Source organism: Sorex fumeus, unplaced genomic scaffold, assembly GCF_029834395.1.
Source record: "Sorex fumeus unplaced genomic scaffold, SorFum_2.1 ptg000008l, whole genome shotgun sequence".
NCBI lineage: Eukaryota > Metazoa > Chordata > Mammalia > Eulipotyphla > Soricidae > Sorex > Sorex fumeus.
The window spans coordinates 55203602-55491959 of NW_026606065.1; the positions used below are offsets into that span (position 1 = coordinate 55203602).

Sequence of the window (288358 nt, forward strand, 5' to 3'; positions counted from 1 at the left end):
CAAAGCCTATTGTTGCAGGCAACAATACTGTTCGTGCTTTTAGCTTATATCTAGATTTTGCTTTGCTCTTTTCTATCTTAGTGTTTTATAAATTCCTTGTATGAAGTGCAGATTAAATTCTCAATTTTAGAGTGTGGCGTAAAAGAACATAAAATGAAAAAGCCCTTTACTCACTGTGGTGAAAGGACTCGAGAAAGCCGGGACAGTTGGAGAAAAGCAGATTTGAGACCGTTGATTCAACTGGGAAAGAGAAAGAGAGGGACTGGTAGAAATTCAGTAAAGAAAAAAAAATAGAAATAACATTGAAGAAGTTCAAATTCTCAAAAATTTTTACTCGAGGAGTTGCACAAACAGTGACTCAGCGGTAAAGGACATGCCTCGCGAGTCTGAAATTTGGATTTGATTCTTTAGAACAGTCAAAAAAATGTTTTGTTTTATTTTGCACTAGTATGGACTGTGTTAGCAGAAAGTCACGATTTTAAACTCTGAAAACCTGGGGCTGAGGAGTTAGTTCCATGGTGGAGCATATGTTTTGCATGTGAATGGACCTGCATTTGAACTGTAGCATAGGAAACTAATAATAATAACAATAACAACAATTAAAAAAACCAACTCATTTCATAAATTTAAAGAGTCTAAGAATAAGACAGGCCTAGGAACAGTGGACATTTCCCAATACTCATAATATTCTGCATCTGGATTTAGTTAATTCTTTCTTCCTGGTATCATTCAGTTTAATATACTTCTTGTTTTGCCTATAGACTGGAAGTTAGATCTGAAAATATGATTGGATTCAGCTTAGTTTTTTTTTCTGGCAAGGATACTGCATAGGTGTTGTTTTTATATTTCATATTACATCATATCAAGAGGCACATAATTTCTGGTTGTCCCACTTACAGTGATGCTGAGGCCTGATACAAAGTTCCCAATTATCCTTATATATAATTGCTTGAGCATTCATTAGTGATTGCTGCCTGAATCATGTATTTCATCAGAGATTACTACATGGGGATTTCCTAACTCTTTTTCTTTTAAAAAAAACATATCTACTGAGGCACAGTACGGCATACAGTAAACATTTGAAAAAATTCAGAACCTGGAGAGTTAGTATAGGGCTTAAGGCACTTGCCTTCTACATAGCTGAAACTGTTCAATGACTAGCACTACTCGTCTTCTGAGTACCACCAGGAGTGATGCCTGAACACTGCTGAGTGTGGCCCAAATAAAAAACAAAACAAAAATTAAAAATGCACAATTTGATAAACACTGATAGATGTATGCACTCATGAAATCTTTACCATATTCAAGATTAAGAACATAGTGTCACCCCAAGGGGCCGGAGCGATAGCACAGTGGGTAGGGCATTTGCCTTGCACGTGGCCAACCCGGGTTCGATTCCCAGCATCCCATATGGTCCGACAAGCACCACCCGGGGTAATTTCTGAGCGCAGAGCCAGGAGTAATCCCTGAGCATCGCTGGCCCAAAAGGCAAAAAAACCAGAAACAAAACAAACCAAAACAACAACAACAACAACAGTGTCACTTCAAAACATTTTTTTGTCTTTTTGTATACTTGAAACTTTTTCTAATCAAAGAGCTTTAAAAAGTGAAATATTTATGGTCTTAGTGATTGAATGTTTGGGGGGGTTCAGTTATGAGTTCTGGAACAAAATTTCAGTAATACCATCTTCTGAAACTAAGAATGCTGGGTAACAAACTTGAATTTACTTATTGTCTTTGGGTAGTGGTGGTGATTTTGGGTAACATCCAGTGGTGCTCAGGGGCTATTCCTGGCTCTGTGCTCGAGAGAACCTTGGTGGGCCTGGGGTACAATTAGTATTGTTGGGAATGGAACCAGGCTTGTACCGATCTGAAGGCAGGCACATTAATCCCTACACTATCTCTTTGGGTCCTTCAGTTTTCTATGTTACATTGTAACAATCAAGTAGAAATATGAAATAGGCAAGTTGTTAAAAGAAAAAGTTTTGATTAGAAATAGAAATATTGGGGCTGGAGCGATAGCACAGTGGGTAGGGCGTTTGCCTTGCACGCGGCCGACCTGGGTTCGATTCCCAGAATCCCATATGTTCCCTGAGCATCGCCAGGAGTAATTCCTGAGTGAAGAGCCAGGAGTAACCCCTCTGCATTGCTGGGTTTGATCCAAAAAGAAAAAAAAAGAAATAGAAATATTAAGTATCAGAGAATTAGCACAGAGGGTAGAACGCACCTTGCACATGGCTGACCTGGGTTTGATTCCTGGCATCATATATGGTCCCCCAAGCACTGCCAGGAGTGGTCTCTGAGTGCAGAGCCAGGAGTAAACCCTGATCACAGTTGGTGTGGCACATGCCCCCCGCAAAGATAGAGAAATATTAATATGGGGGGACATGACTTATATGAGGCTGATCCTAGTTTGATTGCTGGCATCACCTGGTCTCCCAAATATTGCCCGGGGAAGTCCCGAGACCCCAGGGCATCACCAGGTAGCTGGGCTTGTCCCCAGAATGGCAAGCCCTGAGCAACATGGCATTCCAGGGTCTCCTATGGGGTTTCGGGGTGCCCCAAATATGAAATATAGGTCTTGGGATATTGGAATACTCTATATAGAAAGTGCAGGAGTGGCAGTGATCTACAGAGTGAGAGAACGAATGCAGAACAGGAAAATAATTCAAGTGGGGAAAGAAACTCGAATATGTGACCATTTGTTGGAACAGGAAAGGGTGAGGACATGGCATTACAGAAGGCCAGGGCAAAGGAGAAAATGTGCCATATATGTTGATACCATTTATGTAAGCCATATTCTGTGGTTTTTTTCTTTTTGGGTCACACCTGGCAATGCACAGGGGTTACTCCTGGCTCTGCACTCAGGAATTACTCCTGGCGGTGCTCAGGGGACCCTATGGGATGCTGGGAATCGAATCTGGCTTGGCCGCATGCAAGGCAAACGCCCTGCCCGCTGTGCTATCGCTCCAGCCCCCATATTCTGGGTTTTGCTTTTCAAACTTACTCTGTTATGCCTTACAGACCAGTGACTGTGGGCGTACTCCTGAAGACATCACCTTGACTACACGAAGAGCGAAAGCTGTAAAGGAACTCTGTAAGGCAACCAAGCAAAGGAGGCCCTATGAACTCAGCCAACCCTGAGCTCTCTCTGCAGGCTTCCAAACTTGGCCATTCACATGACAACAAAGAAAACTGACCAATATAAAGTGCATTCCCTTTCTTTTGCTTGATGGAATAGCCCTGACCCTGGGGCTATTCCATCTCCTCCAAGTGGAAAGGAGACCAAGCACACTGCCACCTCCTTTAAACATTATTTATTTTACATTTAATTGTACTAATATTAAGGCACTACGATTTACATAGTTGAATTTCTTGTGTACAGTGTTCCAAAAGCAATCCCCCTTCCCCCTCTGTCAACTTCCCTTCTACTTTCCCTTCTGAATCTCATTATCCTCTCAGAAAGAAACAGAGCCTGTCACTTGACTTCAGCCTGCTTAAGCACCTTGCCTAAAACCTGCTGGTGGTTGGTTATTCCTCAGTAGAATATACACATAATATACATGTATAATTATTTTTTGCTCAGGGGCGGCTCCCGGCTCTGTGCTCATGGGCAGCTCTGGGAGGAAGCTCAGGAGACCATGAGATGCTGGTGATCCGATCCAGGATTCCTGTCTGCAGAGCATGTGAGCCAGCACAGGGGGCCAGCATCTCTCTGGTCCTCAAACATAACGCTTCCATTTGATTTCACTTTCGTTGCCAAATGCGGTGGGATCCCCATCTCAGAGATGCCCAAGAGCCTGAGCGTGACCAGAATCACATCCAGGTGCTAGGGGTAGGGCACTCAGTGCCAAGGATCCACCCCAGGGCTGCCTAGACGAGGGACCCTGGCTTCAATTCCCGGTACCTTGAAAACAAAAGCAAAACAAAAGCCAATGAGAAAAAGACGCGCCCAAGATGATGCACTACCCACTTGCGTCATAACCCTGGCTCCATACAGTGATTTTAGACACAGTGATTTCTACACGCTGGCTAGACGTCCCTATTCTGAGGATAGGAGTAGGAGCTTATTCTCCTCCCTCCTTTCCTTTGCCTTTGTTGTTTTTGTAATGACTGGGGAGGTTGTGTGCTAGAAACCGTGTATTCTGCTGCATACCCAGCTTCACAGCTGGCATGCGGAGAAGGACAAGGATCAAACTTTGGGCCTCGAGTGGGGAAGGAGGTGTGCCCTGCTACTGAGCACTCCCTGGGCCTCCAAATCTTATTGCTGGTCTTAGTTTGGGGGCCACATCTGGCAGTGCTCAGGGGCCACTCTTGACTCCGAGCTTGGGGGTTGCTCCTGCTGGTGCTCAGGGACCAAACCTGGGCCGCTGCCTGCCAAGCACGTGCTCAGCCTCGGTGCTCTCTCTGACCCTCACCTCTGGGGTTGCATATATTACAGAATTCTATTTTCAGGGCGGCTTGGGGTAAAAAGGGATGAAAAGATAAATGATAGTTTGAAAGCCTGATTTTAGGTGTTACATGTTTGTTAAGTGAAAGAATATATGGGTTCATAACTCATACAGTTGCTGGTTATTTTTAAGAATTCACTACTGGCTGACCTGGTCTGATAACCTGCTAGGAGTGAGCCTGAGCACTCCTGGGTGTGCCCCCCCCAAAAAAAAACAAATAAAAAGAATCGTTAGGGCTGGAGACATAGTCTAGGAGTTAAGGTACTTGCTTAACTCTTTGGTTGGATCCCTGACACAACAGAGTCCCCTGAACACTGAGCTTGGAGTAGCCCCTGAGCACTACTGGATGTGTCCCAAATATTCCAACAACACAAAAAAGTTTAGAAATTAATTTCTTTCTGGTGTGTGTTTGGGGGAGTCACACCCAGCACTCCTGAGGACTTACTCCGGACTGCGCTCACGGATCACTCCTGGCAGGGCTCAGGGGACCATGTGGGATGCTGGGAACTGAACCCAAGTTGGCTGCGTGCAAGGCAAGGGCCCTGCCTTCTGTACCACCACTCTGATCCCCAGGAAGTCAAAATACTTGGGCATTAGAATCATTTACCACAGTGACATTAAAATGGGTTTGGAGAGGTTGATCAATAATAAGCATATGCTTTGCACGTAGAAGGCCCAGACCTGCTCCCCAGCCCCTCATGATTCCTAAATTGTTGTTGGAACAACTCAGAAGCACCAAGCCAGGAGTACCCTGTGAGCAGAACTAAGTGTGACTCTCAAACAAATCAAACAAAAAAAGGTCCTAGAATTGAGATCTTGAAAAAGAGCAAAAATCCTCAGAGACGTGTGTGTGTGTGTGTGTGTGTGTGTGTGTGTGTGTGTGAGAGAGAGAGAGAGAGAGAGAGAGACAGAGAGACAGAGAGACAGAGAGAGAGAGAAAGCCAAAAAAATTATTGAGTCTCAGTTTCTTTAAAAGTGAAAAAGGGGGACGGGGAGTAGGGCTATAGGCCAGGGGCTGGTGTGCATGTCTCGCAGGTGGAGGCCCTGAGTTTTGTCTCTGGTACTGCATGGTTGGTGCTGATGGTTCCTGAGCACTAACAGGGTGGTCTCCTCCCAATTCCAAAAATAGAGAGGAAAAGTGAAGGGATCTGAGAGATATCACAACAGGTAGGGCACTTACCTTTCATGCAGCCAAGCCAGGTTCAATCCCTGACACTGTATCTAGTTCACTGAGCACTGCTAGGAGTGATGCCTGAGCACAGAGTCAGGACTCGCTCAAACCCCCCCCCCCCCCCACACACACTGAAAAGATATGTGTTCTTTCCTACCCTTACAAGGATCATCATTGATTAGTGTACGTAGTTGTTTTCGAGGATGGCGAAGGGTGTGCTAATTCAAAGAGAATGAGACGTTCTGATTATTTCAGCTTGGAGGTGGGGAGGGGGGGGCGGGGGCACTGTCACCTAGTCGTTGAGGCTGGGACACTTGCTAAACATCCAACAGGCAAAAGATGACCCCTGCCCCACCACAACCCGAAGGGAAGAATTCTTCAGTGATCACTGTCAGGGAGTGGCTGAGAAAATCTGATTTTAAGAAATAGATTTATAAAAATAGGTTTCTTTTTCTCTCTGAAGCCTCACTTCTTGTATTTACTTATTTAGGTTTTTGGCTTACACCTGGTGGTGTTCAGGGCTTACTGCTTGCTCTGTGCTCAGGCATTCCTCATAGCAGGGTTGAGGGGGTGTAGGGGGGTGCAGGGCTGTCGGGGGGCGGGGCACAGTGTGCTGGGGATTGACCCGGGGTGGTTCACACGGCCAGGAAATGTCTGTACTACCTCCCACTTCTTTCTTTTAAAATGTGGCAATTCTTGAACGAGAAATTGAGCCTGTTTCACAGAAAAAAAAAAAGAAGAAAAAAGAAAATCGTACTGCTCTTTCTCTTTCTCACTAGAAATTGGGCCGCGCTATATCTGATCCAGTTCTACTTTGACAGATATAATAAGGGAATTTCCTCCTGTAAGAACAGGCTTTCCATTGGATCTGACTGGTCAATGATAACGTGAAATATATGAAAAAAAATCAGTAATTCACATCTGAACATAATATCTGAACACAAATTTTGGGCCATTAGAGTGCTTTTTTTTGCGGGGGGCAGGGGGGCTGCGCTGGGTCACACCCGGCGATGCTCAGGGCTTATCCTGCCTCTGCACTCAGGATTCACTCCTGGCTGTGCACGGAGGGACCATGGGATGCCGGGGATTGAACCTGGGTCAACCATGTGCAAGGAAAATGCCCTACCTGCTGTACTATCACTCCGTCTCCAAGAGTGGCTTCTTAAATGACACTTATAAAATGTGTATTATGACATTGAGAATGGAATCAGGGTTACGGGGAGGAAGAGATGCATCAGAGGGGAGGGGGACAGTGGCCAGGGGTCTTCCCCTCTCTGGTGATGCAGTAACTTTGTTTTTTTTTTTCCCTTTATTTTATTTTATTTTTTTTTAAAGTTGTAGATTTACAATTTTTTGTGCTTTGGTTTCAATCATACAATGATCAGATACCCATCCCTCCACCAGTGCCCATTTTCCACCACCATGGATAATATCCCTCCCACCCCCATCCCCCCATCCCCCCTGTCTCTGTGGCAGGGCAATCCCCTGTGTTCTCTCTCTCCTTTTGGGTGTTGTGGTCGATGCAGTAACTTTGTACACAGCATCCTCAATGCTGGTACAATTGTTACTATGTGATATAAACTGTACCACAAATTATAAAATAAAAAATAAAATTGGAATATATATAAAAATACTAACCAATGAAGCTATATACTTTGTTGTTAGAATTGTTTTATTTTGTTTTCAGCTGACAGTGCTCAGTGGACTTAATTTCAACTAGTGTTTCAGGGGTTGTGCCTGGTACCTGGGGGACCGTGTGGTGTCAGGGAGAAGACCTGGGCTGTCTGTATGCAGCCTGAGCCATGTACTTTCCCTTCTTTCTTTCTTTCTTTCTTTCTTTCTTTCTTTCTTTCTTTCTTTCTTATTTTTTTTTTTTTGGTTTTTGCTTTTTGGCTCACACCCGGCGATGCACAAGGGTTACTCCTGGCTTTGCACTCAGGAATTACGCCTGGTGGTGCTCGGGGGACCATATGGGATGCCAAGGATCAAACCTGGGCTGGCCGTGTGCAAGGCAAACCCCCTAACTGCTGTGCTATCACTCCAGCCCAGCCATGTACTTTCCAAGGCACTGAAGAATTAGGGAAGCTAAAAAAGGTATATCAGAGTATATGACATTTATTCTGTAACAAAATAGATAAAACAAATATAAAGCATACAATTGCTTGCTAGTTGTCACATTTTGGCTATGACAATAACATCTTATACATTTCATAGCTAAAATAGACTTTAAGTATTTTAAAAAACACCAGATACATGATTAAGATACAGTTGTGTTCACCGGGAAAAGGACATTAGGAGTAAATGATGATAGAGCAAAACTATCCCAAACACTAGGTCTTCATCTTTTGTTTCTTAGACCACTCGGGTGCTTCTTTCTTGGTCTGTTAAAGACAAGAAAAAGAGAGAAAAATCAAGGAAGGCCCTTCTGAGGAGGGTGTGAGGCGACGCAGAGAACTGAGTGTCTACAACAAGCTCATGTGAAATTACAGAAGAGAAATACTTTCCTTCACGCAGAAGGACACTCAAGGGTGAAGCCTTTGTCTCCTGACAGAAATCGCCTTCCACCTGCAACGCTTGTCGGTAAAATGCTTGTGTTTTTCTCGCGCACTTTCATTTAACATCCTCTAGAGAGGTGATTATTTTATGAATTGTTTCTATTTTCAGAGTGAACGATAAACATACAAGGGTCCAGGCTCATTTTCAATTGTCTGGCTGGTTTGGGTAGGCTCATGCCCGGCAGTGCTCCAGGACCTACTCCCAGCTGGGTGCTCAGAGCGATTATTTCGAGGGGTGCTGGGGGGCCCTGCGGTGCCAGGAATCAAACCGGAGGCTCCCGTGTGCCACGCAGCTGCTCCCGTCTACTGTGGCACTATCTTCCCAGGTCTATCATATTCTCTCTTTTTCTTTTTGTTTTTGGGACCCACCCTGAGCACTACAGGAGTTACCCCTGAGGACCACTGGTTGTGGAGCAGAAGAGCAAAGGGAATGCGGTAAATTGGGACTGGAGTGAGAGTCCAGCGGGGAGGGTGTCTGCCTTGCATGACGCTGACCTGCGTTCGATCTCCAGCATCCTGTGTGGTCCCCTGAGCACTGTCAGGAGTAATTCCTGAGTGCAGAGCCACGAGTGACCTTTGAGCACCACCCGGAGTGACCCCTCACGTCCCCCAAAATAAAAAAGAAACAGGGAACAGTTGAGTGTCCCGTGCTTTGCATGCTGGAGGTCTGGGCTCAATTTCTGGCACTGTGTGGTATTTTGCTTGTTTGTTTCAATATCATTGTCAATATGTTCTAGTTTTTATTCGGGGCTATACCTGCTGATGCTCGGGGCCTCAGTGCTCAGAGGCTGCATCCAGTGCCGCTCGGCGGAACATGTGGCAATGAGGATGGAGTCTGGGGCTCCCTCAGGTGTGGTACTTGCTCCTGTGCTTTGAGGCCTCTCCCAGACTCCAGAAAAAAAATATTTTTGTGGACAAGTGAAAGTAGTAAAAATCTCAGTTGTAAAAAAATGCCTAAAGAGATGCTAAGAGACCTTTTCCTATAACTCCTCTCTGTTTGAACAGATAAGAACTGCTTAGATCAGTTAAATGACTTGCTCAAGGCTACCCAGTCAGCTGAGTTAACTAATTCAGCATCAGCGCAGGTCTTGATCAGACTGGTTTACAGGATTACCTTTCAGTTTCATTAGCACATTGCTGAGCTCAGACCTCTTGAAAAAAAAAAGTTTCCTTCTTACGAAAGAAAGTCAATCTGTTGTAGGAGTAAAAAACCGAACCAAACCAAACCAAACCCAGGAACTACAGATAAGCAAAAAGAGGGTGATATAAGCCACTCAATTAATACTTCGTAATCTGAATTTACTTCATGTTAATCTCACTGCAGAACATGATTTGTAGTACTGGGAAAATCTTATTGATACTTATGTACTGATTACAGTCAGAACTTCGGAATCAGATTACCAAGCTCCAGTCAGAAGTAAAGGAGTTCAGGATCCGAAGGAAAAGTGCATTGCTTGGGACGGGCTAAGAGTTCGTGGCTAGGAAAAGCAGACCAGTGAGTGTGATGGTTTGGCAAAGTTTGACTGAATCTCGGGGTCTTTGTTTGCTCCCACTTTTCCCCGTTCACACCTACGTATTCAGTCTGCTTTCTTCTTGATCACAGTAGACACACCGTCAGGCTTGTTATAATCTCGGCCCAGGTCCTGCTATAAGGTTTGGAGACCATCTTTGACTCATTCCAACAATGGAAAGATGATTTGCCTCTTCACCATCTTATACCTTCTTCACTTCTGAATTTTGTTTTTAAAAATCTGTGGATTTTTTTTAGAATTTTTCTCTTTATTGCTTAAGGTTTTGTGATTTACAACACCATGAATGATGGTTTCCCGTGTATAATTCCAATACTGCACAAAACACCAGTTAACCCACCTACCTCCTCTTGGTTCCCCCAAAGTCTTCATTTTAACCCCACCATCTCCCAAAAACTCAGTTCTGTGATTATGTTTTGTTGTGCTGCCTCTGACCAATTTTTGCGACCTTGCTATGTACAAGTCACACATATGAGAGAGATTATTCTGTACCTATCCCTTTGTTTCGGACTGATTTCACTCAGCATGAAAACCTCCGATTACAGCTTCTGATTACATCCTAGCATGGTTGCTCATGTTCTTTTTGATGTGTGTCAGTCTGGGCAGTATGGGCGGCCATGTCTGGCACCGCGCTAAGTGGTGAGTGCTGCCATTCAGCAGTCCTGTCACCGAGAGGGACTCTGCACTGCGACCTGAACTCCTGTCACGGGGCAATACTGGGAGGACTGCAGTGGAGGAGACTGCTGAGAGGGCGATGTGAAAGGGATGCAAGAAAATATGTGTCGAGACAGGGGGATGTAATTAAGCTACTGGGGAAATGAAACCGGAGGAAGCAGGAACTTGGGAGACTGGAGAAGGGAAGGGGCTTGGGAGGTGGCGCCGGGGAGAGGGCTCCAAGGCCTGAGCATATGCTTAGTCTGCTGGGGGGCCTGGGGTTAGTCTCAGGCCTGGCTAGGTTCCCCGAGCACCGCAGGAGTCAGTCACCCCTGAGCGCCTCTGGTTGTGGTGCAAAAGACCAAAGGAAAAGGGGGAGGTTGAGTCTGGAGGTCCAGGATTGATTTCTGACACTGCACAGTCTTTTGGGGGCGACAGCTGGGCGCCCTTTCACTCCCCCAACCTCCCCGCCCAGAGCCAGGACTCCCCACCCAAGCGCAGGCAGCAGAAACCCTCCCCCCACCTTTGGCTCTGTAAAAATGGTTGGGGGCCCGGGGACATGACCAGATAGCTCAATAGATAAAGGGTGTGCTTAGCAGGTGAGGGCCTTGAGCTCAATCCCTGGCATCACATGGCCCTCCAGCTACAATCGAGTGTTTCTCCGGGGGGCCCAAGAACCCCAAATGGGGGTGGCCCCATAGGAAAATAACAACAAAGGAAGCTGGACAGTCCCTGCGCTGTCTCCTCTCGGCAACCCTGCGTAGCTGTATCTAGATTTACAATGGAATAGGTTACATCACAAGTTCCCAGACTTGGCTGATTATTATAAATACCTACAGAGTTTAAAGAGAAAGGATGCTGGAGACACACCGAATCATCAGCACATGGCACAGAAAATCGTTTTGGAGTTTAGTTCTCTGTTCTGATGGCAAAAAAACACTTTTTCTGCCCCGCCCCCTGAGACATTAAAGTCTGAATGGGTAACCACGTTAAAACAAAATAAAAATTTTCATTCTATTTTCATTTTTTTACCTCTATGTTTTGTTTAAACATAATTACCAATATTTTCTAGATTTTTAAACACTGATGCCAACTTTTCTTATTTGAATAACTTGTTATATATATACATACATATATATATATATACTCTTCCAACTAATAATGAATTTCAGTTAGTTTATGTTTTAATAAATTCTACTTTAGGAAGAAACTCTTGGAGCAAAATATGCTATTTTACAAGAAAGAGGGAGCAGGTGATGGTTTTTTGCATCCCTTTCATTTTTATGAAAATTAAAAATATTCCCTTCAAAGCAGGCCCCACTGGGTTTGGAGGGACAGCACGTTCTGGTGCATGTCTTGCATGCTGCCAACCCCAGTTCAATCCCTAGCACTATGTGGTCCCTGAAGTATTGCTGGATGCTTCTCTGGAGGCTGCCAAGCTCTGCCAGGATGGCTAGTAGTCACAGGCACCCAGGGCTGAGCAAAGCCCCATCCTTGGGTCCTACCTCACATTGATTGGACCAGGTCTCCTAACTATTGCTGGGGAGAACCTCTCCAAAAAAGGGGGTCTGATCTGAGGTGGTAAGCATTAGATTAAGGCTAAAATTCCTGAGCAAGCAATATATTACATCTATCATGTATCTATCTATTTGGTTCTGGGGTCCCAACTGGCATTGCTCAGGGACGACTGGCTAAGTCCTTGGGGTTACTCTTGGCTATGGCCAATGGGGACCACGTGGTATTAGGGACTGAGTTCTTGCCTTGGCTGAAGCCAATGAGCTGTCTCTCCTTAGCCTGAAATTTAAATATATAAATGAGATAACATAAAGTATAACTATCAGTCTTATGAATAGTTAATAAAAGGATTCAGAAAAGAGATTAATACATATTTAAGGCTATTTTAAAAAATTATTGAAATTAGTTTAAAATCACAGTGGAAGGCAAGACAGTTCAGTGGCTAGGGCAGTGACCTTGTATATAGCTCACCTGGTTCCATCTAAGTTCTCCTGAGCCCTGCACCAAGGTGATCCCCTGAGCACAGAGCCAGTGATAGGTGCTCAGTGCTTCTGAGTATGGCCCCCCTCCCCTCCACCACACACACTAGGAAAACAAAACAAAAACCCCATAGGGTCAGGGAGAGAACTCAAGGAACTGGGGTGCACGATTAGTCTCCAATGAGGCAGGAGACGTATCCAAGCACCAGTGGGCGTGCCCTCCCTTACCTCCCACCTCCAACAAACCACTAGAAATTAGAGGAAAGAAACTGAAGTAAAATACATTCAATTTTCAGAAATGCTACTTACAAAGAGTGTTGGCTTCGGTATAAATACATTGTCTGCATCTTCTTTAGGCGTATTCAAAGGCACTGACTTCTGATTTTCTGTCACATTTTTGGATTGTGTTTTAGTAAGATGTATGTTGTTCCCAGAACGCTTGGTCCGCATGCTATTGAGGATCTGTTTCATGGCTGCCAATTCCTATGGATACATAAAATTGGAGAGCATGGTCAAAACAACTTTAGCAAGGTGTAGAACAGTTCATTGATCTTTTTTTTTTTTCTTTTTGGGTCACACCCGGCGATGTACAGGGGTTACTCCTGGCTCATGCACTCAGGAATTACTCCTGGTGGTGCTCAGGGGACCATTTGGGATGCTGGGAATCGAACCCAGGTCAGTCACGTGCAAGGCAAATGCCCTACCCACTGTGCTACTGCTCCAGCCCCAGTTCATTGATTTTTATTTTAGAAATAGAAGCAGCAGGGCCAGAGAGATAGCACGGTGGCTAAGATGACTGTCGTGCATGCATCTGACCCCTGATGGAGGCCGAACTGAAAACAACAATGATGCCATCGACACTTCTAGCATTATCAGTGACAAGCTTGCCGATCAAAAGGCACAGACTCCCAAACTTATTTGTGTACTTCCCCTGTTTCCAAAAAGATCACTCAGCAGCCCCTGGAGACTGAATCTTTGGCAGCACCCAACACACACACACACACACACACACACACACACACACACACACACACTCTCTCTCTCACACTCTCACTCTTACACTACATGCTACTACTGCCCCCAGGATCACACCAAGTGCCCCACTGGGGGATGCTGTTGTTTGTATCTCTCACTTTGGGGTTCCCCCAATTTTCTGCACTCTGGGATTCCATGTGGAGCTTCGGAAGCTCCTAATTCTGTGTCCTGCCCACAGGGGCCAGGAGGTCAGGAGATAACAGGTCTGTGTTGTAGTCTTAATTTTGAAATTTATTCCTTTTGTGGCCACATCCACCAGTGCTCAAGTGCTATTCCTTGTGGTGTGTGGCGACCATGTGGGGCAGGGGATCAGAGGTTGGACACATGCAAAGCAAGGGCCTTACTGTATCTCAAGCCCCAGCTTTGGAATGTTTTGTTTTGATCTAGGGTCACACCTGGCAGTGCTCAGGGATCACTCCTGGGAGAGCTCGGGGGGTCATATTTGGTGTCGACCATTGAACTGGGTTCCGTCATGCACAAGGCAGGCGATAGTAAATAGAGATTCAAATTTGGAAACCACGAGTACGACTTTCTACTGTAGTTTTCCCCGTACATCTGATGAGTAGATTATGTAGACAATGAACTTTCTCTCTCTGTTTCTGTTAGTTCGTATCTTCTACGGACCCATACACCATGCACTGTCTTCTAGTCTGTTGAAAGGATAAGCCAGGCAACATCTGCCATGATAATGCCCGACAAAGTGGCTGGTCACGAGAATGCCAGTGTCACACTCATCAGCAGGGCGCTCCTGGCAAAGATGCCAGATTTTGCCCTTCTTGTTTCCCTCAGACTGTTGCAGGTCGGCCACATTAATTTTTCTTCTGTTTTCTCTTCAAAGGAGTGGGGTAGGACTTCTTAGTACCAATGGGAGGAGGCCAACAAGAAATCTTTTAAATGTTGTAGTCAGCTGACATGGCCGACCCGAGTTCGATTCCTCTACCCCTCTCGGAGAGCCCGGCAAGCTACCGAGAGTATCTCGCCCACATGGCAAAGCCTGGCAAGCTCCCCGTGACATATTCGATATGCCAAACATAGGAACAACAAAGTCTCCAATGGAGACGTTACTGGGCCCGCTCGAGCAAATCGATGAACGGGAGGACAGTGACAGTGACAGTGACAGTCAGACGAAGGATGTTCAGCTTCTGCTGTTTGCCAGTCAAGACCAGTCTTTGCTAATGATGAACTCCTTTATCCTGGGCCTTGACCTTGATCTTTTCTATTCATCTAATTAATCTATTTAATCTGTTCTATTCAGCCTCAAGAGGTCTCCCCTTAAGGGTCTTCATGAAAATCAGTATCTAGGAAGATGGAAATGATTCACTTCTCCTCTTCTGCCGTGGCGCATTCGATATGCCAAAAACAGTAACAACAAGTCTCACAATGGAGACGTTACTGGTACCCATTTGAGCAAATCGATGAACGACAGGAGGACAGTGCTACAGTGCTACAGTGCCTTTTAAATCATTCCACTGCTTTTTAGTCATATGAAGATCATAGGGGGAAATGGTAGACATTCCCCCCTCCTTGTCTACTAACCAGCATCCAAATACTAACTTTAATGCAGTTTCACATACAATTTCTGAAGCCACATTATTCCTTATTCCTTTGTATATGGAATCAGTTTTCAGGTTTCATCAGCTACTTCTTGAACTCGAATTGGTCATGCTATCCTTGCTTGAAGAACTCAGATCATTTTTTTTTTCACTCATTCCCTCACCAGTCTATTTTATCTTTACTTACTTAGTGGGTATTTATGACTACTTATTAAATGGAGTCCTTCGAACACAAATCTGGGGAGAAGACAGGCGAAACTCCACTTGTTGAGCAGTGAGTGGTAATCTGTGTTGAAGGTAATATTTTCCTACGATTTTCCTTGAGTTCTGTGCCAAGACACAAATGCTATGGCGATAGGAAGATGTTGTGCTCCCTTCTACGAAGCTGTTTATAGACATCAGCTCCGTGTCCGAGCAAGTTCTTACAGGCCTTTTTCACCCTGGCTGTCATTAGTTCTATTTAGAACCATCGAGCTTGAGTGGGTATTTTAAAACAGAACTGTTGAGTTTAAGCCCAGAGCCTTAATAAATCTTAGAGCCAAGTGAGGAGCTGGAGGAAATGGTGCCAGAATCCTTTCTCTCCCTTCTGCAGGGCTGGTGGGCTCTGGCAGGGGCACAGGAGAAGGAGTGTGTGTGTGCTGGGTCACACGCTGTTCAACCGTTCACTATTACGTTAGTCTTCGGAAGGCTCTTGGTGTTTCCAAGAGTCTGTTATTCTATTTCTAAGCTCCCCTATAGCAAAGCAGATAACCACTCATTTGCTATTAAACATGTCTGGTATAAAAGTAGATTTCAGCTCCTGGGCTAATACCAAGATAAGTGGAACCGAAAACAGAAGTGACGGTTTCCCAGCCTACGAGGAGAATAACTTGCTAACTCAAAGAATCTCTTTTTGCTGTTTGTCACTTTTTTTTTTTTTTTTTTTGCTTTTTGGGTCACACCTGGCGATGCTCAGGGGTTACTGCTGGCTGGCTCTGCACTCAGGAATTACCCCTGGCGGTGCTCAGGAGACCATATGGGATCCTGGGAATCGAATCCAGGTTGGCCGCATGCAAGGCAAACGCCCTACCGGCTGTGCTATAGCTCCAGCCCCCACTATTTGTTACTTTTGTGTTCAGCATGATGGTAAAAGAATCTGTAGGAACAATGACCTTGAACACAATCTTCCTATTTTGCAGCTCATTAGGAGAGAGGGAGGCCTAATCTATCATACTTGCTAGGGGACATGCAGAGGAGGACAATGAAGATGGAGGCGGGGGAAGGAGGGAGGAGCTGAGGGTGTGCCAGGCTTTGGCGCCGGAGCACTGTCAAGGAGTCCATCAGGTCTGTTTTCCCTCGCTTCCTTTGCTGTTGGCCTAGGTGCAGTTATAGGAAACGGACCGTCCCCTGTGCGGGTCAGAGGAGAGCAGGGAAATTCATATGTCTTCACCTTACTGACACTAGTATCGTGACTCCTTGCTTTGTTGCCACTGGACTACCTCTGCTTCTCTGAGAGTGTTATTAAGTATGATTTCTGAAATGCTAGGAAAGAACACTTAGAAAAAAATCAAAAAACATGCAAAGGGGGCCGGAGCGATAGCACAGTGGGTAGGGCATTTGCCTTGCACGCGGCTGACCCGGGTTTGATTCCCAGCATCCCACATGGTCCTCTGAGCACCACCAGGAGTAATTCCTGAGTGCAGAGCCAGGAGTAACCTCTGAGCATTGCCGGGTGTAACCCAAAAAATAATGCAAATTTCCTATTAGGAAAACACCTACCGTAGACACTAAAATAACTTGCAAAGCAGTTTTGTTCTTCAGTTATATTATGTGTCATCATATAGATAATCCCTCTCATATCGATGATAAATTTCAGGAGAAAGCTGTTTTGGTTCTGGGCCACACCCGGAGATGCTCAGGGGTTACTCCTGGCTCTGCACTCTGCATTCCTGGCAGTGCTCAGGGTGTCTTATGGGATATCAGGGATCAAACTCAAGTCAGTTATGTGCAAGATACAACCCGCTGTGTTATCTCCCCAGTTCCTCAGGAGAAAATTTAACATCAGTCGTGCCTCTCACTATTTATTTGTCATCATGCACTGGGCACCGGATGTATTTCACTACACAGCTGAACACATGTAGTGAAAATATTTTAGCATTCGGTTATACGCCAAAGACAGCAGACAGTATGAGACAGTAACAAATCTTTGGTCTTGGGTTACAAAACTGATCAAACAGCAGCAGGGGGTAAGGGGGAATGAAGATGGGCCTAAAGGTGACAGAGATGATGGCGGTGGTGGTGGGGTGCAGTAGCTTTGTACATCAAAATGACAAATTTTAGCACAGTTGTATCATCTTATCTCTTTCTCTCTCTATAGCTATATACATGCACATACAGTACACACACAGATACGTATGTAAAATAAATCAAAGACAACTGTTTTTGACTCTATCAACCATGCAAACTTTGGCAATTTACGCTGGCTGAATGAAATGTGTCCTGATTGATAAAATGTACGCTGTGTTAAAATTCTGGATTTTTGACAGTCTGGATTAAGTATCTGGGCATGTTTCTTTTGTATTTCTCCTACTATAAGCTTAAGCAGTTTTCATGTACTTAAGAATATTCTGGTTCTATTGCTATCCTTTGTCCAGTTGGTTGTTGTGAATTTTCTGACTCAGTTGAGGCCCTCTGTGTGAGAGGCATTAGCCATTTATAAAGCGAGGAGCAAATCTCTTATTGGACTATTTATGTTTTTTGTTTTAGTCACATAGATGTTTTTCTGGGGTGGGAGGTGGGGGTGGTGTTGAACCACACACCTGGTGGTGCTCAGGGCTTACTGCACTCAGGGATCACTCCTGGCGGTGCTTGGGGGGACCGTATGGGGTGCTAGGGATCAAACCCGGGCTGGCTGCATGGAAGGCAAGTGTCTGACCCACTGTACTGGCTCTGGCTCTGACATACGCTTAAAAAAAAAAAGAATTACTGCTTTACGTTCAAAGTTGCTTCTGAAAACTTACATCCAAATTACTTTTATATTGTTTAAAAATGTCTTACTGAGCATCCAAGAAAAAAAAAACATGTATAGCTTCCAGAGGAATAAGAGCAAAACGGAGCAGAGAATCACCCCCAGTGATGTTCCTTTATATGACAGAAGGACTGTGTTTCTATTTTGTACCTTTTAAATATAAAATCCACTCTTCTTATCAAGGTGAGGGCGAGAAACCATTCTTTAACTAGTCTCATGCAATGAAGACCCAAAGGTCTGTGGAATCTGCCTTTTCGACTCCTGCACTGCCTGTACTTTCTCTTCTGAAGCACACCGATGGCCTTCACACCGCCATCCCCCTTATTCCATTTTGTGGAATCCAAGGAAGCAAACCCCATTCACATCACCAGCCCTTTTCATTTATTTATTTATTTATTTAGTGAAACACCATGAGGTACAGTTGTAGACTTGGGTTTCAGTTATACAATGATCAAGTACCCATCCCTCCACCAGTGCCCATTCTCCACCACCAATGATCCTAGTAGCCCTCCCATCCCCCCACCCCATTTCTCCCACCCCGCCCCAACTCTGTGGCAGGGCATTCCCTTTTGCTCTCTCTTTCCTTTAGGGTGCTGTGGTTTGCAACAGAGGCATCGAGTGGCCATCGTGTTCGTCTATAGTCTACTTTCAGCATGCATCTCGCATCCCGAGCGAGTCCTCCTGACACCCTTTACTTGGTGTTCCCTTCTCTATCTGAGCTGCCAGCCCTGTTTCTTCATCACATCTGTTGCCTTCTAAGTCTTCCTCAGTAAGGAAGTGACCTGCCATTCTTCGCTCTTTCTTTCTTCTCCTCGTCTCTTCTTCCTTTTAGCGGGAAGGGGAAGACGACATGGGTCTATGTCATCTTGGGGATCTGGAGCACCTTCTGCATGGGGATCCAGAGAGGTTCCTTCTCTGGTCTCTTTCCCTGGACGGGCTCTTTCTTAATCTTCATCCTCTCCAGGATCTGGGACTGCCTATGCTCCCTCTGGGTTCTCGAAGTGCTCCTTGTTCCGAGACATTCCTGATTCTATAAGAGCTGAACATGTTCACCTTTGGTTTGTTTCTTTCCTTGCTTTGTTTCTTTATAACCCGCAAGTAAAATCATTTTTTAAAAAATTTCTCCTTTGAACTTCCTTCGCTTAGCAAGACCCCATACAGTTTTATCCATATTGCAGCTAAAGAAAAAAATCATCTTTTCTGTTTTATTTTTGGGCTACATCCAGTGATGTTTGGCAGGGGTGAGGGTCCATATGTGGTACCCAGGATGGAACCTAGGACAGCTGCTTGCAAGGCAAGCATCCTCCCTCCTGCACTATCTCAGGCCCTAAGATGTCATCTTTTCAGAGAGTCAAGTAGTATTCCTCTGTATGTTGCATTTCTTGTTTGGTTTGGGGCCATATCTGGGGGTGCCTGAGCGCTAGTCCCACCCAGTGGAGCTCAGGGGCACATGCAGTGCCAGGGATTAAATCCTGACCTTCTTTGTGTGAGGCATCCACCTGGTCTTTGGAGCTATCTCTCTGGTTCATATATACCATGTATTTTTAGTCACTATCTGTGTTGGGCACATGGGTTGTTTACAGATCTTGGCTACAATAAGCATACGTCTGCATAAATTTTCAGATCAGTGTTTCTGTGTGTTCTTTGGATAGATACCTAGAAAGTGAACTACTGGATTGTGTGTTAATTTTATGTTTAATTTCTTGAGAAATTGGTGTATACACATACTCTATATATACATGTTTTGCTCCATAAAGGTTGGATCAATTTACATTCCCATTAACCATGAGTGTGGGTTCTTCTTCTCCATCATCTCACTATATCTTGTTATTTTTGACATTTTTTGGGGATATTCTGGGCCATATCTGGCAATGCTCAGGACTACTCTGGGCTCTGTACCATTGGGTGGTGTGGGTGCAGGTTGCTTCTGGTGATGCTCAGGGGACCATGTGACATGGGCGAATTAACTAAGGTCAGGCCCATGCAAGGCAAACACCTCACTCCCATACTATTTCTCCAGCCCCATTTCTGGCTTTTGGATATAAGTTATTATCACAGAAATGAGATACTACTTTCTCATAGTTGTTTTGATTGTATTAATATCTGATAGTAAGTGATGGCAGACACTTTTTAATATTCTGGTAGACCATCAATGTGTCTATTGTGAAGTGTCCACTTTCCCACGTTCGCTGGATAATGGTTGCTTGATATGTTATTGACATTTGCGGGTTCTTTCTGTATCTTGGACATTGAGCCCCTGTCAGCTGTACTGTGTGCAAATATTTTCTTTAGGATGTCCTTTTTTCTTAACCATCATTTCTTTCACCATGAAGAGGACTTTGAGATGGATGTATTACCTACCATTTGTTAAATTTTGTGTTTGTTTTCCTTTATTTGGAGACAAATCCCTGAAAACCTCAATGAAATCAATGTCATCTCCTGTGTTCTTCCATGTATTTTATGGATCTGGTGGGTTTAACATCTAAGCCTTTTTTTTTCTTCTTCTTTTCTTTTCTTGCAGTGCTAGGAACTGAATGTAAGGTCTTACCCTTGAAAGGCATGAGCCCTGGAGAGATAGTTCAATGGGTAGGATGTTTGCCTTGCATGTTGGCAACCCGGGTTCAATCCCTGCAGCCTGTATGGTTTCCTGAGCACAGAGACCAGAAACAGGAGTTATCTCTGAGCAGAGAATTAGGAGTAAGCTTTGAGAACCACTGGGTGTGGCCCCAAACTAAAGAACCAATGGATAATACAATCCAAACAAACACGAGTGGCATGAGCATTGATGCGGAGTCCAGGGCTGGTCCTTAATATCAATGTCTTTCAAGGCATGTTGGGTAGTGAACAGCTGGTGATACTTAGGGGCTCTCCAGGCTTGGTGCGCGGGGGAAAATGTGGTGCCAGGAATTGAGCCCAGGGCATCACTTGTGCAAAGCCAGTGCTTTAACACTGAGTCACCAGGCTCTGGGTGCCAGGGATGCCATGGCAACACCAGTACCGCACCAGGCCTCAGGGCTGCTCCACAGTGATGCTCAAGGGACCATGTGGTACTGGGAACTGAACTTGAACTTGGGTCAGGCACAAGTATGACTATCTCCTAGTCATACTATCTCCCAGCACTCACCCTTCCTCTGCCTTCAGTTTTTAATTTACTTCAGTTTGGTGGGGGGGTGTGGTGGTGGGGGGAGTTGAAACTACTCCCAGCTGTGTCTAGGGGTTAGTCCTAGCCCTGTACTCAGAGATCACTCCTGGCAAGCTCAGGGGTGCTGGGAATCAAACCTGGGGCAGATATACAAGGCAAGTACCTTGCCCAATATACTAGCTCTCACAGTCCCAAGATGCTGAAATTTATGTTAGAAAACAGTTTGAATTTATACTGATTTTTTTGTTTTTGGTTCACACCCAGAGTACTCAAGGGTTCCTCCCAACTCTGCACTCAGGAATTACTTTTGGTGGTGCTTGGAAGATGATATGAGATGCCAGAGATGGAACCTGGGTTGGCTGAGTGGAAGGCAAATGCTTTACCCACTGTACTATTGTCCTAGCTCCTAATCTGACTTTTAAAAGTGAATAGTACATATATCATAGCTCATAGCATTTATATGTTGTATATAATATAGTGCATGTAACAGTATGCATGTTGTAATTATGGCATATCAAAATAAATAAGAAAATTACAGTGACTTAAAGAATAAACTCTTCATTATAATTAATAAGTGTGTTATTGCAACAGATCATAAAATTGAAACTCAGGATAAAACTAAAACATAACAAAACAATAAAATCCCACATGGCAACAATAATTACTCTTCCAAATGGGAGCGTTAAAGGCAAGGACATTTTAATGAAACTTTTGATGATAGTGGTGATGAAATAATTATGATTGTACCGATAATGCACTGCTCTCTGAATCCAAAAGTACATCCTTAATATAAACAATTTGCATAGGATGGTAGCTCATTCAAACAGTTCAACTGGGGAGCAGCTGTGTAGCAGCACCACAAGGCTGACACCAGTAAACTACTGAAAGTTGTAAACTCTCAAAAATGTTGGCAAGGGGACAAACAGATGGCACTTCTTGATGAAAATAGCTTTACAAGTACAACACAAACTATAGGCTCACCTGGAGATTAAACATAAGGGCATTAGGTGCATGTATATGCAGATTCATTTGTATATATGAATAACAAAGCCTCATGACGAAAACATTAGATAATTCTGTGCATTATTTCTACATGAGGTTAACACCAGGTAAAAATCAATATAGCCTTAAATCATATATACATATTTTAGACAGTTAAACTCCCACTAATTTATTTTCTGGAGGTAGTTTTGGGCCAGACCCAGTGCTCAGGGGCTCTTTCTGGCTTTCAGCTCAGGAGAAATTTCTGGAGGTACTCGGGGACTGTACGTGTGGGTGGTGCTGGGGATTCGAACCAGGGCCAGTCTGCAGACAGGGCAAGCACCTTTCCTTCAGTGTTATCTCCCTAGCCCTTTAGAGCTACTTTAGCAATGATCAACCTTTTAACAGCAACTAAACGGTTATCTTGAAATATCATTTCCATAGCCATTCCTTTACTACATTTATAGATACGTGCAACCGTTAATGTAGTTAATCTTTTGTTCTGGGTCCATGCTTGGTGGTGCTCTTGGCTCTTGGCTCAGGGATCACTCTTGCTGGGCTTGGGGAACTGCATGGGGTGCTGGGGATCAAAACTGGGCTGGCTGTGAGCAAGACAAGCACCTACTTGCTGTACTATTGTTCTGTCCTCTACTACAGTCTTTTTTTTTTTTTTTGCTTTTTGGGTCACACCTGGCGATGCACAGGGGTTACTCCTGGCTCATGCACTCAGGAATTACTCCTGGCGGTGCTCAGGGGACCATATGGGATGCTGGGAATCGAACCCAGGTCGGCTGCGTGCAAGGCAAACACCCTACCTGCTGTGCTATCTCTCCAGCCCCTACAGTCAATTTTTACCATCTCAAAGGAATCTCTAATTCTTATAGGAATAACTCCTCTATCCCAGGTTGTTTCCAAATCCCAAGTCTGAAGCAATCACTAATGTACTTTATATTCATGCAGATATTTTCATATGAATGGAATAATAAGACTGACTTCTTAAAGCAAAATTTTCAAGACTGACCTCCTCAGGAATGAGTCTTGGTGGGCTCTTCCCTGGGAGGTCATATAGGGTGCCAGGGCTCAAACCCAGGTTGGCTGTGTGCAACACAAGGGCCCCTACCCACTGCACTATCTCACTGGCCTCCAAGATTCATCTTCGTAATAACATATATTATTAATGTTTCATTCCTTTTTATCGCCAAATAATATTCCACTCTGTGGCTATATCACACCTGGTTATCCATCCAACAGTTGATGAATGTTAGACCTGTTTCCACATTTTGGCCATTAAGAATAATGCAGCCACAAACATTCATGCAACAATTTTTGTGTGGACGTGTTTTCAAGACATATCCTGGGTCACATGGTAACTATTTGAGGAACTGCCAGATTATTTTGTCAACACAGCTTTATCTAAGCCTTATCTACATTGGGGAAATATTTTAAAAGCAGATTTCAGACTTTAGATCTTTTCACTTGTAAATACTTTAGTGCTAACAGATAAAGATTTAAAAAAAAAAATCTCCTGATCATATCTAAAACAACAGTTAAAATGAGAAAATATAAATTTAATTCAAATTAAAGTACACAGTAAGAATTTTAAATAATTTGGTGGAGATTATTACCAATGGGGGATGGGGGAAGAAAATTTTTAAGCAACATTTTAGGATTGTTTTTGATGTATGCCTTTTATTGAGGGTCACATCCCATCATGCTCAAGGGCTACTACTGGGTCTATGCTCTGGCAAGCTCTTGATACTGCTCAGGGGCTTACGTGGTGCTGGGGTGAAACCCAGGCCCTCCACATGTACAGTATGTGCGTGTGTGTGTGTGTGTGTGTGTGTGTGTGTGTGTGTGCGCAGTTCATCAAGCTGCTCTCTGGAACCTTTCTAAAGAAGCTAGAACATACACTGAGAGCCAATACACACTAACCCAGTGATTTCCAATCCTTTGAGATCTGTAAAAGGACACAGGCAGGAATGAGTTGATTGAAAACCACCACTCTAAACAACAGATTTTGTATAGCAAAACTGTTAAGAGAATAACAGTGCCATGTAATACTGTTTTTCAGTTTCTATCTAACTAATTGATCCCATCTCAACCTAAGATGGTCTCTCTCAAGGAATGAAGAGAATGGACAAAAAAATCTTTTCTGGGCAATTTCTGGGAGTGCTTTGGGGACCATGCGGCATGGGGATCAAACCCTGGTTTTGGGCATACTCCACCCTTCTGAGCTATTTTCCTGGCCCAAAGAATGGACCAAAAAAGCACTGTAGCACCGTCCTCCCGTTGTTCATCGATTTGCTTGAGTGGGCCCAGTAACGTCTCCATCATGAGACTTGTTACTGTGTTTGGCATACTGAATACGTCATGGGGAGCTTGCCAGGCTTTGCCATGCAGGCAAGATACTCTCGGTATCTTGCCGGGCTCTCTGAGAGGGGTGGAGGAATAGAACCTGGCTTGGCCAGGCCAGCTGTATGCAAGGCACGCTGTGATATCGCTCAAATGTAGTGGACTAAAAAAAATTTTTTGGGGGGGCTTTTTTGGGTCACACCTGGCAATGCTCAGGGGTTACTCCTGGTTCTGCACTCAGGAATTACTCCTGGAGGTGCTTGGGGGATCATATGGAGTCCCTGAGTGGGGAGAGCTAGGAGTAAGCCCAAACATGGTCCCCAAGCCAAAACCAAACAAAGAGAAAAACAAAAAAACAAACAAAATGAAAGAGAGTGTATGAGGTATCAAGTCACAAGCACTCAGTTTCAGGTTAGGAAGGAATCTGGAAGACAGCTAGAGACAGTACTGGGGCAGTACAATGCTCTGTATGAGGCTGATCCTGCCTTGACCCAGCACTGCTTATGGCGCCCTGAGCACAGAGTCAGGAACAGCCCATGAGTTCTCTGAGGCCCCTCAAATCCTGTAACCACCCCACGAAAAAAAAAAAAAGCAAACTCAAACAAGATAGGAACCATTAATAATCTAAAAAACTCCTCCTCACCAAACCCCATCAAAAGCAATGCACTAATCCAATAATAATCTAAGCAACTCTGCTTTTTTTACTGCAGTCTTTGAAGATATGTATACAAATCTGACTGCTCTTTCATATGTTTGGTTTGACTGTCTTGTATCTCCTTTTCTCTAAACACCCCCAGTTCATTTATCTCTTAATGAAAAAAAACTCATCATCTTGATTTTTCACCCCCCAGGTTAACTCCTGGGGTTGGAAGTTTTGGACCTAGAAGAGATCAGATAAATCCTGGCCAAAAAGGCTGCATAAGGCCTATTTATTCTTCATTCTAATACATTTAAGGTGACCAGGACTTTGTTTAGTTTATTTTCATTTTCTTGGTTCACACTGGTGATGCTCAAGGATCATTCGTGGGGGGAGGGGGCGCTCAGGGGACAATATGGGTGTGGGGTGATCAAAGCAAGGCAAGTGTCCTACCCGCTGTACTTTCTCTCCAGCCCCCACAAGCAGTTTTGGAGCCAAACTCAGCCTTGAATGGAAAGTTCAGTGAGGACTCAAGAGGTTTACAGGAACGACAGAGGACCGTTTTATCATACAGCCTAAGGGACATAGCTAATCACCTGAAACATTCCAAAGGTAGGATATGATATAATCTTAAGGTCATTTTCAATAGTGCCTCAGACAGAGGAAGCCCCAGTGAAGCGGGCCTTTGGCTGACAACTGCTGCCGTGCTGGACTGATTTCCCGGCTCATCAGTTTGTGTGCTCTTGGTCTCACCTGATCACTGGATGGTGCCCTGGATTTCTAACTGCTTTGTCTTTTTTGCTCCTGGCATTCATGGTCTCTTGGTGTCTGCCTTTCCTTTTGAGAATTGCATTCCTCTAGTTGATCTGTTTCTAGCTTTTAGTTCAGGCCAGCATAATCTTATAGGCTTTGCTTTGCTGCCTATTCTCGCTGTTTTTCTTTTTTTCAATCCTTTCTTTCCCCTCCCTCCCTCCCTCCTTCCTTCCATTCCTTTTCTTACTGAATGGTGGTGAGATAGAGCATTACAAAGATGTTCATGATTTCCTTCATACAATATTCCAGCACCCATCCCTCCAACAGTGAACATTTCCCACCAACAATGTCCCCAGCTTCTCTCCCACCAACCAACTATCCCCTTGTCAACCCGCCTCTGTGGCAGGTACCCCTCCCTCCCTCCCTCCCTCCCTCCCTCCCGCTCTTCCTCTCTTTCTCTCCTTTTGGACTTTAGGATAGTCTTGCTGTTTTTTTTCAACAGAAACCTCAGATCCTAAGTCCATCAGCAACACTGGTTTTTAGCCTTGACGTCTTCAGTGCCTAGACTTTCTCCATGTTTTATTCCCAGTGTCCCCTAAGCGTTAGCTCCTTGCTGTGTGGCAAGGGACTTAAGTTCCTATCGAATATCGCCACTATGATACCTAACAGAATTATGACTGTAATAATCGCATAACATGGTTAATATTCTCTCTTGGCCACCACATATTCCCAGTGACTTATTTTATTGCTTTATACTTTGTTTTTGTCTCCTCATATCCTAGAGTTATAAGCTGCTATAACTCCAAGAGTCATAAAAATACAGGTTGAAATGATAATAAGGGGTCACTTAGTTGTTCCTTACCAATAAAGAATAAATCAGAGAAGTGCACTCACGATTTAAAAAACACACACAAGGTAGAATATGCTGTGAAAAAAAATTAAACATTTCTTTTTCCTTTTTCAGGTCCGGGATGGAACCCAGAGCCTTCCATATGCCAGTGCTCTCTGGGTGAGCTACCGTCCTGACCTCCATACATTTCATTCTTTGAAAACTAACAGGGGCTGGAGAGAGAGGACTAGGGTGAAGGTGCTTGTCTGGCACGTTCCAGTTCTGGTTGGAGGCCCAGCACTGAGTGCTCCTCTGAGCGTAGTTGGGAGTGGTGCTCAGAGCTAGCAGCCCCAGAGCCCCTCTTCTGGCTGGGACTCCCAAATTCTCTGCCCCCACCCCCAAATAATAATTAAAGAACAAAAAACAAAACCAACCCAACAATAGGGCTGGGTAGTTCTGCAGGCTGAGTGCAAGCTTTGCATGCAGGAAGCCCAGAGTTTGACCCTCTGCACCGTGCTGCCCCCAGGCAGAGCTGGGATTAGCCCCTCACACTATCAGATGTGGCCCAAACTCCCCTACCAATACAAAACAAAACCAAAACCAAAAACCTAAAGAACAACACAACTATCCTGAGGACTATATATATATATGTAAATGTATATGTATATATTAAACAGCATCTGAAAAACTAGTCAAGGTCTAAATGATCCATAGCAGGTGTGGGAAAAGGTGTGGAAGAGATAAGCACACATGCAGACTGCACTTTCTGCTCAGGGTTTTGAGTCCCCGGTGGTTGTCAAGGGCTACCCTGGCTCAAGGGTCAGGGTTGCTCTTGGCGGTGTGCTGCGGATCAAGCCTTTGCTGGGGATAGAATCTTGCTTATCTACAAATTAGACACTTTTGCCCTTTGACCCATCTCTCGGTTCCCAGATTAGATATTTTTATGATGCTGGGCTGGAGAGATAGTACAGGGGTTAAGGCACTTGCCTTGCATGCAGCCAACTGGTTCAGTCCCCAACCAAAGTTAGTTCGATGTCCATCATTTCACGGTCCGCCAAGCACCGCTGGGAGTGACCCAGGGCACACAGCCAGGAGCAGTCCCCAATGGGCCAGGTGTGATCCAGATCCCATTCCTACCAAGGATAATGAGTAGTTTTATTGCTTCACAGAAGACAAAATTTTGCTTCTGGGAAACAACAAAGGGATCTGTAATTTAAAAGCAGCCAGCATATTTAAAACAAACAAACAAACAAACAAACAAACAAACAAGTTTGATCTAGTTCTACTAAGTTCTGAATAAGTCCACACAAACAGAAGTCCACAAAGCACAGCCTGAAAAGAAATTCCAGGGTCTCTCAGGCAACTCCGAACTGAGGAGAGTTACATAGATGGTACAAGGGAGGTTTAACAATTGCACAGGACCATCACCGGGCTCTTAGAAAGCTTAAGTAAAACGAAGGAGTGTAAAAAGAACACTCGGATCTGGGAGACAGCTCAACTGGCTGAGCACTACTCTGCTTCAGGACGCCCAGACGGGACCCCTAGAACCACATGGTCTCCTAAGTAGACAGCTGGCGGAGTGTCTGAGAACTGCTGGAAGGGCCCCAAAGAAATCCAGGTTGCTTCTTGTAGAGATGGTTCAATGGGTTTGAGTGGGCTTGCATGCACAAGGCCCCGGTTCCATCCCTGGCAAGTGCAAGGTGCCCTGGACACTACAGGGAGTGACCCCTGAGCACCTAGCCAGGAATTAGTCCATTAATATCACTGTGTATGCTCCCCACAAAACTCTCTCCCGGGGCTGGAGTGATAATACAGGTAGGATGTTTGCCTTGCACATGGCCCACGTGGGTTGGATCCCTGGCATCCCATATGGTCTCCTGAAAACTGCTAGCAGAAGTCCTGAGTTCAGAGTCAGGAGTAACCACTGAACATCACCAAAAAAAGCAAAAAACAGAAACAAACAAAAACCCTCACTGAACCCAAGGCCTCTACAAAGTAATATGTAAGTATTAAACATTCTTAGTATAAGCTTCAAAGTATCTGCTTTTGGGAAAAGCTTAATGTCTTTAAATTCTAGAAAACATAAGCAGAAAAGTAAACTTTTTAGAGCTTGAGGGGGGTTGGGGTGACACATGGCAGGGTTGGGGGCCATTCCTGACTGTGCTTGGGGAGTTCTCTCTGTGGTACTCAGGCCCCCATGCTGAGCCAGAATCTCCTGCATACAAACCACACTCTCAGCCTGCAAAGTCATCTCTCCAGTCTTGGAGGGAAATTTTAAAATAGGCTTTTGTCGTTGTTGTTTGTTGGCTCATACCTGGTGGTACTCAGGGCTTACTCCTGTCTCTGTACTCAGGAATCACTCCTGGCAGGGCTTGAGAGACTGTCTGAGATGCCAGGGACTGAACCTAGACTGGCCATGGTCAAAGTCAGCACCCCACCACCCACAGTATAATTGCTCCGGCTTAAACTGTCTCCCTCCCTCCCTCCCTCCCTCCCTCCCTCCCTCCCTCCCTCCCTCCCTCCCTCCCTCCCTCCCTCCCCTACTCAGGGTTTACTCCTGGCTCTGCACTCTTGATCACTCCCTGGAGGACTCAGGAAGTTCAATCCCTTGTATGGGGTGCTGGGGATTGAACCCAGTTGGTGATATCGCAAACACCCTACCAATAGCACCCTACTGTGCTATTGCTCCAGCCCAAGTGATCTCCATTTAGGCTTAATGTATGCAAATCAATATGATGTACAACACTAATAGAAGTAAAGATGAAGATCATATGATCAGAGAAATAAAGAAGACCCAAAATCAATTTGTGATATAAACCCTCAACAAGTTTGCAGAGGCGGTACAGAGATCAAGACATGTGCCCTGCATGTGACCAACCTTGGCTATCATTATGGTATCCCATATAGTTCCCTGAGCACTGCCAGGGTCACTCAAGCACCGAGCCAGGAGTAATCCCTGAGCGCCACTAGGTGCTGAAGAAGCCCAAGTCTGTCACACCACCAAACCCACCAAAAACACAAACAGAAACAATTCAAATAAGGAAGCTACCTTTACTATAGTAAAGGCATGTAGCACACACACACACTCCGAACTAATATCCTCTGGCAAAAACAAACAAACAAACAAAAAAAACCCGAAAGCTTTTCTTCTAACAAAGACACAGGACAAAGATGTCCACTCTCACTGCTGCTATTCAACATGGTACTGGAACTCGTAGCCATAGCAGTTAGGCAATAAATAAATGGAAAGTTTTTGAATTGATAAATAAGTCAAACTCACTATTTGCAGAGAAAACCCAGGACTCCACCAAACATCCAGAAGCAATAGACTTATGCATAAAAATGGGTTATGAAAACAATACTTGGAAATCTGCTATATTCTTTCATATAAACGATGATGTAGAAGACAGAGAAGAAAGCTTCTTAAAATGCCATTTACCATCAGATCAAAAACCCTCAACTACTGTGAGTCAACAAATCAGGTGAAAAATTTATTTAATGAAATCTGCAAAACACTACTAAAAAAATAAGACACAAATAAATGGAAATATATTCCTTGTTCATGGGTCAACTGGAAGATCAACATTAAAATGAACATACTACCAAATTACCTCACAGATTCAATGTAATCAACATTCCTATGGCATTCTTTAGTGACGCAGAACAAATCTTGCTAAAAACTCCCATAAGTAATCTAGAGGGAAAAAGAAAAAAAGAAAGTGGGAGGAAGATATTCCTTGGTTCTAAACTATATTATAAATTTATAATAATCAAAGCATGTGGCAAAGGAATGAAGGCAGATTCTCAGATCAATGGAATGGAAATGAGAGTCCAGTAATGTGAACTTCATTTAGATAGAAGAGGCTAGGTATATGATGGGGCTCAAGGAAAGTCTCTTCTACAAAAGATGCTGGGAAAACTAGCTAATCTCATGAAAATAAAAATAAAGCTAGGCTCCGATCTCATACTATACACAAAGCTAAATTTAAAATGATGGAAGGTGCTGGAGAGATAGTACAGGAGTTAAGAGCATGGGCTTCGCTTTTGGTTGGTCCCAATTTAACCTGGCATCACAGGGTCATTTGAGCATTAACCACCCCTCCCCCAACATATCCAGGAGTGACCCCCGAGCAGTGCTGGGGTTGATGTTCAAGCACACTGCTGGAAGCAGTCCTTGGCATCACCAAGTGTGGCCCTAAAGACAAGATATAAAAGAAATTTTAAACATGGACTAAAGACCTCAGGGAAACAGGCAGAACATTCCATGATGCTGACTTCAGAGGAGTCTTCAAAGAGATGATGCCAGCGGCAAAGGCACAACCACAAACTAGTTTTTATACTGTGAAAGAAACACTGACTCGAGCTGGAGAGATAGTGCAGGAGGTAAGGCACCGGCCTTCTATGTGGTCCACGCTGGACTGACCCCTGCCGTTCCACACGGTCTCCTGAGCCCTGCCTGGGCTCACTCCTAACCACAGTGCCAGCAAAAGCCCCTGAGTACTATCAGGGGTGGCTCCCAGTCCCAGTCCTGCCCCTCCCACCCCAAGAAATGACTAAGATCAAAAGTCCCCTAGTGAATGGGAGGAAATATTCATGTAATACACATTTTTTGTTTATTTGTTTTGGTGACCATGCCTGGTGATGGTCAGGGGTTTCTCTTGGCTCTGCATTTAAGAATCACTTCTGGCAGTGCTCAGAGGACCATATGGGGTACCAGGGATCCAACCCCAGTCAGCAGTGTGCAAGGCAAATGCCGTACCTGCTGTACTATCATTCTGGTACCTCACAGTGCACATCAGATAAAGGGCACATATCTAAGATATATAAAGCACTCAAAAACTTCAACAAGATAAAAAAAAAAACCCAACAAAAACTGGGGAGTGGAAATTGAACAGATACTTCCTCAGACAGATGGTCAATAGGCATATGAAGACATGTTCAACTTCACTGAGGATCAGGGAAATGTAAATCAAAATGACAGTGAGCTGTCACCTCACACCAGTGAAAAGGGCTTTTATCAAAATGTCTGGAAACAATCAGTGCCTGCAGAGCTGTGGAAAGGCGCCCTCTCTGTCTGCAACCCTTTGGTTCAGAGTGCCATCTTGTTCAGTCTCTATGAAAAAGCAATCTTCTCAAAAGACCAAGACAAAGCTGCGATATGATCCAACAATTTCACCCTGAGAACACAAACCAATGATTATGTAAGGATACACGTACATCTAAGTTGAATGCAGTGCTATTCATTTACAATAGCCTGGATTTGCAAACAACCCCAGTACCCAGCAGATGAATGGATAAAGACTGGTATATGTGCACAATGGAATACTACTCAGCTATGGGATGGATGGATGATTTCATTCGTATGCAGGAGTAAAGAGACAAAACAAGGGTGAGTCTGTGCCCAGTGGAAACAAACCCTGAGAAATTGCCAATAGACTTGAGAACTGAGGGATGGAAGGGGAGGGAAGAAAGGACCCTGGGAGAAAGATGGGGCTTGGGGCCAGGGGGATGGATACTGACGCTCTGGTGGTGGGTGTGGTTAGCAGTACTGAAAGCATAAAATAGTAATGGAAATACTACTGTAAATCATGATACTTTCATTGAAATTAAAAACAAACAAACAAACTAAAACTTGGCCCATGGAATAATATTAAAGTGTTGGTTAGTGAAAGTAATTTTAAAACACGGCAGTAGTCAGGTTACATGCCACTCCGATGAGATGTCAATACAAATTCAAGATACTATTACTGTTATACAAGTGATATATTCTGTCTGTCTGTCTCTCTCACCTTCACCACACCTGTCTGTAAAGAGGGCTGACTCCTGACTCTGTGCTCAGGCATCACTTCCAGTGGTGCTCTGGGAACTGAATGTGGTACCTTGAAACTAACCCAGGTCCAGGTCAACCAAGTGCCATAACCCCCGTACTATCGCTCCAGCCCCAATTAGGTATGGGCTTCCCCACAGAAATTCAGATAGCTTTCTTTAAAGAAATATTTTTGGGGGGGTGGGTGGGGGTGGAAATCCACCAACCTGGCGGGCTCAGCACTCAGGGATCACTCTGCCAATGCTCAGGGTACAAATGTGCTGCTGGGAATTGAACCAGGGTCTGACCCAGGCAAGGCCAGCACTCCATACTGCACTATCGCTGTGGTCCTAAGGTGTCACTTTAGAGGTACGCATAGAGGTTGAGTGACAGCTCATCGGCTGAGTGCATGCTTTGCTTGCAGGGGACCTAGGTTTGATCCCTGGCATCACATGCCTCGCAGAGCAGCACCAGGAGTGACCCCAGAGCACAGCTCTGGGCACTGCCAGCTCTTACCCACAGCCTACCTCCAAAAGACCCAAACAAAACAATGGAAAAAATACGTAGACGTAAATCCAATATTCAGAGTATTTTTTTTTTAAATTTTAACTGGCAGGCCAGTGATGCTGAGAGTGGGGGCAGAGGCCACTGCTGGGAATGCTCAGTCAGCTGGTGATGGTCTCATGGTTCAGCCCCTGAGATCTCAGTGTTTTGGCTCACACAGTATCTAGAGTTCAGTCATATCCGCAAACCCTGCAAGGATGCCTTTTGCCTGTTTGTTTTTGTCATACCTGACTTTGCTTTGCTCAAGTCTACTCCTGGCTCTATGCCCAGGGATCATTCCTGACAGTGCTCAGGGGACCCAATGGAGTGGTGGGGATCAAACCACAATCTGCCATGTACAAGGCAAATGCCTTACTCCCTGTACCATCACTCTGACTTATAAGTAATTTTTTTCAATACTTTACCCCCCAAATTTCCTCTGATTTAAGTTTACACAATTTTAGGTAGAAAAAAATATTCTAAAGATTTTTAATTAATTTTTTTTGGGGGGTGCCACACCCAGCAGTGCTCAGGGCTTATTCCTGGCTCTGTGCTCTGGGATCACTTCTGGTGGTGCTCAGAGAACCACACTGGGTGCTGGAGATTAAACTTGCATTGAACATGAGGAAGGGAATTGCGCTACCTGCTGTACTATCTCTATGGTCCTAAAAAATACTCTAAATCATTAACAGATGAAGGATAACAAGTATGGTATATATGCTTTAGGTTTTTACGGCAAATCAAAAACAAATTTTACCTGGAAGAAAATCACTATGATTAGAAATGCATGAATCTCAGAAATAATTACATCTTTATTTAAAGAAAGATTAACTTACACAGTGCTTTCTTTTTAGTCATGCTGACTATAAAATTTAACTACATAGGTGTACGATAAAAACATGTAAAAAGGTATTCTTAAGAAAATTTCCAAACAGCTAAGTACGAACCAAACAGAGTGACACACATATAGAAATATGTAATTTGTTTGAACCTTTTATGAAGTGGATTGCCTAAGGGGCACTTGTGATGCTGAAATATCCCTGAAACTTTCCGAGAAGTCACAAAGAACATACAAGTTCGGATCCTGGAACACAAACATACCATAAAAGAATGATAATTAGACTGTGACTTCACTTTTAAGAAACCTGGCTTACTGCAGGGCCTGTTTTCTTTTGTTCCGTGACATACACTGCAATAAGAAGCAAGTTATCTGGGATAATGGGAATTATTCCAACGTTCAGACAAGCATGGGGCCTTGCCCCTTCTAGACTCCTAGTAGGGGATGGTTGGCCAACTCTGGTTAAATACTAACTGGTCCTGAGTGACATTATTGGCAGAAGCACTGAGTGAAAGAGCGGAACATATTACAGATTTTAGCAAAAATGTCTTCACTGTCACTGCCCTCCCGCTGTTCATTGATTTGCTCAAGCGGGCCCAGTAACGTCTCCATTGTGAGACTTGTTGTTATTGTGTTTGGCATATGAATACATCACGGGGAGCTTGCCAGGCTTTGCCGTGTGGGCGAGATACTCTCGGTAGCTTGCCGAGCTCTCCGAGAGGGGCGGAGGAATCGAACCTGGGCCGGCCAGGTCGGCCTCATGCAAGGCAAATGCCCTACCCACTGTGCTATCGCTCCAGCCCAGCAAAAATGTCTTAAATGTTTTAATTATTTATCATTCCAAGAGGCCTGTTACTCATAATGGTTGCTGTGGCTTCCGCTATCATGTTGAGGATTCTTTTTTCATTTTCGGGTCACATCTGGGGGTACTCAGAAGCCACTTGCAGCTCTGTGCCTGGAGTGCTCCTGGTGGTCATCAGAAGACCTTATGGTGCTCAGGGCTGAATTTTCCCCATGCAAAGGATGCATTGAGCCCACTGATCTATCTCTCTGGCCCATGCTCATTTCGGGGTCTCCCGAGAAGTGCTCAGGGTGGGCCCTTTTAAAAATAACACTGGGGAGATAGTACAGTGGGTCAAGTATTTGCCTTGCATGTAGCCAATCTGGGTTCGATTGCCAACACTGCATACAGTCCCCCAAATCTGTCAGGAATGTTCCCTGAGAACTGAGCCAGGAATTAGCTCCGAGGATAGCTGGGAATAGCCAGCCCCCGCCCAACCCTGCAATCAAAATATACATTGGGCAGAAGAGATAACTCACATGGTTGGAGCATATCCTTTCCCTGCAGGTGGCCCAGGTTAAATCCCCAGAGTCACATGGTTCCCGAGAAGTGGTTCCTGAGTGCAGAGCCAGGAGTAACTGCTGAGCATTGCCGGCTGTGACCCATAAGAAACTTTAGCACATCTACATAATGGAATACTATGCAGCTCTTAGGAAAGATGAAGTCATGAAATTTGCATATAAGTGGATGGACATGGAGAGCATCATGCTAAGTGGAATGAATCAGAAAGAGAGGGACAGACAAAGAATGACTGCACTCATTTGTGGAATATAAAATAACATAATATGAGACTAACATCCAAGGACAGTGGAGACAAAGGCCAGGAGGGTTACTCCACGGTTTGGAAGCCTTCCTCATTTTCTGGGGGAAAAGATGGCTTGGATAGAAAAGGGATCACTAACTCAAGGGTTGGAGGGATCGCTCGGGAGAGGCGATTTGTGCTGAAAGGACACATCTGATCAAACACGATGGACTCTCAGGATCTGTCCTGCAAACCATGATGCCCCAAAGAGGAGGGAGAGTAATAAGGAAGGTGTCTGCCATGGAGGCAGAGGGTAGGATGGAGTGGGGGTGGCAGGAGGGATACAGGGGACATTGTTGGTGGAAAATGCACACAGGTGGAGGGATGGGTGTTCAATCATTGAAAGACTGAAACTCAATCATGAAAGCTTTGTATCTCATGGTGATTCAATAAAAAGAAATTGGAAAATAAATTTTAAAAGAAGTGATCGAACCCGGGTCAGCTGCATGCAAGGCAAGTGCTCTGCCTGCTGTACTACTGCTCTGGCCCCCCCAAAGTTTCTTTAACCTGGAATTTGGGGAATACTCTGAGATTGGTGCTTGGAACTGCATGGATAATGGATAATCATATGGTTCCGGGAGTAGAACCTGTCCTCGTGCACGCAGAGCCAGCCTGCTAAGCCGCCTCTCTGGCCCTGCTGGACTCTCCTCGGGTGGCTTCTAGTGTGATTAATATCGAAGACTGGAACAAATCACAATCGGTTATATAAACATTCAAGTGAATACTTGTAGACTAACCACGGTGCTAAAGGCTAATGTACAAAGATCTAGACACGGACTGCACTGGGCAAGGCTGATGTTTAGTTCCATAAGGGAACAGAAACGTTAACAGAAACGTTTTCAAAGTTCGGAGTGGGTTGCAGAGAAAGCTCATGGACTGAGCCCATGCTGTGCATAAGGGGGCCCGTGTTTGAATGCTGATGCCACATGGTCTCCCCACTGAGCACTGAGCCAGGAGTGGCTCCTAAGCAACAATCCTGAGTGTGGTCCCAAACAAGCAACCAAAAGCAATACCAAGTCAGGGGGCTGGAGAGACAGCATAGTGTGTAGGGCACTTGCCTTGCACATGGTTGCCCCAGGTTCGATCTCGGGCACCCTATACGGTCCCGCATATACCCTGAGCACAGACCCAGGAGTAAATCCTGAGCACTGCTGGGCGTGGTCCTAACCACCACCTCACCCTCCGCCCAAGAAATACGAAGCCAGGGAAAGGAGTAAACAAAAAGTTAAAGTTTTTATTTGTTGAGTGAGGGAGGGCTTCAAGAAACAGAGTATTTTAACTGACTCTTGGAAAGGAAGGAAAAGAGGGAAAGGAACTATTCCCTGAGTTCCTATGACATACTAGGGATGTTACCGGATTATTTCAATCTTCATTCAATCCTGAAACGTATAAAGCACCTTTACTCATACATGAGAACACTAGCTGTATGCACTTTGGCCCTCTTATTATTTCAAGATGTAGGTGGTATAAAAAATACAGACAATTCCAGCCTTCAAATATAATGAGAGCTCATATGTCTATACGCACACATGGTAGAAAATAGAACGCCATTCTGAATCAATGCAGCTGGCTATTTCTGCTGTACATGCGGCGTTGCTAGAGAAAACTACTATAAATATATGATATTTCAATTTGGCAATTATTTTATCTTTCTGTAATGTACACTGATCATGATGCAGTTCTTTCAAATACTCTAATTTTATTTTATTTTTTTTTGCCACACTGAGCTGTACTCAGGGCTTACTCCTGGCTCTGTGCTCAGGGATCAGTCCTGATGGGCTGGGCTGGGGAGACCATATGGGGTGTCATGGATTGAAACTGGGCGAGCCGTGTGCAAGGCAAGTGCTCTACCCACTGTACTACTGCTCTGGCTTGCCCAATTCTATTTTTCTCCAAACGCTGATCTTATCCCATCTCATTATCAGGAAACGGCCATTAGATGGGAATGTCCTTTCTCTCTATCAACAAATCTGAAAACTCTAATTTTATCTTTCTTCTTTTTTTTTTTTTATAATTTTATCGAATCACTGTGAGATAGTTACAAGTTTCATGTTTGGGTTACAGTCACACAATGATCAAACACCCATCCCTCCACCAGTGCACATTCCCCACCACCAATATCCCTGGTATACCTCCCTTTTCCCACCCTCCCCCTGCCTCCATGGCAGACAATATGGGGAATATTCCCCATACTCTCTCTCTACTTTTGGGTATTATGGCTTGCAATGCTCTAATTTTATCTTAACACGCTTTTTATTTATTTTTCTCCAAAATTGGAAAAGGTGCTCCATCTTTTCGAACATTTTTGCTCAACTGATGATCGTCTCTGTTCTTTCCAAACACCTCTTTGCCTGCTTTCCATCAACACTGAATAATCTCCATCTTTGGGGGAAAACAAAATAAAACAAAACAAAACAACTTGATATCATGCTCTCCCTCTGATCCCATATTCACCATTCAACTCTCTTAACCCCCTTCTATAGGCCCTACTTTCAACTCCTCATTAGTTAGTTCATTGTAATCTGCCTCTGAGCTCCACTGAAAGCGCTTTTGCCTCTGGTTTAAACAAAATGATCCTTGCTTCTTTCTCATCTTCTGATCCATGCTCCTGCTGAGAATTCTCTCCATTTTTAAGGTGCTCTCTGGGGCTCACTGCCTGCTTTTGTACTGATGCCCTGCCATCTCTCCAGCATCTCTTCACTCTACTTGGAACTATTTCCTCTGTTCATCTCTTAAATGCCGGTATTCTTCTGGAATCCTGTCTTAGTTCTTTTTCTGGTCTCAATCTATAGAGTTTAACTAAATAATTTAGATTTTCATGTAAAACATCCTCGTATCTTTTTGAGGGAGGCACACCCGATGGTGCTCAGGGTTTACTCCTGGCCCTACATTCAGTGGTGGCAGGCTTGAAGTACCATGTGGGTGCCAAAGACAGAACCCACATGCAAGGCAAATGTGCTATCTCCTGTACCATAAAGCTTCAACCTTATGCGGTGACTGAGAGTTCTATATCCAGATCAGTTCTTAACTGAGTATAGCGCCAGAACTATCCAAAAATATTCAGAACTTTCACTAGTTCATAACAAGCTCTATTAGCCATGATCAGTTTTCTTTTTGATCACTTGATCACTTGACATCCCATTACTCATCGATTTGCTTGAGCGGGTGCCAGAAACATCTCCATTCATTCCTGCCATGTGCTAGTGTAGCTCAATGGCGTCTGCTCGTTCTAGGAACACGAAGCGCCTCAAACCGATCCTTCAGGGTCTTGACGAAGAATTCTGACCATTTTGTAGCTGGGAGGCCACATGGTTTTTGACGTCCCGTGGAATCCAGTCGGTAACAACTCTAGTCCAGCAGTTGTCTCTAAATCTCATTACGTGTCCAGCCCATCTGATTTTCGATGCCTTGGCAAAGGAGACAGCGTCCTTGATTCTTGACCATTGATGGAGGTTGGAACTCTGGATTCCTTCTCTCATTTGAGTTAAATGTGATACTCAAAGCATAGATCTTTCATTTCCTCTTTGAGAGACCTGAATAGAGTTCTCATCCTGTTTTCGTAGGGCCCAGGTCTCTGAGGCATATGTTAATGCAGAAAGAACAGTGGGATCAAAGAGATGTGCCCGGAGCCAGAGGTTCTTTGTCCGCTTAGCTATTTCTTCGAAGCTCTTGAAGGGATTCCAAGCCGCTCTCTTCCTCCTGCGCAACTCAGGTGCCAGGTCATTCGTCATGGTGACTTCTCGACCTAGGTACACATAACTGTTGCATTCGGAGATGGTCATTCCGTTGAGAGCGAATGAAACATAAGGAACGAGACCGTTTCTCATAAACATTGTCTTCATGGATTCAGCTGGAGTCCGACCTTTCTACACTCATGGTCGAAGTCGGCCAGCATTTGTGCCACTTGGCTAATATTTGGTCTTATTAGAACGATGTCATCAGCAAAGCAGAGGTGGTGTAGTTGCCGATCGTCTAACTGCACACCCATTCCTTCCCATTCCAGTCATCGCTTGATGTTCTCGAGGGTGGCACTGAAGAGTTTCAGTGAAATGGTATCACCCTGCTGAACCTCTCTCTTGACATCGATGATCACTTCTTTGTAGAATGGTGAGATCCTGGTAGTGAATCCGTAATACAGCTCACAGAGGATCCTGATGTATCGGGTTTGAATGCCCTGCTTGGCTAGTGCTTCGATGACCGCTTCCATCTCAACAGAATCAAAGGCCTTCTTTAAACCAATGAACGTTAGACAAAGTGACATCTTGAACTCCCAAGAAACCTTAGTGAGCTTGGTTATCATGTGGATATGGTTGATCATGCTGAATCCTTTGTGGAGCCCGGCTTGCTTGCAAGGTTGTCCTTCATCTAGTGTTCTGCCAATTCTATTCAGGATGACTCGAGTGAACAGGTTGCAGATGACAGACAATAGGCAGATCGGGTGATAGTTGCCAATGTCGTGGATGTCTCCCTTCTTGAACATTAGTACGGTCCTGCTGGTTTTCCATTGGGATGGAACCTTGCATTCAGACAGGTAGCATGTGAAGAGCCGAGCAGTGCATTGATGAGTATTGGTGAGTATGGTGTTTAACGAAAATTGACTAAATGTAAAGCTATTTTTAAAAATTGGGGGACTGGGAAATAGTACATGGGTTAAGGCTCTGGCTTTACACATGGCAGGTGCCTCGTTTGATCCCTGGTACCACATATGATCCCTCTAGGACTGTCAGGAGTGATCCCTGAGCAAAGGTAACCTCTGAGCACAGCCCAGTGTGGCCTAAAAACTAAATTTAATATATATGTATACACACATACATATATACAGGTTCTGAGGCTGGAGGGATAGTAAAGCATTAGCTCTAGCCACACAGGTTCTGATTCCCCCCAAGTAGCATCGGGCTTGGCTCCTGTACACCCCAAGTGTGGCCCAAAATTCAATAAAAATACAGGTCTGGGTCCAGAGCGATAGTACAGAGGGTAGGGTGTTGCCTTGCACACAGTCAATTCAGGTTCAATCCCTGCCCAAGTACCACCAGGAGTAATTCCTGAGTAGTGCAGAACCAGGAGTAACTCCTGAACATTGCTGGGTGTGACCCAAAAAGCAAAAGTATATATATGTATGTATATATATGTGTGTGTATATATACACACACACACACACATATATATATATATGTATATATATATATATACACACTGGAGCGATAGCACAGCGGTAGGGCGTTTGCCTTGCACGCAGCCAACATGGTCGACCCGAGTTCGATTCCTCCGCCCCTCTTGGAGAGCCCGGCAAGCTACCGAGAGTATCCTGCCCGCACGGCAGAGCCTGGCAAGCTCCCCGCGACGTATTCGATATGCCAAACACAGTACCAACAAAGTCTCCAATGGAGACGTTACTGGGCCCGATTGAGCAAATTGATGATCAACTGGAGGGCCTTTACTTTATATATATATATATATATATATATATATATATAGGCTGGAGCGATAGCACAGTGGTAGGGCGTTTGCCTTGCACGCAGCCAACATGGCCGACCCGAGTTCGATTCCTCCACCCCTCTCGGAGAGCCCGGCAAGCTACCGAGAGTATCTTGCCCGCACGGCAGAGCCTGGCAAGCTACCCGTGATGTATTCGATATGCCAAACACAGTAACAACAAAGTCTCCAATGCAGATGTTACTAGGCCCGCTCGAACAAATCGATGAACGACGGGAGGACAATACACACACACACACACACACACACATATATGTATATATATATATATATATATATAGTTATATTAAAAAAAATCCTGAATAGTTTTGGCAGAACACTAGATGAAGGACAACCTTGCGAGCAAGCCGGGCTCCACAAAGGATTCAGCATGATCAACCATATCCACATGATAACCAAGCTCACTAAGGTTTCTTGGGAGTTCAAGATGTCACTTTGTCTAACGTTCATTGGTTTAAAGAAGGCCTTTGATTCTGTTGAGATGGAAGCGGTCATCGAAGCACTAGCCAAGCAGGGCATTCAAACCCGATACATCAGGATCCTCTGTGAGCTGTATTACGGATTCACTACCAGGATCTCACCATTCTACAAAGAAGTGATCATCGATGTCAAGAGAGAGGTTCAGCAGGGTGATACCATTTCACTGAAACTCTTCAGTGCCACCCTCGAGAACATCAAGCGATGACTGGAATGGGAAGGAATGGGTGTGCAGTTAGACGATCGGCAACTACACCACCTCTGCTTTGCTGATGACATCGTTCTAATAAGACCAAATATTAGCCAAGTGGCACAAATGCTGGCCGACTTCGACCATGAGTGTAGAAAGGTCGGACTCCAGCTGAATCCATGAAGACAATGTTTATGAGAAACGGTCTCGTTCCTTATGTTTCATTCGCTCTCAACGGAATGACCATCTCCGAATGCAACAGTTATGTGTACCTAGGTCGAGAAGTCACCATGACGAATGACCTGGCACCTGAGTTGCGCAGGAGGAAGAGAGCAGCTTGGAATCCCTTCAAGAGCGTTGAAGAAATAGCTAAGAGGACAAAGAACCTCTGGCTCTGGGCACATCTCTTCGATCCGATCCCACTGTTCTTTCTGCATTAACATATGCCTCAGAGACCTGGGCCCTACGAAAACAGGATGAGAACTCTTTTCGGGTCTCCCAAAGAGGAATCGAAAGAGCTATGCTTAGAGTATCACATTTCACTCAAATGAGAGAAAGAATCTGGAGTTCCAACCTTCATCGATGGTCAAGAATCAGGGACGCTGTCTTGTTTGCCAAGGCACTGAAAATCAGATGGGCTGGGCATGTAATGAGATTTGGAGATGACCTATGGACTAGAGTTGTTACCAACTGGATTCCATTGAATGTCAAAAGCTACACAATGGTCAGACTTCTTTGTCAAGACCCTGAAGGATCGGTTTGAGGCTCTTCGTGCTCCTAGAACGAGCAGACGCCATTGGGCTACACTAGCACGCCGCAGGAATGAATGGAGATGTTTTTGGCACCTGCTTGAGCAAATCGAGGATTAACGGGAAGTCAAGTGATCAAGTGACCATATTCACCAGTTCAGTTCAAGACACCACTATCACTTGCTGATAATGCTACCCCAATTGAGTTCTTATCACCACCCTTTGTACAAATACAAAAAGAATTAGAAAATGACCTAGCATCAGCTTCTTAAAAGTATACACAGTTTCCTATCGGACATTTAGTTCATGAAAGATTCTTGTCTGGGACTGGGCATGAGGCTCATCAGCAGAGCATCCGCTGTGCACTCAAGGAAGAAGTGAAGTGGAAGATATCTGCCCTCCTCTTGAGAGCTTATGATCTGAGCATACATGAGAAACTGTACAAAGAAAGGGAGAATTAGGCTTACTAAAGGTGACCGGCAAATCTTATTTTTCTAAGGTAAACATGAGTGGGTAAGAAGGAAAAAAAAGCCACTGACAAAGAAGTCTCCTGGGAGGAATGTTCACCAAGAAAAAAGTCATTCTCAGTCACTCTCTTATCTCCACATGGAATTTTTAATCTGAGGACTTGCTAATGTTAACTAAGAGTGAGATATTTTCAGAGGCTCTTTCCTTTACCTTTATTTAAAAAAATATTTGAAGTTTACATATTTCTTGTTTTATGTTTAAGAGATTGTCTTAGTATAAGACATTTAAGTGTTAAAAAATTATAATGCACTTGAAGGAAAAAGAAAAAGTCATTCTGAAGCACCAAGAGTGAAAAAAAAATGAGAGTGATTATAAAACCTGGATAAGTTATTCAGAAAATTCGGAGTTTTCTGGCAACTAAGATAAATAAGAAACTCATTAAACAACACAGTTTTCATTTTCTGACAGAAAGAAAGAAAGAAAGAAAGAAGGAGGCAACATTTTTCCTGGAACCAGTATAAGGAATAATTCACCAAGAGTGAAAAAAAAAGTGAGAGTGATTCTAAAACCTGGATAAGTTATTCAGAAAATTCAGAGTTTTCTGGCAACTAAGATAAATAAGAAACTCATTAAACAACATAGTTTTCATTTTCTGACAGAAAGAAAGAAAGAAAGAAAGAAAGAAAGAAGAAAGAAAGAAAGTGGCAACATTTTTCCTGGAACCAGTACAAGGAATAATTCACCATGAGAATATTTTTGGGTCTAAATGGCAGGAAGGAGAAAGATCAGATGCTTTTTCATTAAAAACAAAAAAAGCTTTAGGGGCCAGAGAGATGGTGCAGAGGGGAAAGTGCTTGCCATGTACGTGGTATGACCCCAGTTCCATCCCTGGCACCAGATATGAGCCCCCAAGCACCTCCAGGAGTGATTCTCGAGTACAGAGCCCGGGAGTGATCCTTGAGCACAGAGCACAGAGTGATCCCCGAGCACAGAGCACAGGAGTGATCCCCGAGCACAGAGCACAGGAGTGATCCCCGAGCACAGAGCACAGGAGTGATCCCCGAGCACAGAGCACAGGAGTGATCCCCGAGCACAGAGCACAGGAGTGATCCCCGAGCACAGAGCACAGGAGTGATCCCTGTATTTTGCTAGCTGTAAGGTAGGATTAAAATGAAATCTTTTGGGGGAAGCTAGAGGATAGTGCTGGGGGTCAAATCCAGTGTCGCATGGGCTTGGCATGTGCTCTGCCACTGAGTCACATCCTCAGCCCAGTGAAAGTTGGAATAATGGTATCTACGTGGAGTCTAAAGTATGTAGTATAAATTGAGGAAGTACTTAGCAGAGCACAGATAATAATGCCTTAAATAATAGCATAGGGAAACAGAGAGATGATACCAATTTGGGGGGTGTATTTCAGGGCACTGAACACAGCACCTCGTGTACCTGGGTCCTCTATCACTGAAACATATTCCCAGTCCAAGATTTCGTTTTGAGATTCTGTAGAGGCAGAGAACATGGCATTAAATTGTGCCTCATGGAGAGAATTTTGGAAGGAGAGATAATTGTCCTTCACCCCTCCACTACGCTTTCAGAAAGTTTCACTGAATATAGTTATGGATGGAACATGGGGAATTTAGATTGGAGGGATGTGGGGAGGTATGAGATCTCAATTCAACTGATGATGATTACATCCTTTAGTTAGTATTTGTTACATTACATTATTACATTAACCTATTATCTTTAGCCATGTACTCTGAAAAAGCAATCTGAAAAATGCTCTTATTCTCCATCTCACCTCTCTTCGCATTTTATTAATTGATTAAAAAAATTGGCCTATACTTGGCTGTGCTCAGGGCTTACTCCTGGTTCTGCATGCAGAAATCACTCCTGGCAGTACCTGGGGGATCATATGGGGTGATAGGGATGAACCCAGGTCAGCTGCCTACAAAACAAGTGCCTTACCTACTGTACTATCTCTCTGGTCCCTTGATTCACATTTTAATGCATTTTACTAATGGATTAATAGATCTTAATTGGCTTGTTTGTTTTAGGGCGACTCAGCAGTGCTCAGGAAACCATGCAGTACCAAAAATTAAATTCAAATCTGCATCTTCATCAGCCCTTGTGCTATCTCTCTTGCCCAAAATATCATATTATAAAGTTGGAAATAAAAAGCACCTCTCCCGGAAGGGAGCATAAAATGAGGCCCCCATAACCATGCCACTGGACTCTGCGCCAGGCTGTTTTCACTCGGGGTGCCCCAAAGGGGGGCGGGTGAGAGCCCTCCCTGCCCCCACAGACCCAGCCTCAGCAGCCGACCTCCACAACCCAACTGCCGCCACACTCCAGGCCACTTTCCACATGAGGCCGAGCTTCACATATGAGTGAACATATTCCTGGACACATCATAAGACACTCCCTACCCATTTTCCATAAGTACTATACCATATTTGATGGGGTTCAGACAAGAGGAAACAAATCACAGAGGGAAATATATATATATATATAATGCATATGTACATATTTTCAGACATATATACCAAAGCTCATATTACCCAAACCTTAATAACATGTTAGTGATATCCTATAGAATGTTTTAATGGCTCCTGCCAAACTAGAACAATCTTCACACTGTTTTCCATATGAACACTTTTTTGTATGTGTGTTAAGCAGTTCTTCATAACAAACAATACAGAATATATTCTTTCGTTTGTGTTTGGAACAGGGCTTGGGGCTTGGGATGGAAACATTCCAAATTTGGTGGAGGGAAGGTGTAATTGTGGTGGGACTGGTATTTGAATATTGAATGTAATCAAATATTGTGAAGTAACTTATAAAATAACAAAAATTAAAAAAAGAAAATAAACACATCACTCATATTTCCAAATATACAACACCCCTTTTTAACATTTAAATGCTGAAAATATACTGAATATGACGGCAAGACTGATCTCATTTCTAGAAACCTTCATCTCACAACTTAACTGCTAAGAGAAGTTATTTATTTTTAAAACTTTTCTCTTTTTGGGGGGGGGTGGAGGTGGGGGAAGCCACACTGACAGTGCTTGGGGCTTATTCCTGGTTCTGCACTCAGAGATCACTCCTGGAAGCTTCGGGGACCATATGGGGTGCAGGGCTTGAACCAGGCCTGCCATGTGCAAGGCAAACCCCCTACCCGCCATACTATGGCTCTGGTGCTGAGAGAAGTTACTTATAAGCTAATCATGTTGAATTAATGCTGTCTGTCTACAAACATAGAGAAACGTACAGAAAGAAGCCAGTGGCCATGCCAATTGTCAACCAAAAAACGATCTCACTGGCTTTCTTTTTTCTCTTTTTTCTTCTTCTTCCCCCCCCCCCCCCCCTTTCTGGGTCACACCCAATGATGCACAGGGGTTATTTCTGGCTTTGCACTCAAGAATACTCCTGGAGGTGCTCAGGGGACCATATAGGATGCTGGGAATTGAATCTGGGTTGGCTCCGGGCAAGGCAAACGCCCTACCCGCTGTTTTGTTTTGGATTGCATCTGAGCATGGTGGTGTGGGGGAGTCAGTGGTATCAGGGATCAAACCCAGGGCTCTGGCTTGCCCCTCAGGCCTGGCAGCCACTGCCTTGCTCCTGGCTTCCTTCCTGCTTATTGAACACAACTGAGCCGGCAATTTCATGTCAGATTACACGACCATATACTGTCGCACCAGAACCAAGTGACACTGCCCAATAACGAGTTTTGAAATGTTCGTTTGGCTTCCTTATGAAGTACCAGTGTGACCAGAGAAAACTCAGCTGACTGCAGTGATGACTCAGAATTTTTCCAGGGTCCTGATGGGTGAGGCAAGCTCGAGCATGCCCACCATGGGCACCCGGGACCCTCAGTGCGTGAGAACCTCCAACGTTCTGCATCTGAGGGGCTTCGTGGGGCTCACCCTAGTCTCAGCCTTGAGTTTCACTTAAAAAATATAACACTTATCAGTTGTCCTTACCCAACTTTTATCTATTGGCTATTTTGAGCACTTAGACCTCAGAGTCACAAACAGAAGAAATTAATCTGCAGACTATCTTATTGGTTAATTGTTCAAGGGGACAGAGAACGCATTTCCCTGGTTCATGGACTAATCTTTGACTGTGGAAGCTGCTTGCTCTTGCATCTGCACACAATATACAAACTGATATAGAACTCTCTTAGAAAATGATAAATAGCTATGTGTGGTGGTGTGGGGAGTCAGTGGCATCAGGGATCAAACCCAGGGCCGAAAATTTTTCCTTTTTCACACACGTTTTTTACCTTTGTGTGAAAAGGGGAAAAAGTTCCCCTCCTTTAGCTGCTTGGTATTAATAAAAGTCACAATGTTGGGTTATTAAAGGGCAAAATGAAGGTATTATTAAATATGTAAAAATTAACAGACAATTTTATTTTCTTTTTTTGGCTTTTTGGGTCACACTTGGGAAGTTACTCCTGGCTCTGCACTCAGGAATTACTCCTGGTGGTGCTCGAGGGACCATATGAGATGTTAGGATTGAACCTGGGTCAGTCATGTGAGAGTTAAATGTCTACCCTCTGTACCATCACTCCAGCCCCAACTGACAACTAATTAATTAGATATGCATCCAGGTGAATTTCATATAATGCAGCAGTTGGTAGACAATTTATGTAAGTAGTTTCATATTGCTAATAATTTTCATGTTTAAATAATATATTTTTTCCTAGAACTACTTAATTATCAAGCCACTAATACTATTCATTTTCATTTGGAACATAAATAATGTACTTATTCAGATATGATGTATAAGATGTAGGAATGAGATAATAAGATGTCACGTGGCCGCGAATGCGGCTGTGTGCTTCCGGGAGCTGTGTTTTATAGTCTCTGGGTCTTGGCCGTTGATGGGATTACACGGCGCCAGGGGGCCAGTTGGTGGGTGTGACCCCTGCCTACTGGAAGATGGAGGATCTGGGTGGAGGATGCTCATTCCTACTTTGGACAAACTGGCAGGCTACCGAATGTAACCTGCCCACATGGCAGAGTCTGGCAAACTCCCCGTGGCGTACCCAATATGCCAAATACCAGTTACAATGATGGGTCTCGTTCTCCTAACCCTAAAAGAGCCTTGAATATGGCACTTTTTAAAAAATCTCAGGGCTAGGACGAAGGAGACATTACTGGGGCCTGCTCGAGGCAATCAATGAACAACAGGATGGTCGTGATCGTGGTCGATGTATAAGATATAAAAACTTGCTTGTACACTTTTCAGAGTCTAGTATAATTACCACAATTCTGAAAAATACTTACGCAGTTTTATTTTATTATATATTAAAAAAAAGTAGCTGATGGATTTAATGATATATTAGGTACTATCTCTTAGAGATTTAATTTTAAGAACATCTTTGAAAATGCGCATACTGAATAAATCAGGTTTCTGCAGTTTAAAAGTAATTATTAGGAGACAGAGATGTACTAAAGAAATTATCAGGGTGCTGGAGAGTTCAACAGACTCATGCTTTGTATCTGGGAGGCCTGGGCTCAACTCCCAGGGCTGGAGAGTCACCTGAACCCCACTGGGGCAACTCAATAGTAAAGGACGTGGAAGTCTAATGGCATGAACGTGGCAGGAGGAGCTAATAAGAACAGACATTCAAGAGTAAAGAAAGCAAAATTTTCTTCTGAATTTCAAATTAATTAAAATTAATTTCAAATTAGTTTCAAATTAATTCATAAAAATACAGTATATCACGTGCTGCGCAGAAAGGACTAGATTATAGTTGATAGATTATAGTTTATATAATTTATATAGTATATAGTTAAATAGATTATGTAGATTATCGTTGAGATGCAAATGTCAAAAGTTACTAATAATCATGGATAACTGGGATCTGGTAATATTTTTTTCAGGGGGAGGTTCCCAAGTGGTGCTTGGAGGCTCTGCGTGAGTACACCGTTGGTTTAACGCAAAGGCCTGAGGATGGGGCGCCGAGACTGGCAGGAGACCTCCAGGAAAGCCGCTGACTGTGCAAGTCACGTACCCATGCTGTCTCTCCAGTGCCAGCGGCCAGTAATCTTAATGCAACAGGAAGCTCATAGGGGTAAGAAAATCAGGAGAAATATTTAAAAGTACCTCACGGTGGTTTAGAAGTTGTTCTAAATCTAATGACATCTGATTCTTCATTTGGAGTAAAGCTGACTTTTCTTTATTTAAATTGCTGGGAAACAAACAAACAGAAAACAGCAAGTTAAAAAAAAGGCACATGCTAGTATCTATTTAACTGATAGAAAGGGGAAAAAATTACAAATAAAATTGTTTGAATAAAAGAGAAGTTTATTGTCCATAGTATCAGAACAGTGAATCTATTTAAACAATGGCCTATTTGGTAAGAATTCTTTCCCTCCCTCTCTTTTCTCTCTCTCCTCCCTGCCTTCCTATCTTTCTTGATATTTGGGTCACACTCGGGGGTACTCAGGGGCTACCCCTGGCTATGTGCTGGGGAGGTTCATGTGGCACCAGGGATCGAACCTGTGGCTCCCCAGAGCACAGGCTCAGCCAACTGTGATGATTCCACAATATGCCTTACATTATGCATTAAAAACAAAAACCCAAAACCCAAAACCCCTCCCCACTTTCCCCTCACACATACCCCAAAACAGTGTAAAGTCATCAACTTAAAATCAATTAGGTTAAAATGCTTTACAAAAAAAAAATGCTTTACAAAAAAAAAAAATCAAGGGACAGTAGTAGGTGCTTCGAAAGAACTGGCAATTTGAAGGATTTGGAAGAAAAAGGCCCCATTCCTCCTCCTTCCCAGCACCCGAGGGCATCAGTGAGTTCTCATCACCCTCTGAGCCCCTGGAAGTCTGGTCACGACCCTGACTGACAGTCATCTGCAACTGTTCCACTGCACTCTGCCTTCTTCAAAGCCCCCATGCAGACCACCCCACTGAGCCTGAGCCTGCACATCTGGAAAACGGGAAAATAATACTCAGGCATGTCAAAGGGATACGGGAATTATCTAATGAATGATTATATAAAACATCGAACACATGAAACTCTCTATAAATGCTCTACAGTGTTACTAATTTAGATGAAAAACAGGCATCGGAGGAAAACAGTAATTAAATGCCAGTAAAGGTAAGTGCTCAGCAGAAAAACAAATAGACTTTTGGAGTTAGGCGCAGAGATTGTGGCGAGCCACGCATCTGAGGAGACCAAATGATAAAAAGGAAACTGAGTCCCCTCCCCACCCCTCAGAGCAAGACCAAAAATGGGGCCGGAGAGGGAGTACAGCAGGCAGGGCACTTGCTTGTCTGCCGCCGTCTCAGGTCGATCCCTGGCATCCTACAAGGTCTCCTGAGCACCGCCAGGAGTGATTCCTGAGTACAGAGCCAAGAGTAAGCCCTGAGCGTTACTGGGTGTGGCACCAAACCAAAGCAAAACCAAAGAAGTATGGCCCAAATACAGAAGTTTATGTAACTCCAAGAATTCTAATCTACCTTTCGTTAAAATCACTTGAAGACAAATACTTTTCAAAATTAACAGAGCCAGTAAATAGGTTTAAAATTTGTCAAGGAGCAGATATGTACTAATGTTTAGAGCATGCGCGCGCGCGCACACACACACACACACACACACACACACATACAATGCACACATTCACATCCAATTACACACTCTCAAATACTAACAGGACAAGCAAACAAAATGTAGTGTAACTGAAATGGCATGGGGATGCAAATGAAGGGATTTACCTAAACAAATTCCTAGAAACACCTTCTAGTTGACTGCCTGCATAAAGTGAATACCTAATATTGAAAGAAAAAAAAAAGCTTGTTGCATCCAGTAAAAGGTGGGTGTGGACCAGGGAGAGAGCTCAGTGGCCAGGCGCCATGAGAGACATGCCTGTGGGTCCTGTGGGTCGAATTGCCACTCGAGCCCCACTTGGTCACCTGAGCAACACTGGATGCAGCCCTGAAAGCCTGGAGACCACACCGTATCCTTATATTCTGTGGCCTGTGGTCTACCGGAGCACTGCTTGGGAGGTTAAAAAGAGAGTAACTGGCTAAGCTGCTCTATAAGGCAACTCGGCGCTATCTGTAAGACAGAGCTTTATCACAAGCAGCAGAAATTCCACTGACTAGACTCAGCTACGTGTTTTCTCAGTCTTGGCCTTTGCTATAAATACAAGCGTCAGTGCCAGGGACCAAATCCACAGCCTCACGCATGCCAGGACTGTGTACTATCACTCACCAGGACTATGTCCTATCACTTGAATCGCATCCCTGGTCCTCTTGTATCTCTTAGACTAGAAGGGAGACCACTTCCCACATGTGGGTCTCCATTACACCATGTGATTATTCTTCTTGATTCTTTTAGGATGCGTGCAATTACTTATGGGAGGTTAGACTCCAAAAGACATATTCTATTCCATGGGCGAAATGTCCCTTTAAAAATACAAGGCTTCTATGGTGACTTGTAAAGCAAGCACAAAACAAATCTTACAAGCACAGCCATCGTAAATGGTATATTACCTCCATAATTGTTTAATTTGTTGTTAATTATTACTCAGAAATCCATGTTTATGGCGCGTTTCACCTGCTGTCTGAAAGCAGGTCCCTGACAAAGCGCCCTAACTTCCTGGATCATAATACTCGAGCTCAGCTCGCGAAGGAGGGAAAAAAAGAGGTCTCTCCTCTCTTCCATTACCTGCTAAGAATACATTTATACACATGATTCTCTTTGGCAGCTTCTTTCAGCAGCTGAGAACGATTAACCAAACTGCAGAAAAGTACTATTGCATTACAATATCATGCAATAATTTTATAAAATAGCTTTAAAAGACTCGAGCCTCCCCAGGCTTAGTGCTGGGGCGGGGGGGGGGGGTTGCTTCTGGCTGTGCTGGGGATTGAACCCAGTTTTGGAGCAGATATCGCTATAATTTGCATAGTTATTTTTTCCAGGGGGTGTGTGGACCACACCTGGAGGTGTTCAGGGCTCACTCCTGGCTCATGCTCTGGGATCATTCCCGATGATGCTCGAGGAAGAACCACATGCAGTGCCAACCCTTGTGTGATATTTCTGGCTCCTGGATGGCACAGTTTTTTTTTTTTAAGATGGATGTTCTTTTTACTAGGAAAGCGTTAATTTTTGTTAAATTCAAGACAATTTAAGAAGCATGTTCACATTTTTGAGTCGGGGGATGGCATACCTGGCAGAGCTCAGGTCTAACTCAGTCTCTGTGCTCAGAGGTGCTTTCCCTGGTGGCGGCCGGAAGACCGTATGTAGTGCCGACCAGGGAACCAGGGCTGCCGCACGTAAGGCAGGCACTTTGCTCTTTAGATGCTCTCTCTGGCAGAAGTGCACTCACTGAGGATGATTGTCAGCATAAGATGCTGAAAACAAGACAGAGAGAGGCTGGAACAGCTCAAACAAACTTTATATGTGGGGTGCCCAGGCTTTGAGCTCTGGCATGCAATAGTCCCTTCAAGACTAAGCAGAGAAACCCCAGGAACAGCTCCGGTGCATCATGGGTGTGGTCTGTATACCATAACTCATATGCAAAAAAAAAACAAAAACAAAAACAAAACCCTCCACACACACACACACACACACACACACACACACACACACACACACACACACGTTAATAGTAAAAACTCAGAGAACATTTATTTATCTATTTATTGCTTTTTGGGTCACACCTGGCAGTGCTCAGGGGTTACTTACTCCTGGCTCTACACTCAGGAATCACTCCTGGCTGTGTTCAGGGGACTATATGGGATGCCAGGGATCGAACCCAGGTCAGCTGATTATTATTATTTTTTTTATGTAGGAGTAAAAAACTTTCAGTAGCTCTGAAAGTTCCTTCCTCCTGTATTGGACATTTGGCAAATCAGATGTCAGGAGTTACTTAGGTGTCTGGGTGTCTGACTGCAGCTTTGTTCCATTGGTCTGACTTTCCGTGGTAGTAAGTACCATGCTGTTTGGTCATTTCTCTCTGTTTTCGATTTTTCTATTTTGTACAACCAATCTGCAGTAGGGCGTTTGCCTTGCACATGGCCAGCCCGGCAGAGCTGGGTTTGATTCCTCCGCCCCTCTTGGAGAGCCTGGCAAGCTACCAAGAGTATCTCGCCCGCACGACAAAGCCTGGCAAGCTACCCATGATGTATTCAATATGCCAAACACAGTAACAAGAAGTCTCACGATGGAGACGTAACTGGGTCCGCTCGAGCAAACTGATGAACATCGAGAGGACAGTGCTACAGTGCTATGTAGGAGTGCTGCTATTTATTCAGTCACTGATTAGCTGATTGAATTGTGCATGAACTCCACCTTACTTTTTTCCCCATTTTTTTATAATTTTATTTATTGAATCACTGTGAGAGCAGTTACAAAGCTTTGGGTCTAAGTCTCGGTCATACAATGAACCTTCACCAGTGCCCATTCTCCACCAGCAAAAACCCCAGTATACCCCCATCCCGTACCCTCCCCCTACCTGTGGAGCAGATGATTTCCACATTACTCTCTCTCTCTACTTTGATCACATTCGATATTTCGACACCAGACCCACCATTATTATTTGAGATTTTACCCCAATACTCATCTGCTGAAAAGGTAACAGTAGACAATTTGTATTCTACTGCTGGTTATGAATAACATATGATGTCGTGTGGTTGCAGTAGAGCCACGTGATTTTGAAATTCTTAAATTTTAACACTTAAATCTGGAGGGATTTCTGCCAAAACTGCTGGTCTCCGAGATTTGCTCCTGAGTCTCTGGGATCATGGCCGTTAAGCAGCTTATCAGGAGCCAGAAATGCCGTTTGTGAGCAATGACTTGGGGTCTCGTTGGGGTGGGGAGGACAGGCCCGGCTCCACCCTCATCCCGTGAGGCCCAAAATGTCTCATCACTGCGAGCCCAGACCTGACTGTCCAATGGCCTCTGGAGAACAACGGCCAACGAGCCGCCAGGGGAAGCAGGCGGAGGGACAACACCCTTTCCCCGCTGGGGTGGCCCGGCGACAGTAACCTACTGCGTGGTCCGGACACATTTCTGTCAAAAGCTACTGGGTTTCGAGATTTGTTTCTGAGTCTCTGGGATCAGGGCCGTTAAGCAGCTTGATCAGGAGCCAGAGAGGCCGTTTGTGGGCGATGATTTGGGGTCTCGTTGGGGTGGGGAGGACAGGCTCGGTTCCATCCCCATCCCTTGAGGCCCAAAATGTCTTGTCACTGCGGGCCCAGGCCTGACTGTCCAATGGCCTCTGGAGGATGATGGCCACTGAGCCGCCAAGGGGGAAGCAGGCGGAGGGACAACACCCTTTCCCCCCCTGGGGTGGCCCAGCGACAGTAACCTACTGCGTGGTCTGAACACATTTCTGCCAAAAGCTGCTGGGTTTCGAGATTTGTTTCTGAGTCTCTGGGATCAGGGCCGTTAAGCAGTTTGATCAGGAGCCAGAGAGGCCGTTTGTGGGCGATGATTTGGGGTCTCGTTGGGGTGGGGAGGACAGGACTGGCTCCATCCCCATCCTGTGAGGCCCTGCATGTCTTGTCACTGGGGGCCCAAACCTGACTGTCCAGCCTCTGGAGGATGGTGGCACAGGCCAAGGCACGAAACCTATTCCCACCTGGGTTGGCCCAGCACCGGTAACCTACTGCAGGGACCGGACGCATTTCTGCCAAAAGCCACTGGGCTTCGAGATTTGTTTCTGAGTCTCTGGGATCATGGCCATTATGCAGTTCCATCAGGAACCAAAGAGGCCTTGCCTCCAGTTATACAGCTGAGCCGGAGGTGGTTTGTGGGTGTGTTTCCCACATACCTAACTTTTGGTCGTTTACTTTCTTGGTAAACTTTGCCCCAAGTTTTTGGGGTCTGGCCAAGGCACAGCAGCAATTTTGGGTATCTGGAAGTCTGAAGGCGCCATCAGGCTGCTGATGCACTTGCCTTACAGGTTCAGATTGACCTGCTGGCGGCACCATACCCTCTCGGGTCAGTGGATTTTAAGGCAAATACCCTAACCCCTGTACTATGGCTCCAACCCCTGCGAGAACAGTTCTATTATGCAGCCACAGTGCTATATGAATAACACAAAGATTACATGATATTTCTTCTGTTAGTCAGAGGGATTACTACTTTCATTTCCCAGATCAGAAAACTGCTGCTGTAGCATCCACTACCTTCTGCTAGCATAGGTGGCAATTGAAACAAACACTCATTTACTTTCCGTTAAGTTAAGTTCCTCACTAATAAGAGCCAGATTCAAATTCCTAACAGCCACATTTAGCTGGTGATGACCATGCTACTTTCACAGATGGGGCATATTTTCATAAGTACAGAAACTTTCATTGAATAACAAAGGTTTAGAGTTTTACTGACTTGGGCTGATTCAAAACTAAATACAAAATAAAAAGACAAAACTAGATACTCAAACAAACAAACAAATTAGATACTGAACAGACTGGGACTTAACCTATTCAAGAGCCTTTTAAAATCAATTTTATGATTTATTATAGACTATATAGAAGAAGAGAAAAGGCACACTCGCCTATGTACGTCACTTGGCTCTAATAGTGAATCACTAGGGCCTTATTGTGGGGATTTTTGAGCCACGCCTTGTGGTGATCGGGGGCTACTCTTGGTTCTGTGTTCAGGAGTAATTCCTGACAGTGCTCAGGAGACCAAAATGGTGCTGGGGATTCAAACTGGTCTGTGTGATACAAGAAAAGTGCCTTAGTCCCTCCACCTCCTCTACAGTCCCCAAAGTTCCACTTTTATTTATTTATTTATTTTTGGTTTTTTTTGGATCACATCCGACGATGCACAGGAGTTACTCCTGGCTTTGCACTCAGCAATTTCTCCTGGCAGTAGTGGGGGACCATATGGGATGCTGGAAATCAAACCCGGGTCGGCTGCGTGCAAGGTAAATGCCCTACCCGCTGTGCTATCGCTCCAGCCCCAAGCTCCACTTTTTTTTAAAAAATTTTTTTATTAGTGAAACACCATGAGGTACAGTTATAGACTTACAAATTTTTGTGCTTGGGTTTCAGTTATACAATGATCAGGTACCCATCCCTCCACCAGTGCCCGTCATCCATCACCACGGGTCCCAGCATCCCCCACTCCCCATTCCCCCGTCCCATCCTGCCTCTGTGGCAGGGTATTCCCCCTTGTTCTCTCTCTCTTCTTTTGGGTACTGTGTTTTGCAAGAGAGGCATTGAATGGCAATCATGTTTGGTCTATAGACCACTTTCAGCATGCCTCTCCCACCCTGGGAGGGTCCTCACGGCACCCTTTATTTGGTGCTCTCTTCTCTATCTGCCAAGCTCCACTTTTAACTACTTGTTTATGTTAGTTTTTAAACTTCTCTTAGTTACATTAATTAAAAAAATTATCCCTTAATCAGAATAGAACATAGGGAGACAGTAGAGCATAATGGTTAAAAATAGAAACTTAGCAAATGGTTCCAAATCCCAGTTTTGGCCGTACTTAGCACAAAGCTGTCTGTTTCGGGTACTATGATGCTTAATTACTCTTACGTTGAATTTATTCACCTTTATAATTCTCTCCTATAGGTATCATTTCCACCTGTACTAATATACAGTTTCAGTTATCATCATATCCCATGAAATAAATATCTGAATCAGCTTATTTGAAGGTAATTGTGAGCCCCTTTTTCCTGTTAAATTTTTATGTATTTTTCCTCCTCTTCATGCTTATAAAAGTTTTCAATGGCAAATTTAACAATTTTAATTTCCATCTACTTCTATGCCTTCAGTTTTATAAATTAATAATTGAACAACTTTTTATCATCTGAAAATCATATAACTAAGTCACTAACCAAGTCACCCATGAAATAAAACCTTTTAACTTAAACCTAGTAGTGTTCTGATATTGCAATTTAAAGGACTAAAATGATAAGATAGACAAACAGGTAAAAAATTTGAAAGATTATTAAATGGGGCAAATCTTTTGCCTCCGGTGCTGTGTGAGAAAACACTTTCAATCTAAAGAGGTGGAAGGAATTTCATGCATTTAGATTTAGGTAATTTATGGGTTACTTCACGTAAATGGTCAGGGGAAGAAAAAAAAATCTTAAAATTCTTTGGCAAAGTCAACAAGAATCTAAGTAAATGTGCATGTTTTATTTGTCTAAAAAGTCATTTTGGGGGCTGAGCAGATAACTCAGAGGTCTGGGGAGAATGAGTTGGCTGCAGGAGGCCCAGGTTTGATCCCTGGAACTGCATGGTCCTCTGAGCGCTGCCTGGAACTGCACCTGACCTCTGATGTAGGAGTAGATCTGAGTCCCAGCAGACCTACCTTGCCAGCAATAGCACCTGTGCCAGGACGCCTTATTCATATACGTATGTATGGCTTTGCTGAGTCCATGCTAAGACTCTCGGCCATAAGGTGGAATGTGGACACTCAAAGCCATGAGGCCTAGATTTCTTAGGAGAAATTTAAACCTGCTACACTCAACACAGCCTTATTATTAAAACTTTTTCGGGGCTGGAGCAATAGCACAGTGGGTAGGGCGTTTGCCTTGCACGCGGCCAACCCAGGTTCAATGCCCAGCATCCCATATGGTCCCCTGAACACCACCAGGGGTAATTTCTGAGCGCAGAGCCAGGAGTAACCCCTGAGCATCGCCGGATGTGACCCAAAAAGCAAAAAAAAAAAAAAATCTTTATAATTTGTTCACATCTATACTCTGCTTACAACGGATAATTCAAATGAAAGATGTGTAGACGATATACCTGACATCCTTCTCAAGCTGGGTGATATTCTCCTTCAGTGAATCAATCTTCGAATCTCTCTGACGCACTGACTCGATGAGGTACCGGTAAGGCTGCTGGGCTTGGTTTAGCAGAGAATTGGCCTGGTCAAGCTAAAAACAAGAGCAATTTCATTACAATACCCCATTTTACCAGAAATCAAAATAATGCAAAATGCTCTAGTAAAGATACAGGACGGAACTTTCCATTCCATGCATCCCTGAAAAGGTTTTCCTGAATAAATTTGCATGCTTGAAAATTAAAACGTGCGGGGAGAGAGCACCAAGGGCTAGTGAAAGTGCTCTGCCCGAGAGAGATCGGGGTTCAACCCTGGGATGGCACAGTCCCCCCACAACACTGCAAGCAGAGACCCCAAGCCACTCACTGTGAGCAGCCTCTGAGCATTGCCATGCGTGGCCCCCCTACCCAATTCATCAATATAGGGGCACAATGGGTAAGTGCGGTGAGCACGGGACTTCTCCAGACTATCTTATGACTGAAGCGAACGGTGATTCTTCATAGTGATGATGATCATATTAATAGTATTAATAATAATGAATATATGAATATATATTATATATATTTGTGACAAATAAGGCTAGGAAAAATGGGCCAGGAAGTCTGGTCAATGGTTGGAAGCTTGCCACGAGAGGGTGTGTGTGTGTGTGTGTGGGGGGGGGGCAAAGGGCAGTTAGACAGTATGACAATAATAGATGGAAACAATCATTTTGGATAGGTATTGAGTATTGAAAGTAGGTAAAGGGATATACCTGATAACCTTTCAGTATCTGTATTGCAAACCGTAAGGTCTAAAGGAGGGAGGGAGAGAGAGGGAGGGGGAGAAGGGGAGAGAGGGAGGAAGGAAGGAAGGAGAGAGAGTGAGAGAGAGAGAGAGAGAGAGAGAGAGAGAGAGAGGGAGGGAGGGAGAGGGAGGGAGGGAAGTGGCCACCATAGAGGTAGGCTGTGGTGGGGATGGGAAGGAAACTGGGAAGTGTACACGGGTGAAGGTATAGGGATTGGAACATTACAACTGAAACCCAATCATGAACAACTTTGTTAACTGTATATCTCACTGTGCTTCAATTACAAAACTTAAAAAAATATATATTGCTATCATTTTCTTGGGATGGGCCTACACACACATCCCCCCCACCCAAGTTTAGCTTCTTTACTTTATCAATTTTTTGATTATTATTAAGTCACCATGAGATATAATTACCAAGCTGTCCATGATTGGGTTTCAGTCATATAATTTGCAACACCCATCACTTCACCAGTGTACATTTCTCACCACCGATGTTCCCAGTTTCCCTGCTTCTGGTCCCCACCCCCCAGCCTGCCCACCTGCCCCCCACCCCTTTCCTCTCGCTCATTATGGTGTGTGGGCTGGAGCGATAGCACAGTGGTAGGGCGTTTGCCTTGCACGCAGCCAACATGGCCGACCCGAGTTCGATTCCTCCGCCCCTCTCGGAGAGCCCGGCAAGCTACTGAGAGTATTCGATACGCCAGACACAGTAACAACAAAGTCTCCAATGGAGACGTTACTGGGTGCGCTCGAGCAAATCGATGATCAACGGGAGGGCAGTGACAGTGACAGTGACATTATGGTGTGTGGTACAGGTACTGTAAGGTTATGATGTATATCCCTTTACCTACTTTGAGCACTCAATTCTTGTCCAGAGTGATCATTTCCAACCATCGTTGTCACAGTGGTCCCTTCTCTGTCCTAGCTGCCCTCTCCCTCTTCCCCCACTTGCGACAGGCTTCCAACTGTGGGTCAGGCCTCCTGGCCCTCATTTTTATTGTCCCTGGGTAATAGTCTCATACTGGGGCCCACACACATTTCAAATCAAGGGCTGATGTGAGAGAATGTGACATAAAAATGCATTTCTTCTGAGCTGGAGAGGCAAGATGGCTGGTGAGGCGCTTGGCTTGCATGCAGCTCACGTTCTACTCTGCACTACATTGCCAGGAATGACTCCTGAGTGCAGAGTCAGGAGTCAGCCACAGTGGGTGTGGCCCCCAAACCAAAGAAAACAAAGTAATTGCTATTCATGAGCTAAAAATAAAACTCTTTTATTCAAGCTTAATTTCTACTCAAAATGATATAATCACATCATAATTTAATATTTTTTCATGGCTTTACGTTTTCTATGTTTGAAATTTATATTTATTTATCTAAGTCACTATGCATAATTTTTTTTTTCTTTTTGGGTCACACCTGGCGATGCTCAGGGGTCACTCCTGGCTCTGCACTCAGGAATCATTCCTGGTGGTGCTCAGGGTAACAGATGGGATGCTGGGAATTGAACCTGGGTCGGCTGCGTGCAAGGCAAACACCCTACCCGCTGTGCTATCGCTCCAGCTCCTCACTAAGCCTAATGAACTAAAAAAGAACCGGTTAAAATAAAAATAAAATGTTTACTATTTTAATCACTTTAAAGAATGCCATCCAGAGATATTGAGTACATTCACCTTTTGTACAGTTACTACTATTTTGTGGTAGTTACTACTACTATTTTCAGAAAATTTCAGTGCCACAGAAACTGTACAAAGTTAGCAAAACACTCTGCCTTGCGTCCCCCCCAGCCTCCTCCTGTTTCTTGCAGGTGTCAGTATTCTACTTTAGGAAATTGCTTCCTGTAGCTCTTGCATATAAGTACAATCATATTATCTGTCATTTTGGGTTTGTTCGCTTCATTTAACATGATGATTTCAAGGTTCATCCATGTTATGCTATGTATTAGATCTCCCTCCCTTTTTAAAAATTTTATTTTATTTTTATAAAGTTGTTCACAATAATTCATTACATTTAATATTCAAACACCAATCCCATCACCATTGCACCTTCCTACCCACTACTATATTTTGAAAGTTTCCACACCAAATCCCAAATTGTGCCCCCCAAAGCAGAACCGAAACAATTAATTTTGTATTGCTTGTGATGAATAATCCACTAAAAATGGACCAATAAAGTTTCCTCTAGGTAGCACTGTGGCACTGTCCTCCCATTGTTCATCAATTTGCTCGAGCGGGCCCAGAAGCGCCTCCTTTGTGAGACTTGTTGTTATTGTGTTTGGCATATCAAATATGGTTTGGCATATGGTTTGGCATATCGAATATCGAGAGGGGTGGAAGAATCGCACGCTGGTCGGCCCGGCTGGCCGCGTGCGAGGCAAATGCCCTACCGCTGTGCTATCGCTCCTTAGGGCTGGAGTGATAGCACAGTGGTAGGGTGTTTGCCTTGCGCATAGCCAGACCGGCAGAGCTGGATTCGATTCCTCCGCCCCTCTCGGAGAGCCCGGCAAGCTACCAAGCGTATCTCGCCTGCATGGCAAAGCCTGGCAAGCTACCCATGACGTATTCAATATGTCAAACACAGTAACAACAAGTCTCAAGATGGAGACGTTACTGGGCCCGCTTGAGCAAATCAATGAACAATGGGAGGACAGTGTATACAAGTTTCCTTAGAGGAAAGTATGTGAAGATTGTTGTATTTCACCCTGGAACCATTAAGCCCTTTTACAAGAGATTACTAACATGTTTGTTAAATTCCATCAAATATTGTGTGCTACTCTTGGTACATCTGTTCTTCCTCCCTTTTTATGGTTCAATAATATTCCATTGGAGGATTACAATGCATTTTACCTATTCATTAAATCTATGGATAGATACTTGGGTTGTTTCCACTTCCTGGTCATGATGACTAACGTTGACATGAAATATGAGTCCTTGTCTTCAGTCTGCCTAGAAGAGTGAAGTAGGTGGGCCATGTAGTATTCGACTATCTCACTCTCACACTTCTTTCTCCCGCCAGAACTGAATCCAGGCCTCGACAGATGCAAGACCCGACATTACTTTGTCAAGGAGCTGGTCACTGCCCCCCTCAGCAGCTGCATTGTTCCACAGTCAGATCCCAAATTTGTTTCTACCTTTCCTGCATCCTCTCCCATAGCTACTTCATGCACTACTGGCCATTTGTGATGCCTCTATTGGAGAAACATCTATTCATGTCTTTTGCCCACATCTTAATCAGATTGTCTGCTTCTTTTGGCTTTTGCTGAGTTACAGGCATTCTTTATGTATCCTATATAACGGAGATTGTACATGCGATTTGCAAATACCCTTATCTTTCCTGAGCATTGACTTTTAACTCTTTTAATCATGTCCTTTGATCACAACGGGTTTAAATTTTGATGAAGTTCAACCTAGCCTCCCTTCTTGGTGTAATAGTATTTTTAATTTAATTTTATTGGGGGTGTGGTGCGGTTCTTTGGGAGGTGGGGTGGGGGGACACCAAGGCCATGTCAGACAGTGCTATGGAGAGGGGATGTGGTTCAACCTAGGGGATTGAACTCACGTTTTAAGCATGTGCTCCACCTTTTGAGCTATTTCTCTAGAGCCTTCCTTTGTAATGGTTACAAGACTGCTACTAAGTCAATGTACCTCAGTTCAATTAAAATAAAAATCGAACATTATCAGTTTTTGACTGATATAAAAATGCTAAAAAAGTTTCTGCATGGTATATATGCTTACAAATTACTGCTGTTTTCCCCCACTGAATTTAATTAATTTTTTTTGTTCTGGTTTATTTGGGAGGCACCCCCACCTGTGCTTTGGGCTTATTCCTGCTAAACTATGTTCCCAGCACCCAAATATTCTTCAGGGGAAAAAATATCTTCATCTTAGCAGAGCACAGCAGAGAGCTGGGAAAACCCACAGTACTGCTGAATGTACCTTCAAACTCCTCCCAATTTTCTTTCCTTCATCTAACCTCTATAAATGTTCACAAGCTCAAATGCTGTTTTTCAGCTAAGAAATGATTTATGTTTACTGCAGGGAATGGGGACACACCCTAGGGTGGGTGAGGGACTACTTCTGACTCTGTGCTGGAGAGTTGCTCCAAGTGATGCTCAGGGGCCATTTGTGGTACCTGGGGATGGATGGACCGAGGTCTCCGCTACACAAAACATGGACACAGCCATGGGGTGGCTCTCTGGCTGCTGCTTAAAGTGAAGTACACTTACTAGAGCCACATGTAGAACTTTTTATTACTCTCTAAACATATCACTTGGACTCTGCAGTGAATTCTGGAAGACGGAGCTTGCTGGAGATTTCTCCAGACCCTGAGTCGATATGATCCCACCAGGGCACCTCAGATGGCGCGGGTGTCCTCTCTCCGCCCACTCCAGAAGAACCTCTTGTGTCCACAACTTCTAGGAGAAAAACGCAGGTACTCGGGAGCAGGGAATGAAGACTCCAGGCCACACGGCGGCGGGGACAGTTCATCCCTTTCCGTCTCCTGCCCTCTCGGGTTCTGGTTGTCACGCCCACGAACTGGGAATCTGGGCGATATTTAAGTGCATCACCAGCCTTGATCCAGAGACTCCCAAATAAATCTCAAAGTGGATTGGAACCCTATAGAAGTCTCTGGACCCCATGATATCCATAAATATTCATAATAAGCAATAGAAAATAAATTATCTAGCATCTGTCCCTGGCAGGCAGGCAGGCTTGGATCGTGGTGGGAAAATTTCAAATAAGGTGGTGGGAAGGTTTAATGGCGGTGGTGGGACTGGTGTTGAAATAGTGAATGTCAACAACCTTATAAAATAAAATTAAAAAACTAAAAATAAATAAACCTATCACTTAACAGATGTTTCCTCTCCTGTTTCCATTCATGTAACGCATATAAGCCGCAGTCAGAAGTTGAAGGTAAGCACATGAGGAGGGCAGCAGGATACTTAGAGTGGGAAGCAGAAGGAATCAAGGACAGAATGAATCACTGTTAGAATGACCAATAAGGAAGCCCGGGTTAATGCAGAGAAAAGTGAAGGCAGGAGGTGGCTGAGCAATTGTGGCAAGTATATCTGGTTGCAGCTTGAGGAGTATTTTGTAAAGGTTCTTTAAATGATTTATCTAAATTGCATTCGAAAAGTTTCCCATGGTTATACTGAGTATAATCTAGAAAAATAAATTCCTCAAGGAAGAGGAAATGAATAGTGAAAGAAAAGAAGACTTCCTTCTGGAGACACAACTCATTACAGTGAAAGCAGAGACATAAAGGAAAAATACCATGAATATTTTCTATAGTTTGGGTTTTAGTGTTCTTTTTTACTTGCTTTGAAAACCATCCTTTAAAATCTATTACAATATCACTGGAATCTTATTACTCTACTAAGTTACTTTATGGACATTCAAATAAGCAGTTGGAAAAAAAAAACTAAGTTCCACTTACCTGTATAACCAGTTTCACTAGTCAATTAAATCAAACAATTGCCTTTACTTTTGTTTTCACAGAAATGACCCTAACTGAGTAAACTGAACTGACAAGTTGCTTTGTGTTTCAAAGTGCAAATAGTTTGTGTGTGTGTGTGTGTTTGTGTAGGATGGCAGGGAAGGATCACGGGAAATTATAAATTATACTTAGCTGTAGTGTTGAATGAGCTTTGTTTAAAACTTACCAAATCTCATTTCAATTACATAAAGCTATAATAGCAGTCATTCATCTGAATCATTTTAGTTGTTTTTTTCTTATGATGGCAATTATATGCATAGTATTTTCATTATTTTAAATAAAATTCAGGACAAAAAAAGCAAATTACTTTGAAAAGGATATATAAGAGGGGACAGAGATGAAACAGTGGGTAGGGCAATAGCCTTGCACTCGGCCCACGTGGGTTCGATCCCTTGTACTGTGAAAGGTCCCCCAAGCACTGCCAGGAGTGATCCCTGAGCACCTTAGGGTACAGCCCCCAAGTAAAACAATGCAAAACCAAACTCCAAAAGAAACAAAAAAGAGAGAGATATAATATAGAGCCAACACACTCCTGCCTCTCTGGATGATGAAAACTACAGTGCCGGCAGTTTTAATAATATACTTTCTTGGTGAATGTTTGTAAGCCTGTAAAGCAAATGTGTTTTATATCGTCATGAAAAAAAGTATGTACCTATTTTGAAAAGTGCTACTACTTTCTATTTTTGAAATAAATGTGATTTAAATTTAATAGAAATTCAATTTAGTTCCTCAATATGCTTTTAAAATATCTGAATGGCCACAGAGATAATAGAGAGTGTAAGGTTTGTATGATCCCAGTTTAATCAGCAGCACTTCTGGGAGTGACCCAGGAGAAATGCCGGGTGTGGTTCCAAAGCCCAAAATGAAATAATAATAAAAAAAAAGCTTTCTGCAACTATAATAATTAGTATTCAAAAGTTTCACAATTATTCACTTTGCCTATTGTTAGTAATCTTTTCCTTATAGGAAAGCCTTAGTAATTAGTGACTCAGGAATCATATACGTAATGAATGACTCAGGGCTAAACTCATGACACAACATTTTATTGAATTGTTATTCCTCCTTTGTTCCTATACACTATACATGATTCATAGAAACGCAACACTGGGGTGAAACACGCACGCTAGGCCTTCTGCTGCCGAGACACTATCCCAGCTTCATCGTGATAAATTTTGATTCGCAGCCCAATTTAACTCACACTTGAGTGCTAATCTAAAAAAAAAAGTGTTAAAATTCATAAAAACATATAAAGGTGTTGACATTTTCTTCATCAAAAAAATACAGGTTTTATCCCCCGTCTTATTGAGTTACTCTCAAGGAAACTTCTAGAAATGGAACTCTTTTTCTAAAAAGTGAGGGACAAAATGCAGCCCTGATATATCGAACTTAATGTAGAGTAGTTTTCTGGGTTTTATATATATGTGTGTGTGTGTGTGTGTGTGTGTGTGTGTGTATCATATGAGAGATTTCCAATCACCCAGTTTGCCTAATCTTTCTGATCATGTCACAGAATGGTAAACATCTCTAGAGATCCAACATGAGCAGCCCTGCCCTGTCTTTTCATTCGAAAGCAGTAATTTCCAAACTGAGCCACTCATTCAAAAGGACAGGAAAAATGTGAATGATAATTTAGGAGCCGCATCTCAATCCTATTGAATGTGAAGCACCTAAAGGTGCTCAGAAGATCCTTTTAAATCTGTGCTCAGGGAGTAGCTCCTGGAAGTGCATGGGGAATCATCTGTTGCCGGGGACCAAACCTAGGCCTCCTGCAAGCACAGCACATGCTCTAGCCCACTGAGCATCTCTCTAGTCCTAAAAGTACGTTTTAATCACTGCCAAGGTAGAAAAACGGGGGGAAGGGCAACTGGCTGAATTCAGGTAGAAGATGACAATAAGAGATAGAAGGAGAGAGGAAAAACGAGCAAAGAAAGAAATTCTGCAACAGCTACAATATCTCCATACAGCTTTGTCATAGATGGAGCAGGCTGAGAAGAGAATGATGGCAATTAGGAAGCCTTCAGTGAAGGCAGTGTTTGGTGAATGATAAGGCTGAGTGTTGGGTAAGAAGAATGGGGCCGGCAGGAGGGACCTGGTGGATCGGAAAATTATGGAGAGTTTATGAGTCTGGGCCTAGTCATAGTACAAACAAAGTCTAGATTAACTAGGATGAATGAACTGGGAGAGCTGGAAGAGCAGGAGATTAGAGTCAGTGAAGAGAATTTTTGAGTTTGGGGCGTTTTAAATTTGGGTATCAGAGCTACCCCTGAGAAATTCATTTCAGTGTGGTTCAATTGTCTAATAATGCTGGATTGGGTTGGGGAGGGGATGGATCTTCTAATAGCTCTTCGATGAAGGGGGAAAAAAAGTGATTCATGAATTACCAAGGCACAGCCAATTGGGTAAAAAATTTAAAAAACTATCTTATTTGTTTGAAGTATAAACAGGATATAACTTATTAAAAATAAGTCCTTGTTTTCCCTTACTGCAACGGTGTTTGGCATTTATTACACACACACACACACACACACACACGCACACACACACACATACACATTCTTATAAACAGGCATTTGAACCTATAAAAAGTATGGTTAAAAGAACAATTTCTAACATATTGTCCAGGATCCATGGATTGGATTTCTTATCCCCAGAATAAGCTGTAACAAAGGCTTCTTGGTTTAAGCACTTGGCAAGGTTAGACAGATTGCTGTCACTACAATAAAAGCAAATGTTCTGTCCATGTCACAAATCAACCCTTCTGAGTAGACAAATACATTTCATCATGATGAGAATAAGAGTGTTGCATTCTATGTAACACCACATCAGAACCTTAAAATACAGTTCAGAAAAGCAACAATAATAATTTACCCCCGTTAAAGGCCATTTCGGTTGCTGTTTTTAGACATGTTCACATATTACCTATGAACGCTGTTTATTTCAACAGCCGCCTGGCTTTGTCTTCCTCAGGAAACTGTAGCATGCATCACTAATTTAATTAGGCCTCATCTCCAGTTACTCTATGTCATGTGCAGCCACAAAACGGACAGTAATTTCGAGAGACGTGAAAAAAGCACGACATACACACACAACAAACACACTGCCTCCTTGGAATTCTCTTGTTAAAAATAAGCAAGCCGGGGGCTGGAGTGATAGCACGGCGGGTAAGGCATTTATTTGCCTTGCACGTGGCTGACCTGGGTTCGATTCCCAGCATCCCATATAGTTCCCAGAGCACTGCCAGGAGTAACCCCCGTGCATCGCTGGGTGTGACCCAAAAAGCAAAAAAAAAAAAAAAAAAACAAAAAAAAAGTAAGTCCTGCTACCTAGGTGAGAGTAACTCATGTTTATTTTTTTTAATTTTATTTATTTATTTATTTTTATAATTTATTTCTTTATTGAATCACTGTGGGAAAAGTTACAGAGCTTTCGGGTTTAGGTCTCAGTCATGTAAGTATCAAACACATTTCCCTTTACCAATACTTATTTTTAACCGTGAACCCCAATAGAACCCCACCTCCCACCCCTCCCAATTCCTGTGTGGCAGATGAGTTCTAGTTAATACTCTATCTACTTTGACTAGATACATTGTTTCTGATAGAAGATGCACAATTATTGTTTAGAGTTTATGACCCCCCTCCCCCCAATCAGATATGCTGAAACAGCGTTGTGAAATGATTTGCTTTCTACAGCTGGGTTTAAGAATAAAATGATGTCTGGTTTTGGATTTCTGCTATTTTACTTATTAACCCTGGAAGTATTTCTACTGAAAGTCAGATAATTAAGAGATTGGTTTCTGTGCTCTGGAGTCGTGGCCGTGCCGGAGAGCCGCTCGTGGGGGGCAGCTGGCGACCTCGGTCGGGCGTGAAGGACGGCCCAGAACGCCCCCCTTCCCATGAGGTCCCTGCCGCTCCCACCACCCCCGGCTCAAACCTGCTGTCCACAAGGCTCCCGTGCGGCCACCATCTTTCTTTCCCGAGAGGATTGGGCGAATGGAGCAACACCCTTTCCCCTCTGGGCAGGCATACTGGCGCGGTTGCTCCAAGCGGGTGGCTCTCTGTGCTAAGTCCTTGTGCCTCCGGGGGCCATGGCCGTGCCGGAGAGCCGCTCGTGGGGGCAACTGGTGACCTCGGTCGGGTGTGAAGGACGGACCAGAACGCCCCCCTTCCCATGGAGTAACTCATGTTTAGACTGGGGGTGGGGGGCTATCTTCTCTGGGGGAGGAGTGGGGTGGGGTGGAGAGGGGTTCTACTAGCTGCAAGTACTGCCAAACTGCACGAGATAAGGGGGCCAAGAATCCCTCTCCGGAAAATGAGCCACGGTGATGGTTCCCCGCCAACCTCTCCTTTTCTCCTATCTCTTCTCCAGAGTTCTCTGATTTCATTCCCTTTCTCTTCTTTCTTTGTTACAGCAGTTTTAAGTTTACAGCAAACTGGAGTGAATGTACGGTGTCCCTGCAGACTCACTGCTCTCCCCAACTTCACAACTTGTTCCCCCCTCATGTCCCCGGAAGCCTCAACATCTGTGACACACATAGATGATGAAACAAAATGAACATGCTTATCACCCGTGATCCATTGCTTCTGTTCAGTTTACGCTAGGAATCGTGCGTTCCATGGGCTCTGACAAATGTCTAACGCCCTGTGCCCATCACTAGAGTGTGATTATCACGAGCTTTCACCCTCTCACCCTCCTGAGCACAGCCTGTTGAGTACTTTCCCCGAAGGCCTTTGGCAATCAACGAGTTTCACTCATTTCCATAGTTCCATCTTTTGGAGACCTCAGAGGTGGAAGACTACAGTAGGTGGCTCTCCAGACGGTTCCTGCTGTTTCTGTTGAGTTTTGTTTGGGGGCACAGTGTTTTTCCTGCATCTGTGCTCAGAGTGAACCCCTGGTGGTCCCTGGGGGAGCCACATATGGTGGTGGGCATTGAACAGGGGCAGCTGAATGCAAGGCAGGAGCTTTACCTTCTGGGACATCTTGTCTTTGGTGTTTTGAAAAGCTACTTTTTCTCCCCCTGCTGTCTTTTTTTTTCTTCCCCTATTAAATGTTACAAAACATAATGTTTTGTAACTAAAAAGTAAGCCACTCACCACTTAGGAAATGTTTCAATAAAACTTATTTTATTCTGAGCTTAATAAATATTTTACAATTGAGAACACTGAAGTCCAGAGAAATAATTTATCCAAGTTTACAAAGCTAGTGGTGAATAGAAATGAGATTTTATTTTATTTTTGGTTTTAGGAACACACCCAATGGTGCTTGGGGACTATGCCTGCCAAAATACTTGGGGGTTGCTCCTTGTGACACTTGGGGGACCAGTGGTGCCACTCCTGTATGTAAACCACATGTTCCAGAGCTGGAGCAACAGTACAGTTGGGTAGGGTGTTTGCTCTGCATGCAGCCAACCTGGGTTCTATCACTGGCACCACATAAGGAGTGATCCCAGAGTGCAGAGCTAGGAGGAGGTCCTGAGCACAGATGGGTGTGGGTCCCCCATCCCCGCCCCCCAATATAAAAAAATTAAAAAAAATCATACGTTCCAGTGTTCCAGTCATTTGAGCTACTTCCTGGCCAGAAATGAAATTTTAAAACTTCGAGTCTGGCCCCAGAATCAAGTCTTCAGCCAGTATTTGTTATTGTCTTTTCACTAATAGAAAGAAAGCGGTATTATGTAAGGCTGGCACAGAAACGAGGAGATAAAGGAGAAGAAAATCTGTTCCACATTGCTCTCCGAGTGATTTCACACCAGGGGTGACAGCACTTGAAGAAGGAAAAAGAAATACAGAATAGAAAAGTTACCAAGAAGATGTGCGACACAGGGTGAGGGTCTTCACTGGGTTGTGAAAATAATTTTAGATGCACATTAGCTGTCCATGCACACATATGGACAAGCAGATCGAGACACGTGTGTGGACTGGGTATCAATGTGAGATGTGCATCTTGCTTTATTTTGGGTGTTCTCTTTTTGGTTTTGGAGCCTCAGTGGACAGTGCTCTCAGGCTGCTCTTGGTTCTCTGCTAAGGGAATGGCCATGTGGAGGCACCGGTCAAACCTGGGTCCCCCCCCCGATGCTTTTCACTATAGCTCATGCCCACTGAGCGACCTCTCGAACCCCAACAGTAATTCTGATTTTGTTAACAGTCAAAATTTGTAATAAGGTATTGTCGCAATTGTTAAGCAATGTTTATCTTTATTATCTTGACACATGATACTGCTCAATTTTTATTTTTTTAATACCCTGACTCAACAAGGTGAATTTTATTAATAATTTATGTTTTCTAAATACAAAAATCTAGTTAATTTGAAGTTTTTATTAGCTTTAAAATATGTGGCGGTGTTTCATACTTTCCATAAAATAATTAGTCCACATGCAAGGAAATACACTTTTATGTTTGAGAAGGGCAACTGATCGATTCCTCCTTGGAATTGCTGTTTTCTTGCCAAGCTATTCTTTAAAGAAATTACACTATCATAAAATTCTTGCCATATTCTATTAAAATTTAATAGGAAAGTTCACTGAAATATTTTCAGATGGGCAAAGTATTATTTACTCTAATTCTGGAACTAGTTCTTTAAAACAAGCCAAGTTTATCAATATAATACCTATTTTATCAACACTGTTGCCAGCAGCAGAGAAAGAAGTGAAAGAGGACAAAAATGCCCCCTCTATTTACTGAGTGATTAATATATGGCATGAGTGTGCTAAGTGCTTATCTTAGATTGGGTTATCAGTAATTCCTGGGGCAAACATGTATATAGTATTGTGAAATTCAGGTTTACAGATGATAAATAACGCCTAAGTCATTCAAGCCTGTCTGTCTAACTTGGAAACCCATGGTTTCAAATTCCAATGATAAAGTTAAATATGATTAAATGCTACACACATGTAAATATTTTGTACATTCATAATCTTTTTATTGCTCATCTTAGCTCTTGGTTTTTCCCATTCCCTCTGAAAAAAAGAGAGAGAGAAGAAAATAACTTCATAGAGTATTTTTAAGAAAGGTTTAAGTTTCTGCTAATAATTTTACCATGAAACGATTTTTTTTCTTATGGGTGTGGTATATATGAAAAGAAAGCTGGTATATATGCTATTATGGCTTCATACCTGATGAAAAGCATGTGGCTGGGTCTGATATACTGGGTTTTATTTCCTTTTCGTATGAGTAGCTCTGATTTTGGTCCTCTCTTGGCCTTCTTTGTTGGAACTTCCAATTCGATTCAGGTTCATTCTAGCGTCCTTCACTTCTTTGATACATTCTGACCCGTCCAAACCAGAAATTAATCCCTCAAGAGATTTCTACTTACCATCTACTGGCAACAAGCATTGTGCTACGTGGTGGGGACAAAGACCAAGACAGTTCTGCTCCTTAAAAGCTTACAGCAGTCTGGGCTGGAAAGACTATGCTCAGGGCTGCGTGCATGCTGTGACACAGACAAGGATAGAAGAAACCAAGAGATGAGAGCGTGTGAAAGCATGAAACAGGGTGCTTGGAGAACTGTATGCAAAACACAAGAAGTTATGCACAGGTATTGATAGTGAGAGCAGATAAGAGCAAACTGGGTGACAGGCTGGAATTGGATAATGGAGGCTTAAATATCCTCTTAACATAGATATCTCTACGGGAGAAAAAAATTCACATTTTGAAAGAGTTTTTCAGCAACAAGGTGGAGGACTAAAGTAAAGAGAGTAATAGTGGAGTTGGAGAGAGCTTAAGAGACTGCAACGCACGCTTGGCACCCAGGAGGCCTGGGCATCGAGGACTTCCCTGAACCCCTCCACAATGGACTCCTGGACATCTCTCCTGGAGTAGCCCCGTGCTCTTTGGAGCACTGGCAGGTATGGTCCAAACAAAACAAAAACTGGACAGAGGGAGAGAAGGGAGGATGATAGCAGGCAAAATAGTTCTGAAGATAATTCAGAGAGGAGGTGAAAAGAGGCATCGCGCCAGAATAACTGAGTTGATGGACGTTTGCTCTGAGATGTGACGACAAGAGTCAGGCAGACTTGGGTCTCTGGTGTGTGGGGGTGCGAGAGGGCCTGGGGGCTATTCCTGAGGTTCTTGGGTCAGGCTGCCTAGGATGGCTGTCTCAACGCTTGGACCCCGGGATGTGCTGCTCAGGCCCGGAGATAATGGGGGTTACCACCACCGCGGGGCTCTGGGGTCACGAGGGCACAGCAGGTGGTGTGGAGGGGCAAGACACGTGGTGCTGAGGAATGAACTTGGGGCCTCATGCAAATGAGTAATGTGCTCCAGTTCTTCGGGGACATTGTTCAACCCAGGGCTGTCCCTGGCTCCTAGGTTTTTTTGAATCTATTTGTGCGCTTTGAATTCTGAGTATAAGAACTCCCCCTCTTCCCCAATATAAATGATTTATTAAGGCTAAGATACAAAGGGGCTGGAGTGATAGCATAGCAGGTAGGGTGTTTGCCTTGCATGCGGCCGACCCGGGTTCGATTCCCAGCATCCCATATGGTCCCCTGTGCACCACCAGCAGTAATTCCTGAGTACAAAGCCAGGAGTAGTAGCCCCTGTGTATCACCGGGTGTGACCCAAAAAGAAAAAAAAAAGCTAGGATACAAAAAAAGATATATTGTGGGATGGAGAGATAATATACTAGGTAGGGTGTTTGCCTTGCTTGTGACTGATGTGGGTTCGATCCCTGGCAGAATGATCTGTAAAATCTTATCACGCCTAAGGTTGTGTGTTCACGGGCTCACTGGATGGCACTGTCTCATCGCCTGCGTTCAGTGCTCTTGAGCCGCTGTGTGTGGCCTGGATCGGAACGGCTGTTGGCCAAGGGCAGACGGAAGAAGAAACGAGGGCCAGGCCGGTCTATATCAATAGTAGTTTATTCCAATCCTCTTCACTCCTGTCTTTCTCTGCCTCCTTCTCTCCTGGGCCCCAATCTTGGAACCTCTCTCCTTCTGGCTCTGACTCTGGATCTCTGGAGCCCGAGCTCTCTTGCTTCTGACTCCCTTCTACGAGCTTACGTCTTAGTTTATATAGCAGTCACATAAGGCGGTGACATAAAGGTGGGTTGAATACTGACGAATCAACAAAGAGAGGTAAGACCACTCCTCCAGGAGATTAACTCAAGGATAAAATCTCATCTACAGAGATTACTTCAGATTACTAGGAGATCCGCCCAAGGGTGGGATCCCAACAAGGGTGTGTTCTTCCCTCAGTTAGTAATCTACTTAAATAGTTGTAATAAATCTACTTCTAATATTTCTAGCAATGTCATTCTGTATGAGCACAGTAAGAGATAAAACTTAGTTTGGTTCTTCCTGAGAACATCTCACTATACATTCTGCAGTCCTCAGGCCAGGTTAATCTTTCTAGCTCCAGCAGGGTCCTAGTCTCGTCGTTACTTACTTTTGGATCATGACAGCATTTGTCCATGATCATGCCCTCAACTTATAGTTGAGTATCGTGGCTCTTTGGCCTGGCCCATTTCGATGCCAGGGTAGCTCACTGCTTGCCCTGGGTCCATTCAGTCCCTCGTCGGGACCCTGCTTTTGGGGTGCTAGGAACTAAGGGCAACTGAGCCAAGATCAGATGCCCAGGAGTAAATATTATTCGGAGTCAATCAACTCCCAAGTTACAAAGCATAATATTAACTGTCTTCCTGTGTCTACACAGAAAAGATATTGCTTACAATACAAGTTCAGTGTCCTTCGATGGGTGTGACCTGACAAACCTAAGCTACCTGAGGAAGGACAGAAGAGTGTTATCCTACAATGATCCCTGAGTGCAGAGTCAGGGGCCTTAAGCCCTTGAGCACCAACTGGTATGGCCCCAAAACAAAAACAGAAGATATATTAAAGGTGGTCAGAGATGCCACTGACAAGATGAAGGATAACAAAGTAAGAACAGAATTGTGTCAAGACAGAATTCTGGGACATGTCAACATTTGTGGAATAATCACAGAAAAAGCCCATGGGAGACAGAAACAGGGAAAAAAAGTGGTGCAGAGGTATGCAAGACTCATTTATTGGCATGGAAGGAAGCTGTAAATAGAACTAGGGAGAGGAGAGACATGAGAGGATGACGATGAGGAGCAGGTTCCAATGAAATTGATCTAATTCATGCTAACGGCTGGGGCCTCTGGCTTGTAGATGACAGAAAACACAGGTAATCACGAACCATGGAACCATCCCCTACAGAACAATTCTGGTTAGAGGACAGTCCTCTAACTGATAAATTAACTGATAAATTAAACTTCATCCTCTAAAACAAACAAAAACAGGTTTGTGGAATATAAAGTAACAGAACGGGAGACTAACACCCAAGGATAGAAGAGATAAGGACCAGGAGGTTTGCTCCACAGCTGGGAAGCTGACCTCACAAGCTGGGGGAAAAGGCAGCTCAGACAGAGAAGGGGCCACCAAGTAAAGGATGCTTGGAGGACCCTCTAGGGATGGGAGATGCGTGCTGAAAGTAGACTATAGCCCGAACATGATGGCCACTTAATACCTGTATTGCAAACTACAACACCCTAAAGGAGAGAGAGAGTAAAAGGGAATGTGCCTGCCACAGAGGCGGGGGTGGGGGGTGGGATGGGTGGGAGGGATACTGGGAACATTGGTGGTGGAGAATGGGCACTGGTGGAGGCATGGATACTCGATCATTATATGACTGAAACATAAGCACGGAAGTTTGTAAGTCTATAACTGTACCTCACGGTGATTCATTTAAAAAAGAGCAAACATAAAACAGGCAATGTTGTATTTCATCTTAGTGTTATTCTTAAGTTTGGTGTTTTTATGGGGGCTCTGGGTTCAGGGATCACTCCTGGTGTGGCTCGGGGGGGCCGGGGATTGAACCCTGGTCAGATTGGCAAGCACCGGATTCGCTGTACTATCTCTTCAGCACTATAATTGGTGTTCTTAATGGTAAAATAAAAGCCCTGTTTTTAATGAGAAGATTTTAAGTTTCAACGTATGTGACAGACCCACTAAGTCGTACTGGCTTTCACCCTGTCTATGAAAATGGGATGCCTGTCAGAAACTGCTGCCAAGCTCGACAGCAACAAATCTACTCCGACTTGCTTCTCTTACGATTCCAGTGGAAACTTGAGTTTGTCTATTCCTTACAGATCAAATTTAACTGCCATTTAAATACCTTAAAAAATATTACAATGTGATTTAACACTGAAACAAAGTTTGAGTCAGAAGAAAAAGTACAGAAATGTAATTGTGCCAAGAGATTTAAAAAAAAAAATCACTGCCTTAAACTGATGTACACTGTTGAGTTGGTGTGAGGGCGTGGGTGAGGAAAGGGAGGGGCACTGGGGGTGGGGAAGGAGGTGGGTACACTGGTGATGGGTGTGGTGTTGGAATTATGTACATAAAAATATCAATCAGTAAAATAAAATTAAAAAAATAAAATTGCTTTCTAAAAATAAAAATATCAGTGTCTTACATAATGATGATGATGATGATGATGATGATGATAAAAATTTCCAACTGTAGTCTGAAAGAATGTGTGCCTAAAACTGACAGGGAAATCAAAATGTCAAATAAAGCACCTTCTCTTCTTTGAACTGGCAGCATCTGCTACCCTTCCATGCGAGGACACAGAAAAGAATTATAGGGCCCCACACCATACTCAAACACACTGGCAAGAATTACAGACACCATCAAGCAGATGCTCCTTTGGCCATCACTTGTCCTTGCCCGAGCATCTACTAGAAACCCTTCCTATGTTTTTTTTGAAGTTCTAAAGCTTTCAAATGCATATGTTGTATCCTAAGGTAGCTCTGAAGTTTTCCTTATAGCAAATATGTTTCCTGATATTCTGGAGGAATGCGTCCATATTCTCTTAATATGCTTGCTCCATCGAATGAAATGAGCGGTGGAACTTTTCCCATCCATCCTAGGCGCTCAGTGTCTCTTCCACAATGATACTTGTATCAGTGACTACTTTCAAAGTACACACTCAAAAACAATTTCATGATCAATATATGAGCATGTATATTTATATACAAAGATGCATATAAATGTGTGTATATATATAGATGTATGTATGTCTACCTGCAGCAGTAACAATTTAGAAATAGAAAATATTATCTTTGCTATTTTTAATGTATAGATAACACATTAATACATTTTAATGAATAAATAACACATTAAAAATAGCACTTGAAACTTATTTCATACATTTGCTTTTCCACGTTAAGTTTGTGGGGTGCCCCCATGCTGCTCAGGGGCCATGAGGTAAGAAGGATGCAACCTGGGTCTCCAGCATGCAGCCAAGGCACAGTCCTTTGTGCTCTTTCCACAGCCTTTTCATAAAGTTTGGAAATTGACTGAAGTTGGTGGAAGGGCTCCACCAGTGTTCTCCCTAATAATTCAATGTTTACTTTATATGAGTGAGGTACCAAGTCTCACCAAATCAGTGTTGCTAAAAAAACAAATACACCCAACAAACCTTACGTGAACTGGAATAATTTCAGATAATTCAAAAGTGTACAAGGTAAAGATGAGTTGTTTTCACTTTTCCACTCCCAGTTCTAGATATCAGCACTGTTCAATGTTAGAGAATACAAATGGCCTGGGAGGTTCATTTCTTATTCTACCCAAATGGGCTAACATGAGATACCAAGCTCCTGAGTACCCTCATCCATCGTTCCACAGTCAATGGCATGTTTCCTATCCTGTTTCTCTCTTTTCATTTTTAGGGGCCATGCCCAGCGATGCTCAGGGGTTACTGCTCACTCTGTGCTCAGCGATTACTCTTAGTGGGCCCAGGGGGACCATATATGGTACCAGGGTTTGAACCCGGATCAATTACTTCAATTACTTCTGGTAGGGCTCAGGGATCATGTGAGATGCCAGGCATCGAACTCAGGTAAGCCACATGCAAGACAAGCACGCTACCTCTGTGCTACTGTTCTGGTCAGCCTGTTTCTCTTTAAAGAGAAACATCTACACACACTTTTCTGTGGGAGATGCTCTAGGTCCTGTTAATTATTTGCCTGCAATTTTACCTTAATTAAACTCTCTTGACTAATAGTATCTGTCAGTATTGGCATGACAATTAGTTTCAAAAATTTCTTTCCTGATGCATAACAGAAACATAATACACCCCACTACAAACACAATATAATAAAACCAAATAACACAATACACGTTATTTTGCAATTTAATTGAAAAATTATTACTATAGTTTCAATCATGAAAGTTTCAATCATAAAGTTTCAATCATAAAGTTAGTACATTTAGAGCTGGGCTGGAGCGATAGCACAGCGAGTAGGGCGTTTGCCTTGCACATGGCCAACCCAGGTTCGATTCCTCCGTCACTCTCGGGGAGCCCACAAAGCTACTGAGAGTATCCTGCCATACACCATGGCAGAGCCTGGCAAGGAGTATTCGATATACCAAAAATAGTAACAACAAGTCTCACAATGGAGACATTACCAGTGCCTGCTTGAGCAAAACGATGAACAACATGATGACAGATGACAGTACATATAAAGCTATTTAATTTTATCCTTGGATCTGAAGTCTCTTTCAAATCGATCAGCTTATAGCTTTACCAAAAATTACCTTGATTTCACTAAATGCCACCTATGCACAAAATTCCAGGCAACTAAACCTTGCTATTTGATCACTTCAGATTGTGAGTGTTGTATTTGCTAGGGAACTTTTCGGAAACGAAATGAAATGTGATTCCCAAGTCCTCCTCAAAAACAAAATAAAACAAACAAACAAAATCAATAAACATGTTAGATACTTAGATGTGTTCTAATCACTCCAAAGTCTGATTTTTTTCCAGACTGGTTTAAAAAAATATAATCCAATTATCACGTATTACTTATAAAATATTACAGAAATATGAACAGATTAAAAGTAGAAGGATGGGGGCTGGAGCAATAGCACAGCGGGTAGGTATTTGCCCTGCATGCGGTCGACCTGGGTTTGATTTCCAGAATCCCATATGGTCCCCTGAGCTTCGCCAGGAATAATTCCTGAGTCTATGAGCCAGGAGTAACCCCTGTGCATCCCTGGGTGTGACCCAAAAAAGAAAACGAAAAGTAGAAGGATGGGGTTGGAGAGACAGCATAGGGGTAAGGCACTTGGCTTACATGTATAAGATGCTGGTTCACTCCCCATTCTACCCCCAGCACTGTATGGCATCTCATGAATACTGCCACGAGGACTGAGCACAGAGTCAGGAATAGCTCCCAAGTACCACTGGGTTCTGGCCCCCAGGTCCACTCACCTGCCCCTCAAGAAACAGAAGGACGCAGGTGGGGAGCTGTGTTGTAGGCCCGTGGCTGGGGGTCAGTTGCTGGGGTTGACCAGCTCTGGAATTGCATGAATGGGCTGTTTTCAGTGGCCTAAGTGTCAGAAGTCAGTCATGAATGTGCTCCAGTTTGCGTGGAGTGAACAGGGAAGATTCTGGAAGGAAGAGAAGAGGATCTGACAAGTGAATGCAGAGCCAGAAATACTTAAAGGTTCTCACCACGTGGAGCAGAGTGAAAGTTGGCTGCCAGCAAGGTCCCCACAGACTGGCAGCCACTAGACAGAGGATCAGCAACCTGGGAAAGCAAATCAGTTCCATATACAGCAAGGACAGACTTCAAATGCTGACCGGAAACAAAGTGCTGCTTAAGAAAGCTTTAGCTGGGGCTAGAGTGATGGTGTAGCAGGCAGGGTGTTTGCCTTGCATGTGGATGACCGAGTTCAATCCCCAGCATCCCATATGGTCCCCTGAGCACCATCAGGAGTAATTCCTGAGTGCTGAGCCAGTAGCAAGCCCTGAGCATCGCTGAGTGTGACCCAAAGAGCAAAACAAACAAACAAACAAATAAATATAGATTTTGTGTATAAAAGACAAAGTGATACAATTACTATATTTATCATATATGCCTCTAGGAAGGTAAGAGACGAGGTCTTCATATAAGAAAAACATTAAAGAGGCGAACCAAGGGGAAATGCATTTTATTTGTTATATTCTATTAAAGGAAAATATGATAGAAACAGAGGCACGATAGCCCAGTGGGTAGGGCATTTGCCTTGCACGCACCTGACCTGGCCGATCCTGGTTCGATTCTTTTGCCCCTCTCGGAGAGCCTGGCAAGCTACCGAGAGTATCTCACCTGTACAACAAAGCCTGGCAAGCTACCAGGGCATATTCAATATGCCAAACACAGTAACAAGTCTCACAATGGAGACATTACTGGGCCTGCTGAAGCAAATTGATGAACAATGGGAGGACAGTGCTACAGATAGTGCTACATGATGGAAACATATTAGAATTTGTTAAGCCAGTGTTGACATTAAGATGCTAGTTATAAAATGTACAGCAAAGGACCGGAGAGATAACACAATGGGTAAGGGACTTGCCTGGCATGCACCTGGGTTCGATCTGTGGCATCCCATATGGTCCCACAAGCACTGTCAGGAGCGATTCCTGAGTACAGTAATAATCCCTGAGCCGTCTCAGGTGTGGTCAAAAAAAAAAAAAAAGCTGTTATTTTCTGAATCTTTCAAGCTTCTCAGAATGACAATGACGAACAATGGGGGAATACTTGAATATTTTATATCAACCCCTCCCCCCCTAAAAAAATAACACTAGGAAGAACCCCGGGATGAGACTCAGTGGTAGAGGCCTGGCTTGCATGCAGAGACTGGAAGGCTCAATCCCAGGCGCCAACACACATGGCCAAGTGCAGTGCCCGAAGTGATCCTTGGTACCCTGAGTGCGATCCCCTGTGCTCCACAATGAAGCCACATGAGCAATGCAACCAAGTGTGTGACCGCTGCACACCACAAGGAAAAGCAAGGATGGCAACAACGAAGGGGAAAGGATAGGGAGGGAAAAGGGGAAGAAATATGGTGAATTTCACTGTGTATCCTGAGAGAAAGTAAAGAAGTAAGCAAAGGGGAAGATATTCTGGGTTTGTGTGTCAGAGTATTCAGGACTGTTGTGTCAATTCATCTACAGATTCAAAGCAATCTCAGTCAAAATCACTATCAGACTTGGTTTTTTATTAGGGGCAGAAATGATCACAGAATTCACATGGAAATGTAAAAAAAGACAGAAGAACACAAGAGTACTGAAAATGAACAGAGCTGAAGACTAATATGAAGACATCTAATATGAAGACATTATTATTATTACTTATTTCTGGTTTCTGGGTTACACACCCAGTGGTGCTCAGGGCTGAATCCTGACTTCCCTCTCAGGGATCACTCTTGGAAAATGATCTGAATTATATGTGGTGCTGGGAATTGAACCTGGGTCAGCTGCGTACAAAGCAAAAGCAAGACCCCTACTCGCTGTTCTAGTGCTCTGACGTTATGAAGACATAATAAGGTACAACTATCAAAATGGTGTGGTGCTGACACAAAGAAGGTCACTGGAACCAAACAGAAATAGGCACTTACATATGATGGCACCGAATAATGGTTTTATTTTAAAGGCAAATGATGCTAGAATAATTTGGTTTCAGTATACACACGAATGAATTTCAATGTCTATCTGGCACACTAGACAAAAATTTAAAGGTAGATCGCAGATCTCAAACCATGAATGTCTAGAAGGAAAAAACTTCTGTGACCTTGGGTTAGGCAAAAGTATTCTAGATCTCGCACTGAAAACACAACCCACAGAATGAATAATACGGAGCAAGGGAGCAAGGAACGGCACAGGCAAAGAACTGGAGAACTGGTCTACAGAAATGAGTTTGGAGGAAGTGATGGGGTGGCGAATGGGAGGTGCCCCTGGGAATGTGGTGGAGGGATAGGGTACTCTGGAGTGGGTACTGCGTTGGAATAATGTATGTATGAAGCCACGTGATTCGTGGTACAAATCACAGTATCTCAATACAAATTAAAAAAAAAAATTCAACCCATGAAAGAAAAAGTAATAAATTTTAGTTGATAAGATCTCATGCTCTTTCAACAGTTTTTGGCCCACTTGGTGGTTCGAGTATTTGGGGTTACCTACTCAGGAGACCATGTGGTGCCAGTTGTTCCGGGGACTGAACCCAGATTCTCATACATGTAAAGCAAGCACTCTGTCACTCTACCATTGCGCTGCCTCCCCAGCCAAGAAAGAAGAAGCATCAAAGTCGTAATCACTGTCACTGTGATCCCGTCATTCATCGATTTACTCGAGTGGGAGCCAGTGAAGTCTCCATTCGTCCCAGCCCTGAGATTTTAGCAGCCTCTCGTTATTCGTCCTTCCCAACGCTATCGTATTGGAGGCTCTTTCAGGGTCAGGGGAATGAGGCCCGTTATAGTTACTGTTTTTGGCATACCGAATACGCCACGGGTCGCTCGCTAGGCAAAGTTGTAATAGAAACTCTTCTTACGCCGAAACTCAGGGTAAAAGATACATTAGTGAGCTGACGTTCTTTTTTTTTGGGCCACACCCGCCAGTGCTCAGGTCTCTGTCCTGGCTCAGCTCTCTGGGATCTCCCGGAGGGATCTGGGGACCACACAGCGTGCTGGCAATGGAAGTCGGGATGGATGCATGCAAGGCAAGCGGCCCTCCGTACTATCGCTCTGGTTCTGTGAGCTGACATCTTTGCATTGAAGTGTTTCATTACTTGAATTTCAGATGTCCAGAAAAAATGTAATTAGATACTGATGTAAATAATGAAATGATAAAAAAAGGCAGTGTAAAATGTCTGCATGTTCTTTAAATGACATAAACTCAGGAAAATAAAAGACAAATCATTTAAAAACAGATTTTAGTTAAAAACTTATAAATGCTGCCAAAATTTGCCAAACTTGCTTTGCCAGTTGATATTCCTGGAAATCAAAGCTTTGTCTGTCTAGTCTGCATTTATATTTAGTCTGGACATTTAATCTCTCTTTTGATCTTATTTTTGCTACATGCTGTACATAAGTTGTTTTATATAATGCTTTAACATTTCATTTAAAGCTAATTGTAAAATCATTTTGTACTAGCAAACAACTTATTTTAAAAATGCCCAGAAAGTATACAAAAAGGGATAACCAAGAATTAAATGACCATTGTGATTCTTTACATGCATTTCTGTTAGGTTATTTACCTCTTGTGAAAGCTGTGTAATTTGGTCCTTATGACGCTCCAGGTCTTTTAAAACCGATGAATTCTGCCTCTCTAGCTGAAGCACTCTTCTTGCCAAGTGGACACTACGTGGATGAAGTAAGAAAAAATAATGCTTAAAAGGGGGAATGCTATTGAAAATACTCAAAATGTGTTTATGCGTTTGAAAATTCACTTACCACTTCCACTTCCTAATAATACTTAAGTATTAAGAGAAAACATGTGGAATCAAAGAAAACCTTCAGGTGTCAATAGTGAAAGACTAATATCCCAACAACAAGAAAACATTAAAAGTTTTATAATGTAACAGAGATACATTGATTATTGCAGTAATGGTTTCTAGCCTTTGCTACAGAGTGAAGAATAATTACATTAGATGCTTGCTTGGGAAGACCACAAGATAGCAATTTACAGCTTTTCTTCATTTTCATAAAAAATCACTCATTTACAAACAAATCAGGCAACTGGTTGAGACACTAATAAGCTTGCACTTTAAAAAAGCATTAGGGCTCGCTCAGCCAGCCCACGCTCTCCCTCGAATGTGGATCTCACTTGCTTGCCTCTGTGCTGCCTGGCTTCTCTCCCGAACACATTTCCCTCTCTCTCCTTTCACATCTTCCCCCGTAAGTTGCAATGAAAAAATAAAAACCATCTTGCAAAAAAAAAAAACCCATTAATTTTACCTCAAGCTATAGAATACAGTTTATAATACACAGTATAACTGAAGAGATTTTCTCCTGAGAAATGGAAAGATGCGCGAAAAGCAGAGAATAACTAAAGACTAAGATTTTGTATGAAAGAAATCACTGTAAGCTGACACCTGTGATCATCCCACGGTGGGTATAATCTTTAGTATTTGTTTTGTATTTGTTCTATTTTTCCTTATTTGGGGGCTACCCCTGAGGGCACTTGGGGCTTGCTCCCAGCAGAACTTGGGAGGACCAATGTGGTGACATGAATCTAACCTGGGTTCCTGCATACAGAGCTCACGTGCTAGTCCTTTCAGCCATCTCCCCCACTGTAAATTTCAGTGCTGAAAGTCACTTTAAAAAGGAGATGGTCCAATTCCTTTTATGTGTGTGTGAGCGTGTGTGTGTGTGTGTGTGTGTGTGTGTGTGTGTATGTGTTGCTTAGTTGGGTCACACCCAACAGTGCTTGGGGGCATGCAGTCTGACACTCCTGACTACCAGGAGTCACTGGGACTCACTCGCAGAAGTCCACTGGGTCCATGCAGTGCCAGAGATTGAACTTATGGTTCCTGCATGCAAAACATGTGTTTAAGTCCTTGGGTGTTATCCTCCCAATTTTATTTCTAAAACACAATTTAAAAAAAAAAACAAAACTCAAAACTTTAGGTACGATATCATTCCTCTTAACACTCAAGGGTAAAGGTTATTCTTGAACGCTACTAGAAACACTGATGGGGACTGGGGACTGGTGTAGCAGCCCTGCAACTGTGAAACACGGACTTCAATAGTAAACACTGTGATACCTCAACACAATTTAATTTAAAAAACAAAACCAAACCACTACTGATGTTGAAAAGTTATCTGACTCCAAAGACATGCTCCGCAATTTAAAAAACTTAACATTTTCATGTTCGACTTAAACGATTTTGTAAACTGCATAATCCATGGAATCAAAGAAGAGGATATTTCATAATGTCAAACAGTGAAGCTGTGTGGGTTTTTTTTTTTTTTTTTTTTGCTTTTTGGGTCACACCCGGCGATGCTCAGAGGTTACTCCTGGCTTTGCACTTTGGAATCACTCCTGGCGGTGCTCAAGGAACCATATGGGATGCTGGAAAATGAACCCGGGTCAGCCGTGTGCAAAGCAAATGCCCTACCAGCTGTACTATTGCTCCAACCCCAAGGCGAAACATTTTTGTTCTAAATAAAATTCTCAAACATGGGCAGAGGCAACCCCCCTCACTTTTATCCCATAGCCAAGCACTGCTGGGTGTGGCCCCCAAACAAAACAGAACAATAATATATATAGTTACAGACAGGCTGTTATATAGCACTGTAGCACTGTCCTCCCATTGTTCATGGACTTGCTCGAGTGGGCACCAGTAAGGTCTCACAACAAATTGTGAGACTTGTTGTTACTATTTTCTGGCATACCAAATATGTCATGGGTAGCTTGCCAGGCTTTGCGGTGCAGGCTATTGTGTAATATATAAAATACAAAAACAGTATATATATATATGTGTGTGTATATATATATACATATATATATTCTGGCATATATGTCTATATATTGCAGAGACTATTTTGCTGTATTTTAATTTTTTTTTTGGTGGTAGGTATCAAACTCAGGCCTCAGACATGGAAGACAAATGCTCCAACATTGAGCTGTACCATGGGCTTATCCCACTGGATCTTTCTCTCCTTTTATTCTTGGGCTACCCTGGACTTGTTGGCCAGAGATAGATCCTGATGGTGCTTGGGGGACTATGTGGTGCTGGGGACTGAGTCTAGACTTCCCTCACATAGAGCAAGCACTCTAACTCTCTGATTTGCCCAGTGTAGGTACCCCCATCCCGCCCCTCATTAGGTTAAATGAAATACCTTGGGGTTATCTTCATAGTCTCATTGTCTTATGTCTCATATCTGTTAGGACTAAGTCTTTTATATCCTTTCTGTCCCCCATCACACTTTTTGTTTTGTTTTGCTTTAAGGACACACCTGAGACATTCAGGGTTCCAGGAGTTACTCCTGGCTCTCAGGGATCACACATAATAGGCTTGGGAGACCATATAGGGTGCCAGAGACAGAACCAGCTCTGCTGTGTGCAAGGCTGTACCATCTCTCTGGCTCCCACTGAATTTATCTTTATTTTTTTTAATTTAATTTAATTTTACTTTTTTTTTTGCTTTTTGGGTCACACCTGGCGATGCACAAGGGTTACTCCTGGCTCTGCACTCAGAAATCACCCCTGGCGGTGCTCAGGGGGACCATATGAGATACTGAGAATTGAACCCGGGTTGGCTGCATGCAAGGCAAACGTCCTATCTGCTGTGCTATCTCTCCAGCCCTGAATTTATCTTTAGAGTCTCTGCACATTGTAATTTCTCTCAGCAAACATTATGCTGAAGGTACGGATCATTTATATAATGTTCAGGAGAGAATATAAACATATAACAAGTACATTCCATAGAAACAAGGCTATAGATGTGGTGAAATGGAAGAAAAGGTAGCACTGTAGCACTGTCCTCCCGCTGTTCATCAATTTGCTCGAGTGGGCACCAGTAACGTCTCCATTGTGAGACTTGCTGTTACTGTTTTTGGCATATCGAATATTGCACGGGGAGCTTGCCTGGCAAGCTACCAGGGATACTCTCAGTAGCTTGCTGGGCTCTCTGAGAGGGGCGGAGGAATCAAACCCCAGTCGGCCGTGTGCAAGGCAAATGCCCTACCCGCTGTGCTATCCCTCCAGCTGGAAGAAAAGGTATGCAAGAAAATAATGAGACACAAAGATTACCTATTACTAACACTTTTAAGAGAATGCATCTTAAAAGTCTAAGATAATTTCGGACATCAAGTTTAACAAAATCAAAGATGCTCATTTGGTTGGGATGCTTTTTGTTTTGCATGGGAATGAACTCATGTTCTTCCGCAGACATGACACGGTGTCAGTTACCCATGCAAAATATCACATGACATAAAACCATAAGCTCAAGAAATTTGTGGGATGCTGGAGATTAAGTGCTCCTATGAAGGCTGCCAGTTTCTGCTATGAATTTTACTGATTTCTGGTGAGGGAATTCTGAACAGGTGAATCAACTCATGGAAGAAGGAAGATATCTTATGACATCATGGCACTTCTTCTAAATTTTTTTTGTTTGATAGGTAATTTCCTAGGAACTAGCGCTTACAGGAATGATTCTTACTTAAACACAAACACTTAAAGTGTTTGTGTCAGTACAATGCACAATGATTATGTGGAGGAATTGTGACACAAGTGGTTGATAATGGATCTACCGATCATATTTGGGAGGTGGTAGTGATGACTTCCCAAGTAGTATTCCCAGATCCCAGGACCCACTCTTGGTGATTCTTGGTCAACCGGGTTGGCAATTATTATGGTGGTGCTGAGGATATGGTGCTGGTAGGGCCTTGTGGTGCTGAGGATTGCAGGGGCCATGCCAGCTCTTACCAGAACTTCACCTGATGGTGCTCAGAGGACCACATGGTTCCAGGGATGGAATAAGGGTTGCAAGACGTGTACCTAACAGCTATACTGTATCTGGTCCCTCTATTTCTTACCTATGTAAGAAAATCTGTATCCCAACCTCTACTCTACACCTAGATTATTTATGTTTTTATTTAAAGACATCCAGCAAAACCTACTATTACCTTATCTGAACCAGCCTTATTTTCTATTTCACTCAGTTTTTCCTTGTCTTTTCTTTATTACGTCTGTTGCACTTACTGCCCCATAAACACAGCCTGTATATTACACAGCCTGTATATTCTTTGCACTGTACCTCTGCTGCTCTCCAGTATGAAAAAGGCAGGTTGTGCCACCGCTTGATGTCTAATTTTAAAGTCTTCCCTCATGTTCCACTTCCTCTATTTCAGACCATGCTGGATTTTACAAATGTTCATTCCTCGGAATGACATGGTCTAGCAAAACAGGACAACCATGAAAGGTTTTATATGGTTCCCTCTACTCATTCATGTGTCTCACCCATTACTCCATCATTGAAGTAACTTACATGTCTGTTGTATCTTTCTGTGGAGCAGACACCGAGGGTCACACAAAAGCAAGGCCTATACATTCCGGCTGAGTTACAGCCCTGGCCCTGAGGTAAACCGCACGAGGAAAGGGATTTTATTGTCTTTGTTGTGTACTAACAGAATGAGTTGTTACACTCTTCCTTACTGATTTTAATATGTGAATTTCTTCAATAGAAAACATTACAATCATGTAATGTATTCCAAGATGGTATAACTTCAAAATTAACTACAATTAATGATCAACATCTAAGCACAGAAGTAAAACTGTATAATATTAATGTGGGAGGAAGGCAAATAGTATAGAAATATCTATTTACCTCTTCTGAAAAATCGAACTCGTGAGTCTTATAAGTATGACAGTGCTGTGGTGAAGTGTTCGATGTTACAGGTGAATTCTGCTTAGAAGCCTGGTGGATTCTATTAAAGTGGGTGGGAGTTTAGTTTAACTGAAATTCAAAGCAAGACAAATGAAGAATTGCTCAACTACAGCAGAGTTTATATCTCCTTAACAACAATGAATATACAATGAAAACAAGTCCTTTCCAAGTTCTTTATACACAGTAACTATGGATACAGTTAGGGAAAATGACTCCTGCTAGAGCCTATTTTATTTTTTTTTCCTGCATAGAATAAACTGAATTCCTCAGGAAAGAATTGCTTTTATTAGCTGTCTGTTGGGACACCAAAGTAGGTACAGTACACAATACTTCTTTGTAAATATATTAATTGCTTTCTGATTTTACCTGTAGCAAGATTAAGTCAGACATCAATTAAAAACTAATATAAGAGTTTAGCTTTAGGTCTAAACTTTTAATTAAAACTGTCAATTGCTACCTGGCAAAATTATTCTACCAAGGGATTACCTCTGAACTCTCTCATCACTTCTTGACTTCAAATAAAATGACAGTCTTAGAACTTTTATTTTTGTGCAGTGCTGGGGTTCAAATCCAGGTTTCATGCATGCAAGGCATGTGCTCTAATGCTGAGCCGTATCTCAGCCTTGCAGATCTAAGAATTTTTTTCCCCCTTGGATTTTGGGCACCAGGGGGCTATTCTTGGCTCTGCACTCAGGGGACCCGACATGGCACCAGGGATCGAACTAGTGTCGGCTGTATTGCAAGGCAAGCACCTTAACGTAATCCTGTACCATTTCTCTGGCCTATCTCTCTTTTACTTTGTGGTAGTGCCAGAAAGTAAACCTGGAGTCTCACATGTGCAAGGTACTGAGCCACATCCCTGGAGAAAAAAAATTCTTCTCTTGGATCTGTCAATGGCACTGACAGACAATTTCCTCAACGTGTGCATGGAATTCTATTGCAAGTCCTTTGCTATTGGTACAGTTCTCTCAAAGTTGTATCCGATAAATAAGTTATTGAAATAAATAAGTCAATTTATTTAGTTACTTGCTAATTACTCGATCCGGAGTAATAATTCACATTTTCGACCTTTCTATACCAGTAAGCTAGAGTTTCATCTTTAGATCTCTAGTATGAAATTTAAAAAATGGTTCAAGAAAAAAGGGGGGAACAAGTGGTCAAACAGCTCCAACTTGAGGACCCCGACCCCCCTTGGCCCCCCCAACACACACACACACACACACACACACACACACACACACAGTCCTTGAACAGTCTGTCTACTCAGAGAAGGTTATTTAGGACCGAGAGTGGTTTCATACTTATCACAGTCATACGAGACTTCCTTAGTTTCTTCTATAAGTTTAAACTTGCCACTTGATCATGGATAAAACAAGCAGTAACCTTTGAAAGGACAAGCCCTAAAACCAACCCAAATAAAATCAGCACAATTTTCTTCCAAAGAACAGAGACGTCGACTCACAGAAACACGAATAAAGGAGAGGAAAACAAATTTTCATACGCACAAGCTTGTGGGAGAAACACACATTGCACATTTTCTCTGTTTATCACTTCCTTTATTACGAAGCGCAGTCTACTGTGAAAGCTTCGGGTTCAGGCTCCTCATGAAATGAGACAGAAACTTAAACAAAAGGTCTATGGCAAACAGTAAATCTTGCCATTGGAAAGGTTTGAAAACCTTCAGAAAAGTCTCTCCATTGAGATCTGCCAAAACAAACAGCCACGCACACGAAGACCACGCTAGTGCTGGGCGTTACCCATTAGCGTTGCAGGTTCAAGAGCAGAACCAAAACACGTAACCTGAAAATCTTGTTTGCTATTTTCAAAACAGTCATGACCGAAACAAAAACATTACTTCAGATTTTCAAGTTTAGTCAAGTCAAGAAGAGCCCATTTTATTTTAATCTACTTTAATTGTATAAGCCCTTTTAACTTTACACATGAGCACAACATTCAGTTATTGTTCCTATCTTGATTGAAACTTCTGAGTTATTAACCTTGCTTAATAATTATCATGTGCTTCAGGGGTGTTTTCAGAGTTATGTTTTTCAAACTAGAAAAATTAATTTTGTTACATGTTTATGAAAAACTGGAAATATGGCATATGCCTTAAGAAACTGATTGATATCAGAGAAAGCAGATCTCAAAGCTAGTTTCATGTCCAGAGGGTGTCTTACCAATTCAAGAGATTTCTATCCCCCCCCTCGCCACCTCCATTTCTGTGGTATCTGGAATTGAACCCAGGGTATCAGATGTTGGGGTATGTACTCAATTGCTGAACCATATTCTTGGGCTCCTCATTAAAAAAAACTTAAAAAAATTTTTTTTTCAATGAAAGCAAAAAACTTGTGCCTATAGGTTTAGGAACATGGTTTTTATTTCTCTAAAATCAACAATCAAGGTGTAGTGCTGGAGAGACAGAAAGCTCACCAGGATGAGTTCATGCTTTGCATGCAGGAGGACTAGCTTCACTCCCTGGCACAACACAGACCCTAAGCACTGTCAGCACAATCCCCTAGTGATGAGTTGGACATAGCCCAAAGCACTGCTGGTATGGTCCAACAGAGCCCCCCGTCCCAATGAAATAAAAATAAATGGTGCAGGGATGGGGGGTGGGAGGGATACTGGGACCCGTGGTGGTGGAAAATGGGCACTGGTAGAGGGATGGGTGTTTGATCATTGTACAACTGAAACCCAAGCACAAAAATTTGTAAATCTACAACTGTACCTCATGGTGTTTCACTACTAAAAATTAAAAAAAAATAAATGGAGCAAACAGTGAGACTGGAACACATCAAAAGGAGTAGAAAGAACCAGTGCTGGTGGGGATATGCTCGAAGTGGAATCCTGATCCATTGTTGTGGCAGGAATGTCACTTAATTCAGCCTCTATGGAAACCATATGGAGACTTCTCAAAAAATTAAGGATTAAGCTTTCAGTAAGACCTGGCCATTCCACTTTACTGGGTCATCTTACTGGTCTTTAGCCTAGAGAGTCCCAAAACACTATTTTGGAGAGACATTTGTCCTCTTGTGTTCACTGCAGCGTTATTCACAATAGCCAACCCCAAAGCGGCCACGAACAGATGAAGGACAAAGAAACTGTGGCATATGTCCACAATGGAATACTATTCAGCCAGGAGGGAAGAAAAAAGATGTAACCATGCAACTTGCTGCAACATGGACAGAACTTTGGTGTCCTGCTGAGTGAAGTCAGTCAGAGGGAGGACAAATGCAAAATGATCTCTCTTTTACGTGGAATAGAAAGAAACACAGTCAGACAGCAACAACAGGCCAATGACAACAAGTTGGTCTACAGAACTGAGTCCAGTAAGGGGTTGGGATGGTGGTCAGAAAGGGACCTTCAGACACTGGTGGAGGAACGCTGATACTCTGGGGGTAGATGCAGTGTTGGTACAGTATGTGCCTGAAACTCTATTACTGACCCTGTTACTGGAAATCACTGTGCCACCAGGGCTGTCCCTCAGGACATGTGGTGCTGGAGATGCAACTCGGGGCCCATGGGCAAGCATGTGCTCTACCACGTGGGCTGTGCCACCAACCCCCAAGTTGAGTATTGAAGAGGCATCTGCAGAGAAAAATCAATCACGTGGTCCTCTGCTAAAATTGATGTATTTAGGAAAAAGCAGTATAGCCTCTTGAGACCATCTGTATTCTTCACATGTGAAATTAAAGCAATGGAAACTTAAGGTGGTTCTAGAACAACTCAGTTGGAACATCAAGAGGACTACCTGCATGACAGAGTTTTTCATTTCATAGTAGCCTATGTCCACACGTAAGGCAGTTTCAAGGAAACTTATTTTTTAACTATTACCAAGTATGTTTCTTTCTTACTAAGTCTGACTTGTTTGTTCCGGGACCACATGTGGCACGGTGCTCAGGGGCTACTCCTGGAGGTGTCTTTAAGACCAGGCAGTCCCGGGACTCAGCCCTGGACTCCTGTCTGCAGAGAAGTCAGTCCAGCCATCTAAGCCATTTCCCAATTCCTCTCAATTTGATCTGAAGCCCCATATGCCCAAATAGCCAGATTTAGATATTTAAGGGGAACAGACTACATACCTGGGTTATAAAAATATAGAGCCTGAGAGACAGTTTGAGGTTAAAGCACTGGTCTTGCATACCAGCCCCACAGGTATGGCCCCCAAACAAAAAAGTATGTATATATGATTATTACAGAAAATTAGGAAAATCACTGATAATCTTGCCACCCAAAGATAACCAAGAATTAATATAGCTATATTTGTTCTGGCACAATTATGATATTACTGTATTTAGTTTAGAAGTCTAATTTTTAATAATTCTATCCTCAGTACTTCTATAATTGGATATTCTTCCAAAGGATAATTGTAATTGATAATCCAAAATTTGAATTTTAATCCTTCTTTTTATTTTTAAAATTAATTATTGTAGATTCAGTCATATGTTTACAACAGTGCTAATATTTATGGTCTGGATGTTCAGTTATTACAACTCTACCACCACCAAAGTGCCCAAGACTCTCTACCAATGTCCTTAATGTTGCTTCTAGTCTGTCTCTTTCTGTGCCCACTCTCTTCCCCCTGCTTGGTGACCTCGGTTTTGTGATCCAAAACAGGCCTTTCTAGGGTTGGAGCGACACTAGCATTGTATGCGGCCAACCTGAGTTGGATCCCTGGTATCCCATATGGTCCCATGAGGACGCTAGGAGTGATTCCTGGGCGAAGAACCAGTAATAAATCTTGAGCATGACCGGATGTAGCTCAAAGACAAAACAACAATGACAATATAAAACAACAACAACAACAACAACAACAACAACCCAAAGTAGATTCTTCTGTTTGAGGGCCATATTGCTGACAGTAAACTGGGCAGTCACTGTAAATGTTCGTTGACTGCCTATTTCTACCCCAAATGAATTATTAAGTTAAAATGAAAGGATGGACGTGAAGTTTACCACAGTGTTAGATGCAGTGGGAATGCCCAAATGTTAATTTGTCAAATTAATATTTATTAAAGTTGCACAGCTGATTTTTCTTCAAGCTAGGGGTATTCCCCCCACCTCCCCAACCTCTGACCCCTATTAAAAACTCTAACAGGGACTCTGCAGACTTCAGAACTGCATCGCCTTCCCACAGGGATCTTTTGTGTCACTGGCCAATTTGGTGCATATAGTAGGCACTCAATAAAAATTGTTGAATGAGCAAAGGAATTTATAAATGTCCTTTTGGATATCTAGACTTATTTTCTCATTACTCAGTTTAGATGACCTGAGAAGCACTTCCTCAAAATAACCCTCTGGTTCACCATCAGAAGAATGCCTGGCACCAGCTGGTAGGAGGTATTAATAGCATGCCCATTAGGCACCTGTTCAAGGCACATAGATAGCTTAGTGATAAAATCTTTAGAAATATTTGGACAGTTAAGATTATTCAGACTCTGAATCAGTTGTGGTCCTTAAATCTTCACTCTAAACATAAAGAAGTTAACATCTGTTTTTGGAAATTCTTTAAAAAAATCCTAAGGCAATAGCGATGATTGCCTTCAATTTTAGTGGCTCTTAGCATTGCAGCTAAAGAGCAAATTTACAATGGTAAAATTATTTTCGCCCCTCCCCCCCCGCCCGGAACAAAGATTCTTTTGAAGGATTCAGATGCTAAAATGCAGAGGAGAATATTTTTCCCTTCAAATTTCAATGTTCACTGTTTTAGAGTGTTTGTCACTGGTTAAAAAATCCATACCTACAAAATCATGTTTCTATTCCTCCTAGGTAACTTATTTCCTAAAAACAGAGATACGCTGAAATTTTCTAACCATCCTAGGTAACCCCTAATGATCTTTGGAAGGATCTGGGAAATAAGAGGGGAACTACAACCGATTTTCCAAATAAGATACAAGAATACTTGCACGTTCATCAGACAGAATTAAACATCCATGCTTGTCATCCTTGCGTGTATGTGTGTGGGTGGGAGGGGGTGGATATTTAGGCCACACCTAGTCATACACAGGGGCTATTCCTGGCTCTGTGCTCAAGAGTGGTGCTTGGCAGTGCCTAGCAGGACCCTACCCAGGGTCCGATGAAAGGAAGGAATGTCTGCTACTTTCTCTCTGGCCCTTGTTATTCATTCTTCATCTAAATTTGAAGACATAAATTGAACAACAGAAAGACACAAATTGCAGGGCCAGAGCGATACTCTAGTGGTTAGGGTGCTCGCTTACACAAGTCAACATAGGTTCAGACCTCTGCAATCCTTATGGTCTCCTGAGAACCCCCAAGAGTGATCACTGAGAAGAGTCAGGAGTAAGATTGAGCACCGGTGACCCACAAAACAAACAAGCAGCGAAAGACACACATTATTTTCTTCCTTTCTGGGGGCTGGTTGGTTTTGTTTTCTAGGTATGGTAGTTCGAACCATCTGCAGTGCTGGAGATTGACCTGGGTCAGTCATATGCAAGGCAAGGGCCTTACACCCGTACTGTTCCTCTGGCACAGGAGCCGCACATTCGGATCATTTTATTTTTTATTACTTCTCATAAAATGGACTACATTCGAGTTTATATGCTGGGGGCCACGGTATTCCCAGGGGGCCACAGCATGAAATTAGCAGACTAACTAGTCGGACAAGTAGGCAACAGGAAGGAAACAATGTTCAAAGGGGCCATGGCTGGAAAAAGATCGACAAACACTGGTCTATATATTAAAATTACTTTTGACAGTCATAAAGTCTATTACTTTAAAGTTATAAAAAATTTTTTTAAATTAAATCACCGTGACATAAAAAGTGGTTCATGATTAGATTTCAGTCATACAGTGTTCCGACAACCAATGCTCCACCAGTGTACATTTCCCCAGGTTCTCTCCCATCACCTGCCTATGGCACATTTACACAATGGAATACTATGCAGCTATTAGGAAAAATCAAGTCATGAACTATGCCTACAAATGGGTGGTCATGGAGAAATAAGTGCGTTAAGTGAAATAAGTGAAATGAGTGAAATAAGTCAGAAGGAGAGGGACAGATACAGAACAACTTTAAAGTTTTTATAGCAGTATTCAAGTTAAGTTAGCTTTTCTTAGTAACACCTCCGCCCCTCTCGGAGAGCCTGGCAAGCTACCAAGAGTATCCTGTCCGCATGGCAAAGCCTGGCAAGCTACCTGTGACATATTGGATATGCCAAAAATAGTAACAACAAGTCTCACAATGGAGACGTTACTGGTGCCCGCTTGAGCAAACAGATGAACAAAGAGAGGACAGTGCTACAGTGCAGTGCTACCTCTTTTGTTAAAGCAATTCACATAAAAGGAAAAGATAAAAACCCTGCTTTGAATCTTTAAGCATCTATATGAAGAAACAGTTCTACTAGTTATATTACATGGTGGGAGGAGATTTACTAAGGAACTTTAGTTGAGAGGAGGGGGTGGGCATTCAGGAAGGAGCAGGGGATTAACAATCGATTTTCAGTTAGCCCATGGACAGGGAGAAAAGCAGCAATCCTGCCCCAGTGATGGAGCTCCACGATTTAGGCTCTTCAAGCCTGTGTTTGCCCTTGAACATGTGTCTCATTTGCTTGTCTCTGTGTCTCTTTGCCTTTCCACTCCGGAGAAGCTCATGTCCTCTCTTGAACATGTACTTCACGTCTTTCTCTCCCCTCACATCTAAGTAGAAATAAAAAATATTCTGCTGGTCTGTCTATTAGAGGAATGGAGAAAATAACTGCACACAGGCTGAGAAAATGACTTCTTTCATTTTGGAAAGAGGCAAATGAAGTCTGGAGCAGGGGCCCACATAGAGGGGTTTCCAAGTCAACACAAAGATTTCAGATTTGATATAGTTGGGAATGGAGCAGTGAGGACATCTTACAAAACTGGGTGGATTTAGAGGAGAGAAGAAATGAGTTGGGTAAAAGATAATAGGGGGGTGGGAGGGATACTGGGATCCGTGGTGGTGGGAAATGGGCACCGGTGGAGGGATGGGTATTTGATCATTATATAATTGAAACCCAGGCACAAAAATGTGTAAGTCTGCAACTGTACCTCATGCTGTCTCACTAATAAAAATTAAAAAAAAAAATAAACAAAGGATAGGAAAAAAAACATACTGGCTAGAGGAACTCAAAAGCCAAATAATATAGGCATAATTTTCCCACAATGCTTTAAGCAGTATCTCATAAGACAAATGGCATATCTTGGGGCAAGACAGATAGCACAGTGGGTAAGGTAAGGTGCTTGTCTTGCACACAGCTGCCCCGGGTCCGATCCCCAGCATCCTCTATGGTCAGGCAGAAGAACTTCCTGAGGGCAGCATCAGGAATAAACCCTGAACACCGCCAGGTGTGGCCCAAATCCCCTAACCCAACCCCCTGCAAAAATCTTCCTATAATTTTCCTGGTCTTCGCACAGTCCTTTTACATTCACCCAAAATAAATACTCATTTATCTCTCTCTCTCTCTCTCTCTCTCTCTCTCTCTCTCTCTCTCTCTCTCATGTAGACAGGTCAATTAAGAAAAAGGATAATAGAGTACAATGAATTAATTTTAACCAGAAAACTTTTGGCACTAAATCATCTGTAATTTACCTAAAGTTAATATGGTGTCATTATCACTGAATTTCATCTAGAAAAATTCTAATAAATACCTCTACTCTACTGACCATTAGATTCAATGAAAAATACATGAAACAATAATAACTGCGGGCAATTTACTCTATACATGCTAAACATAACTCTGTCACTTAACTCAGCACGTTATCAAAGTGTTATTACATTTAGCTTGAGTACATAAGTAAAATAAATATATACTGATTTTACCTTTGTTTTAGTCGTCTTTTGGCTGTTGTGGGAACATTAGCACCGTAGCCATAGGAAAAGAGAATCCTTTCTGCTTCATCTTCATTTTCAACTGGAAAATATTAAGTATAATGATGTCAAATAACACTTTTTTTAAAGAGCATGGTATAAATTGAAAAAAAAATGGTCATAATAATGAATTGGTGGCCATAAGAATATTAAGAAGATCTAATGTATAATCTCAAACAGCCATGTGTAACCAGATGCGAGTTTTTTTAAAAAGTATATGCATGCTTGGCTGGAGCAATAGCACAGCGGTAGGGCGTTTGCCTTGCGTGCAGCCAGCCCGGCCGAGCCAGGTTCGATTCCTCCGCCCCTCTTGGAGAGCCTGGCAAGCTACCGGGAGTATTCAATATGCCAAACACAGTAACAAGTGTCACAATGGAGACGTTACTGGGCCCGCTCGAGCAAATGGATGAACAATGTGAGGACAGTGACAGTGATAGTGATGCATGCTTAGATTGTTTCCATTAACTGTTTTAAAGGTGTAAGGGACTGCATCATATAATATGTTAAATTTTCTTGTAAAGAATATAATATAGGAGCTGCTATTCTGAATGATTAAAAAGATTATTTTATGAAATGGAAATTATACAATTATGAAAAAGTAATGATAGCATCAATTTCACTGCTTCTATTCTTGATATAAGAAATAACTTTTTAATTATGAAAGATACTCATTATTTTTTTATCAGGAGAACAACTTTGTCTTGTAATAATGAAATTATGCAGTTAAGTGGGCTACTCTGTGAAAAAAATGTCCAATCTCAGGAATGAACTCTGGGGCTGAGAATGTGGCTTACAAGTAGAATACACAGTTAGAAAGCCCCAAGATGATTTACTTTTTAAATTCTGCTTTTGAATAGCATTCTCCAAAAATTATTTAGCTAAAAGATTAACAATTTGTGGGTAAAAAAGTTTTTAACAAGCTAATTGATTGAAGCTGCTAGTAAAACAAATTCAAACAAAGGTCACACAGTGGTGGAGGAAAGGTCACTTTGGTCACAGGACTGGTGTTCACACATGGAAAGCCTCTATCAACAGTATTATAACAACTTTGCAAGCCATGGTATTTAAAAAAATATATTTTTCTAAATTTTGTATTGAATCACTGTGAGATAGACCCTTACAAAGCTGTTAATGATTGAATTTCAGTCATACAATATTCCAACACCTATCCCTCCACCAGGGTACATTTCCCAGGACCAGCGTCTCAGATTCCTCCCGTTACCCACCACCCCCAAACCCCTCACTCAGGCACTCCCTCCTCTCTCTCTCTCTCTCTCTCTCTCTCTCTCTCTCTCTCTCTCCTCCCTCCCTCCCACCTCTTCTTTTGGGCATTGTGGTTTGCAATATTGATATTGAATGGTTATCAAAAATATCCCTTTACCTACTTTTAACCCTCAGATCTTGTCCAGCGTGATCCTTCCCAGCTGTTATTCTCATACTGGTCTCTTCTCTGTTTTACTTACCCTCAGTTCCCCACACACTTGTGATTAGTTCCAACTACTGAACAGTCCTCCTAAGCCCTGTTTACCCTGGCCATGGATATTAGTCTTCTATTATACATATATATGTGTGTGTGGAGATGTACTATGTACCACAAATGACTGCAGTCGTTCTATATTTGTCTCTCTCCTTCTGACTCATTTCACTCGGCATAATACTCTCCATGTCCATCCATTTATAGGCAAATTTCATGGCTTCATTTTTCCTAACAGCTGCATAGTATTCCATTTTGTAGGTGTGCCATAGTTTCTTTATCCATTCATCTGTTATCAGGCACTCAGGTTGTTTCCAGATTCTGGCTATGGTAAACAGTGCTGCAATTAACATAGGAGTACAGATGGTGTTTCTGCTGTGTGCTTTTGGGACCCCAGAAGTGGTATTGCTGGGTCAAATGGGAGCTCAATTACTAGTTTTTCTAGGGCTCAGACCTCTACCTAATACCATGCACAAAAGTCAGATCAAAATGGATTAAAGACCTCAACATCAGACCAGAACCCATAAGGTACATTGAAGAAAAGGTCGACAAAACCCTCCATGATATTGAAACTAAAGGTATCTTCAAAGATGAAATACCACTGACCAAGTAAGTGGAAGCAAAGATAAACAAATGGAACTATCTTAAACTAAGAAGCTTCTGCACCTCAAAAGAAACAGTGATCAGGATACAAAGACAGCTACAAAATGGGAAAGGATATTCACTCAATACCCTTCTGATAAGAGGTTAATATCAAAAGTATACAAGGCACTGGTTGAATTCGACAACAAGAAAACATTCAATCGCATCAGAAAATGGGGTGATGAAATGAACAGAAGCTTTCTTAAAGAAGAAATCCGAATGGTCAAAAGGTATATGAAAAAAATGCTCTTCATCACTAATCATCAGGGAGATGCAGATCAAAACAACAATGAGATATCATCTCACACCACAGAGACTGGCACACATCCAAAAGAACAAAAGCAACCCGTGTTGGCATGGATGTGGGGAGAAAGGAACTCACCGTCATTGTCAGTGGGAATGCTAACTGGTTCAGCCTTTTTGGAAAACAATATGGACATTTCTCAAAAAACTAACCATGGTATTTAAATAAAACATTTTAATTAAAAAGCGAAATCATAAATAAATAAAGGATTTTATTAGTGAAATAATACCTTAAAAATAAACAAAGATTGTTATAGTTCTAAAGAGAGTAGGGACAGAAGGGTATTCCTTAAAAAGGTCAAGAACAAAAGCATTGAAATTTTCCTCTGGCTATTATGCGACTAAATGGTTGTATTAGTTTGGTTTTCATTGCATTACTTTTTCCCCCCTTCTCATTTAGTGAAACCATTTTCATCAGTGCATTTATTAAGAATTTTAACAGGTTTGCAGACTTGTTAAAAAAAGTCACCTTATACATACATATTTTATGCAAATATTAAAATAAAGAAATGATTAAGATTTTAAAAAATAAACAAAGGTCATAAAAACTAAAGGATTAATAACCCAAAGTAGCCAATGACACATAACTTCTTGGTGGCATGGCGGGGGCACACCTGGCAATGCCCAGGGGTACTCCTGGCTCTGCACTCAGGAGCCATCCCGGTGATGCTCAGGGGACCTTATGGGATACAAGGGATAGAACCCAGGTCGCCTTACCTGATGTTTATCGCTCTAATTTTTGACATATAACAATTCTAACTTTTATTTTTTAGATAATATTGTCTGTTAAGATAGTCAAAGTTCTCTGTTTTTTTCTACTTAGTTGTTTATTTTTGGATACCAGGAATTGAATCCAATGTAAGGCATATGTTCTAAGACTGAACTTACAGAGTTTTATAACAGGTGCGATAGCACAGCGGTAGGGTGTTTCCCTTGCACGCAGCCAACATGGCCGACCCGAGTTCGATTCCTCCGCCCCTCTCAGAGAGCCCGGCAAGCTACTGAGAGTATCTCGCCCGCACGGCAGAGCCTGGCAAGCTCCCCGTGACATATTCGATATGCCAGACACAGTAACAACAAAGTCTCCAATGGAGACGTTACTGGGCCCGCTCGAGCAAATCGATGATCAACGGGAGGGCCTTTACTTACTTACTTACTATTAACATTAAAAAGAAAAACCTACTTTCAGAGGTGCTTCAGATCTAAAGCAGTCACATGTTTTACATTAGTAAGTGAAGTCTAACTATCTGTAGGCTTATCACTGTAACATGCACATTTCTTGATGGATCCTTCTGTAGTAGAGTAAAACTTTAGCAAAAATATGTAACGCTGCCCCAAAACCCATCCCGTCTCACCACTCCCCCACACAGTTTCCGTCCCATGCCCTCCTCTGTTGCCCCTACACTTCCCCCTTTCCCTCCCTCCTTCCCTTCCCCCATCCCTTCCCTATGCTTTTGGGCTGTACCCAGTGATACTTGGGTTACTTCTGGTACGCAGGAATTTCTCTTGGCAGTGCTTGGGGGACCACATAAGATACTTGGGATTGAACTGGGGTTGACTGTAAGCAAGGCAAGAGCCCTGCCCACTATACTATCTCTCCGGCCCCTAAGCATTATCCCCATTTTTGAAGGAAACCTGGGTCTGTTTTATAGCTGGAGCTAATGTGAGAGATATGTGGAAGGATATACCTCTGGATATACTCAGAGGAGATATTCAGCTGGATCACAACCAAAGCCAATATTTAGACAACTATCTGGCTTTGTATCTCCAAAAAATTCTCAACTCATGACTAAAGAGATAGCTCACAGGGCTGTGTGCATGGTTGGACCAGCATCAAGTGATGCTCTAACCACCAGCAGTAGTAGTTCCTAAGCACTGTTAGGTTTGGGTCAACAATCCCTCTGCTCATGGCCCCCCCAGAGTTATAACTCAAAAAGGAGAGGGGCTTATTTAACACCTTAAGAACTCAACAGCTGTCTCATGTACTACATATGGTCTGAGAAGCACCACCAGGCGTGTCTCCTGAGCATAGAGCCAGGAGTGGACCTTGAGCATCGCTGGCATGGGGCAAAGATAAAACTAAAACAAAACCCAAAGGTCATCCTTTAGATACTGATGGACATCTTAAGTTAGAGTTTAATACTTAATGAATGAATAATGTGGTCACGATTCTAATGGTGATCCATTTATAGAAACGATGTGCTATAAAACCTTGCAAATGGTACTAAAAGAAACACAATTGTGTTTTTGAAGTACAGAGCACAGGATAACTGTAACTGGATGCCACTATTTTTCCCATGCTAAGGCATTAGGAAGGTGTGGAGAGATTGACAAAGTTACAGAACTGTGACATTATAGCAACTGTGAAGAAAGTGGTTAGATTTTGTCTGAAGAATAACAGCAGATAAGTAGGCTTAATTCCAAATGCAAATGGGACAAAAATTTTCCTTATCAGGGTAAAGAATTTGGATTTTATCCTACAGTCAACAAAAAACCCAAGAGATTAATACAGGCCAGTGAATAGATTTTTGTTCTCAGTGATACACAGAAGAAAACATCCCAATAATGGGTAAAAATGATCTAATTTGACAGCAATGGAGAATATCTCAAAAGTTATAGTAAAATCTAGTGGAAACATAGGTATAACAGCAATGGAGGATAAAAAAACCCTTATTTTAGACAACTGAACATGTGTGGAAGCGAGAATGAGTAAGGAGAATCAAAGGTTGGCAAAAGCAATTTGGGAATCAGAGGTTAACCTTGTAAACAAAACAAGAGTCAAGAAAATTTGTAAGCTTCATGGAGGGAAGAGAAACATAACCAAAGTCAATTCTTTCACCGCAGGAAATTCTTACTGATCTATGACATTATTAGTCTAGGGGGGGCAATGAAATCGTGGAAAGGAGTATGACTGTCCACAGTGTTGTATGTGAACGACTAAAGAGGATGAGGGTGAGAGTTTCAGCTGGCTAACAGCTAGATGGAGGGAGGAGAAAAAGCAACAGAAAAGAAAGGATTGAAAGCAGATGATAAACATGGCAAGAGCAGAGTTACAGATGTCAGCAGCGGCCCCAAGTAGCACGAAGAATCTTCGGACTCTGACATCCAGAATGCTGGCCTTTTGCCTTCCTCAGTGCTGGGGACTGAACCCAGAACCTCAGAGCAGTAAGGTAAGTGCTCGACAACTGAGCTGCATCCCTAGCCTTCGCTGCAGAAAATTCTTTTCTAGTGCTGAATTTCCTTTGCACTATTTGTACTTTCTGCCAACTTGAAGGTCTCTGAGAACTAATCTCACATATCCAAATAATGTACTGTTTGATTTTTAAAAAGGCAATTCAAGTAAAAACAGAATGCTGTGGTTTGCCATGATTTTAAACCTTAAGAAGGTAAGTGTAATTATCTATCTTCATGTCGGCTGAAATTTGCTGAAGGAGATGATAATCATTTGAAAATTATAAATGTCATAGCACTAAAAAATACTCTATGCTTTTTTACCTCTCTTTCTGATTTTGGGGCCACACCCAGTCATGTTTAGGGCTTACTCCTGGCTCTGTGCTCACTACTGGCAGGCTTGGGGAACCATATGGGATGCTGTGGACCAAACCTGGGTCAGCCAGGTACAAGGCAAGTGCACTACCTGCTCTAACCCTATGCTCTTATCTTTGAAATGTCAGTTAATCAGTACGTATTCACAAAACAAGAACAGGAACATTTTATTTCCACTGTTAACAAATATAGAAGAATCTAGTTTCTTAATCTTTCAGTGTCGGTATATAAGTATATATAAAAAAACTCAATTCTAAGGTGTTTTTTAAGATAGTTTGTAAAGTATCACAGCAAATAACTAACTTCTATATTCTTTCTATAGTGTTTATTAAGAAAACATATATACATTAATGCATTATATATGGAAACAGATGGCACAATTTTATATATGGAAATATATATAACATCACTATCACTAGCACTATCACCCCGTTGTTCTTCAATTTGCTCGAGCGAGCCCAGTAACGTCTCCATTCATCCCTGTCACGTGCACGTGTAGCCTGATGACATGTTGGGGGCTCCTTCAGTGTCAGGGGAATGAGGACCATTCATTGTTACTGTTTTTGACATATCGAGTACGCCACGGGTAGATGTCAGGCTCTGCCGTGAGGGTGGGATACTCTCATATATATAACATATATGGAAAATATATATATTACATCTGTATATTATGTATAGATGACAGAAGTATAGAGCACAGGCCCAATATATGAATTCTAAATTAAACATGGTGCTTATTTTCATGTTACATATCAATTCATCATCCATGAGTTGTACTTTATACATTTTGGGGGAGAGTTTGGCCATGTCTGTTGATGCTTGGGAGTTACTCAGGGTACCATATTGCATGCAATGCAAGCACCTTAATCCCTGCATATCTCTTTGGTCCCTGAAGTGTGCCATCTAATAAAATTTAAAAAATTTGGGCCAGGAATATATCCCAGAGAAGCAAAAATGTATAGTCGAAGTGACATCTGCACTTGTTTGTTCATTGCAGCACTCTTTACAATAGCCAGAAACTGGAAGAAACCTGAATGCCCAAGAACAGATGACTGGTTAAAGAAACTTTGGTACATCTACACAATGGAGTACTATGTAGCTGTTAGAAAAGATGAAATCATGAAATTTACATACAAGTGGTACAATATGGAAAGTATCATGCTAAGCGAAATGAGTCAGAAAGAGAGGGATAGACATAGAAAGATTGCATTCATCTGGGGGATATAAAGTAACAAAGTATGAGATTGATACCTAAGAATAGCTGAGATCAGCACCAGGAGGATTACTCCATAACTTAGAGGCCAGCCGGGTATCCTAGAGGAAAGGGCAGTTCAGATAGAGAAGGGAGCACCAAATAAAGGATGTTTGGAGGATCCTCCCAGGAGGGGAGATGCATGTCGAAAGTAGACTATGGACTGAACATGTTTGCCACTCAATGCCTCTTTTGCAGACCACAACACCCAAACGGAGAGAGAGAACACAGGGGATTGTCCTGCCACAGAGGCAGGGGGGGATGGGGGGATGGGGGTGGGAGGGATATTATCCATGGTGGTGAAAAACGGGCACTGGTGGAGGGATGGGTATCTGATCATTGTATAATTGAAACCCAAGCACAAAAAAAATTGTAAATCTACAACTGTAAAAAAATAAATAAATAAAAATAAAAACAAACAAACAAACAAACAAAAAAAATTTGGGCCAGAACAATAGCACAGTGGACAGACAGCTGCCTTGCATGTGGCTGAACAGGTTCAGTCCCTGACACTCCATATAGTCCCTCAGCCTTGCCAGAAGTGATCCCTGAGTAGAGAGTCAGGAGGGAGCCCGAGCATCAGCAGGGATGACCCCCATACCAAAATTAAACACATAATTACTTATTTAAAAATAAAGAAAAGAACTATATGATGGGGTATCCCAATCCCTATCAAGATATAGAATAGTTCAATGCTCTGGAAAGTTCCCTTGTAACACTTTTTTCCATTGATATCTCGGTGACAATTATATCCTTAGAGGTAACCACTGCTGAGCTTTTTCTTCCACAGATTACTCTGGCCTCTTCTAGGACTTTAATATAAAGTGAATCACATAAGACTTAGTGGGGTTGGTGCAGCACAGTACAGCAGGTAGGGTGCTTGCCTTGCATATGACCACCAGGGTGAGATCCATGACATCCCATACGGTGCTCAGAGTACTGCCAGAAGTAATTCCTGAATGCAGAGCTATAATTAAGCCCTCAGCAATACTGGGTATGGACCAAGTATGAAAAAAAAAAACAAAATCAAAACCCACAAGAACCCAACAAACCAAGCACAAATTTTCTCATATTTATTCAAGTTATTTATCCAAGCAATCACAGTTTGTTTCTTTTTACTGAGTCGTAGTATTCTACTGCATGCATTTATGATTATTAATCATTTTCCTGTGGTAGACACCTGGGCAATTGCCAGTTTTTAACTATTATGAATAAAGTTCTTATGAATATTAGCATAGACGTCTTTCTGTGTGCATACACTTATTTTCTTTTGGGAAAAATGGTATGAAATTGCTGGTTCACTGGAGAGATAATCTGGTTTTATAGAAAGCTGCCAGTTGTTCCCCATTCACATTAACATCTGGCGTAGCCAGTCTTGCTCACTTCTTTTCACTTGCTTTTGTGTCACATTTGCCTATGCTCTGGGGTTCCTGGCTTGTTGCTTGCAGGGGTCACTCTTGGTGTGCTTGGGGAATCTATGGGTGCCAGGGATAGAAACTGGGCCCCCTGTGTACACAGAAGGTACTTCAACCAATCAATCTATCTTTTGGCCCTGGTCTTGCTAATTTCTGCCATTATAGTAGGCCGTGTTGTGGTATTATCAAAATAGCCCTTTTGATGGGCTGGAGTGATAGCACAGCAGTAGGGCATTTGCCTTGCGTCCAGCCGACCCGGCTGAGCCGGGTTCAATTTCTCTGCGCCTCTCGGAAAGCCCAGCAAGCTACTGAGAGTACCTTGCCCGCACGGCAAAGCCTGGCAAGCTACTGGTGACGTATTCGATATGCCAAACATAGTAACAATAAGACTCACAATGGAGAGGTTACTGGGCCTGCTCGAGCAAATCAATGAACAATGGGAGGACAGCCCTTTTGGTACGCACTTTGCATTTTTATAGATATGGGATATAAAAAGTATTTTTAAAAAAGATTAGCATTGAAACAAGAGGAAGTTTGTGGGTCTTTGGGGAATGGTGGTGGTGGTGGTGGTGGGGTGTTATCTCCAGTAGAGCCCGGAGTCCTACTCACTCTGTGCTTGGGTGGGGGGGGGGGCCCTCCTAGAGTTTCTGGGGATTGAGGGCTACAACATGTGATGCTAGGGTCAGCTGCGGTCAAGATAATCACATCCAGCCCTGTATTATCCCTCTGGCCCGGCAGAATGAATGGTATATCTCCAGATATTTGGGTAGATCTTACTTTCTTTTAACAGTGTCTTGTATTCATTTTTGTTACTGAATTTATTTCCAAGTACTTTGGTGTATTTTTTTTTTTTTAACCTTACTCAATTCTCTTTACTTCTTTTATAGGGATCACACGTATTTGTTTTTTAAAATTTGATACTATAGCATATAAACTTGCTTTTTAAATTTCCTTCTCCAAGTATTTGGCATTTGCTTCTAGTATGTTTTTATGTTTACATATTGCTTATTAAGTTTATCCATTAGTTAGTGACTGCTTATAAAGCTGAAAATGGAGCTGTACTCTCTTTCTTAGCCGAATGTCTATTTTTCCCTTGACCCATTTTATTTCACTTTATTATTAGTTCAAACAAAATATTTAACATGAATTATAAAAACAGAAATCCTTGCCTTATTCTCTCCCTTAAAGGGAAAGCACTTAATAGTTTATCATCAGGTATGATGTTACAATAGGTTTTTCGGTAGATGTCCTTAACAGATTGAGGAAGGCTCTTTTATTTCTGACTCACATAGAGTGAAAATATACAAAGTTACAGGAATAAGAAAGTCTATGTGCTTTCAAAATAATAATGAGGGGAAGGCGAGGCATAGTAAGATAGAAAAATGAAACATACAAAGTAATGCTGAAGAATTTTACTTTATGCTGTCTTAAGGGCTGGAGTGATAGATCAGCCGGTAGGGCGTTTGCCTTGCACACAGCAGACCCATGTTCGATTCCTCCGCCCCTCTTGGAGAGCTACCGAAGAGTATCTCCCTTGCACAGCAAAGCCTGGCAAGCTCCCCGTGATGTATTCAATATGCCAAACACAGTAACAACAAGTCTCACAACAGAGACGTTACTGGGCCCGTTCGAGCTAATCGATGAACAACGGGAGGACAGTGCTACAGTGCTGTCTTAAAAGAAAACAGAAAGGCATTGAAACTGCTGTATGTGTCTTATAAAGTGACTATGACTCTAGTTAAGAGACTGAAAATAAACTTGGAAACAATTGCAGTTATCAATAGTCAATGGTCTTTGAAATGGAAAGAGAGAAGTTGCTAGAGAGGAGAGTACATGGGTCAAGGCACTTGCCTTGTTCGCAGCCAAGCCCTGTTTGGTCCTCAGCACCAAGTCTCCCAAGCAGTGCCAGGAGTGACTCTGGAGCACAGAGCCAGGAGCGGACCCTGAACACTTCAAAACATTTATTGACTGTGGCCCAAAATACACCATCTCCCAAAAAGGTGGAGGTGAGGATGGCTAAAGAAATGAATGAAAATTTTATTAATCTCTTTTCTTTAATTTCTTAAATTGATTCTTATCAGAAAATGTTCCCCAAATAATTAGGGTGTTGTATAGATTTGAATTACACCCATCTTGCGCTATTTCCGACTTTAAAACAATATAATATTTAAATATATAATATATATTTATATAATATATATGGGCTGGAGCGATAGCATAGTGGGTAGGGCGTTTGCCTTGCATGCAGCTGACCCATGTTCGATCCCTCTGTCCCTCTCAAAGAGCCCGCAAGCTACCGAGAGTATCCAGCCTGCATGGCAGAGGCTGGCAGGCTCCCCGTGGCGTATTCTATATGCCAAAAACAGTAACAAGTCTAACAATGGAGACATTACTGGTGCTCACTCGAGCAAATCAATGAACAATGGGAGGACAGTGCTACAGTGCATATAATATAATATAATTATATTATAATATAATATATAATAAAAATATATAATAAAAATAGCACAGTGGTAGGGCGTTTGCCTTGCATGCAGCCAACATGGCTGAACCGAGTTCGATTCCTCCGCCCCTCTCGGAGAGCCCGGCAAGCTACCCAGAGTATCTCGCCCGCACGGCAGAGCCTGGCAAGCTCCCCATGACGTATTCGATATGCCAGACACAGTAACAACAAAGTCTCCAATGGAGACGTTACTGGGCCCGCTCGAGCAAATCGATAAACAACGGGAGGGCCATGACCGTGATATAATAAAAATATGAAACAATATAATATTTAAATTATAACAATTTAAAACAATATAAAACACCACGGCTCTGGTGATATGTTAGTTTTAAATATTCCCCTAAAGTTAGGAACAATGTGAGAAGATAATAAGAGTGAAAAAGGGAAATTAAAATTAAAGGCCAACAACTATAACATGATACAGTCTGTGACCTTCGATCTGTCCTTTAAGATTCATTTGACTGTCATTTTCCCTTTTAGGTACTGTGTGCCTCCAAGGTGAAATGATTCATCATGTATTCGATAACTGCCTTTCTCTAGCTTATAGTACTTATTCACAGTTTTAATTCTCTATTGATATGTTTGTCACTCCCATAAGACTTGACTAGAACCTGCTAAGCAAGAATTATTGCATGAAGTCCAGAACCCTAGTATTTCTCCTACATGAACTGTTGAATGAGTGAAAAAAACAAAGAGAAAAAAAATCTATCCTATTTGCCTAATTTTTGGGTATCTCCCAACTATTAGCATTATATAAAATACTGTTTTTTCTTCTTCTTCTTCCTTTTTTTTTTTTTTTTGCTTTTTGGGTCACACCCAGCAATGCTCAGGGGTTACTCCTGGCTCTGCGCTCAGGAATTACTCCTGGCGATGCTCGGGGGACCATATGAAATGCTGGGGACTGAACCTGGGTTGGCCGTGGGCAAGGCAAACGCCCTACCCGCTGTGTTATCGCTCCGGCCCTTAGATAAAATACTTTTAAAAACAGAATTAAAAAAAAAACAACACCAAACCATTTTTAAATGAAATCTATCAAAAGAAATTTTAAATATGATACCATTGTTTGCTGCCTGAATTTTTTAAAAAGAAAGAAAGAAAGAAAAGAAGAGAAGAGAAAAGGAAAGAAAAGAAAAAGAAATATGGAGGGGTGGAAGCGGGAACGGAGGCAACTTACTTTCCGCAGTTTGCATGATTATTTCATCCAGCTCTTTTTCCAGTTTCTCATAAATGTCTAGCCTTGTCTGATGCTCGGAGTTTTGTGTCTGAAGTTCAATAATGCGTTTTTCAGAAGAGGCTTGGAGACTATAAAATTCTTTAGTTAAAACCTAATAGTGGAAGAAAAAAGAAAGTTAAGGTAGAATTAAATAGGTTAACAGTTAAGACAAAAATAATGTTATACACAACTAACTTGGGCTTTTTTTCTCTTTCAAGAAGTGATTCAATCAAGAGAAAAGAGATCAATTTAGATGATTGAAAAGATTCATTTATTTTTAAGGTGAATTGTTCCATTTTTTAAAGTAAAAATTATAAAGTACTTTACGAGCAAAATAATCAAGTGGCAAATGTGTGGAAGTTCCGAAAAAAACTTTATGTAAGAAAGAAAGGATCACAAAATTGTGAGGCAGTGATACAAAAAGCATGGAAATTCGAGGCATTTTGTTAAGAGCAAAAGAATCCTTTTCTTCTTCAGTGTAAATCATCAAAGGCACCGCTGTGAATTAATGAAAAAAAAAAAGGATGCTTTTTTTTGTGACAAAGGAACATCTTTTTTAGTGGGTGAGGCACACACTTCCTGTTTCTCAGCACGGAGGTGGGGGGTGGCCGTGAAATGCCAGGATCAAGCTTGGCTTCTCACACACAAGTCATGGAATCCAGTCCTTTGAGTCACCTTCAGCCTAAAGAAGTCGTATCTATTCTGTGTGTGTGTGTGTGTGTGTGTGTGTGTGTGTGTGTGTGCGCGTGTGTGTGTGTGTGCGCGTGTGTGTGTGAATGAAGATATGCTTTATTGGGGTTTATTTAGAAAGATGTGAGGGGAGAGAGAGGAAGACAGAACACAGGCAAGCAAAGAAATATTAGACAAGCAAGTGAATGTGTGTTCAAGGGACAACAAAGGCTTGAGGAGCAGCTTAAAGAAACACCTGAAGGCGCATATGCTGCCCAGTCCATGTGCTATTTGTGCCCACATGGCCGAGCGCATGTGGCGTCCGCATATGCCCTCTTGAGATGTGGACTCTCATGCTTCCGTATCTAATACTGGGATGTGTGTAGGGGCTCTCTCCGCCTTTGGAGAAGCCCGTGTTCTCTCTTGAGCATGTTACTCTTTCACTTTCTCTCCCTTCTTCCCCTTTCTAAAAACCTCCAAATGAAACCTCTTTTACTTAAAACAAAAACAAAAACACCTTAAGGCTTACACTCCAATTATCTAGAAATTTTATCAGTATGGACCAAATTATGGAGTAACTCTATCACTTGCTTCCTTACACAGCATACGCAGTGTATTTCTTGAGAATAGATACGACTAAGAAAATGTTTGGAAGCCAGAAAGATTTGGATTTCAATCCAAATTGGCTTTGGCACTTATTGATTGTGATCTCAGACTATAACTTATTCTTTTAAGTCGATCTCAAAATACTGCTGGATTATTCACTGTTATACAGCAGCGTAACGAGAACATAGTATGCAATGAAAACTATAACCGTCCTATAAATACAATTATCAGAATGCTTTACGTGGCTCAAAAAGTTCTCCTGTACTCGTATTTATTTAGTTAAGCTGATTCATTAACCCATAATAGCAGTAATTAAACAATTTTAACTTTCTCTAATAACAGAAAGTTAACTTAACTAATGCATGTGAGTTATCCTATAACATCTGTGATTAAAAATTTTAACTTTAATTAAACACAGAGTTCAACATATGCATGTGACAGTGTACTTCCCATGATGTGGAGAAGATTCAGAAGATCTATTGACAGATCTGTAGATCTGTTTTTATAGATTTGGTTTTTAAAAACCAAAATTATCACTTAATTTTTCTTATAAATTTACTTTGATGATTTCCATGAAAACTTTTCCACAGAGGGAACCAAGTCTGCAGGCCAGAACGGACAAGTTCTGGGCTTGAATTTCAGAATAATGGCCACTGCCCTCCCCAATAAAATCCCCTGTCCCGCAAAGGTATTCCTTTGGAGGGCAGAGGAAGAATAGTTTAGGAATTATATCTGCAGGATGATCCCTCGCATCACGGATTGGGTCAGGGAAAAAAAAAGCGTCTTTTATAGCATTCGTTTTCCTTTACTGTTGCCAGCTCGGAATGTTTTCAAGAGATGCATTTTATTCATTATAATGAAGGGCTGCTTAGTGAAGCAACATGAAACTTTCACAGGTTCATTATACCGAGGCACGATTCATCAAGAACCTGGTGGCAGAGGACCTACCGATTCCATTGTCAAAAGAAAGCACCCATAGGGGCAGGATTAAATTCCCACAGCACAGTGGATAGGAAAAACAGCCGGCAAAGAAAACCCGCAGAAAAGAGGAGTTGAAGAAAAATCCAATTTTTATTTATTTTTATAATTCATTTTTTGGGGGGCCCACGAGAAGGTGCTCACGGATCGCTCCTGGTGGGGACTGGAGGGCCATATGGGATGCCGGGGATGAAACCTGGGGTGGGGGGTGGGGGGGGGGCGTCGTTCAAGGCGAGCGTCTTCCCTGCTGCACTACCTTCCTCGCCGTACTATCACTGCAGCCCCCAATAATCCCATTCTACAAAGCCTGAACCGAATTCTCAGACTCAACCCAAACAAGTAAGGTGGTGATATTTCTGCAGCAAAAACCTAACCTTTTTGTACCATCTGCAAGGGCAGGCTGGAAGGGAGGGTGGGTGGAAGAGGGACGGGAGCGTGTCCCCAAAGAAAACTTCCTATTGCGTTGGATTAATTGATCTCCTTCTGCTGTGGTTTATTTTGTACATTTTTTATGTGTGTGTGTGGGTGGGGAGGGGCTGGGGGGCACACTGGAGATCCCCAAGCTTTCCTCCTGGTTTCCTGTCATGGAACACGGCTGGTGGTGCTTGGGGGACCACACATGCTGCTGGGGATGACAGGGGGCTGGCCCAGTGCACAGAAGCACGTGCAACCCTGGACTTTATCTCTGGCCATAAAACTTCAAAACTCCCCCTTTTTTTTTTTTTTTGAGGCTGGAAAGAAAATAAATTAAAAATATACCTTCGACCCCATCATCTCTCCCAGAACAGGGAAGTGGCCCCCAAACGAAGCTCTACACTTTGGTGAAAATAAAAATATTTAAAAAATGTTTCCTTTCTACCTCTGTTGTATATACAGGGAGTTGATAGGGGAAAAATGTGTACTTTATGGAATAAACTTTAAGAACCAAAATATAGTTTATTTTAAATAAAGTAACAGATCTTTCATCTCTCTTACATAGCTATAGCACTGATTATATATTAGCTGAATTAACCTAAAGGTTAAAAAAACTACCAAGGCCCTGCGGTCCTTGAGCTGGACCCCAGGATTGGATACTTGAAGGGTATAATTTGAAAAGTTAAAATCTTCTTTAAGAAAAAAAAAAGGAAGTTAAAATCCGCAAGCACGGGGAAATTTACATTTTTTTACTATGTATTAAGAGTTTCTTTTTCTGGGAGTGCTTCAAATTTGATTATGTTGAAACTTAGGAGTAATTTAAAAGCAAATGACTGCCTTATTGCATTTCAATTATTCAGTTTAAAATAAAGTTCTGAAATAATATAATTAAATTAAAAAAAACTATCAAGGGCACTATTTTTTTTTTTTACTTCAAAGTCATCTTTTGTCATTAGATTTTTCATTTTTTATTTTTTTTGGAGGTCACTTCCAGCCATACTCAGCTTGAGGTGCCTGATGGTTCAAAGCCAGAATAATCTCTGAGCACTGCTGACTGCTGGGTGTAATCCCCAAAATAAAGAAATTGGTAAATGAGATAAAATTGCCAGATCATTTTTTTTAAAGCCTGTAACACAGATTACCAAACTGTCTTCATGAAAAGGTGTTTAATTTTCTAAATGCATGAGATTTCCCATTTAAATCTTTAAAAAAAAATCGACGAATTTAATTATTTTAGGAAGCGTGATTAACAGTACTGTTAATGGGGGGGGGAGGGTTTCAAGCATCAAACATTCTAGCACCAGAGTGTCCCAACCCTCCACCATTGTCCCAGAGTCCCCTCAGTCTGGCCCCTCATTTCCCCTGCCTTGGAAGACAAGTTCTCAGTTTCTATTGTCTTTGGGCATTTGTGATTTCCCTACTATGTTACTCATATTCCACATATGAGATCATTCTGTATCAGTCTCCCTGTCATTATTATTATTATTATTTTATTTTTATTTTTATTTTTCATACCTAGTGGTACTCAGGGGCTATTTCTGGCTCAAAAGACCATGCAGTACCAGGTCTTGAACCAGGCTTCTGCATGCAAACCGTCTTCCCATTTAAGCAGCAGTTCCCATTTAACTACTCCTGCCAGCATGTTGAAAATAATAAGCCATCCTCCCATCCTCCCTCCCCCTCTCCTTTCTTTCCTTTTTTTAAAAATTTTTTAAAATTTTATTTTATTTTATTTTTTTATTAGTGAGACATATGAGGTACAGTTGTAGACTTACAAATTTTTGTGCTTGGGTTTCAATTATACAATAATCAAATTTCCATCCTTCCACCAGTGCCCATTTCCCACCACCACGGATCCCAGTAACCCTCCCACCCCCCATCCCACCCTGCCTCTGTGGCAGGGCATTCCCTTTTGTTCATTCTTATTGGGCGTTGTGGTTTGCAAAAGAGGCAATGGGTGACAATCATGTTCGGTCTACAGTCTACTTTCAGCAAGCTTCTCCCATCCTGGGAGGATCCTCCCAACACCTTTATTTGGTGCTCCCTTCTCTATCTGAGCTGCCCTTTCCTCTAGAATGCCTGACTGGCCACTAAGCTATGGAGTAATCCTCCTGGTGTTGATCTCATCTATTCTTGGGTATTAATCTCATACTTTGTTACTTTATATCCCCCAGATGAATGCAATCTTTCTATGTCTATCCCTCTCTTTCTGACTCATTTCGCTTAGCATGATACTTTCCATATTGTACCACTTGTATGTAAATTTCATGACTTCATCTTTTCTAAGAGCTACATAGTACTCCATTTTGTAGATGTACCAAAGTTTCTTTAAAAAATATGGAACGCTTCGCGAATTTGCGTGTCATCCTTGCGCAGGGGCCATGCTAATCTTCTCTGTATCGTTCCAATTTTAGTTTATGTGCTGCCGAAGCAAGCACCCCCTCCTTTCTTTTCCTCACTCCCTTCCCCCCTTCCTTTTCTCTCTCTCTCTCTCTATATATATATATATATTTTTTTTTTTTCTTTTTGCTTTTTGGGTCACACCCGGCAACACACAGGGGTTACTCCTGGATCATGTACTCAGGAATTACTCTTGGTAATTCCTGAGAGACCATACGGGACACTGGGAATCGAACCCGGGTCAGCTGTGTGCAAGGTAAATGCCCCACCTGCTGTGCTATCACTCCAGCCCCTCCATCTCTCTTTTCAATAACGGTTTCTGGACTACAACTGTTGGTGCTCTGGGGGTGACATGGGTGACGTGCAGGACAGAATCCTGACATCCCACTTGCAAAACATGCACTCTTTCTGTTATCTTTTGGGCCTTGTGACAAGCCATCTTATATACATGTGAAAGAAGTTTAAATTCACATTCATTTCTTTTTTAAATTTTAATTTTGTAAAGTTGTTCATAATAATTGATTACATTCAATATTTCAACACCAATCCCACCACCACTGCACCTTCCCATCACCATTATTTTGAATTTTCCCACCACCACCCAAGCCTGCCCCAAAGGCAGATGCTAAATAATTTATTTTGAAATTCACATTTATTAGAGATGATCCATATTTTCATGTTTCTTAGTGATTCAGTCACCTTCTTCCCTCCCATTTGTCTAAGAGAGGAAGGTCAGTCATGTGCAAAGGAACACTGTCCTGCTGTATAATCTTTCCAACTCTTAAAAATGCTAATTTGAAAAGAAAGGTTTGTACATGTACCTCCAATTTTTTCTGGTATTTCTCACATTCCAACTGACACTGTGTGAGATTTCTTGCCGTTTCTTCTTGGATAAGTTGAATACGTTCACTTTCGAAAGATTTTAACTTACTTTGATGAAGAAATTCTGATACTTTGCTTTCTGTACTAAGCTGAAGGTCTCTGTACCTGAAAGACACAGAAAGGATATGAAATGCCAAAGAAACCATAATGATGCACAAAAACATAAACGTTATCTTTAATACATGTTAGTCTATTATTGCATATTCAGCAAATAATAATTTTTTTCAGCTAGATAGGCATGAGGTTTGAAAACAGATTATGTTCAGAGTAAAAAACATGTCAACTGGGGCTGGAGGGATGTATAGTGGGTAAGGGAGCTGCCTTGCATGTGTGGGACCTGGGTTTGAGCCTCTTCACCCTATAGAGTCCCGGAGCCCTTCCGGGAGTGATTACTGGACACAGAGCCTCCTAGGAGTAAGCCCTCAGCACAGCTGGGCATGGACAAAAAAAAAAAAGAAAAGAAAACATAACAATCAACTTCCTTCATTGTCTTACTTTCATTCCTTTCGTCCCCCAAATTATTTCCTATTATTATTATATTTTGTAAGACATTTACAATTAAAATGTAAGAAGCAAACTTCAGTCATTATCATCAATTAAAGTGAATTAATTTCTATTCAATTAATAGGCCTTTCAAGATTACCATCATTGCTTCCTACGCATGCTATTCTGTTCTAATTCCAACCAAGAAGAATGGCATGAAATACGAACATTAAATTGTAAAAAAACTGAGGCTCCTCATATAAAATTTTAGGTTAGTAAATGAACCTATTTGGATACTAACAAGAAAACATAATATACGAATAACTGTCACTGTCTTCCTGTTGTTCACTGATTTGCTCAGTGGGCCCAGTAACATTGTGAAACTTGTTGTTACTGTGTTTGGCATATCAAATATGATACAAATAACAAAGTTAAATATTCAACTACAAGTATACTATTATGACACAGATAAAGAACACTTTCTTCATTGCACAGGTGTGACTAATAATAAAAAACATTTCTACTAAGCATAAATTACTATATGTTAGAAATTTAAAAATACTTCAGGTAGATTTTACTATAAGAGAAAAACAAGACAAGATATGTTATACCTTTTCAGGGAGCTATTATGAACCCAGTATGCTGTTATATGCTATTAAAAATCTGTGATTTAAATATTTATTTAGTCCTTATATTAAGCAAATGTGTGACTGTTGTAGATAAATAAGTATTTTACCCTTAAAATCTCAGTTCTTGAGGTGGGAATGATAGCTCAACAGGTTAAGTGCTCTGCATGTGGTAGGCCCAGGTTTAATCCCGGCCAAGCATGTCACCCAGAGCATCTCTGAGATTTGCTTTCCTCATCACTAAGCCTGGAGTTGTGTTGGAGCACTATGGTGTGTAGTCCAGATACCAAAGTCACAAAATAGCAACTGTTTGTTTTTTTCAATTTTAAAAGCATTTTTTTTTTTCAGAAACTGAATAACCATGAGATACACAGTAACAAAGTTGTTCATGACTGGGTTTCAGTCATATAATGTCCCAACAGCCATTTCTTTTTTTTTTTTTTGCTTTTTGGGTCACACCCGGCGATGCTCAGTGGTTACTCCTGGCTCATGCACTCAGGAATTACTCCTGGCAGTGGGTGCTCGGGGGACCATATGGGATGCTGGGAATCGAACCAGGGTCGGTTGGGTGCAAGGCAAATGCCCTACCCGCCGTGCTATTGCTCCAGCCCCAACCAACAGCCATCTCTTGACCAGAGTACAACAGCAACAACTGTTGTTTCTGAGCAAATAAATAAACAGAAAAAGCCAGGGGAGAATGGTAAGTGCTCACTGTGGAGCAGACAGGAAGGAGACCTCACTTGTTTGACACAGGTGTGGGTTTATGTGTGAAAGGCTGGAGGTCAATGCAGAGAGGCTGATGGGGGGAGGAAGAAACAAGGGCCTGTGGAGAGCAGGAAAGTAAAAGCAGAAGGCGTATTTATAGGGGCTTAATGAATCCTTCCAATAGCACTTTAGGGACGTCCTGTTGTTGCTGTTGTATTTTGGGGTGCTGATAAGGAAGCCAAGGGTCAGAGTACTCTCTGCCCCTTCCTTCCCATGAACTGCTGGTGGTACTATTGCAGGTCATGGTTCTTGCACACCTGCTCAAGGCGCTCACTGACTGCAGCATTCCCTTTGTTGCAATGCTTGCAAAAGTGGTCCCGGGGGCCACACTCCTGAGCTGAGGTGTGCAAGTTTTGGTGGTGGTGCAAACTTTCGTATTTGGGGGGTGGCTCTGGGCTGCTTATGCACACAGGCTTGGCAGTATCTGCACTTCCTGGCCGTGGTGCTCACTCATCTTTTGGGGGAGGCCACACTCTTGGAAATGGCAGCAATGAAAATGTTCATCGTATGATCAAAGACAGGCAGGCATTAGATATTAGCTATAGACTACTTCATATTTGGATCTTCGTTAAAGGCAACTGATGCTCAGATTGGAAGAAGTACCACTGAATGTGTGTTGGTATACGTTATTCAATATACAGCAAGTCTTACCCACTGGTTAACTCTACAGTCTCTATAAAATCCCTCTCAATATCTTATTAGTTCTGGAATTTCCAATTTTTAAAAATGTTTTCTGCTACACAAGATTGAAAAGCCAAACAAAAATAATTATCACAATTTATTGCTGAGTTTGGAAACATCTATGAAAAATCTGAATTTTGTTAAAAATAACTATTCATATATCAATATATTTATAAATATCACAGTTGAAGTCTTCGATTATATTTATTTGCCATTTGTTAAGGAGAACCAACCAAGATCCTCTTTGTTCAAAGTACATACCAACTCGGTATATTTAATATGCCTATTAGTGTATATATATATGTATATGTGTGTGTATATATCTACATAGATATATAGATATATAAATATGTATAAATCAAACTGTTACTTATACAGTTCCCATGATCAAGATAGTACAATCAGTGTCAGGAAAGCTACAAAGTATTCAGCCTATACTTTTAATGACGTAGCATACACTGGTTTCCAAAAGTGAATACGCAGCATGAAGGCGAGGTGAACTCTTCTCCTGTGTCCCTCAAGAGGTACTGTCAGAGCACTGAGCTGGAGTGGTCTCTGAGCCCTACTGGAGAAAGTCCCAAACCAAACCAAAATGAGAGAGAGGGAGGGAGGGAGAAAGGGAGGGAGGGAGAGAGGGACGGAGGGGGAGAAGGAGGGAGGGAGGGAGAGAGACAGAGACAGAGAGACAGAGGGAGGGACAGAGACAGAGAGAGAGACGGAGGGGGAGAAGGAGGGAGGGAGAGAGAGAGACAGAGATAGAGAGACAGAGAGAGGGACAGAGACAGAGAGAGAGAGAGAGAGAAGAAAACTCTTAAGAGTTATTTTGGTGTGGCAGTGCTACCTACTGTTGTACCAACTGTTCCTTTTAAGTTATTATGATAGAAAATTTCAAAAACTTTCAAATCTATACCTACGTATCGAACCAAAGCAACTTTGAATGAAAATTGGAAAAGCAATTACCGATGCACAAAATATGCATATACAATTATAGGAAATGAAATTCCAATGATAAATTTGGATAAAACTAACTCATCTTTTCCTTTCAGTTGTAAAATTTTGTAAATGGCAAAGAAGGCTCTGAGAAATTTCAAAAAACATCAACTTCTTAATAATGACAACTTAAATAAGAATATAATCTAAAGGATATTTAGGTTTTTGTCCAAATGTTTCCACTGTTTACATGATTTCTTCAACCAGTTTACTTCTCAGCTGTAATGCTACATCTGTCATTTTTGGCTTACAAGCTAATTCTTAAATGAATGTGATCTTTTTTTTGCTGAGTTAAAAATGCTCAGTATGTTTAACAACTGTACCATGGATTTATAAGAATTTCAAGCACGCATTTGGAGTAATTCAATGCATCCATCATATCATGATCAAATAAACATATACTATGCCATTAATAAAATAAAAAATACATAATATTTGGCCATCTTATAAAGGCAAAAATAGGTACTGCAGCTATGTGAAGACAAACTATGTGAAGATTACTTAAGTGAAACAAATATGATGAAAGGAACACTGCCCTAAAATAAATCAAAGCACACATGAGACAAAATTAGAGCATAATATTTTATAACATTTGAATGGGCAGCACTTTTCCATCTGTGGCAACATGAAAAGTAGCACTTAAAATTCAGTTTGAATCATCCTTTAAACCAAGAGAACTAATTTTATCCCTGCTTCACAAGACTGAAAACTTGTCCATGCTGTTTTCACTATATACCTCAGAGAGTTGGGCTTCAGTAAAGGAAAAACTAATAAAAAAATATAAAAAACTGAAATTTAAAAGTGTACTAAGGCTGGAGCGATAGCACAGCGGTAGGACATTTGCCTTGCACCCAGCCAGCCTGGCCGAGCCGGGTTCGATTCTTCCGACCTCTCAGAGAGGCTGGCAAGCTACCCAGGGTATCTTATCCTCATGGCAAAGCCTGGCAAGCTACCCATGACGTATTCGATATGGCAAACACAATAACAAGTCTCACAATGGAGAGGTTACTGGGTCTGCTCGAGCAAATTGATGAACAACAGGAGGACAGTGACAGTGACAGTGACAAAGAGCTCTAGAGTTTCTTCCCTTCTCTGAACCTAAAGTTGTCTTTAAAATAACATTTGAAGAATATTATGATAAACTTGGGGATGGGGGGTTGGAGTGATAGCACAGCGGGTAGGGCATTTCCCTTGCATGTTGCCGACCCGGGTTTGATTCCCAGCATCTCATATGGTTCCTTGAGCACTGTCAGAATAATTACTGAGTGCATGAGCCAGGAGTAACCCCTGTGCATCTTAACACCAGTAGTTGACCTAAAAAGCAAAAAAAGGTTACTGTCGTCGGGTCACCGCAGGGGGGAAAGGGTGCTGTCCTTCTACCTGCTCCCCCTAGGCAGCTCAGTGGCCGCCATCCTCCAGAGGCCATTGGACAGTCAGGTTTGGGCCCTTAGTGACAAGACACCTGGGGCCTCACAGGAAGGGGGTGGAGCTGGCCTTTTCCTACGAAACCCCAACTCATCGCCCACGAACGGCCTTTCTGGCTCCTGATCGAGCTGCTTAACGGCCATGATCCCAGAGACTCAGGAACAAATCTAAGAACCCAGCAGGGTTTGGCAGAAATCCCTCCAGATTTAATTGTTAAAATTTCGGAATTTCAAAATCGCACGGCCACTACTGCAGCCATGCGACATCATATGTTATTCATAACCAGCAATAGAAAACAAATAGTCTACGGTTGCCTTTTCAGCAGATCTGAGTGTTGGGGTGAAATCCCAAATAATAATGGTGGGTTTGGTGTCAAAATATTGAATGTGATAAAAGTAGAGAGAGAGAGTAATTTGGAAATCATCTGCCCCACAGGTAGGGGGAGGGTGTGGGATGGGGGTATACAGGGGTTTTTGTTGGTGTAGAATGGGCACTGGTGAAGGTACGGGTGTTTCGTTGTATGACTGAGACTTAAACCTGAAAGCTTTGTAACTGCTCTCACGGTGATTCTATAAATAAAATTATAAAAAATGAAAAAAAAAAGGTAAGGTGGAATTCATGCCCAATTCAATCAGCTAATGAGTGGCTGAATAAATAGCAGTACTCCTACATTTAAAAATATAGGGTCAAGCATAAATAATAGGAGAGGTGGTTAATCATGATTTTATCTTGTTTCTTCCATAATACAAGTTCAGAGAAAGGAAATTTGTTCACTACAGCTGACACATAAAGCACGATTTGAAGCCCCCCCAAAAGGGGGGGGGGGAGTCATTTATTTAAACTAATTTCCTATGAACAGGCCAATTTCATAAATCTTAAGTTCTACAAATCAGTATTTTGAAAATGGCCTAAAGAATTCCAGGAGGGCTTTAGGCAACTGAAACTTTACATTAAAAGCCATGGGTCTTTAGATCCAGAGAGCTTGGTGGTGGAGCTGAATCATCAGGGAGACTTTGTTCTTTTTATAAGCGTGAGGATGACTCCTAAGTTTGATTGGGGGGGGGGTGTAGATGAGGGGGGAGGGAGGTTGGGCTCTGGGGCATCCAGAGAACACACCTGATGATGTTTGTTTATCAGACTATCTGCAGTGTCAGGGACTGAAGCAGTGTTCGTCGCAAGTGGCCATTTTCTTTCTTGCTTTTTAAAAAAGTTTTATTCAGCACAAGTCAAGTAAGCGTTGAGTTCAGAAAGCTGAGAAAGCTGACTGGTCAGGGTGACCCCTCTAGTAGGAGAGTGGCCCCCTCCCCTGTTCTTGCACTCTTTTTATCCCTGATTTTTGCAAGTTGCCCAATTCTTGGTGGTCTGGCTAACTTTCTGGTAACCTTTTACTTAATCGGCAAAGTGGCCCTTTTCAAGGCCAATGCTTTACCTCCTGTACCGTATACAGGAACCCTAACTCAATTTTACCTAGACCAACTGGGGCGGGTTATCAGAACCACGTATGGGAATCCTATGGTGAGGGATCTCCTTGTGTGCAGAAGATTAAACCTGGGTTAACCATGTGCAAGGAAAGTGTCTTAATCCCTGTACAATTTCTCTGGCCTCTGCGGAACATTTTTATTTATTTATTTTTGCATTTTGGGTCACACCCAGTGATGCTCAGGGGTTACTCCTGGTGGTTCGGCACTCAGAATTACTCCTGGCAGTGCTTTGGGGACCATATGGGATGCCAGGGATTGAACCCGGGTCGGCCGTGTGCATGGCATAGGCCCTACCCACTGTACTGTTGCTCTGGCCCCATAGGTTTTTTTTTTTCTTTTTAATTGCTTTTTGGGTCACACCCAGCAATGCACAGGGGTTACTCCTGGCTTTGCACTCAGTAATTACTCCTGGCAGTGCTTGGGGGACCGTATGGATGCTGGGGATTGAACCCGGGTCAGTCCTTTTAAAAGCTTTTAAAAGGAACTTTTTAAAAGTTCCTTTTAAAAGCTCTCAATGACATGAAGTTAGATCTACTGAATCAAAGTCTCTGAGAAAAGATCTGAAATTTTGAGTCTGGATTATTATATAAATAATGTAGGTCAAATGTACACATCAATGCCTGTACAATGAAACTATTTCCTTAGGAACACAGTTAACGCAACTTGGATTCCCAGGACTGAGCTATTACCAAATATTTATTTATAAGCTCTTCATCTTTACTGAGTCAGTGAGGGAATGAATGAATGGAGCCATCATTTCTAGATGTCATCAAATTAATTTTGTTTGTTTGGAGGCCTTATCGAGTGGTGCGCAAGGGGACTGCGTCTGGTAGTGCTCAGGAAACCAGGGATACTGGAGATCAAACCTGGGGCTCCCGCATCCAAACTCGGAACTCCAGCCCTTTCCACAATCTCCCCGGCCCTGTGATCATGAAATAGGCTCAAGTCAGGAGAGAGAACTCTAAAGTATCACAAACAAATCTGATGAGGGCGATCCTTTTTGGAGTATGACACAATCAGTGCATTAAGGTGATTCTTTCTAGGTTAGGGTGTCAATGTAACATAAAAACAAATTACAGGGGGTGAAGAAAAAAGAAACCCAAATGATTATAGGATCGGTCTGACTGAGCTACAAGAAAGATTAAAGTTTCTAAAAATGTAGTCTGGCTAATGACTAAGGTGGCAGCAAAGAGACATGACTCCATTCTAAAAGCATTTTAAAAACATTAGTGCAAAAGAGGGGAAAGTGAGCATGATATGGCCACGCAATGCACTAAGTCCTGTAATGAGTCAGTTGTTGCCAAGTGAACACACAACTTCAGGACTCTAAGTGCAGCTCACCAACCAACCCCTTACAATGCAATAAAGTCAATTATTGAGGGATGTTGAATAAAAGTGAGGAAGGAAAACACAATAAATCACCAATAACCGAATCACTTCATTAGATTTCCTTCCCTTTCTCTAAATTTCCCTCACTAGATTTTTAATGGATTAAATATTTAATAAATTAGTAGCTATTTAATGGTTAGTTATTAATCCATCACGTTAATTATTGGATTAATTTATTCAGTGGATTAAATAACTTTTTTTACTGTAAAATGTTACCTTGGGATTTTCAAACAAAGAGCTATTAAATATCATGTTAGGTCAGTTAGTTAACACGTATCATGCTGTGATCATCTTCCCCCCTTTTCTACAGTTATGTATCAAAATAAGAAAGCTCAAAAAATTCTAGAAGTTGTCATTCAGTGCTGGATATACAAATGTGAGGCTCAAGATAAACTGTAGCACTGTAGCACTGTCTTCCCGTTGTTCATCGATTTGCTTGAGAGGGCCCAGTAACGTCTCCATTGTGAGACTTGGTTGTTACTGTGTTTGACATATCAAATACGCCATGGGGAGCTTGCTAGGCTTTGCCATGCACGAGGGATACTCTCAGTAGCTTGCCGGGTTCTCCGAGGGGGAAGGGGGGATTGAACCAGGGTCGGCTAAGTCGGCCGCGTGCAGGGCAAACACCCTACCAGATGGGCTATGGTTCCAGCCCCAGGATAAACTAATAAAAGTATATAATAATCAAGGAAACCGTAAATTTTAATTGGACAAAAAATACAAACACCTTGCATTATTGTTCTGAAATGTTTTTTCCCCCCGTCTTAAACAGCACCCCTCTCAGAGAGCCCAACAAGCTACTGAGACTATCTCGCCCACACGGCAGGGCCTGGCAAGCTCCCCGTGACGTATTCGATATGCCAGACACAGTAACAACAAAGTCTCCAATGGAGACGTTACTGGGCCCGCTCGAGCAAATCGATGAACAATGGGAGGGCCTTTACCTTTACCTTTACCTTAAACAGCAATTTCTTTCTTTCTTTCTTTCTTTCTTTTTTTCTTTCTTTCTTTCTTTCTTTCTTTCTTTCTTTCTTTCTTTCTTTCTTCCTTCCTTTCCTTCCTTCCTTTCTTTTTTTTTTTTGCTTTTTTGGGTCATACCCAGAGATGCACTGCGGTTACTCCTGGTTCTGCACTAAGGATTCACTCCTGGCAGTGCTTGGGGGACCATGTGGGATGCTGGGAATCGAACCCAGGTTGCCTACTTGCAAGGCAGATGCCCTACCCAATGTGCTACGGCTCCAGTTCCCTTCAATAGCAGTTTTTTGGGCCTTACTCTCTTCCCTCCGTTTTCCTAGACTGTGTCTCGTTGTGGTGCCCGTGGGAAGCTGCTCTGCCTGCACTTGTGACACAGCCCTGCCTCCTCTTCCTTCTCTCTCACTTTCTCCTGGAACCAAGACTGAGGACCCTGGTCCATGAGAGCCCTGGGATCTGCAGCCAGAGATGATGCAAAAGGCATCTATGCAACTTCAGCTGGAATCCGCAGTCTGCCTCCTGCCAGCGTGTGGAGAGACAGCGCACAGGGAAGGAGTGACGGGTTAACGCCCGGGTTTATGGTTGCTCTCCACGCACATCGCTATTTTTCACGTAACCATCTCCAAAACGCTAACCTCGAGTTTAGAACTCTTTCTCTCCCTAGAAATAAAGAAACAGACTCAGAAAAGTCTGAGCAATGCAAGTAGTGAAGCTGAAACTTGAACCCAGGGGCCTGCCTCAGATTTCTGAACAAGCTGTAAGTGACAGAAAAGCACTGAAAAAAGTGGGAAATCTGGACTGGAAAGGGGCTCACGTGCACATCAGGGGCGGGAGGGGGAGGGCAGACACAGCCAAAGGAGGTTGACAGGTGAAGCTCAGGGCAGGGCTGAAAGGAGAACAGGGAAGAAGACAGCCAAGGGCGCGCTGCAGAAAGATGAGAACACACGAAGGGGTCCTGGGCACAGGGAAACCTGTGTTTTGGGTCAAGGATTAAAGGAGGCGCTGGTAATTAGCAGGTGTTCTGGGTGTCTAGGAAAGAAGTCTAGAAAAGTTAATTCGGCTCGTGATGAACAAAGGTGGCTAGGATCCTTAGCGACACTTAGAGAATGGGAATGAATATTAGACATTTCACTCCAAATTATGAAGAGAATTTTTTTTCCCCCACTCTATTTTGTTTTGCTGTGAGGGCCATGCTTGGCAGTGCTCCAGGCTTACTATTGCCTCTGCACTCAGGGATAACTCTTGGCTGGGCTCGTGGGACCAAATGCAGGCTGGGGGTTAAGCCTAGGTCAGGTGCATGCCAGGCAAACTCCCTACTTGCCGGACTATCTTCTGGATCTGTTTCCTTTGCAAGGAGAGGTGCGGTTTAGGGCTGCATTTGGTAGTACAAAGGAGCTACTCCTGGTTCTGAATTTGGGGACTGCTTCAGGTGAAGTTTGGGGGGGACATGTGATGCTAAGCTTGGGGCCACCTGCTTGCAAAAAAAAAGCACTATGCCTATGGAGCGATCTTTCCCACTCAGAATTATGTCTTTAAAGTCATAATCCAGCTCAAGAGGAGCACAGGAAATGACCAACTCTTGACCTTGGATCATAGATGGAGAGTACAAAGTTGAGAGAGGTAATAAGAGAAAAGTGGACACGAGGGGTTGGAGCGACGGTCGGTGGGGAGGGTGCTTGCCTTGCTAACAGCTGATCTGGAGTTGAAGCCCAGCAGGCACCTTCATTGCCCCTCGGTCCTGCCAGGAGTGGTCCCTGAACACAAAGCCAGGAGTCAGCCCTGACTGCAGCACAGTGCGTCCCCCAAACACAAACAAAAAGAACCAAAACCCCTGGAGAGGGTGAGTTAGAAATGAGAAAAGGCCTTTGGCGGAGGATCTTGGGCACGTTGGCAACGGAGAGCTTTGGAACGTGTGCATATCAAGAACATAAATATGAACAGTATTGCAAGCATGTGACCTGAACTACAACAATGAAATAAAAGTATCAGAAATGAAAAGAGAGAGAGAGAGAGAGAGAGAGAGAGAGAGAGAGAGAGAGAGAGAGAGAGGCAGGCATGGGGAAGGGTATTTCTAATTACTCACCCAGGAAGCATTCTACAAATAGCAACCCCCCTGCTCAGAAAGTAGATGGATAACCACTGCTGTTTAGTTGAAGCTCTTCTTTTGAAACAACATGAGCACAAATGTCTTAGATTAGTGGTCAGCAATATTAGTGTGTCAAGAGCCAAAGGGTGAAAGAATTGCGACTGTGCAGTTTGTTCCAACTGTGTCGATGTAACAAGAAAACAGGCTAAGACAATGCATGGACAAATAAAGATGGTCATGTTCTAATGAGGCTTGAGGCCCGGACACTCTCACTTGAATTTTTATAATTTTCATGTATTATGATACACTATCCTTTTTTGGAACTGTTTCTAAGAATTTCATGGTCACAGTCACGGTCCTCCCGCTGTCCAATGATTTGTTCACGCGCGCGCAGTAATGTCTCCATCGTGAGACTTGTTGTTACTGTGTTTGGCATATTGAATACGTCATGGGTAGCTTGCGTTTCTAGGCTTGCAGGCTGTATAAAAACCAACGGCGAGCTGGAATTGGTTGTTCTCTAGTTTGAATTGTTAGCCTGTCACTCAAATGCAGGGATGCGTTGGGATGTTGGTAACCACATGGCAAACATGCTCCTGACCTGGCCTGTACCGCTGCCACAGATACATTAATTCAAAGTTGTATTGCCCACATAGTTGATCCAAAAATTGCACTTTTCTTCTTTTCCCTTTTTTTTTGGGGGGGGGGTCTTCGAATTCAGAGGTCTCTCAATTCTCAGTGGAGGCACCTGTAGCAAGACCAGTATCTCTCTATCCAAGCTTTCTTCCAGCTCTCTCCTCTCTCCTTAAAAATTCTCTATAGAAGAAGGGAGCACCAAATAAAGGGTGTTTGGAGGATCCTCCCAGGAGGGGAGATGCATGTCGAAAGTAGACTATGGACTGAACATGTTTGCCACTCAATGCCTCTTTTGCAGACCACAACACCCAAAAGGAGAGAGAGAACAAAAGGGAATGCCCTGCCACAGAGGCAGGGTGGGATGGGGGGATGGGGGTGGGAGAGATATTATCCATGGTGGTGGAAAATGGGCACTGGTGGAGGGATGGGTATTTGATCATTGTATAATCGAAACCCAAGCACAAAAAATTGTAAATCTACAACTGTACCTCATGGTGTTTCACTAAAAATAATAATAAAAAAAAAAAGAAAAAAAACTCTCTATAGAGTTGGCTAGTACAGCGGGGAGGGCACCTGCCTTACTAGCCTTACTAATCTGGGTTCCATCCCTGGCACCACATGGTTTCCCACAAGCCACACCAGGAGCCAGGAATAAGCAGTGAGCACCGCTACCCCTAGACCAAAAAACCAAAACAAAAGCAAAACAACAAACACGAATCTGTCTCTATTCTCTAATATGTCCCGATTCCTACACACCTATCTCTGAGAGCATTCTTCTCAGATTCAAAAGATCATCTTGGAGGGGTATGGGGCCGCCAGCAGGACAATCTGTACTGGTGAGGCGAGTGCATCAGCAGCCTGATGGCACCCTCAGACTTCCAGATACCCCCCAAATTACTGCTGTGCCTTTGGCTAGACCCCAAAAACTTGGGACACAGTTTACCAAGAAAGTAAATGGCCAAAAGTTAGGTATGGGGGAGACACACACGCAAACCACCTCTGGCTCCGCTAAATAATTGGAGGCATGGTCTCTCATGGGCTCTCATGTCTCATGGGCTCTCATGTCTCTCATGTCTCATGGGCTGAAGTGATAGCACAGCGGTAGGGCGTTCGCCTTACAAGCGGCCAACATGGCTGACCCGAGTTCGATTCCTCCACCCCTCTCGGAGAGCCCGGCAAGCTACCGAGAGTATTCGATATGCCAGACACAGTAACAACAAAGTCTCCAATGGAGACGTTACTGGGCCCACTCGAGCAAATCGACGATCAACGGGAGGGCCTTTACCTTTTACCTTTATGGTCTCTCTGGTTCCTGATCGAACTGCTTAATGGCCATGATCCCAAAGACTCTGAAACCAATCTCGAAACTCAACGGCTTTTGGCAGAAATGCGTCCAGTCCCTTAAGTAAGTTACAGGCTCTGGGCCAACCCAGGTGGGAATAGGTTTTGTGCCTTGGCCTGTTCCCCTCGGTGGCCGCCATCCGCCAGAGACCATTGGACAGTCAGGTTTGGGCCCTCAGTGACAAGACACGCGGGGACTCACGGCATGGGGGTGGAGCCGGCCCTTTCCTCCCCACCCCAACGAGATCCCGAGACGTCACCCACGAACGGCCTCTCTGGCTCCTGATCAAGCTGCTTAACGGCCATGATCCCAGAGACTCAGGAACAAATCTCGGAACCCAACAGGTTTTGGCAGAAATCCCTCCAGATTTGTTAAAATTTCAGAATTTCAAAATCGCACAGTCACTACTGCAGCCACACGACATCATATGTTATTCATAACCAGCAATAGAACACAAATTGTCTACTGTTGCCTTTTCAGCAGATCTGAGTGTTGGGGTAAAATCCCAAATAATAATGGTGGGTCTGGCGTCAAAATATTGAATGTGATCAAAGGAGAGAGAGAGTAATGTGGAAATCATCTGCCCCGCAGACAGGGGGAGGGTGTTAGATGGGGGTTTATTGGGGTTTTTGGTGGTGTAGAATGGGCACTGGTGAAGGTACGGCTGTTTCATTGTATGACTGAGACTTAAACCTGAAAGCAAAAAAAAAAAACCCTGAAAGCTTTGTAACTTCTCTCATGGTGATTCAATAAATAAAATTATTAAAAATGAAAAAAAAACAACCAAAACAAGTAAGGTGGAGTTCATGCTCAATTCAATCAGCTAATGAGTGGCTGAATAAATAGCAATACTCCTACATAAAAAACAAAAACAAAAACAAAAGATCACACTTTTCCTTTTGGCATCTTGATCAAAGAACGCTTTTTTTCTGGTTAGTCCAGCATTTGGACCATTTATGGGAGCAGCACTGTCTCCATGTGCCACGACCCTTGAGGCCTCACCCTGCCCCGCTGCCACAGCGTCTGAATCCGGGCCGCCGAGCACCACAGAACTGCCTGTCCTGAGATTTGGAGCACTTGGCCCTGAATCTGGGTGAACGCTTGCATTCCATCAGAGGTTGTTGGGGAGCGGGTGGCCTGCCTGTCTTCCCCTGCAACAGGCAGCTGTCAGCCAGTCACCTCAGCCTGAAGAGAGCCAGCTGCACCTGCTAGTCCAAGCCCCTGCCAGGCCCGGGTCTGGCCTTCTGGTCAGCTTTTGGGAGGATGGAGATTCCCAAGGTGGTGGGTGGATCTTCACTGTTCTGAAGCTCCTCAAAAGAAACTGAGATGGTTACAATGGTGCACTACCTCGGCCATGGCCCAAGTGGGGTTCGGGGCTCACTTCCATTTCCTGTGCTCTAGACTCAGCATCATCCCACTGGCGCACCCTTCACTGCCATCTTGTAGGCAAAGTGTCTTGGCAGCTGTCAAGTGTCTTGACAGGAAGGATCTGGCCTGAGTTATCTGGGTTGCTCTGAAATGCGACTGTGTTCACCCTTGGCAGAGTCACTGAGAGGAGAGAGCAACATGAAATCACACACACACACACACACACACACACACACACACACAATGTACACATACACATGTACACACACACAGAACCTGGAGTGAGCTGCCAGGAATCAAGGACTCCAAAAACTGCTTGGAGGCCTGGAAGCTAGAAGAAGCAAGGGACAGTCCACGCACACATACACACTCAGGGCCTCTAGACTTCCAGAATCCATTTCTGTTGTTTTGACTCATCAAGTTTGTAGCAAAGCATTTTGTGTGCTTCTTTGTTGTTGTTGTTTTTGCTGTGCGAACGCAAGTGATCCACTGCAGCACCACATCCCTGGCTCCTGGAGTAAGTTGCTATGGGAACCGCAGGAAATTGAATTGACACAGCATCATGCTGAAATTTGTTGATTTAACAAGAATACTGGAAAGCAAAAAGGTATAAACTGGTGTTACTTGACCTGCACATACGTGCCTCATAGAGAGTGTGCTGACAGTACGTGTGCCACATTTGTCCGTCAGTACGAGCAGCTGACATGGGAGCATGCGCTTCTGGTTTTGCTCCTACTAACAGTGCAGCTGAGGACGTCTTATGCACATAAGATCTCTTGAGAGTTTCTTTCTTCACTCTCAAAATGGTTACTAAGCTTTTCTTGAGTATAAGCTTTTGAGAACTCTCTTTTTTAGGGGAGGAAGGGGCCACACCCGGCAGTGCTCAGGACTTACTCCTAGTTCTGTGCTCAGGGATCACTTCTGGTAGACTCAGGGAATCATATGTGATGCCAGGGATCGATCAAGTCTGGGTCAGCCACATGCAAGGCAAACACTCCAGCTGCTGGACTGTTGCTCTGCTCTTCCCTTGAAAACCTTAAAAGTGTTAAAAATAGGACTGGTATTGCAGGTCACTGACATGGTTAGTGCCTGACTTGCATGTATAATGCCATGGGTTTGATCCCTGACACTGAAAATAGTTAAAAAAAAAAAGTGCTAACAATAACAGTATAAAGTCATTAGTTTTTTTTTAAAAATTTTTAGTGAAACACCATGAGGTACAGTTGTAGATTTATAATTTTTTGTGCTTGGGTTTCGATTATACAATGATCAAATACCCATCCCTCCACCAGTGCCCATTTTCCGCCACCATGGATAATATCCCTCCCCCCCATACCCCCCCATCCCACCCTGCCACTGTGGCAGGGCATTCCCCCCTGTTCTCTCTCCTTTTGGGTGTCGTGGTCAGCAAAAGAGGCATTGAGTGGCATACATGTACAGTCCCTAGTCTACTTTCAGCCTGCATCTCCTCTCCTGGGAGTATCCTCCAAACACCCTTTATTTGGTGCTCCCTTTTCTATCTGAACTGCGCTTTCCCCTAGAATACCCGGCTGGCCTTTAAGCTATGGAGTAATCCTCCTGGTGTTAATCTCAGCTATTCTTGGGTATTAATCTCATATTTTGTTATTTTATATCCCCCAGATGAATGCAATCTTTCTATGTCTATCCCCCTCTTTCTGACTCATTTCGCTTAGCAAAAGCCATTAGTTTTTAAGGAATATTCTGGTTACTAATAAATGTTTAGAAATGTGTCAGCCTCCAAGTATTCAATGGGATTAAAGCTTGAATGATTTTCAGGAACTAAACTTTGACCAAATATATGGGACTCAAGAAAGTTAATAAATATAGAACTTAAATAGGTCTAGGAGTAGTAAGAGATGTTCTATCTTCTAAGTATTTTGTATCAATAAAAATGGCCTCATAAAATACAACTTTCAAAGATAATACTGAGAGCTTATACAGCAGCGAAGTTTTTTTTAAAGTGTAACTGACTTTTACTCAATGGTAATCATTTTTTCCCTCCTCTAAAACATACACTTCCAATCAAAACCATTTCCTTTTTACTGAAAGGACTTTTCACGATGACTGCAATGCTGAACTATAATTTAGAAGCAGTCTCTAAAACTGGAAGTCATGTTCATCTAAATATGCTTGCCAAGTTTAAAAATGTATTAGGAGTTAAATTGAAACATGATGAAAATGACTCATTGTGGACAAGAATATACACTGTAGGAAATAAGGGCTCATTTACAAGTGGGAGAAACATACTCACACTTCATCTCGGGTAATTCTCTGGACTTTCCTTCCAGTAAACATCACATTTTATAATAATCGTGGAAAATATCTTACTTTTAACTGAAGTTTGTATGAGTAAATTTAGTCAGCTGACATTTCTGTTTTTTACACATATATTTTTTTGGATATAGATTTATTTACCAAATGTAAATATATGAAAACTTCTTCCAAAGCAACAGAGTGGCAGCCAATGAAGAAAGCCGTATAAACTCTCCCTTTCTCTCTGGTTCAATTCACATACCCAACTATGGTACTAGATTTCTAAGAATGCATCCTGAAGTTATGCGGATATAGTAGTGTGCTCACCTTCGTTTACAAACATGATGTTATTGATAAGTCACCAGAAGGACATGTACCAGAGTTCTTTTCCTAGTACTTCTTCCACATTTGGACTGATTTTATTGATCTTCTTTCCTCAAGAGCCACAGTTACCCAGTTTTGACACAGCTAGCTAGACTCAGGAAAGACTATGGCACCCACTAGTACTCAGCAACGCTCAACCTTCAACAACAGAAAACGGCGTCTAAAATGATGTACCAGAAACACAGGATCATTAATAAGATGTTCTCTCTGAGCTAAGCCACACATTTTATTCTATATTTGATCAATAACCTTAACATACATTTTAAAAAGCAAAAACACTGTCTTCCTGTTGTTCATTGATTTGCTGGAGCGGGCCTGGTAATGTCTCCATTTTGAGACTGGTTTGTTGTTACTGTGTTTGGCATATCGAATACGTCACGAGTAGCTTGCCAGGCTTTGCCGGGTGGGTGAGATACTCTCGGTAACTTGCAGGGCTCTCCGAGAGGGGCGGAGGAATCGAACCCGGCTCGGCCAGGCTGGCTATGCGCAAGGCAAACGCCCTACAGCTGTGGTATGGTTCTAGCCCCATGCATTTTAGACATTATTTTTTTGTGTGTTTGTGTTAAAGCTCATGTAAACAAACATGCCCCCACTTTCAATTTTCCTTCCTCCCCCTATTTTCATCAATCATTTATTGATCAGGAGCGATCATCCACAGTTCATGGCAGAGTCTGCTTGGCACTCTCCTCCCTTTGTGCCTGGGTCACATCTGGTCTATCTCGGGATGTGTGCTCAAGGGTTACAGTGGTACCGGGAACCAAACCTGGGCTTTCCTGCATGGAAAGCTATGCTCAGCTGGCCCTGTTTGGCATCCTTTTCTTGCCGGGGGGGGGGGGTGGGGGGTGGGATGGGACTTTTTTGGTCACACCCAGTGATGCTCAGGAATCTATCTGCATTCGGCAATCACTCCTGGTGGTGCTCGGGACATCAAATGGGATGGGATGCTGGGGATTGAACCTGGGTGGGCCGCTTGGGGAGCCAAAGTCCCACCCACTGTACTAACGCTCAGGATCGGCATCCTTTTGTCTAATAGAACTTTCCCTGAAATTATCTCTACTCCAAACTTTTTTCCCCCCAGATGTGACCATCACCTCCAGCAATGAAAACAAAGCAGCCTGTGCACAACTGTGTGTAACCCAAAGAGAGAGAGACAAGTTTTTTTTTTCTTCTTTTTGGGTTACACCTGGCTATGCACAGGGGTTACTCCTGGATCTGCACTCAGAATCACTCCTGGCGGTACTCAAGGGGACCATATGGGATGCTGGGAATCGAACCCGGGTTGGCCGCGTGCAAGGCAAATGGCTACCCACTATGCTATTGCTTCAGCCCCACATTTGAATCTTTGAATTTGAATTCCATTCATACAGAGGAATCCTCCAAATTCCAGATTTTGAATTCTTTTTTTAAATTTTTTTTTAATTTTATAAGGTAGTTCACACTATCTGATTACATTTAATATTCAAACATCAAACCACCATTACATCTTCCCACCATCACATTTAGGATGTTTCCATCCCAAACCCCAATCCCTGTCCCAAAACAGAACCAAAATAATATACTCTGTATTGTTCGCTATGAAAAACCGCTGAAAATGCTACAGAAACATATCCATAGAGGAACGAGTGTGAAGATTTCGCTGGGGCCATTAAGACCTTCTATAAGATATCACTAACATGCTGTTAAAGGTTGAACCTTGTGAACTTTCGTATCTATATCTATATCTATATCTATATCTATATCTATATGTTTCCCTCTGCACTCTCAGTCATGAGACATCAGATCCTGAATTCTATCTTGGGGACAGGGATGAGGTTTGGGTTTTCAAGTCACACAAGGCAGTGCTCAGGAGACCTACCCAGTGCTTGGGATTGGCTGCAGGCAAACCGCGCACCTTAACTCCTGCACTATCTCTCTGTCCCCTGAATTATTATTTCTTTTTTCTTTTTGGGTCACACCCGGTGATGCTCGGGCGGTACGCCTGGCTCTGCGCTCAGGAATTACTCCCTGCAGTGCTTGAGGGACCACGTGGGATGCTAGGAATTGAATCCAGGTTGGCCGTGTGCAGGACAAACACCCTACCCACTGTGCTATCGCTCCAGTCCCTGAATTACTATTTTTAAAGTTTTGTCCTTTCCTTTGGATTTTGGGCTGTCCTCAGGATGTCTACATGCTCAGGAATCACCCTGGGTAGTGCTGGGGGGGGGGGGGGCACGGGTGATATGTGGTGCCAGGGATTTAACAGAGGTCAGCCATGTGCAAGGCAGACGCTTGATTTCTCTGGCTCCTATTTCTAAAGTTTCAAATAATTTTTTACAGAAAAGTCTTGGATCCCATTATTTTTGCCTTTGTATCCTTTTGTCTTAAAACATCCAGAGTCACTGATATAAAAACAATCTAGCTTCCATTTCTTACTCAAACGACACATTTCTTCCTATGTTAAGAGTGAGTTTGTGAAATGTATAGAGGTCAGACAAGGTATGCTTTCGTTTTCTGCCATCGCAATAATTTATGATTTATATAGTTTGCGTCTTTGTTGTCTGCTTTGTCACCTATCTAACAAAGGATAAAGGTCTGTGATTTCACTGGTAGTCTCATCTGCTTACAGTATAATGAATGGTTTCATTCCTGACTTTAAGTGATGTTCTCAAACATATATTTCTTGATAAAAGTATTGATACTTAAGAAGTTTTGAGGAGATTATAATTATACAATATTATATATACACAATTTCCTCTTACCATCAATTCTCGAAATTTACTTGCAGGTTACTGCTATTTTTTGCCTGTACTTCCATGAAATTATTATTTTTATGCTGTAATATCCTCCTAACAATTATGATTACAATGTGTTTTGAAGCCTGAATGACAATAGTTATTAAAATCTAATTTTACATTAAGTGTTCACCGCCAGTTCTTCTTTTCTACCGGTCCTTGACTTCTCAGCTCATGATTACTTTTATTCTTCCCTCGGTTGGTGAGGTTATTCGTTCTGGCAGGCTTTTTGGAAGGCTACGTGGAGAAGTAGGCATCCTGAGTCCTGATCTGACCAGCTCTTTTCATGAGTAGGATATTAAGAAATGTCACCCTCCGCAAGCAAGCTTGAGCCCCTAAATCACACTGGGTTTGTATCCTTCAAGTAACTGTAATCATAAGAGGATCATCTGAGGGGATTATTTTTAATTTGATGTTTAGTTTTTAATATTTTCTGATCAATGCAACAGAAACATCAATTCCATTTTTGAGAGAAATTCTTTCTTTCTTTTTTTTCTTTTTCCTGAGACAGAGATTCTTTCATCTCGTTAAACCCTCAATCCTGCTGTGGAGAAAGATCTTGCACAAGAAAGCAGGTGGTTAATAAATATAGCTGCATGAACATATAAATAAAGCACAGAGTTATGGAGAGAAACGAGCCCAACCTGACTCGTTCCTTGGTGAACGACTTACTTATCTAGTCGAGACGCCGCACGACTGCACTTTAATGTCTACATTCAGAAACCCCACGCAGGTCTCACTCCGATGATGGTGTTGCTTCACATTCTCTGCCCTCCACACAGCCGTGGTGCGTTCTGCTACACTGGAGATTGCTTGTTTCAGGAAAGCTTTGATTCTACATACCTCCCTTCCCCTCTGCTGTGCTGTTTTCCTCTCGGCACAATGCCTTTTTCCCCCCCCCCAAAAAGTGGATGCGTAATTTGTTCTCTATGTCCAATGATTTTTTTTTCTCTTCACCAGTCGTCTTTATTTTTTAAGTTCATTTGCATTTTAGAAACCTCCCCAATCAAGTTATCAAAATGATTTTCTAGCTGTAGTCCCTTTTTCTTTCACTCTTTTTTTGCACATTGTTTTTCTAGATAATCTATCTCCTTAATTTTGCCACTTTCCTTCCTTTTTCTTCTAGGCTTTATTCTAGTCGATCATTATCAAATCAAGGTATCTTTGGTTTCAAGAACATAGTGCTTCTTTACATTTTTTTAGTGGTGATTAAATTATAATTTGAAAACTTTTTTTTAGATTCCTAGAATAAATCTTTTAAAAAAAACCCTCTCTTTTTTAGTAGGGCGGGGGGAGGGGGAGGGGAACTGTGGCCACCCCGGGCAGTACTCAGGGACTATTACTGACTCTGTGCTCAATCACTCCCGGCTGTACTTACAGGCCATATGTGATACTGGGGATTCAACTAGGGTCTTGGGCCAAGGCAAGTGCCTTACCTCCTGAACCATTGCTCCTTCAAAAAATCCTCTTATCTTTTGCCATGTTCCCCTACCCCCCACCTTTTAAAATCACGTTTATATGCAATCTTGTATATTGTATTTAAGAATTCTATTTCTATTCTCTGACCCTCTCAATGATACTTTGTAACTTATGTTGCCCCTCTCCTGTTTCACAAAGTAATTATCTAGTTCCTTATTTATTCCTCTCTCTTCCATGATGCAGTTATTGCTGTTGTGATGACTGGAGAATGCATACACTTCTGGCTCTGGTGCTGTCCAGGTGCTTGCACCCTGTGCACAGTGCTCACAAAAGTTTGAACCCCTTAAGTGGTGATGCTTGCTCAGGTACTCACTGAGGGTTGCACTTCTAGCTGAGGCACCAAGATATGGCGATGGTGCTTGACAGGGACCCCTCCCGGGCTGCACTTCCTGGCTATGGTGCTCACACATCCTGGTTTTCTCTCAACTGAGGTGCTTGCTAGAGATCACATCCATCCCGTGGTGCTTACACACACGCATGGAAGCGTGCAGTATAGCTGTGGCAATGTTGGAACTCACTCACGGTGTTGGGAATCACATAACACAACAGAGCTGCCAGGACCTTGTTTTCTGCATGTGGGACAGGAAGGTCTGGAACTCTTGACCACATGCTTGCAGGCCAGGTACTCGGCGCCTCTGCCTTATTTCTTTGGATCCTACACAATGTTTGGATTTTCCCCATTTTCCACTGAACTGCAGCCATTTCCTGACTTAGAGGAGGGGAGGAAGCTTTGTGAAAAGCTAGTCTGGAGGCTTAAACTGTCTTCTCCAAATTCCCATAATCATGGGTCAAGATGATGGTTTTTAAAGTTTTTAGGTAATGTTGCCTCCCAAATTTTGTATTCATTTCCCTATTTTTCAGAGATTTTGTTATATTGTAAAAAAATTCATATTTTTTTCAAATTCGTATTTTTGAAAGCATCCATCATGAGGCAAAAGGCACTTCTCTCTGCACATTTAAATACTCTCATAAAATCATCATTTTTAGAAATTTTCCTTCAAGTGAACATTTCAGAGTTCACTTAAAGAAAAAGTCTTTTCAAATCATAAGTCAGTTTCCTAGTTTATGATTTTTGTGAAACTAACTCACACTTCTTCCTCCAATAACCAAAAAGAGTTCCAAGGTACTCAAATTATTTGGTTTACTGGCTGAGTAAAAGTGTATTTAAAGTGTGAAATTTGAAAAGTCTTGCCCGTGGGGTTCACTCTGAGGTTCACTTGTGATAGAAAAAAAATTAAGTAAAAAGTTAACGCCTAGTAACAGACCTCTGGCCTATCAACATTCTTTGAGATTTAAGCTGCTTTCAGATCATTTGATTCTAGTTTGTCAATTTCACATGTTTCAATGTCTTTGGCTACAAAAACTTTAATCTATAAAATGCTTTTCTCTACTGAGAATATCCTTTAGCACTAGCATTCTGGTCTAAATATTGTAGTAAATACTTCAAAAAGAGAAGTAAATAGCAGTTTGTTAAGATGTAATAGCTAACTGATGGTGGCTTCTTGTTTTCACAATTTCCTCTTCTAAATTCTATTTGTTTACTACTCTTTTTCAGAATGTTCAGGGTAGGTGGTATTATTATTATTATAAAATGTCCATATATGTGAAATGATCTCTTTGGCTCTAAACCTTTTATTTCTTTCTCAAAACATTTATAGGGAAGGAACAGAATCCAACGTGATAAATTAGGAAATAAGAAGTCTAGCTTGAGATAGAATCGTAGGGAAGTGGATGAAAACCTGTCAGATGGAGCAGCAACCGAAAGTCAGGAAACATTTCAGTATTGGCTATTTCAGTGTAAACAAAGTAAACATAAAACAGAACACTGATGTACATAAGAAAAATCAAGTCATGAAGAAAAAACAATTTTGTGAGCTGGAAAATCAGGCTAGAGACAGCTGAATGAATGGGCTTGCGTGCACACTGTCGTTCAGGAGGCCTGGACTTGACCCCTGTACTGCATGGAACATTGCCAGGTATGGCTAACAAAAACAAAAAGACCTCACGTGATAGTACAGCGGGTCGGGCATTTGCCTTGCACGTGGCCAACCAGGATTCGATCCCAGCATCGAATGGCCCCTCCATGCACAGCCACGAGTCATCCCTGAGTGCAGAGCCAGGAGTAATCCCTAACCATCGCCAGGTGTGACCCCCAAAAATTCAAAACCAAAAAAGAAAAAAAAAAAGAACAAACACTGAAAAAATCATTAAAGTAATCTATAAAAATGACAGTATTTTGAAAAAATATTCAGGAATTGGGACTGGAGTGACCTTGCACGTGGAAAGCCCGGGTGCATGTGGACGGCCCGGGTTCTATCCCCAGCAACCCATAAGGTCCCTGAGCCCACCAGGAGTGATTCCTGAATGCAGAGTCAGGACTCAGCACTAACCACTGTTGGATGTGGCCCCGAAACAAAACAAACCAACCAACATTCAACTACTATAAGGTTTCATTTTGAATAGTAAGAATTGTGTGCTTCTATTTCACAAAGAAGTTTGGCTGGAGTGAGTGAAGATTGAGAAACAGGTATTCCTGCACTGAAATAATAGTTATAATCTGAATTATTTTGCATTATTTTGCATAGCCATCAAAAACCACTACAGACTGAGAGACAGTAGAGCAGTTAGGGCACATGACTGGCACACACCGGATTCTAGTCTCCACACTACATGGCCTCCCGAGCAGCACTGGGTGCAGATCTGCTTCCCTTGGGCACTCCCAGCTGTGACCTTGGAGGTCCCCAGAGCTTCAGTGGTGGCCTGGGTGTCCGGGCACTGCGGGGCCCAACCAAACCTCCCACCCTCAAGCTCCGGCACTGAACCAACGGTCTATCCAGACTCTCCAGCACTATCCAGAGAACTTCTTGGAAAACTCTCCTCCCACCCCCCAACAAAAATTTAAAATAGGAGAAATAAAAAAATAGCACACCTCACTAAGTACACTATACTTGACCATGGCAGGGATCAAACCTGGACTAGTGAACCATAGATAGATTATCTCTGTGGCCTATCTCATAAACATGTCTCGCCTGCTGAAGTCAGCAGCAGATTAAAAGATAATGAAAGACTTTATTTTATCATTATTGTTGTTATTTGCTTTTTGGGTCACACTTGGTGATGCTCAGGGGTTACTCCTGGCTCATGCACTCAGGAACTACTCCTGGCGGTGCTCAGGGGACCATATGGGATGCTGGGAATCGAACCCGGGTCGGCCACGTGCAAGGCGAATTCCCTACCTGCTGCCTTACTGCCCTAGCCCCCAAGATTTTATTTTAAATAGTAAAAATTGTAGACTTTTTTTCACAAGCCATCAGAATTCATGCCTGAAGAAGTCCTGTAGAGACTAAGAATGGCTGCCCTGCAAGCCCAGGGCCTCGGGTTCAAATTTCTGGAGTCCCACATGCACCAAACGTGATCCCGGCAGCCTCTCTCTTTGAGGCTGGCCGCCCTCCATCTTTTCCATCTACTTCAATCCCCGATACCAGTGAGTGATTTCTTTCTTTTTTTTCTTTTTGGGCCACACCTGGCAATGCACAGGGGTTACTCCTGGCTCATGCACTCAGGAATCACTTCTGACAGTGCTCGGGGGACCATAGGGGATGCTGGGAATCGAATGTGGGTCGGCTGCGTGCAAGGCAAATGCCCTACCCACTGTGCTATCTCTCCTGCCCCAGATGAGTGATTTCTGACCTCCCTACAGTCAGGTGTGTGAACACCACAAAAAAGCACAAGTGCTGTAATGGGATAGATGTGAGTGCCCCGGTGAGGGGGCAGAAACTCTGGAAAGCAAGTGCTTGATCACCACAATGAGCATCACAGGTGAAAGTGTGCCACCAAGGCCAGGAGTGTGTGAATTCCCAGGTCACTGCAACAACAACAAAGCGGGCGGGGTGGGGGGGCAGTGAGGAGGCTAAAACATGGTGCAGGGGCTACGGTACATGGGCCTAATCGATACAGGTCTAATGCCCCGCACTACACAGTTTCCTGAGCACAGATGGGAGTGATCCCTGAGCACTGAGCTTGGAATAGCCCCTTAGCTCTGTTGGGTGCGGTGCAGATTCTTCCAAAAGAAAAAACAAACAACAACAAAGGGAAGGCAGAGGGGGGAATTAAAGAGAAAGAGAGGAGCAAAGATAAAACAACATACCAGCATGGAAAAAAGGCAGAATAAGAGAATATATAAACTTGTATTCTTGGGGATAAAGCACTGTAGCACTGTCCTCCTGTTGCTCAATGATTTGCTCGAGCGGGTGCCAGTAATGGCTCCATTGTGAGACTTGTTAACATGTTTGGCATATCAAATACACCACGGGTAGCTTGCCAGCCTCTGTCGTGTGGGCGGGATACTCTCGGTAGCTTGCTGGGCTCTCCAGAGGGATGGAGGAATTGAACCCGGGTTGGCCGAGTGCAAGGCAAACGCCCTACCTGCTGTGCTCTCACTCCAGCCCCAGGAGATAAAACATTAAAGGACATTTTGAATAGCTGTCTTCTATCTTAAGCCTGAGACACCTAGTAAAAAAATAAATAAATAAAAATCACTACTCACTTCATCACTTCTTCACTCTGACTTTTCTGGAACTGAATATTGAGAACAAAATCCTACTAATACGAAGGAATTGTAGGAAACGAAAACAATTCTAATCAATATTTACACTCTGAAAACTCTTCCAAATATATTTCAATATGCAGAATTAGGGTTTAAAAAAATGGCTGTCAGGGCTGAAGGGATAGCATGCAGCTGACAGGAACAATCCCTGAGGACAGGGCCAGGAGCAATAGGCCCTGAGAACAATGTGGTCCCCAAACCAACCAACCAAGCTAAAATAAAATAAACTGTCATTTTATTTTATATATGGGCTGGAGCAATAGCACAGCGGTAGGGCGTTTGCCTTGCACGCAGCCAACATGGCCGACCCGAGTTCGATTCCTCTGCCCCTCTCGGAGAGCCCGACAAGCTAGCGAGAGGATCTTGCCCGCACGGCAGAGCCTGGCAAGCTCCCCGTGACGTATTTGATATGCCAAACACAGTAACAACAAAGTCTCCAATGGAGATGTTACTGGGCCTGCTCAAGCAAATCGATGAACAACGGGAGGACAGTGACAATGACAGTTTATCTTATATACCACTGGAGATTATATATATCTACAATATATCTATAATATATCCTATATATCACCTACACGGTGAAGCTAGGCTGAACTCAGTGGCACTCAGGTCATACATGTCAGGAATTGAACCCAGAACCATACACATGAGAGACATGTGCTCTACTATTTGAGTCACATCCATAGTGACCTAGAATGGTTTTTTCCCCCCAAAACAAAAACAACCATTACTAAAAGCATGCTATTAAAATTAATCATGATTTTTGGAAGCCAGCCGCACACGCTGGGGGAAAAGGCAGCTCAGGTAGAGAAGGGAGGACCAAATAAAGGGTGTTGGGAGGATCCTCCCAGGATGGGAGAGGCGCATTGAGAGTAGACTATAGACCTAACTTGATTGCCACTCAATGCCTCTTTTGCAAACCACAGCACCTAAAGGGAGAGAGAGAACAAAAGGGAATGCCCTGCCACAGGGGTGGGGTGGGGTGCGATGGGGGGGATGGAGGGGGGATGCTGGGAGCATTGGAGGTGGGGAATGGGCACTGGTGGAGGGATGGGCACTCAATCATTGTATAACTGAAACCCAAGTACAAAAATTTGTAAATCTACAACTGTACCTCATGGTGTTTCACTAATAAAACTCTAAATAAAAATAAATAAATAAAATTAATCCTGATTCAAACTTCTACTTTTATTTCATAACAGCCTCTTTGCTAGGCTCTCCTGGAGAGATACAACAGCATATTCAACTTAATCAGCTATTCGTAGTTTAAAAATCCCCCTTGGGGAAAAAAAAAAGTCTTCAGAGTGTATGCAGATTCAAAGCAACAGAACATGAAATGTGACTGCTCCTGAAAGCTGGGTGCTACTTACTATGAGATAAGTTGTTGAACCTGAATTGGGACATACACAGGCCTTTTATAAGTCTGAGAAAAAATGCATTCTTTTATAGAAAACTACAGTCCTTGGGTGAAAAGTCTTTTTCATTCATGTTTGAAAGTGCATACTATGTCCTTATGAATTCAGTTTACAATAACACAGGTGTCTGATCATTAAATGAGACATTTGATGCATAAAACTTTTAATACAAAATGGAGAAGTCGAGACTAGTTATACCTGATTGGAAATTTATGTATAGGCATATCTAAGATTTTACATAAGTGGGATTCAGGGAAAACACAATCAAATAAAGACTCAAGCATATTTGTTTATTCTAATTTTGATACAAAGGAATAAGCCCTGAGTACCACTCGATGTGCCACCATAAAACTAAGAAAAAAACCTCCCCGTCCCCTCAAATGGTACTAGAGTAATAATGTGGGGCAGTAGGGCACTTTCCTTGCATGTGGCTTCAGGGTTCAGTCCTTGGCACCCTATACACCCTGTGCTCTCCCCCACCAGGTCCTGCTAGTGCTGCTCCCTAATCACAGAGCAGGTATGGGAGGATGGGAGGGTGTGAGGGTGTGTGTGTGTGTGTGTGTGTGTGTGTGTCTAAGTCATTTTTGCATTTCAACGCTAACTTTCAACAATAACATAGGTTTTCTGAACCCAAGTACAGAGTATTCTATTTACTCATTAAACTTTATTCAACTCATTAATTCTGTCTGAAAAGATCATAAGAGTTCATAAATGACCTGGTTGGTTTCATTTTATAATTCATTTGTTATTCTTCCTTTATAGAGAAGAATAAAAACACCCTATAATAATAAACTTTATACTTTATTATTAATAATTCTCTAAAGTTCTTTGGGTAAACCTCATTGATAGTTACTATTTCATTTGCGTAACCTTGAACTGTGCCCTCGTGTTTTCCATCATGTTTAGAAGGACACCATTAAAAATTCCGGCACATCAACTGTACACTAACATTATACAATGCTTTATGAATAGCACTGTAGCACTGTCCTCCCGTTGTTCATCGATTTGCTCGAGCGGGCCCAGTAACATCTCCATTGTAAGACTCATTGGCATATCGAATACGTCACGGGTAGCTTGCCAGGCTCTGCCGTGCGGGCGAGATACTCTCGGTAGCTTGCTGGGCTCTCCAAGAGGGGCAGAGGAATCAAACCTGGCTTGGCCAGGATGGCTGCATGCAAGGCAAATGCCCTACCGCTGTGCTATCAGCCCGGAGGAGCCGGGTTTGTTTCGCTTTGATTCCTCTGCCCCTCCCGGAGAGCCCAGCTTCTATGAATGCAGTATTTTTATTCTTAGAGAAATCATCCTACCACTTGGTTGGATTTGCTTCCTGTAATAGCAATCTTAACAAACAAAAAACCATGTCACCTTATTGTGCATGGTCTAACTCATTCATGCACCTATAACGGCTTATCTAAGTCTGAAAACAACTATGACAGACTGGAATCATCCTTACCTTACAAAAACAAAACCCAAAAAGACCTATTTCATAAAGACTGAGTAACTTGGGCCAAAGAGATAGTTTAGAAGATAGGCCCTTGCCTGGCATGCGGCCCACCCATGTTCAATCCCTGGCACAGCCTACGTCCCCTGAGTCCTGCCAGGAGTTATCCCTGAGCACAGAAACAGGAATAAGCCCTGAGTAAAGCCAGATGTGGCCGAAACTCCAACCCCATCAGGAAACAGAGAGTAACTTGTCCATGACTTACACAATATTGCTTCAAAATGTGTATTAAATTTACTTACTAATTTTCTCTTAAAAATTAGAAAAATCTACCAACTTCTTCCCCCATAATAAACAATATGATATTTACTTGTTCACTTCTTTGGATATAATCGCTGATTTGTTTAAATAATTAAGACTTGGAATTTATATATGAGTACTTGTAAAATCACTGTTTGCCTTTAGTTAAAAACATTAAAGAAGGTCACAAGTTTCAATATTTAAAGAACACAACCAATTGTGAAAGTTCTATCTCTGATGTCTCACCCCTAGTTATATAAGCATTCATAAATATGCAAATATAAAGTATGCAATATATATATTTATATACAAATAAGTATCATGCTTTATATATTAATGCATATATAAAATGACAAATATATATACACACAAATACACAGGCACAGCTTATATATGCGCTTATGCTGCATAGCTTGGGCAAAAAAGATGGTGCATATATATATATATATATATATATATTTGTTGTTGTGATGTACATACGCAAATCTGGTTAGATGTATGTAGATACATGCAAGATATATCTATACATTTTCACCTTGCTTTTTTCACCCAGCTAGATATGATGACTACTGCCTCTTGTCAGGACACAATTCTACTTCATGACTTTAGTATAGATATGCTCTTTCTTACTTACTGTTTAAATTTGTTGTGATTTAGTCAACCTGACATTGGGCTGGAGCGATAGCACAAACAGTCGGGTGTTTGCCTTGCATGCCGCTGACCTGACCCGGGTTCGATTCCTCCGTCCCTCTCAGAGAGCCCAGCAGGCTACTGAGAGTATCCTGCCCACATGGCAGAGCCTGACAAATTCCCTGTGGTGTATTCGATATGCCAAACACAGTAATAACAAGTCTCACGATGGAGACGTTACTGGTGCCCGCTTGAGCAAATTGATGAACAATGGGAGGACAGTGCTGCAGTATACCAGTGTTAATCTTGATGGTTTTGATATACTTCTTGCACTGTCCCTATCACCAAAGTGCTCCAGATCCTCCACATCTGTCCCTGTGTCACTTCTAGTTTTGCCCACCCGCTCACCGACCCACCCCCCGCCCAAATCCTTCCTGTTACTACTTGGTAACCTCCATTTTGCAGTCAAGGTCAAGGGGCTGTCATTATTTATTGCTAGAGATATACATATATAAGATGCTAGCTCTTCCCTATTTCCCCAAACATTTTTCATTATTTTTCTGCTCTCATGGCAGCCTTGGGCTTTGACGTCCTTTGTGTATCTGGGAACCTCCCTGGTTTCAAAAGTCACTCAGCAATCCACTATGCATCCCTCCAAACCAATACCTCACAGGCCTTCGGGGTTTCTATTGTTGTTGTTGTTATGACAGCACCCAGTCCTATGTTCTAAATTATGTATCGGCTGCCTATCATTATCTGGGCGATCACTCCAAAGCAGCGCGGCATCGACAACAGTCATTTACTCTGTTTACAGTTTGGCTAGGGCAGGACTCAGTGGCTAAAGTTCAGTTTACTGCTCCAGGTGGCAACACAAAAAGCCACAGGTTTTATTCTATGGTTAAATTCACAGTCTAAAATTTATTTCGTTATGGCCTAAATTTCCACAAACATTGGTATTCTTTCAATCTTTTGTGACTACAATCTACTATTTTTTTAAAAAATTATTTTTTATTAAAAAACACCGTGATTTACAAAGTTGTTCACTATATGGTTGTTTCAGGCATTTACTGTTCCAATACAATGAGTGTGACCTTCCCTCCACTAATGTCCCCATTCTCCCTCCGTCCCCAATCTGCCCCCTTAAGACACATAACGAACTTACATTATATGATTTGTTCCAACAAAATAATCACTGTCATTGTCACTGTCCTCCCTTTATTCATCAATTTGCTTGAGTGGGCCCAGCAATGTCTCCATTTTGAAACTTGTTGTTACTGTGTTTGGCATATCGGATACCTCATGGGTAGCTTGCCAGGCTTTGCCGTGCAGGCGAGATACTCTCGGTAGCTTGCTGGGCTCTCCAAGAGGGGCAGAGGAATCGAACCCGGGTCGGTCGGGTCAGTGCTGTGCAAGGCAAACGCCCTACCACTGTGCTATCGCTCCAGCAATAAGAAAGAATGCTAAGAAATGGCACACAGAATAGAATGTAGCACTGTAGCACTGTCCTCCCGTTGTTCATCGATTTGCTCGAGCGGGCCCAGTAACGTCTCCATTGTGAGAATTGATGTTACTGTGTTTGGCATATCGAATACGTCACGGGTAGCTTGCCAGGCTTTGCCACGCAGGCGAGATACACTTTGATCAGAATAGAATGATCAGAAAATAAATCAGTAAGAGCCAATTTATGGTTGCTATATGATTTTAACCTATGTAAATAAGGAAAACAAAATCCTTTACCACAGATAATAAAATGCTTATTTTCATATAGATAAGTCAGTGCTGGAATCTAAAGTATATTGCATTAAATTTTAACTAATACTTGGATCCCATTATCCCATGAGTTACCTGATATGAATAAAAATTTAAAGAAATTCTATGCTAATATGTTTTGGAGTTTACATGAAATAAGTAAGGAGTACTTATGCAAACTCTCCCCCCCCACACACATTTTATATAAACTGTGGTTTGCAAACTTGTTCCTGATGATCTGTTATAAACATTCACATTTCAACACCAATCCCACCACCATTTTCACCTTTCATTCACCATTGTTTCCAATTTACCCAACCACCATTCAGCTTGTCCCCATAGCAGCCCCACAATAATTTATTTTATACTGCTTGTTATTAATAAATTGCTAACAGAATGATGAAAAAATATTTCCTTAGTAGAAAATTAGTGTAAACTGTTGTATCTTACCATGGACACATTAAGTTTTATATGAAGGATTACTAAAATGCACAACCTACTAATTGTAAAAAGACTTTCTTGCACCTGAAAAAAATATTTGTGGAATAATGTAAAAGTAAAATTTCTAAGTCAAGAGCAATCAATACACTTTTATAGTTTGACTGCACCATTATATTATGCTTCATACAGGGTTTGCAAATCTAAGTTTGAGTCCCTGTTTATCCATCCCCATGCAAGCAGAACATTATCGATGCCTTCCCTGAATACTTCCAATACCCCCAGGAGATGTTTTTTAGCCACTCTGGGAAATACAATAAAATAAAATATTCACTTATCCTATGATTAGCAATTTTACTCCTAGGTATTATCCCAAAGAAATGAAAATATACGCCCCGAACAAGACTTGCATGAAAAGGTCATTGATGTTTCCTTCATCATAGCTCCAAAATGAAAACAACGTGAGTGCCCATTGGCAGATGAATAAAAAAAATGATATATTTGCATTCAGCTATAGAAAAGTATTATTACAACAACAAAATGGGCAGAAGCTAGACATAAAAGAGTATATACTGTAGAATTTCATTTAATTTTGGCCTAGGAAGGGTAAAACTAAGTACGGGAGTAAAAATTATAGTGTTGTCTCTGGAGATGCAGTGGTTTAGACTCAGAAAAGGGAGTCTGGGGACATGACCCAGTGGTACAGCACCGGCCTCACTGACTTGAGACCACAAGTTCAATCCCTAGTATCACCCTACATTCCAAGTGTGATTTTTCTGGCTCTGTCCCCTGTGACCTCCAGTGTCACCTTTTTTTCTTCCTTTTTTGAGCCACATTCGGTGATGCTCAGGGCTTACTCCTGGATCTGCACTCAGGAATTACTCCTGGCAGCACTCAGGGGATGCCAAGAATCGAACCTGGGTTGGCATGTATAAGGCAAATGCCCTACTCCCTGTACTATTGCTCTGCCCCCCTTCCCCAGTGCTTCCTTAACAAAGGGTGTACAATTACCACAAGTCATATCTCAAGGGTGAAACAACTAAGTGTATCAATAGCACAGTCAAGTGTATGACCCCCGGCGAGCACTGAAACTGAGTACGTAAGCACCACATCTGGAAAAGACACAAGGCCAGGAAGCACCATAATGTGTGCAAACCCTGGTCACTGCAAGAGCAAAAAAGAGAAAAAAGGGAAGGAGAAACCACAAAAATAATGAAAAAAAGAGTGGGGTGAAGGAAAGGTCTCAGGATGACGGAAGTGTTCTATATCTTGATATAAATAAACAGAAACACAAATAACCTATTGCCAACATAATGCATAAAAATGATACTTCAGTTGAAACAAAAAATCATGCTTTCATTAAAGATCATTTCTTAAAAGAAAAAAGGGAGCAGTAACTGAAGTGGAAGTTTGAGCACTTGTGTATTCTGCATGCTCACCTGTCCAAGAGCTGATCGTGTTTCTCTAAAGCATCTTTCTCAGCCAACACTGCTCGGTCCTTTTCAGCCACCGCATTATCCCTTGCTTCTCGAAGGTTTCTAAAATTGAAGGAGGTACTCCATTACTCCAAATGCAAATACCCATCCTTTCTTTCTTTCAGGTACAAATATGTTTTATTCATTTTCTAACACAATTTTAATTAATGTGCTATTAGAACATCGATTTTTTAAAGACTCATAAATGTGCTTGCTGGGAGGTGAGTACCCCAATTCACCACCAACAGGCTGGTGACCTAAAATGTCCATCGCATGAATCTGTCTGAGGAACCCGTGTAGGTGCAGACATGTCTAAATTTTACCTTTAACACAACTTCTACTACATTACTTTTAAAAATAATAATCACGATCATGATCATCCTATTGTTCGTCGATTGTCTCGAGCAGGCCCCAGTAACGTCTCCTTCGTCCTAGCCCTGAGATTTTAAAAAGTGCCATATTCAAGGCTCTTTCAGGGTTAGGAGAATGAGACCACCATTGTTACTGGTGTTTGGCATATTGGGTACACCATGGGGAGTTTGCCAGACTCTGCCGTGTGGGCAGGTTACATTCGGTAGCCTGCTAGGTTGTCCAAACTAAGAATGAGATAATAAGATGTCACACATCCGCAAACGCAGCCGCGGGCTTCCAGGAGCTGGGTTTTATAGTGTCTGGGTCTTGGCCATTGATGGGATTACACGGCACCCTTGTTTTGTTTCTCTCTATATTACAAATGAGTTAAACAATTTGGTAATCATCCAGATTATTATTATTAATAATAATAATAAAAATAACCTTTCTCTGTAGAAGTTAAAAACAAGCTAAACAGTTTGCATATAAATTAATTCCTTTAGTCCTTAAGTTTTGAGAAGTTAACAACTGTTCTGTGAAATATTGGGGTTAGAGCAATAGTACAGTGGGTAGGGCATTTATTTTGCATATGGTCCACCCAGTTCAATCCCCAACATCCCATATGGTCCCCCAAGCACTGCCAGGAACAACTCCAGAGTGTAGAGCAGGAATAACCTCAGAGCATCTCTGCGTATGACCCCCCACCCCCAAAAAAGCCAAAAAAAAAAAGGAAGAATTTTCTTTTTCGAAAAAAAAAATATTTTGGGTCACACCTGATGATGCACAATAGCTGCTCCTGGCTCACGCACTCAGGAATTACTCCTGGCGGTGCTTAGGGGACCATATGGGATGCTGGGAATTGAACCTGGGTCAGCCTTGTACAAGGCAAACGCCCTACCCACTGTACTATCATTCCAGCCCCTAAAAACTTATTATTATTGTTTTTTAATTTTTGGGTCACACCTGGTGATGTACAGGAGTTATGCCTGGCTGTGCACTCAGGAGTTGTTCCTGGAGGTGCGCTCAGGGGACCATGTGGGATGCTGGGAATCGAACCTGGGTTGGCCGCGTGCAAGGCAAATGCCCTACATACTGTGCTATCGCTCCAGCCCAAAAGAAGAAATATTTTAAGTGAAAGGTATACCATGTAGATCGTGAGTATCAAACATGAGAATAAAGTTTGGGATATAAATAAGAGATCAGTTCAAAGAATGGACCTTGGGATCTCAGCTGTAGAGGAAGAGAAACAAGGAACAATGGAAGTGCAGGTGGACAGAGCAAAGACGAGGGGACAAGGGATCTGAAGTCCTGAAAAGGTGAGAGAGATGAAGGGGACGCAGCTGTAGGCAGGGTGAGAGACTGCTATAGGAGGATGGAGACTCGGAGGCGGAAGAGCACTTTCAGGGACAGAAATTCAGCCAATTCTGGGTGTGAAGTCTGAAGCAAGAGAAGGAAGCATCGCTGAGGGAAGGCCAACAATCATACAGAGTTCAGAGAACTAGGAGACCGGAGCATTAGAGGAGTATTCATTACAGTACTGATGCTAACAGGAACTGAAATTTAGGGTAATGTAACAATTAGTAAAATTACATGACACTGCTAGATATGAATCTTCAACGATTTAATCTTGCTTAGTTTTGAATCAAAGTGGAAGTCTGGCTTGTGAAGAATAGTCACAGTAAGCATCTTTCAGAGTCACTACTATCTTTTTCTTTTTTTTTTTCTTTTGCTTTTTGGGTCACACCTGGCGATGCTCAGGGGTTACTCCTGGCTCTGCACTCAGGAATTACTCCTGGTGGTGCTTGGGGGACAATATGGGATGCTGGGGATCGAACCCGAGTCGGCCGCATGCAGGTGTGCAAGCCCTACCTGCTGTGCTATTGCTCTGGCCCTCAGCATCACTATTTAAAAAAAAATCCTCTTCTCTAACAGTGACAGAGTGTAACAAAAGAGAGCAGTTTACTCTGTCTCTACAGATCCCAAATGATCTATTTGCTGACCTGTGTTATAGCTGGATAACCTGAACTTTATTTACAGAGCATACGTACCCAGCTCCAAGTTACACAGTTTAAGAGTTAAGACCATAATTTGAACCCAGTTCCATCTTATGCCAAAGAGTTTTCTATCTCTTATAACCCAATATTCTTATGAACATCTGGACTGGATATTAGACATGTTTTTATTATTCATAAAGAATGTCAGTAGAGAGTCATGAAAACTGATAGTTTGAATAAAATCTATTGACCACTATTAAAAATTCTGATAGTGCTCATAATTTACATGTCAGTACTCAGTGTCTCTCACATGGTAATGTCAACAACAAATTTAAAATGTAAAACATGTCAAACAATAGAAATTCACCAGTAAAACAATTTTAGAGATAAAGTTAAATACAATCTAGTTTTTAAAAATTGAAATATTAAAATTTAGTTTAATTAACTAACTTGAATTAAAAACAAATATATTTTATTAGAAATTGAGCTCCCATTTGACCCAGCAATACCACTTCTGGGAATATATCCAGGAGATGCAAAAAAGTATAGTAAAAATGACATCTGCACTTATATGTTCATTACAGCACTATTTACACTAGCCAGAATATGGAAAAAATCCAAGTGCTCGAGAATAGATGACTGGTTAAAGAAACTTTGGTACATCTACACAATGGAATACTATGCAGCTGTTAGAAAAGATGAAGTCATGAAATTTGCATACAGGTGATCAACATGGAAAGTATCATGTTAAGTGAAATGAGTCAGAAAGAGAAGGACAGACATAGAAAGATTGCACTCATTTGCGGAATACTAAGTAACAGAATGGGAGACTAATACCCAGCGATAGTAGAGATAAGCACCAGGAGGATTGCTCCATGGCTTGGACGCCGGCCTCACATGCTGGGGAAAAGGCAGCTCAGACAGAGAAGGGAGCACCAAGTAAAGGGTGCTTGGAGTGCCCACCCGGGATGGGAGATGCGTGATGAAAGTAGACTATAGACCAAACATGATGAACACTTAGTACCTGTATTGCAAACCACAACACCCTAAAGGAGAGAGAGAGAGAGCAAAAGGGAATGCCCTGTCACAGAGGCAGGGTGGGACGGGGGGATGGGAGGTGGGAGGGATACTGGGATTAGTGGTGGTGGAGAATGGGCACTGGTTGAGGGATGGATATTTGATCATTGTATGACTGAAACACAAGCATGAAAGTTTCTGTCTGTAACTGTACCTCATGGTGATTCACTAATAAAAAATAAATAAATAAATTTTAAACAAGAGCACAGGTAATTTTTATTTAAAAAAACAGTAACTTGTATATTATCATCTAGAAGGAAGTGCATTTTATATTGAAGTCACAAAACAGCATGAGGCTATTTTCTGGTACCATGCTCACTGTAATGGTCTTCAAAGGTACTATCGTCAGAGTAATTAAAATATGAAAGTTTAATTTTATAAACAAATTACTCAACGCATATTAAATACAGACATTACATTCCTAGGGTCGCTAAATATTAGTCAGGAAACTGCTACAATTGTTTGTAATATTCATTTCCCAAATGCAGCCTTGTTATTTTGTTATTTCAGTAAAAAAATTCTGAATTGGTCACATTTATAGCTCTAATTAATCATGGATGCTTGGTTGGTAGATGAGGACAAACCTCAATTCCTAACAACATTTCTTTCTTATAAGTGCAAACACTTTCTGATTTACTTATTTCCTTAGCTAAAAGCAAGTTGCAGGGAATGAGATAAATCCCAGTATATAGCAATATTAGGGCTTGTGAGAGAAGGTATGATTAGGGGAACCTGCACATTCACCATGCCACAAACTATCATTCCACTAACTATAATTAGTGCTACAGTAAGGTGTCAACAAAAGTCTACGGCGATAGGAGGAGAGGCTGACTACTTTTGATCGGAGGAGGAGAGGTGAGGGGGAAGGAAAGACATGAAACTGCTGACGAATAAGCAAAGGCAAGACAGAAATAGGAATGGAAAGAAATTGCCAGGGACCAAAACTTCTACATGTTGGACAGCTGTCGTGAGCTAGGAACTGTTCTAGACACATTACAAACAGCAACTTTCCTAATCCCCACAACAACCCCATAAAGTGTGCATTCCATCCCCAACATGCCTCCTACAAAGGAGACCAAGCAAGACGTTCAGGATCTCCTGAGATCTCCCAGCTAGAAGGCTGATGCCCAAACACACAGCAAAATGTGGTTTTAGAGGCCTTGTTTATTTTATTTATTTATTTTTTGTACTGGCATAGCCTTTAGTCCATCACCTTTTCCTTTTTTTTTTTTTTTTTTGTAATTTTTATTAGTGAGACACCATGAGGTACAGTTGTAGACTTACAAATGTTTGTGCTTGGGTTTCAATTATACACTGTTCGAGTACCCATCCCTCCACCAGTGCCCATTTCCCACCACCACGGATCCCAGTAATCCCTCCCACCCCCCCACCCCCCAGCCCCCCCACCATCCCACCCTGCCTTAGAGGCCCTGTTTAAACCCTTCACTCTATGCTGACCTGTTCAGATTCCTTTTGTGGCCAGGGCCAAAGTCCAACGAGCAAGGTGCTTGCCTTGCACGCTACCGACCTGGGTTTGATCCCAGACACCCCATACAGTGGGTCCCCTGACCTACCAGGGGCGATCCCTGAGCACTGAGCCAGGAGTAAGTCCTGAGCACTGACAGGTGTGACCCCCAAAATAAACAACAACAACAAAAGATTTTCTTTGCATCAGAGGGGTTGTGTCCATAGGAAATTCTTTAGTAATGACATCTATATCGGAATTTATGATATTAATATTAAGCCAGTACTCAAAATCGAAGCCTCTATAGAGACTTTAAAGATACAACTCACTTGTTTTTATGCAACATGGTATTTCGGAATTAGTTAGGTTTGGTAACTTAACACAGATAGATCATATTCCTGCCACGCATAAGGCAATGAGTGCCATAGAGCTAACGAAAGTTAAATACTTTAAAAATTATAGAACATGCACAATTGGAGACCAGCAGGAATTCAAATGTTCTTCCAAAGAGAAACCTGACAGATTGGTAGAAAAGATGTAAAGCATGTACTAGCTAATGCCGCCTAATTCCGAAATCTGAAACTGTGTATACAGTCCGATGACATTACGGTAGCAAAGAAAGGTACTGGGAGAGGCAACAGTCCAGCAAAGACTTTATAATACAAAAATTCAAGAATTCCAATTTTAGAAAGTCTTTTTAGAAAGCTAGTATTTGATTGCAAAACTGTTTTCCATGATTTTTTCCCATGCTATTTCCTATTTATCCTCTCTGTACATGTTTCTTCTATCTACCCTATGTTTGACTGTGGGAGTTGGAGAGAAAAGATGGCAGGAAAGAAAATAAAAATTTTTTTTTTTGCGGGGGGGGGGGGCGGGTTTGTTTTTCGGCCACACCTGGCAATACTCAGGGGTTACTCCTGGATCTCCGCTCCGGAAATCACTCCTGGTGCTGTTAGAGGACCATATGGGATGCCAGGGATCAAACCTGGGTCGGCCACAAATAAAGCAAGTACCTTCCCTGCTGTACCATCTTTCTAGTCCCCCCAAATAAATCCTAAATACATCTTGCATGAGATACATAATAAAACTGAAAATCTTAGGATTTTAAACCAGTATTTGAATATTAGTTATTTGAGCTAGAAGCACCTTTAAGTGAAAGAGGGTGCTCTTCCAATAATTAGGCCAGATTAATGGGCATAAACCAGGACTTTCACATACACACAATCAGGGCAGAAGTCATTTAAGCTGTAACACTCAAAAAAATCTGAATGAGTTGCATTCTTAATTATTTCATTACCTAGATGGATCTTAACATGATGGTAGATGAAATCTAGTGCCTTTGTACAGAGATGACTTCACAATATAATTTTGTCCAGAAGTATCTCACAACTGAAAGGGAAAACCTCAGTTCAAAACAACAGTTCAATAACAATGGACTTTTGTACAGGATGTAGTGTATTTTCTTACTACGAAAACAGTAAGTTTCCTGGTACCAATAGGTCAAGTCTAAATTTATATTTGAACAGTTGTAAAAAAAATGTTAATGGAATTAGAAAAAGTTGAGGGAACTTGGAAATTCTAACAGGAACACTTCAGAGTTTGGTAATGCCAAGAGCATTAGTCTCAATAAACATCACTAACGTTTCTGAACTTAAAGTTTACCAAGAATAAATAATGGAAAAGGGGCCAGGAGCGATAGTACAGTGGGTAGGGTGCTTGCCTTGCATGATCTGGGTTCGATTCCCGGAACCCCATAAGGTCCCGTGAGCCCCACCAGGAGTGATGTATGAGTATGAGCCAGGAATAAGCCCCAAGCACACCTCGGTGTGGCCCCCAAATGAAAAACAGAAGTACCCAGCAGGCACAGGTAAAAGCCAGAGAGTTAGTCCGGGGTTAGGAGGGAGCTGTGCACGTGGACAAGCCTGGTTCTCTCCCCACCGGCACATCTCCAGGATGGCCTGGGTGTCCCAGCATTTCAGGGTCTGAGCAGCACCTCATCCTTGGGACCTTGCAACAAACCGTTGGTCCATTTGGCTGAAATCCCCGAAAGGGGCCCCTAGGCCTCTGAAGCACTTGTTTGAGAGCTCCCCACTCAACGTAATTATTAAAAAACAAATAAATATTGCAAAGGCCAAGGATGTGACTCAGTGATAGATCTCATGCCTTATATGGGGGAGGCCTTTAATCCGGGGTTTGATCCCTGACATGACTAACGTTTATTATTACAAAAAAAGTAGAGATACCCAAAGGAAAACACTGGTATAAAACCCAGATACTAAAATAAAACATATGTAAATGAAAATGGGTGAAGTAACGACTGTGTATTAGTCATCATGTGTGGTGCTGATGAAATCCAGCTCACTATAAATATTTTTGGAGGTTTTCATCTACACCTATAGTCATTTTCTTCCCCCAAAGCACCACTCCATTCATTCACTCAACAGATACTCCAAGAACAGTTACTGGCACCATTACATGGGATCATCTCTGAAAAAGCAAATTTCTACTGGCATGGAAATCAGATTCTAGTATGACAGGAAGCCAAGAGCTCTGGTTAAACCAAGAGCTCAGGATAAAAATAAAGCAGAGAGTGGGCTAGTGGAAAGTGGGTGACAGGCTGAGGTGGGGGACAATCAAGGGACCTCGGTTTTATTTTGGTTTTTGTTTTTTGGAGGATGGATTGGGCTGTACCCTGCTGGTTCTCAGAAGCAACCCCACAGTAGGCAACCACAGATGTTAGGGAGAGAATTGGGATTGACTGCAAAGCAAGTGCCTTGGCCCCTGTACTATCTCTTTGGCCCTCACCAAAAAAAAAAAATTCTTTTGGTCATGAAAGGTCTCTGAGAACGGGCGATTTTTAAGACTTGGGAGAAAGTGAGGTCATAGGGATCTGGAGTATCAAGGGGTGAAGAATTAAGCAATTGGGAAAGAAAGGGTTGAAGTGGGCAGATACTTGGAAGCTAAAAGGAGCAGGAAGCTGCGATAAGCAAGCACGGGGCTGGGAAGAGGATGCACTGAAGATGCACTGAGGATGCACTGGGGATGGGACTGTGTGTAGAGATGAGGTAGCGTTGCAGGCTAGTAAAGCACTCACAGTTTCATTCAGTATTATTTGATGGGAGCAGAGGGGTGGTCCAATCTGACCGAGCACTGGAACAGGAACCCTGCCGAGAAGAGACTGCAGAGGATAAGGACAGAGGCTGGGGAATCACTGCAGCTGTTCAGGCAGAGGATAATGTTCACTTGTGAGATGGCAAGAAAACATGAATTCTGAATACACACTGATCGGATTTGCTGATGAATGTGGAATGTGAAAAACAGATGAGAGGTTGAAGATAACTTCCAGAGGTTGAAGATAATCTTCTGCTATGAGCAGAAGATAAGAGCTGTCTCTAAACTGAGCTAATTCTGGGCTCGGAGAGAGAGTATAGGGCTTAAGGCACTTGTCTTGCATGTGGCTGATGCTGGTTTGATCCCTGACACTGCATAGGGTTCCCAAGCATTGCCAGGGCTATTCCCTGAGCGAGGAGTAAGCTCTGAGCCTCTAGGAGTGGCTGCAAAGTAAATGGAAAAAAAAGGGGGCAAAGAATGAAAATCCTTGGGCAGAAAAGATACCTCAACACATGCTTTGCATGTAGGAACCTGGGGATTGATCCCCAGCACTGCATGGTCCCCTGAGCACCAACTGGGAGTGACCCCAAGCACAGAGTCAGTGGGAGACAAAAGCCAATTCTCATGTATGATCATCAAACGATAATTCCATCGGTGGAGTGATCACTGAATGAATGGAAAACATACATACCCTATAAAAGCCTAGGTGGCCTTTTCCCCATATATTTATGAATTATACAAAGGTAAGTGCATTGAAAGTGTTTAAGGAGTAGAGGCCACAGTGGTAGTACAGCAGCCGACCCAGGTTTGAATCCCATATGGTCTTCTGAGCACTGCCAGGAGTGATTCCTGAGGGCAGAGCCACGAGGAGCCACTGAGCATCATTGGATGCGGCCCAAAACAAGCAAATCACAAAACATTTTCAGGGGTACAGTTTCAGATCTCAATATGTGTAAAACTCATGGCACGAAAATGGACTTTTAAAGAACAAGTTTAATCAAACTTGGCAGAAATGTGACCACAAAGAGCAGCAAGACACGGGGGAAGTTGTTAGAAGGGGGGAAGTGGAGTTTTGAAAGGTGAGAGAAACGTTTGTATATAGGTGGTGATTAGTTCATAGAAAGAGGAAAACTGCCAACCTGGGAAACCGAGGAGAGCTACCGGAGACGTGCCCCTGAGCAGGAGGGCTGGGGGGGGGGGGGTGGCTTAGAAGAGAAGGAATGGGGGCCCGCTGGGCAGGGAGCTTGTCTGCACACCTTGGACCTGGGTTCCAGCCCCGGCACCTTGTAGAGTCTCCTAAGCGCCACCAGGAGTGATCCTTGAGCACAGAGCCAGTAGTAAGCCCTGAGCATCTTAGGGGCAGGGAGGGAGAGAGGGAGGAGGGCGGGGGAGGGGAGAGAGAAAGGGAAGGGGGAAGGGAGGGGGAGAGAGAAAGAGAGAGAGAGAGAGAGAGAGAGAGAGAGAGAGAGAGAGAGAGAGACTGAGGATGGGTGGGTAGGCCTGGGTAGAGTGGGTTGGCCTTGTGATCAGGTTCAGCAGCAGTCTGAGATCCCTTCTGGTACTCCAACGGTTTGTGGAGAGAGGTTTGGGCACAGAAGTGAAAAGTGCTGGTAGGGAATGAGGTGATCTTAGCAAGTATTTCTAGGCTTGATCAGAGCTGCTGAATCAGGAACTCTTTATGTGCTGCCATTCTAAATCTTGCCTGTAACCCTGATGGAATGGCATGCCTGGCCATCCATTTCTTGGAGCCTAATAAAGTGAAAAAATTGGACCCTCCAATCTCTATTCACTTTCATTACCAGGTTCTGCCAAGCCTACCACTTAAATATTCTTAAAATTCCACTCATGGCCTCTCCTTCCTCCCCCTCCCCTCCCCTTTCCATTTTGGGATTTTAGGCTACACCTGGCCGAGCTCAGGGCTTATTCCTGGCTGTGCTCAGGGGCCACTCGGAAGGACTCAGAGGACCATCCGGGGTCCTGAGATCAAATCTGGGTTGGATGCATGCAAGGCAAGCACCCTACTGCAGTGTTACGGCTCTGGCCCTTCGCTTTCCACTTTTAACCTTTACTTAAACACTGAAACAGTCTCCTGCGACCTTCCCGACTCTAACCCAGTCCACCGCAGTTATAAAGAAGAATCAGTATATCCTGTCACTCTGACTTAAGCCTCAGGAATTCCCCACCGACAAGGGGTTGTTTTCAAATCTAGCACTATCTTATTTTACATTGTCCCTCAGTACCTTGGATAAACAATAGAGGTAAAGTCAAATTCTTGAATAACCTGAACTCATCTTTATGCATGACTGAAACACCCTCTACACCCTGTAATATTTAAATGCTGCTGATTAAGTAGTAGTCACGTAGTGATCCTGAAATACTTAAATATTATTAAGCAGCAATCGCATAGGCATAAAGAATATAGCCAATGAGGATGCAGCTCAGCGAGAGAATAGTTGCTTTGCGTGCATGAGACCTTGTAGTACTACCAAAAAAAAAAAGAGTAAAAAAAAATCTATATATTTAACACTAAAAGATAGCACACAATAAAACTTCACTTACAATTACTGAGTTATATACAAAGTCATATGCTGTCAGATAATCTGGAAAGAATATTCTCAGGTTTTTCCATAAAGGAATTTAGAGTAAGTATACAGATATCTCGTAGGTCATAAACAAAAAAATGTTTGTTTAAGTACTGATGATGGCATACACTTTAAAAATATTGGCATCTGTACACTAATTCCCCTTGATTTATTGTAGTGCAATGCATTCTGCATATTCAATTAACCTTTATAAATATTTAGATTTATAATGCAAAAGGCTTTTTTTCCTTAAGGATGCAAAAGTTTTAATATCCCTCCAAGATCTTACAGAAATTTCAAGTTTATGTCATTAATGCTTCTTTTTGACTACTTCTGCAAGATGATAAGTTGTGGCCAAGATGGTTTTTATTGCTACAGTGGGAACATAAAATCACTAAAGCAATACTAGTTTTTACATTTAAAAGCATGTTTTACTTTTCCCTATTGCCTACTTGCTTTCACATCATCACAGAGCAATTTGAATTTCCATGTGAAGTGGAGCATCTGGTGCAGATTATGACCTCAACAAAGTCATCCTCATGCCTTTTACAGTTTGAGGATGAGAGCAGGTTTTTTCATTATTTATTTATTCATTTATTTATTTCTGGTTCGGGGGCTTCAACCAGCAGTGCTTAGAGCATATCACTGGCTCTGTGCCCAGGGATCCCTCCGGGTGGGTTCAGGGGACCAAGGGGTACTAGGGATCGAACCTGAGTCAGCTGCATGCAAGGCAAGCCCCTATATTGCTCCAGCACCCCCACTCCCTCTGTAAAAATATTTACCACAAAAAAGTACCTTAGCTAAATGTAGTTTTATTTCCTGGAAAAACTTCAACAAACCTCTGAATTATCTCCCTGGACTTTACATTTCATGGTATCATTAGGAGTAGTGAAATCAGCCATTTAATCTGAATTACTGACTGAAGAACAGGCATAAAGGTCCTCTCGAGCGATTGTTACATCATTTAAGAAATGGTCAAATACTTTGTAAATTAAGAATAATTATATATTTTATAACTTTAAGTTTAATGATAAACAATTCCATAATGCTATTAGTTGACCTTTTATATAATGCTTGTTTTACTTAAATTGCCAACAATGAGCATTTTTTTAAAGTATTGCCATCAATAAAAGTATTATTTTTTTTGCTATTACATATATATTTTATACTTAGTTGCTTTTTTATAATTTACAATGCAATTTCCACATATATGTACATATATTGGGGTTCTGGGGTTACATCTGGAGGTGCGTAGCGCTATTTCTGGCTGTGTGCTTGGGGGTTACTCCCGATGGTACTGACCAGCAAACCAGGGATTGAACCTGGACCTCCCATATGCAAAGCATGCACTCAGCCATTGAATTAGCCCAATTTCCACATATATTATCTCACTGAGAACTAACATGCCATTCTGTAAAAGAGGATGTTTAGCTTACTCCATAAAAGAGAAAATTAAGTTTCAGTGATATTAAATGAACATATATCATGGTGAGAACAGAACAAGTGGTAGAATAGTCTTTTAATTAAGTCTTAAGTTTTTCAATCTAAATCTTTCATAAAGTACTGTACAGCAAATAATGCTTTCCCTTAAGTGTGTAAGAGGGTCTACATAATTTAATCACATAATATCTACTAAATAAAAACTTTATATATAATGAATCTCACCACTGAGTGAACTTCATTCATTACCCATAAATCCAAACTGGAATTTTAAAGAAACCGTAAATAAATAGTGATTATAAAAAAGAACAGGTAGCCTACCTCAGGGAATTAAATAAAGAAAATATATCCATTGTAACCAAACTCTAATAACTCTCTGATGTACGCAAACACCTTGGTTTTTTCTTGCCCCTTTTCTACCTTCAACTCTCATCTCCTCCCTCTCAACCCCTTAATTTTACAAACCACTTATAGGACTAAAGAACATACCAAGATTGGGGCGTGAGTGCCTTATTTTTATTCCACAGATTTTTTTGAAAAGGCATTTTCTTAATATCCCCCGATACAGAGAAAGCAAACCAAAAGTAAAGATTATTTCTCTAGCCATTTTATTTAACTTTCTTCAAAAATGCTTACTGTGGGTGGGGTAAGGAAACTAAGCATAAATACGTCTGTGAAGATACATCCATCTTTTTCCCTCATAAAAGCACACTTTGTCCCTGAGCGCCACCAAGGAGTGATCCCTGAGAACTCTTCTGGCTGGGGTGCAAAAGCCAAACAAGGAGAAAGCACACTTCAAGAGAAACAAAACGGACACAATTAGAAACCTAAGCCTACAGCAAGTGACTAATTTGCCCGCCCAGGAACAAACATGCCTAAATGTGTAAACTTGTTCTGAATCTCATGTTCCAAAAGCCCTAATGTTTTTAAATGGCAAGATTTCAAGAGAAGCCAACTTCGAATTGATTTTTGTTTTTTTTTACTTCGTGAAAAAAGACCATCGGGACATAAGCCCTAACTCCAGGAAAGCCGTACCACAATAAGGAAACTGTGATTCAAAAAGACTGGGGCCAATAAATATAGGAGTGGGTTACTGTGAGGTTCACTGCATGGTGACGTGAGTCTATAAGACCAGGCGGGCTGCAGTGCCTGGCCCAAGCCAATCCCTGAGTCTGGGCTACACTTTAGCACCACCTGCTGGCAACTCACCACACTAGTGCAAATAACCCGGGTAGTGGCCGGCTAAGGCCTCTGGGCAGTGTCCTCACAGCTGAGCGCTCCCAGGAGACCGGATCCACTTTGACTGAGGAAAGGGACTGCAGCTCTCAACGCCCAGGCTCCCGCAGGTGGATCTGTTAGCTGCTTCCAAACAGAACTTCTACCTTACTCTCTGCCTCGGAGGCGTTAATCCATCCAAATTTGTTTCCACGGGGCACATTTAAGGAATTTCCCAAACAACTATGGATCAACTTAAAAAAAATGAGAAAATTCTCAAAATGATTACAAGCCATCTTCCGTGGAGCTATGTCGACTGCACAACCTCAGAGAAATGGTCCTATAGATTTTAAGGGTATGACTGTTGGATAAAAATCCTCATGAAATTGAGCCACAGCTTCCGAAGTGCTCACTTGTAAAATAGTTTTGACGTTGCCTCTGCCACAGGCTGGCTGTAGGTCCCCAATTTCCCCCTAAGGTTGAGAACCTTGTGCAATTAGCCTTTAAGTCTGGCTAACACACAGACACTTCAGGAAAAAAAAAAAAAGGAAATGAATTGCATCGAGTTTCTGAATTGAAGCCTGGTCTTCTTGCAAAGTTTTCAAAACTTCCTCACTATCCATGCCGCTGTTCAATCCAGACACTTGGTGACATTAGCCACTTCTCCATCCCCAATCTAACCTCGTCACTGAATCCTGCTGGTTCTACCTAAACATCTTCCCACTCGGAATTTCCCACTCTTTATCTCCACCCTCGAAGGCTGCTAATCCAGATCCCCCAGTAATTCACATCGAGAGAACAGAAGCAATCTCTAGAGACGGACTTTCTCCCTCTAGTTTTGTACCGCTTCAATCTCTTCTCTTCTCCAGTCTTTGTAACAACTGTTCATAGGATGCATACTCTGAAAATCTTTCAGCTGCTCTCCACTGGTGCTCGGCAATGGTCCAAATGAGTGGCCTGAACCTCTTCCTTTCTCCTGTTTCATCTCTTACAACCCCCAGCCTCTCAGTCTCCAGTCTAGTCTGAATTATTTTCAATTCTGGCTGCCTCTGTGGATTTACAGATGTATGGACTCACACATATAGAGAGTCTGACACGAAGAGCAATGCAGCATGCAGTCATCCTGTGGTCCAGGTGGCAGCAAAGGCATTTGCTCTTCCTGATTCCATCGAAGGCTAGGGTAGCTACATCTTGAGTCTATGTGATGCCATAGTGTATTATCGCGCTGTTTTCTACATCATCATCATACTGATGATCATTGCTTGTCTATGTGTCTTACCTTCATCAGATCATCAGTTTTGTGAATACAAGCATATCCGGCACGTTTTATTCCTGGGGGTGCTCGAGAACCAAATGGGGTGCTGGGGATAAAACCTGGGTCAGCCACCGGCAAGGCAAATACCCCACCCGCTGTACTATCTCGCTAACCCCTGACTTGCATTTTGAATAACAAGGGTCTACAAGGTAAAGGATCCTTCTTACTTAATTACTATGTGTCTAGAAACAGTAAGAATTTTTAAAAGGATGAAGAAGGTCTCTGACACTCTCTATTCTCTCTCTCTTTCTCCAAACTGGTGGAATCCTTGCTGCCTGAGGCCAATTTACAAAGATGGCAAACTTTAGTTACACATATGAATAAATGTGGTAACAAATGAATCATAAAATGATATGACCACACAATAATACATACAATATAATCTCATTTCTGCTGAAAAATTTTGAAAAATTAAACCTTATTACTTAGTAATACTGAGTCATTAGAAAAACTAAAGTGTTTACTGGTGATCTAAATGATGGAAGTAAAGGGGAACGAAGCAAGTCATTAGCGTGAAAGAGCAGTATCAGAGTCGCTGAACAGGCTGAGTAGCCCTGGGTTCATCCCTGCACCCTACTCTCCCCTGAGCATGGACTGGGAGTCACACAGAGTTGAGAATGATCCCTGCTCAAGTGAAAGAAAAGTAACTAAACATATGGAAGGCAGAGAGTAAGTGAGCTGGTCTCAAGGGCATTTCTGTGGATGCTGGAACAGTTTGACCTCTTGATCTGAATTGTGGATAAATAGGCATTTAATCAATTAATATGCAATTCTTTATAAATGCACATGTCAAAGTAAATTTTTGGAACACCTGCTATACTTTACAAATGCATACATGTATGAGGTTAAAAAATAAAACGTTTTAAAAAGAAAAACAAAGCAAAAAGAAAAAAACTTAGTAATGACAACAAAAATCACAGCGCCCTTAGAAAATGGGGAGGAGAGACGAACAGACACTTCTGGAAAGAGGAAATTCGGAGTCAACCGGCATGTGAAAAATGCTCTTCATTACTTATCAGCAGGGAAATGCAAATCAAAACAACAATGAGTTATCACCTCATGTCAGTGAGAATGGCACACATAAAAGGACAAAAACAACAGAGTTGGCATGGGCAGAGGGGAACAGGAACCTCTATCCATTGCTCCTGGAAATGTCGACTGGTTGAACCTCTTTGGAAAACATTATGGTGACTTCTCAAAAACTAAGAATCGCGCTTCTACAGGACTGAGCAGCTCCACTTCTTGGCATCTACCCTGACGGCCCAAGGACTCCATTCAGAAAGACATTTTCATTCCTATGTTCATTGTGGCACTACTCACAATAGGCAAAATCCAGAAATAACCCAAGTGTTTAAGATAGATGGCGGTATAAAGAAACAGTGGTATATAAATGCAGTGGAATACTACTCAGCTATAGGAAAAGACAAAAATCATGTAATCTGCTGCTTGGTGGATAAAAATGGAGGACTCCATGGCCAGCGAAGTTGAGTGCAAGGAGAGAGACAGATATCGGAGGATCTCCGTGATGAGTGGAATATAAAGAAACGTAGGGAGCAACGAGTGGGCAAAGGTAACAGAACTGGGAAACTGTTCTATGGAACTGAGCTTGCCTAAGGTGGGAAGGTGGAGGGAGGGGTCCTTGGGACACTGATGGAGGGAAGTGGGCACTCTGACGATGGGTGAGGCGTTGGAATATGTATGCAGGAAACGATCATTCTGAATCACGGTACCTCAATGAAAATGGGGGAAAGCAAGAAAGCAAGGAGAGCAGGGGTCCGAGGCGGGGAGCAGGAAGGTAGGGCTGCATGTAGGAGCCCTGGAAACCAAGCCTGAGCTCCAAGCCAGCAGGCACCAACACTGTTGAGTGTGGGACAGAGAGTTTGCCATAAATTGTGTAGACCTTTTTTTTTTTTCTTCAGGGTGGGGGGAATTTGGGGGCAAGCTCAGGGGCTATTCCTGGCTCCATGTTCAGGGGTCATCCTTGGCAGTGCTCAAGGGAACATATAGGACGCTAACTGAACCGCATGTAAGGCAAAACACCTGATCCCCGTACTCTTTTTCTGACTCCATCTTATATTTTCATGAGAGAAAAAGCAAAAGCATATTGCCCAAAAGGATTTTGACATTATAAAAATCTCAACTTTATCATTAAAAAAAATTTGAAAATAACCAAAATAATGTATGCTGGTTTCTTTTTTTGATTTTATCTGTTTGGGGGCTACTCTGGCTGTGCCCAGGGGACCATATGCTGTGCCAGGGATCGAATCCGGCTGGGCTGCATGCAAAACAAGCACCGAAGTCCTCTACGATCTTTCCAGCCTATATGCTAGGCTCTACTCCAATGCCAACTCTGCCTAAACAGTTCTATTGGGGAGAGGGTGTAGAGTAGGGGTGGAGGGGGGGAGTGTAGAGGGGAAGTTGAATTCAAACGGGTTCGCTGGATGCAAGGCAAAGGCCTTAATGCCTGTACAATCTTTCCAGTTCCAGTTCTGACATCTATTTCATTAGCTGAGGACAATTTATAAAACCTTATTAACAGAGCAGCTTTTACCTTTGGAATCAATAGGTGGAAGTCTCAATATTTTTCTATATTCCTAGCAGAAATGACATGGAATCATGCTAATTAGAGAATTAAAGTCTAACCTAAAGTCATGCTTGTTGGTAAAGATGAAATTATACATTCAAGTTAGTGCTGATGAACTAGTACGACAAGAAATATAAACTTTCAAAAATATCTGAACCACAGTGATGATGTATAAATATAACTATTAAAATGTTACATTTTCTATTAATAAAGAACTCAGTACATACTGATCTAAAAGTAACTACATGAAAAAACAAAACTTTAAGGTTATCAATATGATATATTTGCTGGGGGTGGAGGGTGGCTGGACCACACCTCGGGTGCTCAGAGCTTATTTCTGGCTCTTTACTTGGAGGTATATGGCCCAGGACCACCATGGGGTTAGCCACATGCAGGGCCTTACATTCTGACTATCTCTTCAGTTCCTTATATAGTATCTTTTTTTAGCCAGCATCTAAGTGAGGCATGTAATATTTTAGTTTATCATTCCAGTCTTTAAAATTTCCTAAAGATATCTTTGACTTGTTAATTTAAAAAGTTCTGGGATCTTTTTGTCTGTCTTTTTTTTCCTTTTCATCTCTCTATCCTCAAACTGGCTGACTGAAGGCAGATACAAAGACATGTTACTAGGGTAATAACGAGATACAAATACAAAGACACGTTACTAGGGTAATAAAGAGATAATGGGCATACCAGAATAAAGAGGCCAAGAGGCTGATAAACGTGACTGTAAAATAGCTATCAACAATCTTAGAACATGGTCATTCCAGTTTTAGATTTAGGACAAGTTTTCTTTCAAAAGCCACTGTAGAATAAAAATAAAGTTTAATTTCAACCAAACTAGAAACTTGAGAGAAATGAAATAAAAAATTCTCTACTGCCTTTCTTTTTTTACCTATTTTCCCGTTCATACATTTCCCTAGAGGCACTTCGAAGTTGATCAATTTCTTGATTAGTTTTCAATTTGATTTGTTCCAGTTCATCGTGTAGTTTATTTTCATATTCGGTTTTATAATGGTCTCTGCAAGGGGGCAAAAAGAATATCCGTGATTATTAGTAAAAGAAAGAGGTTTCTGCTCTATTAAGTAACATCTTGGAATTTTATGCTCCATGTACAATGTTCCCTGAAAAACATGGTATTAGATATAAAACCAGTAATTCCTAAAAGTACTGTTAAAAATGACTCCATATAAAATTTCAACCTTTACAGCATATTTCCCCAAAGGCTTAATTACTGCATAGCATATTTTACTAATGCGAATGGCCAAAAATTTTCAAAAGCATGGATATGAGTATGTTTTACTTATAAAAATAATAATCTGGGAGCCAGAGATAATACAGTGGTTAAGATGCTTGCTTTGCATGAAACTGACCTTGGTTTGATCCCTGCTATCAGCTAAGAGTGATCCTTGAGCACAGAGCCAGGAGTAAGTCCTGAGCACTGCCAGGTGTGGCCCAACAACAACAAAACGAAAATATCTAAATAAACAGAAACATTACGTGTGTTGAGGGACAATATTTAAAAATATACATATAAAAATAAAATGACTCTAATGGACTCTACAAGCCCTTTCCTTTTTTTTTTTTTTTTTTTGCTTTTTGGGTCACACCTGGCGATGCACAGGGGTTACTCCTGGCTTTGCACTCAGGAGTTACTCCTGGCGGTGCTCAGGGGACCATATGGGATGCTGGGAATCGAACCCGGGTCTGCCGTGTGCAAGGCAACCGCCCTCCCTGCTGTGCTATCTCTCCAGCCCCAAGCCCTTTCCTTTTAAGGACAACAATCATAATTACTGTGGTTGCTTAGCAAGGGGACAACGTATTATATGGGGTATTAGCAAGAGAAATGATTGACAAAAAAAATACCACAAAGAAGGGAAAGATATAAATGCCTTAAATAGTAAAGGATCAAATTTAGAATGTTTTGTTTTTAGTTTTCTTTGGGTTACACTCAGCTGTGCTCTGGGCTTACTCCTGGCTTTGTTCTCAGAGTCATTCCTGGTGGGGCTTAGGAGACCCTTTGTGATGCTGGGAATCAAACCTGGGTCAGCCAGGGGAAAGGCAAATGCATTACCAGTTAACATATCTCTACAGCCCTTATTTAGTTTTTAATGCGCAAGCAAAAATAAATCAAGGAGGATAAAGGCTAGTCGCATTTCATAGTCATACAATCCATAGGCTCACATGATTCAATTTTCTTCAAAAATAAACTTCTGTGAAGGTACCTAAATGTTTCCAAAAATACTTAGGGAATTAAAAAAGTCATTTCATGAAAATTAAAATAGCTATAGTATAACACCCTGCCTAAAAGAAATCGAGTTTTGGTTGTCGAAAAAAGGTTTTTAAATCACAATTTCCTGAGGGGATTAAAAAAAAGCAATTTGAATAATTTATCTTTTAATAAAGCAAAGTGAACTACTGTCTCTCTTCTGGCCACACTGAGTGGCACTCAGGGGACCACATACAGTGCTGGGGATGGAATCCGGGCATCGTGCACGCGAAGAATGCACTCCAGTCTGCTGACCTAGCTCTCAGGCCCCAGGAACTATTGTCTTAATAGCATCTTTCTTTTCCCTTTTGCTTCTCTCATACCTGGTGGTGGGCAAAAGCTACTGTGCTCTGGGTTGGGTCCTGACTAAGTTACGAGGTGAAGGTGGTGCCAGGGACTCAAATCTGAGCCTGCCACATGCTCAGATACTTCCAAGTGCAGAGCCTTGGAGGTAACTCTCTGGCCCCTTTTGATATCTTCTTTGTGCAACTCAAGCAAAAATCAATAGTCTCCCCTTGAGCCAAGAGGACCCTCAAACACCTTGTTAACATATTTATGTGAAAATTTGCGTAAGGCTTGCCTTGATGTTACATATTTTTCATACATCTCTTCTCTAGCCTTTTTTATTTCTTCCAGTTGAGTCTGAAGTCTCTCGAGGCGATTTTCTTCATGAGTACAGCGGATGCTAAGTTCCATGTTTTGGCGATTAAGATAGTCTTTATCCTTTTGCAGTAGAGTGACAGTCTGCTTTAAAGTGACTACCTACAATTAAAGGGACAAGCCAGCAATCAGAGCATTGCCATCTTACTTTTCAAGGCTTACTGTACTTTTTTTTCTTATTTGTGCTTTCACCCACATCAAGATGACCAGTTACTATTTTGTGATTTTTTTTTTGAGATCCAAAAATAATTGCCGTAAGTTTCTTTTTTTCTGAAGTACATCAAAATGGGGGGGGGGGGGGGGTGGATAGAGCTCTTACAATTCACCATTGAGCAATATACAAATCACTGCAAAAGAAAATTCAGGGAACTTACCTCTTTTGATAATTCACTTCTTTCTTTAGTTTGGACTATGTAAGAGGCTTCAAGTATTTCATGTTTTCTCCTCAACTCAGTTACTTCCTGTTCAAATGCATCACGCTCACTATAAAATTCAAACACATTTATTTTTACCAAAATAAAAATTCAAATATAGGGGTGAGGAGATGGCTCGGGAGTCGATGCACAGGCTTGGCGGGTGGAGGGCATAGGTTTGATACCAAGCACCATGTGGTCCCCTGGGCAATGAACTGGAAGGAGACTGAGCACGCTGTGTGGGGCTCAACAACCACAAATAAACAACAAACACACCAAAACTAAAGGTATATATGCAGAATTCATATCCATGTTTACAAAGAATATATAAAAACGGCCTTTTGGAAACTCAGCTACTTTGGTATCATTCTATGAATCACAAAATATCTACTTTTCAGGTTTAGAAGGTGTGTTCTGTTTTAAAACCTTGTTCAGAGACATAAATGTGAACTTATGATCTTTCAAATACAAATAGATAAACTAGCTAGTAAAATAAATAAAAATTTATAATGAACACTTTTTTTTTTCCTTTTTTCACCAATCATTTCAATCTTATCTTAAGTCAAAACCTTCAAAGAATTTACACATAGCTCTAGGCTTTCAGTTAAGGTCAAAAAGTCCTTATAGCTCCTCATCCGGATTGCATAGGAGATACACTGGCAGGCATTCCTGTGACGCTTTCATTCACAAACAGATTATATAGGAATTCTAATTTCCATTTTCAGAATAGTTTTTCCCCCTCAAGACCCAAGTAGAATTCACATGGACAATTCATGGGTTAAGGGACATGCCTAGCAAGGGCTGACCAGGTTCAGCCTCTAGCACCATGGAGCTTAGCTTGGGCAAGTCCTCAGCAATAAGCTGCCGTAATATAGTAGCTGATACATATTTCACTGTCAAATTTCATCAAATGCTCCAAAAATGTTCTGCGTGGCAACTTTCTCCTGACCCTGGAGTCGACGTCTATGTCACGAACTTCATTTTAACTTCAGCAGTTCCTTTATGACATTGACCTTTGGGAGAGCACAGGTCAGTTCTTCTATGGAATGTCCCTCCATTTCCATTTGTCTGATGTTCCCCTATGATTAAATTCAGGATAAAGCACTTCGGGGAGGGATACTGCAGAGGAGATAATGTGCTTTCAGTACTTCACATACTTCACATAAAAGAATCACATGATGGTCACTTTAGCTCATCATTGATAAAAGTTATTTTGATCACTTGCTTAAGGCAGTTTCTGCCAAAGTTCTCAACTGTAAAGGTATCTTATTGCCCTTTGCAATTAAACAATCTATGCGGATGTATTTTGAGACTGTATAAAATTTTGGTTCCTAACATACTTTTACCAAATGGTTTTAGTTTTTATTGATGACTGATGGTAACCACATGATTACAAAAATGGTAACTCTGATATGCATATATATTAATATGCATACTAATATATGTATGTATATTACACACATACACACATATGTATATTAACTGGTATTTCATTGTAAAGATTCTCTTATTAGCACATACTCACATACCATGAAACCTTATTCTAGTCAAGAGATTGTAACTCCTAATTTGTTAATATTCCTTTTTATGCTCAAGTTGTACCATATTTTGCTAATTGGTGTCCCTTCTAACTGGCTGTGGTGGCACTGAATTGGATTAGAAGTATCTCTTGGATTGGAGGTATCTCCTGTAGTGAACCAAGCCATACCTCTAACTTCTCCACTACCTCTGCCTATTTTCAGGCAAGTAGAAACCAATACAGCAATGACTAGCCCCCAAATCTTAATTTCTAAGTGGCAACCCTGACTGAAAGGAACCAGGACTCCTTAGAGAAGGATGAAATGATGAAATAAACCTGAGAACATTATGTTACGCTAGAAAATACAGAACTGATTTTTAAAAGATGGGCATAGACATTATGCTTTTAAAAATTTATAATGCTGTCTGATTTATTCATATGGATACATTCTGATCTAATTTAAAGGTTTTTAACTGTTATAGAAAATTACATAAAATTACAGCGTAGAAATAAATCTCAATATATTTTCCATTCTGTTGTTGAAAAGCATCTGGATTCTAATAATAAATTAAGATCCATATCCCTGTTTCCTCTGCACATTTGTAAAAATTTATCAAGGACATGAAAGTGATTTTCTCCAGTCTACTTAATTTCTTTGTGGCAGAGTACTTTTCAATTTCTCTCTGTTGGGTGAACTCAAAGTTCACAGTGTGATTCTCTTATGTCTGTCTGTTTCTCTGTTCTATTTTCAGCACATGAAGATGTTTAGGGTTGTGTTTTTAGTACAAAAATATGAAAGATATAGAGAGAGATGTTAAAGATACATACAGGATATACAAATCAATGTTCTTCACTCTTAATTAGCTAGCTTAATGGCTTCAATTATTATCAGCTATGAACCATCACCAGCCCTGATGATTCTGATTATTCTTTTTTCTCCTTTATAAAAAATAAAATTTTATCTTTTGTCTTTCATAGGTTGTTTTTGCTATCAATTTAGACCGATGCAAAGAATATCACAACCTCAGCTTCTAGCATCATGCCAGACTGATCATTTTGAAATGATTTTTTTGAAATCATTTTTTCAGAGATGACCAAATACCAGTTTCAAGAATTTAAACTTTTAACAATGACTACACTGGCAAGCTCCCCGTGATGTATTCGATATGCCAAACACAGTAACAACAAAGTCTCCAATGGAGACGTTACTGGGCCTGCTCGAGCAAATCGACGATCAACGGGAGGACAGTGGCCGTGACAGTGAACAATGACTACACATTGAGACAGCAATACACATATAGCATTATACACCACAGACTAATTATGTTGGCAGTTGGAACACTGACACCGCCACATCCGTAAAAATTTACTTAAGGTGTTATGCAGTTTATTCACTTACTTAACAAACATTACTTCAAGATTTTAGGCACAAGTTAATATAGTAATCTATAAAAGCACAGCGGTAGGGCATTTGCCTTGCACGCAGCCAACACGGCCAACCCGAGTTCGATTCCTCCGCCCCTCTCGGAGAGCCCGGCAAGCTACCGAGAGGATCTCGCCCGCACGGCAGAGCCTGGCAAGCTCCCCGTGACGTATTCGATATGCCAGACACAGTAACAACAAAGTCTCCAATGGAGGCGTTACTGGGCCCGCTCGAGCAAATCGATGAACAACGGGAGGACAGTGTTTGTTTGTGTTACTTTGTGTGATGATGACAGATATTTCAGAATTAGATAAAGGCGATGCTTGCTGCACAGCATTCGTCTGTCTGTCTGTCTCTGTCTGTTTCTCCCCTCCTCCATTTAAGACATTGTTTTGCAATACTGAACAGTTATCTTATATATATATATGTGTATGTATATATATATACACACATACATATAGTAAAGGCCCTCCCGTTGATCATCGATTTGCTCGAGCGGGCCCAGTAACGTCTCCATTGGAGACTTTGTTGTTACTGTGTCTGGCATATCGAATACGTGACGGGGAGCTTGCCAGGCTCTGCCGTGCGGGCGAGATACTCTCGGTAGCTTGCCGGGCTCTCCGAGAGGGGCAGAGGAATCGAACTCGGGTCGGCCATGTTGGCCGCGTGCAAGGCAGACGCCCTACCCGCTGTGCTATCGCTCCAGCCCTATACATATATATACTGAACAGTTATATATGTGTGTGTGTATATATACTGAACAGTTATATATGTGTGTGTGTGTATATACTGAACAGTTATATATATGTGTGTATAGCACAAGGGCTGGAGCCATAGCACAGCGGGTAGGGCGTCTGCCTTGCAAGCGGCCAACATGGCCGACCCGAGTTCGATTCCTCTGCCCCTCTCGGAGAGCCCGGCAAGCTACCGAGAGTATCTCGCCCGCACGGCAGAGCCTGGCAAGCTCCCCGTCACGTATTCGATATGCCAGACACAGTAACAACAAAGTCTCCAATGGAGACGTTACTGGGCCCGCTCGAGCAAATCGACGATCAACGGGAGGGCCTTTCCTTTACTTACTTTACTTATAATAAGAATGATTTATTCTCCTGCCTCTCTGTGCACACTCATAAATTTATGCGTTTATAGTTAAAGACTTTTACAAATATTTCTTCATTTGATCTTCTTAGTTATAGAGGGCTTATTTTATATACAGAACTTAACAGATATCAAGAACAACTCATCCATGACAAAACTCTGGCTTAGACTGATATAAACTTTACTAAGGCTAGAGAACTAAGTAGTAGCTTATTAAAATTACTACAAATAATAAAAATATATAGTGCAAATAAAAACCAAAAATAGTACAAATAATAAAAATATATAATCCAGTAAAGGGAACTCAATATGCTATAAATACTTAGTAGCAACAAGCTGGGAAATATTCTCAAAAGGTGCTATTTTTGAAAATATGTGCTTTTTTTTCAGGAGTAGCTGAAAACTCAGATAAAACTATCAAGTATTTAAATTCATTTCACTAAATAAAATCAAGATTTTAAAAAAAATTAGTTGTGTACAGGAGATTTTACTAGGTTCCCATCTCCTAAGATATCACATTTTGAAAGAGAGGGAAAAAAATATGGAGACAGAGAAAAACACAAGTTAATCATTTATTACTTATTCGCTTATTACTGAGGTTCCCGGCAAGCTACCGAGAGTATCTCGCCCGCATGGCAAAGCCTGGCAAGCTCCCCGTGGCGTATTCGATATGCCGAACACAGTAACAATGGTCACAATGGAGACGTTACTGAGCCCCGCTTGAACAAATCGATGAACAATGGGAGGACAGTGACAGTGACTGAGGTTCCGCGTTTTACAGCAGCGTTTGTGTCTATGCTTTAGGTGTGTAGTGCTACTATAACCCCCCTACCACCAAGTCCTAATATCCCTCCACCACTCGGCCCTAGCTTAGACACCCCAGGTTCCCTACTCCCTGCATGCCCCTTGCCCTTCCACACATACACACTTTGTAAGCTCAGGTAGGAGCAATACTGATAGTGAGAATTAAAACAAAAAAGTAATAATGCAGGTGCCTTTCAGTCACGCTACAGGTGAGAAGTCCACCAGCCGTCTCAACTACTTACCCCTTAACTTTATCATAGTTCTCCTGACGGTAGTCACCTTGCTGAATTAACTGTTTTGTGTCTGCCAATTCTAAGGCCAAGCGCTGGCACCTAATTTGAAGCTCCGAGCAGTTTCTTCGATCTTTCTCATTAGCCTATGGATCAAAACAACAGAACATTTGAAACTTTACATTTCCAAATTTCTGCACTAAATTCTTCTGTAAACTGTGAATGTCTTTGCAATTTAAAAAAAAAAAGTCTTACATTTTTTTTATTCAGTAACTTTTCCTTAGTCAAAGACAGGAAATTGTTCCGGGGCCATTCCCAGTCGTGCCAGAGGGGCATGGACCTATGGTGCTGGGGACAGACCTCAGGGTACCACACATGCCAGGGGTGTTCCCTACCATGAACTATAGCCCTTGTTCAAAGACAGGTAATCTGAACTCATGGAGGAGTTTCTAAATTCATTTCTTTAAAACCAGAGCTCTGTTCTTCATAGAAAATATAAGGTAAGAATAATTCAGCTACCAGGATAATACATAAAATGAACACTGATACTGAATGACATTTTCAACATTTACTGAGCTACTATTAGATGCTAAAGACAGGAAAAAAAAATACCTGTGGTTTTTTTTCGTGGTGTTTTTGTTTTGTTTTGGGGGCCATGCTCAGTGAGGCTTAGGGGTTACTCCCCACTCTACACTCAGGAAGACCCTCCTGGAAAAATCAAGAGACCATGTGGGATGCTGGGAATCAAACCTGGGCCAGCTGTGTGTGAGGCAAGCATCTACCCACTGTCCTATCTCTCTGGCCCCAACATTCTCTCTTCTTCACGAGCCACAAAACAAAAATCAACAGTCACATGAGCACCAGATCTATATGATGAAGAATAGTTACTGAGGCTACTAATCATTTGCCTTTGGTTGTCATATTGAACAACAGAAGAAATTTCGGGAACATATGACTCTTTCTCTCTTCTGGTCACCTGACCAGAGGAAAGAAACTGGAGAAATATAGGAGGTGGGAGTTTGGTATAAATGAATTATAACAACCTGGTGCCTGAGAGACAGCTCAAGGAGCGGAGAATAGGCTTTGCATTCTCCGAGTTCCGAGCTCCGAGTTCCACCCCCAGGGCTGTACGATCTGAGCACAGAGTCAGAAGTAGCGCCCACCACTGCCCCGTATGGCCCAGAAAAAAGAAAATATCAGAACCAGATCATCCTTACAACACTATTTCTCATGCACCTGAACTTCCTGAATATACCATGCTTCCTCTAACTATTCTGCCTGTCTGAATCACTATATTTTATCAGAATTTTTCAGTGATTTCATTTCACTGATCATTCTGTATCATCAAATTCATTTTCTTTTTCAGGTATGTGTAGCCCTGAAATTAGTTTTCCATTTTCTTTGCTGTTGTTGTTTTGGGGCCATATCCGTTGGTGTTCAGAGGCCCACTTGCAGCGGGGCAGGGATGGAAGCCAGCTCAAATTAGTTTTCTAAATACCTTATCGGAATGTAAACATCTAAAGGGCAGGGGCTGTTTCTGATTCATCACTGCTTCTGCATTACTTTACACAGAAAAGGATGACAGACATGGGTTTGAATAAACAAAGAAATAAATGAATATGGCAATGAGGAGAAGCAGGGTAGAGGGACAGAGTTCCCACTTATTTCTCCCCTAATAACTCATCAGCTTTTCCAAGCCCCTCACCACCGCACTCCAGATCCGATTCTGCCATATTAGTAATATCCTGTCTTGCCCCAAGTTATTTCTTTGTCAACAGCAGACCAGTTAAGTGTGGTGACATTCATTCCACAGATACTGGTGGAATTATTTCTAAGTGACTGGTCTGGGGCTAGATATTATGGACACAAAGAGAAGCAAGGCAATGCTTTTGTCTTTTTACAGTTAAATATAAGTTTGAAAGGTTCCCTTCCAAATTTCAGTAACAGAGCCGTTTGATAAATGTACGTGGTATTTATAATAGAACCCGAGTTGAAGTCCCTCTATCACATCCCCGAAGGATATCACAGTCATCATTTCAGACCTAAATCACCGAAGATGCTTTAGTTCCCTTGAAACAGACTATACCCCTGGATGAGAAGAGTCTGGGGGGGGGGGGGGGGTGGCAGAGGGAAATGGCACTCTGGTGGTGGGTATGTGCCCTAACATTGTATGCCTACAACACTAATATCGATACTACTCTAAAGCATGATACCTCAATTAAAAATACTTCTTGGGGGCTGAAAAGGCAGCCTAGCAGTAAGCCTTTTCCTTACACGTGTCTGACCCCGGTTCAATGCCCCACTCTTTCATAAAGTCTCTTGGGCATAGCCAGGAGTGATCCCTGAGCACAGAGCCAGGACCTGAGCAAAGTCAAGCGTGACCCCAAATGCAAAAATATTAAAAACTAAAAAAAAAAAGACTTTCTGAGCGCTAGAGAGAGTATAACGGGTAAATGCTGCCTCTGAGTGCAGCTAACCCAGGTTTGGTTCTCCGAGCACTATCACGGTTCATTTCTAAGCACTGAGCTAAGAAAAGCCCAATGTTCCCTCCCCCATACCCACTACTTGGTAAATACATGTAAACATTAATCATGTAAATACTATGGAAAAGTGCAGCGCTATAGTTACGAAGACGAGATCCATAATTCACTTCTCCAGAACTGAATGATCTGCAGTAATTACCCAGGTGGCTTCGCCTCTGAGTACTTTAGTCTCCCTTTCAGAGGGGGTGTTGTAAAGTGTACACAAGAAGTACACAGAGACTCCTTACAAAAATGCCTGACACATAATAAATAATTAACGAAATCATATCATTGTCATGTTGCTTCTTTGCTTTGGATTCCAAAGTCCACAACACGACTTTTTTTTTTTTTTAATTTTTATTAGTGAAACACCATGAGGTACAGTTGTGGACTTACAAGGTTTTGTGCTTGGGTTTCAGTTATACGATGATTGAGTACCCATCCCTCCACCAGTGCCCACTCCCCACCTCCAATGCTCCCAGAATCCCTCCCACCCCCATTCCCATCCCACCCCATCCCATCCCTGTGGCAGGGCATTCCCTTTTGTTCTCTCTCTCCTTTTGGGTGCTGTGGTTTGCAAAAGAGGCATTGAGTGGCACAATTCGACTTTTAAGACTGCACAAAGACCAAGGCAGTATCTGGAGGAATCTAAACATGCAGAATGTAACACTAAAGGTGAACAAGGGGCAAAGAGTCCCAGGAACCTGGGATAGGATTCACAGCAACAAAATGTGAGGTCGTAAGGGATAGCTCAGTGGCTCGGAGCACTTATATTCCAAGTGTAAGGCATGGGTTCAGTTCTTGGTGCTGCAACATGGAACATATATAAATCGGTGAATTCTAAACTTTTCTCCATTGAAATAATTAGTACAACTACCATATCGCTGGAGCACAGTGGATAGGGCATTTGCTTTGCACGCGGCTGACCCGGGTTTGATTCCTCTGTCCATCTCAGAGAGCCCAGCAAGCTGCTGAGAGTATTCCACCCACACGGCAGAGCCTGGCAAGTTCCCCGTGGCATATTCAATATGCCAAAAAAACAGTAACAACAAGTCTCACAATCGAGACGTTACTGGTGCCCGCTCGAGCAAATCAATGAACAATGGGGAGGACAGTGCTACAGTGCTACCATATGATCAAGCAGAACTTCAGTGAAAGCATATGCATATAAATATGTGTATATATGTATACATACATGCACATGTGTGTATACATGTAAATATATTAAGAGGATATATATGTATATATATCCTCTTTATAAAGTTTTTCAACTGAAAATATGCAAAACTCTCCAGAATTTAGATCTCAGAGGTGTCTTCAATGATTCAACTGAGACTAAAAAGTTTCTGCATGGCAAAAGGCATGTGGGCTAAAATAAAGACACCTTACTGAATGGGAGAAAATATTTGTACACAATATATCAGACAAAGAGCTAATGTCCTGTCCAAGATATATAAAGTACTCACAACATCAACAAGCAGAGACAGTACAGGAATTGTCTCGCATGTGGCTGACTTTGGTTTGATCCCTGGTTCCACATATGGTTCCCCCAGGTACCGCCAGGAGTGACCTCTCCTACTCAGCAGCTATCCAGTAGCTGCGAGCCAGCACCAGCCTCTGAGCACCACCAGGTGTGACCCCAAAATAAAACAAAAAGTACAAACCATCAGTAGCCCCATCAAAAACTGGGGAGAGGAGATGTACAGATGCTTCCCTGAAAAGAATATGAAAAAGTGTTCAGAGTCACTTGCTAACAAGGAAATGCAACCCAAAAGATGGTAAGATGACATCAGTAGGATGGCACATATCAAAAAAGACCAAAATCAATCAGTGTTGGCGGAGATGTGGTGAGAAAGGAGCCCCCTTACTGTTAGTGGGAAAGCTGCCTGGTTGACCCTTTATGAGAAACAGTATGCGGATTTCTTAGAAACCTAAAAACAGGGGGGCCAGAGCGTTTGCCTTGCACGCAGCTGACCCGGCATCCCACATTCTCCCCTGAGCACTGCCAGGCATGATTTCAGAGCGCAGAGCCAGGAGTAAACTCGAGCATCACTGGGTTTGACCCAAACACCAAGGGAAAAAAAAATCCTTAAGAATAGAATTTCCATATAACCCAGTAATCCTATTTCTTGGTATCTCTTTGGAGGACACAGAAACGGTGATGCAAAAGGATGCATCCACACCAATGTTTACTGGTGTGCCTAGTACAACAGCCAGACTATGGAAACACACAAATGAATGGATAAGGAATGAATGAGCAAACTGCGGTATGCATGACAGAGGAATACTACGGAGCTACACGCAATGATGACATCTTTCCCCTGGCTGCCACAGATGCAACTAGAGGGCATCCTATGAAATGAAGCCAGAAAGAGAAGAACAAATACCACATGATGGCACTCATCTGCGGTATACAGAGAAACAAAACAAGGCAACAGATGATAGTGAATAAGGACAACCTTTGGTTTCTGACTGCAACTGAGATTACTAAATCGTGGGAAGAGGCGGGAGAGGTAGAAGCAAGAGGTGGACTAGAGGTGATCTAAGGGCAGAGGTGGAGTTCCTGGACCATTTGTGTGGAAAAGTGTAGCAGTTCTGTTATCAAAACCATGATCATTAACACTATCCTAATCATATTCTCTAGACCACAATCAAATAATTATAAAAAATAAAGCTTTCATCTGAGAAATTTCCCCTTATGTGAAATTTTATATCAGTGCTGGGGATCGAATCTGGGTCTCATACATACAGAGGAAGTGATCAACCACGAAGCTATATCCCCACTTATTTGGCAACTAACGAAGATCATGGCAAAGCACTAAAAATAGGAGAGTGGCACAACATCCCTCAAAATGAATCAAATTCCTTGACTCTGTAGAGCTCTGAGGTTAAGGCTAAGGGAGAAGAAAAGACTAGTTTGTATTATCTTCCCCCCCCCTTTTTTTTGATGGTAAAAATGGTCCCTTCAATGCAGAGCTGCTAGCATATTTATAGAAATCTAAGGGGTGTTGAGATATTAGATTTAGGTGATTGACGATTTACATACAAAAAACATCTGGAAATTTACATAAGTGATCTTTTTTTTTCGTTTGTATTATCTTTATGCATTTCCCTCTCAAAATCAGTGTCTGTGGGAAGACTTCAAACTGGAAATCTGAGTTAGATGTCCATATTATATTTTCTTCACCACTGGCTCTCACCTTGATCAGAAAACATCCCATGTGCTAAGCAAGCCATTACTTGCTTTTCCACCATGAGGAAAAATTTCAAGATGTTTCCTATAATCCTAGTATTAAGTTATGGTTAAAATTAACCTCAGTGGAAAGGGACCAAAAGAGGATATTAAAATTAGACTTTAAAAAAGGGAGGGGGGAGGGAGGGACCCCTTTTAAACAAGAAGGAAATATAAAATTTCCATCACCAGGTCTTTCCAACAGAAAAAAATTTACATCATAGCAACTGTATTAACAGTCGGTCTCAACTACTTTTATAATAAAGCAAAACCTTATCACACAGGCAAAGCAAGGACCACTCAAGTCATCCGAGTCACTGAGGTTTCAACTGTCCACTGGTTTGCTGTACCGAGCATCTAGAAAGTGGTTAACTTTGACTGGTAAGAGTTAAAGCCACCTTCTCCACCAGAAATTATCCCTATGTCTGATATAATAGGCTAACTCTAGCCTGATAAAAGTCAATCTGTTATTATTATAATTGCCTGTTTTCTTGTCTTGCCTGTAGCCCTCTTCTCTCCCCACAACCACATGTGATCTGAGGCTTCTTGAAGACCGCTTGAGCTCTGTACACCCCGTCATCCTTACATAGTCATTACAGTGGCAATGTTTGCAGCAAGAACCGATGTTGAAATATGGACCAGAAATGCTGCACCAGTATTTAAAATAACTAGCTTGTGGTAGGAGAGAGTACAGAGGTTAAGGTTATAAGACTCCAGTTTGATCCGTTGGTGTAACACGTTGTCCCCTCCCCAATCCCCGCCCAGCACCTCTGGGTGTAGCCCTAGGGGATCCCAAGTGCTATTGGGAAGGCCTGGGTAAGCCCTGGCACTGCAGGCCCAGAGCCCAGCAGCCTGGTTGGTTAAGAACTGCCAGCTTCCTTGGCATCACTTGGGAGGCGCCTAAAACATAGCGTAATATGCTATCACACAACATCACCACACCACACCACACACCACACACTGAAGATGATATTCTATGGACATGCTTAGACTATTGATCAGAAGTTAATACTTACTGTTGCAATTCAGGGTGCTGAAAAGAATTTTAACTGCCAATTTTATGAGTTCAAACGTGGCAAATACATAAATTATAATGTTTTAACTCCCCAGTATTAAAACAGCACAATGATTTCTTAGTTCTTAAATACGAAAAGTCATCTGCCAAAAGAGCAATGGATCTAAATGTTTCTACAAAAAGCAAAAATGTACTCAAAGATGCAATTAAGTACACATTTTAATTAATCAACAGCTGGGTAAGATAAAAGGCAATTACTTTATATATAATGGAGTTCTAAGCATCATTTAAATGTTTTTTTTTTTCACTTATACAACGTAAACTGAGAAGAAACTGATAGCCTATGTGTCAAATGTAATCTTTAATAAATGAAGTGATCTCTTGCCTGTGGGGAGAAAAGGGAGATAGGGAAATTTGAAGTGGGATATAGTGACATTTACTTTATGCCAAATGGTTCCAATCAGAAGAGTTTACAGAGGATAGCAGTTTAGTGAAGAAAAAAAGACTTGGTGAGCTATTCTGTGAAAGTGGTAATTCCCTACTCAGATGTCTCCAATAAACAACTCCAAAGTAGCCAAATACTAAAAAGAATGAAACCTAATTAACCTTTCACTGCTAGATTGTTTCTTTAAGAAACAACAGTCTATTTTGTTGTCAGAAGCTTTTGTTGGTATCATTAAGATCGTTAAGAAATTATCTTTAAGTTTTGAGTCATTCTAAAGTCTTCCAGACAAAAGCGATGAATTTAAAAGTCACTTGGCTTAAAACGAGAATAAGTCAACTAGCAATTCTTTTATATTACAAGACCATGTTCAATAGAATGTATTTTAATAAATGCAAATTCAAGCCTAAAAGTTTAAGACTTTTCAAAAAGGATTTTTTTTTAAATTAGACGAATGAAGAAAGGTAACTTTCATAAGTGTGGTGGATATTAGATTGTGATGAAGACCCGGAAGCTCAAAATCCCTCCTATTTAGCAAGTCAACTAAGATTCCTGAATCTTAATTGCTACCTCTTAAAGTGAGTATACTAATAGATATTTGTTTACTTGATTGTCTACTATCATATGAAATGTTATTACTCATGATCAGTTCCAGCATCTGGCAGAATTCTCTATTGCTGACTAGTAAGTTAATGTGTTGTTGGGGGGCAAATTCTCCAGCTACCATTTGATTCAGAAAATTGTTGAAATTAATGTGAATATAACCTTTCAATTGGGACTGATCCAAATCTTACTAAACCAAAAAGCGAAATCTTAGTATTTTAAGAAACCAAAGTGGATGCCAGAGCAATAGTTCAGTGGGGGGCGTACTTGTCTTGCATGTGACTGACCTGGGTTTGATCTCCAGCATCCCATAAGATATTCCCCAAGCATCACGGGAGTAATTCCTGAGTAGTACAAAGCCAGAAGTAATCCCTAAACATAGCTAGGTTATAGCAACCCCCACCATACAAAACAAAATGAAAGTATTAAAATATCTTTAAAATCTCCTATGAAATTTAAGTTACCAAGAATGATTTCCCATAGTTTTAACTCTGAAGCAAATTATAATGCAACACATGACCTATCAATGACAAAATAGCAAATCTGTATTACAATTACTGTAATTTCGGGCTGGAGCGATAGCACAGTGGTAGGGCATATGCCTTGCAAGCTGCCGGCCTGGCCGAACCGGGTTCTATTCCTCTGCCCTCTCGGAGAGCCCGGCAAGCTACCGAGAGTATTTCTCCCGCACGGCAAAGCCTGGCAAGCTCCCCGTGATGTATTAAATATGCCAAACACAGTAACAACTAATCTCACAATGAATGGAGTCATTACTGGGCCCGCTCGAGCAAATCAATGAACAACGGGAGGACAGTGCTACAGTGCTACTGTAATTTTATACTAGTTCAATATTTAACATGTAAGTATAAATTTATACAAACATGTATGTTTATATAGTAAGTCCTCACTTAACATTGTTGGTAAGATTTCTGGAAACTGACTTTAAGTGAAATAATGTAGTATGAATGCTGATCCTCAGATGAAGAAAGTCCTTTTATTCAATTTTTTTCTCATCGAGGTTATAATTAAAAGATTTAAGGACCTGCTGTGTGTTTATGTGTCTACCAGAAAATATGAAATTTATTGATATGTCAAGCTTAAGAGCCAACTTTTTACACTTTTTCTATTTCATCCCAATAAACAGTATTCCCCAGGTAGCTGATAAGAACATGCATATTTCATTATTCTTCTTCATGCTCAAACACTCATCTAACTATTCACACAATGGAAAAGTTGGCACTTTTCCCCCCAACCAACAGATCACTGAGTATTCTACATCCAGGTTTTCTCATTTAGCAATCCGAAATTAACTGAAAACCCCTAATTCATTCTTGGAAATGATTATACAACACTCCACGGTGTAGGCTGCACTGTAATTTATGCAACCAATCCCTTGCTGTTTCAGTGGGCGATCGTTTTGTTTCCAGTTCCTTTCTCCAGTACCTACCATGAGAAACTATGCCTCAGATACACACCTCCTAGTGCACGTATTCTAAAAATATTTTCCTTAATTATAGTGTTATTATGTAGAAGCTTATGAATATGAAATAACTCTTTATTAACATTTTTATTAGCCTGCTTTGTGGCTTTTAATCCCCTGTCCACTCTATCTAAATATTATAACATTCCTGCACTCTTTTCACATCGGAATTAGCCTATCTCCTTCTTCTTCAATCTTGCTTATCAACATACAATAAGTGATTTTTTTATAGAGAAATAGAATTGACTTGGTTTAAGGCCAATAGGAGAGAATTTTATTTTCCTTCCAGAGCACTTTAGTCTCCTCAGCTTTTGAGAAGTGGGTAAGATTTTGTTCAGACCCAAAAGGAGAAAGTCAAAGGGAATGTGCCTGCCACAGAGGCAGTGTGGGGGGATGGGATGACAGTGGCGGGAGGGATACTGGGAACATCGGTGGTGGAGAATGGGCACTGGAGGAAGGATGGATACTCGATCACTGTACGACTGAAACGTAATCAATGAAAGTTTTTAAGTCTGTAACTGTGTCTCACGGTGATTCATTAAAAAATAATAATAAAATAATTCTATTGCATTTCTAAAAGAAAAAAGATTTCGTTCAGTTTTTTTGAATTGGGGGTGTGTGGAAAGGAGCACCTACTCTAAAGGCTGCGCTCTGCCATCAGTCCATTCCAGCCTTGCTCGGAGCTCTCACATCACTGCCTCTAGTCCTTCATTCAGGCCAGGGGAGAAAATTCCCCCAATCTGAGGGCCATTTCCAAAATGGCCTCTATCAGTTTCTTCTTCGGTATGTGGCAAGCTAGTCACTGGCTGGAAAGTGCAGTCCGTTCTTCTTGTGGCTTGCCTATGTCAGAAGCAATGTTCTGGGACATGGAAATTAGCTCCTAAGACGGCATTGCACTTTGGCCTGGGTTTCTTAAGTGCTTGGATGTTTACTCTGGAGGACACCAGCTGTTACGTTCTGAAACTGCCATGTTGAAGGATTGCCTAAACCAGGGTACGGAGCGGTCAGGTGGCAAGACAGTGGTCTGGTTCCGAACACGCCTGAAGATTTCAAATAACCCTTTTCTCAAAAGGCAAGGATATTCACTTGAACCTACCAATCTTCAGAGCTGCGACAAATAAAATAACAGTTTGAAGTTTTAAGTTTGTGTGGCTGTTTTAAAGTAATACTTATGTATCATCACACCAGCTTCCCCAAGGCTCAGCTGTCTGCTGTACCATGTGGTTATGAAGCTGCAGATCATCAGGACTGACAGAAAAGAAAAATAAAATGCACTGGCTTTTGCCCCTCAATCCCCTTTCTTTCTTTCATTTTCTACTTAGCCCAAATGAAATAGCAAGACTTAATAATCTATTTAGGAGTTTATGTTGGCTACATAATCTTAAGATATTAGATTATGTAAATTTAGTTGAATTTGGCACGGTTATGTTCAACTAGTGAGTGTTACAGCTCTATTTTGTCATTATTCTTTTCTATTTGAACTTTGAAACCTTTACTTATACGGTGTAACTGGTCTTCATAGGCTGAAATGCATATTTTAGATATTAAATTGTCAGCTATTTTTAGGGGCTGGAGCGACAGTAGAGCGGGTAGGATGTTTGCCTTGCACGCGGCCAGCCCAGGTTTGATTCCTAGCATCCTATATGGTTCCCCGAGCGCCGCCAGGAGTAATTCCTGAGCGCATGCACACCCCTGTGCATCGCTGGGTGTGACCTCCCCCCGAAAAAAAATTGTCAGCTATTTTTAAGCTTTTTTTTTGTGTGTGTGTGTGTGTGTGTGTGTGGTGCTAGTGCCCATACAAAATTAAATGTAAAATAGAGACATGATGTTGGTGATATTCTATTAATTCATGCAGATGATCCAAGATATGCATTAATTTTTCAGATTATGAAATAAAATTATAAAGGTAAATACAAATATATGTTAGTGGAATTTGGATTAAGAATCTGGATGGAAGAAGGTCAAGATGGAGCTCAGCTGTAGGGCGCTTGCCTTATATGTATGAGGCCCTGGCCTTGGCCCTTTTTTTCCTTGTACGAAAAAAGAAAAAAAAAAGGCAGCAACAGACTATGGTATGAGATATGCCGATCAAGACATGAGATCACTGTAGTGTATATGGGCTTAAGTAGCATTCTTCAGTCTTATACTAGCGGACAGAGAACTGTGCTGCATACTTTTCCAGAGGCTGGCAGTCATCACCAAGCCCGTGTTTTCAGCCTTTCTACATCTGTGGACTAGCACCGCGGACCAGGTGTTAAAGACAATAATTATCCAGGTATTTGGTAAGGCGGGTAGGTTCCTCATGAGGTGTTTGCCCTAAGACTGTATCCTAACTTGGCTAGTAGATATAAAAGTGTATCTTGATACCTAAAATATTCCTCAAAATGTATTCCTAAAAGTGAATATATTTAAGATGACACCAAATTTATTTAAGATTATAAACAGTGGAAGATGGCTTTTTTTAAAAAGTTCTATTACTCCGTGAAAACATTTCAAAACATGTATAAAACAATAAGAAAAAAATCATTAAAAATTGTCTTCATGGGCTGGAGTGGTAGCACAGCGGATAGGGCGTTTGCCTTGCATGTGGCCGACCGGGTTGGATTCCCAGCATCCCATATGGTCCCCTGAGCACCCCAGGAGTAACTCCTGAGGGCAGAGCCAGGAGTAACCCCTGTGCATCACCGGGTGTGACCCAAAAAAGCAAAATAAAGAAATAAATAAAAGATTGTCTTCATGATACTTTACTATGTGCCTTGCACACTTTATCTATAAGCTTTTAATGAAATAGGAAAGGTTTGTAAAGGATCAATGAGTTTTAGCAGTACGCGCAAGAAATGGGTTTTAGTAGCTTCAAGTTACTTAATTTGGCACCACCATTATTTTAATATTCTTAGACATATATATCTTCATTAAAACATATTACAGTGAATATGATTCATGAGATATAAAACTGAACAGGAAATTTAATAAAACTGAAAATGGTCTTTATTTGTTTCAATCATCAGTAAACAAAAGAAACAATAGCAAGGAAGAGATGAGCTCTGGTTCATAAACCTGCCACATTAAAATTCAGGCTGTTTATAGAAAATTGATTCCTAACACTTAGAAATAAGAATTCTGGAAGTATCCATAAATTGAAATTTTTAGGAGCGCCCACTTTAACTATGATACAAAATAGCAAAGGTATCATTTATAAATTAATTTTTTAGGCATTCTAAGATAATGATAACCAATGGATATCTTACAAACTTGCATCTTATAAAGATAGTGACATTTGTCAGTTGGGTAGACGGAAAAAGAAGTTTCAGGAAACGGTTAATAGGGGCTGAAGAGACAGGAGACAGGACAGCAGGTAAGGCAGTTGCCTTGCACACAGCTGACCTGCGTTTGATGCCTGGAATTCCACATGGTCACTGAACACTGCCAGGAGACCCTAGCGCAGAGCCAGGAATAAACCCTGAGCATCACCTGGTTTGAGCCCTGCACCCACCCCCCCCAACCTCGCAAAAAAAAAAAAAAAGAAAAGAAAAAAGAAGTTTCTGAAACAAAAACCTGAATAGCAAGTATATACTGTAGCACTGTCCTCCTGTTGTTCATGGATTTGCTCCAGCAAGCACCAGTAACGTCTCCATTGTGAGACTTGTTTGTTACTGTTTTTGGCATATCATATTGGATACATCACGGGTAGCTTGCCAGGTTCTGCCCTGTGGGTGGAATACTCTCAGTAGCTTGCCCGGGCTCTCAAGAGGGGCGGAGGAATTGAATCCGGGTATGCCGTGCACAAGGCAAACGCCCTACCTGCTATGCTGTCGCTCCAGCCCAAGTATATACTATTAATGGAAATTCCGATTTTCCCACAAAAGAACTGGACGACTCAAATATAAATACTTTTTCAATAAAATAACTCGGTTTCAAAAGAAGGAAGTCATGTTGAAGTGATCACTATTCATGCTTCCTTAGTTAGCAAAGTTCTCGGAAGGGACAAATATCTCACCATTAACTCATGAAACTTAATAGTTTTATTAAGTTAGACTAATTAATGCCCTGAAAAGTACCGCTAACATTTATTAAAAAAAAAAAGCAAGCTGGAATTACAATAGCAAAATAGCTACATATAGCTTAGCTACAAAATTCTGACCTGTTAAGTACTTCCTAAGTACTTCCTAAGTATATAAGCAGATAGTACTTATAGAAACACTAAATCCCATTAAAAAAATCTCTATATGTATATAACATAGTACAAATATGCAATAATTATATTATGTTAATGCTTATTAATAAACTCTAAGCAAAGTAAAATATAAGCCCTATTTTCTAAAACCAAAATCTAAATTTTACTTTCAAATAACTAAAAGCCTGAAAAAGAAAACTGTGAAACGCCAGGAATCTTATAATTCCATTAAAACTGGCACATCAGGAAGAGATACTTCTTTCTTAAAGGTCAAAAATTACATATTAAATTGTAAAATTAGTCGCACCACATATCTCCCAAGAACTAGCAGATTAAGTAAACAAAATCAACATTAACTCAACCATGTACTTGTCGGAATTTGAATTATACCTCCGGATGCTTTTGGTAGGTGAAACTGTGAAAAGTTTGATTAATCGAGACACATTTAATTTGAAAATTAAAAACTAAACACATGCTAGAGTTTTGGTTTTTTTTTTAATTTTTTAAGTCCACTAAACTTTATTAGGAGGATTTAGAGAAATTTACTTACTTCACTTGTTTCAGGTAGTTTATATGAAATGAGTAATATAAGTAAAATTAAAGGCAATGCAGTACTTTGGCCCCTAAATTAAAAATGCCAAGTTTTTTGCATAGTTCCAATCAAGTTACAGACGTAGATGGATGTATACTGCCACCGTGTGGAAGGAAAATTAAGAGCGCTTAGGAAAGGAATCAAGGAAGACGTGTGGGTGAAACGAAAGTTTATTATCCAAATTGCCAGTCTCAAAACTCAGGGACATACATAGTCAACAAATATCTTAGTTTATGCATTTAACCCACGATAGAGTCGTCATTATTTGTCATTTTTGAGGCATCAATATTTGCTGCAGTTTCTCAGGTTCCAATTAACAGGCAACTTGTTTCCATACCACAGCAGTGCTGTACCTGTCCCGAGCTGATTCCTCTCACAAGTCAACTCTTACCTTATTGGCATTATGATTTTTTAAAAGCAAAATTGTATGTTTCCTTGATATGGTATTAATTAGGCATGTACTAATCCCTATTTATTCTCAGAAAAATTAGTTCCTCAAATACCAGATTTTAGTTTCTAACCTCTGAATTTTTTTAAATTATTACGTTTTCTTTTTTAGGTCATACCTGGTGATGCTCAGGGGTTACTCCTGTCTCTGCACTCAGGAATTACTCCTGGCGGTGCTCAGGGGACCATATGTGATGCCAGGGATCAAACCCGGGTTAGCCATATGCAAGGCAATTGCCTTCTGTGCTGTACTATTGCTCGGCCCCTAACTTCTGATTTTTATGACTTGGGTGCAAAAACCAGAGCTATAGTGTTGAAAACTACACATTTTGTTCAAAATACGTGTTTTGCCACTAAGTTTTTTCAATTAGTAATGTCAGTACAAAGCCAAACTTATTAAGAAAAAAAGTCTCCAATGAAGCCAAGGTCCTTTCAGGGAATGTAAAGTGATTTCAAAGTTTAATTTTCTACAAGTATACACTGGAGTTTATCTTCACTTGAAAACAAAATTGTAAGGTGGTTTTTCCAGTAATGGCCATTTATGTTCCCATATAATCACTGCTATTGCAGATTTAACTGTAAATTCTGGACAGAATTATAAATCAATTACTGTAAGGTAAAGGAAAATAACAAAAATCAGGTTCACTGACTGTGTGTGTATGCGTGTGTGCATGCGTGCGTGTGTATACACGTGTGCGTGCTTTGACAGTTTTTAGCATGATGGCTGGTCAACTTTGTGCCAAGGTGGATGGATACAATAAAAAAAAAATCTTGTCCAAGTCTCTCTGACTCGGACAAGCAGAGGGCAGGCTGTTGGCTCCCTTGGGTCTAAAGCAAGGAGTGGCTTGCACAGGACATCAGGCCGGGATGATCTTCCTGTGAACACTCTTCAGTCCACACCTGCTGACCTTCAACAACGTACACCCAAAGAGACCCACTAGACCTTCCGCTCACAGCAGAACTGAGATAGGAGCTTCCGCGCAAGAGACAGAGTACACAGTCGTTACTTTGCCGGGACCATCCTACGGGTGGTCAGGAGGCCCCGGGATCCCACCAGCCAGTGTTGACCCACCAGGCCTGCAGTTCAATCAAAGGGCTCGTGTGAGGATGTGGATCTACTGAGGCCTGAGGTCAGGGGAGAACCGGGACCCCCTGGTGCTCAGGGGCTTCCAGGGCTGCACCCAATGATGTCTCGGATGTCAGGGGGTACTGAATGGGTACAGGTGGGCCGCGGGCAAAGCACATGCCATGGCCTCTGTACTTTCCTGGGCCCCCGTGTATGCAGTTTGAATAGAGTCGAGTTAATTTCTTCTTTGTTCTCTTCCAGCCTTCCTTCCTTCTTTTTGGGGGGAGGAGGCTTTGGGACATACTTGGTGGTAACCAAGGCTTACTCCTGGTTCCATACTCAGGGACCATTTTTGGTGGGCTTGGGGGACCATCTGGGGTAGCAGCTGTTTCTCACACTGAGCCATCTTTTTGTGAAAAGATCATCTATGATTCAAACCTCATAGACTGGAGAGGTAGTTCAAAAGGCTGGAAGACATGCCTTGCATGCAGGAGGTCTGGCAGCACATGGTCCCCTGCGCACTGCCAGGAGGGACTCCTGAGCGCTGAACTGGAAGTAGCCCATAAGCACTAACTGAGTGTGGCCCCCATAACAACAACAACAAAAAATCCCCTCAGAGCACTTTAGTAACTGAGACTATTTTTTTCATTACACTAACGAAATAATAAATGTTATTTAAATCACCATGTGAGAGATGAAGAGAATTCTTTAAAACTCATCAAGAGTTTTCCAAGGGCTGAAGTGAGAGTGCAGTGGGTGGGGTTCTTGCCTTGCATGTGACTGATCCGGGTTCGGTCCCCAATACTCCATACAGTCCCCTGAGCCCCATCAGGAATGACCCTTGAGTGCAGAAGCAGGAGTAAACTCTGAGCACAGACAGGTGTGGCCCGAAAAACAAAAGATAGATGGGAGGGAGGGACGGGAATTTATCAGGAGCAATTCAAATCACAAACACCTTTGTGTTCCAGTACTCCCCCCAATATCAGAACAGAAGACCATGCATCCCCACCTACGCCCCAAACAGATGCTTTCCTTCATCTCTTCCCCACAGTCACATGGAGAGCCTGGGACACAAACAGCCCTAGGCCCCCGCCAGCACAGTCCACGCTGCCGGAAGACAAGAGCAATGTCCTTCTCCTGCTGCCACCATCACAAGACTTCTACGAACATTAGCTGTGACCTCTCCAGCCAAAAAAAACAACCCTTCCTCATTCCACGTCTCTGGTCTTCTATCCTGAGACTTCTCTTCCTCAGCAAAGTTCCATAGAAAGAACTTCCACTCTTCCCTCTCTCCTCCCTTTCTCCCCAAGCACCCCCCTCCCTTTTGACCTCCCTTTCTCTCTACGAGAACTATTCCGCTGGACTCCACTCCTCTGTGTTCCTGAACAGGTTATCAATGATCCTGGTCAATACAAAGTGAACTTCCACTCTTCCTCTTATTAGAGAAAGAGTATGGGCAGCATCTGAAACAGGTGATGGATCACTTTCCTCCATGACAAACCCTTGTTTTGAACACGGGAGACTCTCTTGGTGTCCTTCTATCACTGGTCGCTCCCCCCAGTCTGTTCTGCCCTGGTTCTCGTCTCTACACTCACTTTCCTCTGGTGACTTCATCCTCCCATTTAAATAGTCTCTGGATGCTACTTCATCTTCCCATTTAAATATCCCCTGGATACTGAGGCCTCCACTCCCAAAAGCATCCCTTCCAAGGCCTGACTCCAAGAGCATCTCTAGAAAGACAGCTCACGGCTCTCAAAGGCATCATGTCAAGAGCCCGAATTCTCTCTGGGACCTCAACCTGCCTCACCCGCAGCTGCTTGAGATGGATGACCCTGGGGCAGCGTTTCCCAGCCAGGGGCCCAGGACAGTCCAGGGGCCCACAGGTGAAAATCCCATAAAGGGTGGGGTTGGGAGAACATGGCACATGAGGAGGAGGCCAATACAACCCCATCGGATGGGGAGTCACCAGGAGGAAACAGATCAGAGGGGCCATGGTGGGAACACAGCTGGGAGACCCTGGGTGAGAGCACAAGTGCTGCCAGCGATGCTGTGTTTACAGCCCTGGGACAAAGGCATTTCTGAGCTGGAGGGAGCTGCAACAGAACCGAGAGGGGAGGCTGCGGCTCCTTCCTCTGACACCTGCCACAGGAGTCCCCAAGCTTGAGGGCGACGCCACCTGTCCACAGCTCTTCCAGCCACCGCAGTGACAGTCCCCTGCCACTGCTGTCCAAGGCTCATCCTTCCCGATTTCCCTGATTCCAAGAGACGCAAACCCAGCCCTCCAGACTATGCCGCTCAAACACCCGAAACTAAAACCCCTTCCGGTCTCTCTTTCGTACCTCTCCACCCTACTCATCAGAAAAAAGAATGGCTCTTCTTGCAATTTTTGTTTTTTCAACTTCCATTGATTTTTATTCCCTCCCCCTCCTTCCCTTCCTTGTGACTGATGGGGGCTGGGGGCACGTACAAGTCGGTGGTGGTGATCACTGGGGTTGCGAATCGAGGTGTGGTGCTGGCACACACTAGGTGCTCACCAAGGATTGGGCTCATTTGGTTCTGAGTCTCCCCAATGTGCACAATAGGGTCACGCTTCTGAGACATGGCGCTTCCACATCTTAGTTTGGTGCTCACTGGGGGCTGCACCCCTTATTCCGTGGTGCTCACACATGCCTGGTTGTGGCGTGGGTGGAATTCCCTGGCAGCTCTGGGGAGCACAGATGGCAGAGCTGCCAGGACTGTGCTTGGTACAAGTGAGATGCTGTGGGTTTACACCTGGAATCACAACCGAAGCCACTGCGCTATTCCACTGAACCCCTAGTTTCTGCACTTGGGAATTACTCCTGGCCACGCTCATGGGACCGTGTGAGCTGGCGGAATCAAATCTGGGTCAGCCACGTGCAAGGTAAATGTCCTTCCTGCTCTACTATCATTCCAGCCCCCTCAGGGATGAATCTTTAGGATAATCTGGCTTAATCTGCCTACTGCAAACGAAGATGCTGTGGTCATCATTTCCTCACTGTGTATTTTTCTGCAATAATTTTACTTTTATATTCTGTACCTCAAACAGGTCTGGAGCTCCTTAGCAAAAACTCTGATACCACTTCACACCATGATCAAATTTCATACAAACCTCTGTGAGGCGTTTCAGCTGCTCTTTGTTTTCACTTAATTCTTCTGAGAGGTCATTCTTTTTCATCTGTAGTTCAGAGATTTCCTTTCTTAATGGATTCACAAGTTCATAAAACCGGAGCTTTAAAACAAATTCAAGAAGCACCCTTGAAATCCAAATTATAGTTAAAATGCGATAATCTATAATTGTCTTATAAGTAATAAAACAAAAACATTAAGGTAATAAAAGGGAAACTTAAAGAGATTCAGTTTTATTTGTATAAAACCAAACATCATTAATTGACCCTAACCACTAATGTTCATATGAAATCTTAATGTTCCATTAAGATCCTTTGAGGCAGATTATCTCTCTCTCCCCATGCCTGACAGTCTTTCTTCTACCAATAGTCCATTTACAAATTCTTTTTCCTACTGCTTCTGCCCTTTCTAAACCCTCTACCTGTTATTTACCAAAGACATCCTGTGTCCAAGACCTGTGTACCTGTTGGCTTCTAATGAAAAATTCTTCCAACAGATAATGCAGGATTCATGTTCTCCCTCTCCTCAAGCCTGACATCTAAGTATCATCCTCTTGGAGGGCCAGGGATTGGGCGACCTGGGCCTGATCCCCCAGCATTCCATATGGTACCCACCAGGAGTGTTCCCTGAGAGCAGCGCTCGGAGTAAGTCCTGAGCATGGCTGGGTGTGGTCCCCGAACAAACAAACAAACAAATAAAAATTCAATATCATCCTGATCCCCCCACCCTAGTTTAAGATAACAGCCCCTATCTGATAGTAGTCCCTATTCCTTACATCTGCTTTTTACCTCCACAGGCTTGATGACAAACATTCGCCATGATTTATTGTCTGGATTTTTCCACTAGAATCTAAGCCAGGAAATCACAGGAGGAATTTTTGTTTAGTGTGCATATGACTCTACCTCCAATGCCAAATTACACAGTGAGACTATATCCTAGACTACTGGGGAAGTTGGGGAAGTAATTAGCATGAAGCAGGGAGCATCTGTTATGTCTCTTACACTCTGTTCAAATTTCTCTCTCCACTGATAGTTCTCTTAGGGGAGTCTGCCTGCCCTGAGGTGGTAAAATGTTCTACCTGACTACATCCCATGCAACAAAAAGGCCTTTGGTGGGGGTGAGGTAACTGTGGACACCCAGACCACAAATGTCAACTCCATTGTAAACACATTCACTTAGATATAATAAATTAAACACAAACAATAACTAAACTTGAAAATAAAAATGTCACCCACCGACAAGTTAAGAGAGAGTAATTAGGGGCTACTTATTACCCAGGCCTATGACCTGAGACTTCTTAGTGTCTTAGTATGGTAAGAGTGCCATGTCTGGGAACAGGCAAGTGCTCAGGCTGGTCTTCAACACAATGAGTCTGTGTATTATTAACTAGTTTGAACAATACCTCTGAAAACAAAAAATACAGCAAGGAAAATTATACTGGAAAACAAAAACATGTAGAACTGTCCCTAACAATATATTTGATAACTACTGTTGATAAAGACAACACTTGAAATATGTTCTGGATAGTACACTGTAAGCAGAAAAAAAAATACATTTGGACAATTTAAGTAAAACACAGACAAAAAGGCAACACCTTTTTTTCTTTCTTTCTTTCTTCCTTTTCTTTTTTTAAATCATCTATCAAGAACTTATTCAAATGAGAATTGAGCAGTTTATATCCCTATTGAGAGTCAATTCTTACCTGGTCACAGTAGAAGGATGTTACTACCATTACTAATCATTTCACAAAAAAAAAAAAATTCAAATCTCTTAGGGAGAAATGACATTGATGTACACAAACCAGAAGTTCTCAATTTCTCAATGTATGTGAACAGTTGGGATGTATGCTCCCATACATGCAATGTACGGGAACAATGTTGGGAACCCTTATCCTTGCCTCCCACTCTGAAGCTTTTCTGGGAATTTTTAAGATCAAAACTATTTTCCAAGCAATACTAAAATTTTTTGCCTGTTGTTCTTATCCTCATATGCCTATTCTGTGACTTTGCCAAAGACTATATGCCTCATACCTTCACCCTAAGTCTAATGGATTGCGTACTATGTATTCTTGTGTTTCAAAATATCTCATTTAATTTCTAATAAGGCAAATGTTAATAGAAATAGTTCATCAAAACAAAAACTCTTTGGATTCCCTCCATAATTTTTGGAGTGTAAAGGGATACTGATAATAACAACAACGAAAAATCTGAGACCACTGTTAAAGATCAACTCTCTGTGCAGATTTGTGTAACCAACACGGCAAACAAGATCCTCAACCAGAGCCACAAAGGTCTTCCTCATCCTTTACCCTTTATAACTACACCAAATTCCCCTTTCTAATAACCCAGTCAACCATTCATCTGTCGCTTATAATTTTCCATTTTACGATGTTACCCAAGCACAAAAATCTGTAAGTCTACAACTGTACCTCCTGATGTCTCACTAATAAAAATTAAAAAAAAAAAAAAAGAATGTTACAAAGTACAGTTTATAAGAAGGGTCATTGCCAAGACCCTTCAGATCTGGTGAAGTGAGCCCTGCTTGCTACTTCAGATTAAGGCCACACAGCAATTTACTACGTAGGTAGTAAAAAATTATATTACTACATAAATATCAAATTTTAGTCTGGAAATCCACGCACCTGATTTTTGCTTTGTTCTGTTTGGGGGCCACACCTGGCAGCCTGTGATCAGGGTTGCTGTCACTCCTGGTGGAGTCGGAGGAACATATGGGTGGACAGGGAGAGGAACTGGTGAGCCGCTAGTGAGGCAAGACCTTGCCCACTGAACTATCTCTCTGCCCCCGCAAACACAAGCATTTGAAAAAAAAACTGACACAAGACACTCACAGATACATATTCAGGAATAGAGAGGAGGTCTTCAGAAAAACTTTTTAGTTTTATATATTGTTCTTCTGTCAACTCAAATTCACGTAGGTTTCGGCGAATATCTCCAGCTTTCTCTCTTAGCTGCTGATTTGTCTCTTCTAATTGTTTCTGTCTCAATAAAATCGTTTCCATTTCTTGTTTCATTAGTTCTTGATATTTTCTATATAAGGCAAGAATTTATGGCAGATTTAAAAAAAAATCTTTGAAATTTCACTTTCTGTTACCTTTTAATGGTACTGCAAATTATAAGATTCACATAGAGTATTAGAAAAGACTCAAAATGGCTTAAAAATTCAAATGATAAAAATCGCATTTCTTTGTTTAAAATTTAAGTCTTATATATGTGTTTTGAACCTGATTTACTAAAATTGTTTTTTATTCTTTTTATTTAGGTACTTCAACATATGCATACCTCAAGATAGCAACATCAAAACGTAATAAGGTTTTCATTCATCAATAAGTTAAAGAAAGTGGTAATCAACACATAATCATCATTCCCAGAATTTTTTTTTTTTTAACAAACAAAGCAAACCAGGGATTTTATTGGAGGACAGAGCTCAAGAAGCAGAGCACAGAGATCACATGGCTGCTTCTCCCGGAAGGGAGCATAACATAAGCCCCAGAGCCATGCCACCGGACTCATTGCCAGGCAGCTTCACTCGGGGCGCCCCAGAGGTGGGGCGGGTGAGACCCCTTCCCACCCCAAGAGACCCAGCTCCAGCAGCCAAAAACCTCCACAACCTAACAGATGCCACACTCAAGGCTGCTCCCCACACGCTCAGGCAAAGTCTCACATATGAGTGAACATATTCCTGGACCGCACGACACATCACTCCCTGCTCATTCTCCATAATCACCACACCATATCTGGTGGGGTTCAGATATCACTGTATCACTGTCATCCTGTTGTTCACTGATTGCCTCGAGCAGGCCCCAGTAACGTCTCCTTTGTCCTAGCTCTGAGATTTTAAAAAGTGCCACATTCGAGGCTCTTTCAGGGTCAGGAGAATGAGACCCATCATTGTTACTGGTTTTTGGCATATTAAATATGCCATGGGGAGTTTGCCAGACTCTACTGTGTGGACAGGATACTTTTGGTAGTCTGCCAGGTTCTCCAGAGTAAGAAATAGATAATAACGTGTGGAGAGTGGTCTTAAGCCTGGCTGTGGCTGGAACCGGAGGTCTTCAGCTGCCGGGGCTCTGCTCGGGGTGGGGAGGGAAACTCAACCCACCCTCCTCCAAGGGGCCCTGGGTGAGGACAGCCAGGCGCAGAGTCGCTGTTCTCTTCCCAGAGCAGGGTTTTAGTCTCTGGGTCTTGGCCATTGATGGGATTACACGGCGCCAGGGGCAGTTGGTGGCTATAACGCTTACATACTGGAAGGTGGGGGATCTGGGTGGAGGAGGCCCAGTCCCAATCTGAGCAGGCTTGGAGATATCTCGCGCCGGGTCCCGCACACCTGGGTTCCTCTGCTGTTGCCTTCGTGTGTGAGGCTCCTCCGAATGTGTTGAGAGTGGTTTTACGCATGGCTGTGGCTGGAACCAGAGGTCTTCGGCTGCCGGGGCTCTGCTCGGGGTGGGGAGAGAAACTCAACCCACCCTTCTCCAAGGGGCCCCAGTGAGGACAGCTGGGTGCGGAGGCAGGAGACTCTGCGATGTTCTCTTCCGGGAGCAGGGTTTTATAGTCTCGGGGTCTCGGAACCCAGGTGTGCGGGACCCAGGGCATAGATCTCCAAGCCTGCTCGGATCGGGACTGAGGCCTCCTTCACCCAGATCCCCCACCTTCCACTATGTAGGCGTTACGCCCACCAACTGCCCCTGGCGCTGTGTAATCCCATCAACGGTATTCAGATAGTAGGCAACAAATCATAGAGAGAAATATATATATATACATATATATATACATATACATATGTACCAAGGTTTCCATCACCCAAACTTTAACAATATGTTAGTGATATATACTATAGAATGTATGTCTAAATGGCTGCTGCCAAAATAGAACAATTTCTACAATGTTTCCTATATGAACACTTTTTTGTAAGCATGTTCAGAGTTCTTCATAACAGATAATACAAAATATATTACTTCAGTTGTGTTTTGGGACAGGGATTGGGATTTGGGATGGAAACATCCCGAATTTGGTGGTGGGAGGGCGTGATGGTGGTGGGATTGGTGTTTGAAGATTAAATGTAATCAAATATTGTGAACTAATAAAATATGAAATAGAGTCTTATAAAATAAAAAATAATAATAAAAAAAAAAGAAGCAGAGCCCAGGGCTTCCGTGTGACCCCTCCCTGGGCTTTAGCTTAGGCTCCTGGTGGCCGCATGAGTCCTGCTTGGGGTTGGGGCCCACACATCAAAACCCCAAATAGTCTGAAAAAAAAAATAGAAAAAAAAATGGCCAAAATCCATGTAGTGAACATTATTATTGTTGAGTACCTACCCCAAATTTTTGGGGGTTTGGGGGGAGGACAAGGGGTTTATGTGTTGGGAGGGAGGTGCTGGGCCACACCAGCTGTGGTCAGGGGCTGTTTTTGGCTCTGTGTACAGGAGTGACCTCTGCAAAGGCTCGGGAACTACATGCAGTGCCAGGGATCAGACCAGGCCTAGTAGCAGGCAATTAAGCTCGGGACTCTCTCTCCATCTCTCCAGCCCTACACAAAGATTTCAAAGAGGAAGGAACAATCTAATTTCTTCCCCCTCCAATCTGTGGTCATGCCAACATATGCATAAGCTATCTCTCATCTTAAGACAAGTGAGCAGGGGCTTCGGGATACTTGGAACATCATTGGAGTACTATTTTAGTTCAATCCCTGCATTTCATGGCTTCCTGATCACTGCTGGGTCCAACCACTGAACCTTCAGGACAGCATCCTAGGCCAAGTATCACCAGAAGTAGACCCCGGGCCTCCTGAACACGGCTTTGGATTAAAAAAAAAATTCACTTTGGACTCTATTTCAATGTCTATTGTTTATTTTCCCATGGAGTAAAACTTCTTGGAAGTTGCCAATATTCACTGTCTTTGAGGTTTGTCTTCTAAAACCCATTATAATCAGGTTTTCACTCTTACTGAAATACCAAGATCGCCAATGAGACCCATATTGCTGGTGATCAAATTGGTCAATACTATACTGGGACGATCGGTCCTCTTCTCTGACGGCAGTTTTCTCCTTTGGGAAATCTATTCAGTTTCATGACTTAAACACTCTCTATGTCCTAAGGACAGCGCTTGTATAGATATATTACAGACCTGACATATACTTCCATGTGAATCTCTGACAAGACTGTTCTGTCTCAAACTGAACTCTTCACCAACTAATCTACTCCACCGTGGTTTCCCATCTTAGCTGACAACCTCATGCTTTCAAATTCAGGACAAAAATGTTGGCACAATCTTTGACTCCTCTTTCTCATGAACCTCACATCTAATATATTAGGACATCGTATTAGTTCTACCTTTAAAAGACATTCAGCCACTCTTTACCACCATCAGTTATCAAGAGGATTATTCAATAGCTACCTAACCAGGGCACCATATGGGATGCTGGGGATCAAACCCAGGTCAGCTGCTTGCAAAGCAAATACCCTACCGCTGTACTATTGCTCCAGCCCCAGGGGCCAGATCATTTTCAAAAACATGTTAGACACTAAAATCTCATAAGGGAAAGAGATAATAACTTAACACATTTACTTCTAATTAAGATATATAAATATTCATTTGCCAAATTATTAACATAGGGCTCATTTTTCGTGAAATATGGAAACTTGTTCTACTTCTGCGTAATTCACTACTCATACTTTTCAGCTAAGTTTACTCACAGAGGCAGCCTTTACAAAACACAGGGGATGAAATCTGAGAGGATATTCTTCCAGGACTTGATTTTTACCTCCAATATCTCTGGTTTTCTTTTTTCCCTCTAATCTCTTAATCTATTCTGCTTACACTTAATTGGAACTTTATTTTCATTACTTTTATTCTTTTTCAAGGATATTATTGCAGCTTTTATAAAAATGACCCACTCTTATGCAATTACATTTGTTTATATCATTTCTGATTAAATCATACGATTAATTAAAATTCTACAAAAGAACACAGGGCAGGCTGGAACAATAGTACAGAGGGAAGGGCGCTTGCCTTGAACAAGGCTGACCTGAGTTCAATCTCTGACACCACAGATGGTCCTCTGAGAATATCCAGGAGAATTTTTTTGTTTTTCTGTTTATTTTTAATTTTTTTAAAAATTAAATCATTGTGAGGGAGACCCTTACAAAGCTGTTCATGATTAGGTGTCAGTCATACAGTGTTCCAACACCCACCCCTCCACTAGTGTACATTTCCCAGCACCAGTGTCCCCAGTTTCCCTCCATCACCCCCCACCTCCCAGAGAGGCAGCCACTTTTCTTTTAAAATCATTTCCGAACTTTCCTAGAATCTAATTTACAAACACGAGCATGGAAGGAAAATAAAATTACTTTCTAACTACTCAAAGAGTATGACTAATCTATAAAAATGTTTACCTAGCATCCTTCTGTTGAAAAGTCAATTGGTTGTCTAATCTCAGTGTCAGTACCTGCTTCTGATGAAGTGCATCATTAAGTTTCTCCTCCAATTCTTCAATCTTAAGAGAAAAAAAACAACAAATTTTCATATGATCATTTTCAAATGTATCATTAATTAAGAACATAGGTAAGGAATATAAAAAAAAGTGTTCAATGTTATTGACTACCATGATAGCATTGTAGCACTGTCCTCTCGTTGTTCACCGATTTGCTTGAGCGGGTACCAGTAACATCTCCATTATGAGGCTTGTTGTTACTGTTTTTGGCATATCAAATACACCACAGGGAGCTTGCCGGGCTCTGCTGTGTAGGGGGGATACTCTCAGTAGCTTGCTGGGCTCTCCGAGAGAGACAGAGGAATCAAACCCAGGTCGGCCGCATGCAAGGTAAGGGCCCTACTTGCTGTGCTATTGCTCCAGCCATGATAATGAGGAAAATACAAATCTAAATGACAATATGGTATCACCTATACCAGCGAGAATGGCCTGTATTAGTGAGACCAGAAAAAACTTGTGTTGCAGAGAAGCAGTGAAAAAAACTGCTATTCTATGTTGGTAGAATTGTAAGCTGATTTAGTCTCTCTGAAACAGGTATGAAAACCACCACAAGATGCAGCAATTCCACTCCACGGTTTCTATCACAAGAATACAAAACACTAATCAGAAAAGACACATGTTTTCCCACAGTCACTGCAGTGTTATTTGCAATAAACTAAGATCTGGAAATAACCCAAGTACCCAACAAAAGATGAATGAATAAAGACTCTTCTTTTTTTTAATAGGGGCTGAGGGATAGCACATAGGGCTGGAACGCATGCTTTGCATTCCAAAGTCCTGGGGTTCAAGCCCTGATACCACATGGTCTGCCAGCCCAACTAGGAACACTCTTGAGCACTGCCAGGCAAGGCCTTAAAAGTCAAACTAATTTGTGATATAATGCACAATGGAACACTACTGAGCTACAAGGAAAGGGACAATTGCCCATTTTGCTACAACATGAATAGAACTAGGGAGTGTAATGTGCAGTGAAATAAATCAGGGGAAGAAGGATGAATGTTGAATCATTTCATATATATGTGACACTAAATACAACAAAGCAAAGGAACGGACAAGTGTACAACGAAAAGAAGACTTCCGACTTGACAATGGAATTGAGGACACCCTATACTGTCCGCAGGGCCTCATCGGGAGTGACCTCCAAGTACCAAGCCAGAGAGAAGTAGGCCCTGAGCAAAGCTTATGTGGTCCCCAAACTCAAACCAAAAGCCTCAAAGGCAGCATCTTGCACAGAAAAAGCACAACATAAATGTTACCTATTGCTAAATATTTTTAAAATAAACTTAAACTTTACTTCATGAAGATCTTGGGATATGAGACACTTTATGTTCCTAGTATGGTTCAACTATCTCCCAGCGGCAAGACAACGAGGTAGGTAAATATCGACAGGCCTGAGTGAAGACAGAAGACCAACTTACTCTAACTCACACACCAGAACTGGAAGGCAGCTATTCTTACCACCATACAACCAATATGCATCAAAAACAACAGAAATGAAGGAGAGAGAAAGAGGTAGGTAGGATCAAGAGCAAAAGTGGGAAATTACTTGACAGAAAAGACTGTCTCAGCAAGTTCTCGTGCCTTTCTGAAATCATGGTACGTCTCTTACAACTAGAGACAATTTCACTAGGTCTTTGTCAAGTTAAATACTATGGTGTAAGGTAAATAAACACATAAGGCAGAACAACAGCAACCAAGTCATCCTTTCCTACTTGGCAAACATCATTTGGTAAAGACTAGGAAACTGAATTGACAATCAACATTACTTTCACTTTTTGCAGGGGGTGAGAAGCCACACCCTGGGATGCTGAGGAGTTACTCCTGGCTCTGCACTCAGGAACTGCTCCTGGTGGTGCTCGGGGAACTATATGGGATGCTGGGGATTGAACCCAGGTCAGCTACATGCAAGGCAAGCTCCCCACCTGTTGTACTATCTCTCTGTTCAAAAAGTCAACATTATGATATGGTAACTATCAGATAGAAAGATAAACACAGTAATAATCAAATAGATTTAAAAAACAACAACAACTGGGACTGGAGCAATGGTACAGTGGGTACGGTGCTTGCCTTGCATGCAGTTGATTTTGGTCCATTCCCGGATACTTCATATGGTCCCCTGACCCTTGCCAAGAGTGATCCCTGAGCACAGAGCCAAGAGTAAGCCCTAACAGGTATGGCCCCAAAAGAAAGCAACAACAACAACTAAAGGAAACCAAACCTCCAGGCATTTTCAACAACATATGTAATAATTGTGCAGTTAATAATCATTACATAATTTTATATAGACTTTACCAAGCTAGTTGCACCATGGTTTTCAATGAAGCAAAACTAATTATATATGTACACACACACACACACACACACACACACACACACACACACACACACCCCTAGATCATGACACATGTACTTCACACATCTAAATTTGAAGAACTGAGCTTACCTCAAAGCAATTCATTCCTGCCCACCTTTAAAGTCCAAAGTTCCTGGCATTTATTTGTTACAGATTACTCACTATCCCCCCTCCATGCCAAAACAGTTCCTTAAAAACTATACAAGAAAATGTCATTTTCTCAAGGTATTTAGAGGTCATTTTGTGTATTAAAAATAATTTTAAATGCAGATTACATTCATATGATTTTAGCTATTATTCATCTAAAGTTTAAAGACAATAAAGCATGTAAAGGAAATTTACACTGAATCTTACCTTTGTAAGATAATCCACTTTCAAATTGTCGATCATCATATTTTTCTGGGATAGCTCTATTTTCAGCAGTTGAATGTTATGAAGTAGTTCTTTCCGCTCAATTAATTGCCTGGTAATTTTTATTTTACCATCGGGCTCTTCTGATGAGGAAATATCATCTGTAGGAACTGTTGTTTCTAAACTAATATCTTCAGATTCCAAAGAGCTTGAGATGTTCACCTTTTTTGATGTCTTGGATGTTTTTCGAGACATCTTTTATTGCTGGTCAGTTTTATTCTTCAATTGTATTTCAATTCTCTGTAGGTTAAAAATATTAATTTAAATATACCATGCATTTCCTCTATATGATTTAAATGCAATATTCTCTATGGAAAGCATAAAATGTATTAAAGCGATACTGAGATCTCCCCCAGTATTTTGTTTGTTTGGGGCCATACCCAGCGAAGCTCAGGGTTTACACTGCACTGCACTTGGGGATCACTTCTGGAAGGTTCTGGGACCACATGGGGTGCCAGGAGGCATAGAACCCCAGTTTGCCCATGGTACTACTACTTCAGTCCCTCCCCCAGTATTTATGAGGCAATCTGGACTACCCCAAACCTATGGCAGATAACTAGAATTGATTACTGCTCAAACAAAACATATAGTCCTTAAAAGAAATATTCTCCTAGAATTGACAATAATATCAGCAGAGGCCATAGATCCAATTAAATAGTAACATTAATGGCATTCATTAGGATTGGCCCAATCCTACTATTATCTTATTCTTTTGAAGGACCAGGAATTTTCTTCGGAGGCAGCAGGAGACAGAGGTTAAATCTGTTACCCAGCACTGCTAATAAAATCAACATAGATTCCAGAATAACCACTCTGGTTCGGTTTGGGGGAAAAAGGTTACGGGAGGTAGGGCTTAGAATTCTGCAAGAGTTGGAGATGAATAGTGAAATGGGAAAAAAAAAAAAAAAACCCATCCAGGAACAGGGTTGGAGGAGCGGCAAAGAACACATCAATGTTAAAAAACAATAGCAAGTGTAGACAGGTGGGGTGCAGAGCCAAGCAGGTGCGGTTCAGTGATTCCCTCCCCAACAGGAGCAAGGGGGGGTAACATAAAAGATCAACTGTGGGGAGGACCCTGAGTGGCAAAACCTTCTAGTGGTAATGGATTTTTTTTTAAATGTTTGTTTTACATCAAACTGGGAGCTTGCAAAACAAGAAGAATTTTTGCAGATTTCCAAACAGCAGCACCCAACTGCGCAAAACGGAAGCACTCACACAGAGAATCCTCTTTCCCCTCCCCCCACCCCCAAGAATTCCAGCAACTCCCTTGTTTGGATACTTACACGTTGTAAAGAAGTGGGTTTTTTTTTCTTTTTTGGGGGGGGACGGGGGTTGTGACCGCAGAAGACCTACGGAACGATGGCAACAAAGGTGAGGAGTGGACACAGGACTCCAAAGAGGAGAGGCTTTCCTCCTTGGAAAGGAAACCGACCAGGAGAGGTGCAATCAAAAGACCAGCCACGTATCCCGGATCACAAAAGATCCGAGGCCTGGAGGGGTGGGGGGGTGGGGGGGAAAAGCCCCCGAGGAGTGCAGCGTGGAGACTCAAACTCGGGCTTTAGCAGCAGTGCTGGGAGTGTCCGCGTCCAGCGCAGGAGAGGAACCGAGCTGGACAGTCGCGTGCTCCCTCGGAAGCGCTTGCAACTGCTCCACACCCGCAGCCGCTTGCAAAGCTGAAGGAGCACCTGAACGCAGTTCCGGGATGGGGGGGCAACACCTCTCGCCGGGATCCCCGGGTCCAAAAACCGTTAGGACCCGTCACCTAGACAACCACTTCCGCGCCCGGAGAAGGACGGAGGAAGCGGCTGCGCGCGCACGGCCACGCCGCCGGAACTTCTGCGCGGGGCGCAAGGCCTGCTGGGAGTTGTAGTCCAGAAGGCGGTCTTTCCGGCGGCCCCGGCCGGAAATGCCTCCAGTCCCCGCCTACCTGCCGCGCTTTCGCCCAATCAGCGCAGGCCTTCGACAGCCAATCATCGTCAGTCGCGGAAACTTTTCCCGCGAGGGAGCCTTTCGCTGTCAGCGGCGGGGAGAGGGGGCTCGGGTGGGTGCGCGGCGCTCCGGGACCCCGCGTTCGAGTCCAGATCTTTGGCGGGAGTTGAGGCCGGGCACCCGCCAGAGCACGATGCTCAGGTCCAAGACCTTCCTGAAGAAGACGCGGGCGGGCGGCGTGGTGAAGATCGTGCGGGAGCACTACCTGCGGGACGACATCGGCTGCGGGGCGCCCGGGTGCTCGGCGTGCGGCGCGGCGCACGAGGGGCCCGTCCTGGAGCCGACGCCCCTGGAGCCCGCCAGCCGCCTGTGTCCGCGCCCGCACTACCTGCTGCCCGACACGAACGTCCTGCTGCACCAGGTGCGCGGGGCCACGGGCGCGCGGCGGCCACGCGGGCCCGCTCGGGCGGGGGGCGGGGACGTGACAGAGAGGGAAACTGAGGCCCGAGAAAGCGCGTCCTGTGCGGGAGCGTCTTGTGCAATTCCGGTGCAGCATTCAGGCATCAGCGTCCTTGGAGGCCGACCCTGTGGGCACCCATGCTCCCTGTCATCTAGGTTGTGTTGCTGTCCAAGACCTATTTTTTTAAAGTTTCCTTTTTTTTTTTCATTTTTTTTTTATTTTATTTTTTGGAGTCACAGGAACTTGAGGCGCCTTCATTTTCTAACTCCTGATATCTCTTTTGCCTTAGATATTCAGTGTCTGGAGGCCGGGGACCTGGGCTTCTGTGGCCTCCAGCCTGCGACCCCCAGGCAGCTTGTAAGTGCCAATGAATGACAATTCTGGGGGCCGATGGATTGCTTTAGTGGTGGACCAAAATCGTCACCCAAGTTTTGGGGTCTGTTACCTGCACTGTATAATAGACCCGAAGGGTGTTGGTCTACGGCGAAATAGCTCCTTAGCTTAAATGCACATTTTAGTGCTTTTGCAACTGGCGGGGTTTTGTGTTGGGCAGCAGCAGCTTGTAAATGACCTTTTTCTTTCTTTTTTTTTCTTTCAAGATTGATGTCCTTGAGGACCCGGCCATCAGAAATGTGATCGTGCTTCAGACTGTTCTCCAAGAAGTGAGAAATCGGAGCGCACCGGTGTATAAACGAATCCGAGACTTGACTAGTAACCAGGAGAAGCATTTCTATACCTTCACTAATGAGCACCATAGGTGGGGGGATCTGAAATTTTGTTATCAGAAAGCAAGAGGCTAAGCTTGATTTTTTTTTTTATGGCAGTTACGTTTTGAGTTGGTTTTAGTATGAGTTGTACAGCAGTCTTGGAAGATAAGATTTGCTCAGGCAGGAGAAGCATTTTGTATGAACAGCCAACAGTGGTTAATATATTTGTGAAGGACTTAAAAAATATAGAGCAGGTTTGTTCTTCATGGACTTTTATAAGTTAAGCGGATACTTCATGATTCCTTTTAAATGATCATAGTAAAGAATGTAAGGTTAATAAATACAGAGGATTTTTGTGTGTTTCAGATTCAAGATTGAACATGATATAGTCCTAGGAAATATATCTCTGTTCGGGTGAGGGATTGAGACCACACCTCTGGGATACTTAGGGGCTATTCATTATGACTACTCATCGGTCAGTGTGTGTGTGTGTGTGTGTGTGTGTGTGTGTGTGTGTGTGTGTGTTTGTGTGTTTGTGTGTGCATTCGCGCACTCGCGCACTCATGCATGATAGAAACTTCGAAGAACCGTGTGGGTGCTGCCATCAAATGAGGGTGACCTATACTTCTTTCTGGCCTAATTTTTTGTTGCATAAATAACCTATGAGTGCTGGTGACATTTTGGATTGGATACTTTTAAGATTTTATTGAAGTGACAGTTTATAATGTTATGTAGTGGCTTAGAGGATTACACTTGTTTACAACATTATTATAAATTAATATCTGTATGCCTAGAAAAGTCTTTAGTTTCCACTTTTCCCATACATTTGACTGAACTTATCTCCCTTTTCTGGTAACCACTAGTTTGTTCTTTCAGTCTAAACATTTCTTTTGTTGATCAATTTATTTATTGTTTTTTATATTGGGGATGGAATCCTAGGGAAAAGCATTCATTCTGTGCCAGGAACTTGCTTAACCAATTTTGTTTCTTTGTTTTTTTTATCTTCTTTGTTGTGGAAAGAATTTTTTTATACCCTGGAAATTGTTCACCTTTCTTTGGCTCCATGTTTCCCGAGCCAAACTAGTAGCCCTCTTCTTTAAGTCCACTGAACTGACCAGAAATGTTTCTATATATTGTCAGATGTTGGTGGCAGGGTTGGGTGGGGAGGGATGAATGTAGACATCACCACCTGGTTGTAACCACAGGATTAGATTTATAAGAACTGGGTGTGTCCCCCCAAATAAACAAAGATTCAGCTTTTAGCAATTGCTATTTATCTATAATTTCAATGAGATCTCTCAGATCTCCCAGTTTCTGAAAATTTATTTAGTTATGCTTTTTGAGTTATACCTGGCAATACTCAGGGGTTACTTCTGGCTCTGCACTGAGGAATTATTCCTGGCGGTGCTCGGGGGACCTTATGGGATAACAAAGATCTGACCCTGTTTGACCACGTGCAAGGCGCACACCCTATCCACTGTACTATCATTCCAGCCCAGACTTCCCAGTTTTTAGTAATATATTTTTCAAAAGACTATTCATGTAATTTGTTCTTATAGAAAGTAATCTCAGATATTAATTCTTATAAAATAAAAGTTAGCCTTCTTTTTCCCCATTAATGACATGATTTTCTTTTTTTTTCCAAGAAATTGTTGCATTCAAAAAATGTCAGGATCCTCTTTATTTCTTTTTTCAACTAGAATTCTGTAGCTAGTAAAAGAAAAATATTTGCCACTGAAAGTAATCTCAGATATTAATTCTTATAAAATAAAAGTTAGCCTTCTTTTTCCCCATTAATGACATGATTTTCTTTTTTTTTCCAAGAAATTGTTGCATTCAAAAAATGTCAGGATCCTCTTTATTTCTTTTTTCAACTAGAATTCTGTAGCTAGTAAAAGAAAAATATTTGCCACTGATTTTTGTTTTGTTTTGTTTCGGGGGGTGGGGGCCACCCCGCAGTGCTCAGGAGTTACTCCTGGCTCTGCACTCAGGAATTGCTGTGTCTGTGCTCAGGGGACCATATGGGATGTCGGGCTGTGTGGAATGCTGGGCTGGCGGCCACATGCAAGGCAAATGCCCTACTTGGACTACCTACCTGCACTGCTAGCATTTGCTCTAGCCCCATAAGAAACATTCTTGTTTTCTTTTGCGGTCACCCTGGCAATGCTCAAGGGTTATTTCTGACTCTGAGTTTAGGGATCAGTCCTGGTGTTGCTCAGGGGAACAGATGGAGTATTGGATATCAAACCCGGGTCATCTGCATGCAAGGCAAATGCCTTCAAGGGTGCTGTAATTTTGCTTCAGTACCACTGATTTTTTAAGTTCAGTGGCTATTAAATGTTTATTTGCTAAGATGTTCTTATCCTGATTTTCTTTTATTTTTTCCTTCCCTTTATATAGGGAAACTTACATAGAACAAGAACAGGGAGAAAATTCTAATGACAGGAATGATAGAGCCATTCGAGTAGCTGCCAAGTGGTACAATGAACATTTGAAGAGCATATCCTCAGAGAATCAGCTGCAAGTTGTCCTCATAACTAATGACAGAAAAAACAAAGAGAAAGCTGTCGAAGAGGGAATACCAGCATTCACCTGTAAGTGTAACTGCTGAGACTGTTGGTTCGTGTTTGCAAATGCATATAAAAATTATCATAAAGTCCATGTTCATTAGATTTTTTTCATTTTATCATCCTATATGGGGTTGTGGTATTTTTGCATTTTTTGCTTTCTCAGCAATTTTAATTGTAAATTTTGGTGCTTGGTGACTTATTTTCTCTTCTTTTGAACCCCACCCAGTGGTGCTTAAGGCTTATTCCTGGCTTTGAGCTCAGAGATCATTTTTAGTGAGGCTTTGGGTACTGTATTGGGTGTTGGGAATCAAACTTGGGCTGGTCATGTACAAGACAAGTACCCTAAGTACCCTGCCTGCAGTACTCCAATCCCCCCTCCACCCCGCAACCCCGAGACTGTTAATTTCCCCTTAGTCATTTGAAATTGTCTGACCTATAAAAGTTAAATACATCAATCCCCATCCTGTGTGTATATGCCCATGTCTACAGATGAAGTCTTCACCCCCAAGCCTAACGGACAATTGTTCAAAAGCATATTAAGTCTTTGCATTTCTTTTTTTTTTTTTTTTTTTTTTAAATATAATTTATTTATTTATTGGATCACTGTGGGAAAAGTTACAGAGTTTTCGGGTTTAGGTCTCAGTCATGTAGATACCAAACACATTTCCCTTTACCAATACTCATTTTTAACCCCGAACCCCAATAGACCCCCACCTCCCACCCCTCCCAATTCTTGTGAGGCAGATGAGTTCTAGTTAATACTCTATCTACTTTGACTAGATAGATTATTTCGATAGAAGATGCACAATTATTGTTTAGAGTTTACGACCCACCCCCCACAATCAGACATGCTGAAACAGTGTTGTGAAATGATTTGGTTTAGCGGCCGCGCGGTTTTGAATTTCTGCTATTTTACTTATTGACCCTGGAAGAATTTCTATTAAAAGTTAGCTAGTTAAGAGATTGGTTTGTGTGCCCTGGAGTCGTGGCCGTGCCGGAGAGCCGCTCGTGGGGGGCAGCTGGCGACCTCGGTGGGGCGTGGGGGACGGCCCACAAAGCCCCCCTTCCCATGAGGTCCCTGCCGCTCCCGCCAGCCCCGGCTCAAACCTGCTTTCCACAAGGCTCCCGTGCGGCCGCCATCTTTCTTTCCAGAGAGGAGCGGGCGGGCTGGTCAACGCCCTTTCCCCCCTCCGGGCAGGCTTGGTGGCGCTCGGTTTAACACAAGTCCATTTGCTTTTCTGCTCCAAGCGGCTGGTTCTCTGTGCTAAGTCCTTGTGCCTCCGGGGCCGTGGCCGTGCCGGAGAGCCGCTCGTGGGGGGCAGCTGGCGACCTCGGTGGGGCGTGGGGGACGGCCCACAAAGCCCCCCTTCCCATGAGGTCCCTGCTGCTCCCGCCAGCCCCGGCTCAAACCTGCTTTCCACAAGGCTCCCGTGTGGCCGCCATCTTTCTTTCCAGAGAGGAGCGGGCGGGCTGGTCAACGCCCTTTCCCCTCTGGGCAGGCTTGGTGGCGCGCGGTTTAACACAAGTCCATTTGCTTTTCTGAAGTCTTTGCATTTCTAAGAAAAAAAAATACTTGAATTTCATCATGAAATTCATCAGTGTAACTTTTTTTTTTTAGGTGAAGAGTATATAAAGAGCCTCACTGCTAATCCTGAACTTGTAGATCGTCTTGCTTGTTTGTCTGAAGATGGGGTATGTATGAGTTTTAATTTGTGTTTGTGGTGCAAAAATACTAGTCTCTGGCTATCAGGCATATGTTTGCGAAATTTAAAAACTAGAATCCTGGTGGATAGGCTTAAATTGGAATGAATTGGATAATAAAGAACAGAAATTAGTATAATCAGTGTATCAAAGGGCCATTCTTTTTTTAATTTTATTTTCATAAGATTATTCACATTAATTGATTACAGTAAATATTTCAACACCAATCTCATCACCATTACACCTTCTGACCACCATTATTTTGAATTTTCCCACCACTATTCAAGCCTGCCTGCCTGCCGGGGCAGATGCTAGATAATTTGTTTTTTTATTGCTTATGAATATCATGAGAGGTCGAGCGGCTGCTCTTGCGGTCTTGGAATTCTAAATATGTAAATGGTTGGGGTCCAGAAACATCTCTGTAGGGAGCTAGTCCATTTTGAGATTCATTTGGGGAGTTTCTGGATCAAGTCCATTGATGGACTCAGATCGTGGGCATGACAGCCAGCACCCCAAATGGGGAACGGGAAGGGACAGCTGGTCTCTGTTGCTGCCATGTGGCCTGGAGTCTTCGTCCCTGAACCCAAATACCTAGGTTTTGCTTCTGGAAGCTTGTGGCCACCGGGGTTTTATCTAGAGTGGGCAGAGAGGTGCCTACTCCATCTGAGGTGCCCCAGTGGCATTGGTTCCGTACGGGGTCTGGAGAGATCTCTGGCGAGCTGCTATCTTCTGGGATTCACTGCTGTGTCTCTGGATCAAGGTCGTTGATGCACTGAGGTGGCTTCTGGGGCAGATGGTGGGCGTGGCAGCCAGGACCCCAAGCAGGCGAGGAGATGGGAAGGACTGGCCCATCTCCGCTGCCAGAAGAGCCATTCATAAAAGATATGTTTGTTCACAGAATAGTTCTGTTCACTGACATAGCCCCCAAAACCTGATTAGGTCTAGCACAGCTAGTCCTCTTTGGGACAAGTAAAGAAGGAATCCAGGCTGGTTTGTGGATAAGGAGTAGGCATTTGCCTTATTTCTCTTACCTGCGAATAAAAAAGCGGCAGGTGCTGCAGACAAAGCAGAAAGCTGTAGTATCAATTTCATTGTTGGTGTGGGGGGACTAAGAAGTCTAGTGGTAAATAGGAAGGGGAGGACTCAAGTAATGCGGACCTAGGATTTATTCTATAGGCAATAATTTTTAAACTCTTTATAAAGATATCTGTAATGGGCTGCAGTAAGAAGCAGATAGCACTTGCATTTTGGGTATTCCCTCGTAATGGCTGACTCTTCAGAAATCATAGGGCCAAAGGGATAGCTTGACATGCTCAGTGCCTACTTGGCATGCAGAAGGCCCAGGTTCAATTCCTAGCACCAAGTGGGCCCCTGATTCCTTTTGGAATAGACCCTAGAGCTGGGAGTAGTCTCTGAGTGTGACCTGGTTTAGCCCTGCCACAAAAGAATAGAGGAACAATGATATTTGAGAGATTGCCTACAAAGAATGGGGCAGAGTGGTGAGAGAGATGTTTCTTATTTGCAAGACCACTTTAAAATGCTGCATAGTGTCAAAAGCAAGAAGAAAGGGAGAAGGGGAAGAAAGAATGTATCCGGACAAGATTAAAGACAGAAGGTCAAGTAAAGAAATCAGCCAATAGCAGACTTAAAGGGGTACACTGGAATACAGTTTTGTGTGAATACACTTGAATATATATATATATATATCTACACACACACACACACACACACACACACACATACATACTGGATCAAATGGTAATTTTATGTTTAAGTTTTTGAGGAAGTAGCAAACTGTTAAAAGCATCTGTTTACATTTACATTTTTTATGTGACATATATAAGGACTTCAGTTACTCCATATCCTTGCCAATACATATTATTGCCTATATTTTTGATCATAGCCATTTTAATTAGTGATAATAGTTGTATATTGAGCATAAAGACCACATGGATGCTAACTGGGTTATTTTTTTATTATTTTCTTGTATCACAGAATGAAATAGAAAGTGGAAGAATAATATTTTCAGAGCATCTTCCCTTAAGCAAGTTACAACAAGGCATCAAATCTGGTACCTACTTTCAAGGAACATTTAGAGCTAGCAGGGAAAATTACTTAGAAGCTACAGTATGGGTCCATGGAGATGCTGAAGAAAATAAAGAGGCAAGTGTATATATAAATACTTCACATGCCAAAATGTGTTGTTCATTATTTTCTTTCATGGAGATCAAAGTGCTGTGTGCTATTTACGTTGCTCCAGAGGGCTTCACGTACCTCTAAGGTATTGGCACTGCTCTGAGGGTGCTTGCTGCTTGCCAGGCGTTTTTCTGACTGCTTTATATGCTTCATCTCATGTCGTCCTCGACCTCGCCTCTAAACGTTCTCTTCTGAGAGGAGAGTTTTCCTTTGAATATCAGTTCTCTGAGATTTAAAGAAGTTAATAACTGGGGCCGGAGCGGTTGCACAACGGGTAGGGCACGCCTGGCACGCGGCCAACCCAGGTTTGATTCCCAGCATCCCATAGGGTTCCCTGAGCATCGCCAGGAATAATTCCTGAGTGCAGAGCCAGGAGGAACCCCTGTGCATCTCTGGGTGTGACCCAAAAAGGAAAAAAAAAAGAAGTTAATTATGTCTTCCTGGTCATCGTGATAATCCAAGGGCTGGGCATCATGCCTGGCATGCACAACATCCCAAGTTCTATCTATCCCTGGCACTGCATGTCTCCCACCCCTCAGCAGTGCTGGGGTGCTGGTTGTAGCTCCCGTAGTCCCCCCAACATTACTTTGCCCGAGCAGCTCTGAGACACCAAGGCTTGAACTTTGGGGCTTGCACAGCCTAAATAAGTTATCACTGTTAATGCCTCCCCCCCTCCCCAGGCTCTTGGAGCACTGCTGGGAGACCCCCTCCCACCCCTAAAATAGAGGATCAGGGGCATAACTCAGTGGCTGAGCACTTCAATCTTGTATGCATGAGATCCTGGGTTAGGTTCGTGGCACCTCCAAAGAAAGGAAATTGTCAGCATCTCTGTACTGATGTAAGGGTTATGATGAAACCAGGAGCCGATTCTGATTCTGTATTTTCTAACAAGGCTTTTTTTTCTTTTTTTTCAATGGATATTAAGAAATTAGGAGGATGGGACCAAATTGGTAGTACCGTGGTAGGGTGTTTGCCATGCGTGCTTCCAACCCTGAGTGTGATCCTTGGCATCCCATACGCCATGGGATGCACCGAGCACCGCCACAAATCATCTCTGAATGCAGAGCCAGGAGTAAGCCTTGAGCATATCTGGACGTGTCCCCCAAACCAAAGGAGGGTGGAATAAAAAGGGGTACTCTAAAGGGAAAAATTATGAAGGACAGATGGCAGAGATAGTTGAGAGGATAAGGCTCTTGACTTGTATTCGACCTTCCCCAGTTTGATCCTAACACTCAAATACTGAGCACTGCCAGGGGTGATCCCTGAACAGAGAACCAGGGGTAGACCCTTGAACAGCGTGAGGTGTGGCCCTATTCTCTGCCACCAGCACCCGCCTACCCACCCAAATAAAAATGTACTGAGGAGTTGAAATGCATAGACACGTTCAGAATGTAATGTAAAGTTTGCTTTTTTAGGTAACTTCTATTTTGATTAAAAATATATGTCTATGTGCACTTGCTGTTTCATACAGATTATTATCCAGGGACTTAAAAATTTAAACCGGGCTGTTCATGAAGACATTGTGGCTGTAGAGCTGCTTCCCCGGAGCCAGTGGGGAGCACCGTCCTCCGTGGTTTTGCAGGATGAGGGGCAGAATGAAGATGATGTGGAGAAAGAAGAGGAGAAAGAACGCATTGTATGCAACTAAGCAGGTTTTCCTTTTCTTTTGTGTAGCAGTGTATCATCAGTATGTCGACTTTCTAAAAAACTAAATTGCTTTTAGGTTGTTGACTTAAAGTTACAGTTTTGGAGGTGTGATGTATGTCATACACATAGCAGCCCCCCCCCCCCCCCCCGGGGGTGTTTCAGCAATCTTCTAAATTTATGCCTTATTTTGCTCACATAAAGGCACTGAGATTCAGAAAGCACTGTGGGATATGAAATCTGAACTCTGACATTTAGGACTGTTATATGTCTGAATTGCAGTGAGATTTAAAGAAGTGCAGATTTAAAGTTTTCTGACATGTCTTTATGTAAAGATTAAAATTCCTCCTTCTGGGTGCTTTTATCCAGGCATGTTTAGTAATTCCTTTTCTATTGGTATGCTTATAGGAGAATGCTTTCAGTCTTATTGTATGCTCTGAAGTCTATCTGGTTTGGCCCATATCTCTATTTTAAAACTATAAGATCAAACTGTTGGAATTCACACAACATCAGTAGTTCTTTTCTTGCCCATGAATTGTGTGTTTGGAGTCTTATAACATTATCCTTATGGAATCCGGGCTATGGGAGAATGCTTCAGGTGAAATGCTTTGGGGTCCTGCCAGTGCCTAGTGAGAAATACTCTTCCTGGGCCTGTGTGATGGGTACAGCAAGTAGGGCACTTTCCTTGCGTGCGACTGACTTGGGTTCTGTCTCTAGAACCCCATACCGTCTCCCAGGCTGCCAGATATGATCTCTGGATGCAGAGCCAGGAGTAAATCCTGAGCACCACCAGGTGTGGACAAAAAACAAAAAAGAAAAGAAAAAAGAAAAAGCAGTCTTTCTCCCTGCAGCTTGAATATTGCTGGGATATTCCTAGGGATCCGCCGTACCTCAGGATCAAGACCTGCTGCATACTTATGCCCTCATATTGACCAGTCCAGCCCAGTTTGCCACGTTGTTGCTGGGCGTGTTCTGACTCCACTGAGCTTGGAAGCCCCCTTTCCAAAAACGAAAGATTCTTTCTTTGGAATTTTATTGTGGTTAAGAGAGAAGCTTGAAAGATGCTTTGAGCTGGACTTTGCGCCATACTTGAGGTGCTGAGGGCTGCTACTAGCTCTGTGCTTAGTGGTCACTCCCAAGAGAGCCCATGGGATCATGTCCAAGAGACTGGAATGGGCCTCCCACACGTGGTGGGGGCTCCTTAACCCCTGGACTTTCTCTCTGGCCTTGCTTTTCCTTCTTCTTAATTAATTTATTTATTTTTGTAACAGAATTAACATGTCACACAACTAATTATTACAAACTAAAATTAAAATTTTTGACCTATGTGTTAGTAAATTTTCATATTAACAGTGAAGGAACCAGAGAGAATACAGGAGTTAAGTCTCTTGATTTGGATGTAGCGGACTCCAGTTGGATAACTGATACCACATATCGGGACCACCCCCTCCCCCCCCGCCACACACACACACACACACACACAAACGCACATACACACACACACATACACACACAGCCCGCACCCCCTGAGTACCACTGGCAGTGGCCCAACTCACAGTCCTCATATAAAACCTGAAGAGAGTTGAGTTTTGGTGTCTTTCTCTTTCCCTTTCTCCCCCTTCCCCCCCCCCCCCCCTCTCTCTCTCTCTCTCTCTCTCTTTCATGTTTATTTTGGTTTTTTGGGCCACATTCTGTGGTGCTGAGGGCTGACTCTTGGCTCTGTACTCAGGAATCACTCCTAGCAGGCTCTAGCAACCAGGGCCAAATGGCCACATGCAAGGCAAGCCACCACCCTACCAGCTGTACTATCACACCAGCCCCCATTTTTCTTCTTCTTCTTTTTTTAATTTATGCTTTATTTTTCATTTTGGGGAGCACATGCTGTGGTGCCCAGGGGCTCTCTCCCTGGGTGGAGAGCATGCCCTCTCTGAGCCTGATTGCCGCCTTCTATAGTGTTGTGTTGCCGTGTTTTGCTGTGCTGTGCTCTTCCCAAGAATTTTGGGGGTGTGGGAGGAGTTGTGGGGGACCACAGTGTGGGGGCTGGGACTCTGAGCCTTAGTACTGCTTGTGCGCTCTCACTTGAGCGACTCTCCTGACCCTCCCAAGAATTTGGAAGCTTCAAGATTCCCGGACTTTATGTCATAATTTACTGCCTGAGCGTCCGTGTCTTATAAAGGGATTCATCTGTTTTGCTAAGGGGACAGTTAGCAGTTTTTGTGTCTGTTTTCAAATCACAGCTTAAGACTCCAGTCAGTGAAAAGATGCTAAAGCCTACTGGCAGGGTTGTTGGAATAATAAAACGGAACTGGAGGCCGTACTGTGGCATGCTGACCAAGTCCGACATCAAGGAGGTGAGTCAGGGGCAACAGCTCACCCTTCGTCGCTCTCCCCAGGTTTGTGCGAAGAGCTCATACTCCTCTGTTCTCGTTTTCGTTAGTCACGAAGACATCTTTTTACACCTGCTGAGAAGAGGATCCCTCGAATTCGCATAGAAACCCGGCAGGCGTCTACCTTAGAAGGCCGGAGAATTATTGTTGCCATAGATGGCTGGCCCAGAAATTCCAGATACCCAAATGTAAGCTTCAGTTATTTTCATTTAAGGATATTTAATTAAAAACTTTTATGAAAAATGACTTCCTGTGGTGAGAAATCAAATCTTTGTTTAAAATTTGTATTGATATCTAAGAACCTTTTTTTTTTACAAAATTACCACATGAATAGTACATCCATGTTGAAATTTCATCTTCTGAATTTTCAGTGTAAGTCATTTGGTTACTTTTTGCTTGTTTATTTGTTGGGACCCACACCTGATGATGCTCAGGGCTTACTCTTGTCTCTGCACTCAGGGGTCATGCCTGACAGGCTTGGGGAACCATAGGGGGCGCCTGGGATTGAATCTGGATTGGCCACATACACGGGAAACACCCTACCAGCTATGCTGTTACTCTGCCCCTCATTTGATTACTGTTTTAGATTTCAAATAATTAACATTTATTGATGATGACATTTGATGTTTAGTATCATGTTTGATATCTAGTAGATTGTAGTCAGCTTTTTTTTTTTTTTGACTCTTTTGGCCATACCTGGCGATGCTCAGCGGTTATTCCTGTCTCTGCACTCAGAAATTACTCCTGGTAGTGCTTGAGGGATCGTATATGGGATGGTGGGGATTGAACCTGGTTCAGCCGCATGCAAGGGAAATGCCCAACCCACTGTACCATCACTGCGGCCCTCCAATCAGCTTTTAAGTAATGCATTTAAAGCAGATTTTAAACCTGAAAACTAGTTAATACTCTTTCTGATATAAGAATTAGACCCTCATTAGTTTCACCATAAATTACTGTAGAAATTTTGTCATTTTCTGTTCTAATTTACCTAGCTTGTCTTAAGAGACAAGAACGGAAATTATAGGGACACTTAGAAATACTGAAATTGTATGGAAATGTTCAAAATTTGAATATAATAAAATGCGGATTATGATATTAAGCTCTGCTATACTCTGTTCTAAATTCTTTTGCTTTTTAGGGACACTTCGTAAGAAATTTAGGTGATGTTGGAGAAAAAGAAACTGAAACAGAAGTTTTGTTACTTGAGCACGATGTCCCCCATCAGCCTTTTTCACAGGCCGTTCTGAGCTTCCTCCCAAAGATGCCCTGGAGCATTACTGAACAGGTAGGTGGATAAATTCCTCAGGACTCTATTGATTGCTAGATCGGACTTTAGGTTAGAGTCTGTATGTGGTTTTACCCAATCTCCCTCTTTGTTTCCCTTTGCTACTGTTACTCTTGGGAAGATTGGGGGTTGCATATACCCGAGAGGGGAGCTTATGGGGGTGTATTGCATGTTTTCAGTGTGGTGCTTGCACCTGTGTTCCCCAAAGGTCATACTTATTTTAGTTGTGCTTGCTGACATTTTGGTTGGGGTACTCACTGGAGGTCTCTGCAATGCTCAGACGTTGGCTGGAGCCACACCTGGCTGCGGTGCTCGTCCACTGTTCAGTGGTGGAGTTGCTAGCAGTTCCTCTGCACACCTGCTTGCATACTGACAATCCACCCACCTGCTTTGAGGCCAGGGGTCCCAGACAGCAGATCCTCAGGGATTGTGCTTTGGTCGTGTGGGCCGCCTGGGGGATCGAACTCTTGCTCCTTCACTTGTCAGGCAGATGCTTTTGTACCCGTTCCTTGCCTTTGTTGTTTTTTGATGACTTGGGCTCACACACTTGATTTGCCGTTCCCTGGGGGTGTACTGAACCCGCACAGCAGAGCCTGGCAAGCTACCCGTGACACTTCAAACCTTGGTTGCAGTATATTAGTAATGGTGACACACTTGGTTATATTGCCTGGAGTTTCACTGCCAGTGCTACCGGCATGGCATTCAGCCCAGGGGATGGTATTGGTGATTCTGCTCACAGTTAGTTCTGCCTACAAAGGAGGTGCTCTGCTTGGGTCCCCACAGTAACCAACTATCACGTGTGCTTATCGTCAAGAAACAAAGCCCTTCTTTTAAATACAGAAATTGTTTGATCTGTGTTGCTTTTTTAGTATAAAAATGATATATTTTCTCACTCTGTTTAACACTGTGATTTACAAAGTTGTTCATAGCATGTTTCTGTACATTCAGTGTTCAAGTACCAGTTCTACCACCAGTGCAACCTTCCCTCTACAATTGTTCTCAGTCCCCCCCCCACCCCAAGCCTTCCGCCTTAGCAGGCACAAAATAATTTATATTGCCTGTTCCTCAAAATAATAAGTGGAATTATAAAAAAGTAGTTCAGTAAAAGAAAGTTTGTACAAATTGTTATAGCTCACAATGGGGTTATTGAAATCACTGCCCGAGGCTTTATTGAGCTGCCTGTTGGTACTTGATAAAATGGTCTTTAATTTCTTCTTTATGCGGTATCTTTTAGGACATGAAAAACCGAGAAGACTTGAGACATCTGTGTATTTGTAGTGTGGATCCACCAGGTTGTACTGATATAGATGATGCTCTACATTGTAGAGAACTTGAGAATGGAAATTTGGAGGTATTGTACTGAAATGATGCTCTTCTCCAGATACAGTTCTGTGTGTGTTATTTTTTTATTTTGAATTGGTGAATTATTTGTGCAAAACAATTTCAGTCACATTGATGTACTTAGTGGACATAGATCAGAGGTAGAGATGGTAAATGTGACCAAGTAGTTCATGTTTTAATTGAGGGGAATTTCTTCTTATTTGAACTTCAATAGTACTTTTTACCCGATTTAGCATGTTTACATCTTTTTGTTTTTATCATTTTTTAAAGGTTGGTGTTCACATTGCTGACGTCAGCCATTTTATTCGACCGGGAAATGCTTTGGATCAAGAATCAGCCAGAAGGGGAACAACTGTGTATCTTTGTGAAAAGGTAAATGTATTAGATTTAGAATGGAATTAAAAAAAAAAAAATTAATGTATTTTAGTCACCATGACTTAAGGGTAAGAGTAAGGTCCTCCCGTTGTTCATCGATTTTCTCGAGCGGTCCCAGTAACATCTCCATTGTGAGACTTCTTGTTATGTGTTTGGCATATCGAATACGTCACGGGGAGCTTGCCAGGCTTTGCCCTGAGGGCGAGATACTCTTGGTAGCTTGCCGAGCTCTCCGAGAGGCATGGAGAAATAAAACCGGGCTCGGCAGGGTTGGCAGTTTGCAAGGGAAATACACTACTGCTAAAATTATGAACTCTTTTAATTCTTAAACAGTCAGCAGTTTGGAATAGTACATGCATTATTAAAAGATAGACATATAATAAGGAGACTTCATTTTTATTTCTCTGTTTTGGGGCCACACCAGCAATGCTCAGGGGAAACTCCTGGCTCTGCACTCTTGGTGATGCTTGGGAAACCATATGGGATGCTGGGGATCTAACTGGGGTTGGCCGCATGGTAGGCGAGCACTCTGTCCTCTGCTATCTGTCGCTCTGGCCCCATCAAGGTGACTTTAAATCAATGAAAATATTAAATTTTTTAGTTTTGCAGTATTTTTGGGCACAGAAAATACTGCAAAGCAAAGATAAATAGTTCAAAGAATCAGTGAAATGAAGATACAAATAAACACCGTTGCTTTATTTATTTGGCCCACAAAAATGTATTTGTGTAGGTTTTGTAATAATTATATATCACGATCACAATCATCCTGTTGTTCGTCAATTGTCTCAAGCAGGCACCGGTAACGTCTCCTTCTTCCTAGCCCTGAGATTTTAAAAGAGCCATTTCAATGCTCTTTCAGGATTAGGAGAATGAGACCCATCATTGTTACTGGTATTTGGCATATAGAATACGACACGGGAAGTTTGCCAGACTCTGCCATGCAATAGTTATATATAGCTTCTAAAATCTTTTCTTTTTAGAAGCTAAAATTATTTCAGGAGTTTGTTTGATATTACCGTTCTTCAAGGTTGGAGTCATAAACAGGATATTATAAAGTACAAGGAGAAGCTGTTAGAAATTATCACAAATTGTCAGTGTTGTCACTTTTTCCTGAGAAAATTTTGTATTTTTTGGACTGTATAGTTAGTGGTAAGCACTGGTGAAAGATTCAGTCATTGAACTAGTAGGACTTGTACAGGGATATTTAGCACAGGGATATTACGGAGGCTGGACACTTTATACCTTCAGAGGATTTAAAGCTAGATTAATTGTCTTAAGACCAATTTTCTTCAGCTGGTGCTAGGGTTGAACTCAGTGTCTCTCGCTTGTGGGGCAGGTGTCCTACCACCAAGTCTTAGTCCGTGCCCAGTGTCCTTCCATTGTTTTCTCTTAATGTCTTACACAGTTTGTCAGAAATACTTTAAATAGAGTTTTTCTCCGGTCTGTTCACAAAGACCAGTTTTCTTTTATGTTATGCTGTTTATGAAGGGACCCTCTAAAGGTCATATTGGTACAGCTGAGTAATCTGTGACTCTTTTTACGTGTTCTAGAGAATCGACATGGTTCCAGAGCTGCTTAGCTCCAATTTATGTTCCCTACGATGTAATGTTGACAGGTACGTACGTGTATTTTTTTCGAAAGAACTCATGATTAATTTTAATTCCCATTTACAAGTAGTGTCTATTTTTCCTTACAGATTGGCCTTTTCATGTATTTGGGAAATGAATCACAATGCGGAAATTCTGAAAACTAGGTTTACCAAAAGTGCCATTAATTCAAAGGTTAGTTTTATGGTTAAAAATGAATATTTTTATTATGTGCTCCTTCAGTTGTGTTTTAGATTCTTTTGAAAAGTTTATGCTTTATTTTTTTTTTCTCTCAAATTGAAGGATTTCTGCTGAAAGCCTTTTTTTCCAATTAGCTACTGCTTGTGATAGCAGTAAGAACTGTAGTTCAGTGTCCTGATTTGAGAAGACCAACTAACGTTTCTCCACAATGCAGGAACTTTAGTATGTATTTTAAGTTATCCTAACTTAACTTAAAATTGGTTAGTGTTTTTGTTTGTTTGTTAGTTTATAATATTTTTAATTCTTTTCTGCTTTGGGGGCCACACCTGGCAGTGCTCAAGGGTTCCTTCTGGCTCGATACTCTGGAATTACTCTTGGTGGGCCCAGGGGATTGAACCTGGGGTGGCTGCATGCAAGGCAAGATTTCTCCCCACTGTACTATCATTCAGGCCCGTGGTTAGTTTTTTTTTTCCCGATTTTTCCAGGCTGGAGCGATAGCACAGCCGTAGGGCGTTCGCCTTACACGCGGCCAACATAGCTGACCCGAGTTCGATTCCTCCGCCCCTCTCGGAGAGCCCGGCAAGCTACTGAGAGTATTCGATATGCCAGACACAGTAACAACAAAGTCTCCAATGGAGACGTTACTGGGCCCGCTCGAGCAAATCGACGATCAACGGGAGGGCCTTTACCTTTACCTTTACCTTTTTGGGTCACACCCGGCGATGCACAGGGGTTAGTTACTCCTGGCTCATGCACTTAGGAATTACTCCTGGCGGTGCTTGCGGGACCATATGGGATGCTGGGAATTGAACCAGGGTTGGCCACATGCAAGGCAAATGCCCTACCCACTGTGCTGTCGCTCCAGTCCCAAATTAGTTTTTTTAAAATTGGTATGTACAACATCTTTTCTCACCTTTTCTCCTAGCAATAACATATAAGATAGTTGGATTCCAGAAGAACTGGGCTGAGATCTGGGTGCAGAGTGGATCCAGATGGCCTTTCTCATCGTGTTCCTTTCTTTGTATCCCTGATGCCAGCACTTGACCCCAGGGCTTCCACTCACGGGAGGGCTGACTCTCACACTCAGCCTTGTCCTCCTCCTTTTCAGTGCTTTTCCCTTGGTTCTTCTTTTCAGTGCTTTTCCCTTGGTTCCCTTTGCACTTATTTTACTAAAACAGCTCTTCCAAGGTTTCCTAAGCTCCTTTTCTTCACATGATTATTTTCCAAATTTATCTTTTTCACTAGGAACCAAGAAATTGATTCTGTTAAATATTCACTAAAGTTTCTGTTGATCTTTCTTTGTGGGGTGTGTGGGGAGGGTTTGGGTTTGGTTTCCCAAGATTCTGATTCCTATCTACATCTTATGCTATTTATGATGCTTAAGTGTGGAACTGCTTTTTTTAAAAAGTAAACTTAAATATGAGAAAGGATCTTAATTTTCTGTTTTAATTTAGCAGTACCTAAATACTTCTCCATTAAAATATGAAAGTGATTTTAAACTACTAATAATACTAATGATTTTAAGTTTGCTTATTGCGTAAAGTACCAGATAGAATTTGTTAGCTAGAAACCAGAAGTGAGTAGTATAATAACATATTTGTATGTGTATACACACATAAAGGTAATTTGTTATTGATTTTTAGGTTTCGGTTTTTCTGCAATCAGATGAACTAAATTTTAATCATGCGTGAGTGATATTGATATATGGTTCCTTTAATAGGCTTCCCTGACATATGCTGAAGCTCAGATGAGAATTGATTCAGCATCTATGAATGATGACATTACTACAAGTCTCCGTGGACTAAACAAACTAGCAAAAATTTTGAAAAAAAGAAGAATCGAGAAAGGGTACATTTCAAATACCTGTTTAAATGTCTTAATTCCTTTGTGTTTTATCATTTATAGCAGTGAGATTGTAGGACGAAAAGACACAAGAAATAGCATATTTCTTCTATTAATTTTGGATTAGCAATATTTATCTTGAATTTCTTCTCGTGTACTTTGTTGAGCTAAGAATGGATTTGTCGGGATTCTTCAAGTGTCAGAATGCATAACCATAAGCCAGGCATCAAAAGTAACCTCATATATAATCTTTAGAGAGTTTGTTTTAGAAGCAATGAATAAAATGCAGATTGAAGCCATACTCATTTTGTTGGTTTTCAAGTAAAACATGTAGGGGCTGGAGAGATTCATGAAAGGTGAGAGTTTGATCCCCAAGACTGAATGCTGACCCCTCCAGCACGTCACCCCAGACCCCTGTGTGGCCTTGGGTCCCCAGCACTCCTGGTGTGTGCAGTAAATGGTCAGTGTCTACCAGAGGGCGGACATCACCAGCCAGGTTTTCTTGCACTCCCTATTGAAAAAGTACAACATACAAGTTTCGAGTTGTATCATAGCTTCCCCTAATTGAGTCAGAAATTCTTAATTTTAAAAAGTCATGCTGCCAACGTTTCTTCTGTGTTAAAAGAACCATTTCCTGTCATATATGTCATATTTGTCATTTGCTCACAAGTAACCCACCTCTTTGATTTTTGTTCAGCGCTTTGACTCTTTCTTCTCCAGAAGTTCGATTCCACATGGACAGTGAAACTCATGATCCTATAGATCTACAGACCAAGGAACTTAGGTATGCTATTTATTGCTGGGCACTAGGTAGGAGTTTGACTTTAAATGTCTATCTTCTTAATGCGACAGACCAAAGGTATCTATATCTAGTGGTTGTGATTTGTATGTTTATATAGATTTTTTGACTTTTGATGTATTTTTATGTAATCCTTAACTTTTAAAATTAGGATGAGGAGTATATAAAAAATGTTTAATTTGCACTGTTTTGGTCTCTTTTGGAAGAGGGGCAACATGTTGGTGAAAAATCCTAATTTTATTTCATTTTTGTTTTGGGGCCACCCACCAGCTGTACTTGGCTTACTCCTGGTTCCACACTTAATCACTCCTGGTGGTGTTCAGGGTTCCATATGCAGTATTGAACCCGGGTTTGCTGTGTGTGCAAGCACCCTGCCCACTTCACTATCACTTTAACCCCAGTTCTAATTTTTTCAGTTGTCACTGTCACTGTCCTCCCGTTGTTCATCGATTTGCTCCAGCGGGCCCAGTAACGTCTCCATTGGAGACTTTGTTGTTACTGTGTTTGGCATATCGAATATGTCACGGGTGGCGTGCCAGGCTCTGCCGTGCGGGCGAGATACTCTCGGGAGCTTGCCGGGCTCTCCGAGAGGGGCGGAGGAATCGAACTCGGGTCGGCCATGTTGGCTGTGTGCAAGGCAAATGCCCTACCGCTGTGCTATCGCTCCAGCCCAATTTTTTCAGCTAAAATTTAATAATTTAGATTTCTTCTTAATGAGCTTTTTATAAAATAAATTTAATGTTAAATAAATCTTTCAGCCTTTCAGTGAAAGGAAGGAAATAAATGTTATATTTTAACATTCATATGTTACTAAAATTAGTCAAGCTATATATATATTTTTTTAAGTTTATTACCTACAGACTGTTCCAGCATATGTAATTTACTTATGTGGTGATGGTGGTAATAAGAGGTTGTTAACAGAGTAGCTGAGAATTGAAAAGAATGGTTAAGTTCTTAAGAATACACATGTGCAAGAGATGCTTCTGTACCCCCAAAATCACCCTCCAGTTAAAAATTTAACTCCAGCTGAATCACCCTGTTCAGAATTCTAGAATCCTGGAGTGACTTCTCAAACTCTATACCACTGATACACCAGGAATAGCACACCACATTGGATGGGATGTAAAGTCGAAGACAGCCAATCTCGATTAAGAAAACATTAACACAGAAGGTTTAACCTGTAACAATATGTTAGTAATCTCTTACTTATACAAGGGCTTAATGGATCCAGGGTGAGATAGAACCCTGGAGTCATCACATATTTCCTTCTAAGGAAACCTTTCTTGATCATTGTTAGCAAATTATTCAGAACAAACAATCACTGTCACTGTCACTGTCACTCCCGTTGTTCATCGATTTGCTCGAGCGCGCCCAGTAACATCTCCATTGTGACACTTGTTACTGTGTTTGGCATATTGAATACACCACGGGTATATAAAATAAAATTATTTAGGGCTCACTATTGGGACAAGCTTAAAGGATGGCTGGGAAAATTGGAAATAATGGTGGTAGGAAGGTACAATGGTGGTGGGATTGGTGTTGGAATATTGATTGTAACAAATCACAAATGACTATAGACTTTATAAAAACATTTTTTTTAAAAAAGAATACGCATGTGCAATACACTTGATACTTCTGTAGGAAGTATTGCCCTGGTTTTGTTGGTAGAAAAGATAGTCTGTGAATAAATGTAACCAGCCCTCTCAGATTCTCTTTTCTTATATAATGATTCTGTTCACTGGCAGAGAAACAAACTCCATGGTGGAAGAGTTCATGTTACTTGCCAATATATCTGTTGCAAAAAAAATTCATGAAGAATTTTCTGAACATGCTCTACTTAGAAAACACCCTGCTCCTCCTCCATCAAATTATGAAATTCTTGTTAAAGCAGCTAAATCGAAGGTAAGGTTCTGAAACTGAGATGTCATCAGTGTTCACACTGTATTTACTAATCTGTGTTTACTTCTCCATAAAAGTTTTATTTTTGTATGTCCATTGCTCTTGATTAAATACACACATTCTAACAGGTACAGTCTCTTCTTCAATAGTGGAATAATTTGTGTAATGAAGATTCTTTAATGTCTTTAAAGAATACCCTGTCTGTGTGTATTTGTTTTTTTTTCTGCTTTTTGTCTTTTTGGGTCACACCCAGCAATGCTCAGGGTGTGCACTCTGGCTCTGCACTCAGAAATCACTCCTGGCAAGCTATATATTTATTTTTAAGTTTATTACTTACAGACTGTTCCAGTATATGTAATTTACTTATGTAATTTACGGGGAACTATACGAGATATCGGGGATTGAACCCAGGTCGGCTGCATGCAAGGCGACTACAGCCCTACCTGCTGTCCTATCGCTCTGGACCCTGAGGGGCCAGAGAGAAAGCGCAGAGATTAAGGCGCTTGCATCTGAGCTAGGCCCTGTTGCTGGTGCCTGATACAGTCCCCTCAACACTGAGCCCAGAGGACCTTCTAATCACCATGGGGTGTGACGTAAATCTCCCCCCATCCCTAAATTTCAGAATTAAAGAGCACACTATACTCTGTTGTCAGATGTTTCAGTCTGGTTTTTTGCAGTATTTTGAACGTACTTATTTCTTTCATATGCCTCTACTTTCATATCCCTCTGTGACATCATTTCATCTGAAATCCTTGTCTTCAGAGATTTACAAGTCATTTTTTTCCTCATTTGCCTTCAATTTAATTAAATCCCAAGCAGTCTTAACAAATTACATATGTGGAAAAAAGGAAAAGTATAGAAGAGCCTGTGTACCATTCTCCCACCTGGTTAGTAGGTTTTTACTTATATAATTAACCTGTGGGTATTACGTTGTTCTTTCTCAGTTGTTTCGGTTTCTTCTTCTTCTTTTTTTTTTTTTTAACCAAAGAGAGCTCTAAGGATTAGTGTTGGATCTTCATATTAGATGTGTTACTTAAAGCCTCCATTATATTCTGTGAATGTGTCTTCTGTTGGTTTTGTGGCTGTACGTGTATTACGGAGTGTAATTAAATAAACCTAGACGGGTAGCTTATGACCCACTCAGTGGTCCATCCTATCATAGACAATGATTACATATAACACCTGCCAGTAAAAAATGAAGGTACACATAACTATGGGGCACTGGTTTCTGGTTTGGGCTCAAAACCTTATTCGGTGCCATCCAAATCAGTCAGACTGCCAGGCCTCTGCCCCATGCTCACACAGGGAGATGGTGGAGTTTCTCTGACCCTGTTTCTTCCTAAAACCTGAGTACAGTCAGGAATATTTAAGTGTTTCGGTTACATTTCCCAGAGTAAAGCTGCTAAGTTTATACTGAATTGTTAAAATTTTAGTGACTAATAGGTTTGTTTTGCTTTTGGCCTTCACTGCTACTCTAAGTAGAAAGAAAATATCTGCAGAGAAAAATTCCGAATTGCAGGTTCCAGATGTGCTTTGATTTTTCTTTACCCCAACCAAAATTAGGAAAGCACAAATTGATCTTTAGAAAACACTACTACTACTATTGCTACTATTACTATTACTGCCACCATCACTATCATTTCCCCCTTGGAACTTTTTAAAAATTTACCATAATGCTGGCACTTAAGTGCCTTTAAATGCATTTAAAAAAAAATTAAGCTTCCTTTGTAAAACACTGTCACCGTCCTCCCGTTGTTTATTGATTTGCTCGAGTGGGCCCAGTAACATCTCCATTTTGAGACTTGTTGTTACTGTGTTTGGCATATTGGATATGTCACGGGGAGCTTGCCAAGCTTTGCCGTGCGGACAAGATACTCTTGGTAGCTTGCCGGGCTCTCTGAGAGGGGCGGAGGAATCGAACCCGGCTCGACCTGGCTGACTGCATGCAAGGCAAACGCCCTACTGCTGAGCTGTCGCTCCAGCCCTTGTAAAACACTGTTCTTATAAATTTATTTTCAGTTTTTCTAGGTTAAGAATAAAATATATTCATGTCCTGGCAAAAACACCGTGTTTTTTTAGCCTATTTTGAATGAGACTTGATGGCACCGGTTTTATTTAAAACGTTATGGTATTAATTTTTTTTCCTTTTATTTCAGAATTTGGAAATTAAGACTGATACAGCCAAATCTTTGGCTGACTCCCTGGACAAAGCTGATTCCCCTATTTTCCCATATCTCAACACACTGTTAAGAATATTAGCCACTCGCTGTATGATGCAAGCAGTGTACTTCTGCTCTGGAATGGATAATGATTTTCATCATTATGGCTTAGCATCCCCAATCTATACACATTTTACCTCGCCAATCAGAAGGTACTTTTTATTGTTCCTTTGAAATTGAAGGAGGTGGAAAAGTTACTTGAATTTTAAAAGGGCCTTTTAATGCTACTGTAGTATGATTTTTTCCCCCTTTGTATATTAAGGTATGCAGACATCATTGTTCATCGATTGTTGGCTGTAGCTATTGGAGCTGACTGTACTTACCCAGAACTAACAGACAAACACAAGCTCGCAGAGTTATGTAAAAATCTCAATTTCCGTCACAAAATGGCTCAGTATGCCCAGCGAGCTTCCGTGGCTTTTCATACCCAGGTAAATGTGGATAGTGTTGGAGGAGGTCACGTTTTGTTCACTTTATATTTGATTTTAATTCTTTTCTGTTAGTTTCAAGATATTTTGAGACGTTCTTAAGATTGTATTGTATCTTACAGTTATTTTTCAAAAGCAAAGGAATAGTGAGTGAAGAAGCTTATATTCTGTTTGTAAGAAAGAATGCGATTGTGGTGTTAATTCCAAAGTATGGTTTAGAAGGTACAGTCTTTTTTGAAGAAAAGGACAAACCAAAGCCACAACTAATTTATGATGATGAGGTCAGTATTTTCTAGTTTACTTGGGACAGTGGGGGTCAGGGAGGTTTGCTTTTTCCTTGTGAGGTTGCAGAATGATAGCTAAACATAGATACCTTAAATTACAGCTTTTTCAGTCCGCAAAATTTAATTATGACAGCTAATCTTAGTCAATTCACTCATAGTTTGTCACCTCAGAGTGGCCTCCCACAATAGAGGTGTGTGTGTGTGTGTGTGTGTGTGTGTGTGTGTGCGTACAAATGTTACCTTAGATTTTTATATTTTGTAAGGAAAACTTGAACACTTTGCCTTCAGTGGATGGATGGGATAGGTCGAGGTGAAAAGAAAGAATGACTGCTTGGAGCTAAGGGCAAGGAATTTTTAAGACCTTTCCCCAGACTCTGTCTGAGCCCCTTCCTATTTTCTAACTTGCTAGAAGTTCAGCTTGGTACTCTCTGCTTTCAGTGCCATGTGCTCTCAACTCAGCCAATAGGGTAAGAATCCTGCGGTTATCGATGAACTTCCATAAAAGGAGGTCAAAATTTTGTGAGTGGCTTTGTTACATTGAGCACCTTATTAAATACGGAAATAGGCTTTGTTTAAACTTTAATATTAAAAGAATTTGAATGTGCAAAAGCAATTAAAACAGCAAAATGTTTTGTGTAGGTACCTTCGCTTAAAATAGAAGACACGGTGTTCCATATATTTGATAAAGTTAAAGTGAAAATCATGTTAGACTCATCTAATCTCCAGCATCAGAAAATTCGAATGTCCTTGGTAGAGCCACAGGTAAGACTTGCTTTTTTACTGCCTTGTTATGATGGAATAAATGACTTTTCCCCACCCGTAAAGAGAGCAGTTGGCCAAATAAGTTTGTGACCCTCTGCTCTAGACTCTGGGGTCCCAGACTGTGATTCATGACACACCTGGTACCTAAAGCAGAGCTCTCTCGGATTTCTTTCCCTTTTCGTTGGGGAAGAATGGAGTGGTCCACAGTTGGTGATGCACAGGGTTCCTCTGCTCAGAGGATCATACGGTGCCAGGTATCAAACTGGGGTCAGTCACGTGTATGCAATCACCTTTAAATTTTGTGCTGTTTCTCTGACCCTCTTTTGAATTTCTTGCCCGGTTCTTTTCCTCTTTGTATCCATTTTGAATTCCACACATTGGAAGATTAGGCATAAATGTTTTACCTATGAGGACTTTTTTGGGGGTGGGGGGCGGTCAGAGCTACACCCTGAGGTGCTCAGGGGCTATTGCAAGCTTTGTTGATGTGCTGCCAGGGGTCCTGCCTGGGTCTTCTACATGCAGTGCAGAAGCTCAGTCTCAGTTCTCTCTCTTGGCCTGGGCTTGGCTTTACTTGAGATCACATCTAAATGTTCAGAAGTTGGGTCTGGAGCAATAACACAGCAGGTAGGGCATTTATTTGCCTTGCATGTGGCCAACCCGGGTTTGATTCCCAGCATCCCATATGGTCCCCCGAGCACTGCCAGGAGTAATTCCTAAGTGCATGATCCAGGAGTAACCTCTGTGCATTGCTGGGTATGACCCAAAAAGCGGTGGGGGGGGGGGGGGGGGGAAGAAAAAGAAATACATGTTCAAAAGTCTTAGATATTTCTAAATAGCAGGTACTTTGTATGTAAAATATATGTACTTTATTTGGGAAATAACCATCACTCTTTCCTACCTCTCTGTCTACATGCTTTTGAACTTGATGGTGTTCACAAGTAGGAGAATCAGATTTTTGTCCTTATTGTGTACTTTTACTCATCTTGTTTTTTTTCCCCCATTTGCCTTACTCTAGATACCAGGAATAAGCATTCCTGCTGATGCTTTAAATGTGGACACTAATGAACCAGAGAGAAAGAAAAAGAAGCTTCAAAAATAGCTACAACCAACAAAGAAACATCAGAGATTGGTTTTCTTTTTAATAAGAAACACTTGAGACCATTTTTGATTCTAAGAAGCGTGTGGTAGTTTGTTCCTTTTAAGTACATTTTTAATAATTTTAAAATTTGCATTTTTATTGAATTGTTGGCTCTGTCTGTCCCATCATGCCGCTTCATTTCTGAGCAGAACTGTTGATGCAGGAAAATTCAGTTGAATATCTATCACTTACATGGTGACAGGACAGCACCTTCAGGATCTGAAAAGATCATTTCAATGGTATATCCGTCTGCTCATTGAAGAGCAGATTAATTTTACATAAGTAATTTGATTATTTAATATTGATAGGGGAAAAAAACCTATCATTTTCCCATGGAGGAAAACAGATTATTTTTAGAAGCTACGAACAATCTGTTCTTTATAAATGTTGAAAGCTGTCAGTGCTTGATATGGCAGATTTGAGATTTTAAGACAATGAAGTCAAGATCTGTCAAAGGATTCAGTATTTAATTTCCTTTGTCAGCTTGAATTTAACTAACTTTCATTAAGTGCTCACTTTGTTAAAAAGCCTTCTGCATCTTATTAGTGGTCTTTGAACAACTGTGTGTTTGGGAATTGGATGTTGTAGGAAGAAAAGAAGTAGGATATTTAGATCTGTGTGGGAAAGTAGTTGTTTTTTTTAATACTGGGAAATCAGTGTGATCATCATCATCCTTTTGACCTCCAATTCCGTTTTCTCACTAAATAAGACATTAAGCTCAAAGAATAGAAATGACACATCAAGGACTGGAAAGTTGACACAGCGGGTAGGGTGCTTGGCTTGCACACTGCTGACCTGGGATTGGTCCCCGGCAGACCATATGTGCCCCCGCCCGCTCCCCAGTCCATAGCAGGAGTGATCCCTAAGCACAAAACCAGGAGTAAACTGCTGATAGTGCCCTCCCCCCAAAAAAAAATCTCCATCAGCGATTCCTAAGCTTAACCTCTCCTTTTCAGAAAACTAAAAATATCTGAGCCTCGCTCCAAAACTTGCGTTTTTACTTGAATTATCAGAAAACAACCTCTCTCCAGATATAACAAAGACTACCCCCCGCCCTTATAAATAACGTCATCCCTTCCCGCGTTCTCCGCTCTTAGCAATAACATCAGCCCCCTTTATAAATCACATCATGTGAAGCAGAGGGGCCAGACATGCTGGTCAGGCTGAGGGCATGCGGAACTCCTGGGGTGGATCACCAGCACTGCGTGCTCCGAGCACTGCCAGAAACAACCCTGGAGCATTGAGCTCGATTTCCAAGAACCACCAGGGTGATACCTAAGCAGAGCGCCAGGAGTAGCCCCTCCCCCCCAAGCGGTGCCCCTACCCTCCCCAAATAAAACCCTAAAAAACAACAATAAAAAAGTCAACGCGTAATGTTCCTTCCTTAACTGCACACATATTATATAGCAAAAGGGGGTAATTGGGTAAGGACATACTAAGAACACATTAAAAACATCATTTGGAGCCAGAGAGACTGCTCCTTTTTCTTATCCACAGGTATTAGTAACAAATACCGTTTTTTTTCCCCCCAAGATATTTTTAATACCATTACTGTAGAAATTTTTGTTTGAGTTTGGATGGTGCTGAAGATCACACCCAGGACCTCACATAGGCAAGGAGAGTGCTCTGCTGCTGAGCCAGCACCCAGGCCTTGCTGATTAGGTTTCCAAAATACAATCTAGGGCCAGATTGCCAGTACAGGTGTCAGGTGCTTGCTTTGCATCTGGCCAGCCCACGTTCAATCCCTGGCACCGTATATGGTCCCCTGAGCATTACCAGAAACAAGCCCTCAGCACTTCTGGTGTGCCCCAAAAAACAAATAGAACAGAATACAATGTACTGAGCTCATCACCAGTCAAGCAATTTGTCTCCAATGAGAAAAGCCTGGCAAATACTTGAGCAAGTATATTTAACAGACATAACTACAATGTACACAGTCCTCTGTGTACTCAAGAACTGGTACATGATTGACCAGTTTCCTGTTATCAAAAAATCTGAAACAGAACTTGGGTCTGTTCAAGAAAGCTGACATTTGGTCCTCTTGGGTCACAGCAAATGAATTGACACATGCAAGTAGAAATCGGTCAGCCTTTCCTGTGAAGTGCCAGACACCTGGGTTGTGTAAGCCATACGGTCTGGTACAAACATAATGCCAGTGCTGGACAGCAAGAAAGAAGGACGGCAATAGTCTGACAAAATCACATGTATGGTCATGGCCATTCAAATGTAATTTCTGAGTCACAAAGTGTTAGCTACATGACTTCCACCCCTGGCGTCCTCACTGCCTGAAGTGAAGTTGGTATCAAGTGAGTGGATTGGGAAGATAAATGTTGTTGGTGACACAAAGCTGGGTCTACTTCAGGTTTCCTTGTGCTTCACTTATGAGGAAGGCCACAGTGGGATGTCTCTATTGAGTGGTTGAAGACAAGCAGGTGGTTTTACCAGAGCCTCTTCCTTGATGCTCATAAACGCTCCTGCGGCCTTTCTTACACTAAGCAGCTCATGTGGACATGGAAGATTGTTTTGAATTTTTTGTTGTTTCGGGCTGGAATGATTAGCACAGCAGGTAGGGCGTTTGCCTTGCATGAGGCTGACCCAGGTTTGGTTCCTCCGCCCCTCTCGGAGAGCCCGGCAAGCTACCGAGAGTATCCCGTCCGCAAAGCAGAGCCTGAGAAGCTCCCCGTGGCGTATTCGATATGCCAAAAGACAATAACAAGTCTCACAATGGAGACGTTACCGGTGCCCGCTTGAGCAAATCAGTGAATAATGGGACGACAGTGCTAACAGTGCTAGGTAACGTGTTTACAATCATTTTATCTTTGTCATCTTGGTGACACCATCACCATTACTTAAGTGCCCCAAGAGCCCCCTCATCTCCATCTTCCAACCATCCCCCTGTGCTCCACCTCAGCAGGCTGCATGTTCTAAAGACCAAGGATGTGACCTCATTCTCCATCCCCTTCCTTTTGCCTCTCTGTATACCACAGATAAGAGAGATTGTTCCTTGTCCTCCTCCTGACTGGCTTCATGTAACAGTGCCCTCCAGTTCCATCCAAGAGGCAGCAAACAGCAAGCTTTCACCTTTTCTTGTGCTATGGAACCATTCTCTTCAAAATCCTCATTAGCTCGGACTGTTATACCTACTTCACAGATGAGCATACTGGTTGTTCTGATGCCTAGATCTTGTAGTTTGTGGCAGGAGAGATTCGAATGCAAGTTATAATCACTGTTTTTGTTCCTATTCTTGACCTGTTTGTTTATAATGCACAGCCCAGGAGGCTTCTTTTGGATCTACAGCGGTTGATTTGAGCTCATAATGAGTATGGGATTATCTATATGAAAGGGGGATTAAGGACTCGATAAAGATATTTTTAGCAGCTGGCTAGAAGCGTTTGGCTTTGTTAGTGGGGGTGAGGAGTGGGGATGGGAGGATGGAGGGATCTATGGAAGAAAGCATTTTGGTATGTTAGGGTATGCTTACCAGTCGCAAACAAACAAGGAAGAAAATGTCACAATGATAATTTTCTCAGGGCTACAGATGAATTGATTTCCCTTTTGAATGAGGCAGCTTTTAACAGGTGATTTGTAAGCAAGAACAAATTTTTTCGAAAGTAAAGAATATTTCTAAGAATTTGATATGCCTGTTCCACTCTTAGCATCGTTGTTTCATTTTGGAATTGGTGGTGTGTGTGTGTGGAGGGGCGGGTTGGGAAAGGGGGGCAGGGGCGGTGTGTAGATTGGGTCACACCAGGCTGTGCTCATTCCTCAGAGCCTGGGGAACCATACAGTGTTTCAGGGGTTGGCTACCTGCATAGCAAGCACTGTATTACACACCGTATCATCTCTCTGGCTCCCATCATAAGTTTTTAATTTCTGGCCACACTCAGCAGTGCTCAGAGCTTACTCCTGGCTCTGTGCTCGGAGATCACTCCTGGTAGACTTGGTGGACCATAGGGAGTGCCAGAGATTGAACTTGGGTCAGCCACATAGGAGGCAAGCTCCTTATCCACTGTACTATCGCCCCAGCCCCATCCTATGGTAGGTTTTAAAAACTTAAGTTACATGTCTGCTGGGCTGGAGCGATAGCACAGCAGTAGGGCGTTCGCCATACAAGCGGCCAACATGGCCGACCCTAGTTCAATCCCTCCGCCCCTCTTGGAGAGCCCGGCAAGCTACCAAGAGCATCTCGCCCGCACGGCAGAGCCTGGCAAGCTCCCCGTGACATATTCGATATGCCAGACACAGTAACAACAAAGTCTCCAATGGAGACGTTACTGGGCCCGCTCGAGCAAATCGATGAACAACGGGAGGATAGTGACCGTGACATGTCTGCTGAACTTCATAGATCTGAATCCCTATGCAAACTTCCCAGCCACCCATTTAGCCTGAAAGAATGGATGTATACTTAGGGGATCCCACTTAACCTCCCAACAGTTTGAAGATGGCAGCTAATATCATTTTTGTCTATCATTTAAGTAGGGAAGTGGACAGCCAGCAGTGCTTGGGGGTCACGTCTCGTGGTGTTCAGATCTCATGTAGTCCCCAAAATTAAGCCAGGATTGACCAGATGCAAGTCAGTTGCTATGACCATTGTATCACCAGCCCCTAGTATTTTTGTATTCTAGTAACAGATAACAGGAACTGAAAAATGATCCAGTCATTAAGTCATCAAAACATTTTGGGTATCATGCTTACCACGTAGGTTAGCCATTGAGATTTAGGGCTGGGGCTATATAGCACAGTGGGTAGGGTGTTTACCTGACACACCGCAGCCAACCCAGGTTCAATCCCCAGCACCCTGTATGGTCCTTTGAGCCCTGCCAGGAGTGATCGCTGAGCACAGAGCCAGGACTCAAAAACCAAAACAAGATACTGAGACTTGATGTGTTTTATGTGGGTTAAATTTTAACTTCAATGTCTATTCATAAAAGAGTACCTTCTCAGTTCCACTTTTTCAGATATTTAAGTTTGCGCTAGTCAGGATGGCTAACGAATAAGCAGTTCATTTACCCTCTTTGAGCAAAGTCATTACTCTCTGCATTTTTTGAACACTTCACACAGTGTAAGTACAAAAATATTTATTGGTTAAAAAATAAACTTGGTTTTCAATTGTTGAAAAGTTCCAGGAGCTTTTCAATTGTTCCTGTATCACTAAATTAAGCCTTTGATTTTTTTCACATTAAGGAAGGAAAGATAAAGCTAACCACGTTGAAGCTCTTTTTCCCCCAATCACAATCACATTATTGATCATGTGCACGGACAATAAGCGACGAGCTGCCCCGCAGCATCTGCTTCAGAGAGGTATTTCACGGGCTGCTGCACCGAGCAACATCTCCTGTTTTCCTCCAACACCTCGGTGTTACACGGTCCTGCGACGAAAGAAAAAATGATGAAAATACTTTATTTCAGGTGAAATATGGCCAATTACAGGAAGCAATGTCTATGAACGTTTTAGAAACAACACAGATTTCCATAGGTGAACTCTAGAGGAAGGCAAGGATACTCGGGTTTGCTTTTTCCCTTACTTTTAGGAATACACTTGGGGAAAAAGAAACAAAACAAAACAAAACTGCTTATTGATGTTTGCTGGCTTACTCTTAGTGGACAACTGATGTTGTCTTGTGATAAAAAAAAAAATGGAGAAAAGAGAAAATAAGGTGCTTTCCATATGAAACTTTTTTTTTTTTTTTTGGGTTTAGGGCAATGCTTGAGGGTTCTCAGGTTGCTCCCAGGAGTGCTCAGGGGACCATGCAGTGCCAGGGAGTGAATCGGGGGCTCCTACATGCAATGCACACACTCAGCCAACACTATGTCCCCACTACTCTGAACTCTTACTATTCATAAATCTATGTTTGGTTGCATGTCTGCTGACACTGATGGTTATGCCGGATTTCCTCAAGTAGGAACATGTTGCTACCATCCTGTCTACATGGTTTGATAAAAGTATCCTGACCAACAGTGTGTACCTTTGTATAAATATTATGTAAAATGTTACCTCTATCAGAGCACCCACAATCTATTTCAAGCTATTGGGTTTTCATAAACATCCCTTAACTTGTAGGATTTGTGCTCTTTAATTTGCTGTGCCTCAGTTGTATATACTACCGTGTCTCTAATAATGACAATTATTATCAGCTTTGTGAGAACATTAGATGCAAAAACCTTTGAGTCCTACTTCACATCCTTTATTCCTATCCCTTAAGAAAATAGTTTTCCCACAGTTTTGCATAAATTTGAGTAGGATCTCGCTTAAACTCTTTTACAGAAGTTCTGAGAACTGAATGTTTTGATTGAAAAAGTGATCTTAGTTAGGGGATGTAACAGTGGTAGAATGTCCACCTTGCATGTACGTACAGGGCACTAGATTCGATTCCTGGCAGCCACAAAATAAATAAGACCTTTTATTTTGGAGTTGGGATGAGGCATAGGTGACAACATTTTAAGCAAAAACTGGCTGTAAAAGAGTCACGTTTACCAAATACTTGAAACCTAAATATAGCCATGTCAAAGGTTTCTCTATGGGTAGTTTCATACCTTTGTAAAAACTTGAGACTTATTTTCAACTTCCAAGCTCTGTACATCACTTTCCTTGCAGTAACTTTCGGTTGCAACCGTATCCATCATATTGCTTCCACAACTGTGTGTATTATAGCCACTGTCCATCTGGCAAGAATAAAGAAATGAAAACGTAAGGATTATACCACAAACTATAATCCACTTAGTTCACAATTTTTAAAAATTATATGGATTATATTTATATATACAAAGAGAAGTGATTTGGGTGCAGGAGGCCTGAGTTAGATCCCTGAAACAGCATGGGCCCCCAAGCACTGCTAGGAGCAAACCCCCTTGCTCCCCTGCTAGCAGAGACCAGAAGAGCCCCTGAGCATTGATGGACGCGCCCCTCTCCCCACAAAAAAAACAAAACAAAAAAAAACCTTAAAAAAATTTGCAAGATGCATATATGAAATATAGGATATTTTAGCATTCAGGCCTGCGGTGTGACTGAATGATATAGCAGCTGCCTTGCAGGTGTTTGATCTGCAGTAATGCCACATGCCCAATTTGATAGGGGTGCTACAACTGAAGTATGAGACCCCCACCCCAGAAAACAACAGCAACAATGAAGGGGAGGGCCTTGGGGGGGGTTACTTAAAAGAATTTAAAATTTAAATCAATCACTATACACCCTTCATTAAAATGCAATGTCATTTTAACGTGCTCATACTGGGTGACGCGTAAGGCAAAAAACCGAAAGTCCTAAACAGTACTGGTTCTTCCAAATGCCAGCACTCAGACTAGTGAACAAGAATGTACTTGCCTGTTACTTTGTACCCAGAAGATCAAAATATGAATTATAACCAACTTTACCTTCCAAATCATTAACCAAATGTATCTCTAAAAGGCTTGGTTGCATCTCAAATTTCCCAAAAAGGCACACTTGAGCAATTAATAGACACTTTGGGGTGGAAATAGGGATTAGGGCCACACCCAGCAGTGCTCAGGGCCCACTCCTGGCTCTTCATGGGGCTCAGAAAACTGTTTGTGGTACATGGAATCAAACCAGGGTCTGCCACAGGCAAAGTAAACACTTAAGTCCCGAATATGTATCTGGCCCTGATAATACACGTTTTATTTTGTTTTTTTATTTTAAAAAAGGGTTACATTTTACCTATCTCAATTGTCGAAATACAGGTCAGGCTTATACCACATATATCAGGGGTCTAGCTGTTCAACTTTCCATCTTAATTAAAATTATAACAGTCTCTAGCATTCTGTTTCAAACTAAAAGGAAGAACAAAAGGGGGATTCAGCAAGCTTCCTCTGAGGCACATATAAAGGACGAGCGCAGTGGGGTCCAGGCCCTGTCTGACACTCCCTTTCTCAGGTGCTCCTGGGAACAACCCCATTCGCAGACAAGGTCAGCACAGGATGAGCTGGTAAGCGGGGATCCAGAACTGGTCCCCTTGACAAGCACCCACACACAGATGCTGAGCACCACGGCCAGCTTCACGAGCCTTCCTGGTTTGCACGCAAGGCCTCTCTCCTGGGTAACAAAGCTAGTGAAATGTGAAGTGGGTATTTAAACCAGGAGAAAGAATAAAAGAATGGAATGGCAATCACCAGGAAATCAACTCAAAAGAGGCAATCTTTTGCAAACCACAACACCCAATAGAAGAAAGAGAACAAAAGGGAATGCCCTGTCATAGAGGCAGGGGTGGGTGGGTGGGACACTGGGATCCGTGGTGGTGGGAAATGGGCACTGGTGGAGGGATGGGTATTTGATCATTGTATAATTGAAACCCAAGCACAAAAATTTGTAAGTCTACAATTGTACCTCATGGTGTCTCACTAATAAAAAAAAAAAAAAGAGGTGAAAGGATCCCCAGAATGACTAGGGGAAGATATTCTAGCACTTGGATAACATACACCAAGAGACTAGTCCACAAACTCTGAAGCCAAAAGGCTCTGTGGGAGCAAAATAAACATATATAAAAACCGTGTGTGTGTGTGTGTGTGTGTGTGTGTGAAGCAAGATAGTTTTCGTTGAAACTTATTTAAAAAGATGTGAGAGAAAGCGAGAGGTGTGTGTGCCAGAGAGAACACAGGCTTCTCCAGAGTGGAAAAAGGCAAGCAAAGAAACAGAGAAGCAAGTGAGACGCATATTCAAGGGCTAATACAGGCTTGCAGAGCCAGCCTAAGAGAAATTTTTTTTAAAACAACAAAAATGCCCTGCCATAGATAGACATTCCTAGGATGGCACAAAGGCAAAACTGGTACAGACTGGTGGTCTTAACAGAAAGAACAAAATTGTAGTTCAATCTAAAGCTTACAATGGAAGAGAAGGACCAAATGGGCTGGGATATTTCTGCAGGCATTCAAGCAAAGAGGGGCTGAAAATCTGGTAGTTACTGAGGGTTTCAGCGGAGGATGGATTAGATGATTAAAGTGTATTGCAACAAAATTATCTTGTAGTTCTATAATCATTATAAAAAATAGAGAAGTAAAGAGAGGAAAAGAAGTTAATCCTTTTAAGGTTGACTCCATGCACTGCTTCTATTCAGAAGCTAAAATCTGTGCTAGTGTAGGCTTTTGTGTTTGTCTTAAAGATTCTGGATGGTCATACCCACCAGTGCTCCTGGCTGTGCTTGGGAGCTGTTCCCAGGGATGCTCAGGGGATCTTGTGGTGCCAGGGATCAAATATGGATCTCCTGAAGGCACTCAAGACTACTGGGCTAAATAAGTAGAGAGTATGGGGAATACTATTATCTGCCATGGAGATGGGGGAGGGTGGGAAAGGGGAGGGGTATACTGGGGATATTGGTGGTGGGGAATGTGCACTGGTGGAGGGATGGGTGTTTGGTCATTGTGTGACTGTAACCCAAACATGAAAGCTTGTAACTTTCTCACAGTGATTCAATAACATTAAAAAAAAAAAAAAGACTACTGGGCTATCTCCACACATTTTTTATTTCTTTCTTGGTTATACGTGGTGGTGCTCAGGGCTTACTCCTGGCTCTGTGTTCAGCAAAGACTCCTTGCGGTATCAGGGACCATAGAGGGTCCTGGTGCTAAAACCCGGATCCACTGAATGCAAGGCAAGCACCCCACCTGCTGTACTGATACTCGGGTCTCTCCACTCGCTTTTAAAAGTAATGAACCTGCAGGGGTATGGTGCCGCCAGCAGGTTAATCTGTACCTGTGAGGCGAGTGTATCAGCAGCCTGATGGGGCATCAGACTTCCAGAAACCCCAAAATTGCTGCTGTGCCTTAGGCCAGACCCCAAAAACTTGGGGCAAAATTTACCAAGAAAGTAAATGGCCAAAAGTTAGGTATGGGGGAGACACACCCAGAACCACCTCAGGCTCAGCTATATAATTGGAGGCAAGGCCTCTTTGGTCCCTGATTGAACTGCTTAATGGGCATGATCCCAGAGACTCAGAAACAAATATCGAAACCCAATGGCTTTTGGCAGAAATGCGTCCGGTCCCTGCAGTAGGTTACCGGTGTTGGGCCAACCCAGGTGGGAATAGGTTTTGTGCCTTGGCCTAATCCCCCCTGGTGGCCCGGTGGCCACCATCCTCCAGAGGCCACTGGACAGTTAGATTTGAACCCGAAGTGACGAGACACGTGGAGCTTCACGGGATGGGAGTGGAGCTGGCCCTTTCTTCCCCATCCCAACAAGACCCTGAGTTGCCGCCTACAAACGGCCTCTCTGGCTCCTGATCAATTGCTTAATGGCCATGAACCCAGAGACTGAGGAACAAATCTCGGAACCCAGCAGGTTTTGGCAGAAATCCCTCCAGATTTAAGTGTTAAAACTTCAGAATTTCATCTCATGGGAAGAGGGGCGGTACCAGCTCGTCCTTCACGCCCTACCGAGGTCACGAGTTAACCCCCATGAGCAGCTCTCCAGCAGGGCCACGGCTCCAGAGGCAAAAGGACTTAATTCAGAGCCCGGCAGCTTGCAGCATAAAAGTGAATGGACTATGCATTAAACTACGGCACCATGCCTCCCCAGGAGAGGGTGTTGCTCCTATCCGCCATTCTCCCCCACCCCGGCAGCAAGGTGGCCACCAGCTCAGAGCTTATTGGAAAGCCAGGTATGAGCCGGCGGTGACAGGGAAACTGCAGTCTCATGGGAAGAGGGGTGATACTGGCTTGTCCTTACGCCCTACCGAGACCACAAGTTGCCCCCCACGAGCGGCTCTCCGGAACGGCCATAACACCAGATGCACAGAAACCAATCTCGTAATTATTCTGGCTCCTTGCAGAAATCCCTCCAGACTTACCTAGTAAAATACCAGAAATCCAAAATTGTGTAGCCACAAAGTGGCCACGTGACATCATATAGTTCTCATAACCAGCTATAGAAATCAAATTATTTCACAATGCCTTTTCAGCAATTCTGATTGTTGGAGCGAAATTCTAAACAATAATGGTGCATCTTTTGTTGAAATAATGAATGTAATCAAAGTAGAGAGAGAGTTAAGTAGAAATCATCTGCCTCACAGGCATTGGGAGGGGTGGGAGGGGGTTTTGGGGGAGTGAAAAATAAGTACTGGTAAAGGGAAAGGTGTTTGATCATTGTATGACCAAGACTTAAACCTGAAAGCTTTGTAACTTTTCCCACAGTGATCCAATAAATAAATATTCATTTCATTTCATTTCATCATCCTGTTATTCGTCGATTGCCTCGAGCAGGCCCCAGTAACGTCTCTTTCATCCTAGCCCTGAGATTATATTCAAGGCTATTTAGGAGAATGAATAATATATAATAATAATAATAATATATAATAATAATAATAATATATAATAATATATAATAAATATAAGAAAAAAAATAAAAGTAATGAACCTGAAGTTATAAAAATATGTGTAAAAGATTATACTTAATCTGGGGGTTACCAAAGAACCCCTTCTTGAGTTCTAAGTTTTAGCTTAAAACTTGAGAAATGAATGAATGAAGACACACAAGAGGTTAAAGAGTGCCCAGCACACCCAAACAGTGCATTTATGATGACTGTGCATCAGTGCAAATTCCAATTAAAGAGCGTGGACTAGGGCCGTGGACTAGGGCCGGAGTGAGACTACACCCTGTAGGGGTTTGCCTTGCATGCAGCTGACTGGGTTTGACCCCCAAGCACTGCCAGGAGTGATTCCTGAGAGTAGAGCCAGGAAGAACCCCTGAGCATCACTGGGTGAAGCCCCCAAACAACGCCTCCGCCACTGTCACTGTCAGTGTCCTGTCCTCCTGTTGTTCATCGATTCACTCGAGCGGGCCCAGTAAAGTCTCCACTGTGACAATTGTTACTGTGTTTGGCATATCAAATACATCACGGGGAGCTTGCCAGGCTTTGCCGTGAGGGCAAGATACTCTCGGTAGCTTGCCGGGCTCTCCGAGAGGGGCGGAGGAATATCATCACCAAAAAATAAAGAACATGGACTCCAAAGTCAGGCTGTCCAGATTCAGATGTTTTCCTACCACTCACTAAATATTAGCTTTAAGCAACAGATGTAGCCCCCCCGACCTCAGCCTCTCATCTGTAAAACAGGGATAATAGTACACTTCTTTCTATTGTAAAGATCAGATTAACACGTACCCGAACACAAGGGTTCAGAATCATTCCTAGCATATAAAAAGCTACCTATGTATTTGATATTATTACTGTGAAATAGTAGAGGACTGACTCTGTTGAAGTTCTCTCAAACTTCTCAGCTCAAAGAATATGACGACTAATGAATAAATGGCTCCCTGAAAGTTAATGTCAAATAGGAATTATATCTATTATGTGAATCATGCTTTCCTGTTGCCAGATATTTCAACATTGGAAGTGTGTGATCATTGCCCATAAATTACATTTTGAAAGTCTGATACGGGAGCAAATAGGACAGCAGGTAGGGCACATGACCACCCTTGCACATGGCCAGCCTGGTTCAATCCCCAGCATCCCATAGGTCCCCCAAGCACTGCCAGGAGTGATTCTTGAGTGCAGAACCAGGAGTAACCCTGAGCACTGCTGGGTGTGGACCCCAAACCAAAAAACAAGGGGGTAGGGAAAGTCCAATACAGTAAGAGGGCTGGAGACAGTACAGCAGTCAAGGCGCTTACTTTATACACAACTGACCTAGTTTGAACCCTGGCACCACATATGGACCTACGAGCCTTGCCAGGGGTGATCCTTGAGCAAAGAGTGAGGAATAAGCCCCCAAGCACCACTGGGTCTGGCTCAAAATGGAAGAGAACTCTAAACTCTATTCTCACTCAATGACATAAAAAGAAACCACTGTCTGTCACACTGCCCTCCCGTTGTTCATCGATTTGCTCGAGTGGGCCCAATAACGTCTCCATTTTGAGACTCGGTGTTACTGTGTTTGGCATATTGAATACGTCACGGGTAGCTTGCCAGGCTTTGCCGTGCAGGCAAGATACTCTCGGAAGCTTGCCAGGCTCTGGAGAGGGGTGGAGGAATTGAACCCAGGTCAGCCAGGCTGGCTGCGTGCAAGGCAAACACCCCACCACTGTGCTATCACTCCAGTCCTAAAAAGAAACCAAAACTGTGTATTTTCAGGCATCAAGTAGGAGACACCTTGACAGTGAATATCTGGGAGCCATCAAGCCAAAAATTGGTTGCACAGATTAAACACCTTAAAAGCAAGGACGGTTTGAAGAGACAAGATATATTCCAGAGGCATTACCCCACTGCCTGCCCAAGGCCAAGGCCACAGCCCATCTGGGACATGTCACCAGAACCAAATGAACCTTCTGGACAACTCCCTGGCAATGACCCTGAGCTCACACAGAGACAGCTTACAGGAGCAGCTCGGAGCACCCCATTTTAGGGTGTCTATATCCCAACTCTGGGGGTGTGATTCTTCATCCTTTTACTTCACAGCACTCCACTCTAGGCTGGACCGTGCTTCCTTTGGGATGTAAAATTCCCTTTACATTCAGAGCTCTCCCTTCATTTGGTATGGGGGAAGCCTTAGTACCCTGTAGCACTGCAGAACTGTCCTCCTGCTGTTCGTCGATTTGCTTGAGTGGGCACCAGTAACGTCTTCACCGCGAGACTTGTTGTTACTGGTTCTGGCATATCAAATACATCATGGGGAGCTGGCCAGGCTCTGCCGTATGGGCGGGATACTCTCAGGCTCTCCAAGAGGGAAGGAGGAATCGAACCTGGCTAGGCCGCGTGCAATGCAAACGCCCCATCTGCTGTGCGATCGCTCCAGCCCCTGAGTACCCTGCCTGCACAAAACTATTTGCTTCTCTATCTGTCTTCCGTGGTATTTCTTTTCTTCAATGCAAGATAAAAGAGCTAAGGCCTGTGTGGAGATTGAGATGGATTTTTCCTTTCCCTGCAAAAGAATCGATTCTCACTCCACCTGAGAAGCCCCATTCCCGGGAAACTCAGGGGACAGCCACCAGCTCCCACCTTGTGAAGATCATCGGGTCTCCAGAGGCTGAGTTGTGGCCACCTCAGGGGGCAGACTTAAACATCCATGCCATACAGAGGTGCAAACAAGGCTCCCCGAGCCCTAGCCTCTCAAGAGCACTGGAGGGTCCACCCCCAAGGTTCAGGCAAGCCAGACGAATGGGGCCGCACTGTTCAGAGCACATCCTGCTCGGCTCCCCCTCTACATTTTCCACTGGAAACAAGACTACACTGAATTCCTCTGGCACAAGTTCTGCACAAAAGAAAATCAGGTCCTGAGAACTAGCCCAACAGGCAGCTTGTGAAATCAAAGAAATCAAAGAAACTTTTCTCTTTTTTTTTGCTTTATGGGTCACATCTGGCAATGCATAGGGGTTACTCCTGGCTTTGCACTCAGGAACTTTTGGATCACATCCGGCAATGCACAGGGGTTACTCCTGGCGGTGTTCAGGGGACCATATGGGATGCTGGGAATGGAACCCGGGTCAGCTGAGTGCAAGATAAACGCCGTACTGGCTGTGCTATTGCTCCAGCCCCTCAAAGAAACTTTTCTTTTCTTTTCTTTCTTTCTTTCTTTCTTTCTTTCTTTCTTTCTTTCTTTCTTCTTTCTCTCTCTTCCTCCCTCTCTTCCTCCCTCCCTCCCTCCCTCCCTTCCTTCCTTCCTTCCTTCCTGCTTTTTGGGCCTCACCTGGTGATTCAGGGGTTGCTTCTGGCTCCACACTTAAAAATAGCTTCAGGCAGGGTTTGGAGTACCATACAGGATGCCAGGAATCCAACCCAGCTCAGCTGCATGCAAAGTAAGCATCTAACCAGAACTTTCAACCCCAAATAAATATTCAGCTAAAACAAATATAGACTGGACAGAGGTCCACAGCATGTATGGCATGTGTCTTCACCTCTTGGTGTTTTTCTCAATGACTTGTAACTCACTTTCTTATGCTAAATTTAGGGGAAAAAAAGATTTATGAACAGTCAGAACAGGAGCCGTAGTGATAGTACAGTGGGTAAGGTGTTTGCCTGGCGCATGGCCAACCTGGGTTCGAGCCCAGGCATCCCATATGGTTCCCTGAGCACCAACAGGAGTCAGCCCAGAGTGCAGAGCCAGGAGTCAACCCTGAGCATCGCCAGGTGTGACCCCAGAAAAGCAGGGGGAAAAAAGAAACACCCAGGACCAGGGATGCAGGCCTACTAAGATCTCTTACCTGAATAGTGCTGTTTTCACAAGGAATGACGCTGCTTTCTGCAAGAGGTGACATGCACATATGCGAGTTTTCAATATTGAAGGCAATCCCGCTCACAAACTCCGTCATGGGCAAGCTGCCGTTCCCAACGGGCTCCTTCACCCAGGTGTTGTCGTCTGCTATCTCTATGGGGTCCACCATATCTACCGTATCATTCTCCTTTTCCCGTTCGGCCCCCTGCAGCAGGGCCAACTCTTTCTCAGAGGCGCTGGACTGGCTCTGCGTGATAGACATGGTGGTCAGCACCAAATGTGAGCAGTGTGGAGACACATCACCGTTCACCGGCCTCAGATGGAGGCCATTGGTGTCCATGGCTGGGGATGAAGTTACAGTGGACAGACTATTGGCTTTATCTTCTTCGTCTTCACTATGCGTCTCAAGGGTGAATGGTATGCGGATCAGTGACGTCCGATACTGAGTTCCGCCTTGATACATCTCGAGTCTCATCGGAGACCAATTTTTAATTGGTGAGCAGCCGTCTATGTACGGGCTTCGGACACAGGGGTTGGTGATTCCATTCGCATTTGCCCCAGACGAAGCATCGGGTGAGTGTGAAGTCAACTTCCTTTGGTCTAAAGGATAGAAGGAAAGAATCGCATCATAAAAACAAGACAAAGTTAAAAGTCACTTATAAATGTCAGCCACATTTCAGATCAGGGGAAAAAATATGGATTTCTATAATGGCCATGTTGTTTATTCAAGTGAAATTCTGATGTTAATACCAAAGCATACATCAATGTGTCAATAAGGAGGATGAGGCGCTTTAAAAATAATTCTTCCAGCACTTTTCCCCTTTTAATTAAAATATTTTACTCCCTGAGAACTATTACTGCTGCATCAGTTCATTTACTCTGGTAACAATACAGAAGGAAAATACCGCATAAATCAACCAACAGCTATAATTCAATAACTGAACCTGGTAAATCAAATTTGCAAAAGTCGGTTTATGTAAAATACAAGCAACATTAAAACTAAAAAGGAACAAACTTATAAGTAAGAGTTGCAATAAAAGTTGCAATAAAAAGTTAAACGTTTTATAACCAAAATGCTAAAAATACTTTTAAAACTTACTACTTTTGATAATTTCATCCATTTCAAAACAAAATTTTGAGAAAGGGACAGAAGCACACAATCTTCTCAATTATAAACAAATACATATAAAGTATCCAGTCACAGAAGTAATAAAATACATGGAGCCTAAAGCAATAAGTGACCATTTGCTCATGAAAAGCGCTGCCATCTGAACTGATAATAAAAAAATAACTATTTGAAAATAGTCTGTCATTAAGACAATTAATGGTACAAGAATTAAGTATAAAAGACATTTCTGCAATGTACCCAATTGACGAACATCAAAAAGAATGTTAATATCACTGTGTTTGCACACAAGTAAGAAACTGATGATTTTGACGACAGCGGGTAGGGCGTTTGCCTTGCACGTGTCCGACCCGGGTTCGATTCCTCCATCCCTCTCGCAGAGTCCAGCAAGCTACCGAGAGTATCCCACCCGCACGGCAGAGCCTGGCAAGCTTCCTGTGGAGTATTCGATATGCTAAAAACAGTAACAACAAGTCTCGCAATGGAGACGTTACTGGTGCCCGCTTGAGCAAATCGATAAACAGGAGGACAGTGAAGTGCAGTGCAGTGCTACCTATGTGTCTATCAAGTGATATAATCGATGTGGTGCCAGGAATGAAGCTTCAGCACGCAAAAACCTGAGCTCAGCCCTTACAGCTATCTCTCTGACCCCTAAAATGAGTAAATCTAAAATTCTTCTTTCTTCCTTTTTTGTTTTTAAGGAATGTCTGTGATGCTCCAGGGTTACTCCTACCTCTGTGTTCAGAAATTACTCCTGGCAGTGCTCAGGGGATCATATGGGATGCTGGAGATCAGACTCGGGTCGGCCATATGCAAGGCAAGTGCCCTAATCCACTCTACAACTGCCTATTGCTCTGGCCCGTAAAATTATGCTTTACTTGATTTGTTTACAAGAATGTTTGATATACATTCTGGTAATCAAATTGACTGCATTTAACTTGGCTGAGAATCCAGTTTTTAAAAGTATATTGCTCCTTATGTAGCACTGTAGCACTGTCCTCCCATTGTTCATTGATTTGCTCAAGCGGATACCAGTAATGTCTCCATTGTGAGACTTGTTACTGTGTTTGGTATATCGAATACATCATGGATAGCTTGCCAGGCTCTCCGAGAGGGATGGAGGAATCGAACCCAGGTCGGCCGCGTGCAAGGCAAACACCTTACCCGCTATGCTATCGCTTTGGCCCACTGCTCCTTATGTAAAAATAAATAACATTTTAAACAAAATTAAATTAGAAAAAGATAAGAGATTTTAAATTTTAGAAAATAGAAATTTTGAGCTATATAACGATCATGCTAGAACAAATATTGACAATATATTCATTTCAATTAGGTGTTTAATTATGAGGCGTACCTGAGAGTGGCGTTTTTCCTATTTGAAACGCAACAGGTGAGAAACTGGGTGAAGAAATAGGTGAAGGACTGGCTATGCTTCCCAAACTGTATTTCTTTGTGCTGCCCTGAATAGGGCTCGAAGAGAATTGGCCCTGTGAGAAAAATAAGGCAGAACAGTGATGATTACTCCCATACTCTCTTCCTCAGCTGTACCACCAATTTTGCCACATTTCCACCTTCCAAACACATTTATAAACTAGATCATATAAACTTTGGTCACTCACCAAAAGACAAAGGTGCATGGCATAACTAAGACAGTTGAGAAGACTCAGGAAACTTTCATAAAGAATATTTTAAGTCAAAATGAAATATAAATGTAAGGTGCTAAAATAAATGTTGTATTTCCTTACAAATAGCTATTCGTGAAAAATTCAAAACCAAAGTTACTGTGCTGATGCCAACTCAGATAGGCTACACCGATAAAGCTACATCATCCAGGAACTTCCACTCAAATTCCTTTAGACTCATGATAAACGTGTATACCTCTAAAAAACCAAAACCAGAGAATCTAATGCAAAACGGTTCTGTGAAACATAACAAATGATGAACAAGTCTAGTTGTCAGGAAATACAAAAACCCAAAGGACAACGATTTCTTCTAAGTGCAACGTGAGCGTCTAGGTCCAGGACCATCTACAGCAGACTAACCAGCCCCTTGAAAACACTCCTTACCGAACTTGGCGTCTGCTCTGGGCTCTTACATGGCACAGGAGATAAATCTATTGAATAAAAGACCTCAAGTGATGCCTGAGTCCCACTACGAGGACTCCTGGGAGACGGAGGAGATAAAGAGTCAGAGATGCTTCCGTTGCCATCTAAAAACAGCTTCCTTCTAAGAGAAGAAGAACTGAGGTTTCCGGGAGACTGATCTGCAAATTCATCAGCTCTAAAATAGTCACCTGCGGATAAAGGGCAAAACGAGCCATTCTGAAGAGCAATTGTATTTGTGATGAGTTTTCAAAAAATGATTATAATCTTTTTGTTTGTTTGTTTTTGTTTTGGAACCATACCAAACAATGTTCAGGGTTTACTCCTGGTTTTGCACTCAGGAATCACTCTGGCAGTAGTGCTCAGGGATATGGGATGCAGGGAATTGAACCTAGGCCCGTCACATGCAGGCAAGGGCCCTACCCTCTCTTCTATTGCTCTGGTCCGCCCAAATGACATTATATTTTGGGAGGCCGGAGAGAGAGTATAATGGGAAGAATTCTTGGTCTGCACGCATGTAACCCAGCTTTGATCTCCAGCACCCCAAATAGTCCCCTGAGCCCTGCTAGGTGTGATCCCTGAGTACAGAGCCATAAAGTAACCCCTGAGCATCAACAGGTATGACCCCAAGACCAAGCAAACAAACAAAAAACCAAAAACAAGACCAAAAAAAATATGCTTTTGTTATTGTTTTCTGTTGTTTTTCAAAAAAAAAGAAAGGGAGGGCAAAGTTGCTTTAATCCTGAAAGTAGTAATAAGTGTTTCATTATCAGTACAGGTAATGCGAGAAAGATACATTCATGAATAGTTTACATCTACAATAAAGTTCAGCTTGATAAAAAGATTCGCCCAGGCCATGTTGAAGAAAAAGGGAGAAACTTCAGGACTTTAACCACTCTTTTGTAGAAAGAGGGTTTGCCATTTATTCGCTTTTACAAAAAGCCATCAAAAACAAAGCCTTTTATTTAAGTTATTAAGGGTTTAAACAAATAAAATACTTACCTAATACATTTTCTAAATTAAAATCCACAGGAAGAGACAGCAGCGTCTGACAAGCAGCTGGAAGCAGGCAGATAAATAAATACAAACAAGGATAAATCAGAGCCAGCGCATTTTGTGCAATTTAGCACGCGCTTCCCAATCAGCCATCTCCCCATGATGTTCCAGCCAAACAGGATGATCTCATTTAGGTATCCCATTAGAGAGCATTTCACCTTCCTTAGCGTCTCACCCTTTCCCACACGGACAGAAGCCTGCTAATGGCAATGCGAACGCCTAGCTGTGCTGTGGGCATTTGAATCAAAGACAAGCCAGCCTCTATTTGGGGACAGAGTCCCCCTGTTACAAAATTACAAGTATGGAACAAGAAAGTACACCCTACTGCTATTTAAAAACATAATGGGGGCTGATGGTTGAGGAATGACCAAAAAAATGGCTGTTTTTTTTTTTATCCAATTTCAGTCACATGCCAGGTGATTTTTCAATTGCTATTGTGACTAGTTAACACACTCGATTTCAGGGATGTAACTTTGCCCTGAGGCGGTGTATAGGATGCACCACACCTACCACTCCAGGTCTAGTGCTTGGACTCCCTCAAAGGACCTCTCCTCCACTCCGCCCATCAGCACTGCTTTCCCTTGAGGAACAATCAGTTTTCACCAAGTTTAGGAGTCGGTTTTGTGAGGGGATTTTTTCTGCTTTAGTTATTTTCCACATGAGTGGAAACCATTTGGCAACTGATTTCTCACTTATTTCACTTAGCATATTATCTCAAATTCTAATGGGTGTTGAATTATTATTTTTTTAGAGATAGCTCTCATATATAACCCATCCATGTACTGTACACAATTTCAAGTCCCGAGTGAAGTGTTATCACATGCGCTGAATTTATTTTATTATTGTTGGGGATGGGGGGGGGTCTCACAAGCAGTGCTCAGGAGGCCCAGGGGCTTCTCTAGCAATAACTGGGAGACCATGGGGTACAGGAATCAAATATAAGATATGCTTACCCCTGGTGCTATTTCATCCCATATGAACTAAATTTAAAAGTACATGGAGCCGAGGGGTTGGAGCACAGCGGACAGGGCATTTGCCTTGCATGCAGCTGACCCAGGTTCGATTCCCAGCATCCCATATGGTTCCCCCAAGCACCGCCAGGGGTGGTTTCTGAGTGCAGAGCTAGGAATAACCCTTGTGCATTGCCGGGTGTGACCCAAAAAGAAAAACAAAAAAAAAAGTACATGGAGCCGAGTCTGGGGCATACATGTTTTCTAGCTTATTATTTATACTCACCATTAATTTTCTCAGATTGTGCTGTCAGCTTTCTTCCAACAGGAGATTCATTATTTACATTAATGCCTATAAAATATTGTAAAAGAAAATCTTACCTGTTTCATATTTTTCATTTACTTTCAGATTGTTTCCAGAGTGAAAAAAAGTAATGATATGCCATAGACATGCCTCCAGACCCCGCACTAGGCTGTTTCACTGGGGCAACCCGGAGGAGGGTGGATGAAGACCCCTACCCACCCCAAGGGACCCAGCCCTGTCAGCGGAAAACCTCCAGAACTCAACCGCCACATGCCCATGGCGTTCTTCACTTGCTCGGGCCAAACCTCACTCATCTCATACTTTCCACCGCTAATATCCCAAGAGTAGCACAGCACATTTGAGGGGGTTTCAAGTGGAAGGCGACCAATCTTAGGGGGAAATAAATTTATACAGAGATAGATATAAGGACACAAGTTTAAACCTCTACAACATGGTACTAATCTCTTACAGAAGGGCTTAGTGACTCCTGGGTGAAATACAATGATCTTCACAAACTTTTCTCTAGGAAGGCTTTTTTGAATCATTTTTGGTGTACTAGTCATAACACAGATCAGATCACAGATCATCCTGTTATTCGTCGATTGCCTCGAGCAGGCCCCAGTAACGTCTCCTTCATCCTAGCCCTGAGATTATATTCAAGGCTCTTTAGGAGAATGAGACCCATCATTGTTACTGGTATTTGGCATATTGGGTACACCACGGGGAGTTTGCCAGACTCTGCCCTGTGGGCAGGCTACATTCGGTAGCCTGCCAGTTTGTCAAAGTAGGAATGAGATGTCATAATAAGATGCCGCATTGGCCGCGCGGTTCCGGGAGCTGGTTTTTATAGTCTCAGTCTTGGCTGCTGATGGGATTACATGGCGCCAGGGGGCCAGATGGTGGGTGTGACCCCCGCCTACTGGAATTTGGAGGATCTGGGTGGAGGATGCTCGACTCCAATCCGAGTAGGCTTGGAGATCTGGCCCCGGAACCCACGTGGCTTTGTCCCTCTGCCGGTACTTCAGGTGTGCGGAGAGTGGTCTCAGCATGGTGGTGGCTGGTCCTGGAGGTCTTCGGCTGCTGGGGCCCTGGTCGGGGTGGGGAGGAAAGCTCAACCCACTCCCCTCCAAGGGCCCCGGCGAGGAATAGCCAGGCGCGGGGGCAGGAGACTGCGCTCTTCTCCTCCGGGAGCTGGTTTTTATAGTCTCAGAGTCTTGGCCGCTGATGGGATTACACGGCACCAGGGGGCCAGGTGGTGGGTGTGACCCCTGCCTACTGGAATTTGGAGGATCTGGGTGGAGGATGCTCGACTCCAATCCGAGTAGGCTTGGAGATCTCGGCCCCGGAACCCGCGTGGCTTTGTCCCTCTGCCAGTACCTTCATGTATGCGGAGAGTGGTCTCAGCATAGTGGTGGCTGGTCCTGGAGGTCTTCCGCTGCCGGAGCCCTGGTTGAGGCGGGGAGGAAAGCTCAACCCACTCCCCTCCAAGGGCCCCAGCAAGGAACAGCAGGCGCGGGGGCAGGAGACTGTCACTATTCATAACAAGCAAAACAAAATAAATTATTTGGGTTCTGCTTTGGGGGCAGCGTTTGGGGTTCGGGACAGAAATAAGGTGGTGGGAAGGGGTAATGGTGGTGGGATTGATGTTCAAATATTAAACGTAATCAAATATTATGAAAAGCTTTATAATTTTTTTTAAAAAAATGCCAAATCATACTGACAAAACCTAAAATTTGATAAATAAAACATGCTCAGTATTAGTCCCCCACACCCCCAAAGATAGGACTGAAAACAGTATGGTATCAAATAATTTTTTTCATTTAAATCACTTCACTTGATCAGTTGACATCCGATTACTGATCGATTTGCTTGAGCAGACACCAGTAACGTCTCCATTCGTCCCTGTTGCATGCTAGTGTAGCCCAATGGCCTCTGCTCGCTCCAGGAACACCAAGAGCCCCAAACCGTTCGTTCAGGGTCTTCACGAAGAAGTCTGACCATCTCGTAGGTGGGCGGCCATGTGATCTTTTGATATCCCGTGGAACCCAGTCAGTAACGGCTCTAGTCCAACGGCCATCTCCAAATCGCATTACGTATCCAGCCAATCTGATTTTCGATGTGTTGACAAACAAGACAGCATCCCTGATTCTCCATCATCGAGGGAGGTCAGAACTCTGGATTCTTTCTCTCACTTGAGTGATGTGTGATACTCCAAGCATAGCTCTTTTGATTCCTCTTTGGGAGACCCAAATAGTGTTCTCATCCTTTTTTCGTAGGGCCCAGGTCTCTGAGGCGTATGTTAATGCAGGAAGAACAGTGAAATTGAAGAGATATGCATGTGCCCAGAGCCGGAGGTTGCTCGTTCCCTTAGGTATTTCTCTGATGCTCTTGAAGGCGTTCCAAGCCACTCCCACTTGTGCAACTCAGGTGCCAGGTCATTCGTCATGTTGACTTCTCGACGTAGGTACACATAACTGTTGAATTCGGAGATGTTCGTTCCATTGAGAGGGAATGGAACGTCAGGAATGAGTCCGTTTCTCGTAAACATTGTCTTCATGAGATTCAGCTGCAGTCCGACCTTTCCACACTCACGGTTGAAGTCGGCCAGCATTTGTGCCACCTGGCTGATGTTTGGGGTTATTAGAACGATGTCATCAGCTAAGTGGAAGAGATGTAGTTGCCGACCATCTATCTTCACTCCCATTCCTTCCCATTCTAGTTGTCGCATGACGTTCTCGAAGGTGGCATTAAAGAGTTTCGGTGAACATGAGAAAATGCTCTACATCATTAATCATCAGGGAGATGCAGATCAAAACCACAATGAGATACCATCTCATACCTCAGAGACTGGCCCACATCCAAAAGAACAAGAGCAACCGATGCTGGCGCGATGTGGCGAGAAAGGGACCCTCCTTCACTGCTGGTGGGAATGCTGACTGGTTCAGCCCTTTTGGAAAACAGTATGGATGATTCTCAAAAAATTAGAAATTGAGCTCCCATTTGACAATTGACTATGATGTGGTCAATTTTGTTGTGGAATAGTCCACCAGGAGAGTCCCATGTCCAATGTTTAGATTCGGCCTTCTGGAACTGTGAGTTGCCATGGATGGTTTGGTCAACATGATTAACTCAGTCTCTCACCCTGTTTGTTCCATTTTAGGCCATGGGTCCCAATGTGGAATTCTTCAGCTGATCTTCTCAGTCCTATCTTGGCATTAAAATCACCAAGAATGATCTTGTAGAAGGTGTGGTCTTCTTTACAGAACTTCTCCAGCTCCATGTAGAACTTCTCAGTTTCTTCTTCATCATAGATATTGGTGCATAGACAACAAAGATAGAAACTGCCGGCAGTGAGCCACATCTTTCCAAGTGTAATCATCTGATTTGGGTTGTTAGACTTTCGAATGAATCAATGCTCATGGCCAAGTTAGTGTTAACAAGAACACCGACACCATTGATGCCTCTTTTGCCACATGTTACGAGGGACAGTTCTCCAGTGTCGAAAAAAGGCGTGATGTGGTTGATGCCTTCTCAGACCAATGATGTCATACTTGATCTTTCACACTTGCACCATCAGGTCCTCGAAGGATGCATCCGAAGCCAGCATATGTGCATTGAAAGTACAGACAGTCATTTTAGTCCTTTCTCGTTTTGGCAGCCTAGTTTGGCCTTGAGATTTTATCAGCCTCTTCTTCCTCATCCATCTTAACGCTGCCGTATTGGTGGCTCCTTCAGGGTCAGGGGAATGAGACCCATTATATCTACTGTTTCTGGCATTTTGAGTATGCCACGGATAGCTTGCCAGGCTCTTCCATGTGGGTGGGATACTCTCGGTAGCTTGCCAGGCTCTCCGGGACAGAGGCTTTTAGGGTGGCCTCTAATTGCCCTTGCAGGTGTTCCCATGGTTCAAATCATATTTGAACCCCATCAAATGTGGTGCGGTAATCTTGGAAGATGGGTATTAAGTGTCTTATGATGTGTTGGAAAGCGGTCGGGAGCATGGTGGCGGCTGGATAGTGCTGGTAGTGGAGGCTTCTGTTTGGCTTTTGGTTCATTTAAATATTGAATATTATTAAATATTAAGCTTCATAATTTAAAAATCATGATCAAAAACATCTTCCAGTAGGTGGGCGTCACACACACCAGCTGCGGCAGGCGCCAGGTGGTCCCATCAACGGCCAAGACTCAGAGACTATAAAACCCAGCTCCTGGAAGCGCCATCTTATTATCTCGTTCTTACTTTGGAGAACCCGGCAGGCTACGGAAAGTATCCTGCCCACACGGCAGAGTCTGGCAAACTTCCCATGCCGTACTCAATATGCCTAATACCAGTAACAATGATGGGTCTCATTCTCCTAACCCTGAAAAAGCATTGAATATGGTTCTTTTAAAATCTCAGGGCTAGGAAGAAGGAGACGTTACTGGTGCCTGCTTGAGGCAATCAACAAACAACAGGATGATCATGATCGTGATCAAAAACAACATCAAAACAGGGGTAGGGTACTTTCTTTCAAACAGCCGACCCAGATGATTCTATCCCTGGCACTGTATATGGTCCCCAGAGCCTGCCAAGTATGATCCCTGATAGCAGAGCCAGGAGTAAGGTCTACACACAGTTGGGTGTGGCCCCCAAACAAAACCCAACCCATTAACCAAAGCACACAAATGACAAAAATAACAAATGCATTGGACTGTAGATGGCTTAAAGGGCTGCAGCACATGCTGTACAAGCAAGACCCCCAGAATCAATCCTTGGCACTGCTTGGTCCCCTGAGCATTAATCAATAAACACAGCAGGGTGTGGTCCAAATATGCCCCTCCCCGCAACAGCCAAAAAAAGCCAAAGGACTACTCTGCAAAATGAATGCAACGAAAATCCAAGTCAAGCTTAATAATAAAAAGAATAAAAGATCAGTGACATGAATCTTCAATAAATAAATAGGTAAGTGAAGTCGTAGGTGGGTGAATGAACTCAGGTCTCCTATTAAGTACTATTAGAATGGGTAAGAAACTTTTTCCTAGCATCAAATGCTTCCTTCTTGTAGGCAGGATGTTTCACCGGGGGCGCCCAAGAGGGGGAGCGGGTGAGAGCCCTCCCTGCCTCAAGGAACCCAGCCCGAGCAGCCAGAAACATCCACAATTTAACTGCTGCCAAGCTCAAGGCAGCTAGCTCCTCACGTGCTTGGACCGAGCCTCACATATGAATAAACATATTCCTGGACACATCATAAAACACTCCCTACCCATTCTCCAAAATTACCACACCACATTTGATGGGGTTCAGATAATAGGCAACAAATCCGAGGGAAATATACATATATATATATGAATATATACATATTTTCAGATATATATACCAAAGCTCACATTACCCAAACTTGAACAGCATGTTAGTGATATCCTATAGAATGTCTTAATTGTTCCTGCCAAAACAGAATAATCTTCACAATGTTTTCTATATGGACACTTTTTTGTAAGCATGTTCAGCAGTTCTTCATAACAGACAATATGAAATATATTATTTTGGCTGTATTTTATGACAGGGATTGGGGCTTGGGATGGAAACCCTGGTGGGAAGGTGTGATAGTGTTGGGACTGGTGTTTGAATATTAAATGTAATCAAATATTGTAAACTAACATAAAAAAATTAAAAAAGAAAAAAAAAAGACAGACAAAGATGATGTAGAAAGTCCTTTAAAACTGCATCTATCAGGGAGTATGGTGCCACCAGCAGGTCAATCTGTACCTGTGAGGCGAGTGCATCAGCAGCCTGATGGTGCCTTCAGACTTCCAGATACTGCAAAATCGCTGCTGTGCCTTGGCCAGACCCCAAAAACTTGGGGCAAAGTTTACCAAGAAAGTAAATGGCCAAGAGTTAGGTATGTGGGAGACACACCCACAAACTACCTCTGGTTCAGCTATATAATTGGAGGCAAAGTCTCTATGGTTCCTGATCAAATTGCTTAATGGCCATGATGCCAGAGAGTCAGAGACACATCTCTGAATCCAGTGGCTTTTGGCAGATGTGTCTGGTCCCCGCAATGGGTTACCGGTGCCAGAACACCGCAGTGAGGAAAGGGTATTGTCCCTCCGCCTGCTCCCCCTTGGCAGCTTGGTGGCCGCCATCTTCCAGAGGCACTGGATAGTCAGGTTTGGGCCCACAGTGACAAGACACATGGGGTCTCATGGGATGGGGGTTGAGACGGCCCTTTCCTCCCCACTTCAACGAGACTCTGAATCACCACCCACAAACGTTCTCCCTGGCTCCTGATCAAGCTGCTAAATGGCCATGACCCCAGAGACTCAGAAACAAATCTTGGAACACAGTGGCTTTTGGCATAAATGTGTCCAGACTCTGCAGTAGGTTACTGTCACCGGGCCACCCAAGGGGGGAAAGGGTGCTGTTTCTCCACCTGCTACCCCTCAGCACCTCAGTGGCCACCATCCTCCAGAGGCCATTGGACAGTCAGGTTTGGGTCCACAGTGACAAGACACGTGGGGCCTCACAGGATGGGGGTGTAGCCGGCCCTTTCCTCCCCACCCCAATGAGACCCCGAGTTGCCATCCACAACGACCTCTCTTAACAGCCATGATCCAAGAGACTCAGAAACAAATCTCGGAACCCAGCAGCTTTTGGCAGAAATCCCTCCAGATTTGTTAAAATTTCAGAATTCCAAAATTGTGCAGCCGCAGTAGTAGACATAATGTTATTCATAACCAGCAGTAGAAAACAAATTGTCTATTGTTGCTTTTCAGCAGATCTGAGTGTTGGGATAAAATCCCAAATAATAGTGGTGGGTCTGGTGTCGAAATATTGAATGTAATCAAAGTAGAGAGAGAGAGTAATGTGGAAATCATCTGCCCCACAGGTAGGGGAGGGTATGGAATGGGGGGTATGCTGAGGGTTTTAGTGGTGGAAAATGGGCACTGGTGAAGGGACGGGTTTTTCATTGTATGACCGAGACTTACACCCGAAAACTTTGTAAGTTCTCTCATGGTGATTCAATAAATAAAATTATAAAAAAGAAAAAAAAACTGCATGTATCTAGGGAAAAAAAAGAAAACAACTATATATGTCTCAGCACAGCTGTCCTCCAACTAAGCACTACTGATCTCATCCACTTATAAAAAAGATCAAAATGAGACTCTCTCATTCTAGGTATTTCTCACCTTATTGTCCCTCTTCCTCTATACCGGGCCTTACACCAGCATGTCTTTCTGATGCCCCTGGACCATAAAAGCAATATCCTCATGATACTTTTCAACTCGACGGCAAGTGTTTCATTGGTTGTTTTCCCTAGGACTTTGCTTCTGTCTTGTTTTGTTTTGGGAGCTACAGCTGGGGGAGCTCTGGGCTTACTCCAGAAATGAAATTCATAGCAGGTTCCCGCTCAAGAAAACTCCAAAACTCACACTCCATAAATATGTTGTTTCACACTGATTTTTGTAAGCTAAACTGAAACATTTTTTTTAGCACACTCACATTTATTGGAATGCTTCTCTGTAAGCTGTTTTCCTTCATGATCTGTCCAAGGAGAAGGTACAATGACGTCTTTCGTGAAAAACTGGGAAAATTTAATTTGCAACATTTAGCCACAGATTCCCCAAATATTAAAAGATAACTGTATGGTTATAAAATAATTATCAAACATGCTACTTGCAGAACTTAGTCACATTTAAAATTTTAATACTCATAACTTTACATAACCAAAGGTTTTTAAATGGAATAATTTTAAAGCATGTATCTTCTATATTTCAAATCAACACTGAAATTGAAGCATGTAAATTAAGAGCATTATGTTGCAAATATTTAAAACTTCCCCCTCACTTTTTTGTGGAGAGGGGAGTGGATTGATGAACTAAAATGGAGGGGTTGGAGAGACAGTAGGTACAGGTAAGGTGCTTGCCTTGCATGTGACTGACCTGAGTCTGACCCATCTGGCATCCCATATGGTCCCTCCTAAGCACCTCCAGTAATAATTCACGAGTACAGAGCCAGGAGCAACCCCTGAATTCACCAGGTGTAACCCAAAAACTAAAACAAATAAATAGAGACCGATGTATACAAGAGACCTAGTAAGAATGATGTACTGGCTTTCAAGATCTGATGATTACAGTTCTCGAGAAATATTGTGTTCATTGTTAAAGTCAATACTTAAAGTTACACTATATAGTCACAATTAGATGAATTATACTTAAAACAAAGATGTAAATACATAGAATCTTCACCTGCAAAATATTTGAATACATTTACCACTATCTAGTGTTTGGTTTGGGCTGTTTTTTGGTGCTTTTTTGTTTTTGGTTTCTGGACCTGACTTACCAGGTATACTGGTACTCAAGGGTTAGCCCTGGCTCTGTGACCAGGAATTACTCCTGGTTGGGCTCTGGCGATCACATGGGATGCCCGGGCTCGAACCTAGGTCTGCGCAGGTAAGGCTAAAGCCCCACTCGCTGCACTATCTATGGCTCTGACCCATCTACTCTTTTAAATTATGTCTTTTGTACGTACAGGAAGGAACACCTACATATAATGGTGGGGAGCTTGAAACTGGCGAAGGTATAATGTTGGGTAGCTTGAAATGGGAGAAATTGGAATATTTGTGACACAAAAGATAGCCATAATCAGGAGAAACCCATGCTCTTCCCACAACCAGGGCGCTGTTGGTTGACTACTGATCAGCACAAGGTGGTATGCCTCACGGCCAGGGCTTCAAATGGAGAGAGAGCATCTGTGGACACATCTTTCTTCTCTCACTGCAGACAGAAGAGTCTACTTGATACAGCATTTGTTCCTACTCTGTTTGGGGGAACAACTGGAAACATTTCCTTTGTGTTTTTCTACGCATATAGCAAAGTAATTAAATGGTCAATAAATAACATGAGAAAATAGATATGACAAAAAGAGGCCATAGATGTGACTCATTGGGAGGATATGCCATATATGCATTCAATCCCATGCACCCCCTTACTACACCCCCACAATACATACATATAGAATCTAAATATTGTATGAATAACAAAGGAGGAACAGAGATGATACAATTTCCAGGATAAAAAAAATATAACATACAGCAATGTATAATGCAGTCAAAATGAAAATTTCAAATTCAAAAAGTAAGAAGAGATTAAAGTAACAAGAGCAGCATAAATGAAAGAAATTTGATAGCCAGAGTCACAGATAAAAAGAAAACAGTGAACACTGAAATACAGTTGGTTCACGGTCACTGTCACGGTCCTCCCGTTGTTCATCGATTTGCTCGAGCGGGCCCAGTAACGTCTCCATTGGAGACTTTGTTGTTACTGTGTCTGGCATATCGAATACGTCACGGGGAGCTTGCCAGGCTCTGCCGTGCGGGCGAGATACTCTCGGTAGCTTGCCGGGCTCTCCGAGAGGGGCGGAGGAATCGAACCCGGGTCGGCCATGTTGGCTGCGTGCAAGGCAAATGCCTTTCCGCTGTGCTATCGTCCCAGCCCACAGTAACAGTTGGTTATAAAGAAGTAAAACTGGTGGTACCCTAAAGAGAAACATGGCAAAATCTACGGAAACTGAAAATTCACAAAGTCCAGACCTAACAAGTATATTTCAGATTTGCATAAATGTGTTCTATGTGTATTCATTGTGGCATTATCTGTGACAGAAAAATATCAATACAACCCAAACATGTATCTAAAGGGACTGGTTAGGTTATGGCACGTATATAGAAAAGAATTAATATTAGGAATGCTATTACTAAAACAACGTAAAGGTCAGGGTGTGTTTCTTATGAAAAAAAAAAAACCTAGAAAAAATTATCAAGAAAAAAGCAAAATGTGAAACAGAACAATAATCCTATTTGCTTAAAATATTTAAGGGATATGTTGTATATGCTATATCTAACATATAACACACACATAACACATATCATCTGAAAGCATACAAATGTTATAGTAGTCCCTTTGGGGTAAGGGGACACACCCACACATGCTCAAATTAACAGGTACTTTTAGGAAGTAAGACGTGGGAATAAATGCTCATTTTCATTTTCTATTTTTCCTTTGCAGTTTGATTTTTTTCATTCTATTTTCAAGTATGTAATATATATTTTGCTCGAGCGGGCCCAGTAACGTCTCCATTGGAGACTTTGTTGTTACTGTGTCTGGCATATCGAATACTCTCGGTAGCTTGCCGGGCTCTCCGAGAGGGGCGGAGGAATCGAACTTGGGTCGGCCATGTTGGCCGCTTGTAAGGCGAACGCCCTACCCGCTGTGCTATCGCTCCAGCCCTATATATATTTAGAAAATGATTTTGTTTCTGGCATAGTAATCCTAATTTTTACTCTGATCTCATTTTACTGTTTAGCCTGCTAAATTTTCCTTTCGAGGTGCAAATTCTAAAGAGAGCACATTTCACAATATTGTGGGAAACGGGAAAGAGGCTAAGGATTATTTAATAGGAAGAATCAAGTGACCGGATTAGAATGAGCGGTTCGAAGCTACTCCGAACAAAGCGGGTGAGGTTCAGCAGAGGAAAGTACATAAAATTATGTTCTAAAAAGGCTTCATCTAAAATAGGAGGTGACAACACATACACCAGAGAAATGGATATAGGGTCCGGAGTGGTAATACAGCAGACCAAGAGCTTGCCTCGCCAACACAGGTTGGAACCCCGGCGGCCCAAGTGGTCCCCTGAGCACTAGCAGGAGTGATTCCTGAGTGTAGGAGTAACCCATGAGTATCACCAGCTGTGGCCCAAAAACAGAAGAAAAACATAGATGCAGGAATGCCAGACTCTCCCACCGCCTTTTAATACAGCACGGTTGAAGACTTTTGGGATCCAGGGGAGCTGAGGAATGGAGGGAGGCAGAGAGGGTTAGAGAAGAGAAAAGTGAAAAGGAAGAAATGTCGATAGGACAGAGATGTGATGAGGAAACCCCTACACTGCCAGCCCTTACCTTCCCTCTAAAAGGAGCTTAGCAAAGAAGCAGAAAGTAAAAATACTTTTTTTTTGTTAGAAAAACAAAACCTATCTTTGTAAGATCCTTCCAAAAAGCATTTAAGCAAGTCAGCAACAACCACCAACACTAATTTAGATTATAAAGATCTGAAAATACCCAACTAGACTTCTTCAACTCCAAAAGAATCCTGTGTCAATATTCTGAAGACACAAGTAGAACCAACAGCGCAAGGCCTTGAGAATGACGAGACAGTGGCTAAGCCAGTATGGACTAAAGAGAATTTAGTGTAGGGGAGTAAAGCTCTCGCCGCAGTTATTACAATAGTATTCAAGTACGTGGAGAAGCTTTGGGCCATGGGAGCCCAGTGCGGACACTTAAGATAGACAGTTAGAAGACAGGTAGGCAGGAGATTGGGACAGCAAAGGAGTTGCAGGAACTCTTCCTAAAAGATGGCATTCATGCAGAACTGATGCTTAACTGGCTTAACCATCAGTAACAAATCCAAGTTACCTCTTCAATGGCTTTTTGTCTTTTGTCTTCCACATCTTTATCTATTCTATAAAGAGATAAAGAAGAAAACAACCATGCCATTACTTTAGCAGATTAAACATCGTAAATAATAACCTTTCAACAAAATAATTCGCTTTGTCAAAAACCGTAACTGTTCATTTCATTTCCCAAAAAAAATGGCATGTGGCAAATAACTCTGTTGCTGGGCTGACCTCCCTCCCCTTCATTCCATTTGAGTGGAACCATGTTTTCCTTTAAATAGCTTTACATTAAAGTCATGAAATGTGCTTATAAATGGACCGACATGTAAAGTAGCATGTTGAGTGAAATGAGTCAGAAGTAGAGGGGCAGGTATAGAATGACTGCATTCATTTGTGGGATTTTATACACGCACACACAGACATATATATAAAATTATGAGACTAATATCCAAAGTGAGTGTAAACAGGGGCCAGGAAGACAGGTCAATGGTTGGAAGCTTGCCACAAGAGTGTGTGTGGGGTGAAGGGCACAGGTAAAATCTTCCATTATCTGTATTGCAAACCATAAGGCCCAAAAGAGGAGAGACAGAAGAGAGAAGAGAGGCGAGGAAAGGGGGGGGGGGGGGGAGGAGAGGGGAGGGGAGGAAAGAGAGAGGGAGGGAGAGAGGGGGAGAGGGGGAAAGAGAGAGAAAGAGAGAGAGAGGAGGCTGGAACAATAGCACAGTGGGTAGGGCATGTGCCTTGTACACGGCCGACCCGGGTTCGATCCCCAGCATCCCATATGGTCCCCCCGAGCACCGCCAGGAGTAATTCCTGAGTGCAGAGCCAGGAGTAATCCCTGTGCATTGCTGGGTGTAACCAGAGAAAAAGAGAGAGAGAGAGAGAGAGAGAGAGAGAGAGAGAGAAGTGCCTGTCATAGTGACAGAAGGTGGGATGGGGGGGTATAGGCGCAGGAGGGAAAGTGGGACCATTGGTTGTGGAAAAGTGCACCGGTGAAGAGATGGGTGTTGGAACATTATATGACTGGAATCCAATCATGAACGACTTATAAATGTGCATAACACTGTGATTCAATTTAAAAAAAATAATAGTTGGAAAACAAAAGAAAAAAAAGCTTTACATGAGTATAACTTTTAAATTGTTATTAACAAAATTAATCTGAATGAACTTTGTTCTTTGATCACCGCAAGCAATTCACTGCACAGCAATTTTAATACTGTTCAGATGCTTTCTCTTCAATTACAACAAATTTATCATAACTACAATTTTAGGATAAACTCACTCTGAAGTAGAAGAAAAGAAACTATCATAGCAACAGCTCCAGTAGGCAAAATGATTGTAAAATACCGTATCAAAATAAAAAATGCCGTCCATGCATGTCTTTTCCCACCTTCGACACTAATTACAACAACCCAAATTTATCATGCTAAGAACTAACATAAAATACTGGGTCCCAAGAATAAGGCATCTTCCTGCTAAAGACTCTACAGTGAGTTTGTATCACAACCTTTTCAGCTGGTTCTGGGAAGGAATAGTGGCTTTCCATTAATAAATGGGGAAGACTTATTATTTTGACTTTATAACAACTTAAAGCTCCTTTCCTTCAGCATGTTTCTTGTATTTTTTTTTACTACCATAACTTATGCATGATCATACGTGTCCCAGAAATTAAAGTCGGAGGGGGATATTTTTAAGTAAGGACATCATAAGTAAATAGACCCCACAGGAAATGATAAAACCACATGCCATTGTCATTTGGAGGTTGAGAACCTCCTTCTCTTCACCTTGTCATGGCCATGTCAGTCAAAATGACAGCGCATACAATATAATAACAATAAATAATACTAATAGCGTAGAAGCATTAGCAAACTCTGCTCAGTATTAAGAAACTACTGCTTCATCAGAGGGGCTTCTAAGAACCTGATATAGTCAGGTGGTTAATAAATACCTCATCTCTGACAGATAATAGTATCTGTGGTTAAATACACTCAGTAGATCAGACAAAATATAAAGTATATATAATTTGTGAGACAAAATATGGGCTCATTTTTGGCTTATTCTTTTCACTTTCTCTTCCAAAGATATCGATATATTTATGTTAAAAATTTGTTATGATCTATATTCATCCCATTTCCTTCTCTGTACCCTGAATAGACAATATTATGAGTTCTCATCAATTTTTTTTAACCAAACCCAGAGAGGAAAGGCTAGGAAAAACAAGACTAACATTGGGAGGATTACCTCAATATGGAGTCTTTGTGGGAATGAATTCTAAAGTTAAAGGAAAGGGGTTTTTTTGACACTTAGGACCAAAAACTTAAAGTTGGTCATAACAGCATTAATCAAAAATTTTTAAGAAAGTCTCATAGGGACTGGCACGATAGGGCAGTGGGGAAGGCTTGCATGTAGCCAACCCAGGTTCAAGCCCAGATACATATGGTCCCCCTGGACATAGCCAGGAATGATTGCTGAGCACTGAGAAAAGAGTAAGTCTGAATCCAGCACAGCTGGGTATGACCCAAAACCTAAAAATACAAATAAATGAATAAGTAAAATTGAAAATTTTAAAGTTCCTTAAACAATTAAAGTGCACTGCTACCTAACAACTTGTAATCAAAAACTAGATTTCCTTTGCCAATGATGTACAAGTTCTCACTATATTAAGCATTGATTAGCAGTACAAATTTGAAGTTTACTAGTACTGAGAAACCTATACAGCACATCCTTAAAGCTGCTTACTCCACAGCTGATTTCAAGACAAAGTAATTTAGATTTCCCAAGGGTCCTAAGTGAAAGTAGGATGTCTTTGGAAAAGCTCTCAGGTTACTACTGCATTACTAAATGTTACTAATACATTTCCTTTCACTTAACTGGTCTTAACTTTGTAAGGAGATTTCAGGTTTCCCCAAGGGCAAACAGCGAGGCAACAGCACTGTGCTTTATCCAACACCAACAAAAAAAAAACAAAAAGAACTAAAACAAAAGGAGCCCTCTAGATAAAAAAAAAAAATGCAGAAGAAACCACAATCATGCAAGAAAGATACCAATCTCAAAATGTGCTTCCATCAATCAAGTTTAGGGACGCAGATTAATTCCTTAAGTAGCACCAGGAGAAAGTACACTGTCTCTAGAAGGAGGACTTCAGGATTGGAAAGACACTACAGCAGGCAAGGCACTTGCCTTGCACACAGATGGAACCTGGGTTCCATCCCCGGAACCACCCATGATCTACCAGACAACACCAAGAGTGATCCCTGAGCAGAGTCAGGTATGGCCCAGAAAAACTTAAAAAAATTATTAATTTCTTATTAAAAATAAAAGAGAAAGAACTTCAGTTCAGTTTTGGAACTGTTGATAAGGGAATTGTACTGGATAGAGTGCTTTCAACTCACTGCTTAATTAGCACTGCACTGTAGCCCTGTCCTCCCATTGCTCATAGATTTGCTCGAGTGGGCACCAGTAACGTCTCCATCGTGAAACTTGTTGTCACTGTTTTTGGCATATCGAATACATCACCGGGAGCTTGCCAGGCTCTGCCGTGTGGGTGGGATACTCTCAGTAGCTAGCCAGGCTCTTCGGGAGGGATGGAGGAATCGAACCAGGGTTGGCTGCATACAAGGCAAACGGCCTACCCATTGTGCTATAGCTCCAGTCCCACTGCTCAATTAGACAGGAAAAATATACATAAAAATTTTTCTTCCCTAATAACTTTACATTTAAACATATTCAGCTTTTGGTATTTCCCACCTGTTAACTCAAAGCATATTATAACACTTAGGCACAAGAAAGAAAACTTACCGAGAACGACTTAAATATAAAGCCTGACGATGAATGTCTTCTGGGTCTATTTCTACAGGATTTATTACGGCTAGTTGATCAATAGACCATCTAAATTTCTCCGGAGTCTTAACAAAAGAAAGGAATCTTTTGAGTAAAAGCAAACTAAAATTTTTTATCAGACGCTAACCAATGGATTAAAAATAATGTGAATGCTTATAAAGATTTTAAATTAATTTAAAATTTTGCATTTACTATTAAGTGGGAAATGGTAATGAAATCATACTAAATCAATTGACTTGACCAGATTTTCAAAATTCTGTTAATACAGAAAAATCACAAAAGGCATACGCAGTTCATAATACCAGTTATGTGACATACCCATAAATAAATTTCTTAGCAGTATTAAAATTCGTTACTTTCAATAATAATGAACCAAAATTACAATTTTAACTAGAGAGTATCAGAAAAAACTCATAAAATAGTTGTCTTTAAAAATATTATTATCATCATCATATTTTTGTGAACTAGGTCTAAAAATCCAGTCCTAGAATCCATACATTCTAGGCTTTGAGGATTAGGTCACAGTCACCCTAGTATTTATTTTTATTAAGACTTAACGTTTCGCTAAGATCATTAACATTTAACACAATGCAATTATGAAACAAGCATTCAGATTACTAAATCTAAATTGATTAACTGCAAAACCTGATCACTGTTCAACCTGACACACAGAAATATGTGTGGTAAACAGTTACCTAGTTTGTGTTTTCTCTAGGTAGCTTACTAATTTAAAAGATAGAACGTCAAAAAGGATAACTGGTCCATCCCCAGCAATACTCAGGGGGTACTCCTGGCTCTGTGCTCAGGGATGACCGCTGCCACTGCTCAGGGGACCATCTGCAGGGCTGGAGATTAAATTCAGGTCAGCTGCATGCAAGGCACTACCTACTATATTATCTCTTTGGTTCATTTTCTAGTAATTCTATCTACATCTTATGGATAAAGTATGCATATGTGTAAAAAAAAAAAAAAACCTCCCCCAAGGTAATCAACAATTGGTAAAAAGAGCAAATGTGAGATCAAAACTTCGATACTACCCTAAAGAGCCCTTCCCTTCCATAGGGAGGGGTGAGCCCATCAATTATTGGTTCTTAGGCTCAACTACTAATGGTAGCACTTCTTTTCTAGTTGTTAGTTTAATCACGTACGGCTCATAAGAACGGAAGTTGGATGCTTTTTATACAATCTGCAGGCAAAAAAATCAAAATCTTCAAAGCAGAAGTGTTTTCTCACACAAAAATGAAATAAAACTTAAATTGTAGTGTCAAGAAATATAGCTTTATAGGAACACTGTCATATTCTTGTATGCATCCAGCCTGCGGCTATTCGGTGCTATAAAACAGGGTGAGTCTCAACATATGCAAAGTCAAAGTATTTTCTTCTCTAGACCTGGCTGAAAGTTGAAAGTATGCCCTCCTTGCGAGTAGTCACATCTGATTTGTTCACTGCAAAATCTCTAAGTCATGCTCTGTATCTGAAATATAGCACTCTTCAAGTAATATTTCCTATATGTGAATAGAGACACGACCTTTCTAATATGGTATTAACACATACATCACCGACCAGATTTTCTAGCTACTTCTCCAGGCAGAGGAAGCTAAAACGTTACCTATTGAGTTAAGAAAAACTAAAAAATCTTAAAAAAAAAATCTTCCAGCGAACTTATTGTTGGCTCACCCACTTACAGCTATTGTAGCCATTAAACCGCATTAAACATCAAAATTAAAAGACCACATTCCAGATACATACTCCCCATGATAAACCTCCCCTTTCACCTCTTCAAGCAAAACATTCACGCCTAAAATCACTTGCAAGAATGACTCACTGGTAACTTTGTGGACTTAAACACAGAAGGGCTGGAGAGAGTCTGTTCATGGAGATTGCAATAATCGCCAGGACTTTCAAAGGGATTTAAAACAGGAATCCTCCCTGGAGTCGCCGGTGTTATTTGCATTCTGGATTCCTTGGCATCTCCCATAGCCCTGAGAGAAAACTAACAACAGCAACAAAAAGAAACAGTAGCATGCACAAAATAAAGACACCAAACTCCACCGGCATCCACGTGTGACCATCAAAATGCATTCAACCCCGTTCTCAAAAACGAATGGACCCAAAATCAAACTCTTGGGGAGCCTCATCATTTCCCCCCACCACCCGCCCGGGCCAGAGAAGAGCCACATCCTCGTTGCTCAAGGGACCCTGGAAATGACCCGGAGAGCCGGAGGAGGCGTCAACGATGCCACTTTGCAGAAATGACGCGCCCAGAGAAATCACAGAGGGTCGACCCCACCGAGGAGCCGCGAGCTCCGTCCAGTCCGGCCCAAGGGGCCACCCGAGCGCTTCTCAAACCTCCGAGCGGGACTCGGACCCGCGAGATTCCCCGCAGCAGCTCTGGACGGCCGAGAAGGTCCCCCCGGGCCGCCGCCGCGGAGGGGCGACGAGTGGGGGGGCGCACGAGCGGGCGCGGGCACGGGGCCTCCGGGGCACGCCGATCCCCACCCGGAGGGGGCTGTGGGGGGACGCCCACCGCCCGGGGCCGCACCCCTCGGACGCGCTCCCCTCCCCGAGCGCCCCGAGGCCCGGCCGAGAACCGCGCTCAGCCCCGGAGCAAAGAGGGAAGGGCCCACCTCTGGGAAAGCCCAAGCGCAGCCCGTTTCCTGGGGGCTACGCGCCGGGGTCCCCCTCAACACCCCCCACCCCCGGTAGACCTCCCTCTTTCTGGAACCCCCTCCCCCGACTCTTCCACCCACCTCCCACCTGCCACCCCAGAGCCAGCGAGCGGGAGCACCCAGAACCGAGCATCGAGTGACTCCTCCAGCTCCAGCACCCCCCCCAAAAAGTAATAAAAAACAACATACCTCGTGTTGTCTAACATCAAAGAGAGGCCGCCTCTCCCCACCCCACTCCCCAAAACATTAAACGCCAGTCCGCAGAGCGAGCGCTCCCGGGGCCAGGGCCGCCCACCCCGCGTCAGGTCCCCCCCAGCACGGGCCGGCGGAGACTCTTTAACTCCCCGCTTCCGCGCCCGCCCGCTGGGCCAACCAGCTCACGGGCCCGGGGCCACGGCTGGCCAATCGCGTCGCCGCGCCGCCCGCGAACCAGCCAATGGCAGCGCGCCCGCCGGGGCGATTCGAATGGCGACTCCTCCCCCCGCATTCCGCGCTGGTTAGGTGGGGGGAGGGGGAGGGGAGGGGCGGGACGCGGCTCCAGATTCAAATCGACGCCGGCGCACGCGAGGGGCGGGGCCTGAGGGGGCGGGGCGAAGGGGGCGAGTCCCCGGTGGTGGAGGTGGAGGGGGCGGAGTCGGGGAGTTAGGGGCGGGGCCCGCGGGCGGGCGGGAGACTCGATCCAGTTCCGGGTCAAGCCCTGCCCCGCCTCCGCCATGGCGAGCAGCAGCGGGCCGGGCGCCGGAGGAGGAGCGGCGGCGGCGGCGGCGGCGGCGGCCAACCTCAACGCGGTGCGGGAGACCATGGACGGTGAGTGTCCCTCCCCCGCCCTCCCTCCCCCGCGCCTCCCCGCCCGCCGTTACCTCGCCGTCGCGGCGACCCAGCGCCGACGCCGCCCGGCCGGACTGGAGGTCCCCATGGCGGCCGACGCGGGGGCGTCGCAGCTCGTCCCAGGGCAGCCGCCAGGGCCGCAGGGCGGACGGCCGCATCGTGGGGGGGTGGGTGGGGTGGCTGGGCTGGGCTGGGCTGGGCTGGGTGGGGGGTGGCGCTCGTTAGCTCCCGCGTCCTTGGGCGGTTGGGGGCGCGCACGCGGCGTTCGGGTGCCCCCCCTCCCCCCGCACACGTCAGTCGGCCCGTCCGCGCGCGTGGGCCTCGCGCTCCGGCCCGCGACCCCGAGGCCACCCGCCACCCTGCGGGGGGCGCGCCCGACCCCTCCACCCCCTGCAGCGCTCCAGCTCCCCGCGCGCGCGCCCGCCCGGGTCCGGGGGGCGCCAGTTGCCGCGCCAGGGGTTGGGGGCCACTGGGGACGTCAGGGGCGTGTCCTCACGTGCCCTCGAGCCCCTGGGCATCCGCGGCGGCTGTCGCTCTAACCCGGGAGTGGGGGGCGGGGGGCGGGGGCGGCGCGTAGCAGGACGACTTGGCCGGGTGCCAGTGCCGTGGCCCCTTTCTGTTCCGGGTGGACCCGATCCCAATCTTTGGGTTCCGGTTCTGCCTCGTGGGGCGGTGGTTGTGGCTACTTTGACTCCGCGGGAACGGCCGAGGAGCATCCCCAGAAAGGGAGCTGCTGATGGGCAGCGCGGCCCCTCCTTTGTCTTCTTGCCTCCGCCCACCTGCTCCGGAGTGTTTATTTATTTTATTTTATTTTATTTTATTTTGGAGTTGAAAAGCGCGCGGTTTGCATTCCCGCTCCGTGCACGCATTGCGCCCTCCACCCGCCCTGCACCGTCCTGCACCAGTTCCTCCCTGTCTCACTGCAGCCCCCTCCCCCAGAGGGGGCCATCTGGGAAGTCTGAAGACCTGTTTCTAACGCTTTCCTTTGCCTTGAGCACTTCTGCTGAGTTTATTGGGCAGGGCTTATTTCCATCGTTGCACGCCGGGGTCACTCCCGGGCGGAGTTCAGGTACCCTCCCTGGTGCCAGGGATTCAACCTGGGTCCACCGCATGCAAAGCAAAGGGCCTTAATCCCTGGACTGTCACCCTGGCCCCCAAACTTGTCGTTTCTAGCTTCTGTTGCGGGGGAGGGTTCGACAGGGCCCGGTAGTGGTAAGGCGCCGGGGGCTGGTCACCGGCCCTGTGGGTCTGGGGTTGTAACTGGCAGTGTTTGGGTGACCCTGCAGTGCCAAGGCCAAATCCAGGACTCCGGAGTAGAATGTGCTTTGGACCGTTGAGCGTCCTCTCCCCCTTGAGAATTGTTGTGTTTCAGCGACCTTCCTGGCTTTCGCTCCCTCTGACTGCTCGGTTCTCTTTTTGGGAGAACGAACCTGGTCCCTGACCTTGTGTTCGGTTCCTTTTGCCGTCCTCCCCAGTCACTTGGAAGCCAGTGTGTGTTTTGAGCAGGATGGAGAGTGCGGGGCCTCTCACCTCCAGTCCCTTCTGTTTTTTCTGTGGGCTGCGCTTAGTTTTGTACGGATTCAGCCCCACAGAAATGGAACTGCTGGTGTGCATATGAGAGCCGTCAAGTTTGTGCTTATTTGCATCATCAAAATACCTACCGAGAAAACTTTGTATAAAGAGTCAGAACCCGTGAAGAAACTCCAGAGGTTATTTTTAAAAACAGAACCGGGAAGGGGGGCAGAGGTGTGACCCCAGTGGTCGAGCACATGAAACTCTGGGTTCATCCCAGGCCGCCCAGAACCTGCACCCCACTTCTCTCACCCCAGCAAAGAAACATGAACAGTAGAACTGAGATTGGAGCAAAGGGTGTGTGAGTTCATACATGCCGTTTGCCCGCTAGTATGTTAAAAGAGCAGGCTTCTGTTGACAGTGTGTTAATACTTGGCAAACGTGGCCGTCAAATATTGTCATCTTTGACTTTGACATTAAAATTCAACACAAGAGAACGATTCTCTTGTCATGAGGGTCAAGACAGTCACTTAAAATTACTGCATAGGTACAGAAGTAAACATGACAGACTAAATAATTGGCCCTATACTCAATTTTTTTTTAAAAAAAAAAAAGACCTATAAGCATACATTTCACATTCTACTGCCATCCATCCTGGTTCATAGAATAAAATCTGTTGCATGCCCAAGGGGCTGGACTGATCTCAGGCACCATTAGTATTTGAAATTGTGTTTATTCACTCTATTTAAGTATTGCTGTTAGAGCTACGTTGAAGTGTTCAAAATGACCACCTTTCTTAAGATCCTGTGTACTTATTGGTTATATTTTTTAACCATATCCCTATCTTTTTGGGGGGTGGAGGGCATATCCAGCGATGCTCTGGGCTTATTCCTGTGTGTGTGTGCTCAGGGATCACTCCTGGCGAGGCTCAGTGGAGTGCCAAGGATGGAACCCAGGTCAACTTTGTGCAAGGCAAATAAATACCCACTGTACTATCTCACCTATAAATGATAGTCAGCTAACAGTGATTTAATCTTTTCGTGGATGTCACTGCTTTGCAATGATTGTGCTGCTCAGTGGTAAACAGTTGTGTTTTATTTATTTATTTTTGCTTTTGGGGGTTATACCCAGCAATACCTGACTCTGCACTCAGGAATTAGTCTTGGCAGTGCTTGGAGAACCATATGGGATGCTGGGGTTTGAACCTAGGTCAGCGACATGCAAGGCAAACACCACTTTGCTATCACTCCAGTCCCAACAGTTGTGTTTTAATTGTGAAATGAAATTATTTAATATAATTTATTTTAGACGCTGAGTGTTCTTTTTAATTTTACTATTATGATTTGTTGTGAAAGAAACCTGAATAGCCCAGCCCAGCAATGATTTAGTATAAGGTCTTGCATCAGGTCCTCTACTTATAACTCTTTGACATTTTCTTTCTAGGTTCCTCTTCTTTGTTTGTTTGTTTGTTTGTTTGTGGGAGTGGCACCCGTCAGTGCTAGGGGCTATTCCTGACTCTGCCCGGAGTGACCCCTGACAGTGCTCAGTGGGGGAAGTGGGAGAGGGGGACAGACACAGGACCGGATAGCCATATCTGTGCTGGGATCAAACAGATATCAAATGGGTGAGCTGCAGGGCAAGTGTCTTGCCTCCTGTACTGTCTATTTAATTTTAGTTTGGGGATCATAATTTGCTGGTACTCTAGGGCTTCTCCACAGCTCTGTGCTCCGGAGTTGGTTATGGCAGTACCGGGGAACCAAGCATGGATTCCTATATGCAGAGCAGATACTCAGTCCTTCAAGTCTCTCTCCAGCCCTTCATACTTTCCTTCAGAGGAACCACTCCCAGCGCCACTCTGTAGGAGGGATGTGGCTGCTCTTTTTTTATTATTATTATTTTTTATTGAATCACTCTGAGACAGCCCCTTCAAAGCTGTTCATTAGATTTCAGTCATACAGTGTTCCAACACCCACCCCACCACCAGTGTACATTTCCCAGCACAGTGTCCCCAGGTTCCCTTCCATCGCCTACCACCCCCCAGTCCCTGCCTCCCTCTATAGCAGGCACTTAGGCACTTTTCTTCTCTCTCTCTCTCTCTCTCTCTCTCTCTCTCTCTCTCTCTCTCTCTCTCTCCCCCTCACCCTCTCCCCTCCCTCCCTCCCTCCTTCCCTTCCTCTCTTCTCCTCTTTCTCTGCTCTCCCTTCCTCCTCTCTCTTTCTCTCCCCCCCTTCCCCTCTCCCTCTCCTTTGCTCCTTCCCTCCACCCCACCCTTTGGGCATTGTGGTTTGCAATACAAATTCTGAGAAGTTATCCTTACATCTCTTTACCTACTTTTAACACTCAGTTCTTGTCCAGCATGATCATTTCCAGCTGACCACTTGTCTCGATCTCTCCTGTCCATGCCACCTACCGGTCTTTTCACCAAAATTGCAGTAATGTAGCTGGATTCATCTTCTTTCCTAGATCCATCCTGATTTATGGTCTGCTGAAATGAAATCTGGTCTGGCTGCACTCCCGTTTTATGTCTTCTCATAAGCCATGTTGTTCTGTAGTCTTGACTCGGGCCTTCATCTACCTGTCTGCACTGTTATTTTACATCTGTGTTCCCGTCACATGTGTTGCTTTTGGAGAGTCTCAGACTGGGGAATTTGCCAAATTCTTCCCAACATAGGTTTCTTTTGTTCATGCTTTTTTTCCCTATTGGCTGCTGGGTTTGTTTTTTTTCTTTCCCCTCCTTTCCTTTGTCATTACTGCTGAAATGTCAGGGCATGGGGGTGTTACAGGTAGCTGCAGTGCATTGACACCTAGTTACACTGTTGTTATGGCTCTGGGGATCCCAAAGGACGGTACTCTGATCCCATTTCTATCCCTGGCTCTGCATATGGTCCCCAGTCACCACCATTCACTTGTGAGCATAGAACCAGGAATAGGTTCTGGGATGTGGCTCAACGCCCCCCCCCCTTCCCCCCCCCCCCCCCCACACACACACATAGTACACACCATTAAAAACCAGATATGCTGGGGTGGGAGAGATAGTAGAGCTAGTGTGGTGCTTGCCTTGGCACGTGACTGACCGGGGTTCAGTTGCCAGCACTGCATATAGTCTCTCGCGCCTGCCAGAAATGATCCCTGAGCAAGAGCCGGGAGTAATTCCTGAACGCTGTCTCACGTGTCCCAACCCCTCCCTCACCAAAAAAAGGGCTTTTATTGCTGAATGATCCCCATGTCCCCACTGGCTTCTCCCCTTTCCCGCCACCTCAACCCCCTCTTTACAAAACTCCACTGTAGGTTGATTTGGTTCACTCTTGTTTTGTTTTGTTTTGGGGCACACCTGGCAGTGCTGCGGGAACCATATCGGGTGCTGGGATCAAACTCTTACCACTCTGACCCTGATTCTATTTACTCTTAAAGTTGAAGCTTGCTTGATGTCACTTTTTGGGCATCTTTTTCTACATACTCTGTCCTTCTAGTCCTTGTAGTACTGTTCAAAGACAATGCTTTTTTTTTTTAATTTAACTTAGATAAGTGGAGTCAGTTATTTTACCATTTCTCTTTTCCTAGACTATAACTTTAATGAGAAACAGGACTGTGTCTGTCTTATTTCCAGCAGTAACTGGCACAAAATATATGTGTTTGTGTGTGTGTGTGTGTGTGTGTGTGTGTGTGTGTGTTAGTTTCATAGAATGTGCTACAGTTTGTGTAATTAGAAAATAAAGATCAAATATCAATTTTTAACAAACTTGAGCGATAGCACAGCGGTAGGGCATTTGCCTTGCGCGCAGCCAGCCCTGCCCAGCCAGGTTCATTCCTCCACCCCTCTTGGAGAGCCCGGCAAGCTGCCGAGAGTATCTCGCCTGCACCGCAAAGCCTGGCAAGCTGCCCGTGATGTATTCAATTATGCCAAACACAGTAACACCAAGTCTCAAAATGGAGACGTTATTGAGCCCGCTCTAGCAAATCGATGAGAAAGAGGAGGACAGTGACAGAACTTTTCTAAAAAGATGATTCTGAAAGCTAGCATTTGAGTCATACGAAGGGAAGAGAAGAACAGTATGAAGTTCAGAGTAAGCATAGCATTCATCAGGGTGTTTACCTCAAAGAGAAAACTGGGAAAAATAAGGGAATTAGAAACAGTTCGTGGCAATGATGGTGATAATACTGGAGGTTGAGTTAGGGTCGGGAAATCTGTTCTGATTGACTGCTGTTGCCTAACAAACTGCCCAAACCTAGGGGCATAAAACAAAATTGGCTTTCAGTCATCTGGCTTGGGCTTGTCACGTGACTGTCACCGAGTGCCTGTCCTGCCCCATGGTTTGGCAGTGCTCAGTCTGGAGTCATCTCCGTGCTTTCTCACTCACATGTCTCCTAGTTGTGCTGGCTCTTAGCTGGGCCTTGGCAGGGGCTTCCGGCTGAACGTGTGCATTTTCTCACGTCCAGTGCTAGTGGCTGGGTTCCAAGGGAGAGTGTCTTCAGAGTGCCAGTAGACGTGATGTTGCCTTTTTCAATCCAGGTCTCAGAAGTTGTGTCAGGTCCCCTCTGAGCATACACCTATGTGCTAGAGCTGTGAGGCCCTGGTGCCCGTCCCATTTGCTTTGCTCCGGATTGTATTTACAGTGAGCTGAACGACTGTGACACAGGAGGTAATGGCTAACTTCAGATAGAGTGCTGATCTTCCTAATTGCTTTCTGTAAAAAGATGACTTTCCCAAGCCCGGTGTTGTTTCCCCTCCCCCCACCAGGTATTGGGAATGTCAGTATAGCACACCATCTTACGAACTTCGAGCGAGAAAACTCAACCCAGTCATTTCAGTAGTTGATGAAAAAAATGTTGATAAGACTCAATACTTCTTCTGGATTTTAAATCTTTGTGAAAGAAAACAGTAAATATTATGCTGAAGGAGAGCTGTGTAAATTGTTGTTAGTTACTTTCTAAGTAAAAATTTTGATTATCAGATTGTATTGCTTTTTTAAAACATTGATATGAAAAGTTTCAGCAAATAGGAAGGAATAAGAAAAGGGAAAAAACTTTGATTGTTATAGATGAGATATGAAAGTTTTAGCAAATAGAACAGGATAAGAAAAGGGGAAAACTTTATTAGAATTCTTTAAGGTGACTTGGTACCAAAGAAAAATGAGTAATGTCCTAGATTATCATCGCTAACAACTTGGGATGTACAGAAGGTATAATCCATTTGTGAAAATAATCAGAACCAAAAAATGAGTCTGTGATTCACACCCCAAATTGATAGAGTGAGCACTTGCTGAAACTTTCTGCTTCAAGTACTTAAAATGACAGGAAATAATATTATATTACAATCATTAGCAAAGTCATGTTTAAAAATAAGAAAAGGGAAGTCTCCGTTGATGAGAAAGAGAGAGCAGATGGGAACCACAGTGGGAAACCAGGATGGAGCCTGAAGAAGCTTGCTGTCCTGCCTGAGTGAAGCTGGGGCCAGAACTCTGCCATCTGCCACTGCCCCCTACTGAGACCCACCATTTCTGTGTCTTGAGCCAGGAAACTTCCACATGGAGCTGAACCAGAGCATTGAGTCCAGTGCAAGACTGCCCATCCTAGGACATGTTACCAATCCAGGACATCCCAAAAGATGACCTTTTCACTCAAAGTCACTGAGAGTAGGAGTTGAGGAAAACACGTTACTTACACAAAAAAGTGAAAAGGGAAAAGGTAGTTGTAAAGAATAACTCATTGAGCACTGCCGTATGTGAGGCAAGATTCTAAGTATGTCTTCAGTTCTCACAGTGAGTCTATAAAATAAGTACTCTTGCTGTCTCCATTTTTCAAAAACGAAGTATAGAGAGATTACCTTGCTTACTAGGTAATGGCTTTAGAATTTGAACCCGTGTGTGTGTGTGTGTGTGTGTGTGTGTGTGTGTTTTAATTTCTAATTTGGTGGCCAATTTAGCATTACTCAGTAACCATTCAATGGCAAGGTTTGAACCCAGGCATTCTGCATACAAAAGCAAACCATTTCCCAGACCCTAGAGAATACACTCTTAGTCACTTTGTTGTTTACTTATACTTGAAAATATAAAACAAAGCTTAATCATAGTTTAAGATCACTGTATCACTGTCATCCTGTTGTTCATCGATTTCCTCGAGCAGGCACCAGTAATGTCTCCTTCATCCTAGCCCTGAGATTTTAGAAAGTGCCACATTCGAGGCTCTTTCAGGGTCAGGAGAATGAGACCCATCATTGTTACTGGGTTTTGGCATATCGAATACACCACGGGGAGTTTGCCAGACTCTGCCGTGTGGGCAGGTTACATTCGGTAGCCTGCCAGGTTGTCTAAAGTAAGAATGAGATAATAAGATGTTGCACCAACTTGTGTCTGAACCATAATCTCAATGACTATATAATACATGTTTAATCAAAGTAGATGGAGTCATTTGCAATCTTTACCATCCTAAGTCCTTTGCTTATTTCTCTCAATGAGCTTAAACGTTTTGGTGACCTCAAGACAATATAGATTCTTTATAGATTCTGATTTGAATTTTATGAAAGGCACATAGTATGCTGGAGGAATGGATAAGCTAACCAAAATCAAATCATCTATAAATTAAGTTCAGCTCTTCTGAAAATCTTTGATCATGGTACTCAAGAAATGGGTTCTTCCTATCTCTCCCTAGGAAACATTTATTTATTCCTGTATGAGTTCAATTTAAAAAAAAATGATTCCCATGCCTCTACTTAACTTTCCAAACACATGAAATATAATTCTATTATACTTTTAAGTAAGTAAGTAAAGACCCTCCCATTGATCATCGATTTGCTTGAGCGGGCCCAGTAACGTCTCCATTGGAGACTTTGTTGTTACTGTGTCTGGCATATCGAATACTCTCTGTAGCTTGCCGGCTCACCGAGAGGGGCGGAGGAATTGAACTCGGGTCGGCCATGTTGGCTGCATGCAAGGCAAACGCCCTACCACTGTGCTATCGCTCCAGCTATCGCTATCGCTTCAACAAAAGATGCACCATTATTGTTTAGAATTTCCCCCCAGCAATCAGAATTGCTGAAAAGGCATTGTGAAATAATTTGATTTCTATAACTGGTTATGAGAACCATATGATATGATGTCTTCGCATAGGAAATAGCTTTCTGAGCATAATGCAGAGAAAATAATAGGGAAAAAACCTTCTAGGAAATAACAACAATAAAACAACATTTGATGAAGCTTAGGTACTTATTTCTTACAGTTCTCTATGCTAGAATTTTGCATGTCAAAGATTTTTTTTGTGAACTATATAAAATGAAGTTTAAAGATAAAAGCTTTCACGTTATAGATTAAACAGATTAGATTAAATAGGCTTGTCAAATTGTATAAGTTCCTTAACTCTGAAAACTTTAAATAATGCACATTTTGATTAAGTATTTCTATGAGTTTATTCGGATGAAATAACATTAGTATGTACAGATGATTATCAAGGTATTTTAATAGGGAAATTTCAACTCACCAAGAATTTAAAATGTAGTTAAGTAATACATATTTATAAAATAAAAAGATATTTATTAAACTAGTTTTTATTAAATTAATATTTTACTGTGCAATTTAGAAATAACTAAAATGTAAACTTTTATAGAGGGGGAATATTTAAAATAATCCTGATTATGGTTCATACATTTAGACACATTAATGAAACGAATGGTAGACTGTAAAGCAAGATGTGGAAGAAAGTTATAAATTTATCTTTTACATTAATGTGACAGTTATAAAATCTAAGAATGCTATGCTAGTTCTTTGGTATTTTGTTTGATTGGAGCCACACCTACCAATACTAAGGAGTTACTTTTTTTGCTCTGCTCAGAATTTATTCCTGGTAATGCTTAGGGGAAGGGATGCTGCTGTATGGGATGCCGGGGTGTAAACTGGGTCGGTCGTGTGCAAGGCAATCTCCCTACCCTCTATTCTCTCTCTCTGACCCAAGTACTTTGGTATTTTACAGTATTACAAGAATTAAGAACAAAAGTTTCCTGTACATATTTCAAATGTGATTTGTTTTGTGTTAACTTTTCTCTCTTTTTTTTTTGTCCCTCAGTTCTGCTTGAGATTTCAAGAATTTTAAATACTGGGTTAGATATGGAAACTCTGTCCATTTGTGTGCGGCTTTGTGAACAAGGAATAAATCCAGAAGCTTTATCGTCAGTAATTAAAGAACTTCGAAAGGCTACCGAAACACTAAAGGTTAGAGATTACATTATTATTCCATTATGAGTTTTTTTAGCGAAAGATGCTTTTCTTTAGAAAATGAGTAGTGATGAAATACTGTGAAACAGTCTAGATAAATAGTTAAATCTTGATGGATACCATCAAGATTCTGAAGAGCAGGGTCAGAATAGCCTATGTTCAGATCACAAAAATTCAACCATCACATACCATGTTGTCTTTTCCCCTAGTGTTATTTTGTTTAGATTTGATTTTTTTGGGGGGAATGTTCTGGTTACCCCCCAAAAGTCAAGCTCAAGTCTGAGGTGCGTATGGGTCTGTTCGGAAGTAGTTTATCTATAGGTATAAGCAAGCTAGGTTGAAATTTTGGCAAATGATGATGGGTCTCCTTGTACGAGATGGGAAGTTTGGACTCAGATATAAAAAGCAGGACAACTGTGTTTGAAGAATACAGGGGAAACAGTGCCAAGTGACAACAAACTGTTGAAATTATGTCTGCAAGCCAAAGACCAAGGATTGTGGTGAACTTTGAGACTTTGCATGACAAGGAGAGCTCCTCTTTAGAACCTGCAGACAGCAAGGGAAGAAATTTTGGTTGCTTTAATCAACCAGTTCATACAATTTTGTTTTCCTAGAAATCAAATACATGTTTTAGTACTGGGTCATGGGATGCTGTGACATAGTTACAAATGTGGAATGACTTTGAAATTGGGTACTGATTAGAAACTGGAAGGTGCTTGATAGAAAAAACCTAGATTGCCGTGAAGAATAGGATTGGTAGAACTATTGTTAAGAGGTAATTCTGGTGAAGGCTCAAAGAAGAGATGAGCAGGATATCTTCAGTTGTCTTGAATAGTATGTGGCTGATATCTGTGCCATTCTGAGCAGGATGTTGGTAGAATTACAGAGGTACTTATGGTGAGATTTTGGTCAAAAATGAGGAACTCATTACTGAACAGTGGAGGGAAGGCTATTTGTGCTATAAAAGTGATAGAGCATTTGGCTGAATTATGTTCTACTCTAGGGAGGAAAATAAAATTTGTGGGAGGTGAACTTTGATGTTCAGCTGGAAAAGTTTCCAGACTGTCAAAATTGAGGCATGAGTTCTCCAAACATTATTCAATAGTAAAATGTAAGAGGAAGGCAAGGAGCTGACAGAAAGAAAACAGCTTGACTTAGAACATTCTTGGAAAATAGTGTGCCTGGAGACAAGATTTGAGGTGTGGCTTCTCAACCAACCTTTCATTCAAGAGACTAGGTGTGTACCCAGGGATACAGCACAGGACACTGCCAGCCTGAACAGAAGAGGATGGGGACCAGAGACATGGAGGAAGGCTGTCAGACTTCTGTGATGCTCTAGAAGGATAATCAGTGGCTAGAGCCATCTGGCAGTGAACACGTGTTTGTTTATTTATTTATTTTTAATGAATCACCATGAGATAGTTACAAGCTTTCATGCTTAGGTTACAATCACGTAATGATCAAACACCCATCCCTCCACCAGTGCACATTCCCCACCACCAATATCCCCGGTATATCCCCCCCTTTCCCACCCTCCCTCTATCTCCATGGCAGACAATATTCCCCCATACTCTCTCTACTTTGGGGCATTGTGGTTTGCAAAGGAAAGGGAAGACACAAAGACCAGTGATCTGCTGTGGGCCCAGAGGACTGCCTCTTCAAATTCTTATTCACGGCCTCTTTAAAACTGAGCCTGGGAGGGAGGAAAGTGTTGTGTTCCTTGTCTTCGGTATCAGGAGCCAGGGAGCTACTGTAGTGCAGGGTAGTGCTGCTGGGTGTGACCTCCAAACCCGTATGAAAGAAAATGAAACCTCTGATGATTGTATGTCTGTGTTTATGTAGTAGTACTAGCTCACTATGACTCCTGCAATATTAAGCGAGTTCCTCTTAAAAATTGTCCAAGACAAATTATTCGCTTCCTCTTTTCTTGGAGAGAAACGGCTGTGTAAATGTCTGTCTTGCCCATCTTATCGTCCCCGCATTTCGTTGGTTCCTGGCCTCTTCACTTCAGCCTGCCAGTTCCTTGTGAGGTATCTCGGAGGACACACCTAGTACTCTCTACTTTAGGAATCTGAAGAGTTCTTGTGCCTTTTATACTCTTTATAAATAAAATCGAGCAGAACAAGGTCAACAGAACATAAGTACAGAGCAGAGATTTACCACGAGGATAGTGTGACTTATATTAAATAGGCTTGTCGTTGTGCACATAGACTACAGTTTATCCTTTCTAATGTAAACTGATCTTAGGTCTCATCTAGAAGTAAAATTGCTCAGTCTTGCTTATGTTTGTCTTCAGCTTCAATAGATAATGACAGAGTTTGAGTACCTTGTGGTAGTTGATAATGCCAACAGCAGCAAATGAGTTAGCCTCACTCAACGTGATTGCCATTTCTTAGCCTTGGAACTAGGAACTAGTCTTTCAGTGATTTTTTTTTTTTTTTAACGGGGTATGTTCTTCATTGAGTTGGGATGGGGTTATTACTTGCGCTTTTGATTTTTTTTCTTTAATTTTCTTTTTTTTTTTGAGAGGGGCACACCCAGCAGTGCTCAAGGACTTATTCCTGACTTGGTGCTCAGAGATCACTCCTGGTAGGGCTCCGCATAAGGTCAGACCTCATGGAGGACCATATGGGATGCTGGGGATCAAACCTGTGTTGGCCTCCTGCAAGGCAGACACCCTACTTGATATACTATCTTGAATTTGAGTTGTTTGCTTATTTTTTTGCCATTTGCTTCTGATTTTTCTTTTCAAGTTGTTGGCCAGTTTTTCTGGGTTGTCTGCTTTTGCCTTTTGTTGATTTTTTTTCCCCCACTTTTTGGGTGGGCTGGAGCAATAGCACAGCAGGTAGGGCGTTTGCCTTGCATGTGGCCGACCCGGGTTCAATTTCTCCATCCCTCTCAGAGAGCCCAGCAAGCTACCGAGAGTATCCCGCCCGCACAGCAGAACCTGGCAAGCTCCCCATGGTGTATTTGATATGCCAAAAACAGTAACAACAAGTCTCAGGAAGGAGACGTTACTGGTGTCCACTCAGCAAATTGATGAACAACGGGATGACAGTGCTACTGTGCTACTTTTTGAGTCACACCCTGCGATGGTCAGGCGTTATTCCTGGCTCTGCACTCAGGAATTACTCCTGGCGGTGCTTGGGGGACCATATGGGATGCCGGGGTTTGAACCCATGTCGGCTGCCTGCAAGGCAAACACCCTACCCGTCCTACTATCACTCCGGCCCTTTGATAGTCTTTAAAGTAACCTGTATACAGATCCTTTGCAAGATAAATATGTCAAGTTTCTAGTCTCTTACTCATTTACAAGTTAATTATAAAAAAAAAAAACCTCATACTTCTTTAAAAATTTCTGCCTCTTTAACTTAGCTATGGCTGTCCTATTACAAAAAGGAAGATAACTAGATAATGGAAAAGCAGAGCTTTTGTTGATAAATATTTTCCTTGTGCCAAACTTTACAGACAGCTTTCCTCACTTTATTTCCTATAGCATTTCAGCGCTGCTTCCACCTCTGCTCTTGCTCCTAATGGTTTAGTGCGGCAGAATCTGAAGCTTATTGGTCTGCCTTGCTTTTTTCCCTCCAGGACCTACACTGAAGTATACAAGTTGGGATTTAAGACAGAGTGGGTAACCACTTCAGAATTGTTAATGACTAAGTTTCCATCTGTATCCTCAAGACTGTCAGCTGGCTATGGAAGAGAGGATGAAATGGATACTAGAACTCAGACAGTGATCTATAGTATGGGATCATTCCTGAGCTTAGTTTTCTCTCATAACCCTTATAAAAACAAAAAGAAATAGCAGTTTTGGTCAGTCAACAGATTTTTAAATTTCTAGTTGAAGGAGGATTGAGTTAATACATTTCTTCCACAACTGCAGGAGTTTTGTTCTCTATGCTGTTGTTTCAAAGCAAATAGGAAGAGATTTTTATAGTGTAATGCAGTTTGTCATAAAGAAACCTAGAGGCAAGCAATCTAGCTACATAAGGTACTGGAGATAATAACAGGCATGGTTATTTTTTTGTTTTTTTGGCACAGTATTTTCTTAGATAAAATAAAACCCAAGGCATTAGAGGAGGTTCATAATCACTTTCTTTAACGTGGCATTTTTCAGTTTGAACATTTTGATTATTCCACATTCAGTAGGCCGTAATAATATCTAGGACAGGAAAAAAGCATTAAGATGCATGCCTTGCATGAATCAGGCACTGGGATCAATACCCGGTACCCGAAATAGAATGCAGATTTCTTTTCCACATGAGATGAATCACACTTCCTTGTGTTCACACACATCATACTATACTACTTGCCAGGACTCACACACTCACTTCTCTTTATCTGTGGTACATTGAGGTCACACACTTACAGTTGCAGTGTTTCACACAGCCTGCTGTGTGCCAGACTGCAAACATTGTGTTGCCAAGGGTCCCAGATAGAGCCACAAGTACTGTAACTTAGTGCATGGGTAACAGCAGGGATTGAACTCACAACCACACATTTGCCAAGCAAGTGCTTTTAGCTACTGAGCCATGCCCCAGGTCCCTGGTATTTGGGAATTTCTGCAAAAGAATCAAACTATAATGATTGGTAATATAGTTAAAGCAGAAACAGTCAACTTTCTTTTTTTTTTTGACTTTCCTATTCTTTTGGTTTTTTGATCCTTAATCCCATTTTTATACTGTATATAATAAGACATTCAGAAATAAACTAATAACTTACAAATGGATTTGCTGTAAGTTAATATCTCAAGCATCAGTGTGATTTCACATTATAAAACTTCAGCTAAGTTTTTTGTTAGCTTAATATTTCTAATAAACCGCAAAAAAAGAAAAAACTCTGCATTATAGTTGTTTATATAGTTGATAAAAGTTGTTTAGTTTATGTGTGGAGAGATTTGTTTTTTAATGACGGTATAGTATTAAAAAATCTATCTTCATGGTCCCTTTCTTCATGATTTTATTATAATGAATGTGACTTTCTTGTTCTAGGCTGCTGAAAATATTACAAGCTGACTTTTTCCAGAGAAATCCTGATGAGATGTCAAGCTCTGCAAAAGAATTTGAAGATTGCATTGTAGTCAAGAGTGTACAACGAAATTACTGCATGCAGCAGTGTAGAAACAGTTTCCTTTTAAAAAGAATTACACAACTATAGCTTTATAAATCAGTGCAAAGTGGCTTACAAAAAGAGCTATCAGATGTGTTTACGTCATGTCTTACTTTTTTTTTCCAGTGGCTCACGCATTGACATTGCTGAATTCCTATTTATGTATTCCTTATTTATAGCTCAGCTAGCTTTAATTTTCTAAGCAGTCTCTCAATCAGATGTGCACATCTGCTGTGCCTAGCTGAAGGATAGTGGAACCCATCAGTAATAATGTAGTAGTTATGACTTGTTGACATTTCCATTATAAACCTAATTTTAAATTGTTTATGTACAATAACTCTAGATTTATGTTACATTGGACTGGAAGTTGTCAGAATTTCATCCACCGTTTGTGAATTTTTATTTAGGTTCATTATGTAGATCAGAATCTTGTTTTTATCAGCACACGGGGAAACATTTGTTCTAATATGCTCTTTAACAAAGAATATTTAGTTTTTTAAACAGAAAGCTTGACAGAACCAAGTCATTTTTTTGTACTAAGAAATAGAACTTTTAGAAACTTAGATTTTAAGAGCAATGGCAGTGCTTAGTTTAGTATTTTGTCATTTGAGTCATAGACATTTAATGCGACAGTTAATTGAACGTGTTTTTCTTTCTCTTTTATTCTTATGTAAGAAAGACTGAAAATGCATACTAAAACATTTCCAATGTGGAAGACATTTTTTAATTTTATTACATTTACATGTTTATCCAAAACATCTTGACTGTTTATGTAATAAATCAGTTAATAGGAAATATTTTGTTCAGTCATTAAACAGAAATTAAATTATTAGGTGTTCTCTAGCAGGAATTGTGAGTATGCCTTCTAGGGTCATTTTTGTGTCATATTTTTACCCTGAAAATTTTGAGGTGATGGTTCAAATTAAATTTTAGAAAATTTAGGTTAAGTGGAGCTCATGCCCAATTCAGGCAGCTTAATGAATGGCTGAATAAAGAGCAGTGCTCCTGCATTATAAAAAAAGAAAAGAAAAGTTGGGTGAATATTAACTTTCTGTAATAGAAATCAGTGGAATACTTTTCCCAAGAATGTACAAATTTAATTACGTTTGCTAAGTCTTAGTCGTTTTTAGACTCCATGAAACTGGCACTATAAGCATTCATACTTTAGCAGCCCTTTTTTTCTGCAGACTGAAGTGTTTTAATAAGACTTAGTAATATTTAAACAGTAACCTGTACTGTTGTTTTAAAAATTGTAGTTTGACCATTTTGACATTTTGTTTTTGTGGAGCCTATGCCTGGGAGGGCTTGGTAGTATGAAGTATGACGGATGGAACTCAGGGTCATGTACTAACAAGGCACATTATTCACCACTTGAGCCATATCCCAGGCCATTTTGCTTTCTTTTATGACATGCATCCTTAACCAGGTGCACTGGAAGATGTATTGACAGAACTGGTTGGGAGACAGTGTTGACTTGTGATGTTAGGCTGTTTGGTAGTAAGTACTGCAAATACTGCATGTTGATATTTTTAAAGTCATAAGCTGTCAAGTTTCAAAATTTGTATATACTTTTGGGTCATAAGAACTAATAGTTTTATTTATGACTTTTTAGATTAAGTTATTTATGTATGAAACAGCAAGAAAATATACCGAGGAGTTATGTTTACCAAGGACTATGTGTTACATTTCTTAAATGTTGACATATATTTTTAACGCATACTTAAAGTACTTTTAAGGAAGGCGAAATACTGATATAATCAGTGTTGTATGTGTTATCAATAAATAAAAACATTTTGGTTGTATCAGCATACTTTTGATTTAATAATTTTGGGGAATTCAACCTATTTTGTAGGGTACTGTTTAGACATTTATTAGTCCTGTTATCGAGTTTGAAGTTAAGCTATGTGATTTACAGTATAAAGGTAGATTTGAGGTGTAAAACAGGATACTTCTTCCTTGGTAATAAAAAGAGCTAAGTATTAACATTGCCTCGAATTTAAAAAAAAAAGTTACCATTTTAAATATATATGAGAGCTCTGAAGAGTTCTGGATAAGACACTAGACTCTAGACTTGCTCATGGCAAATTCAGAATCAATTCCTGATCACTATGAACCCCACCAGGAATGATCCCTGAACTCACAGCCAGGAGTAAACCCTGAGCATTTTGAGCTGTTGGCCCCAAAACTAAACACACACACACACACACACACACACACATACACACACACACACACGCTGTTTTTCTCTATTTCAAATAAAAGCTTTCCTTCATGGAACATTAAGTTTACAGGAGTGTTTGAAACATAAAAGATCCTTGGTAACTGAATCAAGTATCAGTTTTTAAACCTTACATAAATTAAAATTGAAAATTCAGCTTCTCACACTCTCCACTTTTGTTGTGGCAAAATATAATTTGCTGCCTTTTTTTTTAACCTTTTAAGTTTGTACAGTTAGTGATAACTAAAAATAACTAGAACCATCACTAAACCTAGAAAACTGTGGCTACAACTCTTTCATCAGCTAATCCAGAGGTTCTGAAACTAATCTGACTTACTGCCCCCTCTTTCCCAAAAAGGGAAAAGCACTCTAACTTGGAAACTCTTTAAGTGAGCAGTCAGAAAGTGCTCAGTTGTACCTTAGGCTGCTTCTGCCCTCCTGAATTGTTCCACTGTGCCCTATGAGGCAGTATTGCCCACTTTGGAAAACAGTGATTTACTTCATCTTTTCCCCAATGCCAAGACAGTGGTAAGGGTTTTTTATTTTTTGTCTTTATTTTATTTCCATGAAGCAGACTAGGTATTTTGAATAAAATCAAACTAGCCTTTTGTGTGTGTTATTCCACTTCTATATATGAGTCTTCAAGATTCGTCTGCTCTGTATCATATATATATAAATATATATATACATATATATATAATTTTTTTGAGGCTCCTGAGCCAGTATGGCATTTACCTTGCATGCCACCAACCTGGTTCGACCTCAGCATCCCATAAGGTCCCCTGAGTGACCACCAGGAATAATTCCTGAATGCAGAGCCAGGAGTAATCCCTGAGATCACCAGGTTTGGTCCTCCCCAATTTTTTTGAGCTACACACACACACACACACACACACACCTACCTCATATATTTCATCCACTAATGCACACTTGGGTCTGTACATATCATCTGTCAATACACTTGGACAGATAGGTGCATACCAGCTTTCATAGAACCGAAAGGTTTGTTTAGGTTTGTTTCTATTGTGAATAATGCTGTTTTGGGAGATTGGGAGTTTGGTTTTTTGTTTGTTTTGGCTTTGGGGTCACACCTTGCCCTGCTCAGGAGTCATTCTGGATAGGGCTCAGGGGTCAACACCTATGGGGTGCTGGGGATTGAATCCAGCTTGGTCGCATGCAAGGTAATCAATTGCCCTACCTGCTCTACTACTGTGGCCCCTTTTCTCTGAAAGCAGGTATGCAAATATCTGTCCAAGTCCTTGCATCAGCTGTTTTTGGGTTTATACCTCAGTGGAACTGTTGCATCATTTGGTACTTGTTGCTGAATTGGGGGGAGGGGCACCATTACTATTTTACACACTAATCACACACAATTCCTACTAGCAAAGCATAATGGTCCCAATTTCTTGTCTGTACTTCAGTAGCCATCCTCCTTGGTATGAAGTTTTAGTTGGCATCTCTTTAGTGATGAGTTGACATCAATCATCGTTTGTGTGTTCAGTAAATAAACAGGAGGCCAGGGCGCACTCTCACCTCCCTGGTGGTCTTGGGCTGCTTCCCTCCTCCCATGACAATGGGCAGAACAAAGGAGGAAAACAGGAGCCAGGGTGGTTGGTGATCAGTCGCCATTTATTCTTCCTCTGCCTCCTCCAGTCTTCCTGCCCATATTCCTCCTCCTATCCCCCTCCTTATTCCTCTTTATTCCTCTCCCCGTGCCCACGCTTACAGCCTTAGTTATTATAGCCACAAACTCCAAGGGTTGGGGACACAGGTCAGATAGCACAATCATGTACGAAAGCCCCTTGGGGGGGGGGGAGGGACCTCTTTTCATTTATTTACTCATTTATTTATTTGCATTTTGGGTTACACCCAATGCTCCGGTTACTCCTGGTTCTGCACTCAGGGATTACTCCTGGTGGTGCTGGGGAGATCATACGGGATGCTGGGGATCAAACCAAGGTTCGCCGCATGCAAAGCAAACACCCTAACCGCTGCACTCTGTACTCTGGCTCCAGAGAAAACCCTTCTAAGAGAGGACAGAGATCTCCTGCTCAAGGGTGGAGTTTTATCTAAGGACATACTTTTCCTTTCCTTAGTCCATAAACAATCATTTTAGATTTGCTTACTTCTTAATAATCTTTC

The 288358-nt window shown here is 42.6% G+C and overlaps 4 protein-coding genes and 2 non-coding genes across 7 annotated transcripts; 2 read left to right on the forward strand and 4 right to left on the reverse strand.

The window, feature by feature from the left end:
• Positions 1–7792: 7792 nt before the first annotated feature.
• Positions 7793–203318, reverse strand: PIBF1 (progesterone immunomodulatory binding factor 1). Its single transcript, XM_056109817.1, has 18 exons — positions 203248–203318; positions 201908–202204; positions 199103–199203; positions 194543–194741; positions 191678–191797; positions 172987–173120; positions 167862–167970; positions 167408–167589; positions 165454–165579; positions 147389–147487; positions 114161–114326; positions 108234–108384; positions 95877–95967; positions 81938–82040; positions 57586–57716; positions 48962–49046; positions 12664–12837; positions 7793–8003 (listed from the first exon to the last, which is right to left on the reverse strand). The coding sequence occupies exons 2-18, from the start codon at positions 202157–202159 to the stop codon at positions 7953–7955; spliced, it is 2274 nt and encodes a 757-aa protein (XP_055965792.1). The 5' UTR covers positions 202160–202204; positions 203248–203318; the 3' UTR covers positions 7793–7952.
• Positions 113271–113377, reverse strand: LOC130019425 (U6 spliceosomal RNA). Its single transcript, XR_008791755.1, has one exon. It is a non-coding gene; the product is annotated as a U6 spliceosomal RNA (small nuclear RNA).
• LOC130019520 (small nucleolar RNA SNORA13) lies at positions 117138–117269 on the reverse strand. The gene has a single exon (XR_008791839.1). It is a non-coding gene; the product is annotated as a small nucleolar RNA SNORA13 (small nucleolar RNA).
• Positions 203319–204040: 722 nt separating the features above from the next.
• Positions 204041–230445, forward strand: DIS3 (DIS3 homolog, exosome endoribonuclease and 3'-5' exoribonuclease). 2 transcript variants are annotated; one of them, XM_056109731.1, is made up of 21 exons: positions 204041–204314; positions 204643–204710; positions 207461–207654; positions 209249–209322; positions 211327–211494; positions 212999–213163; positions 215409–215522; positions 215609–215746; positions 216697–216843; positions 218078–218194; positions 218455–218556; positions 220110–220174; positions 220256–220340; positions 222067–222194; positions 222886–222972; positions 224733–224889; positions 227043–227257; positions 227368–227536; positions 227656–227814; positions 228457–228579; positions 229595–230445. In XM_056109731.1, the coding sequence occupies exons 1-21, from the start codon at positions 204087–204089 to the stop codon at positions 229676–229678; spliced, it is 2787 nt and encodes a 928-aa protein (XP_055965706.1). In that variant the 5' UTR covers positions 204041–204086; the 3' UTR covers positions 229679–230445. The 2 variants fall into 2 exon arrangements, with proteins under 2 accessions (XP_055965706.1, XP_055965705.1); XM_056109730.1 differs by lacking the exon at positions 204643–204710 and adding an exon at positions 204953–205110 and having other exon boundaries at positions 229595–230444.
• A 4370-nt stretch (positions 230446–234815) lies between these two features.
• On the reverse strand, positions 234816–267662 carry BORA (BORA aurora kinase A activator). The gene is made up of 11 exons (XM_056109931.1): positions 267499–267662; positions 265632–265738; positions 261853–261898; positions 257889–257970; positions 250388–250453; positions 249098–249154; positions 248060–248286; positions 247348–247480; positions 244857–245467; positions 236252–236380; positions 234816–235086 (listed from the first exon to the last, which is right to left on the reverse strand). Exons 1-11 carry the CDS (start codon positions 267649–267651, stop codon positions 235024–235026), a joined length of 1674 nt encoding a protein of 557 aa, XP_055965906.1. The 5' UTR covers positions 267652–267662; the 3' UTR covers positions 234816–235023.
• Positions 267663–269023: 1361 nt separating this feature from the next.
• Positions 269024–285806, forward strand: MZT1 (mitotic spindle organizing protein 1). The gene is made up of 3 exons (XM_056109723.1): positions 269024–269149; positions 278738–278883; positions 283881–285806. The coding sequence occupies exons 1-3, from the start codon at positions 269056–269058 to the stop codon at positions 283902–283904; spliced, it is 264 nt and encodes an 87-aa protein (XP_055965698.1). The 5' UTR covers positions 269024–269055; the 3' UTR covers positions 283905–285806.
• The last annotated feature ends 2552 nt before the right edge of the window (positions 285807–288358 follow it).

Coding starts and splice junctions, on each gene's coding strand:
- PIBF1 (XM_056109817.1), bottom strand. CDS start 202,159: ATGTCTCGAAAAACATCCAAGACATCAAAAAAGGTGAACATCTCAAGC. Junction 199,204..201,907: donor AAGTGGATTATCTTACAAAG/GTAAGATTCAGT, acceptor TTTTCTCTTAAG/ATTGAAGAATTGGAGGAGAA. Junction 167,590..167,861: donor GAAGTGAATTATCAAAAGAG/GTAAGTTCCCTG, acceptor CTTTAATTGTAG/GTAGTCACTTTAAAGCAGAC.
- DIS3 (XM_056109730.1), top strand. CDS start 204,087: ATGCTCAGGTCCAAGACCTTCCTGAAGAAGACGCGGGCGGGCGGCGTG. Junction 213,164..215,408: donor AAGAGGAGAAAGAACGCATT/GTATGCAACTAA, acceptor TTCAAATCACAG/CTTAAGACTCCAGTCAGTGA. Junction 218,195..218,454: donor TTGAGAATGGAAATTTGGAG/GTATTGTACTGA, acceptor CATTTTTTAAAG/GTTGGTGTTCACATTGCTGA.
- BORA (XM_056109931.1), bottom strand. CDS start 267,651: ATGGGAGATGCCAAGGAATCCAGAATGCAAATAACACCGGCGACTCCA. Junction 248,287..249,097: donor TAATTTAGAAAATGTATTAG/GTAAGTATTTTA, acceptor CTTTATCCGCAG/GTGACTATTTTAGAGCTGAT. Junction 247,481..248,059: donor CAGAGCAGACGCCAAGTTCG/GTAAGGAGTGTT, acceptor TTTTTCTCACAG/GGCCAATTCTCTTCGAGCCC.
- MZT1 (XM_056109723.1), top strand. CDS start 269,056: ATGGCGAGCAGCAGCGGGCCGGGCGCCGGAGGAGGAGCGGCGGCGGCG. Junction 269,150..278,737: donor GGTGCGGGAGACCATGGACG/GTGAGTGTCCCT, acceptor TTTGTCCCTCAG/TTCTGCTTGAGATTTCAAGA. Junction 278,884..283,880: donor AGGCTACCGAAACACTAAAG/GTTAGAGATTAC, acceptor TTCTTGTTCTAG/GCTGCTGAAAATATTACAAG.